This window comes from Periplaneta americana, chromosome 1, assembly GCF_040183065.1.
Source record: "Periplaneta americana isolate PAMFEO1 chromosome 1, P.americana_PAMFEO1_priV1, whole genome shotgun sequence".
NCBI classification, from domain to species: Eukaryota; Metazoa; Arthropoda; class Insecta; order Blattodea; family Blattidae; genus Periplaneta; species Periplaneta americana.
In genome coordinates this window covers 4,544,173-4,832,530 of record NC_091117.1, presented here as the reverse complement: position 1 = coordinate 4,832,530, position 288,358 = coordinate 4,544,173, and the positions used below count along the sequence as shown (strand labels likewise).

The following is a 288,358-nucleotide window of genomic DNA, read 5'->3' as shown; positions in this document are numbered from 1 at the left end:
AAGGTGAGGAAGGGAGAAGTGGAAACCCGGTGACGGCACGTAGCCTACTCCTGTCGAATATCACCAAGGGGGCCGCCAGGCAGTTGACTGATATATAGTGATTAGAAGTTGTGCAACGCGACCTCTCCTAGTCCCGAGATAGAAATTTTATACGAAAATCTTTGACCCTACAGGGAATCGAACTTCGAGCGGTTAGTCTGGAAACAGACAGATCTAACTCGGCGGACTACGTGCAGAATTAAAACTGCTAAAATTTAACTTCTACAAAGTTTTTAAACTTGAAGAGGGAAAAGCGGGAAATTTCTATCTTTAATCGAAAAGGGGAAATCATAACATACGTTCTATAAATTTCGGGAAATCTAGCAAAATCGACAAATATTGCAACTCTATTGACGAATGACAAAATAATGTTTAACAATGGGGAACAAACATGAACTTTGTCTTCCGCCGATAGTACGCTTTTGGTGAGACAAATGATATCTCTAAATATGTACCGATATTCAAAAACCTAACAAACTTTCATCCTTCTCGATAAAAAACGCCATGTATTGGTTTCTCAACCCTATTATCAACAGTAATCTCACTAGACGTTTTGATTTATCTAGAGAAAATCAAAACTCGAGTGGAATTCAATTGACTATCACACGATTAGAATTAAGTGTATAAAGATTAGAAGTAACGAAGTACTCCAATACAATAAAATATTAACTGACTTACGAAAATACAACTGTCTTCAAATGTATTATTGTACCATCTCAACATTACAAATATTACGCTAGATGCATGCTAGATGGCAGAAGTGAGCAATGCCTTCTCGTCGAGAAGTTCTCGATCTATTATACACGATGGCAATGTTACTAGTCAAGAAGACTTTGTTGATTCAGTTTCATTTTTATTAAAATGCAACATTCCACTTCAATTATCCGAATCCCAGTAATCAGCGTCACTTGACAGATGATTTTCAATAAATCTTAATATTAAACAATCTCTGATACGTGACTATCCATAATATCATATAGCAGAAGCTATAACATAACCTAACTAATATACTGTACACAAGTGCTAGAAAAGTTTTAATTAACGACGATGACATAAAAAATAAACATGAATAATTTTAAAAGGAATAATTATTGAATGTACAATTTTCAAATTTGAATGTGGTTGGTGGTTCAATTGATGTTATATTGGACGTGTGCGTAATAGAAGTGGAACTCGTTGATTTAGGCCTACATGGCGTATTCAACTTATTCAGGATTTCCGAATGGTGCTCTTCATTTATTTGTAAATCGGATTTCAGAAGATGCATAGGTATGATCTGTGATTTTTATTAATTCTTGTTCTTGAATGCCAATGCGAGTCATATTTGAAACTGCTGTGCATCGACTGGAGTGGTTTGTAATTTTATATATATTTTTTTTTATGTCCAGACCAGCGCAGTTTCAAATGTTGGCAAACAAAGAAACAAATGCTAGGGATGCGATAAAATTAAACAAATGCTAGGGACGCGATTAAATTAAACAAATGCTAGGGACGCGATAAAATTAAACAAATGCTAGGGACGCGATAAAATTGTGCGATAAGCAGCCATGATTGGTTGAAATACGTCCTTTCGTACCGTTTTATTGGTTAAAAGTAGTGTGACGTAGTAAGAGTGTAATAGTCAACAGAAACGCTCAGTAGCGTTTATTCGGTAAGTTGCGCTTAACGTTGATTATATTGAACCCATTTCGCGTATTTTCTCTATTAACGACCATAGTGAGCGGTTATTTGTTATTGGTGGTTCGGGAAACAGGTTGCATATACTCTCCACTCTTATTAAATCCAAAAAGATCCGCTCATCCAATGGCAAAACCATGCTGAACACTCGCTCCTCTAGACAGCTGCAGTAACACTGAGAAAGCCGGGAGTCCAAGAGAAAAGGAAACGAAGGCTACTGGTTGACCTTGAGTGGATCCCCTCCCCTGCATTTCTTGCATCGCATCGATAACCAACTTCCTTTCCACACATCACTTAACTTCAAGCGCCAATGTTTAAATACGCTTTTACGCGCTTACATTTTGAAATACAGTTAGCGACAGGTGTAAAGCCACTTTCCAAACACACTGTATTTCTAGCAATCCAATCCAATAAATGTCTTTGATAATTACGCAGACGGTCCTTAGTTTGATCACAGTCGCGTCCGTAGATAAGCGCTAGCATGCTGGTTTTCCACCCAGGCTGTCCGGGTTCGATCCCCAACCAGGTCGTGATGGAATTTGTGATGGCCAAAGCAAACGTTGCAGAGGGTTTTCTCAGAGTATAGAGGGGTTCATGTAAGATTAGTTCCTAAAAAGCTAACTTGGCCGTCTTTTTTAATGTTGCAAGTCAAATCACAATAATACGTACTGAAATAATAATAATAATAATAATAATAATAATAATAATAATAATAATAATTTATGATTGATCTAATATTAAAGTGTATATTGTCTGGCAACATTAAATTAATTGCTTTGACATACATTGTACGATTCATGAGAGCTAGCGTTAAACTTTATTCTGTTTGACCACATGAAATGATCAGTACGACATCCTAAACCACTTTAAAATGTATACTTTTTATTTATTGTCACCATAGTATTATTATTATTATTATTATTATTATTATTATTATTATTATTATTATGCAGCACCAGGAGTAGTAGTAGTTGAAGGTATTCGAGAATAAGGTGCTTAGAAAAATATTTGGGGCTAAGAGAGATGAAGTTACAGGTGAATGGAAAAAGATACACAACGCAGAATTGCACGCATTATATTCTTGTACAATTAAGAACATTAAATCCAGACGTTTGAGATGGGCAGGGCATGTAGCACGTATGGGTGAATCCAGAAATGCATATAGAGTGTTAATTGGGAGACCTGAGGGAAAATACCTTTGGGGAGGCTAAGGCATAGATGGGAGAATAAATTAAAATGGATTTGAGGGAGGTGAGATATGAGGTAGGGACTGGATTGATCTTGCTCAGGATAGGGACCGATGGCGGGCTTATGTGAGGGCGGCAATAAACCTCCGGGTTCCTTAAAAGCCATAAGTAGCAGCAGCAACAGTAGTAGTAATAGTAGTATTTCGAACAGTATTAGCTATTAACTTTCGTTTCATGAATGTTGGCAGATTCTTTAAAGGGAAACAATGGTGTCAACGTAACAGAAAGTAAATGCCAGTTGTAGTATTTATCAGCATCGAAATTCGAAACAAGGTTGGCAAAAGAAAATTCAACCTGACAACTAGAAAATCACCATAATCTATTAATCCATTTAAAATTAGCCTAATTTCTGATTATATGAAATATAGGTCCCTAATTTATTTTTTATTTTAAAGTTGATTTATTTTACTTCCTACAGACATCTTTCTAACCTAGGACCCTACGGTATGAAATATATTAGGGTATAAAGTAAGGAGACCCGGACTATATTTTCGCTTCCCTCTATCATTTCACCAACACTGTCCACCTTTTCTTCATTTCATCTATCATCTGTAATAGTTACAAACAGGTTGCGGTGAATTTCCGGCCTCATTTCTCTAAATACCAACTCGCTATCACCAATGCCATCGATTCTAAATAACTGAGCAGTTGATACAGCGTCGTTAAAAAAAAAGAACTAAAAACATCGCCATAAGACACGTGCGTATAAAAACAATGAAGAAATAACTTATAAATTAGCAGGTTTTCACAAATTGTAAGACGGAAAACATCAGGCTTTGACTCATTGTCAGTAACCATAAATGATGTTCTCTTGTTTTAAATGATGTTCTCTCGTTTTACAAATTGTCAAAGCCTGCTAATTTCTAAACATGGCCCACTATGATAAGTTATCTCTTCATTGTTTTTATACATTAAGTTCCTTGTGGCGCTGTTAAATCCGTCTGTCCTATATCAGAAAATCACACGTAGACCTATGTCAATATGTCTTCTGAATATTATTTCACAACAATAAACAGTAACGTCACTAGCATCGTGATGCAAGAATTAAATTGTTGCGATACGCTAAAAACGTATAGTGAAACTGATGTGTCATCTTCCAGTCGGCGTTTTTTTTCTTCTTATCTGACGTAAATCCGGCCATTCGGAGAATAATGTGTAAACATAGCACGCGCAATGACTTCAACCACGTACAATATCACTGGAAGTTAATATTCCTTGGAAGGACGAATAATTGAAGGTGCGTGTTTTATTTCTAATACGTTTCATTCAATAATTCAGTTCTTTCATTAAGGTGCGAATTAAACTTCAGTTCACAGTTTTTTTTACTGAAATACGTCTATATCCGAGGACCAGTAGAGGATTTTTATTTTTTTATTTTAGTAGGTTATTTTACGACGCTTTATCAACATCTTAGGTTATTTAGCGTCTGAATGAGATGAAGGTGACAATGCCGGTGAAACGAGTCCGGGGTCCAGCACCGAAAGTTACCCAGCATTTGCTCATATTGGATTGAGGGGAAAACCCCGGGAAAAACCTCAACCAGGTAACTTGCCCCGACAGGGAATTGAACCCGGGTCACCTGGTTTCTCGGCCAGACGCGCTGACCGTTACTCCATAGGTATGGACTCCTGAGTTATTGTATATATAGAGTTTCTATTGGGGAAAAAAAACAGTTTACATTATAAACAGATTTAATTAGAAATAAGATATAAATCTAACAAACTTGTATGGTGACCCATCAAACGTTGCGGAATTTCGACGGGGATGTGTTATTCCACCCACCCTATTCTCCTAACATTGTCCCTTCCGACTTTTATCTATTCAGATTCCTGCAGAATTTGCTTGATGGCAAACACCTCACTTCCTTGGAGGACTGCAGATTCAACATAGAACTGTTGATCAACCAGAAAACCAACAGATTTTGGAAGAATGGAATTTATAAACTTCCAGAGAAATTGCAATACATTGTTGATAATGGTTCATATTGTACAAAATAAAGTTTCTTTACAAAGCCTTGTTTTTGTGTTTAATGTTTCCCAAATAAATTCCACGTCGTAGCCGAGACTGTTCGGCAACTTCTCTGTCGCAGCTGTGCTGGGGGTGTGCAGTGTTCTCAGGCGTTGTTAGTGGCGAAGAAGAGGATGAATAAATTTTATAAGTAGGATTCTTAGGTAAATAAATATTTTATTTGCACTGTAATAGAAACTCGTAATTGTATTTTTAGTTTCGGACAAGATCACCTCCAGCATATATTTTAAATTTTATTCCACATAAAAATATGTACAGTATTTTGAATTTTTATGTAAATACATATTTTCAAATATTCAAATAAAAATTAAGTTTTCATCAAATAATTTTCGACAAAAGCTCCATTTGAGATTAATCATCACTTGAATGTTCAGTGCAGTTGCTTAGACGTGACAGCTGGTAAATTTTTTTCGGAACAGCCTATCTGTGGACCTGGAACTGCAGTCTGTTCTCTCACCACAAGCGATAAGAGCTGTCACCACTAAAAATTGTACAATATACACACACAACCATTGATGTGTCATTTAGGAGTGCCATGTAAGTTATTCGCTGATTCAGAAAGCAATTACAATTTTATAAATATCAGCTACCTCTGTTTAAACATGTCTCTAAGGAGTGCATATCGTTTCTCAATGGCCAGAGCGCGCTGCAGTGTACAGCGATAATCGTCTATCATTTGTGATGGACAACTTGAGGACGAATCTCACTGTGTACTGTAATTCTTCAACAGTTCAACACTGCTGTGTTAAGGATGCACTGGAAGGAATGGTGAACGGGAGAAGAGTTCGGGGCTGAAGAAGATATCAGATGATAGACGACATTAAGATATATGGATCATATGAGGAGACTAAGAGGAAGACAGAACACTATGAATGAATGAATGGTAAATTATTCATCATTCCAACTCGTTGTACTAATTTTGTTAAGTCGATTTAATTATATAATAAATACAGAGTAAACTGTAAGTTGTTTTGTTTAGTCAACTGTCTGGTCTGAATCTCACATGTGACACCAAGAATACACCACTTATGAGGCAACTAGGCCAGGAGATAATGGAGTAAGGTGGCCAGTTCCTTTAATGTCAATTTCCGGGGATTACTCTTAGAGATATTTCAAACAAAAGTTTAATACAATTTCTGCTCGTTTTTGCTTCCTTTCCGATATAAAAATTGTTATATATGAAACATTTCACAGCATGTTTTAGGAAAGCCATTGATTTAATTCCTAATACGGTCAGTCAATTTAAGAGAGCAGTGTATTATGACAATAAATGATTGAAAGAATTTTTGTTTTGTCCTTTAAATATGCAGAAATTTGATTCGAACAAATGTAACATTTTAAAATTCCTTTTCACAACGAAAAGTTACATTTGTTCAGATAAAATTTCTGGACATTTCAAGGTTAAAACTAAAATTCTTTCAATCATTCATTATCATAATACACCGCTCTCTTAAACTGACTGAGCATATTGGGAATTAAATCAATGACTTTTCGAAAACATTCTATGAACTGTTTCATATCTCGAAAAGAAAACAAAAACGAACAAAATTGCATTAAACCTTTTGTTTGAAATATCTCAAAGAATAACCCCCGAAATTATTGACATTACTTACAGTACATTCTATATATTTAAAATTTATAAACTCACAAAAACATTTAAATAGTGATAGAAGACGTAACTTTGATTAATTTCCTTGAATTATTTGTGAGATATCATCACAGTCTAGTATATACAGTCGCGAAGCTCAATACGTAGTAAATATGCAAACATTAGATAGTTACTCACCACTAGGATCGCTAATATCGCCTCATTACAGGCAATGCAAAATAGTACCGTCACAGTCTGTTGTTTCTAGCACCCTCAAAACTCAAGCTTCGTGACTGTATATAGTAGACTGTGATATTATGTACTGTATCCCGCGCCGTGGCGTCGTGGTATAAGGCACCTGCCTAGGACTCGCGTTACTGAATGCGCGCTGGTTCGAGTCCTCATGGGGGAAGAAATTTTCTCATGAAATTTCGGCCAGTGTATAGGACCGGTGCCCACCCAGCATCGTGATGCACTTGGGGAGCTACGATAGGTAGCGAAATCCGGTTGCGAATGCCAGCTATAACGGCTGGGGGGATCATCGTGCTAACCAAACGATACCTCCATTCTGGTTGGATGATCGTCCACCTCTGCTTCGGCATGTGGGCGTGAGGCCAGCAGCCGGCTGGTCGGTCTAGGTCTTTCATGGGCTATAGCGCCACGGATTATTATTATTATTATTATTATTATTATTATTATTATTATTATTATTATTATTATGTACTGCACATATCTGAAGAAACATCATTTTCAATCACAAAAAGAGATTACTTCAACACAAGAAAATCCCCGACAAATCTCACCACTTAAAAGAGACTGTTTAAAGTTTAGGGGCGTGCTCCCAACTGGATATAAACGCAACATACCGTGTTGTGAAAAGTAACTATTCAAGAAGATGATAACAGGAAGAAATACAATTTCCGAGGAAGTACAATTTTTAATTTTTCCCCGTCAGATTTTGAAACTGCCCCACTGTAGGCTGGCTGCATCTCACAAAACCTTACGAATTCACAAGTCTACAAATTCTCTTTCTATAATTGACAGCCTGCCTTTGCAGCAAAATAAATATACAGCGGGGGTCTGGTATTCCAAACCAGTCAATCACAAATGTGCACTGTATATTTATATTCCTACAACAGCGTCCATCCACATCTCACTCATTATATAAAACTTCTGTTTTTGTGATACTCGTGTATCTGTTACAGTTCATGTTCACTTTATTTTCTGATACTTATGTTTCTTCGTTAAGAACGTGAAAAAAATTTCAATTTTAAAATCCTTTTCTTTAATTTCTAATTAGATTAAAAATTGTAATGTTGCAAAGATTCGACGAATAATGGAGGTGGAAGAAGATACAGTCAACTCTGGATGTAGTGAACATTCGGCTATAGTGAACCTAAATCGCTGGTCCGGACCCACAAACATTAAAAAGTACATTAATATTTCCGTTTATAGTAAACCCTCGCTTCGGTTATAGTGAACGTTGTATCCTGATAAATTCTTATTTGAAGTCAGATCTTCTTGTATAAAATTGAAAGAATGTGTTGATAACAACATTCTAAGTTTCTTACTGCTTTAGTACTGTAAATCCAGGCAACGCGTGACGACGACCTTGCCTCACTCCACCGTCGAAGGGTTGACATTCTGTTCTCAGGCACACTACTCTACTGCTATTTCTAATCCTCCGCCATCAGAAACATTTCCATTATGACGGATAATATCGAAACAACGAAAAATGAAATTGGTTTCTTTTATTAAAAGGGGACGGACATTATGTCCAGTGCATAAATGAAGGTAAGATTGCGATGGTTTTCAAACTCCATCAACACCTTCCCACTTTCCATTAAGTGATCCGGGAAATTCCAAGGCTGAGTACGCAGTCACAACATAACAGCGTTTGTCCGTTTCTAGTGTTCCAACAATGAATGCACTGTATAAAAATGTCGAAGCGTAAATTGTTTTCTTTGGAAGATAAGGCGAATATTATAAGTGACATTAAACGTGGTCTTTCGCAAGCGGACGTGGGTCGACAGCATAGTTTAAGTAAATCAACTGTAAGAGTATACAATGTAATCCATTCCAAAAAATGGAATATTTTATTTTCTTGTTCACAATTTCATTCATTTATGTCACTTAAGGTTAGGGGAGAGACACTTCGGATATAGTGAACGAAATAAGCAAGTCCGCAGAGGTTCACTATATCCGGAGTTGACTGTACATCTACAATAGTGGGATTCCTAAATTAATATACGACTGGCAAGTAGAAGGAAGAAGACCACGTGGAAGACCAATGACTATTTGGGAGACACGACGTTAAATATTCTTTACAACATTTTAATTCATCGGAAGAAGATGCACAAGATAAGAATGTTCGGGGAGACAATTTAAGATAGTAAATTGATTTGGTTGAAAAGAAATCTTTGTATTGAGGAAAATCTCTATTTTAAAAAAAAATTGCAAAAAAATGGATTCAGAGAATTTCGCAGAAAAACAAGTTTTCGGTATACTTGGTATTTGGGAAAACTATCAACAGATTGACATTGGTGTAATACAAATTGAGGCATTAATTCATCGCCACATAAAATCTCCGCCCATATAAGCTGAATCACCTTATGGCGAAGTGAACGCTACACAACACAATAGCTGTCATTCTAATGAAATGATTCATTGCAATATTAGGCAGATGCTTCACACCAATGTAAGAATCTACTCAGTTGTAACCAATCAAAGCTAACTACAATCTTGTGGAAACAATCGTGTTGCACCTGACGCTCATTTGTTCAATATCTTGTCACACCTGATATTCAGATGTTAAAATATTTTCATTGATTCCTTAACACATTAGGCCGTGATATTGCATTATGGTCATGCTAGCAAATACATCAAAATTATCTAAGGAACAACTAAAAAATTTGAAATATTAAGAAAATTGACCAAGTTACGAAACTGAACGGAAGTGAATATTAAATTAAAATATCATTTGTCATTCTACCAGGTTACCATAGTAACCAACGTTGTTGTTTTGTATTGTTACATTGGAAAGAATTAAATTAGTGTGTTTTAACAGGAGACATATGTAACTAAAATCCGTATAAAATCGTAACAAACAGTTAAGAATAGTTTTAATGATGGAAGAATGTCGTCATTTAAACAATGATGAAATGTTTAGCAAGGAAAAAAATTGGTAAAACCTACAAATCCGGTCCCTTATAATAAATCCTAAAACAACTGATAAAAAAAAGAATTACACTACGAACGCACCCACACAGGAAACAAGAGGCGCCAAGACCAACAGCGACCAGTTCCGAAGATGACCGAAAATAGGTCGAAACACGTTAACAAGGTACAGTAGCGTGCAAATTAAATCGAACAACATAATTACTTATGTAAAAACACTCAAACGGGATAAAAAAAAAAGGATCTAAGACATACCTCAGTAATCTATGTGGCCTCCCTTGTTCCTAATAACAGCTCTGAGACGATTTGGCATGGATTCCACTAATTTCCCACAAATATTCTTCACTTCTTCATCGCAAAACCATACACCAATGAGGGCAGAAATCATCTTCTCCTTTGTAGAACAATCCATTTTTTGCATTCTTCTTTTGCAAATTGACCACAAGTTCTCAATGGGGTTGATGTCGGGTGAGTTGCCTGGCCAGGGGAGTACCTGAATATTCTTCTTGTTGAAGAATTCTGTAGTTTTTCGAGACGTATGGCATGGTGCCAGGTCTTGTTGGAACACATCTCTACCATCCGGAAATGATTTTTGCAGCTGGGGTACGATTCTGGTTTCCAATAAGTGAATATATTTGTCAGAATTCATCATTCCCTTGATAGGTATTAATGCTCCAGGCCCTTCATGTGTAAAACTACCCAAAAACATTACTTTAGGGGGGTATTTGGGTGCTTGTTGGAGATGAGCTGCTGTTACTTTTTCGGATCCTTTCCGTACGTAAGAAACACGATGGCCGTGGATCGCGAAATGAGACTCATCGGAAAAAAGTACATTCTTCCAGTCATTCACTGTCCAGTGTTGATGTAATTTTGCCCACATTAAGCGTTTTTTGCACATAACAGGGGTTAGCAGTTGCTTCTTAATAGGCTTACGAGCCCTTTGTCCAGCTTCCAAAAGCCTACGCCGCACTGTTGTGACGTGAATATTTGCCCCAGTGGTAGCCATTAACTCGCGGGTTAAGTCGACAGCAGCTAGTCTAGGATTTAATTTACTTTTCCTGACAATTAAACGATCATCTGCAGGTGAAGTCTTCCTTTTCCGGCCACAGTTTCCTTTTTTCTGGGGTGTGATGGATCCAGTCTCCCTGTATCGTTTTATGATCGAATTAACAGTAGCCAAACCGATGTGACATTCTGCAGCGATTTGCCTCTGTGTCATAGAAGAATGCTCTGCTAATGTTATAATTTTAGACTGTTTTCGTGGAGTTGTATCCATTTGTGAAGACGACAGAATGTACACAGGATTGCATTCAACACAACTGAAATGCTTATAAGTACAAAACGACAGGCAAAATGTCACATATATTATAAAAAAAATGACAGACCTTCAACAATGGAATTACACGTACTACAGATGTCAATTAAAGCGGTATGAGCATCTGTGAGGCCAACAATGACAGAAAATGTAGAAATATGTCGTGTTCGGATTAATTTGCACGCTACTGTACGTTAATAATATTTAACACAAGAAAGTTCATATCATACATATTCCGAAGTGATACAGTGTTAAAAGTTGTGTAATCAAGATGTATAGAATTAAAAAGCTTCAGAAACAATATCCCAGTAAACTAGGGTTACTCCACACTTACCTTACACTTGACACTTCTGACCACCTTTCGTACTTTGGCTTCGCAGAACGCTCCTTTGTATTTGGCACTGACCTCAGTGCCAACAGCAAGATAAGGTGGGTCATCTCCCTGCAACACGGCAAATTCAAACAGGAGAATTTAGAATAATTCAAGATATTTTCTGTGGGGTGGGAGGAGAGGAATTTGTATTATCCTTTCCCATAAATTTTTATCCTTCATTACTTTATATTCTTACAACCAAATGAACAAAATAACAATACTATACACTCTGTACAATGCAAGAATAATTAGTCTATTCTTTTGTGGCGTTGACTTTATCTAGACCACTGGTCGACATTTCGCGACTCGCGAGTCATCATCCCCTTAATACACAAGCAGGACGGAGAGGTAAGGCATGATCTCCCTCCCCTTAGCCATCACTTGTTAACTTTTTCATGTTCTCTCTCTTTTATTTTATTGCTGAAACTCATGTTTACAACATTATGCTCTTTCAACTACATTCCTTAATATATATATTGTGTTAGAAGAAAATACTGACACTTGACCATTTTGTAAAATGAATTTATTTTTTACCAGACAATCTATCAAAGATAGAGAAGTGATCTTGCATCATATTGTAGATATGACATGCATTAATACACACAAGAAATTTTATTACAGAATGTTGGATAGTTTTGAGTTATGTGGGAAACGCTTCATCACTGCACAGCGAACTGAATTAAAAAAAAAATGTAAATAATTTTTTAAATCGTAAAAATATTTTTTTCATATAGCAGAAGGACAGTGTTTTACACACACTAATTTTCATTATTGTTTTAATTTATTTTAGTAGGTTACTTTACAACGCTTTGTCAACATCTAGGTTATTTAGCGTCTGAATGAGATGAAGGGTGATAATTCCGGTGAAATGAGTTCGGGGTCCAGCACCGAAAGTTACCCAGCATTTGCTCATATTGGGTCGAGGGAAAACTCCGGAAAAAAACCTCAACCAAATAACTTGCCCCGACCGGGAATTGAACCCGGGCCACCTGGTTTCACGGCCAGACGCGCAAACCGTTACTCCACAGGTATGGACTTCATTATTGTACGAGATACAGTAATGGAGGGAAAAAAATGTTGAATATTTCCAAAATTTTATTGCTGTAAGCTGTACCATTTATCCTTTAACCTGAATATTACTCAGAATTTCAGTGATGTTCAAGGAGAAGTCGCTAGTAGCTACACTTAAACAGTCCTGCAGGTGTGAATTAGTTAATCGTGACCGTGCTTTGTTCTTGAGGTATTTCATAAGTGAGGAAGTCTTTTTTTTTTTTTTTTTCCGCATAGGTAGGTTGTTCAGGACATAGGCAAACATTTAAGAAAAGCACCCCGCAGTATTTGGAGTCGTTTTGTATCTTCTGCCTCCCAAAGTCTATAAATTTCTCCTTTTAAAACAAATATTCCAACGCTAAGGACTGTAGATCTACCAACCGAAGTTCTGTACGTGCAGCCATATTATTCTCTTGAATAATCTTGATTTTTCTGAATAATTTCGAGGGAAAAATTTTTCCAGGGTCGGGTATCGAACCCGGGACATTTGGTTAAACGTACCAACGCTCTACCAACTGAGCTACCCGGGAACTCTACCGGACACCAATCCAATTTTTCCCCTCTATATCCACAGACCTCAAAGTGAGCTGACAACCATCAAGCAACCAACACAAAGTGCACACTAACACTGTGTGACTTGAATTGTGGTTTTCTGTTAACGAACAATGACATGTATTATGCAAATCATGCTTTCAGTTATAACTCCCTGTAATAGTAATATGCGTTACAAGAGCGGTATGTTGAAGTTTTCATGTTCGAGGAGAAGTTTGAGAAAGCGAAACGTAGTTGAGCTTTTTTAATTTCCGAGAATTGAAAGAAAACATACAGCTCGTGTATCGTACATTATTTTGTGCGAAGATCGTTTATTACATACCTGAAAGAGGAATTTCTAATTAGTTGCAATGAAATCTCCATCTTGGTTTCTGTTCTAAGACGGCAAATTTACAAAACAAAAATATCTATCTTCAACATTGTTGCTTTAAAATGTTTTCTATGTTTACTATACTCCAGCAGGCCGTGATATACGTCTGTCTTTTTTTTTTCCTCCAGTCTATAAATGCGATTGATTTTTTCACGGCTTCCTTAATGTTACTTGCATCACGAATGCAGTAACTTTAGTGAAGTTGTAGAGTTTACTTAGTTTTTGCAAATATTTAAAAACAATAATTAACAGAGCAATTTAGGTGAAGTTGCAGTGGTAAATTTCCAATTTATAATTATTACTATATTGAACGTCTCTAAAAATAATATGTTAGAAGCCTAAAGCAGTAAAATCAATATGTCACTTAAGCGGTAAGAAGAGGGAAATTGTTGTGTGTGTTAGGTTGGGAATACTGAATGTGGAATTTTAAACTTTCCGCGGATTGGTTTTGTGCGGAAACCAAGCAAATACGCACGATCTCGCACAAAGTTGATTTGAATAACTTCGAGGGAAAAATTATTCTGGTAGAATTCCCGGGTAGCTCAGTTGGTAGAGCGTTAGTACGTTTAACCAAAGGTCCCGGGTTCGATAACCGGTCCCGGAACAATTTTTCCCTCGAAATTATTCAAATGAACTTTATGGGGAGTTATACCTGAAAGCTTGATTTGCTTATTTTTCTTATTAGGTCCACAATGAACTCAAAGGAATTATACACCACGAAATACGAGAAGGCCTATCAGGTCTCTAACGTATTATAATGGATGGATAGGAACACTGTTCCGGTTCATAAAACAAAGTTTGAATCGATAGAAAGACCACAGCAGCGTTTGTGCTCGCGAGCACTTTTTTACTCGCATGACGACAGCACCAGGTTGAGAATGCCTGGTTTACTGGCATGATTTTAAACTGATCACAATCAGTGTTGCCAACTCAGAATTCCATTTACCGCTGCAAAAGCTTAAGAAACCCGATAAACTGTAGTTGAAAACTCCAGATTTTTATTAACACATCACTTCCAAATTTGAAATACAAACTATATAGTTTTAGGAACTGGATAATTTTATAAAAAATGTAGACTAAATTATGGAAAGTGTGTATGACATTGCAGGCTCGATGTTCTATGCAAAATTGTATGGACAAATAAATCTGAATATTTTGAATTCAATATATCACCTTACACCATTTGCACCGGGCTTTCCAAATATCACCGGCAACTACTTCCACCCAATCTTTCAACACATTATGTTTTTTTCACACATCTCTAAACTTTTGTACGTAGGCCTATGCAGTTTTTACGCAGCATGTTTCTTCAAAATTGAATGAAGTAGCTCCAGAATATACTGGACACTTCAGAAACATTCACAATCACACCAGTCGGTTCGTAATCTGATTCACACTGAGCTGGAGCCGTGCCTGCCAACAATGAGTTTGATTTTAAGTTTTAAGTATGTCTGTGTTACAAAACCAATAATGCGGAATGATAAATTAACTAACATATCATAATATAAGTTATTATAAATGAAAGTAATAATTCAGTTCATTATCTATACTAATAATAAATCTGTAGCCGAAATTTTTCTGGTAATTTTCGATTTTCCAAAAATAATTGGTCCTAACATATATAATTAACCACCCTGAAACCGAAAATCGCTTTTTTGAAATTTTTGTTTGTATGTCTGTCTGTATGTTTGTTACCTTTTCACGCGATAATGGCTGAACGGATTTCGATGAAAATTGGAATATAAATTAAGTTCCATGTAACTTAGATTTTAGGCTATATGGCATTCAAAATACATTATTTAAAAGGGGGGTTATAATGGGGCCTGAATTTATAAATCGAAATATCTCGCTTATTATTGATTTTTGTGAAAAATGTTACATAACAAAAGTTTCTTTAAAAAATAATTTGCGATAAGTTTTATTCCTTGAAAAATTTTGATAGGACTGATATTTAATGATATAAATGAGTTTTAAAATTAAAATAACTGCCATCTAAGGCCGTGTAATGGATTAAAAAAAATGACTTCGTCTATAGGGGCCTTGGACAGCAACAATCGAAAGCTATGAAAGTTAGCCTACAGAGAATGTTTCTGAGTTTATATGAAATAATATCGGAAGCTAAATTAACCGATTTGTATAATTAACTATTATTTCACCATTGGAAAGTGTAGTTTCTCTAGATGGACATAATGCTATAATGTTATTACAGTAACTTCTGATATAATAATAATATAATATAATTTACTGAATACGTAGAAAACAAGGGTTAAAATTAAGTTATTACCATAATTCAATGGAAACCTATAACAAATAAAATAAAATATACACATTAAATCTAAATGATGTCAATCTTCATTAAGCTATGGTTGCATGTAATAAAAATTAAGGAACATGTTAAAGGAATTGTCATTGCACCAAATGAGTGTCTCTGGATCAAAATGATCGCATTTTAATTATTTGGATACAATTTAAATTAAGTAACATATTACACGATTTATCCTTCTATCAAACACGAATGTTCTCTGGATCAAACGTCCTATTTTAATTATGTAATTACTTTATATTTATTTCTAACGGGTGCAGCGGAGCGCACGGGTACGGCTAGCCTACTACTTATGATTAGATTATATCAATTCATTTACAAAAGCAATGCCTACGTGATTAGACTGTAACAAATGTGGCATACCTTATTTGTACAACAACAATGGATGAGACAGGAAATGGACGTGGTTGTATCAAATCGAGTTAACATAAAACGTTGATATTTTATACTCGCACAATGAAAAATTGTGATAATGCCATATTAAAGTCTGGTTTATTGTTAACTAATATTGTTGTCCGCAAGTACATAAAAAACGATTATAATATCTTTACAGAAAAAAAAGTTAAAAATATCGTCTCCCTCTGCCGGAATCGTCAAAAAACGCCAAATAAATAGCTAGCCGCTGACGGTAAAATTCTGTAGCTGACCATAGTCCTGAAAACACCAGATTTAGCTACAAAACCGCTGACTTGGCAACACTGCACAATAGCATCAGTTGTGACTGAACCTAATTATACACAAAGTGCAGTTCATTATCAAGTATATTTATAACAAATCCTTTGTCGGAAGTTGCAGGTGGGCAGATGCGATAAGACCGTGCTAAAGGTTGCCTTCCAGGGATTGTGGCCGTCATAATATGCCGAACCCTATACTACAGATTCGTCCTCCGTAATCTCTGTGTCTCCCGTTTACAATAACATTCAACAGTTTTCAATAACACGACTGTTTGTAAGATAACGAAGACATTGTTTTCCTTTTCAAGGAGTGCAATAAGGGTATATAGCAGTTCTTTTAAAACGTATGTTGCTACTTTTACTGCTGATGTACGTTCTGTTATTTCTGGAGCCCGGATGTTAGGCAAAATGCCTTTTTTAAACTGACAAGGAGAGGACACGCTCTGTATATCACAGAATTAAATCAGATTTTGTGACATGAAAGTACAAGACGTACTGTTTAAAGTCATACCTGGTATGGGTGGTCAATGACCCCTCGTTTTGGAAATATTGGTTGTTGTTTGTGACATACTTCCGTTAGGTGTCTAATAGGGAAGCATTAGACTGTGTAACAGCGTAGCTCATGTGGCTAGATGCTGAGTTGTCATCCAGGCAAACCGAGTTCGAATCCTAATGCCTTCTCATTTTTTAAAGCTTGATATTATTATTATTTTTTTATTCACTTTCAGTTGTTAGTTCCTATATTCAAAGCCATGTTGAAATATGCGTGGTATGCATCAAAATTAATAAACGAACGAGAAGTGTTTGTGAATGTGAAAGATGTCTGTTTCGCAGCAGAAGTGCGGAAAAATGTGTGTGACAGTGGACAACCTTCTTTCATTTGCTGTGCATGGTGCAGGAAATATGTATGTTTTGTGTGTGTTTTATGACATCATAATGAATCGGGGACAAAATGAAATGGAATAGCTGCTACAGAATAGAACAGACACCAGTGACACATCTTACCTTCCTACGTGAGCAGTATTTCATTGTTTATCCTTTACAAAGGTAAAGGTATCCCCGTAACATGCCATGAAGGCACTTGGGGGGGCATGGTTGAATTGTTTATGCCTTAAATTTAATTAACTTGTTTTGTATTATACATATAGCTCAACTTATGAATGATCGTTTGCGTTTGTAAATTTAATAATCTGATTGGCTATGTATTGTATACTTTTAGTAGAGCCATCGATGTAGCTCAGTCGGCAGACTCGCTGGGCTGCTGATCCGGAGCTGCGTTCGGGCTTGGGTTGGATCCCCCTTTGGTCTTTGGTTTCTTCCGAGGTTTTCCCCAGCCGTGGGACTGAAGCCGGATGGTCTATGGCGAGTCCTTGGCATCAACCCCTTTGATTTGATTACCTGATTGGGTTTTTCCGAGGTTTCCCCCACCAAAAGGCAAATGCCGGGTAATATTTTGGCGAATCCTCGGACCTCATCTAATCTCACTACATCTCGCAAAAAAAAAAAAAAAAAAAAAAAAAAAAAAAAAAAAAAAAAAAAGGTAAAAAATTGCACACAATTGTAAAAATTGTAGAAAATTTCTAAATTGTAAAACTATAAAAATTTGTAAAAATTGTAATTGTAATATTGTAAAATGTTGACTTGTTCCACATCTTAAAGCTTCATTGCTCATGTAAGATCTATGGAATAAAATGAATGAATGAATGAATGAATGAATGGAGGTAGAGCCCCATGCTTTCCCTCGGCACTAGAATGAGGTGGTGTGGTCGGCACCACGCTCTGACCGCCTTTTACCCCTTAGAAAGACCCGGTACTCAATTTTATAGGAGGCTGAGAGAACCTCGGGGCCAATGTTAATTAGTAATTTGTTTAAAACATGATGAAGCATTCAATACATTGAGAAATGTGATATAGGTATGTAAATAGGTAACTGTGATCACAACATTAATCATTATTACAAGAAAATAAATTTAGGACCAGTTAAGATTCGAACTCAGGTTGCCTGGATAACAACTCAGCATCCATCCATATGGGCTACGCCGTTACACAGTCTATTGCTTCCCTATTGAGCATCTAACGGAAGTATGTCACAAACAATAGCCAATATTTTCAAAACGAGGGGTCATTGGCCACCCATACCAGGTATGACTTTAAACAGTGTGTCTTGTACTTTCATGTCACAAAATCTGATTTAATTCGGTGATATACAGAGCGTGTCCTCTCCTTGTGAGTGTATATATGAAAGACCTATTAGAGATAAACACTTTTCCACACATTTGGGGACGATGGGCCCAATTTTTATTTTGCCTTTTTTTTTAGCTCCCGTTGCCTATTATGAGATTAAATGCCTTTTTTTTTTTTAGCCTTTTTACGTCGTTATTGTACAAAAGAATGGGCCGACAATTTCTAAGTTCCAGAGACATAACATTGCGCATGCTCGTCTCGTCAAAGCCATAGTTCACCAGCTAACACTTAATTAAACCATTTAAATTTGCTGTATTTTGTTTAAGAGTCTAAAATATGTAATAAAATCGAATGGCGGGTTGATTCTAGATACATCAGGGCCTTGAAGAGTGAAATAATAATAAAATTGATAAATACAAAATCAACAGACGCGAATATGAACAGGAAAACCACGTATTATGCCGAACCGATATTAACAGTCACAGTAGCGTAAGTCGTTACGACATTGGTCTATTGAACTAGTTGGTAGTAGTAGCTCAAGGTTCGAATCTCCCCAGTCTTCTTTTTTTAATTACAAATTTGCCATCATATGTGTCTAGCAAAGTTACAATTATGTGGCGATATCTCTTAGAATATGCCCAAACTCTAATAAATAATAAACCTCCCTCTCTCTTTCAAGCAATACTGCTATCTGTTAATACAACGTTCTGTCTCGTCATTACGCTTGAAGATGACACAGAAACAATAACTCATTGCCCTGGTTCGCATAGGTTATTCTGCGTATGCTTCTCTCCGACAGGACTACGATTGGAGAAATGTCATTTTCTCCGACGAGGTAATTGTCTCCAATAGCAACGATAGTACTGCCCTAGTTTATTGTATAAATGGCCACCGATACGATGAACGCTTCGTGAGACGAATTATTAACAAGTCGGGTTGCGTGAGGGTCGCGTGTTGGGGGTGGATGTAATACGATGGGGCAGGACTTCTGGAACGCATCCACGGGCGGTTTACGGCAGAAGTCTACGAACACATTTTGGAAAATATAATGATCCCTTCCGCCCGAAAACGATCTCCAGAAGGAACACTTTTCTTCCAGCAGGATAATCATCCGATACACACCGCGAACCGGATTGAAAGATGGTTTACGAGGAGGCGTGATGTCGACCCAGTCGACTGGCCTCCAAATTCACCAGATACGAATCCGATTCAAAATTTGTAGGCTGCAGTCAAAAGGATCCTACGCTCTAATTGGGCAGAACAACCACCCGTTCAGACACCTGAGAAATTGTGGGACAGAGTTCTAGATGTGTGGGAGGAGATGGCCAAGAATTTAGACCTGTTCCATAATCTTGTGGACTCCATGCCGCGCAGAATGAGAACAGTTGTTGACGCAGGTGGTTTGTGGACGAGATACTAGTCCCTACCACAGGCCTTGTTTTGTTAATATATTTAAAAATTGTTTGTTTTTGTTAATTTATTTATTTGTGTTTGATATGCGTCCGGTATTTTAGGATGTGAAACAAGTATTTTTGTTTATACAGGCGAGGTCTCACCTATTAATAGCCCACAGGTGATGGGGAATAATATTTTTACAAGGCAGACATAACGAAGTTTGTTAACAAATGCCATTTCACATTTAAATTAATAAATTAAGTAAAATGTTAAAATAAAAAAATAATAGTTTTACCGTACCGGGAGGCGAACTCACAACCTCTGGAACGGATGTCATACTTCTTACCACTGGGCCACACACTGCTCGTAAGGTTTACTACATTATAGACGGACGACTTTCACTGAAGAGACACCACAGCAATGCCTTGCAGTGAGTTACGTTTACACGAGTGAACCGCGCGATAGAACTTAGCATTTCTATCGACCAAGAGTCGGCCCATTCTTTTTGCCGCTAAGTGTACGTACTGGTATTTCATTCATCTGTATTCCAATCTTACTCTATGGATAGTTATCAACGAAATTCGAGGAATTTGTACAAGAAAAAAATGGTTCTTGCATTAATTTTTTTCTCAGTCAGAAAATGGTATCAAATTACCGTTTTCGCCCGTTTCAGTCCCGCCAACAGACGTTTTAAAAGGCATGCACATTATATTTAAAGATATGGTATGCGACAACCTTGGTGTTTCTCAGTCCTTTATTATTTTATCATTTTGCTATTTATAAAATGTTCCTTGTGACGTAGTTGAAAGTTACTGCGAGTATTGTAATAAATACAATTAAAATTTGTTTTGGGTGTTTACATATATAGAGTTTTGGTGAGAATGTTACGATACAAAGATCAAAATTTGCTCTGTGTTTTTATATATCATGTGTTTTTCTGGGTATTAGGACATATGAATTTAACATTGTCATAAGAAATCCATGTATAAAAACAATGAAGAAATAACTTAATCAGAGGGCTTTGACAATTTCTAAAAAAAAAATTAATATAATTTTTAAGGTTGCTAAGTCAAATCCTGATGCTCTCTTGTTTTACAAATTATCCCACCAGTGATTTAAGTTATTTCTTCACTGTTTTTATACATGAGGTCCTCATGGCAACGTTAAATTCCTGTTATATACCCAGAAAAACACACGGTAGATAAAGTTTTAGTGAGACAATAAATAGAAGGATTAAAATTTGCTCTGAGTTATTTTAGCATGTTGCTTTATAATAATTTATTAAGAATTATAACAAAAATGGAAGTTTAAAATTTTTGTATGTACTGTAGGAAAATATAATTAGTCTATACTATTTACCTTCCATGCTGTGATGATCTCAGTCATAAATGTAATATTCAAGATTGGAATGTCATTGGACTTAAGTTTGGTGCGCGAGGAACAATTCTCAAATTTACATTGGAGATCCTCAGAAAATTAAAGGTTCCTGATAAGACTCTTCAGACAATTGCATCAACCATTTTAAAATCTTCATTGAACATCATCAATCACCATCTCTATTCATCTTTATAATATTCAATGTATATTATTTATTTTCAATAAATTTTTATCGTTTTGATAGCTACCAAATCTTGTCGCAGAATATTCTTTTTTAAAATTTCATTATATATTTTTTTAACATTAATTTACATTTTCTTTTTTGTTCATTTGAATTGCTTAGGATGCCGATATTTTAAATTCAAGATTTTAACGGCTATCATTTATATTATATTTACACCATATTAAAACCCAGAGCAATTTTTGTTTGTACACATGTGACATTTCTTTGTGCAAAGTGAAGTGTTACGTATGGGACTTTTTACATCAAGTAGACCCAGCGATTAAAGAATAACAAATGCTAATAACTAATAAATCCATATAGTCCAAATGTGGAGCTTGTTTCCAAAAGATACCAAATCCATAATTTTCGAAAAATGAGTTACAAGTGACAGTGCATATCTATTACGTTTCGGCATCTATATACGAAATAATTTTTGTCAAAAAGTATCTAATCACGTAAATAAAGATTGTCTAAGTTTACATTTTACAGCAGAACATACCATATCCGCATCAGCTTTCATAGCATAAAGTACAGACGTGGACAAATTATTAACAAAATTGACGATTTTTATGATAATTCTGTGTACAAAATTTGACTTTTCAATTTAGACTACAGTTGACAATTTTGCAGATTTCTATCATTACAATAGATAGAAATAAGCAAAAATGTCAACTGTAGTTTAAATTGAAGAGTCAAATTTTGTAAAAATATATAATAAACATCTTCATATTTTGCTAATAATTTGTAAATATGCAAAAATGTCAACTGCAGTTTAAATTGAAGAGTCAAATTTTGTAAAAGTATAAATTAAAAATCTTCAGTTTTGCTAATAATTTTGAAATATCCAAAATGTAAACTGTAGTCCAAATTGAAGAGTCAAATTTTGTAAAAATATATAATAAAAATCTTCAGTTTTGCTATTAATTTGTAAATATGCAAAAATATCAAATGTAGTTCAAATTGAAGAGTCAAATTTTGTAAAAAAAATTATGCAATACAAATCTTCAATTTTGCTAATAATTTAGAAATACGCAAAAATATCAACTGTAGTCTAAGCTGAAGAATCATATTTTGTAAAAATATGTAATAAAAATCTTCAATTTTGCTAATAATTTGTCCACGTCTGTACCTACTCCTCTTTCAACGATGTGGCTGTGTGCTATTACGTCAATTTTCTTAAAATTTCAGTAATGACTTCCTTGTGCGTTTTGTGTTATTTTGTATAACATTTTTATGCTCCTTGTTATATCGCTTTGTGGTGAACTTTTAAAAATGGGTTCTGATATTTGAGATGAATATGTCGATGTGCCAGAATGTAGGTGTACATTCTATGCAGTGACACCAATATGTACGCACAAAATGCTCAGAAATGGGATAAGACATGATTGTATTTTGGTTCAACTGAAAGAAATTCCAAACTGTAGTTATGTAAAACAAACTAAACAAAAAATGACTTGATATCTCTACTTTCTGTTAGGGGGTATGAATTATAGAAAATTTCACTTTACAAGCGAGTCGCGAAAATAAATAACATGGCATCAGATGCACCTTTATTAATGCTATTGACGTTCACTATTATGTTTGATAAGTTTTGCTTTTATTGCTGCTGAGACAAAATTTTATTTCTAAATGTTGTCTTATATGTGAAAGAATATTGTAATTAATACTAAATGTTAGAAATATATTATTATTGTAAGTTATACATACTAGGTTCAAAAAGTTCCCGGAATTTGCTAGCATCATAGAAACAACGTACCTTAAACACTATTCTACAGCATTCCCTTCAAAATAGTTGCCTTCTGCAACAACACACTTTTGCCAACGCGTGCAGAGTTCCTGGAAGCAGGCCTGGAAGCCATTTTGTGAAACCCGTCTTAGTGCTCTCGTCGCGTTTGCGATAACCTCTTCAGCATTGAATCTCCGTCTTTTCAGATGACTTTTCAGACGGGGAAACAGAAAGTAATCAGGTGGTGAGAGATCAGGAGAGTATGGTGGGTGATCCAAAGCAGTTATGTTGTGCCTGGCAAGAAAATTCTTTACAATAATTGCGCGATGAGCAGGTGCATTGTCATGCATAAGGAACCAGTTGTTTTCTACCCACTTTTCTGGACGTTTCCTTCTCACTGCGTCCCAAAGGCGACGGAGGGTTTTTACGTACAATTCTTTCGTTACAGTACGACCTTCTGGAATGAACTCATGGTGCATGAGACCCTGAGAGTCGAAGAAAACTTCCAACATAACTTTGCTTTAAGTGTGCTTAAATGCGACAGGCTCATGTCAGTAGATTTACTGGCATGTAAAAGAACTCCTGCGGGACAAAATTCCGGCACATCCTGCGATGCTGATATAACCTCTGCAGTTGCGAGCGTCGTTAAATAAAACATAACATTTAAAATAACTTTGCCTTTGGAAGTGTCCCTAGGAAATTTTTGCTTCCGAGGAGATGTTTTCGATTTCCACTCAGATGACTGTCGTTTAGGGACTGGGTCGTACAAGTAGCACCAGTTTCATTTTGTTTAAGAAATCACCATCTTCATCAGCCATACTGATCATGTCCCCAGCAAAACACAGAACTTGATGTTTGTACTTTGCTCTGTGGACATAATTACAAAATGCGACGAACAAACAAAACACTATGATAAACAATTGCCTACAACTCAAAACCAATAATTGCCATTATCAACAAACTTTAAGGAAATGACATCATGAATGTTACCAACAAAACAAATGTATAATATCCCTTGTTATATATTAATACGAAAAATGGTAGTAAAATTCCGGGAACTTTTTGAACCTAGTAGTATAGTCATTAAGTGCACTGTATAGAAACGTTTTCGAAATTTTATGCCAAAACGTACCAAATTCAAAATTAAATTCCCAATAACTTTGGAATAAAATGTGGAATAAATTAAAATTTGCTATAAATATGTTAAAAGAGGTGCAGATAAACCCTAAATCAATTATTGGTATATTACAATAATTATTGTAGCTTCAGTACGTTTTTTTTACTCTCCTGTAAAATTTGTCCAGTTGGATTTGGTACCTTTTGGAAACAAGCTCCACAAAGGTGGTAAAACTTGTACTAATATGTGTATACACGTGTGGTAAAAAATTTAACAATGATAACGTAAAAACTGTACAGTCACAACTCCACATAAATCATAAGTTTGTGCCTGCTAGGGAGAACGGCAATAACGTGGTATAAGGCATCTGCACGTGTCTGCCCTATTTTTGTTTATGTTCGCAACTAAACACAGATGTTATTATAATCAAGATGTATATTGTAAACGAGGGTTTTCTATTCCCAGCATTGACAATACTAATCCTTTTCTTTCAGGTTACTATGGAGGACTATATTATCGACAAGCGATAAGATTAATGGCTTAGGCTTAGACACTGGAAAATAAAACAAACACTTTTTTTCTTGAAGTGCACGAATTCATCACTATCAATGCATCTTGTGTTTATATTTTCAGCTGAATCAAGGTCACTGCCCTTGAATTGAGCAACAGCTTTTTTCTTGTAGCGATATTACAAAACAACAAAAACTTTTGTGCGAGATCGTGCGTATTTGCTTGCTTTCCGCACAGAACCAATACGCGGTAAATGTGAAATACAACATTCAGTATTCCCAACGTAACACACATAACAATTTCCCTCTTCTTACCGCTTAAGCGCGACATTCTTTTACTGCTTTAGGCTTTTAACATATTATTTTTAGAGACGTTTAACATAGTAATAATTATAAATTGGAAACTTACCACTGCAATTTCACCTAAATTGCAATGTTAATTATTGTTTTTAAATATTTGCAAAAATTAAGTAAAGTCTACTACTCCGCGAAACTTATTGCATTCCTGATACAAGTAACATTAAGGAAGCCGTGAAAAAAATCAACGACATTCCAGATGCCGATGTTATTACTGCAATATGTTATATAAATAATATTGTTGAAATATTAAAATGAAAAATAAATCATTAGATAACCTTACCGTTTGTTTTAAGTTCGCATTTATAGACTGGGGGGGGGGGGGAAGACAGGCGTAAATCACGGCCTGCTGGAGTATAGTAAACACAGAAAACATTTTACAGCAACAATGTTAAAGAAAGATATTTTGGTGTTCCGAAGTTGGCGTCATTAAACAGAAACCAACATGGAGATTTCATTGCAACTAATTAGAAATTCGTCTTTCAGGTATGTAATAAACGATCTTCGCTTTTTCAATCTTCTCCTCGACCATGAAAACGTCAACATACCGCTCTTGTAACGTATATTACTATTGTTTGTGTCAGATCTATTGATGTGTGATCATTCTACTGTTTTGGAAGTGGCTCTGATATGAAACTAAGCAACACTTTCCTATTGCGTGCCTATATTCAATAAAAAGAAACACAAATGTGCATAAAGTTCGTCTTGACATCCATGGAAAATATACTGCAGCTCCTTAAAATATCTGTCTTGCCAAAATTACAACATATATCTCTTCTTCTTCTTCTTCTGCCCTCTCCAGGTATAGGCAACATTTTGCCCCTTCTGCAACTAGTCCGGGTCAGCTTACTTAATATCCTAAGGGTGAAACCTAACCATTTTCCCCCCATTACTACATAAGCTAGTGGATTATGGTGATTTTCTAGTTTGCAGGTTGAATTTTCTTTTGTCAACTTCGTTTCGAATTTCGGTACTGAGAAATACTATAACTGGTAGTGATTTTATAACTGTTATGTTGGCAGCAGTGACAAGTTGTCGGTAGTTTAAATTCTGAAAATTCAGATTGTCCTAGATTTCTGAGCCCATTACTGGAAGCTAGTGAAATTTGAACATACTAATAATTAATTAATAGCAGTATTAATATTAATACATAATAGTTATTGTATGTGTTGGTTTGTGTTGTGGTTACAATTTCAAGATTAGAGTCAGGTAGGCTAAGTGTAAGTAAATATAACATATTTCGTGTGATACATGCCCTTGGGTAATCGATAGAAATACCATTTCACATTTTAATTAATTTCTTTCGTGTTTAGACTTTTATTACAATAATGGAGTAAAATATTCTAAATAATACATTTCATAGTGACATTCGTTTTCGGAATTCATACTACAGTAATCATTTCACGTGATCAAACAAAATACATTTTTAGGTTAGGTCTCGTGATTCGTAAACTGTTTAATCTAAGCAATGAATTTCATTTGTCAGACAAAATACATTTTAATATTAGATCATACACTAATCTACTAACGTAATGTGCGAGAGGTTCAGAAGAAAAATATACTCTTTCACAAATTATTGAACCTTTCAGGAAACACTTCCCCAACATTATGACGAGATGTGGTAAATAAGCAAGACATCGTTATTGTTAATATATTATTATCATTTTTATTATTATTACTACTATTATTACTGTTATTACTACTATTATTATTATTATTATTATTATTACTACTATTATTACTGTTATTACTACTATTATTATTATTATTATTATTATTATTATTATTATTATTATTATTATTATTATAAGCATGGGGCTCTACCTCCATGCCCCCCAAATGCCTTCATGGCATGTTACGGGGATACCTTTACCTTTATTATTATTATTATAGTACATGGCATTGTGTGATTTTATCCTCTTTTGGTGATATTAGTATTAGTTGGCAACACTTAAGAGACGGCCAAATTAGTCTTTTAGGAATTACTCTTACGTGATCCTCAGTATACATGAATGGATCAGTCCATCGACAGTAGGGGTCTAGGTCCACGGAAAAGCATGCAAGTCTAGAGGACTGAGGTCGCAACCCCATCACTAGAATTACCCACCTTATTGGCCGGTAACTGGTAATGAGGACATTTTAAGCTATCGAAAGACTCTATAGGAATGAATCATATCTCTCAGTGTATGTAATTACAGCATGTCTCTAAAAACTCTATCCATTTCCATGACAACGCAGACTTTTGCTGCAGCTCCAGTTAGCTAGTGAGTGTTTACCACGGAAGAACGGGTTGTCATTGTGAACGGGTACGTAGATTGTCATATGAAGATGCCAGAGCTGAATTTACCCATAAATTCCATAAATCAACCCCAACAAGGGCACACATTCGTCTTTAAGACAGGTGTCGTTCATAACATCTAGATGTTCTTGTTTATGCTGTGTGAGCTTTTCATTTAGACAAAATACAAGCAATGAGAAATATAAAGAGTTAGATTTGGTGACATATATAAAACTGAGAAGATTGGAATGGGCTGGACATCTTAGTAGAATGGAAGAATCGAGAATACCAGAGAGAATTATGGAGGGTAAGATCTATGGTGGAAGACCAGTAGGAAGGCCTTGCAACAGATGGCTGGATGCAGTGATGGCGGATGCCAGGGTTTTCCTGAAAACTGGAGCTAAGAGAAGGCTGGCACGTGATAGAGAAATATGGAGAAAGATGTTGGAGGAGGCTAGGGCCCGACTTTGGGCTGTTACGCCATTGTAGTAGTAGTAGTAGTAGTAGTAGTAAAATACAAGCACATCTTTTCTAATATCTGTTCAATTGGGCTTCTTTCTTTATTTTTTAGCAGTGACACTCCTGTAACTGATATGAGTCTCAGTTCTGGTGTCTCTTTTCTTTTATCCTTAACTGTTGTTCGTCCAACAGACCATTTTGTGAAGTGTTACATACACATTCTGAATGTTTTTGCTTGAACATGTTTAAATACACTCAAATACAGTATCCACTACAACAAATTATGATCATTACTTTTCTATTAAGAGTCCTTACTTTAAAAACCTGAAAGTTTTGTTAATTTTTAAAAATCAAAATCAGAACTACTGCAAATTTAACAAATTGAAAATGTGTGACACTTCTACATGATTCAAATCATCTCAGAAGACAAGATACTGGAAAAATTTACTCATAACTCAGATCATTACTGCCTTACAAAACATCAGAAATTCTAATGCAAATCTAGTCTTTCAGGTAAAGCTCCCTGTAAAGCAGATTTGAATAATTTCAAGGGAAAAATTGTTCCGGGGCCGGGTATTGATCCCGGGACCTCTGGTTGAACGTACCAACGCTCTTGCCAACTGAGCTACCTGGGAACTCCACTCGATATATGTCACTGTGTACGTTGACAGAAAACCACAGTTCCAAGTCACACAGAGTTTGTGTGCACTCGATGTGGGTCTCTGGCGTTTCGTCAGCCCACTCGAGTTGTGTGGATATAAAAGGGAAAAGTTGAGACGGTGTCGGGTGGAGTTCCCGGGCAGCTCAGTTGGTAAGAGCGCTGGTACGTTCAACCAGAGGTCCCGGGATCGATACCCGGCCCCGGAACAATTTTTCCCTTGAAATTATAGAAATTCTAATGTCTTGAAATAGTATAGCAACCAGCAAAGATATAGTAAAGATGTAAAATGGTAAATATGTTTAGTCATAGACCATACTCTTGCTGGGCCTACTAATAACTTAACTTATAAAGTATTGTTACAAATTACCTGCTTAATCCATATTTTGTCAAAATTTTAGAATATTAAATTAACCTTTAACAATTTATTCTATACCAGGCCTGCACAAACAGCGCTCAACGAGCACGCGTGCTCCTTAGGAGCGGGAGAGCTGTGTTTACCGCTCGCCAAAACAGAAAGGAAGATACGTCAGAATGACATAGACTTGCTATAGGTAGAGGAGAGGGAAACGACCACTCAGCTATCTAGTGGAGTGCAGTGTGTAGGCCTATTCTCAGTAACTGTATCACGTTGCTTACCTACTGCTACAGTACAGTATGGAGGAATCTAAAGGAAGGAACATAACATTTAACATTTAACGATTTACAGCTCGAACTTATTGATCTTCAATGTGAACTAAGGGCTAAAGATCGTTTGAATAATACTACTAGCCTGGCTGAGTTTTACAAGACTAAACATTAGCAAAAATATCCACGACTACACAGGCTGGCTGTGAAAATGATTGCTATGTTTGGCTCAACATTTATATTTGTGAGCAACTGTTTTCTATAATCAACTTTAATAAAGGCAGACATCGAACATCTGTAACTGATGTTTCATTACGATCAGTAGGCTACTGTTCCTTTCAGCTGCCAACAGCATAAAATCTCAGTTTCATGTACTGATAAATAAAAATATAACAATGATATTGTACATTTAAGTAGCTATAGAATTTCTATTATTTCTGTAAAATAAATATCTCTTTATTAATTAATAATAGTGCAAGGTAGTTTTGTAAACACTGAACGGGAATTCATTTCATGAACACCTTGTTTACATTTTGTACGAGATCACTCCTTCTTCCAGTCCACCCTTATACAGAGCCAATATCTGCATTCCGCTCATGACCTGTGAGCCGGCTTGGAGAGCGCAAATCTTGTGCAGGCCTGTTCTATACAGTAAAGCACCTACAAAATCTAGGAAAAAAAACTCTCTTTCACTGAATGAACAAAGTGACTTTCTTGATAGAAAAGGCACTAATATCTTGCAAACAACTATATCTGCAGTAAAATATGAAGCAGTTAAGAAAAATGAAAGAAAAATTAGAACATTTTGGAACAGAAAATGAAAATAAGCAGTGAAGTGAATTCTTGAAGAGTACAGATTTAACCCCAGATTTTCCCAGGACAGCAACAGTGCCTTATTCTGTCTCCATACAGGACAGGGCTGGCAGCTCACCTTCACAGAATGTCACTCTCTTCTTCACTCATTGCTCACATAGCTGATATTGGCAAATAATGAATTAAACCATCATTTCAAGTGTCAAGCCATCACCAAGATTGATGGTGATCAAGATTCTCAACTAGGAAAGTACTTCTGGGGTGCAAGATGGTAAATGAAAGAGATCCAAAACCAAAAGCATTTAGCAAACAAAGCAATTTTTTCTCTGACATGGCAATGTGCTATATATATAATGTGAATTTACACTGATTACATTAGCTTAATATGTAAATATAATAAAACAATGGGGATCATTAATAAAATCGTGAAACCTTCACTAGTACAAAGACACACAAGAACAGGCTTGTATAAAACCTCAGCACAGCCAGTATTAAGCTATGGTAGCGAAGCGTGGACTGCAAAGAATAAATCTATCTTCTTACTGTATCCAGCCATTTGCTGACAACATGTAGTCCACTGTAGTCTATTCAGTTGTTGTTTTTCACGAGAAATGAGGGGTATTTTGATCGGTGTTCATTATAGATGCCTGTTGCTAGTAGCCAGAGTTGGGGTGTAGTCAATACATACTGCAGGGCTGTGTCTTCTGCAACTGGTACTGATGATTTTAATTTACTTCTTTTGTGGTTTACGGATGGACAGTATAGAAGAATGTGTTCCAGATCTTCATCATGATTATTACACCACAGACAAGTAGGATTATCAGAATGTGAAATCGGTGCAGGTACAACTGAGTGACAATGTGACCTGTTCTGGCTCTTGTTAAAAATGTCTGAACATGTCTGGGCAATTTTTTGTACATTTCCAGGTCATTTGGTTTCTTTTATACCGACTGTAAAATTTTTCCTTTGTCAGAAGAGAGCCAATTGTTGATCCATTGGTTTGTAAAATGAGGCTTTACTCAAGCAAAAGCACTGGATAGAGATATCACTTGAAGAGATCTTGGTTGCAAATATGTTGCCTGTTTTGCAATATTAACTGTGAAGAATAAAGATGTCGTGGGTACTCACCTTGTCGTGGTGAGGGAGCTTAAACTTGTTTAAGCTAACAAATAACAAAGAGGTATCCACATAAGCTGCATTACCACCAATGTAGTCCCACTATATTTTTCACTGCTTATGATTCATGGAGTCCCTCAGTGTAAAATTCTCCAGAAGTAAAATAGTCCCTCAATCGGATCTCCGGGTAGGGACTGTACTGAGAGATGCCAAGAATCGTACTAAAGTACTTATTTGGAACACCAAAAGTCACACCGTCCAGTCAATCAGAGCCAAGTTTAATATTGAAAAGAACCATATAATGAGACAAAGAGGCAAATATAATACCAAAAGAATTGAAGTATGGTGCCAGTCCAATGCAGAAGCAAAATTCAGTCTCTGTAATATAAAAAATGAGGCTAAAAAGAATAAATTCCATGTCTCATTGGGTAGTACATTTAAAGACTGTGAAGAATAAAGATGTCAGTAGAATAACAGCAAGTGAGATGAGGTTCATGAGAGCAACAGCTGGATATACTCGCTGGGATCATAAAAAAATGAGGACATAATGCAAGAACTTCAAATAGAACCCATTATACAGTTCATCAGCAAATATCAACTTCAGTGGAAGGGTCATCTCGAACGAATGAATTGATGCAGAATTCCAAAAGCACTGTTTCATTACCATCTGCATGGCAAAAGATCTCTAGGTCGTCCAAAGAAGAGGTGGACTGAAAATTCTAGTTTGAGACCGTAACAGGCCACTCAGCCTAATACTTGTTAGGAAGATGACAATGACGGCATTAGCTTTCACATGGGCTGAAGTTCAGTTCTCTCTGAAAAGCGAATCAATGAATGCATTTCTGTTCATATTGGTCATTAAAAAAATGTATTCTATTTTGTCTCCAGTTTTACATACAATAACTGATAAACATTCAGAAGCCATTTCAAGTAACATTACCAGTGATGAATTCTGGAGATGGCTGAGGGGAAGGGGGAGGAAAGACGTATTGAAGAGTCAATGGAAAGTGCATCTGTTGCATTTAATAAAGAAAATTACCAATTGGCTTTAAGGGTCATATTCACAAACAAGACTTTGTACTGAAGTGCGATTTGAATCGTGTAAAGTCACCATATTGCATTTCACAGTCAGTACTTTGAGGAAAGTACACTTTCATGGTGACTTACTTACTGAACTTTGACTTTGTAAAGTTAACTTTGATATTCTTGGAGTAGTTGAATTTATAGAGGATTTTGAAGAAATCAAAGACATTATTCTAGCGTTCCTGTGTCTCGGCATATTATAAGGGATGCTCAAAATCCAAATGAGTTTTATAGGGATGCTGAATTTCAAATGAGATATACTTATATTTGACAAATGAACTGTGATGGATATCCTAATGATGTTTGACGATGTACTGAGAAAAGAAAATCGAAGAGGACTCCCTATTTCTCCTTTAATACAACTACCCACTACACTGGGGTAGTATGTGACAAGCAAGAATTAAACATGCTGTTGCTGCTATTTCACTAGTTTTTATATTTATTGCATGTTTCATAGAGGTTTTCTTAGGTTATACATATATTCGGTTGCGCAGCACAATGTCTAACTGTGGAATTGAATTGCTGAAGTAGTTATATTGTTTGTTTTTTTCCTTCATAATTTCAGGTAATTTTCAACTCGTTTCAGCTGATCTGAGAGGGTAAGCCAGCCAATTGTGTGCAAAATTTTATTTTTTTCCCCCAAGCTTTATTTTTTTTTGCTTCATTTTGACATTGCTTTTTATATTTTTAACTATATCTTTGTACTCCTTAACACATTCTATTAATACTTCCATCTCAAAAGTCAGTTACTGGTGACATCTTTTTTTTTCTCTTCCATATCTTGATATATATTGTCTGACAGTATGTATGTATGTATGTATGTATATAAATATATATATATATATATATGGTTTATTTAACGACGCTCGCAACTGCAGATGTTATATCAGCGTCACCAGTGTGCCAGAATTTTGTCCCACAGGAGTTATTTTTCATGCCAGTAAATCTGCTGACATGAACACATTTAAACACACTTAAATGCCATCAGTCTGGGCCGGGATCGAACTCGCAACCTCAAGCACAGAATGCCACCGATTACACTACCCAAGCTGACATTGACAGTAAATGTAAACTAGAAATTAGCTATGCAAACCACCATTAACAATGCTGTGAATGTGCTGATGTTCTATTGTTTCATACTTACTTACTAGCTTTTAAGGAACCCGGAGGTTCAGTGCCGCCCTCACATAAGCCCGCCATTGGTCCCTATTCTGAGCAACATTAATCCAGTCTCTACCATCATATCCCACCTCCCTCAAATCCATTTTAATATTATCTTCCCATCTACGTCTCGGCCTCCCCAAAGGTCTTTTTCCCGCTGGCCTCCCAACTAACACTCTATATGCATTTCTACATTCGCCCATACGTGCTACATGCCCTGCCCATCTCAAACATCTGGATTTAATGTTCCTAATTATGTCAGGTGAAGAATACAATGCGTGCAGTTCTGTGTTGTGCAACTTTCTCCATTCTCCTGTAACTTCATCCCTCTTAGCCCCAAATATTTTCCTAAGAACCTTATTCTCAAACACCCTTAAGCTCTGTTTCTCTCTCAAAGTGAGAGTCCAAGTTTCACAACCATACAGAACAACCGGTAATATAAGTGTTTTATAAATTCTAACTTTTAGATTTTTTGACAGCAGACTAGATGACAAAAGCTTCTCAACCAAATAATAACAGGCATTTCCCATATTTATTCTGCGTTTAATTTCCGCCCAAGTGTCATTTATATTTGTTACTGTTGCTCCAAGATATTTGAATTTTTCCACCTCTTCGAAGGATAACTTAAATCTCCAATTTTTATAGTTCCATTTCGTACAATATTCTGGTCACGAGACATAATCATATACTTTGTCTTTTCGGGATTTACTTCCAACCCTATCGCTTTACTTGCTTCAAGTAGGCCTAGAATTTCCGTGTTTTCCCTAATCGTTTGTGGATTTTCTGCTAACATATTCACGTCATCCGCATAGACAAGAAGCTGATGTAATCCGTTCAATTCCATATTTCTATTTTTTTCACAGCCAACCTAATATTCTCTTTCTCAAATCTTGACTTTTGGAAGTATACTTTTGTCAGCAAAGTTTACTTTAATAAGTTACTGAATATAAAACAGACTTTCAGTAAAGTTGAACTTTGAATCATCGGGGTTAGGACTGGTTAGAGTTGAATGAGAAGCTTACATCCAGTATTTTAATATAGCTAAAAAATTTAATGAAAGTACAACATGAACATTTCCACTTCTGTAGTAATTTTCAAGAAGACAAGAAAGAAGCGCTGTCTCATTTAAATATTAGGTGTGATGAAGAGACGTTATCCAAATGTGGTCGTTGGCTTCGTAAGAAAATGCAGTTAAATTCCTATGAGGAATGGTGTAGATTGTGCAAATCTAGTCTTTCAGGCAAAACTCCCTGTAAAGCAGATTTGAATAACAATTTTTCCCTTGAAATTATTCAAATCTGCTTTACAAGGAGCTTTACGTGAAAGACTAGATTTGCATAATATATACGTCACTGTGTACGTTAACAGAAAACCACAATTTCAAGTCACACAGAGATTGTGTGCACTCGATGTGGGTTTCTGGCATTTCGTCAGTCCACGCGAGTTGTGTGGATATAAACGAAAAAGTTGAGACGGTGTCGGGTGGAGTTCCCGGGTAGCTCAGTTGGTAGAGCGCTGGTATGTTCAACTAGAGGTCCCGGGATCGATACCTGGCCCCGGAACAATTTTTCCCTTGAAATTATTCAATGGTGTAGATTACCTCACAAGGGGAAATGGGTCGAAGTTTACGGCGACCATCCCAAAACAAATAAGTTGGTGAGTAACAGGAAAAATCTCTCGTGTTCCAAGTGGACAAATGCACTTAAAATATCCTGCAATATATGAGCAGTTCGTTCTGTTCGTGGGAGGAGTCAGTAAACAATTATTTTCCACCAGCCTGGCTGTAAAGACATCGAGATCCTTGGCCATAGGGTTTTGCCCAAAGGGAAAAAAATGTCATATAAGCATGCATCCTGTTCTCAATATTTTCTAGCCCCCAATTTTCGATTAATACACACACACCTAAACTGGGCTCTAACCTTGGAGAAATGCTTCTGCCTCTGTAAGGAAGCACGCCCATTGGTAATACTACCACAGTCTAGTATACACAGTCACGAAGCTCAATACGTAGTAAATATGCATCCATAGATAGTTGCTGACCACTAGGATCGCAAATATCGCCTCATTACAGACAATGCGAAATAGTACCGGCACAGTCTATTGTTCCTAGCACCCTCACAACTCAAGTTTCGTGACTGTATATACTAGACTGTGATACTACTATAGTTTCCATGTCAATTAAATTACATTCTTGTATGTTTGTAATCTGGATCTGAACAGTCACCTGGTCTGTCAGGCAGATGTCTCCCTTTCTTTGTGAGAAATTATTATTATTACCAAAGGAAACTTCGCAAATTATCCCTCAGTCTTGTTTATGAATACGACCCTAAGTGAAAGTGAAATCTGAGTACTGGTAATTCCACATGTTACCTTCATCTAGTGCTGTTAGTGATTGAAATTATAAGCATGTCGATTAAAATATAATTTAACAAGTCTTTCAAGCTATAAGGGACTATCAACAGTTGTTGAGATTACAATGATAGAGCAATGGTGTAATGTACTTGCAGGAATAAATAGACACGTGGAGAAAACTTCTTCCAATAGTTTCGTCCACTAACAAACTCAAATGAGCACCTAATCCTAGTCCTTTTTAGAAGTAGTCAGGTATATAAACATCATTAGATATGACATTGGTGCTTCCATGTGTTGATTTGGTATGGGATTATTTTCATGTAACTATGAACAGGAAATGGAAAATGTCTAAATGTTCACATGGAGAACAAACTATTTTTCGTCTTTAACTTTTACAGGTCGATTTATAGAAAACAACATACACAGAAAAATGTAAAAACGAAAATCATGCAAAAGAAAAATATGCTTAATTAAGACAAAAAAAAACAATGACTGGGTATTACAGTGAATATATTGGATGTTACGGTATATAAACAATGTAAAAGAAATATTTTACCTGTATTTTTATTAGTGACTCTATTTTATTATGTAGCCTATTTTCTGAGATATGACGTAAACAAAGATCATACGAGTACTTATCACTCCTTAAGCCCCACTCATCCTCATAAAGCCGCCACAAATAGTGGAACTTTTATTGGGCGGTACGCAGCTTACTACACTTCCTTTTAATGTAATCTTACATGTGATTCATTTTTATGCTGATATAGTTTAGAATAATATGCCTATAACAATAATAATGATACAAAAGTTTTCATATTTACTTCAAAGCAAAATCTTACAAACAGAGCCCGTTTTGTATACGTGTTACACTGTGTATGATAAAAGTTAAATTAAAACAAACAAAACTACCTTTTGCCAAATGTAATAGATGTTAATGGTTTCGAGAACTCTGCTGATATGATTATGGCATCTAGGCTACTTCGAAAGCTGTCGAGATAAAATCATTCTACACTAAGCTCAAACTAGCTATAATTAAATAATTTTGCTTCCTAAACTGTCATGACTTAGCAGCAAATTGTTAAACACATTATATATCATAAGCATATTTTCTTTATGTTCGTACACCAAAGCATCACACAGAAGCATAAGAACACAGAACCTTCAGATCTAAATACATTTTCACTTCTAGCTGTTATTAAAGTGCTTAAACTGTAAGTACTACAGCCGTAAATAACGTTACCAGCATTTCCGATTATCTTGTATCTTGATTCTCTGGTGGTGATATAATAAAGACACAACATCAATTATTTTCACTTTAAAACACACCAAACTGACAAATTCATAAACAAGCCGTCATGACCTCTTTCCCAGCCATCTGCAAGCTCAATCCAAAATCTGAAAAACAACTTGTCATGAGATACTTCTTCCTGATTGGATGTTGGTCATGTGGCATCCATGAGCAGCTGCCTCTAATTTAATAGCTGTTATGAATGCCATCGATAAGTTATAAGAAATAAATGTTAAATTTTAAAGCTCTGCTACATTGTAACATACACGTCTTCTACAAATATAACTGTAAATATTATTTTAATATAATCTATGTTGAATACTGCGCCGTCTGCTGCGGTCTGCTGGTAGTAAACATGGCGGCAAGTGTTGGTAGGACGATAGAAAATCACGAAACAGGAGTAAAAGATATAATATCACCGGTAAGCAAATATAGCAGACTTTGGAAATAGTAAATATTAATTGATATAAAATAAGAAATGTCTTAATTTATAAAATGTTAACGATGATTGTATTGTATACCATATTTAATATCTCTGCTGTCGAGTATAGACTCGCACTTTGGTTCAAAGTAGCCTATTGGTGCGCGGGCTGCTGTAGGGAGTGCAAATATCTGTGCTTTGTTTGACAGAAGAGGTAAAGTTTACGTATATTTTAGTTTATTTTATTAGGGTATGTAATTAGATGTAATATTTAGAATATTTGTGAAATGTATCTTCAATTGGATATGTAGATGTAACTATATTTTAAGAAGTATGAGAAATTTAATCGTATACACGTGTGTACCACGCGGTGGCTACGTATTTGTGTAGAAATAATGGCTCTCGGAATGCCGCTAGACAAAGAAATATAAAGTATTGAATTACAGTGTGTGCTGTGCAGTCTTAAGTTTTCTTTATGGGTTGTATTTACAGTGTTGGGAGAAGAGGAGTGTTGAATTTAATTAAAGTTGCTTCGTTGTGGTAGGAGTTTTTTTTTTTTCCATCTACGCTTGCGACGCTTCCGATCAATTACATTTTTATAATTCTGCGTTTTTATGAGTGCACGTTCGTTGGTGTTTTGTAGTTTGCGTGGATTTGAAAAGTAGCAGTATAATTATTCCAGTGTACAACGTAAGTTTTAAAAACTTATTTGGTTTAAGTTGGGTTACTGGATGAGAAGAAGGGAATGGAGACTCAATAAAAGGGGGGGAGGGAAGAGTGCATTGTAATAAAATTATCATGTCTTCATATGTTTCTTGAAGTGCTAACATGTAAATTCAATAATCCCACAGTATGTGATTGTTCTTCGGGTATTCGTTAGGAACTTTGGTGCATGTACTGAGCAGATAAAGGAACATAATATCTGGTTGATATGCACGTATAAATAGAATACATAACCTAAATAATATGACGCTAAAATAGTGTTGTATTTTCAAGGCGTGCATCAGCTTGATGGTTTCGGTTTAACCGGAGAAAAATTCAGATCAGGCATTTGTGTTACATTAATGTTTTATTCCGTATTGTTTTGGCGTCAACCATACTACAATATAGCTGAGGCCCGTACCTAGCCTAGGCTTCTTTTTTATGTTCTATTTTTGAAAGCATCTTGTCACGCTATTGTATATTGTAGAACAATCATTTTCCCCATTTTTTATGCATTATTTAATACTTCTATTGAACTGTGTATACCTGACTGTAGTTTCGGAAGAGCGCAGATCGATAGTAAAATTTACTATACTAAACTGAAACAAATTAAATTTCTTAGGAACTATAAATATAATTTGAAATGTTGGAAATATATTACTGGAAATGTTTATTCCATCATTTTCATTCCTGCAAGTATTTTTCCCCCTGGCATTCTTCTGCGGGTTTAGAATCGGGCACACTGACATGAGACTCGTCCATTGATGGCGTAAGCTGCATTGAGAAGACACCTTGATTTCGATCTTGGTGACAGTTGATCCGTTGAGCTAAACAGTAGCATCCAGTGAAAGATTAGAATTTTGCTAATGCTTCTTTTTTTAGAGAAGCTATGGAATTAGGATGTGGTATCTTGACTGTTTCCTACCATTGTTTTCTTTTAGTTTGTGTCTGCTTCTTAATTGTTTTATTTATGGTGTCGTGTGCCACAGGTTGAAACAGATGTACTACATCCCGCGTTGGTATCATAAGCATTTTAAGTAATTTTAGTTTGGCAAGGGCGTCTGCAATTATTTCGCTGCCATGTAAATTATGGGTGCAGGCTTATGGCAAGATTTTTTATTTAAGACTGGTTCGTAGTTTGGTAGGTCTATTTGAGAATTTTCTCGATTTTTTAGCTTCTGGTTTCTTTACCCATGCCTGCAATTGCTTATACAGGGTGATTCAGAAATACTAGTACAAATTTTGGGGTGAATTCTCCACGACTAAACAAGAAAAACAGTTATATGGGCTACATATATGTCCGGAAATGCCTGGTTTATGAATTGAGGCCATCAAGCATCAAGTACAAAACTCTCCTTATCCAAAATTTAAAAAAAATGAGTTACATATGGGATGTTGTACTCCTTGCAGCTCTCTATCTACTGATATAGTCGGTTTGTGCAAATCTTGTCTAATTCCTCTTCCATAGAGCTCAGAAAACTACTATCAAATGCAAAACTGTCCATATCCATAACGGTTATTCCTGTTTTCTGACAAATCACTTCACCTGGATAAGGCGAGTTTTGCATTTGATAGCCTCAATTATAATCGAAAAATTTCATTCAACACTTTAATTTCGAGGTACTGTCTCTTGCAGCAAAGGTTTGTACTGAAGATGGCAGACTTGTATATAATAGACTCAATTTTCTCAAGAACATAATCTGCTTGAGTTGCTGTAATTCAAAAACATTCAGAAAACTGAGACAAAATATGTAGATTATGGAAATTTGTCTTGTTTTTCCTTTGTTACTTGAATCACGTAATAGTAATTATATTTCTTCTGAATTATTTTCATTTCAGAGCAAAGATATACAGAATAGGCTATAAAGAATTTAGTCTTAATGGCAAAGAAACTATGTTCTTCGCAAACAATTCCACTTACTTTTCAGCATATCGATGGTGTTGAACAGTACTCATATGTCAAAAAAAATTAACAAAATACAGTGTCCCAAAATGATTACCGGTACCTTTATTTGACACTGTTATTGCTTTCGACTGATTTCTGATGGTGCACTCTTATAGTTTTGGTGGCTATGTGCTTCAGTTCCCAATTCTGCCACTGAGAGCACTGTAGCTACTGATTATGTGAAATGGCTTCACTACAGGAAAATATACAATGTACAATTTTTACGAAAGGATCCCTGCGAGGGGAGTATGTCCCTTGCAGAGTAAGAGGAGATGGTAAGCTAGTAACTCAGCGATTCTGAAGGAGCAGATGGATGGGGATGGTGTCATTGAGCTACTGAAACAAACAAGGTTCAGTCTTGGCCGGCTGATCCCATGTTGGAGGTTGGTTGTAAGAGAGGGAGAAAAACTCGCAATCCTTGCTTGGACCTTATCCTGAAATGCAATGTTATTGCTACTAACGTAATCATTCTCTGTACTTACATAGCCTATTTCATATCTGCATTTTTATCTGTTAAACATAAGAATTGGACATATTCTTTATTCTAGCTGTAAAGCAACTTTGAGTATTATAATCATAATCATTTATTACATCCACTGATCATATACATGATATGGGACATGTCATATTTACAAACTCATAATTAATTACATAATATACATAAAAGTAATAACTATAATTAAATGCAACACAAATACAAATATACAAAGCTTGGAACTTGATTGAAGAAAACTACAGGTCGATCGATTTTGGATATAAGTCCCGTTTGCAGTATGTCTTGAAGTCAGGAGTCAATTTCAACCATCGCGTCTTTCATGAGAAGACATCCTTCTCGAAGTCAGGATCTGGAAAAGGGGAAGTAAAATTTTTTTAAGTAAGGCGTTCTTTTTCTATTCAGTTATGACAATTTTCAATAAATTCGTTCATACTGTAAAAGCAGTTTTGATTAAAATTTTATAAAGAGCTTTCTTAAATTTCTGATGTGCAGATATTTCTTTAAGATAATTTGGTAGGCTGCTGTACATAAGAAGACCAGCATGAATGAGACTTTTTATATAAAGTTGTGTTAAAACTTTCAATAAAAATATTATCTTTATTTCTTGTATTGTAGGAAAGCTATGTAAATTATATTTGATAAAAAATTTAAGGTTTCATAAATATAAATACAGGGTAATGGCAAGATATGTAATTTTTTGAAGAATGGTCTGCAGCTGGTAGTTTGAGACACTTGAACTATGGCTCTAATAGCTCTCTTTTGTAGTTTAAATATTCGTATTGCATTGGGTGAATTACCCCAAAAGATTATACCATATGTTAGGATAGAGTGAAAGTATGCAAAGTACAATGTGCGAGCAGATTCAATAGATGATGCTCTTATTAGTAATCGCAAGGCAAAGCAAATTTTACTTAATTTCTTCCCTAGTTCCTGAAGGTGTGCGGACCATTTTAAATGTTCATCTAGCAACAAATCTGTCTACTAAAGTTTATTCGTTGGAGCTTAATACTAAAGTGCTGCGTCTATGGTACATGGTTTTATCTCCAGGCTTGATTTATGGCTGTATGGGATAAGTTAATCTTTGGTCTGTGTGTCATAGTGGGTTGCTTAGGGAACCACGTGATGTAATCTGTGAAATTTTCTCACAGTTGTAGGAAACATGACTTCAGTAGTGTTACAGGTCTGATTTGTTTACTTTGTCCATAAGTGTTAGGGTTACAAATTGGCATCAGAAAACCCCACGACAGTCCCCTCTTCCTTAAGATTATATTACATTTAAACAGTAATTGTTTCAAAAAGTAAACCTTTGTAATTTAAATTTTTCACACAGGGGACAGGGTCTATCTACAATTAGAGAGAAATCCCACGAATACAAGACAGACTTCTTCAATCTCTGTTGACATCTTCCAGCAATTGGGTTATAAGGATGAAATTGAATAGTGTATGAATAAAAAGAAAAGGGATTAGCAACATAATTGTTGGTTCTTATGATTTCTACAAACTGTTGACAACCCTTATATTAATCACACTAGGAACCTTCAAGCCGAAATTACTAACAGCCTTCGCCACTTACCAATTAATGTCAACGATATTGGAACCATTAATCCACGTAACATCCGTAAACAACTTCGTGTCACTTCTTATAATCAGTGGAGCGCATTACCTGGGAAAGGTAAAGGAATTACATTCTACTCTCACTGGAAAAAAAGGTAACACCTGGATTAGCAATAAGAAAGGTCTATCTTGTGGCCAATGGACCGAGGCCATTAAAATGAGCACCAATGTCATCGCAGTTAGATCTCTCCCCGGTATAAGCCTTAGCAATACCCATTGCAGGAGATGCAATGAGCATGAAACGTTACCCCACGTGCTAGGTTTCTGCTCTCAGGGCGAATTACTGCGAATTGACAGACATAACACAGTCCGCTCAATAATTGCTAACAGATTAAGGGAACATGGTGGATACGAAGTATATGAGGAAGTTCAATGTCTTTCTACGGAAGAATCTACACTGTGTGCTGACATCATAATGATTGACCGAGATAAAAAAAACTGGTCTCATTCTTGACCCAACTGTAAGGTTCAAAATTAATGAAGATCATCCAAAGCAGGTACATGAAGAGAAACGCGCTATTTACCTTCCAGGCTGTGATGATCTCAGTCATAAATATAATATTCAAGATTGGAATGTCATTGGACTTATGTTTGGTGCGCGAGGAACAATTCCCAAATTTACATTGGAGATCCTCAGAAAATTAAAGGTTCCTGAAAAGACTCTTCAGACAATTGCATCAACCATTTTAAAATCTTCACTGAACATCATCAATCACCATCTCTGTTCATCTTTATAATATTCAATGTAAAAAGGTAATGGTAAAGGTATCCCCGTAACATGCCATGAAGGCACTTGGGGGGGCATGGAGGTAGAGCCCCATGTTTTCCATGACCTCGGCACTAGAATGAGGTGGTGTGGTTGGCACCAGCTCTGACCACCTTTTACCCCCGGGAAAAACCCGGTACTCAATTATATAGGAGACTGAGTGAACCTCGGGGCCGTTCTGAAAGTTTGGCAACGAGAAAAAATCCTGTCACCACCTGGGATCGAACCCCGGACCTCTCAGTCTGTAGCCAGCTGCTCTAGCAACTGAGCTACCCTGCCGCCTGTAATATTCAATGTATATTATTTATTTTCAATAAATTTTTATCGTTTTGATAGCTACCACATCTTGTCGCAGATTTTTTTTTTTTTTTAATTTCATTATGTATTTTTTTAACATTAATTTACATTTTCTTTTTTGTTCATTTGAATTGATTAGGATGCTGATATTTAAAATCCAAGATTTGGACGGCTATCATTTCGATATAGAACTAGGTATAGGCCTATTCATTGTCTGTTTGCTATGACCTATGAAGTAGCTGCAGATAGTTTCGGGAATATAGTTATTCAAGCAAAATTTAATAACAAATTTTATAGAACTTTTCCTTGAAAGCAATGTCCTGCATCTACACAGTTTTGCCAAAGTCTGTAAAATTGTTGGAGACATTCCTGGAATTCATTCTTTGCAACCTCTTTCAGCTACTTCATCACATTAATTATGACGTGATCAAAACCTGTGAACAGCATTTCTTTTATTGTCATTTTTCATGAGTGAAACCCAGTAAATATTAGCAATTGCCAAGTGTAGTGAAATGAGAGCTGTTCCAGAGCTATCACATTGTGTCAATCAACCAGTAAGGATCGATGCACAGGCACATTATCGTGCAAGGGAACTCAATTGTTTGTTGCCTATTTTTCCAGATGGATTCCTTCTGATTGCATCTCGTGTGACGAAGAACGAACATACGGTTTTTATTCATTGTTCCAGCATGACTTTTTCTTTGTTCTTATTAAAAAGAAATTTCTGCTTCTGGAGATACTACTAAGATTTATTTTAAATCATCCGACCTCAAGTGAGGTTGACCACTGGGATCCAGAATTAACAAACATAAAAGATAAAGGAAAATGAAACGAGCAAAATAATGATTCGATTTGTACATTAAAACATTCATTCTGAAGATTGGCATTTCGTCTATGGGTCGTACAAAAAACGGAAGTTTCATCTCCTGTGGCAATGCTGTTCATGAAATTATCGTTTTCATCAGCATAGTAATAAAATTTGCTAGCATTATCAATACTCAAATACTAGTTGACTTGCACATTTGCCAGAAACATTTTTTTGTTCAGTTTGTTTATAAATGAAATGTTTGGTATTTAATGCGAAACTGATCTTTTTGCATAGTTCTGTATCAACATTCCTATGCTGACTCATATCCCTATTATCTTACTCACTGGCTTTTAAGGAACTCGGAGGTTCATTGCCTCCCTCACATAAGCCCACCAGTGGTCCCTATCCTGAGCAAGATTAATCCATTCTCTATCATCATATCCCACCTTCCTCAAATCCATTTTAATATTATCTTCCCATCTACGTCTCGGCCTCCCTAAAGGTCTTTTTCCCTCCGGCCTCCCAACTAACACTCTATATGCATTTCTGGATTCGCCCATACGTGCTACATGCCCTGCCCATCTCAAACGTCTGGATTTAATGTTCCTAATTATGTCAGGTGAAGAATACAATGCGTGCAGTTCTGTGTTGTGTAACTTTCTCCATTCTCCTGTAACTTCATCCCTCTTAGCCCCAAATATTTTCCTAAGCACCTTATTCTCAAACACCCTTAACCTATGTTCCTCTCTCAAAGTGAGAGTCCAAGTTTCACAACCATACAGAACAACCGGTAATATAACTGTTTTATAAATTCTAACTTTCAGATTTTTCGACAGCAGACTGGATGATAAAAGCTTCTCAACCGAATAATAACAGGCATTTCCCATATTTATTCTGTGTTTAATTTCCTCCCGAGTATCATTTATATTTGTTACTGTTGCTCCAAGATATTTGAACTTCTCCACCTCTTCAAAAGATAAATTTCCAATTTTTATATTTCCATTTCGTACAATATTCTGGTCACGAGATATAATCATATACTTTGTCTTTTCGGGATTTACTTCCAAACCTATCTCTTTACTTGCTTCCAGTAAAATTCCCGTGTTTTCCCTAATCGTTTGTAGATTTTCTCCTAATATATTCACATCATCCGCATAGACAAGCAGCTGATGTAACCCGTTCAATTCCAAACCCTCTCTGTTATCCTGGACTTTCCTAATGGCATACTCTAGAGCAAAGTTAAAAAGTAAAGGTGATAGTGCATCTTCTTGCTTTAGCCCACAGTGAATTGGAAATGCATCTGACAGAAACTGACCTATACAAACTCTGCTGTACGTTTCACTGAGACACATTTTAATTAATCAAACTAATTTCTTGGGAATACCAAATTCAATAAGAATATCATATAAAACTTCTCTCTTAACCGAGTCATACACCTTTTTGAAATCTATGAATAACTGATGTACTGTACCCTTATACTCCCATTTTTCTCCATTATCTATTATCTTACATAGATTATATAGACTATTTCAATCATGCACAAATTCGCCAATGGCATATAAAAATTCGTTGAATTTCAACCCGACTCATCTGTCATTGCAATATTGATTATATCACAGTCTACTAGTATATACAGTCACGAAGCTTGAGTTGTTAAGAGTACTAGGAACACTAGACTGTGCCGGTACTATTTCACATTGTCTGTGATGATGTGATAGTAGCGATCCTAGAGGTTAGAAACTATCTGTGGATGCATATTCCCTACGTATTGAGCTTCGTGACTGTATATACTAGACTGTGATTATATCATAATTATTATCACTTTTGTCTTTGATGATTCACAATTGTTTCTTTCCAGTGAGACAATTTAGAAGGCCATGGAGGCCATATTGCCATTTATAAATTAATGCCTACAAACACAAAAGGAAATAATGGTTTGGAATCAATATTCAGAATTATTTTTATTTATGTTTTTATTTTAGTAGGTTATTTTACGACGCTTTATAAACATCTTAGGTTGTTTAGCGTCTGAAGGAGATGGTGATAATGTCGGTGAAACGAGTCCAGGGTTCAACACCGAAAGTTACCCAGCATTTGCTCATATTGGGTTGAGGGAAACCCTCAGAAAAAACCTCAACCAGGTAACTTGTCCCGACTGGGAATCGAACACGGGCAACCTGATTTCGCGGCCAGACGCGCTAACCGTTACTCCACAGGTGTGGACTTATTCAGAATTCTGTCATGAAAAGAATTACACGATTGAAGAAATATCAAGCTGATGTATTATTATGAAATTAAACTAGTGTACATAGTTCAGAATAGGATATTATAATATCAAATATTTTCTAATTTTGATGTTTCATTACTCATAATACCATGATCGTGCCCCGGGTTCAAATCCAGGTTGGAACAAGTTACTAGGTTTTGGGAAGGGGGGAGTTCTCTTTTCAACCCATTAAGAGCAAATGCTGGATGACTGGTTGCTGGACCCTGGACTCATTTCGCTGGCATTATGACTTTCATTTTACTTAGACATTAAGTTGATAAAGCGTCGTGAAATAAACCAATTAAATCAATACTGTAGTTGTAGATTGTAACTTTATGGCTATTGTCAAAAGTTTACTCTTGAATTTCATATTGACTCGTGACTTTATCGACAAAATGAAAATCTCTTGATAACATGATCCATATGCATTCACATTAAATAGCCTATTTAATGTTTTCTTGGTGCATAATTTAGGCTGTGTTAGTAATAACAAGATGTATTCTTCTAATGATGGAGAATTATCAACATCGTTGTAGAACATTTCAAGAAATAGTGACTTAAAAAAATATAGCTCAACCTCCCTTGAGCATGGATGATTTTAAATGAATCTTAGTAGTATTACTAGGTGCAATATATTTTGTAGTGATCTAGTTTACATTCTATCACAGTCTAGCACATACAGTCACGAAGCTTGAGGTGATTTTTTGCATTTCTCGCGATACAATGCTCCAAGCAGTTAGCAACTAGAGTTCAACTGTCATTGGATGCATATTCCCTACATATTGAGTTTCGTGACTATATACTAGACTGTGATTCTATTGTTTCTTTTTTTCTTTCAAATTGTCATATAATTTTTTTTAATCATTGTGAATTGATTAGTAGGCCGATCTATCGAACCCTTATTCAGGGCGGCTTTTATTGGTACAAATATCTCTCTGACTGCCTCCGTGGTCTGTTGGTCAGCATGCTGGCTTGCGGATCAGGAGGTCCCGGGTTCGATTCCCGGGCTCGGCTCTCGGTGAATTTTTCTTGAAGATGAAGAATTCCCTGGGTGTCTAGAGTCTGGAAATTTGTGTGATTGTGAGTGTGCCAGGTTAATATTAACCAATCATCACAATTATAAAAAATACATCAGGACTGTCGCTGGGCAGTAACCTGAACACACGTTTCAGCGTCACATTGTTGACAAGTAACTCCATCTGTTAGCACAACCATAAAGCATCTAGTAGGTGCTATAGTGTTACCAACAATGAAAAAAAAAATATCTCTCTGGTTAGTGTGTTATTAACTTCAACAATAAATAATCAATTTTTTTTTCATAAGTGTCTATTATTTTTGGGAGTGTTTTTTTGTAAGTAATTTTATGAGGTTATTGATATGCTGATAAATTATTTGTACGAATTACGAATTTTCTAGTGTCCTGAAGGAATTTTATTGTGCTTATAAGTCCATATTTATGCTCTTTTAATAGAGAATGTATTTTTTCTCTCAAAAAGTTTTTAGATGTGTAGTAGCTATATATTTGTTTTAGAAGAAAAATTTAACATTAATTGAAAAGATGAACCTTAATTTTATAAGAATAAATGTAATAAAAATTGTAATGGTTATATAAAACTTACCAATAAATAAATTACTTCCAACAATGACTTTTAGAAAATGCATGACCTACCTCATGTAACCCAAAGCCTATTATATAAATCACTCATGGCCTACATTTTATAAATCACTCTTATAATACAGGAATATTCTCGAATGTATTCTGAAACATGTTTTGCTGTGATTTGTAGCTGCAGGACCTGCTTCCTAGAAATTTGTACTTTCGTGAAATAGACTCCAGATGATGTTTTTGTTACACATTATTGAATATCATTCTCCTTTTCAGGGAACTAAAATGGAAAATATGGAAGTGACATCAGATACAGTGCCTACAATAAAGGAGATAGTGAATGATAAAGGAGGAAAGGAAGTTAGTGTCGATGAAATGACCTCAAGAGACTATTATTTCGACTCTTACGCTCATTTTGGAATACATGAAGAAATGTTAAAAGATGAAGTTCGGACACTCACATACCGGAATTCAATGTATCATAATAAACATTTGTTCAAGGTTTGTATTCCATTGCTAAATAACAGTTTTTAATTATGAATGCTAACCACTGAATGGCACCCTTACCGTCCATACCTGTACTCCTAGAGAATCTCTTGGGCACATCGTAAATCTAAAATAAAGTGCGTAGATTTATTAAAAAACTTACTACAAAAAATATTATCACATGATCATCACAAAAGAAATTCTTGCTTTTAGTGACTAGCAGATTCAGTAAGAAACATACCTTCCCTCCATAGGATCTGAAGAAGCTGTTTTTCCTTGTTGTTTAAACTATGTTGTCTTATGCCAGGCTTTGATGTTGGCCAGTGTATACAACTTGAGGCACAAAAGAGAAACTCATAGCTCAGCTGTAGCAGTAAGTGCCACTTAGTGGTATTAAAATAAAATAAAATGGTGGTACTATACTTTGTCCTCTGTAGCAATACCTGTTTGTGATTTGTTGTTTCTCGAAGGCAAGGGGATGGCTTGTTCCCTCCCTTTTAACTTTCTCTGCCTAACATGAATTTAAAAATTCTGTAAGAAAAGTTAGGTTGATTATAATGTTTTACAATGGGGGGGGGGGGGATGCATAGCTTTACTATGCTGCATCTTTCTATACTAAAAGCCAGGTTATGAACTGACTAAACAGGAAGTAGTTGGCTGGGCGAGAGGAAAGTGCGGGTTAGAGGGGTAGCCTGTGCAGCGATGACACGTTGAGTATGGCGGGGCAGAGGGGGGAAGGAGAATGGAGCTTTTCATTGGACCTCACGTGAAAATGTCGTCTTCTAACGAAAATCTGGCAACGGAATCACAGAGACAGTGTAGCCAAACTTCCCAGTTCCTTTGGAGTACCACGTGCATTAAGAGTCGTATTTCGTACCAGCGTCATTAGCTCGTGCTTTCTTAAAACAGTAATTTTAATTACTAATATTGTTGATAGTGTTATTGACAACTATATACAGTAGTTATTTTAAACATATCGGTGACAAACGCTGAACATGCTTTGAATCTCGCGCCACTATGTGGCAACAGAGTTCAGAAAGAGGGCAACAGAACGTTGCTTCCGCTTTAGTCGGTTCATAACCTGGCTTTTAGTATAGGTAGAAGAAGTTGTCGAACAACAAGCAAAAAGTAGATAAAAGAACATAAAGTGCCGAATTCACTCATTTTGCTCACAGTTTCACAAACCACACCACATGCTGATGATGTAACACTACAGATTAACCTGCTTCCTGGTTTAACACCAGCAGTGTCGATTTCACCTGCATAGCTACCAAATGTACATAGAACTAGGAGCATGCAGTGTTGACATATCTTCTCTCATTTTCTGTCTGCAGAATGAATTAAAATGTTATATTTTTCCATGATCATATTGTTTTTCTGTAATAATTTTCCCTTTCACCGTAATTGCATAATAATGGATGAAATTCGTAAATTACAGGCAGTCCATAATAGTTGGCACCTCTGAAAATTGTGAGATTTGCTTTTTCTAATCTCTGTTTCAGACTCCCACTCACAGTGAAGTATATTTGTATTTTGGATTTCTTGTTAGGGCAAGGTGGTACTGGACATCGGCTGTGGCACGGGTATCTTATCCATGTTTGCTGCAAAAGCCGGAGCAGCCCGTGTCATCGGCATAGAGTGTTCAAACATCGTAGAATATGCCAAGCAGATAGTGGAGGCCAACCAGCTGAGCGATGTGGTGACGATTGTGAAAGGGAAGGTGGAGGAGGTAGAACTACCTCACGGCCTGGATAGTGTCGACATAATCATCTCGGAGTGGATGGGGTACTGCCTTTTCTACGAGTCCATGTTGGACACAGTGCTGTTCGCCAGAGATAAGTGGCTACGTCCGGACGGTCTGTTGTTTCCAGACAGAGCCACGCTGTTCGTTACTGGCATTGAAGACCGGCAGTACAAGGACGAGAAGATCAACTGGTGGGACGACGTGTACGGCTTCGACATGAGTTCCATCAGACGGGTGGCGATCAGTGAACCTCTGGTGGACGTGGTAGATCCAAAGCAGGTGCGTATGACTTCAGAAAGTAAGTGACAACCTACATGACTGACGTGAGCAGAATCACTGACCTTATTGAACCTACCATATTCTACCTTTCTATAATCTTTTCGCTGTAAGAAAAATCCTAATGTAAACAATAGCATGTGACTGAAGTGAGGCTTCATTGGCCGCTGTTTGGCGCCATAGATTCTCAGTACGTGTTCCCGCCTACTGTTGTACATTCTGTTTCATGTTAAACATTTCCCGTTACTCGTCAAGTAGGCCTAACCTCACTACTATGCATTCATTTGCTTAGGAAACATTTACTTTATAATTACTCTAATTAAAACTCATATAACTTATTATATACATTAAAGACTATTTGTTTTTCTCCACTTTTGAGAGGGTTACCACGTGCTTACGTGAACAACTACGAGCTCAAGTGACGCCAGCTTGTTACAAAAACAGACTACTTCAGTATTAATGTTTGTATTCATATGCGTTCATAGTACATAACAAAATATAAAAGTAGCTTTTGTGCGAGATCGTGCATATTTGTTTGGTTTCTGCACAAAACCAATCCGTGAAAAGTCTAAAATTCCACATTCAGTATTCCCAACCTAACACACACAACAATTTCCCTCTTCTTACCGCTTAAGTGACATATTGATTTTACTGCTTTAGGCTTTTAACACATTATTTTTAGAGACGTTCAATATAGTAATAATTATAAATTGGAAACTTACCACTGCAATTTCACCTAAATTGCACTGTTAATTATTGTTGTTAAATATTTGCAAAAATTAAGTAAACTCTACAACTCCACTAAAGTTACTGCATTCGTGATGCAAGTAACATTAAGGAAGCCGTGAAAAAAAACAAGATTCCAGACTCATCATAGACTGGGGGGGAAAAAAAGACAGACATATATCACGGCCTGCTGGAGTATAGTAAACACAGAAAACATTTTAAAGCAACAATGTTGAAGATAGATATTTTTGTTTTGCAAATTTGCCGTCATTGAACAGAAACCAAGATGGAGATTTCATTGCAACTAATTAGAAATTCCTCTTTCAGGTATGTAATAAACGATCTTCTCACAAAATAATGTACGATACACAACCGGTATGTTTTCTTTCAATTCTCGGAAATTAAAAAAGCTCAACTACGTTTCGCTTTTTCAAACTTTTCCTCGAACATGAAAACTTCAACATACCGCTCTTGTAACGCATATTACTATTCTTTTACATATCGTTTTACATATGAGTGAAGTTATATGTTTCATCGTATTTAACTAGAATTCAATTTTTTATTTTCAAATAATACAACATTATAGGTTCCAAATACGGACTATATTTTCCTGCATCGTGTGAGTGTTTTGACTGGGAGCCAATCACGGGTATGACAGCTACGTGCTTATGTTTACATTAGGATTTTTCTTACAGGAAAACAGTATACATTACTTCTCTAAGGTTGCCCTACCAGGGAAATAGCGACAGGTGCAGAGCTTTACTATACCCAGTGTGTCCACATTCTGTAAAGTCGGTAGTAGTCGAGGGGAGGTTGACAGAGAAATTAAATTTGGTCATGGAAAGTCGTGGGTCCCGCGCTGTGGCGTCGCGGTCTAAGGCATCCCGCCTAGGACCCGCGATACGGAATGCGCGCTGGTTCGAGTCCTCATGGGGGAAGAAATTTTCTCATGAAATTTCGGCCAGTGTATGGGACCGGTGCCCACCCAGCATCGTGATGCACTTGGGGAGCTACGATAGGTAGCAAAATCCGGTTGCGAATACCAGCTATAACGGCTGGGGGGGGATCATCGTGCTAACCACACGATACCTCCATTCTGGTTGGATGATCGTCCACCTCTGTTTCGGCATGTGGGCATGAGGCCAGCAGCCGGCTGGTCGGTCTAGGCCCTTCAAGGGCTGTAGCGCCACGGATTATTATTATTACTATTATTATTATTATGGAAAGTCGTGGATATTGTTCTAATTCTTGAAAAGTTAGGGATTAAACTTGAGGGGAAAATTTTATGCTCTAACCTGTTTTAAATTTATTTCAGGTTTTCATTGTTAAAGTTCGAGAAACGATATATATATATTGTTTTCTTTTTTCAAACAAATTATTTTAAAAATCTGGATTAGACATAATAAAAAATTTTTCAAAATCTGTTCAATCATACAAGCAGCTACATTTTTTTAATACTCTAGTGATATTTACCTTATTCTGTTTTCATCATATTTCCCAATTAACATTTCAGTGGATACCTAGTCACTGTGGTATACCTGGAAACGGGAAAGTCGATATGCAAAACAGGCAAAATATTTGCAACCAGGACCTCTTCAAGTGATATCTCTATCCAGTGCTTTTGCTTCAGTAAAGTCTCATTTTACAAACCTATGGATCAACAATTGGCTCTCTTCTGACAAAGGAAAAATTTTACAGTCTGTACAGTAGAAACCAAATGACCTGGAAATGTACAAAAACTTGCCCAGACATGTTCAAACATTTTTAACAAGAGCCAGAACAGGTCACATTGTCACTCAATTGTACCTACACCGATTTCACATTTTTGATAATCCTACTTGTCTGTGGTGTAATAATCATGATGAAGATCTGGAACACATTCTTCTATACTGTCCATCCATAAACCACAAAAGAAGTAAATTAAAATCATTAGTACCAGTTGCAGAAGACACAGCCCTGCAGTATATATTGACTACACCCCAACTCTGGCTACTAGCAACAGGCATCTACGAGTATAATGAACACTGATCAAAATACCCCTCATTTCTCGTGAAAAGCAACAACTGAATGGACTATAGTGGACTTAATGTTGTCAGCAAACAGCTGGATATATTAAGAAGATTGATTGATTTAAGAAATTCACTACCTAATTAAACCGATATAATAAATCAAGCTAATTCCAACCACTGCAAGCCTGTCAACATTACAGCATACAGGAAACATGAGTTTCACCAAAGTTTATTATATTAATTCACGCATATATTTATGTGATTTCCGTTAAATGTATCTTTTGGGCACTTTAATTTAAAATACCGTAAAAAAGAGCAAAATTTCTGTGGAAGAAAACTAATTTGAAATAAATTTATTCTAAAAACAAAAATTAGCGATTTTTTGACCTGGTAGGGCTTGGAACATCAGCTAAAATGCGTGGTTTTAAAAAACTAGGTATCTCTGCTAATAACTAACTTCAGAAGTAATAAACCTACATAATCCAAATTTGGTACAGCATATTTTGAAGGATCTAATTGATTATTTTAGTTACTGTTTTATAATTATTAATAATTATTGTTTAGTAGTGAAATATTATTCGGCTTCAATGGTTTCTGGTTTTTCAAGAAATGAATTAAATTCATATAATATTATTATATTTCTATATTTTTAGTTTTTATTTTATTAATATTAATGTTATGGGGGATAATCTCTCTAACATATTTTTATAATTTTTATTATTTTTTGTTAATGTTGGTTTTATAATAACTATCATTTTAAGTTTGTTAAAATTTTATTTTTTTTTAGATTTTGATTTATTAATTTTTTATTGAATTATTATTTATTTGTAATTATGATGGAATTAGTAATTTTGTAATTGTATTATTAAGTTTTTGTTAAGGTTTTAAAAGGAACTAGGCATGGACGTATGGTAAAAATTTCATAGGTACCTATTTAAAAACTGTAGAAGTTAAGAAAGTCAGCCATGACTGCCCTTAAGTAAGATGTATTTTGTATTCTGTCTTCAGGTAGTCACAAATGCATGTTTGCTGAAGGAAGTGGATCTCTACACCGTGACTAAAGAAGATCTCAATTTCACAGCGCCATTCCACCTGCAGGTGCGTCGGAATGACTACATCCAGGCGCTGGTCACATTCTTCAACATCGAGTTCACTAAATGCCACAAACGAATCGGCTTCAGCACGGCCCCGGAGGCCCCTTACACCCACTGGAAGCAGACTGTGTTTTACTTCGACGATTACCTGACAGTGAAGAAGAACGAGGAAATCTACGGCGTCTTTTCAATGAAACCTAATGCTCGAAACAACAGAGACCTGGACTTCACTATCGAATTAGATTTCAAGGGTGAACTGGGTGAAGTCCATGAGACGAACGTTTACCGCATGCGCTAGATATAAGCAAGTGTGAAGTAGGGAGTTAATTTTTAAAACCCTTTTTAAGCACATGTGAAGCAAGGGGGAAAAAATGAAAAATGTAGGATTTTGTATTGATTAAAAAAAAACTACTTACATGTTTTCGTGTTGAGCATGGTGCATTTCCTGCATTGAAAGATTCTCTCTGTGAGCCAGGAGGAACACTTATGATGTTTTGCAGATGTACAGTTGTGTTTAGCAAACATGGAACATGTTTTTTAACTTTGTAAAGTAATATTATTTAATCTCCCTGTTTCTCCATTAGTTATTTAAAAAGCTTGCAGATCTGCCGTGTACTTCTTACAGACATAGACTCTAGGTATCTATATGAGTGGACTTAAAAATCTTCCGATCTTTAACGGAAGGTAGAAGAAATTTAACTCTTGAAAGGATTTACAAGTTTTTGCATCCTCCCCTCGCTCGCCTGCCCCTTTCCCCTCCTTCGTTCGTATAAGTTAGACGATGATCATGCGTGTATTATAATGTACTTGGAATTCTCCCATGAGCCCTCTGTGCTGTATTGTGGTAGGTGTGTCTGTTGTGAAGGCAGGTACTTTCAGGACTTGTCATTTTTTATGTGTCTTATATTAGTAAATGATACAACAGGAGAATAATTCATGTAATCTTTGCATAATTAACTTTTACAAGTTCACAAGAAATCGTTTCTTTTGACAAAATTTTATCTACATTGACATAGCTAAGGAAATACTTCGCGGTGTAATGAAGTAGAAAAGCGAAAGCAAAGTTTGTGTTTCTTATAAACTGTATTTTGAGACTCCAGAGGATGTATGAATTGGTTATAATAATACTAAGAGGCTAAGAAATGTGTTTTGTATGTAGTCGTCACTTTTCGTTACACAAATCTATATGATCTACATCTGTTATTATTAATTTCTACATTTTCCTATAAAAAGTAAATACGGAATTGTTTATTCCTTTGTTTTCTTTTGGTGTACCTGAAAGTATGACTTGGTCCAATATATAGAGCGGTTTATGACTTTGAGAATGTGTGTATCTTGTTTTGCTGAAGTTTTGGAGACACTTTTGAATTTCCCCTGCACTTCGTGCTACAGACATGTAGCATTGTATTTACGATATAGGAGGTCCTTGTATTCATCTCTCAAGTAATGAAAATTACGTAAGTTAATAGTGTAATATCTGATCTGGCATATTCTTCAGATATTTGAAATGTGTACGCAAAATAAAAGAGTGCATAGGTAATGGGAGGGATACGTCCAAACATGAAAGTTAACTCAAATATGAATAAAAATTGCTATTTCAACTGTAATACATAGCCATGAAACTTTGAAAAAACTTTTACTAATGCGTATTTTCTTAAAGGTAGAGATGCACAAATTCGCAAAGGAAAGGGTATGTTATACCAAATGCAGTGGAAAAGGGGGAAAACTTATAAAGGTAAAGCTCTAAACAAATGTAGTAATTGGATTCAATTACAAGGATTTAATAACAGTGAAAGTATTAGATAAATTGATAGGGTACATGGTCCATGTATTTGTGTCACTTTTTGCTTTAAGTAATGCAGAAAATTCTGTTGATTTTTTTTCCAGAGCACAAATTAATGAATAACAGACCTATCTTAATTGTATTCATTAAATTGGCCTGGACCAAAGAACAAAACCAGACACAGTTTTCTGTATTACTTAAAGCAAAATCGATATAAGTACATGGACACTTGTTCTATCAACTTACCAAATGTTTAAAAAGAGGATAAACGTGTTTAACATTTATAGAATGAAATTTCTAAGTAATATTTGTGAAATAAAGTAGGAAAACTATGTGATGGCTGTTTCAGAAGACCTTCATACAATACCTGACACATTGAAAGGACCTTGTAAGCATAAAACTGTTCATGATTAAATGTATAAAAAATGAAATAATAAATGAATTGAGAATTTGTTAAACATTTAACAAATTAAATTTAAAAGGATTTTGAAATACAACACAGAAATGTTTTGAAGACTCCGAAGAATTTACGTGTATTTTTTCTGAGTATAGGACTTTGAGACTGCCATAAGAAACCTACATATAAAACAATGAAATGTAACCTACTCAGTAAGCCATGTTCAGAAACTAACAGGCTTTGACTTAGTAGCCATAAATAATGATGTTCTCTTGTTTTACAAATTGTCAAAGCGTGCTAATTTCTAAACATGGCCCACTAATTATCAAGTTATTTCTTTGTTTTTATATATAGGTTTCTTATGACAATGATAAATCCATATGTTCTATACGAGAAAAAAACACGATATTTTTAACCCATACATTGATTTAAGAGAATATCTTCCCTAGTGGAAACGAAATGCATAAACAAAAGTGTTTATTTCATCAGACATTTCTTTCAAGAACGGGAAGATAAACAGAACTTAACCTATCTTCTATAGTACTAAATAATTTAAACTTTTGCCATAAAACAATCATTTTTTTCCAACTGGACATTTACCCTTCCCACCTTTTATACTCCTCAGCCTGAATTTTATCTTAAAAACACAGTGTGTAATGGAGTATTTGTTTCATATTGATAAGAAATGATAAATGAAATGATTTGACGTGCTTTGTAAACCCCATAAAATGGCAACACATTCTCAGGTAAAGATATTGTATTGATTATTGTAATACACTTAGTATGTTTATAATGTAGGCAGAATACAGACATTATAATGTGAAATTGCTACGGTACTTTCTTTCTGATAATACAGTTTATCATAATTATACTCTTTCAGAAGCCTGCACTAGAAAATTTCGCAAATTGTTGAGGTTAGCATTCTACCGGCCTCCATGCTGGAATATTATTAGAATTATTGTCTACTTCTATATTTTCATTGAAGTTTAAGACAAGTTCATTTCTAAAACTTGCAAAAAATTATCTTCATTTCATTGATTTACTTATTTAGACATTATTTCTTAAGCTATCCAAAAGATCAGCATTGCCAGCATTATTATAAATACTTTTTATCCATGACCATAACGAAAAACATGCCTTTACTAAATACTTTTGCATTTGTAAAGTAGGCTTTTATTCAACATTACTTTATTCCACTAGTGAGATAAAGACTTTACCTCACAGTTTGAACTTTATCTCACAGTTCATTAGTATTTTCCTAGTACCCGGGTACACACGTATACTTTTCCATTGAACTATTACTCAAGAAGTTAATATATTAGTTACTAGATGTCACTACCTCTACTTCTTTATTACCATTTCTTAAATATACATACACTCAATCTCCTTATCTTTTCTCTATCTGTTACGTCGTAATTTGTACATTACATCCATATCTAATATGCATCTTTTTAAAATTTTGTAATAATAAAATAATAGAAAGAGTAAATACCTTCACTTATCTTGGCTATACACTATCACCTTATGATGAAGTAGATATTGCTGAAAAAATATGTAAATATAATAAAACAATGGGGATCATTAATAAAATCATGAAACCTTCACTAGTACAAAGGCACACAAGAATAGGCATGTATAAAACCTTAGCACAGCCAGTATTAAGCTATGGTAGCGAAGCGTGGACTGTGAAGAATAAAGATGTCAGTAGAATAACAGCAAATGAGATAAGCTGGATATACTCGCTGGGATCATAAAAAAAATGAGGACCTAATGCAGGAACTTCAAATAGAACCCATTATGCAGTTCATCAGCAAATATCAATTTCAGTGGAAGGGTCATCTCGAACGAATGAATCGATGCAGAATTCCAAAAGCACTGCTTCATTACCATCCATATGGCAAAAGATCTCTAGGCCGTCCAAAGAAGAGATGGACTGAAAATTCTAGTTTGAGACCGGAACAGGCCACTTGGCCTAATACTTGTTAGGAAGATGATGATGTAATAATTTACCTTTTGGGATGTGAGGAGACTTGAACCTGCGAAGTTGGGTTTATAGGATTTTAAAACAACACGCGTTAGCCAACTGAGCTAAACAGACACGATGATTAATTAAGTTTTAATATTCCTCTTAAGTTTACAGAAGTAAAATGTGAAATTATTTTAATCACATTAGTCCCATTAACACTTCTAAATAATCCCTGAAACTTCAAAAAGCCGAAAATACACGTTTAAAATGAAAAAAAATATATATTAAAATTATATAATTAATTATAATTTGTTATTTATCCAACGCCTTAGATACCATTCTTCACTAATCATGGCCTCCTACATCACGACCTACCTAGTAACGTATTGATACTAAAATCCATGCCATAGTATGTGATTACATGAGGACTTATTTTCAACATATTTTCTTTTATAAAACATAATTTTTCGTTATGGTCATGGATAAAATTATGTATGGTACTTGTGAGCGTGATCTTTATTGTGCTCGGCTGACGCCTCGTGCTTAAATCTTTCCACTCATGCAATAAAGATGCACTTACCTCACAAGTACCATAAATAACTATTATTCCATATCCATGTGGGTTATTTTGTACACCAGTATTGTTTGTGTTCCCATAGTGATTCCTAGTCTTGTGTCTTGTTACAATGATTTGAACTATACCCAAATGGCATATTATTGTAACAGAATGAGCTTCATTATTTACTTGAGCATAAATCGTGCATGAATGTGCGTAAAAAAATGTAATTGAAAATACCAGTGCACAAGGGAACCTGTTATTTGCTGTCTATATGGCATTATGCAGGTCTCTTTATTATTCCGAGGAACATTTAGCGTTGTTACAAAATAAACTCTCGAATTAACAGCTTCCATGTTTCTGCAGGCACCTTTTCTTTCTCCACATATATGTGATTCAGTCTCAATATAAAGTTAGTGTCAAAGAGGTGTTGAACCAATCCCAGTTACCTTCAGTTTCTCATGTGAAATTAACCTATCACCCATGCAGGGACGTCGCTAGGGGGGTGCGAAAGGGTACGCAAGCACCCCAAAAAAAATCGGAGCACCCATTTCTGCACCCCAAAGGGCATTTAAAGTCCTGATTTGAGCAATTTATTTTTAAAAATACTAGGCATAAGTTATTTTGAAGAAAAAAACAAACATATTCCTGTAAGAGTGTAAAACAAATTTTATTAAACGCGAGAAATAAAAACTAGCCATTATTCAAACTGTACATAACATTTGACACATACAACATTGTTGTCCACACCTGTGGAGTAACGGCTAGCGCGTCTGGCCGCGAAACCAGGTGGCCCGGGTTCGATTCCCGGTCGGGGCAAGTTACCTGGTTGAGGTTTTTTTCCAGGGTTTTCCCTCAACCCAATATGAGAAAATGCTGGGTAACTTTCGGTGCTGGACCCCGGACTCATTTCACCAGCATTATCACCATCTCATTCAGACGCTAAATAACCTAGGCCTACTACAACATTGTCATAAAGAGAAACTTGAGTCAGAAGATGATTACTATGCGGATGACTTTCAGCCAATTCTTGATAAAATTTTTAATGAATTGGAATGCAGATTTTCTGAAAATAGCTCAATAATTAAAGGCATGAAGTGTTTGCAACCCGGATCTAAGAATTTTCTTGGATGTGAAAAAACTATGTCCCTTAGTGCATCATTATGGATATAATGAACAGAGTGGAAGCCGAAGTGAAACTAATCCCTAAAACAATTGAATGTTATGAGAATGAACATGATGTCACTACTGACAACATTTTAAAATTTGTTAATTTTCTTTAGGAGTATAAATTGGCATTTCACTAAATTCACAAACTTTCCATAATTTCTATCGTAACACCAGCATCTAGTGCAGGATGTGAACGTGCATTTTTGTGTTTACGTTGCATTAAAACTTACTTGCGGAACAGAACGGGCCATGAATGTCTCAGCGATCTCGCAGTCCTTGCTGTAGTGCACGATATCCTAAAGGCGCTGGATATTGAGAATCGAATCGACAAATTTGATGGTGCCCATGGTAATCAGCATATAGCTTTATATTAGGAAACTCAACACACATTCCCAGAGAAGTAATAATAATAATACATAAAAGTAAAGTAAAGGTATCCCCGTAACATGCCATGAAGGCACTTGGGGGGGGGGGGGGATGGAGATAGAGCCCCATGCTTTCCATGACCTCGGCACTAGAATGAGGTGGTGTGGTCGGCAACATGCTCTGACCGCCTTTCACTCCCGGGAAAGACCCGGTACTCAATTTTATAGGAGGCTGAGTGAACCTCGGGGCCGTTCTAGAAGTTTGGCAACGAGAAAAAATCCTGTCACCACCTGGGATCGAACCCCGGACCTTCCAGTCCGTAGCCAGCTGCTCTACCAACTGAGCTACCCGGCCGCCCATAATAATAATACATAGTAATGTTAATAAACACATGTATAGTATGCGCTCAACTGCATGAGAGAACATTTTGGATTTTTTTATGTACCACTTTTTACAACTCGCTCCCTATCCGCACCTCCTTTGCTCTGATCCTGGCGACGTCACTGCACCCATGGTGCATAACTATTTCTGTAGAGATAAAAATTTATATTCAAACTGAAATGTAATAAGACTTCTAGGCTATCACATTTGTTACCTTTATGAAAGATAATTATCTACCTGAATAACATTCTTAGAGGCAAGGACCCCCTGTACCAAGTTAAAATAATATACAGTATTTATAAATTTTTGTGGTCTAAATATTTATTCCTAAAATCTAGGTGCATCTGTTTTATAAATATGGTGCTAAATGATTTCGTCAAGAATGTTATTTAATATCTCTGAATTCTGTAAGTGTAAAAGATTAAGTAAAATGTTGACAATACTAAAAGGTCAAATTATGAACTGTTGCTTTGCTCGCAGTATATTGAATTTGCACATTTATTATTTTCAACAGTTCCTCCAGTCTTTGTGTATTCCAGGGTTATCAGCTTATCCAGAAGTTTAGCAGAAGTATTTTTTTAGTGTGCGTGTGTATGTGTGTGAACATATATTATACAGTATGGCCCTTCACATTCAATTCGAATATCATGAAACTTCCAAGATGTCAGGTGAGTACTGAGGATTGTTGTAATTGCTCATTGTTGCAAGTACATGTAAGTTCTGTGATTTGACAAGGACATTTCTGGCTTGTAAATCCATAGATAAATAAAGAAAGAAAGAGAATTGTTAATGCGTTAATCTTTTAATTTCAGTTTTGAAATCCGATATTTATTTGCTATATCGTCGCTTTGGTGGTGAAGGGTCCCAACCCACAAAATTTTGATTTTTGACTTAAAACCATTTATGGAGTCTACGAAGTCTAAATTTTACATTAGTTAAAGATAATATGCGATTAATTTAAAAAAATAAAGAGATATTTGAATTTTGTGAAAAGCCCTATACCACAATTCCTGAGTTGTGAATAGACTTAAGTGTCTTTCATCCATTCACAGTTGCATTGGAAGGAAAAATGCTGGAACGTTTGTACGATTGTGAAGGGTCTTAATCCGCCTGTAAGTGTCTTACATCCATTCACAATTCCATTTGAACAGAAATGCTCGAAAGGTTGTGAATTGTAAAGAGACTTAAACCACATAAGATATTTAAATTATTTTATTTTTAATTTCTGGTAGCTTAGGAATTTGGACTTGAGGCAGCACTATTTGATTAATTTTTGTGTATTGAGCTATCAAAATCAACTTCTAGTAAAACTGACATAAATCCAGACTTTGAAAACAGTAGTGATGAATTATTTGGGGATATTAGTGACGATGATCGGAGGATAAAGAGGCAACTTCTGAAGATAATTTAGAATCACCAGGACACTCTGATGGACAGAAGATAACAGAACCTAACTTAGAACGGTTTTTTTTGTCTTGTGCTGCAAATAAAAATTGAGGCCAGAAAGGATTAATACACTGATTTTTCCGTAATTGATAATTTTTAAATAAAATACATTGTTTAGCACCATCTACAATACTTTTGTTTCATATTATCAGACTTGGGTTATGTCCTTTCATCATTTTAAGTTAGTTAATTCCTCATTCCTAAATATGGTGAAAGGTTCTAAGCCACATCATAAAATATAAGTTTGAAATTAATACATTTTAATTACATGAAACACAGTATAGTATTTCTCTTAAATGTATGAGAATATAAACTTCATTTCAATTTCCAATTTACTCTCACAATGTTAAATAATGCAGTTTTTCTGATTGCACAAAAATTTCAAATCACTTTATCTCGAAACTTGCTCACTGTGGAATAGAACCATTCACTACCAAAGCGATGATATGTGCTTTTTTTATGTTCATTGTTTCTTGTGAATTGCACATGTGTGGAGAAATCTATATAAATTCACATAGGCTATTATTCAAAGTAGGTTTGAAGAGGTCAAAACAAATGAGATATTAAAATTTGTATTCATCTTGTTGAGCATTACAGCCATAAGACAAATCAAAACAAAATTAGACTATACAATAGTTATCAGTACTGTAAGGACATAAATTCACTAAAATCTTATTAACGCTATTTTTGAAGTAATAATAGGTTTCTTTTTATTATTTTTTTTTTTTTGTCCGGCAATAGTATAACCTTAAACCAGTGACAATGGAATTCTTAAAGTGCATCTACATGGTTCCAATTTTCTTTCAACTTTACACATTCAAGCTATGCAAGCAAGATAAGCAAGATTCATATTTAATATTAATATATTTATGTAGTGAAGATGATGTTCAAAATGGCAAACCATGTAGACACAAAATCTGAATGCATCTTAATTGAATGTGCTTAACTTGAATCTTTCATTGTTCTTCCCAGTTTGCATGTGTACATGCATGAAAAATTGAACTGTATAGATGCAGCTTTATAAATATTTAAATTATGGATTGAAATTTAAGATATGTTTATTTCTAGTGTCATGAAAATAAAAGTGCAGTAATTTCTTAAAAACCCAACCTTACTCATATAATTCTGCAGTGCTTGGGAAAAGTCAGTTTCCACAAACCTTTTTTGATAATTTATTGACAACTTACAGAACATCTGCTCGCTTAGAAAAAAAATACGTAAGTATTCCTCCCATTACAATAATTCATACAGAAAAAAATCAAATCGACATAAACCAGTGTAAGTTGTCAAATTATCAAAAAAGTTTTGTGAAAACTGACTTATGTCACTTTTCCCGAGCACTGCAGAATTATCTCCAGAAGTTTTAGGAATCTGCAGTCCATACACAGTTATAAATAAAGAAAAAAAATATGTATATTCTTTACATGAAATAAGACATCCTATACCAGCCATAAAACGAGCAATGTATTTTTGTACAGTCGTAGAAATAATTGATGGTGCACAGATATTTTATAAGTCCCAGAAAAGAGGCACTGCATATGATCAGAGGACAAGTGAATCACTAGCAGTGGTAATAACATTCGTTGTATGTCGTCCCGAAGTAGCTAGAACAAGTGCCAGGGGAAATAAGTAGTGTCCTAAAGACTCGATGAAACAAAACAAAAGAAAGAGAGAGAGAAAAAAAAAGATGGTTTATTTCCACTAGTGCAAAACACAACTCATTAATTGAATTTAATGTCCAATTTCGTGATTGCAGTAAGTCCTGAAGTATTGCATCACTTCATATAGACCATTTATATTACGGACAGATTTAGTTCAGTGGAGAGAGCATCTGCTTCTCATGCAGTTGGTTGACTATGCCAGGCGGTGATAAATGCTGGTGACATGTGGACAAGATATTAGATCCACATGTCTTTTTATATCGGGAAGAAATTTTATCTTCTAAGCAGTATAGGCTACTATATATTGGTTTTTATTCAAGTCAAGCCAAGCCAAGTATTAACCCACAGGTGTTGGGTATAAGTAGTTCCACTTTAAAAAAAAATAATGCAGGCAGGTAACATGTATAAAAATTCGCGACGTTATTAAAAAAAATTAAAATCTCCACCTGACTGGGAATTGAACCCGGGTGCCCGATGTCACAAGCCAGCTTGTTACTGACTGCTCCACCAAGACAAACAGTACAGAGACATGAAGAGAGGCTTACAGCCACCAGACTTGAACTCAAAGGAGACGCATACATACATACAAATTTACTGATGTTAACAGCATACATACAAATTTACTGATGTTAACAGCATACATACAAATTTACTGATGTTAACAGCTCTTCAATACACTTTTCACCATGAATTGTTTTTAAGACTGTATATCTTCAGCATGGAATCAGACCTCGAAAACAAACACCATAAGATAACAGACTCATCTTGGGCATGGTAATAAGTTAGAAGTACATTAACATATCACTTTAACACACAAACTTTATTATTTTTGCAGTAAGATTAGTACAGTGTGGATGCCAAGTAAAACATTAATTAAAAGATCACAGCTAAAAATTTTATGGGCTGCTATTTTTTGACTGATTATTGTTGCTGATATTTAAATCCTTAATATTTCTATTTTGGAAATAGTGAAAATAAATATAACCAGTTTTATAAACATTTAAATGCAATTTGTTATGATACAACCAAGACGTCAAAGTTGTAATTCGCTACATCTGTTCTCTAAAAATATGAAAATTTTCAGCACTAGAAACAATTGTATTAGCAGCAATAATAATAAATTAACAACCAAATAAAATGACCGTTGGTCAGGTTAGAAATTTTTTAATTTAAGGTTGGATTTCCCTTCCACGAGTTTTCTGCAGATAAAAAAAATTGTAATAATTGTTTTATAAAATGTTATTCTGTTCTGTTCTTGTTTTATTATTAAATGCTCTATGAATGGTGTCGTGTATCATTTGAAATTTGGTCATACTTTGTTTACATCATCTGTTTTATTTCTTATGTCTATGTCTGTATTTCCAAGTCATTTTTAATTAAGAAGGATAAGATCATTAGAAACCCAGTGAAGAAGATTCTCAGGCTGACATGTCTGATACAATGCTGTATTTTTCAAAAAAAGGTTAAAAAAACCTACGGATTAATGCTTTGCACATTCTAGAGAAGTTTGAAAAATGCACGTATTTTCAGCATTTGAAACCTAAAAAATATAGTTTTGAAAACTCAGGCACACTGATCGATAAAGAATGCTTGAATATCATAAATGGTATCAACTACAAACACGTGGTAAAGGAGTAATTCTCCATCAGCAATACGAACCTGCTAATTCATGGATGGATTTCAGAATGGGACTCTGCAGTGCAGAATGCCTTGACGCTATCAACTACAAGGAAATCTTGCTCCTGTAAGAGGTCTTTATGAATGGAGCCAGGGCAACTCCCGTTGAAATTGTAACGAGCATGAAATCCTACCTCGTGTCCTTGGCTTTTGTCACTGGAGAGCTCCTCCGAAACAGGCATCATTTGATAAGCAAAATAGCATCTGCCATCAACATAGGCTACTAGTGTGCAGATGGGTCCTGGCTGTTTCAGAAGCTGATGCAGGATGGCCCACCTGTCAGTGTCTGCTATTCGTCTGCGAAATTGGACCTGTCAGGGGCTGAGGCAGGGTGTCCCACCTGTCAGCGTCGAATTCACGAATGGCGCCTTTCGGACTTTGACAATCAACCCATATATAGTGAGCACAATGGATCAAAGCTTACCTAAAAGTACAGACCCACACCCAGGTTTAGTCCTCGTGAATTTAAGCCAAGTTATCTTCATATCCATACTCAAATAAGGTGGAATATTGGGCTTAAGAACGCTACTAAAAATAGGCATATTTCACCTTATAGAGGAACTGAGTCTAAATGGATTAGTTCAAATCTCGGTACATTCATGTACAGTACAATAGAAAAAGAATAGGATAGTACCTACGAGTCACATACAGGGAGGCGCAAACTTCGTAATAGCCCTGATCACATATAAGTTAAGTAATAGTAATATTTAATAGGTGACAGGATGAGCTATTAAAAATTATTGCGTAGCGGCTCACGATAGGTGCTTGGAACCATAGGCAAATAACATAGAAAAGGCTATAGTTAATGCTATTTGCCTATAATAAAGACCTCTCGGGAGAATGGAATTGTACCTCCATGCCCCTCATGTGCCTTCATGGTGTGTAAAAGGGATATCTTTATCCTGTCTTTATATTTTTATAACATAAGTGAATCAGATTCGTTACACTGTTATGTACGTAAGTGTATATAAATATTATCCATTACCCCGGTCTGATACTTCACACTTCAAAATTGCCTTTGTAATGTTGGCTACTTTGGTAGTATAAATTGCGGGTAATTGGTTATCCGCCGATGTGTCGACTTCGACATGCTACTCCTGCAATCGCATGCTATGCAACCCTCACATCTATGTGGAAATGTCAGCCGTTAAGCATCGGTTGTGAACAACATTTTGAATGAAGTGTAGAGTTGATTTCACAAAGATGGGAAGTTTTTATATTCACATGACATTCACGAACATTTCGAAGAAAATGTTATAGTGCACAATTGCGGTTGTTGGATGTTTTTTTTTTATTTTCCGTTACAATTTTTTTTCTGATACAGGTGTGATATGCATCAGGACAATACTCACAAAATTTACTTTATAAAATACAATAAAGTGATAACTTTATACAGAAGAGTAAATTAAACAAGAAGCAAAATGATGATGCAATATATGAAGGAGCTGGAGCAGGTAAAATTATATAAACTTAACCTACTATTTTATGTCATTGCTACTACTATCTTGTCATTTTATTGTAGCTTTGTTATATTGCTTAAATCAACTGTCTTTGTTCACTTAAAATATAACGTAAAGAACAATGGTATGAATACAACCCAATATAATTTTCTGGTATTACGGTCCTAAATGATAAAGTGGATATTGTTCACTTGTTGACGTTCGTAACATAACCTACGCAGCATTAGTCATTTTATGGAAACATTTGAGGGGATATTCAACCGAAATTTCGCATTAAATGAAATGTTCGATGCTGGCATGAATAATTATATCTAACAGCAAAATTATGGCCATTTTCATAGAAATTAACATTTAATTCATAATGGGCGTGAAAGTTGGCTAGGGTAATTCTCCAGAAGAACTGCACCTAGGGAGGTATATCTGCCTTTTCCTCCTACTTGTTACTAATGTAACGCACGAGAAGTTCAGGAGAAATTCTAAGAAAACTGACCATTTTTCTAGTAATTCGTCCTGGATCTCTCACATGTTATGTTGGTTATTTATTAGTGGGAGGGAGATTGCCTGCTTTGGTGTGGTTCTTCGGGGGAATTACCTTTAGTATTAATAAAATAAAAAATGTTAAGAATTTAGTCTACTGTGAAAATATATCCAAACTTCCAGCAAACCTGTGTTGTTACATATTCTTTTCTGTAATGGCCTACATTGTTTTTTTTTAATCTCTCTTTGTTATAAAAGGTTTTATTAGGCCTATTCTATGAAAGTGATTTAATACAATGGATACAGTTTCTTGCTTTATTAAATGTAAACATTGAAATTAATTAAATTATGATGTTGACAGTATGTTCGTTGTAGGCTCTCAATTTTGATAGGCCTAGCTAGTTTTTTTATAACATGCTTTTTATTATGTTATTTGTCCAGGAGCCTTTTGATCCCGAAGAGTTTGTAGAACGCCTTGCGTGGAGGACTGTTGCTGACACGAGAAATGAAGGAACAGGAAACTTTGATCCTGTGTTACTTCATGAAACATTTCTGCAAGCTATAAAGTGAGTAATTTAGCATGAAATGCCTATGTCGGAAGTACAAGAGAAACAAATTGTAATGTTTTGACGTGAAAGGTTTTAGTCTGATGTCTCTCTTAGTACTGCTACCATGGAAACAGAAGTGTGAAATTAACTTCATGTCTTATGCCGAGGATTGTGGCAAGATTAGAGTGGGTTAAATGAGGGAATAGATAAATGAATGAGACCAATGATTGTGACAAGGTTATGATTATTTGGGTTATTATTACTTTTCACTTACCGTGGAACCGTCTAGAGTCGACCACTGTGTACACTTTCTAATTTCACATGTTTATTCCAATAGAATTGCCTACTAGCCGCTACTGCTTGCTTCCAGCTGACTGATAACACTTCCCCTTTCAATCTCGCAAGGTAGTGCCGAACATATTTTGCGTCCTTGATTATGTAAAATTCATTTTTGCCAATAGCAAAAATAGTAACAAAAAAGTACTCTGTCTAACTTTTAACAATTTAGCCTTGTTTGACTGTAATGCAATACAAAATAACTGTATTTCTGTAATCAGAATTTTAAGCTTAACAACATATTACAACAAGAAATATTTTTCCATATTATTGAGAGATGTCAGAAGTTGAAGTTGTATTCCAGTACAGAGTCGACCATGCAGGCCTGTGGAATTAATCCATTCCAGCCACAAAGAGTCCTTAATAAACTACAATAATCTGGTATGACAGAGTCTCCAGAATCTCAGTCCACACTGGCACTGGTGGGAGAAGCGGTCATCAAAGTGCTCCAGGGCACGGGATATGAAAAATAATTAGCTGCCAAGAAAAGGAAAAGGAAAATTGAAATTGAACCAGGAAAAAATATTGTATCAGTAGGCCTACTGAAGGCGGAACATCTCAGTCAAATGAAGAAATCTCTCATCCTGTCTCAACTGAGGAGACCAGAAAAAAAGAAGCCAAGAAAACCACCAAGAAAAGAAAACAGAGAGGATACCAGGAGTCCAGTGATAGTGATGAAGACGGACGACATTCCACTAAACATTCGTCAGATGAGCGGGTTAAAGAGGAAGATAACAATGATAATGACAATTTCGATGACCCTAAATCAGGGGATCAGCTTTTAGTGAAGTTCCCAACTAAAAGAACAATTAAATTTTATGTCGGTTGCATTGAGGAACTGGTTCCAGGAAAAGGACTTGAACTTCGTTTTGTTAGAAACTGTGATGGATTCCAGTTCAAATATCCTGAGGTGGAGGATGTGAGTCTTATTGACTATGTTCAGGTAGAAAGAAAACTAAGTGCTTCTGTTCCTATGGAGGAAAAGGAATTCATAAAATTTAGTGTTGATTTTCAGGGTTATGATATTAATTAGGAGATGGAAACTGTATTTTCTGTATTTTTCAGGGCTATTTTATTAATTAGTACATTAATAATGTGATAATGTTGTGTGAAGTTTAACGTAATTTTATGTCTGCTAATTAATTAGATATTTCCTATTAAATTTATGAGCCTTAACCTATTTAATGTATGCACATTAAAATAACTGTATTAAAGTTCGCATTTTTCTTCCCAAATAAATAAAAAATAGAAAAGTAAATAATAATAAAAGCATCCAAAAGGAGGTCGATATCGACCGGAATGAGAGCACATGTTCATTTACATGTATTTTTAATATCGTGGTTGACTTAACACCATGTACAGGGTTGAGTCGACCAGCATTTAAAATTTGTTTTCCTCAGTGACCTTGGAAGTTCATAAAATGAAAATAATAGAAAACAATCCCTGAGCTGTGAGCTATGACATAACATTTTCAGTGAAATAGTAGATCGCATTGTCTGTGAAGTAGCGTTAAAAATACGAAAAAAAAAGCAGTCGACTCTAGATGGTTTGACGGTAGTAGTTTGTACGTTTTCCACACGTCATATCAAGGAGTTCTGAATAAATTTTGTCAAGAAAACCTACTTAAATTATAAAATTTACTTTTTTTTGTATATTTTTCTTGTGAGAAATATTTTTTTTTTAAATTAAATACAGAAAATTAAAAAATTAATTATTTAGTTTATAATGTTTTCTTTCAAAATATTGGTATAATAGGGAACTCCTGTGTTAAAATTGAGAAAACGAAGTATAATTTAGCAATACTGGAAAAGGGCGTTCTGAACTAATATTTGTAAGAGATATGTAAGAATCAAGTGTAAGAAGCAAAGGGGAAGTTAGCAAGAGAAGAGTAAAAAAAAAAAAATAAGAACATTATTTTATATTTTTTGAGAGATTCGATGACAACACTCCCTACCTCCTAAACCCCAGCTTTCGAAACAATTGCCGTGAGCAATGTAAACTAGATAATAATTATAGCCTATTTTTATTTAGTATCAAATGTATATCAAGGCAACAGATTTAATTTATAAGAAGTATACAAAATTCTACACTGATTACATTCCGAACAGCATGTACCTAGGTGTACTGATACAAGCCTGTCGTGTCCCCAGAGACTTACAGCTTCTGCAAGAACGCCAGCAGAAGAAATGTGAACGTCTAGAAATGATGTGTCGAGAAGAAGAAAACGGTCATTGGCAACAGATTTCACAGTTGCAGGAGAAGAACAAGGTATTACAGATAACTGAGCTCAAAGTGTTAGGTGCTGTTATGTCCTCCTTTTTTATGCTTATTTTTTGCCTCCTTTTCTTTTTAATTATCCCTTTTTAACGTCGGTTTTGTCAATATATAAATTAATAAATAATAAAAAAAAGTTTGTATCGTGAAGCTACATTTATTCTTCGGTTTATAGTTTCATTTGGAGATATGTTTCTTAAGGTCTTTGCTATTTTAAAATTTGGATTGTGGATAAACATCTCAAGGACCATGACCTTTAATTTTGTACTATATCTCTTGTAAAAATTTCTTTGAGTCGTTGCTATTGTTTATACGAGGGCAATTCCAAAAATGAGGTCTCCTATTTTTTAACACAGATAAAGACATGTTTATTCTCAATCCTGTTTACATCATTTCAAGCTTGAACATTTTTTGATCGATGCATTTTTGTAGGCGTATTAGTAGTTCATGTCATACCAGTTCACCGTCATGCTGTTGTAGAAGCGTATTCCGGTTGAATGTTCTTTCAACTTCGGAAACAGGTGGTAGTCACTGGGTGCCAAGTCCAAGTGTGTTGTACATGGGGTGTAGAATGTCTTTTGTCTTTATGACTTCGATGAGAGTGCATGGGGTGTAGAAAAAGTGAGGTAGAATTTATTAGAATGAGGGAAGAAGAGTTGCGTGAGTTCTTAATCATGGTGTGTTATCTGATAGTTGTGCATGTAGCAGTTGTGGGGATATTTTGAAAGCAGTGTGTTTTTTTGTTATGTTCTGGTTGTTTCGTGATGAATCCCTACTCATCACTTCATGTTTAATTGATAAGTTGTAGAGCTTATTATATTCTTTCAATTGTCGGAAATCATCTATAAAATATAATCTAACGAAACATTCCTGCCACCGGCGTGGCTCAGTCGGTTAAGGCGCTTGCCTGCTGGTCTGAAGTTGCGTTGGAGTGCGGGTTCGATCCCCGCTTGGGCTGATTACCTGGTTGGGTTTTTTCCGAGGTTTTCCCCAACTGTAATGTGAATGCAAGGTAATCTATGGCGAATCCTCAGCCTCATCTCGCCAAATACCATCTCGCTATCACCAATCTCATCGACTCTAAATAACCTAGTAGTTGATACAGCGTCGTTAAATAACCAACTAAAAAAAAGAAAAAAGAAACATTCCTAGGTTAGGTTAGTTTAGGTTATGGTTGATTCCCGACAAATGAAAATATTTTTATCGCTTTTATGACAGTAAAATAAGGCGAAAATGGAAGTTTTAAAAACATTGCCCAAAAGTAGTCAAACTCTATAATTGCCTTCATTATTCCGAGGGTAGAGGAATAAGGAAGGAAATGGAAAGCGTTGATTCATCAGTCATTGGTTCTTATTTGTTAGTGCTGCATTTATTATATTTCGTAAGTTGGCATTTGTGAGTTTGGAAGTTGCATGTTGAATAAATACTTTGAAATGTGTCTGCAGGCGTCTGTGAACATGTTCCAAGAGCTGGACGAGAGAATTAATTATGTGGCGACCAAAGTTATTCACTTAGGAGATCAGCTGGAAAGCGTCAACACTCCCCGGGCGAGAGCCGTGGAAGCTCAGAAACTCATGAATCACTTTGCAGAGTTCCTCAGTCCTGGGCCTCTGCTTGCGGAAGTTTTCACGGACAAAACTCAGGTAGGCTCTCCACAATTCATTTTTGTTTATTTCAGTGAGTCTAAAGATACGGTCACACGTCGCTACTTTTGCAGCACTGCAGTACAAAAAACTGCGCAACTCACGTACTGCGACATGTGAACAACAGTGCAACCCGAAAAGTAGCGGCTGCCAAACCTGCTGCCCTCTACTTTTCCATGCTGCGCGCAGCTTAAAAGTAGCGACGTGTGAACAGGGTTCTCAGGGTTGCAGCCGCAGCATTTTTGATATCGGTTTTGTTGAAACTTTTGCTGCGGTTGCGACCAGTGTTGCCACCCAAATGTGCCAATGATACTTTTATTGTTTGGATGTATTTTAATGTTAGATGTAATGGAAATAAATTATTTGTAAGAGTTATTAAATGCACAACACAGTCTGAGCATATTTGCTGACGATATAATTCATTTTTTTAATTTTCCGTAGCGTAGTTCCAAACAGGAGGGTTGCCAACATTGATTACGTGAATATGCTGTTGGTTATCATTTAAGTATATAGGCTTTTTTAAAAGCTTTATAGTAAAAATAATGTCAATTTCTGAATAATAGTTACGACAGAAAAGCAAATAATAGATAAGGAAGCTTTCGCATGAATTTCTTAATAATGCGAACATAACCACAAAATGTATATTGAGAAGTCAACACGGAGATGGGAACCTGCAGCATGACTGCGGCTGCAAAAGTAGTGCCTTATGTGTGAACAGACTCGCAACCTCCAGTTGCAACTATTGCAGCACTCGGGTTGCGCTGCACGAAAAGTAGCGTGCAGCGTGCTACTTTTGGCTTATGTGTGAACACGACACGCAACTTTTGCAGCTGCAGTACAAAAGTTGCGCAGCAAAAGTAGCGACGTGTGACTGTACCTTTAGATTCGCAGCCCATGATTTATGTTGCTTACATTTTAACATGCATAGGTACTCAGTTTCAGTGGTTTCTGCACTGTGGACTTCATTTATGACATAACTATAACATTGTCCGTTATTATGCTTGTATTTAATGAAGAATATTTATGAAAGCTGTTAAATCGCACGCATGTTGCTGCAATTCATTGATATGCCAGACCATTAACTTCACCTTTCTTTCCTCTCCTTCTTCAATTGTCAGCAATAAACTGAATGTTTTTTTTACCGAAAGGTGTCATTAATAACAAACTAACATTATTATTTCCGTATTTAATATTTGTTTTCAACAATATCATTGGTTCTCTGGAAACTTACATATTGAATGGATTAGATATGCAGTAAAAGGTGTGATTTCATCCTCAGCATCTTAAATATTAACTATGTTCTTCTCATTGCAGATAGATGAAGCAGCAGATATAATCCAGAAGTTACATTTAATAGCACAGGAATTGCCTTCAGGGAAGTAAGTATTTATTAATGTGCCTGCAAAGCTACAAAGAGAATTTATATTTACAAATGCTTCATGGGGCATATGGGTCAGTTTACTTCTAGCAACTTAAGAAGGAGATCGAATGTAGAGTCTGTACTAAGTGCTATGGTTAAAAATAAAAATAAAAACAAAAATTGATCACATCATGCCCCCTGGTAAATGGTAGATAGATAGATAGATTTATTCGCTCCATAATATTCTTACATTTGCTTTATAGCATAGAATAAAGAACATGTCCAATTCTTACGTTTAAATATAAATGCAATACATATAAAATGCAAATATGAAATATGTACAGAATTAATACCTTAATAACAATAATATTTTATACAATGTAATATGTTTACCATTTAATAGTATTAAAATATTTACACAGTACTGTGAAATGTCAAGAATTCGTCTACAGAATAGAAAGTGTGAGATATTAAGTAATTTTTTAGTTTTACCTTAAATAATGCAGGGTTTTGGCTATGATTCTTAATGTCTTCAGGAAGACTATTGAACATTTTTATCGCCATGTAACATACTCCCCTTTGAAAGCATGATAAATTTGATGATGGCGTATGGAAATCATTCTTTCTGCGGGTATTTATACTATGTATGGCTGAGTTAGTTGGAAAATTTTCTTTATTACATAAGAGGAAATTTATTGTAGAGTATATGTATTGATTTGTTAAGGTTAGAATCCCTAATTTTTTTAAAATAATCTACATGATTCTCTAGCCTTTGCTCCAACTATTATTCTAATGGCTCTTTTTTGTAATATCTTTTACTATCTGCAGAATTTCCCCAAAATATTATTCCGTAGGACATAATGGAATGAAAATAGGCAAAATATATTGTCTTTAAGATACTGCTGTTTAGAAATTGTTGTAACGACCTAATTGCAAAGCATGCTGAGCTAAGTTTGGGGGTTATTTCTTTGATATGATTTTTCCAATTTATTGTATTATTAATATGCAAACCAAGAAATTTGGTTGTTGATGTTTCTAGTAGAGGTATATTGTTGATAGTTGTGTCCAATGTTTCAGAGATTAAATTTGAAGTGGCTTTAAATTGAATTATGTTAGTTTTATTAATGTTTATTGCTAGTTTATTAATAATGTACCTAGAATTAATATCTTGTGCAGACAAAGGAAGTAGTGGAAAATGTATATGCTTTTATAACAAAGGATACTATAGCTAGAAATGTGGCAAATCTATCAAAAGTCGAAAGAACAGCTATTCTTCAGTCTTTATTAGCATGTATTCCATGTTGTGTATAGCCTATAGAAGAAAATCATAAGTAACAGATGACTTCATTTTCTTTATCTGATGATCGTGGAGGCTAGATGGAAGAAGATGGAAGATCCTGGCTTATGATGTGATATTCACTGCATGTTCCATATTCGGAATTTCCACCAACTACTTGTGGGCTAATTGAGGGGTTTCCCGGAAAAAGGGCGTATACGTCAATATGGTGAATTGAGATACAGGCAATCTAAGATTTTAAAACGCACCTGAATAAAATGTTATACAGATAGTGAACAAAATTATACATTAAATTAAAAATCTTAGCGAGTATAAATGTTTTGTAGCATTTAGGCAATTTATATTATTAAATTTCCTTATATTTGTACCATATAAAACTTTGGTCTATACGCTCTTTATCCATATAATGATTTGCTTAGGGGATTTAATGTAGATTTCAGATTTAAATTTCACACGGAATTGAAACAAAGATACATTTTATGACATTTATTATCTACTTCTAAAGTAATTTACATTATATCATATACTGAGTAGACATTAAGTACACAAAGCAAAATCTCTGAATATAACAGAAAAAGAAAATCTCCATTTTGTGTGAACATAAATAAAATTTATTCTTTGTATAATCCTGATAACAATAAGCCCAAAAATCTGAATATTATAACAAATCTCTTTATAGAACATAAAATATTTCCGTCTGAATCTATGAGTTTCTACTCTTAAAGCCAGGACAATAATGAACATAAAAAGCCGTCAAAGGAAACAACTGGACTGACTAAATTGAACTATATATATCTGCTTAGTCTCTACCAAGAGAAAACACACACAGTACAGTATGCGGTAACGCGCAGCACTAGCTCTGCTTGTAGACTGACTGACTAAATCACGCACGCACGCAGCCCTGTCCTGCAGGTATGTTCAGTACAATCAAAACAAAATTTCGCTACTATAATTATTCACTACATTTTAAACCGTTTTCCCGAAGAAGGGCGTATAGGTCTATCCGCCTTTCTTCTGGTAAACCCCTCAATTGTAAACCATCACACAATTTATTTCATGGTTGTGGACATTTTTTATCTAAAACAGAACCATTCTCTTCAAATTTTCTAATAAACTTCGAGAATTAAAACAAATTACAGACTCCACACCTCAAACGATTTCGATTTGTATATTTCTCATGCCTCTGACCAAACATTTGGTGAGACTTAACTTTTCAGAAAAAGACAAGTTCGTCCTTGTCCAACAAGACCACACTTGTTCCCTGACCAAGCCTCTGGTCTTCTTCAAGCTTTCGGAAATGCATTTAGGCACTCCTCATATCTCTCGCACACTAATACAAGACATTTGCAAATTCACTATTGTACTTATAATAACACTGCATAAGCGTAATTGATGTGTGGAGAGTCAAAACTATTATTTTCAGGTATTAGTTTACAAGTAAAAAAGTTCTTTTATATTAGACTATATTTGATAGCTTTCACTTGTTACATTTTTATAAACGTTGCCAAAGCAACAAAAATGAAACAATTGGAAATCAGTGACACGATGCTAAGTGCCATGCTTTTGTGATTGAAATGGTGCTTTTATGTTTATGTCACAGTCTAGTATATACAGTCACGAAGCTCAATACGTATTAAATATGCATCCATAGATAGTTGCTAACCACTAGGATCGCTAATATCACCTCATTACAGACAATGCGAAATAGTACCGACACAGTCTATTGTTCCTAACACCCTCAGAACTCAAGCTTCGTGACTGTATATACTAGACTGTGGTTTATGTGAACTTTGTAAACCTTATTTCTAACATTTCAGTAATTGAAAAGATCCCTGGCTTTTGAGAGACTGCACACTCCTAAAAATTTCTCATAGTTTAACATCTGTAATTATGATGATAATTTTTTTCCTTAGATTTGAAAAAGCGAAAAAGAAAATAGCAACGAAGTACGATGAAATAGAAAGGTCGCTTATCGAAGAATTTGTGAAAGCACATCGCTCAGATGATAAAGGGAGAATGAAAGAAATCGCATCTATACTTTCTCATTTCAAGGGATATCCACAATGCATAGACGCCTTCATTGAACAGAGTCAGATGGTAAGTATTCATATTTAAAAGTTTTTTTTTTTTTTTCATTTCATTTATTATATTCCATGGATCTTACATGAGCAATGAAGCTTCAAGATGTGGAACAAGTCAAAATTTTACAATATTATAATTGAAGGGTCCACTGCAAGAATGATGGATGTCACTTTCTTGTCGAAAATGAACCAAGACTGTCAATGCATAGCTTAAGACATACAGAATGTATATACAGAGTTACATGGCATTAACACTGATAGTCATTGTCCAGTAATGATTAGAAAATCACAGTTAAGCTTTGAGCGCTAAGCATTTCAAACTTTCAATCGCTTCTCCTGCAAAATGTATTCCAAATGACATCCATCATTCTTGCAGTGGACTCTTCATTTACAATTACAATTTTTAGAAATTTTTACAATATTTTACCATTTTTACAGTTTTACAATTTTGTAATTTTCTACAATATTTTGGCGAGATGTAGTGAAATGAGGTGAGGCCCGAGGATTCGCCAAAAGATCACCTGATGTCCATTTCAGCTTCTCAGAAACAATTTCATATTAACTTATATTAATTATCTATCCATGAAACATTTGTTAGTATTTTCGATTGCATATGTCATAATATGTTTCAATAAACATTCAATTTCGGTCAATTTTGTTCGTGTATCTTCACCTCAGTCTTGAAGAGGTTCTTTTCAATATTAAACTTGGCTCTGATTGACTGGACGGTGTGACTTTTGGTGTTCCAAATAAGTACTTTAGTACGATTCTTGGCATCTCTCAGTACAGTCCCTACCCGGAGATCCGATTGAGGGACTATTTTACCTCCGGAGAATTTTACACTGAGGGACTGCATGAATCATAAGCAGTGAAAAATATAGTGGGACTGCGTTGGTGTTAAGGGGAGAGGATGGTATTTTTTGGTGAAAAAAGAGTAAATTAAAAAAAAAAAAATTCTTTAAAATACTCTGTGATATGTGTGGAATGCATAGCATAATATTTTGTGGGTATTTGTGCCCTTATCGGATGTTGAGTCGCCATTTTTAAACTTCCTGCATTATGGATTTTTAAATCACTCACCCACTTTTATTGTTGTTTCCGGTAAATTACATTTTCAAAAAAAAAAAATGTTTTTCTTTAAAATACTCTTTGATATATATGGAATGCATTGCATAACATTTTGTGGGTATTTGTGCCCCTATCGTATGTTGAGACGTCATTTTTAAACTTCCTGCGCTATGGATTTTTAAATCACACACCCACTTTTATCGGTTTCCAGTAACTTCATTTTTTCTGCTACATTGCCAGACAAAAATGGATATAAATTCTGAACTATTAAAGATACATGCATGAAATTTAGAACACACATTCTTTAGACTATTAGGAAATGTTTCTCTGTAACAGAATTTTGTTACTTGATTTCATTTTAAAAATACGTCCGTTCGTTTGCAAGAAAGGAAATCAGAAAATTGTTATTAAATTTTAATTATTTATTTTACAAACGTAGGGACTAATATCAAAATTCTGTTACAAACAGTTTGTAGAACATGCTTTTGCAAATGCATTGCAAAAAATAAGTTTGAATCTATCTTTAAAACGGTTTAGATATATCGGTTTTAGTACAATCCTGCATTGGGTATATTTTTTTCAAATTTGGGCCCCCAAATTTTTTTTTTTTTGTTTTCAAAATATTTATATTTGGTTGAGTTTCTACAGCTATGAGCTCTCTACATACAAAAAATTAATATTTTACACCAAATAGGAAAAAAGTTTAAAAAAATACCATCCTCTCCCCTTAATGCAGCTTCTGTTGGTACCTCTTTGTTACTTGTTAGCTTAAACAACATGTTTAAGTCCCCTCACCACGACAAGGTGAGTACCCACAAGGGAGTGGGGGTGATTGATTGATTGATTGATTGATTGATTGGTCGTAGTCTGCTTTCAACACATCAACACAAGTGCTTGCTTAGACAAGAAACCCTTATTATATGCCAAAGGGTATTTTACAATATTTTTTGCAAGAGAAAAGGTAGTTCTCTGAGAAAATCTGCCGCAAATAATAAGTTTTTTTTTTTTTCAGTATGAAAAGAAACTGTGTCCGTAGTTGTCTTTGGGTAAATTTCAAATTAAACTTTATTTAAATTGGAGTATATTATTTTGACAGTGAACATTTACCAGTAGTTCAGAAGATGGATGCTAGAGGGAACCACCAAACTAATCCCTGTTAAAAAAAATTGCTGTAGCTGTTTTTCTAAAATATACTTTAATTGTTTTTGTAAGAACAGTATAATATTTATTCGTAGTGATATATTTAGTTACGTCTTCATTTGTTTTTATTTGCAGGGTGCATTCACAGGAAAAGATGTCTTCAGAGATGTCATTCCTTTGTGTGAAAAAAATTTTGCTGTGATGACTGATGTGTTCAGTAACCCAGAGCAAGTAATGGCGAAGTTTGTGCTGAATATTTATCACTTAAAGCTTCAGGTTTGTATCTCGAGGTGAATTAATCTAGTAGACGTGTACAGTAAGAAATACTCTTCTATGAATATTGGGCCTGGATTTCGAGTTGTCACAAGTTGACCTTTAAAAATTACATTGGAAATTAAATAAACTCAAAATTACAAAAATGAATTCTCCAGAAAATTTCAACAAGTGTATGTGTATTCATTATAAACAATGATCATGATCATTATATGCCTTGATCTTGATGAAGTCTTCAACAAAAAAGGTATAAATCCAGAAGTAGCAAAAGCCATTGCCCTACAAACAATTAATAGAAAATATCCACAAAAGGACTGGTTGTACATTTACACTGATGGATCAAAATGAAGGAGCTGGAGCAGGAGCTACTTGTCAGTACTTTTCTCTTTATAAAAATGTTGGCAAGTACACAACAAATTTTGATGGCGAAGTTGAAGCCATTTATACATCACTTCAAAATGTATTTGTTTGGCTAAAGGAATGCAAAAACATAGTCATCCTGTCTGACTCCAAAGCTGCAATCCAGTCCATCAGCTCAACTGCATCCCCTAAAATGGAAAAAGTAAAAGAAATTCATTGCATGGTAAAACAAATTCAAATGCTAAATAAAAAAGTGGTCTTCCAATGGATCCCGGCCCACTGTGGACTGAACAGTAACGAGAAAGCGGATGTGTTAGCAAAGAAAGGAACTAAAATCAACTTAAAAACAAATTTCAAGTTCCCATATGAATCAATAAAACGAGTCATAAAAAGAATAAGTAACAACGAACAGGCAAAACATAAAAATTCAAAATGGAAAGAATCATTCAAAGATCCAAAACTAATTCCTGATCTACCTCGAAAATCTGCCGTGGCCATGTTTAGATTGTTTACTGGTCATGATTGCCTCCATCGTATTGGAGTACTGAATTCACCTAAATGCTTACTGTGCACCAGAGAAGAGGACATGGAGATGGAGCACCTGGCTAATTGTGAAACTCTTAGGACATTTGTGGACCTTCCATCAAAATATTGGGAAGCAAGAAGGATGATGACTTCATTGTTAAATCCAGAGCATTAGATACACACACATTATAAACAATACACACAGTACAGCTTCAGTTACCATTGTTAATTCAACCACTAAATTGTGAAGTTATATTAGCGATTTATGAAAATAAAACCTAGCTACATAGTTACAGTAGCGTGCAAATTAAACCGAACAACATAATTACTTATGCAAAAACACTCAAACAGGATAAAAAAAGGATCTAAGACATACCTCAGTAATCTATGTGGCCTCCCTTGTTCCTAATAACAGCTCAGAGATGATTTGGCATGGATTCCACTAATTTCCCATAAATATTCTTCATTTATTCATCGTGAAACCATACACCAATGAGGGTAGAAATCATCTTCTCCTTTGTAGAACAATCCATTTTTTGCATTCTTCTTTTGCAAATTGACCACAAGTTCTCAATGGGGTTGATGTCGGGTGAGTTGCCTGGCCAGGGGAGTACCTGAATATTCTTCTTGTTGAAGAATTCTGTAGTTTTTCGAGACGTATGGCATGGTGCCAGGTCTTGTTGGAACACACCTCTGCCATCCGGAAATGATTTTTGCAGCTGGGGTACGATTCTGGTTTCCAATAAGTGAATATATTTGCCAGAATTCATCATTCCCTTGATAGGTATTAATGCTCCAGGCCCTTCATGTGTAAAACAACCCCAAAACATTACTTTAGGGGGGTATTTGGGTGCTTGTTGGAGATGAGCTGCTGTTACTTTTTCGGATCCTTTCCGTATGTAAGAAACACGGTAGCCGTGGACCTCGAAATGAGACTCATCGGAAAAAAGTACATTCTTCCAGTCATTCACTGTCCAGTGTTGATGTAATTTTGCCCACATTAAGCGTTTTTTGCACATAACAGGGGTTAGCAGTTGCTTCTTAATAGGCTTCGTCCAGCTTCCAAAAGCCTACGCCGCACTGTTGTGACGTGAATATTCGCCCCGGTGGTAGCCATTAACTCGCGGGTTAAGTCGACAGCAGTTAGTCTAGGATTTAATTTACTTTTCCTTACAATTAAACGATCATCTGCAGGTGAAGTCTTCCTTTTCCAGCCACAGTTTCCTTTTCTCTGGGGTGTGATGGATCCAGTCTCCCTGTATCGTTTTATGATCGAATTAACAGTAGCCAAACCGATATGACATTCTGCAGCAATTTGCCTCTGTGTCATAGAAGAATGCTCTGCTAATGTTATAATTTTAGACCATTTTCGTGGAGTTGTATCCATTTGTGAAGACGACAGAATGTACACAGGATTGCAGTATTAAGTCTTCAACACAACTGAAATGCTTATAAGTACAAAACGACAGGCAAAATGTCACAATTTATAAAAAAAATAATGACAGACCTTCAACAATGGAATTACACGTACTACAGATGTCAATTAAAGCGGTATGAGCAGCTGTGAGGCCAACAATGACAAAATGTAAAAATACGTCGTGTTTGGATTAATTTTCACGCTACTGTATCTGTGGTTTAGGTTATAACTTTGAACAAAATTATGTATTGCAACAAAAATATCATCCCATAACACTGTTACATTGATTTAATTTAATACTGTGAGTTATTAAATTTTAATACGAGTATATGGGAAAGAATCTTGGACAATAGACAGAACACACGAGAACAAATTATTTGCTTCTGAAATGGAGAAAATCAAGAAGTTTAAAATTTAGAAATCAAAGAATAAGAATTAGAGAAATTATAGATGTAAGAAAAAACATTATGGAAGTAAAAGAAGAAAGAAGATTAAAATGGTTTGGGTACGTGAAGAGGATGAAAAATGGAAGAATACTGTAGATGATACTGGAGTGGACTGTGCATATCATAATTATTATTAAATTAAATAAACCTCAAGTGTTTTTTTAGTGCATATACTTCAATTTTTAGCGCATATTTCAATAGTTTTTACTGCATAATTGCATGCATATATTCTGGTTTTTTAGTGCATAAAGTTCCATGGTCTAGTGATAAACATGAATGAAAACTGCCACTTATATAGAGAGATGTATTCACGGAACATGAGATATGGTTAATGGAAGTATGAAAAGGATTCCTCATAGTCTCCAGAAATGGGAGTCCGTAAAATAAATGATGTCTTTCAAGTGGATAATTAGTGTTCTGAAACGTCCAGATCGTTTGTTTTGTAACCTTCCTTCTTTCATCAGACGTGGCTGAATGCTTGAAATAGTGTGAATGTTAGTAATTCAGGAGAAATGTACTATTACATGACACAACAAAAACTATGATTATTATTACTTCAATCATAATGGAAGCTCTATTGTACTATCAAAATCTGGGCTCTATACTGTTTTCGCTGTAAGAAAAATCCTAATGTAAACATAATCACGTGGCTGTCATACCCGTGATTGGCTCCCAGTCGAAACACTCACATGACGCAGGAAAATATAGTCCGTATTTGGAAACCATAATCTTGTATTATTTGAAAATAAAAAACTTAATTCTAGTTAAATACGATGAAACATATAACTTCACTCATATGTAAAAGAAAAGTTACTTTTATATTTTGTTATGTACTATGAACGCGGATGAATATCAACAGAAATACCGAGGTAGTCTGTTCTTGTAACAAGCTGGCATCACTTGAGTTCCTAGTTCACGTAAGCACGTGGTACTGAAGTATGGCTTCTGCATCCTCGGTGTGTGTGGTTATTAAGCATAAGAGTGGAAACCCTCTCAAAAGCAGAGAAAAACAAATAGTCTTAAATGCATATAATAACTTATGTGAGTTTTAATTACAGTAATTATAAAGTAAATGTTTCCTAAGCAAATGAATGCATAGTAGTGAGGTTAGGCCTACTTGACGAGTAACGGGAAATGTTTAACATGAAACAGAATGTACAACAGCAGGCGGGAACACGTACTGAGAATCTATGGCACCAAACAGCGGCCAATGAAGCCTCACTTCAGTCACGTGCTATTGTTTACATTAGGATTTTCCTTACAGTGAAAAGATTATAGTTATGTTTAGCAAGTGTTGTTCAGGTATAATTTAATTCATTATAAACTGCCAAAAAGTGAAAAACTTGATACTAAAGTCTAAAGCTTTGAATTTTTAATTTCAGAAATGCATTGTATCCAATTTATCAGACAGAAGTGACACGGACAAATATCTGAAGAATCTGTACGATTTATATTCGAGGTTAGTGCTTGTTCTTATTTCTTTTTCTTTTTCTTCTTTCACAACATGGGTTAAGCCTTAAACTTACTGTGATTACAATTTTGGTTTTGTGTAAAGTGTAATAATTAATTCTGTATAATAATTTTTCATGGGTAAGCTGGGTGACTCGAACATTTGCAATACAGGCAATTGGCATTTAAGGTGTACCTATTGGGTATCACATTAAATCTTCACCTCTTGGTGGTAATTATTTATTCTGTATTGTCTCTGTTGATATTTCAGACATCTCTTTCAGTTATTTTTTAGTGTGGATCTTAAATGTATATCCATACTGTGGAACAACATTTTTGTATATGACACATTTGTTAAATGTGAATCATGGAGAAGATATTAAAGAAAATTTCATGGCAGATGATGTTGATCACGAGTTTTAATGGTACTGTATAAAAACATAATCAAAATACAGCAAAGCAAACAAAAATTATACTTGTTGCTTCAAAGCAATCATAGCATAGAATTGGAATATATCAGTCCCCTAACTGCCTATTGTGCAACTCAAACCAAAAAATGGATTCGGAACATCTCAAAATCTGTGCTTCAGTGGCTGACCATGATAATATCTTTGAAAAATATTGGAGTGCAAGAGGTCAAATGACTTCATTGTCAAACACCTGGCATTAGAAAACAACAACTATCTTTTTTTTTTTTTTTCCTCTCTAAAATGACATATTACTGGATATTTCCAAAAAAAAACAAAAAAAAAATTACCAAACAAAACCTATATAAAGAATCTAATGGTGGTATTTTGATTTTCCAAGACAAACTAGAAGTAGGTGTAACTGGGGTTATGAATTTTCAAAGTAGAACCTGGGTCAGTAAGGTATTTTTGGATAGAACTTTTAAAAAGAAAACTTTTACTAAAACTTTTTTCTTCTAACTTTCATTTTTTATTCACAGTCCCCTTTGTTGGCTGTGCAGTCTCCCGTCTTGTGGAACCTTCCTACATTGAAGATCCTATACATACCTACATCCTAGTTTTATCAGGCTAGTAGCCATAATAGCTCAAGGCATGACGTTTAATAGAGAGATCGCAGGTTAGAGGCGCATGTAGTTTACCTATTTTTAACCATGTTATTATATATTATCAATAAATTGCAAAAATACGAGTACACATTTTTATTGCATCAAAGTTGTAGAAGGTTTGCAGTTTTGTAACTTATTTTCTATTACACAGTGTGTGGACATTAAAATTGAAATAGAAATATTTAAATAACAAAATTATTATTAGGATCCTTATATTGACAGGGTTTTACTTACTTATGGCTTTTAGAGAACCTGGAGGTTCATTGCTGTCCTCACATAAACCCGCCATCGGTCCCTATCCTGAGCAAGATTAATTCATATATATTATTTTAATGTACCGAAGTACATATGATATTTCCATGCAGAAATTCTGCGTCATCATACGATGAAAGAGTAATGGAACGGAGAAAAATTCTCTCCGGCACCGGGATTTGAACCCGGGTTTTCAGCTCTACGTGCTGATGCTTTATCTACTAAGCCACACCGGATACCCACTCTGGCGCCAGACAGAATCGTCTCAGTTTAAGTTCCCTCTAGTGGCCACCAACTAGTCACTAATAACGAGTGCACCTCAGCACATGTGTGGACTTCAGTCCTACGTTCATAGACATCTATGACGTAGTGCAGAGGGCGGCCACTAGAGGGAACCCAAGAGTTGGAACTTAAACTGAGATGATTCTGTCCGGCGCCGGGGTGGGTATCCGGTGTGGCTTAGTGGATAAAGCATCAGCACGTAAAGCTGAAAACCCGGGTTCAAATCCCGGCGCCGAAGAGAATTTTTCTCTGTTCCATTACTCTTTCATCTTAAGATTAATTCAGTCTCTATCATCATATCCTACCTCCCTCAAATACATTTTAATGCCTCCCAACTAATCCAGTAACCCCCCCCCCCCTTGCTTATGCCCCTGCATATTGGGCACACTCGAGAATAATTATGGAAGGAACTGTCAGAATTATGTTCTTTGAACAAAGATCTACAGGAGTCGCAAGGTTTAATTTTGATGTAATATCTGTCTGACATTTCAATATATTTCATTCACTATTTAGCGCTCGATGTTGTTAATCCTAACAGTATGTTCAGAAATAAGGTGGTGTTTGTGTTTCACGTTGCAGGACAGTGAAGCTTTCAAACGATCTGTCACATTTCCAAATGGGGAATGATAGCACTTACCTCAGTAAACTGACCATGAACATCTTTCAGAAATATTTGGACTCATATATCAGGTAAGAATGTATCCCAAATACTGGCTGAGCTTATTATTTGTAGGAATTTAATGATAGCACGCTGTCGAAATGAATCATCGTTGTCGACCATTTTGCAAACATTGCCTGTGGTCACTTGATAGAAGTTAATGACGTCACATTATGTTAATACATAGTGTGAAGTCTGTAGATTATGATCATATAATCGTTTTTGTTACATTGTTCAAATTGAAATTATAGCAATGTGTTGCTGATGACTTTTAGTACAAACCTCTGTACTTTAAATTATTTTATGCTCGACCAAGCCGAAATGTAGTAATTATACACCTGGTAGCAGCCCTTTAATGGACCTCATTAAAGTTCAGGTGTTCCACCAATCAGAAAATACCATTGTAGCAATATGAAAGCGCAAGTATCGATTATTCTGGGATATGCAATCGAAAGACAACTAGTTTTGTTACTATAATAATTAGCGTTAATTGTAAATAATATTCAAATAAATTCAATTTGTCACCTCGTTTTTCAATGTCTAATTCAATTTCAAAGTTATATCAAGATTAATGTTTATTTTACTCTCTAGATTATATCAAGGTCAATGTCGACATTTGTTTCTCGGAAAAAATCAATACTTTCGCGTCTGCGCATATCTCACAATTTACGAGGTATTGCACAAGGTCAGTTCCGCTCCTCAGTCAGATAAGAATAACATGAATACTTGTGAACAATTTCAAGTTAGAAATATGGTCGATCATAAAAAGTCGTATGAAACTTGCCTATAATGGTAATTAAGACGCTCGTATGAAAGTTATTAAACTCGCGCTCGTTTCATAAACATACTCGCGTCTTAATTACTACCATTATAGGCTCGTTGCATAATGTGCTATTAATTTACATCGAATTATTAAAATTCTAAAATGTATTTTTTACTGCATAGTTGCATGTATATTTTCAGGTTTTTAGTGCATAAGTTCCGTGGTCTTGTTATTTACTTAGCCTGGTATGTATGCTGAATCAGTTGTTTGTTAGTCTTTTGTGTATTGGTATGTGTTAGGTGCAAGACAGTGGCAATGGCATTCACGTCCAGTCGAAATAGAAAGAAATAATTAGACTACTATCAATCTTACCAATCTATACTAATAATAAATATGTAGCCGAAATTTTTCTGGTAATTTTCGATTTTACAAAAATAATTGGTCCTAACATATATAATTAACCACTCTGAAACCGAAAATCGCTTTTTTGAAATTTTTGTTTGTATGTCTGTCTGTCTGTTTGTTACCTTTTCACGCGATAATGGCTGAACGGATTTAGATAAAAATTGGAATAGAAATTAAGTTCTTGTAACTTAGATTTTAGGCTATGTGGCATTCAAAATACATTATTTAAAACGGGGGTTATAAGGGGGCCTGAATTAAATAAATCGAAATATCTCGCTTATTATTGATTTTTATGAAAAATGTAACATAACAAAAGTTTCTTTAAAAATAATTTGCGATAAGTTGTATTCCTTGAAAAATTTTGATAGGACTGATATTTAATGAGATAAATGAGTTTTAAAATTAAAATAACTGCCATCTAAGGCCGTGTAATGAATTAAAAAACAATTGACTTCGTCTATAAGGGGCCTTGGACAGCAACAATCGAAAGCTATGAAAGATAGCATACAGATAATGTTTCTGTGTTTGTATGAAGTAATATCGGAAGCTAAATTAACCGATTTGTATAATTAATTATTATTTCACCATTGGAAAGTGTAGTTTCTCTAGATGGACATAATGCTATAATGTTATTACAGTAACTTCTGAGTGAATCGAGGACAGGTAAGATTAAAATAGCTTCTTATGCACAGAAAACTTGATAGGCTATTCTGTACATTCGTTTCCAGTATTTCCTAAAATAATTTTTATGACCAAATGAGTGGTCTCTGAATCAAAATGATCGCATTTTAATTATGCAAATACAATTTAAATTAAGTAACATAATAAACGATTTATCCTTCTGTCAAACACGAATGTTCCCTGGATCAAATGTCCTATTTTAATTATGTAATTACTTTATATTTATTTCTAACGGGTGCAGCGGAGCGCACGGGTACGGCTAGTTAAAAATAAAATTATAAGAAATTAATCAATTTCACTAGATATTTTGTTCAGCAGACTGGTATGTACTGGCTATATAATTGTTGCTGTTATCGTTTAGACCCTGTATATGAGACCCATGTGAAGCAAACAGTGTTATGACAATTTAAAGTAGATCAGTAAAGTTCTCAAAAAGTAATATTCGTCAGCACGTCTTAAATCAGTATTAATGTTATGACCAGGCTTCGAGACTTCGGACCCGATAGTGCAGTTCAGTGGGAAATCTGCATAACGGCGTACTGAGTATAGTGGTAAAGCGTACAGTGGGTGGGGGTACTGTAGAATGAATGCCAACAGATATGCAAAGGAAAACGCTCTGGATTTGAAGGTTCTGACGAATAATTTGGTTTTCATACAAACCTATTTTCAAACTGTGTCTGAAACTATTACACGGTTAGAAAAGTCAGAGCAAGAGATGCCGGAAGCCCTCAAATTAATTTAGAAAATGACGCAGAGAATTAATGAGACACCGAGTACACCGGTTACTGAATGTGTAAAATAGAAGTGGAAATCAATTTTATGTAGAAATAACGGATATGGAACATTGTGTAATATAAACAGCAAATTAGTGGACATAGAGTCACCCGAGAATAAAGGACTGTCTCCTAGAGACTGCAATGATGTTAGGTTTCTTCGTTTTGCTCCTATCACATCATGCGACGTAGAGCGCAGCTTTTCACAATACAAACTGTGTTTGGCAGTTAACCGAAAAAGATTTACGTTTGAGACACTGAAAATGTATCTTGTAGTACATTGCAATTCGGTACTGTAACTGCACTTCCTAAAGACGACCAATAGGATAAATGAAGAATTTAAAATTGCTACATGCTTATTTCCACCATTAACACTGTCTATAATTAAACATAAATGCTTATAAAAGACAGGAGAATAAATGCTTTTCACATTCTTTTGACATTGTCATTGTGTAATGTATATTTACCTTCGGAATGTACATATGTGTGTGTTTCCCCATACTACCGTACTCTACTTTAAACAGCAACGTTGTTACCTCAACACATCTCTGCCTTTCACTACCTGCAGCGAGTCAACAACCTATAGTACATGCACAGTAAACTTATTGTATCGGGTCCAAAGTCTCGAAGCCTGGTTATGACAAAGCAAATGTGACATAGTTCTTTTCTGGAGTCAGTATTTGCTGGTCTTTGTCATGGTTGTGGTGCCTTTCTCTTGTTTCAGTGTGGAAACAAAATGCTTGAAAGAAAAGAGTGCGGCAACGTTACACAGGTACTACGAGTCAAAGAACCATCAGAAGAAGCAGATACAGAGTGGAGGGTAAGCTGCTGCTTGTTGTTTGACACAGTTTTGTTACTTTTTACTTTCTCATTGTACGGAATGTAAATAGCCAAAAAGTATTACGTGGATTCAACACCTGCAATTAAGTATTTCAGTGATAATTATGTCTTTCCTCAGAGGACATACTTTTTACCTCGTTATACAGAGTGTTAAGAAAAAAAGTATCCAATATTTTAGGAGGTGATAGTATGCATCAAAACAAGAAAATAATGTCTAATAAACATGGATCCTACAACACGTACTTTCTGAGATCTGAACACTTGTTCATAGGAGGTGTTCAATGTGATGTCCATTCATAGCAATGCATTTCTCCACCCTACAATACAGCAGACTACCAGATAATCATATCGTAGTTGACACCCCTCGCATGGAATAATGATACATCGCAAGGAATACTGAAAACGAAAGTCTGGTTGTGGAGGATATGAGCGGAGATCAGCAGAGATGATGATGTGAATTTTGGTAATCAGCATGTGTGGGCTGATGAAAATCCCCATGCAGTTGAAGAAACAAGGCATCAGCACCGATTCTCAATGAACTTATGGGCAGGCGTTCTTGGTGATAGATTAAGGGCCATACGTGCTACCACAGAGATTAACTGGGGCTCGTTATCAGGACTTTCTTATTAACGTATTAAAACAAATTTCAAAGAGTGCGTGATTCCTTATGTCGAAGGGTAGAGGAATGCATTGCCATGAATGGACGTCACATTGAGCACCTCCTAAGAACAAGTGTTCAGAAATCAGAAAATATGTGTTGTAGTACCCATGTTTATTAGACATTATTTTCTTGTTTTGATGGATACTATCACCTCCTAAAATATTGAATACTTTTTTTTAACACCTTATATTATATCCGAATCTGCAGTATATCTGAGTACGCTATCATGGATGAATATATAATAGGATGCGAAACTTTCCCGTAACACATACTAGAGGCGCTGTTGTAGAAATTGACCTTGCTGCCACCTATTTGTGGGAGGGGCGTTATTACATCTAGCAGCGCAACAAGTAGCGAAAAGAGTAATTACTCCATGCATTTAGCAGTGCACCTGGTGACGAAAATGTTAAACTGTAAAGAAAGTATTCTCTCCCACCCTCATCGATATTCAAAACTAACCCAATTTAAAACAAAACATTTACAGTTTTATTCCTCACAGCATCTTCTACTGAAAATTCTTACCAGAGCCAACAGGATGATAAAAGAGACGATCTATTTTACACTACCCAATTAAAATATAACCAGACAGAGACAAAAAATAAAGCAAAAGGTTAGATAATTGGGATTGTATTCTTTGGGTATTTATTGTACAGCGCAATGGAAAAGTCTGCAAGAACTACTTAGATACTTCAATTTACTATATTACTATTACTTTACAATACATTCAACAACACTATTTTTACAACGTCCATAAACATCACCGTTTAACATCACTGCTTATACACACGTAGTATCACTTTATGTTCACTTATTAGCAAGTTTCAGTCCACCATGTCACTCCTCGACTCTCCCGTACAGCAATATCTCGAACAGATAAATAGAGAACTCTGGGTAATGTACCCAACACGTAGTTCTAATGTTCACCACCTACGACGTTGGGCACTGATCACCTTATTTCAGACCCCCAATGCCAGATGGTGCTGATCGCAGTTTCGCATCCTATTATATATTTATCCATGACGCTAAATTGGGCTTCTATTTTATATTGATGTTGAATGTACAATATTTTCATATGATGAAAGAGTGATGGAACGGAGAAAAATTCTCTCCGGCGCCGGGATTTGAACCTGGGTTTTCAGCTCTACGTGCTGATGCTTTATCCACTAAGCCACGCTGGATACAACCCCGACGCCGGTTAGAATCGTCTCAGATTAAGCTCCATCTCTTGTTAATGATTTCATCAGAATGTAACCCTCTCATAAGTGGAAGAACGTCTGTACTGCTACTCTTTTATTGAATTTGACGTCTGTTTGGACACATGTTTCCCCACAGAAGCCATAAGATTGTTGTGATGTGTTTCATGTCCTACCTGAAGCACTGATTCAACATCAAGTATACAGACACACTTTGTCTTCAGTGTGTGCTTATTGAATACTAAGTGAAGTATTTTCTTACAGTTTCCATGACTTGAGAAGAGATATACAGGCTGTGATTGGAACACGTGCGAACTTCAATATAGCTCAGATTGAAAACTATGGAGGGGAGACATTTCTGTCAGAAGAAGTGGCCATCGCGTTGCTCCAGGAAAGCAAGCTGGCTTTCAAGAGATGCGAACTAGTAGGTATAACTTTAAATTATGCTCATGCATGCATACATTGCACTAGTGTGTTCTTATGGTCGTGAATAATTCGTTTGTTTCAAAATTTCACATTTAAAATAGATGCAAAATCATAAAAATTCTATCAACATGGGTTTTGAAGAAAACTGAAGTTCTGAAACTTCACCAGAAGTATTTAGATAGATAAGATGACATATTTCTAGCACGCCATTCCACGCGTAGTGGCTAAAGCAAGCTGCAGTGAATGTTGAGGAATAGATCAGGAATGTTAAGGTGAATATCTTTGACTCAAAATTATGAAAGTTTACTCTAGAATATGCTATGTCCACGACAAAGTGAAGAGAAGCGACTAGAAGCATTTGAAAAGTTGTTGTTGTTTTCTAATGCCAGGCGTTTGACAATAAAGTCATTTGACCTCTTGCACTCCAATATTTTTCAAAGATATTATCATGGTCAGCCACTGAAGCACAGATTTTGAGGTGTTCCGAATCCATTTCTTGGTTTGAGTTGCACAATGGGCTGTTAGGGGACTGATATATTCCAATTCTATGCAGGTGTTTGGCCAAACAGTCATGGCCTGTTGCCAATCTAAATGCAGCTACAGACGATTTTCGTGGTAAATCGGGAATTAACTGTGGATTATGATGCAGAGAGTTCCATTTTTTCCCTTGGGATTGTGTTATCAAATTTTGTTTACTGAAGTCTAAGTATGTAGATTTAATAAATCTTTTCACAGAGTAATACGTAGATTTAGTAACAGGTCTGTAAGTAGCAGTGCTGCCCTTCTTTGCTAAAGCATCCGCATTGTCGTTTCCCAGGATTCCACAATGGGATGGTATCCATTGGAATACAATTCTTTTATTGAGTGATATTAATTGAGAGAGCATTTTAGTTATTTCTGCTGTTGAGATGAAGGTGTGTGTTTAGAGACTATTGATAGAATAGCTGCTTTGGAGTCTGACAATATAACTGCATTCTTAAATTTATTGATGTGGCATAGAAGATTCCTGAGACTTTCACTTATTGCAACGATTTCTCCGTCAAAACTTTTTGTTCCATATCCAAGAGATCTATAAAGTGAGAAGAGACAGCACGTAACATTTGAAAAGTGGATATGGAAAAAAATGGAGCATGTGAATTGGACAGACAGAATAAGAAATGAAGCTGTGTTGGAAAGAGTGGAGAAAGAATGATACTGAAACTGATCAGGAAGAGAAAAAGGAATTGGTTGGTTGAGAAGAAACTGCCTACTGAAGGATGCACTGGAAGGAATGGTGAACAGGTGAAGAGTTCGGGGCAGAAGAAGATATCAGATGATAGACAGCATTAAGATATATGGATCATATGAGGAAACAAAGAGGAAGGCAGAAAATAGGAAAGACTGGAGAAAGCTGGGTTTGCGGTGAAAGACCTACCCTTGGGCAGAACACTATGAATGAATGAATCTCATCTCATTAGAGGTGTAGCTTAGATCAGCTTCCCATGGCACACTTTGGGCAATGAATCTGTCGATAAATTTGTCTATACAACTGGCTTTATATGGGTGAATAATGAAAAGATATTAAAGTAAATAAAAAGTTTGAAGTTTTTGATATCAATAGTTGAGGATGTATTCATGATGAATATTTCTTTCAGAAAATTTTATTTCGGAAGGCATAAAAAATGACATCTTGTATTGGTTATGACGTACTAAACAAAGTTTAAAACAGCATTGATCTTAAAAAAATAGACTTTCCATGCTTTATTTGTATAGAGCAGTATACCAAGGTCTAAAATATTGCAAAATGAGAAAAGGGAATAGGTTAAGAAAGAGACTTGTCAACAATTTGTATGAGTGCTGTTTTTTTTTCAAACTCTGATTGTGCTGGTAAACAGCCAATCGAGTGGTAGGAGGTGGGGATGCTCAGAAGTCGACTGCGCATCTCCCCCACTATAACCTCTGCCACTTTCAGTGTCATTACGCCATTTTGAGCTGAGTTGCAGGCACATAAACATGGCTGCTGTGATTGATTCTCCTGCCAAGTGCGAGATGTGGAGTATAATTCGGTTTCTTCAAGCAGAAGGGAATAGTGCAGTGAAAATTCATTGAAGAATGAGCCGAGTATACGGTCTAAACTTTATGAGAGATGGTGTTGTGTGTGAATGTTGTAGGAAATTTAAAGAAGATCAAACCGACGTTCATGATAAAGAGGGACAAGGACGCAAGTCTGTCGCAACAGAAGACATTGTTCAACGAGTTGACCAAGTGGTTCGAGAAAAACGGAGGTTTGCCATAAGTGAGTTGTGTGTGGAATTTCCTGACGTTTCAAGATCATCTGTTTATACGATCGTAACACAACATGTACGCTACAAAAAACTGTGTTGTCTGATGACCACAAATGTCGCCGAATGGCATCAGTGCCGACATTCCTCACCCGTTATGAGACTGAAGTGAAGATTTCTTTAAATCAGTTGTGACTGACGATGAGACCTGGATTCAATATGACACCCCTGAAACAAAACAACAATCACAACAATGGATGCACTCAAACTCGCCAAGCATACCTTCAACAGCAGAAAGGTTATAGCTAGCCACCAGCGTGGCTCAGTCAGTTAAGGCGCTTGCCTGCCAGTCTGAAGTTGCGCTTGGGCGCGAGTTCGATCCCCGCTTGGGCTGATTACCTGGTTGGGTTTTTTCCGAGGTTTTCCCCAACCATAAGGTAAATGCCAGGTAATCTATGGCGAATCCTCGGCCTCATCTCGCCAAATGTCATCTTGCTATCACCAATCTCATCGACGCTAAATAACCTTGTAGTTGATATAGCGTCGTTAAATAACCAACTTAAAAAAAAAGTTATGGCTACCATGTTTTGGGATCAAAAAGGTGTGCTGCTTGTTGAGTTTATGGAACCGAGGACTACTGTCAATGCAGCTGTTTGTTGTCAGACTTCGTGACGACTGCGGAGAGCCATTGAAAACAAAGGAAGAGGCATCCTGACTTCTGGAGTTCTTCTGATTCATGACAATGCCTGCCCTCACAGTGCTGCTGTAAACCAACAGCTTCTTCAGGAATTTCGATGGGAAGTGTTTGAACTTCCGACGTATAGCCCTGACTTAGCGCCAAGAGACTGCCACCTCTTCTCTGAACTGAAAAAGTGGCTAGGAGGGCAGAGGTTCCAGACTAATGAGGAACTTCAAAACAACTTCTAAACTTACTGGCAGCAACATTCTATGAAGAGGGGATTGGAAAGCTTGTCCACAGATATGACAAATGCCTCAATCTTCATGGTGAATACATCGAAAAGTAACCATGTTTGTACATAACTTTTGGTAATACAGTAGAACCCCGATTATCCGACACCCTATTAACTGATTGACAGTTTATCCGACTATCTCTCTCTCACTTTTTTTTTTTTTTTGCGACAAACATATGAACTACTATTATCGCCGAGTTCTCATGGTTAACATTCAGCAGGTCTTTGAGCGACCTCGTGCATAACATTCGGCAGGTCTTTGAAATTTAATTGCATTATTGTTTTCAATTTCTTATGTCGCCGCTCCAATCACTCGCCTCAATTTCAATATTGCAACCAATAAGCTGCTTCCATTATTAAATGACACTTACTTATCTAATCCACGTGGACTAAAAACCGAGGTTGCAATGTCTTGTGCTGAGGACGAACATTAAGGTATGTGATTAAAAATTATTATTAAAGAGTTATTATTAAGAGTTAAGAATGTAACGTACTCGTATATGAAATAATAATAATAATAATAATAATAATAATAATAATAATAATAATAATAGCCATTTAACAATATAACAAACTAGTGCTTATTCTTATCGAGGAAGTAGACGTGACAACGTGACGCTTAGAGTGAAACCTACAGAGCAACAATCGGTCGGCAAAATTATGTTTTAAAAGCACACCGCACGTTATTGTATGATGCCGACATGTTAATCATGAGAGCGCGGCGATAATACTGTATGTTATATTAGTACATATTTTTTCTAGAGAGTGTTATTACAACACTTACTATCCAGTTTGGTCTACTGTTCGAGTTGCCGTACTGTACAACTTCTATATCAAATTTATTCCATGAGTGTCAAAAGGAAACGTTTTGTGATAAGTATCGAATAAATGCAAATAATTGAGTGATTTGGGGAAAGAGAAACTGTGGCTTATCTCGCATCAGAATACGAGACTGATATTACAACTGTGCGCGATTTAATAAAGATTAAGGATAAAGTGTATAGAGTATGTAAATCTACAACATGAGACCTCTAGGCCTACTATTCCTATCTTTCCGCTGACAGCCATTACAAGGAGTTTCCTTGCCCCTTAAAAGCACGTCGTTGACAACCAAACTTAAATAGTGAACTTGTGATCCACTACCTAGCGTGTTAAACATAGGACCATGGAGGAAATTACGAAACTTCAGCCCTTATTCACTTAATTTACAAAAATATTTTATGGTACGGATTATCCGATTTTTTCGATTAACCGTTCAGACCATCCCCTTCATTACCACGGATAATAGAGGTTCTACTGTAAATTCATTTTGTTATTTACACTTGTCTCTTTTTTATGGACCATCGGAGGTTGAAAAAAAAAACAGTCTTCGTATGAAACAAGTTGAAACAAAATTACTCATAAATAGAGAAGTTGTTATGTCTATCATATGGTGGAGATTATTCTAATACAAGAACTGTGTCCACATTACTCACAGAGGATTCCTGTGCTTGTTGTCTTGTAACTTGCCTTTCAAAGAAGGATTATTCTGCTCATACATATCAGTCACATTCACAATGAAACATTCTGTTCACAGCATTGAAAGATCTGTTGACATTGTCACTAGTAATTAAATGTAATTTGGTACAAGAACATTTTTTTAATAATGTATCTTTTTGCTTCTAGCTATCTCGCCAGTCCGACATGCCTGGAAATGCACTTCAGGTCTTTGAGATCTTGCTGCACTACCTGATGGCAGAGCACCTGGACTATGCTCTGGAACTTGGCTTGCAGAGCGTCCCTATACCAGAAAACAAGACACAGCCTCAGATATATTTCTTTGATGTTGTGCGGCAATGTAATGCAGTCATCCACCTGTTGGAAAAGCAGTTCATCGACAGTCTTGTCCCTCTGGTGATGTAAGTATGCAGCATTTTTCGTTACTTCCCTGTAATCATGTGTATTGATTTAGGCAGGAACTGACTAGAAGATCTGAGCGTAAGATTGAGTTGTAGGAGTAGGTCGGAGTCTCTAAGTTCAGTTCACAACTCTACAAATCTCCACTGTTAATTTAAACACTGGTTAATCTGCACCTGGATATTCGAGAGTTGATTGTGATAATGTTCTATAAAAATACAATACTATTAGAATTTTTCCTGTAGTGAATTATAAATAAATATAATTAAATATAAATGCTACTCGGGAGGAAATTAAACACAGAATAAATATGGGAAATGCCTGTTATTATTCGGTTGAGAAGCTTTTATCATCCAGTCTGCTGTCAAAAAATCTGAAAGTTAGAATTTATAAAACAGTTATATTACCGGTTGTTCTGTATGGTTGTGAAACTTGGACTCTCGCTTTGAGAGAGGAACATAGGTTAAGGGTGTTTGAGAATAAGGTGCTTAGGAAAATATTTGGGGTTAAGAGGGATGAAGTTACAGGAGAATGGAGAAAGTTACACAACACAGAACTGCACGCATTGTATTTTCACCTGACATCATTAGGAACATTAAATCCAGACGTTTGAGATGGGCAGGGCATGTAGCACGTATGGGCGAATCCAGAAATGCATATAGAGTGTTAGTTGGGAGGCCGGAGGGAAAAAGACCTTTAGGGAGGCCGAGACGTAGATGAGAAGATAATATTAAAATGGATTTGAGGGAGGTGGGATATGATGATAGAGAATGGATTAATCTTGCTCAGGATAGGGACCAATGGCGGGCTTATGTTAGGGCGGCAATGAACCTCCAGGTTCCTTAAAAGCCAGTAAGTAAGTAAGTAAGTAAGTGAATTAAGAATCCTTCACTTGACGTGCTTCAATTCATGTTGACAGAATTACAGTTTTTATTATTAATCAAAAAGTACTTTGGTTGATTGGGAAAAATTGCAATTTCCAGAAATTGAAATTCTACACGAGTATAATTAAATAAAATTGCAATTTATATTTTGTAGTGGAGTTGCACCTCCAATTTGTTTGAAATAGAGTGTAAAATTGCCCCAGCAAATCAGAAACATCTTAGAAGTTGAACGTGTATTGAGGTATCACAAAATGAGACAACGATGGAGAAACCCTGACACCTTCATGGAATTTTCAACTGAACTCTGATTGTATAACTCTTTGTAGTAGGCCATGCAGATAGTGTTTGTTCATATCTGATTTACAGTGACACTGGCTTAGAAATTAGCAGCAAGATCAAATATGTATTTATCAAGTCTACTGAAAGCCTTACTTTGAAGATAGATCTTTGATTTAAAGAGACATTGAAAAGATTACAACACATAACTTGTGTATAGTTTAATATGAACAGTAAAATGCACTTTCTTACTCCTCCTCACTTCAAGCTTGGTGTAATCACAGCGTGATTATATTGATAGTGTCGACTTTATTGCATAAACTGGCTAATTGTTCAATATTTTGAGTGATTGACAAATACATTATATTAAATGTTATGTTTTATTTAACGACGCTCGCAACTGCAGAGGTTATATCAGCGTCGCCGGATGTGCCGGAATTTTGTCCCGCAGGAGTTCTTTTACATGCCAGTAAATCTACTGACATGAGCCTGTCGCATTTAAGCATACTTAAATGCTGTCGACCTGGCCCGGGATCGAACCCGCAACCTTGGGCATAGAAGGCCAGCGCTATACCAACTTGCCAACCAGGTCGACCATTATATTAAAAATACAGGGTGTAAACAATATAAACTGCCAAAATTATACATACTGTACATCTCGGTCTACTAAACATTATGTGTAGTGAAATTTTGTTTTTTCTTCTATTTTGGTTTTAATTCCTAAAATAAAATGTTTTTAGGATCGATAGTAGTCTAATATTTACTGTTTGAGTAAATGTGAATGTCGAACACATGCTAACACCATCACAATAGAGAGACAACAGAGTACATTGATTTGTAAACAAGGATATCACCACAGTTGCAATGTATTTCAAAAATAAGATTTATTAACGCAGAAGTTTTAATAAATAAAATTGAAAATAATACATTTCATAATTATATTAGCTGAATAATAACTGTCTGGATTTTTTTTTTTTTTTTTTTTTTTTTTTTTTTTTTGCAATTAGCTTTACTGATTAGTAAATGATCAAAAGATTAAGACGTTATAAATTAGTTAATACTATACTTCAAATTAGACAGGATTGTATTAAGTTATAAATTTATTAGAAACATAATAGCAATGAATGTAAATGAGTGCATGCGATTGAATTGATTAAAGTGGAATTGATGTCATCATGTAATTAGATTGACAAATAATGTGTTTAAACAAGTAAGCTGACAGCTGTATTGAGATTACGTCGACGATTTTGCTGACAAGCGAATGCACGAGGTTAGACACTGCCCTACATATAGACATAGAATGTACCGATTCAGCTATTCAATTGTTCACTTACTGTCGACATCTGCTAACCTCTATGCGATATTTATTACATGGAATAGTTAAGTATTATGTAAACGAGGAACTGAAATTTAAATATAAATATGTCTGTTGTAAAAGATAAATAATTAGATGAATATAGCGGCAGGGACGATTTATATACACTTGTTTATTATAGAGTTAAAAAAGAGAATTTCAAACTTAGCAAGTAAAGAAGTTTGAATGTTTAAAATAAATGCGATAGGGTGAAAACTTGCACTAAAACCAGAAGTAAGTGTAAGTTAAACCAACATAAGTTGAATAGTTATATGATAGAAAATTTGTTATTAAATTGTGTAAATATTGTGTATTATCACTATTTGTGCATGTATCAGTTTTAAGATTAAGTTATGTACTTTTGAACTATTAATAAATAATACTAATACCACAGTTGCATTGTACCTGGGGGACCGAAGTAAATATTGACGGTGTACTATCATTCCAAAAACATTAGACTCACAGATAACATTTTTTTCTAGGGAAACCACAAAAGTTACAGAAAAATTTTATTAGATTTTTTGTTCAGTTAATTTATGCTCTATCACAAGTATTTTTTTGGCAGTTTATATCGTTTACACCCTGTATAAGTAAGAAAATGTGACTGTTATTGCAGATCGACTCCAAAACATGGTGACTGTCTGCAGAAGAAGAAGTATCTGTTGGAACAGATAGAGCTGAAGTTGGACACAGGACTAGACAGGCAAGCTCCTAAAGATTTTCAGATACTGTACACTAAATATAAATAAATGGAATTTCTTCTATTGAAGACAGTATTGAAGTTTGATCTATTAAAAAACACAGTAAACCATTTTTGTTGCCATATATTGTATTTTATCTCTTGAGATTAGATGTCTGAGCATTTTTTGACTACATGAAATTTCAGATTAATGAGGTTCGGACTAATTGAGGTTCTTTTGTGTAACAACTGCGAAATAATATATATGAAAATTCTTTTTTCAGATCCATTAATGCCATTGTGGGATGGGTGAAAATATATTTACAAACAGAGCAGAAGAAAACTGATTTTAAGCCAGAAACAGACGTAGACACATTGGCATCTCCTGTAAGTTAAATTTTCAGATTGGGAATGAACGTTTTATGTAGTGTTCGGATTTTTTGCACTGTATCATAAATATAGAAACATTGAACATTTCCGAACAATGTCTCAGCTCTGTTATCAGAAGGGCATAAGGGGTGGAACCCATTTATAGGTGCAGATAGAGAGAGAGAGTGAGTGAGTGAGTGAGTGAGTGAGTGAGTGAGTGAGTGAGTGAGTGACCACTTGCCAAGTCTTACACATAACTTCATCCAATTCAGAACATTGCAGCAAGTTACAGTATATGAAAAAGTTTCTGCTGATCTTGCTTACACTTTGAGTTAACTAAGTTCATCATTACATCTGTGTTTTAAATGTTGTATTGAAAGTTTTTTCTTTCTTTCCAAGGCATGTTTGGCAGTTGTTCAATATGTCGGAAGTATGGTAGATAGAATTCGTGACAGTCTTGATGGAAAGAATGTAGAATCTCTTATGATGGAATTTGGTGCACGTTTCCATCGTGTCATATATGAACACTTACAGCAGTTCCAGTACAACTCTGCAGGTAAGTACATAGACATGACGATACGTTGTGTTTACTTCTGTACTTCTGCCATTATCAGTACCTCTAAACTACCATCACCACTGCTACCAGTATGATTACCAGGTTTGCCAACCCTCCCGTATTTCCTGGGATCTCCCGTATTTTCCCCTAATTTTTAACAGTCTCCCGGCTCCCATATTTTTCTTCTCTTCAAGCATTTTTCTGCTTATTTTTGCATAATGTAAAAATTGTTATTGTAAACATTTGATTTTGCCGTGAATGATGATTGTTTATATGATGAACTTTGTTTTTCAAGACGCATTAAAATGTACAGTCTTTATAGAAAGTATTGCTTGCTAGAAATGGGTTTTAGTGCTGACCTGTCTAAAATCAAACGGTGTTAATGTTATAAATTTGAAAAAAAAAAAAAAAAGGCTAGTTTTGTTCTAAGCATACCTAGTAGCCTAGATCATATATACCTAGATTGCTTCGCATTATAGGTTTTGAAGTTAACTTTGTCAGATTTACTATGCTGCCATCTAGTTGATACACAAGGAGTCACGTCATAACTTCCATTTGAATTGCATTAGCGACTGTACTGCCATCTCGTGTTCGTTTACAGTGGATGGGTGGCGATCCTGGCGGTTGTTCTTTTCAAAGTGCAAACGATTTTAACAAAGGAACGAGCAATCTATATGTGATCTGGGCTAGCAGTAATGTTGATACAAAGAAGGTGTTTCATTACATAACAATAATTGAATGGATGTTCGAAACATGGGCGTGACATATTTGATCAAATCAGAGCTAAAAACTGCAATTGAGACAAAATCCGTATCAAAATATTCTTAATTTAAGCCTAGCTTTTGAAGTGAAGAATAAAGTTGTTTTTTTAGTAACTGAATGGAATAATTTGTGTATTTCTTATGTGAAATTTTGTCGATTCCTTAGTCTCGCTTATTTTCTTCAAAAAAGTTGGCAACTCTAATGATTACTACAACTACTTTTACTACAATAATAAGACTCTAACAATAGTGCTACTACTGCTGCTGCTACTACTATAATAATAATAATAATAATAATGATGATGATTATGTATTAAAGCTAAATATACTATTAGAAAGACATGTAAAGAACTGTTTGAGCCACAGACAATTAACTGATATATCCTGTGTTCACTTTCGAATGGGATCTTACAGTATTTGTTAGTACGTTCACAATGCCAAACCTAATCATAGGCAGATGATTTTACTGATTTAATAATTTGTGGTACTTTCGAATGTCTGAGTTTGCACTTAGTATTTTATTTTTTTTAATTACGTCCCTTTTTAAAAACATCTAATATATATTTTATATATTTTTTTTTTAATCCAATGCCACCAGGTTGTCTTTTCGACATTTCTGGTCTTCTCTCCTGGCCGTGGCTTAGTTGTAACCCACTTCTGAGGTTGGGGGGCCTGGAAGGCAGAGTTACATTACCCCGATGATGTGATAGGATGATTATGATAATGTGGTGCCAGGAGAGGTCTTATATCTAAACTTAACCTAAATTCCAGACCATGGACGAACACAGGAATAATCCCTTTTAAGGAAAAATTCCTGTGCTCTAACCGGGACCTCATGAACTATAGCCAGAAGCTCTGACCACTAGACCATGAGGCTGGTCTAATATTTTGCCATGTGAACGAGAAAATATTGAATTTACCTTTTAACTATTCGTTTAAGTTCCTGGAATTGTGGCCAATTGGCCAGAAATTCATTCACGATCAACATCATAACAATATTGTTCTTGAAGTAAATTTCAAGAATAAATTTGTAATGCTCTGTTGTAACATTCATTTCACCTTTAAATATTTAAAAAAATTAAATGAAGTTTTATTGTAATAACAACATGGATGACTTTTTTTTTTTTCGTTGTTGGTAACTCTAAAGCATCTATTTTATTTCTTGTTTTTAATACATGGTTGCATTCATTTGTTGACAAAACAAAGGAACAATACCCAGACATGGCTTACATAGTTTATATATGCCTTTAGAATTAAACTCGCTTCGTGATGATGATTTTATGGCACTGCCTATTGGATCGCATCATAGGCCTGTCACACACTTGAAGAGATCTCGCTAGCGAGGAATGTGTTGCGAGAAAGAGACAAAGAACCCTCTTCCACACACTTGGCAAGTTCTCGCAATGATCATCTGTGCACTGCCTTCATGCAGAGAGTATTTTTCTGATTGTAGTAAGCACGCCGGGGGGGGGGGGGGGGAATAGTACAGGTCAGTATATTGTCGTACTTTTTCAAATTATGTACGAATGCCACTATGTTGAATCTGAATCTTCAGATGTTGAAGAAATGAAGTTATATGAACATATTTTGTTAATGAAAAGAAAAATGTAGGCCTAAAATTAAAGCGAGAAAAATCTGGATAAGAAATCACATATCTCACGAGATAAAGGCGAGTTTCGGTCACTGATTTCGGTCTTTCGGATTTGGGTGATGATACGTTTAGGCCAGCAATGTCAGACAGGGACTAAACGGAGCGGAGCGCTCCACTAGACTGGTTGCGTGCTCCAGTGTTTCCACAGACATAAGCAAGTTCAAGTCCGATCTAGCTCCACAACCTGTATTGGAGCTTACAACTCCGACACTACTGGTTTAGGCTTAAATTCAGGTTGAATAGACCTCAGTTTTTTGCAGTTCATGACATGATAGAGGATTCTTTGCTATATTCTGATTAAAATTATGTAAACTGTTAAGACATATAGATACAATTTCAAATGTTATAATTAATATTATTAAAGCTCATCAAAATAAAATATAGCCCTACTTATTTCCAGGTCATCTGATATTTGTCTCCACATTTCTTGAGTTTCTTTTTTCATATGTAGTTTTTCATCCCGTGTACATATAAATAGGCCTTGAATGACACTGTACAAGTTCGTTAAGTTTCTGATTGCAATTATCAGCCATCTTTCTTCATTATCATTCAAAACAATACAATTCACTGCCACCTGTGATATTACTTCTTCATCTTTTTCTAAATTCAATCGTCATAAAGAGTATAAATGTCAAACATCTTTGATAAATGTTTCAAGAAAATCCTCTGAGCTACCGATTCCAGCGAGAAACTCGCTCGAGGTTTTCGCTTCGAACGAGAATCTCTTCCAGTGTGTGGACGTCAGTTTGAATCCATGTTGTCAATCTTTGACTTTTCTCACTAGCGAGATCTCTTCAAGTGTGTGTTGGGCCCAATGGTTTGCAACAGGCAGTATTTTATGGATATATAGGAACAAATTCCAGAAGCTCCCTTTCAAAATTGAAGATGAGGCAGTATGTAGTTAGTGGGGTTTAAAAAGGGCGCGTCAGCTATTATGGCTATTTGCGCCCTTATCTAAAATCCTTCACAGGTAGCATATCAAAATATCCCGTAAATATTATTGTTATTTATCCATCTGTAAATGAGTAATGCCAAGCATGTATTAACTTTCTATAGTTACCAGAGTGCTGCATTGGAGTTAAACCGCTCGCTTGAACTCGGTCGAATGTCGCACCCTCGAGTGAGATAAGATCAGTTGTGATACGCTTGTAATAAATAGAAGCACAGTACAAGGTCACCTCACCAACATGTCTTATCTTGTATGGAAGGCGACAGATAAGATACACATATGTTTTGCTCACACGGTAAAAATAAGGCTTTATTTTCTGCGTTTATGACAAACGTTTAATGGAACTACCAAAACAGTAACATGAAGTTATAAATAAAATAGTATGAAAAACTTCGATATACAGTTATTATTGCTAATTAATAATTATTCAATATTTGATTTACCACATATATAATATGATAGGTCCATACATAGTGTTCCGCCTATATACTGCGACAGTGTAGAAACGTTTGACAAAATATTATTGATATAGCAGTAGATTAATAACAATATTAGTACAGAGATAACGTCACAGAAAATATAATAAAACGAATAAGCATGCTGCACAACTGTTACAGACGCAAAGATTGATACACTAATTATTAGAGATTATTATTATTATTATTATTATTATTATTATTATTATTATTATTACTAGAAAACTTGATACAGTTCGTTATCGTGATTGTGTTCTCCGTTTATAATAATTACATTTACATCCAATAACATCTACAAGGTGTGGCAAAAACAAAATCACTCCTGTGTGGAAAAAAAAAAAAAAAGCATTTACCTACAACATTTACATTACATTTTAAAGCAAGTTTTGTAGTTGTACTATGGAGAGGTTAGTTAAACACTGCAAAGTTTTGAAATGATAAACATCTATGATGTTACTACACAGTTCATCACTGTAACAAGAACGAATGTCTAACGATCGGCTTATACCATTCGAGGATTTATCGCTCGTGACAATTTTACCCATCATGCATGTGCGCTACCTATCGGATTATGCTATGAACTACTTGGCGCTACAGCGAAAACGTCCGATGCAGACCTCTATTCATGTGCCCACTATTCATGTGCTGTGCATTTTATCCGATATGATGTAATCATTTCTGTGTTAACTGAAGTGTAATTTCTAATTCCACAAAATCCTTCCATTTTTTGTAGTTCGAATATAGATATTACATGCCAGAAAATAATAATACCACCATTTGATTTCTTTTCAGGAGCAATGTGTGCAATTTGTGATGTCAACGAATATAGAAAGTGCGTGAAAGAGTTCAAGGTGCCGTTGGTGAACACGTTGTTTGACACGCTCCATGCTCTGTGCAACCTGCTTCTAGTGAAACCTGAGAACTTGAAACAAGTCTGTACAGGAGACCAATTGGTAAGGACATACATTACTTGGCCATCTGTGACAATTAAATGTCTATTAAATACCATGTTTTAATATGGATTAACCCCCCTCAGTGGCAGCTCGTGATAATAGTAATATACGTTACAAGAGCGGTATGTTGACGTTTTCATGGTCGAGAAAAAGATTGAAAAAGCGAAACGTAGTTGAGCTTTTTTAATTTCTGAGAACATGAAAACAAACATACCGCTCGTGTATCGTACATTATTTTGTGCGAAGATCGTTTATTACATACCTGAAACACGAATTTCTAATTAGTTGCAATGAAATCTCCATGTTAGTTTCTGTTTAATGGCGGCAACTTCGGAAAACCAAAATATCTTTCTTCAACTTTGTTGCTATAAAATGTTTTCTGTGTTTACTATACTCCAGCAGGCCATGATATATGTTTGTCTTTTTTTTCCCCCAGTCTATAAATGCGAACTTAAAACAAACGGTAAGGTTATGTAATGATTTATTTTTCATTTTAATATTTTAACAATATTATTTATATAACATATTGCAGTAATAACATCGGCATCTGGAATGTTGTTGATTTTTTCATGGCTTCCTTAATATTACTTGTATCAGGAATGCAATAAGTTTCATGGAGTAGTAGACTTTACTTAATTTTTGCAAATATTTAAAAACAATAATTAACATTGCAATTTAGGTGAAATTGCAGTGGTAAGTTTCCTATTTATAATTATTACTATATTGAACGTCTCTAAAAATAATATGTTAAAAACCTAAAGCAGTAAAATGAATCTCGCGCTTGCGGTAAGAAGAGGGAAATTGTTATGTGTGTTACGTTGGGAATACTGAATGTGGTATTTCACACTTACCGCGTATTGGTTCTGTGCGGAAAACAAGCAAATATGCACGATCTCGCACAAAATATTATATATATTCACAATTTTGTGTTCCAAAATCGAAGAGAATTTGAAATTGTACGTTTAGCCTAATATAAAATGTCATGTTTGCAATGTTTCACTATCGAAAAAACCGTATATAAATTCAAAAGAACTTATAATATAATAATAATAATAATAATAATAATAATAATAATAATAATAATAATGAAACCCAGTCTTATTATTTCCAATTTTTCCTGATAAGCCAGTTTACCCAGTTCTTTACTGTTCCAAATTACTTGAACAGAGTTCATTGTTTATGTTTGTTAAAAATGAATACATACCACAATGCCGTTATTTACAAAAGTGTGTGTTCAGTAATATATTTTGGTTCACAACACACTGATACACTATAGCCTATACCAGTACTGTAATCCCATTCGCATAGATTGATTATTATAAATACATGCCAGTAAATATTATTCTTAAATATTATACACCACCATACAGATACTGCAATTCATACCACCACTACATTCAGCTAACACGTGTTTGAAAGCCAAACTATGCTATTATGCTGACACTGAAGTATAGTAATTCACAAACTACACTCTCGTAGCAGCACTGTACACACATCCACATAAAGTAAACGTTCTGACACTGACATGCTGACACCTACAGGCTAGAATACAGACTATTAAATTTCCTCCTCGAGATATAGCACGTGAACGATAGGCATTGATGCACCTTACATCTGAAGGATAGATTCACTGTTCACTTAATGCTTTGTGCTCTTGACGAGTCATAAGCGGCCAGCGAAAGACAATTTTCTACTGCGCATGCGTGAAATTCCTGTAACCTTCTTGGAAAGAGCACGGCTTGTATGTGAATGGATGTTGCCAAGTTTACATAAGAAGTTTATGTAAGATGCGGGAAGTTCAAATACTCGATTCTGATATTATACATCCCCACTACGCCAATACGGCATTAAATAATAAAACTAGTCGTGCATTAATGGAAACAAGGTGTTCACATGCTCTTGTGCTCTTATTGACGCACCGCCACTGACCCCCCTCCCTCCATCTCATTTTACTTTACAGCTTAGGAATTGTTTGTTCAGTAATATTTTTATTTCAGTTACGTCACAATTATGCATTATTCAGGAACATCTTCTCCACTCCATCTGGCCTCCATTTCTGTAGTGTAATTTTGTAATTAATTAGTGAAGCTTATGTTACGTGTATCAGCACTGATACGTCATCTTCTGGTTGGTATGTAAGCTGGTGAAAAAAAAAACTTCATGTAGTGCAGCAGCTCCGATTATGCTTGCTTCTAGTGAAATAAAAGAGAAGTGATATGGTGCTGGTGAAATTCGTGACGATATTCTTTAAGAATAAGATTGGCTGCAGTAGCCAAGTGCAAAATTTAGCAAGTATAGTGCTGGTTTTTTTAATAAGCTAAAAGCAAATATACAGATTTTGAAAGTTATAATATTTAATCAGAGCAAAATGAAGGAGAAATATGATGTGGTCCAGGGGATACCATTGAAATTGATGAAGACAAATTTGGAGGCAATCTTTACCAAAACAATAAATAATTACTGCTACTTTGGCATTTTATTTTTGGTCCAGGAGAAATAATTCGTCTTTTATGAAAATACTCACGGTGGGCATAAACCATATTGGACCACATATAATATTTCGTCAGTGCCCTTGACTGTTTGCAATTAGAGTCGTGATTTTATTTTATGCAAAATGGCTCCAATAAAGTGCTAGAACTGTGAAAACAGTAAAGAGATAGATCTTGTTTAGTTCTATAGCTTGCAGGCACCATAATATATATCTTTTGTTTGGTTACAAGTTATTTATTTCTGTACACGATCACTGCATTTTGCAGGCCCAATATCTCTGTGACTTAGATGTCGAAGAAAGTGTTTGCTATTAATTTCAATGTCAATTTGGTAAGCAAAGATGACATTGCATCAAAACACGCGATTTGGTGTTCACTGAATTTGATAGCATTTATTAAGCTTTCTGCTGAATGCCTATAAGAAATGCAATGAATTAAGTAATTGTTTTTAATGATTATTCTTTATGAAGTGATTAGTGGGCCGCTCTATCAAACCTTTATTTAGGGCGGCTTTTGTTAATACAAATTTATTATTATTTGTTAAATACAGCATTGTGATAGTGTTAATGATATTTCTTGTAATACATAACAGCAGTTTTGTTCAAATTGTAACCAAAAAGGAAAATATTTATATTATGTAGCTGTGTTTTGTTTTCGGATGGAATTATTGCTATATAATATGAGTTTAAACTATTCGATTATTGCCTTTAGTTAAACATCGCACTTTTATGTAACAAATTAACGACGATAATAGGTGGCCCACTCTGACAGGCATATGTGGCTTTGGTTGGCAACCATTCTCCTGGTGAAGTAACTATGAATAAGATGACGTTTCTTTCACAGGCTGGCTTGGACCGATCAATTCTGTTGAACTTCATTCAGCTGAGAAGTGACTATAAAACACAAAAGTTGGCAGTCTCACTGAAAGGCTTGGCTACATGAGAGATGTCAGCTGATGTCCGGCAGCCATCTTTGTTATAGGAAATAAATGCAGGTTAATTATAGGACAGGACTTATCATAGCCTAAGATATGATAGGAGCTTTATACTAAATTGTAAATTTAAAACAATATAAAGGTTTAATTTAGTACATAGAGTTGAAATTATATGTTAAAACATATCAGAGAAAATCGGTACCAACTTATGAATAATTTTCTTTATTTTTATTTATAATATATTTAAAAACATTTATTTTAAAAGCCATTAATATTGTTAGAGAATATAATCAGACTGATCTCTTTTGAAAAATGGTATATATTTATTGGTCTTTAACTGACGTTGATCGTTCTATTAAAAAAAGTAAATCATTTTGTATGATTTATTAGAAATCTGGTAATTTTTTATAGATATGAATTGCTAAACAATCGTATCATGTCAATATTAATGCAAATCTCTCTTCAGATGGAAGAAAGTTTTGTATTGCTTACACTGTTCAGAGGACATACAAATACAACATTGTCATATAAGCAAATGTGTATGTTTTTTGTTCATTGTTGAACCCTTCATCTCCGTTTTCCTCTTCATATTCCCTTTTTGTGATCAAGGTGGCTTTCACCAAGCTGATTATACTGGTGACAGACTACAGTACTAATCACGATTAGCACTTATCGCGATCAGGCCCGATCGCGATTACCGAAAATGTGGTGACACACTAGGTCCCGTCTGGTCAACAGCTGAATTACCATAGAGGAAACAATTTTCTCTATGTACATATGTATATGTTTGTTTCCCTCCTGGACAACACCTGAAGTTCATACTTTCTTTTGATGTTTGTTCATTGGTTCCCCCCCCCTTTTTTTTTGTTGTTTCTTGCAGCTTGATATGGGAATTCATTTGTTAAAATTGTTATATGCTTTACAATGTAAACTGATACAATTTATATCATTACTATTTATATTATTTTGAAAAGAGATTTTATAACCTATAAAATTTATATCATACCAAAAATTTATATTATTTTGTAATAAAACATATTTTTAAAATCAACCTTAACCTCAACGATAGCGTCGTAATGGAGACTGAAATTGAAAATCTGAAAAAGAAGCCAGTTCCAGTTTATAATCCATTATTTATTGAAATGAAATATCTTTCAGCAGCCTTCTATTGCTCTCTATATGTATTTGAAATATGAATAATTCGTCTGTCATTTGTTAATATGTTTCTTTTTACTTTTCTCACATCTGCATTAAATTTCTCCACTACGTCTAATAGTAGCCAAATTCATTTTCTAGCCATTCATTTTCGTTTCTATTTCATATAATACAATGGAAGGGGTAACAAAATTTCACAGCAGAAGCTATCACGACTTCCTAAAAAATATAAATCAAGGTGATTCGAAACCAAAAATCACTAAAATGTTACTTTCGTCCACTGGGCCGTGCCTCAGCGCGATTATCTTGTTCTGGAAACAGGATTTAGCTCCTGATCGTGATCAGGACGGTGACACACTACAAACCCAATCGCGATTAGTGACTGTAGTCTGTCACCAGTATTACCAACAGATGCCAGAAGCTATTTTCTTTTGTCTATGTTTGTTTCGTAATATTTGAGGAGCTCTAAAACAAAACCCATTAAGTCCACCTACAATTGTGACTTAGTTTGACACAAATTCATACTCTTGGAGAACCTAACATTGGGCTACAAACATCACTGGAAGGGAAATAATGAATATAAAAGGAAATGCATTGTGTAGCCTGATACAGGGCCTCACAGTGGGTCAGAACGCAAATCTAGCAGCAAATCCCATATAACAGATTTTTATCAAACGTTGTACAGAAGTTACATGTAGTATATATTTTTGATGTACAACTGATTACGTTTGTGTGCTACCTGTAACTTCTGTGCGAAGTTTCATAAAAAAAAAAGGTTAGATAGGAGAGAAGTTATTCATTTTGTCTAAATTCATTTTGCCTCTATAAAGGGATAGTTCCTCTTACATAAATGTAATTAGCGTTTCTATACAAAAGTTTATGCTACCTGTAACATCTATACGAAGTTTCATAAAATCCATTGGATATGAGAGAAGTTACTAATTTTATCCAGTCCACACCTGTGGAGTAACGGTCAGCGCGTCTGGCTGCGAAACCAGGTGGCCCAGGTTCGAATCCCGGTCGGCACAAGTTACCTGGTTGAGGTTTTTTTTGGGATTTTCCCTCAACCCAATACGAGCAATTGCTGGGTAACTTTCGGTGCTGGACCCCGGACTCATTTCACCGGCATTATCACCTTCATATCATTCAGACACTAAATAACCTAGATGTTGATACAGCGTCGTAAAATAACCCAATAAAATAAAAATTTTATCCAGCTAGATTTGCGTTCTGACCCACTGTGGTCATTGTAAAAACTTTTTTTATTGAAATCAGCTGAGGCAAAATCAACATAAGCATTTGGTCAGGTATGCAATGCAGAAAGCCTAGGAATGTTTTCTGCATACCAGCTTTGGGGACTTCCCAGAGTGTTATTAGTCGTTTATTTAAATGGTATAGCACAACAGAAACTCCAGGAAAACAGCATCCAGGTCCTGGACGTTTAACGAATGCTGTACAAGACCACTATTTGGTCCAGCAACTCAGACAGGAACCAACAGTTGCTGCACCTTTGTTTGCATCTTGCCTCTTGCACACAATTGGTGTTTCGTACACGTTCAAACCATCAGGAATCATCTGCATGAGGCAAACTTAAGTTCTCGCCGTTCTAGAAAGTGAATTGTTGACCTTAATGCATAATAAAGCCCTTTCACATGTTGCGAGGTGTGTTGAGAACTGACTTATTGCCAAAGGAATTCAAGTATTGCCTTGGCCAGCACAGTCTCCTGACGTGGATCCTGTTGAGCGCATATGGGCTTTATCTTTGTCATTTATTGGCCCACAATTCGAAATAAAGTATTATTGAGTTAAATAAAAAATAATTAGTGAGCTACAGTACCGGTAGCTCATAAGGAGAGGCTGCACCTGCATTAGAGATTATTTGTGGCAATTTGAAAATAATAATAATTTCTTTTCAACATTTAAGATGTTTTCCTTCTTTCTTGGGTACACTCAACATTTTCAACTGTTACGTTATTGAACAAGTAATAGCTACTGGACTGTGTTAATATTATAAATTTTGGTAGTATGTTACCTGATTGACTAGTTTCGACGTGGTTTGCGTCGTCCTCTGAATCCTAGTGAGGTCCTTAAAAAAAGTCTGAAATGTGATTGTGTTTTATATATATGAAAAATATCTAAAGTTCTTAAATTACGTATAGTTTATATATTATTAAATATCCTTAGCCATTTGATTGTGTGTAATTTGTAGTCAAGTAAATTTGATTTCTTCCAGAAATAGTAGGCCTACTACGGTAACATGTCTTTTAAAAGGCAGGGCAGAGTAGGGTTCGTGGACCACAGTTACATACCACTGAATCGTGGGATGTAGAATGAGTGTAAACATTGTTGTGTTGCAACAATGCTAATGATTTCAGGTTAACAAACTTGCACTCCTAGCGCAGTATAGACTTCATTGTTCATGGACTTCTAATAGCGCCACTCCATTATAGAGAAATCATTACCAATTTTTTTGTAAGAGTGTATTATCGATATAAAAACATGAGAACTGGAAAGGAATTGTTATAACTAAAGTCTTATCAATTGGCATAATATCGTAAATGCTCATTATGTCGTATCTGAGAAAGTATAATTTTTTCATCGGTCCTTTTCTCCATAGAGAATATTTAGTAATTGTGTTGGCCACAGTGATCGTATTTTACAATTTCTTTGTGTATAAAAAGTTGATGGACTCGAGGCACAATTCAATATGGCGCGACGTTGTCTCGTTTGCATGTAAACTGTTGTAGGTATAACAAACAAGAATGTTATTTCTCATAAAAGGTGTTCTTAAAGCAATAGATTTTTAGTAAAGGAATGGGCTGTGTCTTATAACTTAATTAGAAGATGTGCGATGTATGCGCAGAATTCTTGGATCTACTACAATCATGTAAGTAAAATTCGAAAAATAGGACTATGCGAAAGAGGTGTGAAGAGTTGATATTACGTTCACACGTATTTAATGTGTAGAAGTTGCAAGAAAACAAAATATAATCAGTCCTTAATAGTTTGTGAGTAAAAACTTAGAATAATAGACTTCGCCGTCACATTTTACGTTTGCAATTTCTTTAACCTTGCATTTCGGAAATTTCGTTTTAATATTTTTGAGTAAATTTTTTAAAATTATTCTAAGATTCTGTTTTCTTGCCGGGATTGCTATCCTGCACATAAGTGAAAAGTTTCGGGAATTCATTTCATGTTTATTATTTGTGTTACAATGTCTTATGGATGTAAAAATGTTGAAACTGTGTCATAGTACGATGTTGTTGTTTACTTTTTAACACATGGATGGATGGTTGTTTGGTTTAAGTTAATTAATATAGATCGCATTAAGGTATACCTATATTAACCAAAAGTAAACAGCTTAAATTATCTAAGAAATATGCACATTCAATAAATTATGATATTCCGTATAGGCCTAGGCTAGGTGGATAAATCTATCCTCGTGTTTTATATTCCTTATAAAATACTGTTTTCTCTGTATGTAGTTGATACCATTACTGAATAGAAACTTCGAAAGAGCGTTTATGAATTTTCATTCTCATAGAGAAGAATTTATGGGCGGAAACTCCCAGTGTATAGGTTATCGCAAGTGGGTACATAGGTCTATTACAGATTTGAAGGTTAGAACTATTTTAATTGTGATTTATGTCGGTTTTGTATGTTATGATTGCTTCACATTTTCATAGTATCCTAGGCTTACGTGCTTTATGTAATGACCTATTTGTTTTAAATCATCTCTCATGCAATACATTTACCCTCCACAATATTAATATCAATTCAATAACATTTTTTGAAATTCTGGTATTCGTAATCTTCGCACTGGGCTAGGTTGACCAGAGTTCCAAAATAAAATGAGGCACTCGTTGTAAGCTGCATGATTGTTCATTTTATATATTGGTCATTTTATGTATGTGTGTTCTTTAGACGGCCTTTTTTCATTCCAGCCAGCAATTTATTGTAGTCAGCCTTACATACCTTGTAATAGGCTATATCAGTACCTGCATCACGAGTGTCATAACTTTTGGGATGATTGGATTTCCTCTAAAAGTTGTGGCCTTTCTTTCAGAAAACTGCAGAACTCCATGCAATAAATATCCTAAATTGACATTTTTCAATCAATATTGCTTCTACAGTTTTAACAGAAAGCTATTTTTTATCATCAGTCCAAAGAGAATTAGGCCTAATTTACGAAAACACGCTCTCTGAAGATGCGTTGGTACCAGGGATTGCTAATACAAAACTCAAAATCTGGATAATGTTCTTAAAACTAATGTCTTCATTTTTCACTATTTTGAATGTTTCACTCCACCTCTCAGTTAGTTTTTACACTTCTCGAAGTTATCTTAAAACAAATCGCGGGATTTACGAAAACATAAAAGAAATATTTTTTTTAAAAGAAAATTAGAAAAAGGGGCAACATTAAAAAAAAAACATGACATTTAGCTTCTTGTTCACATTTTTCTTGAGACACAGGTCAAGGAGTGAGAGAAGGGACAGTCCTGTTAAAAAGGGGATGTCTGTTCACCCACTTTACACACAAGAGTAGGCTATAATTTAAGTAACAGATTCACATTTTCGTATAGAATTGTAATCAGCAGAATCAGGCAGAATTATCAGAAGATTTCAGAAGATTTTAATAGTGGGTAATAATATATAAAAAAAGGATTTATACATTTTGAACAGAATTGAAAAAATAACGTTTACACCCACAATGAGGTGCGAAAATGGTATGTTTAACTTCTTTAGTTCCTCAGCTTTTATGATCTATAAATAAGCCAAAGGGTTTTTTGTATCCTGTGAAATCGCACCATTTTCGTCGGTAAGTATTTCTTACATGTCTACTATTTATTCATACTTACGATGCACAGATTGAAAATATTATTTGTAGTATTGTATTGTATTTATTAACATTCCATGATATTCATACATGCTTTACAGCTAGAATATGGAACAAGTCAAAAAACTTAATACTATTATAAAGTCTTAATTTATAGTCAGAGTCTAGATGAAATATATACAGACGAGATTTACAATATATTCTACTAGTACAACACAAAGTTTTAGTATCAATTTCATGAAGTGTTGTTGAATGTCATGAATTCACCTACAGAGTAGAAGGCATGAGAAATTAGGTACTTCTTTAATTTGGTCCTAAATAATCTTATGTTTTGAGTTTTATTTTTTATATCAATAGGGAGGCTATTAAAAATTTTTACTGCCATATAACGCACTCCTTTTTGATAGCACGATAGACTTGCCGATGGAGTATGAAAGTCATTTTTTTGACGTGTATTTATGCTATGAACTATTGAATTAGTTACAAAGTTTTCACTATTACATACTAGGAAGATTATTAATGAAAAGATATACTGACATGCCATGGGCATTATTTGTAGTTTTTTGAAAATAGTCCTACACGATTCCCTAGATTTGGCACCTACTATTATTCTAATTACTCTTTTTTTGTAATAGAAATATACTGTGGAATTTCTCCAGAATATTATTCCAAAACTCATTACTGAGTGGAAGTATGCAAAGTATATTGTTTTTAAGGTATTGATATTTACTATCTTTTGCATTGTGGAAAAGATATTGTTTTCCTTCTTAATCAGTAAATAGCTAAGCTTTGGCCTTCATTGTAATTAGATTTGATCTTACCTAACCTAACCTAACCTAACCTAGACCAGCCTAAGAAAATTATAGCAAAACCCTGATATAAGTAAGTAAGTACAAGTACTTACAAAATAGAGTACGGTGTGTATATTTTACAGACCTATAAAATGATGAAAATTGTAGCCTAATAATGTTTTGTATGCAGTGAAAGGGGGGCTTGTTTCTAGAGTTCATGAAGCAGAAGAAGCGACATGGGACTGCTGAACTAATAGAAAGACAAGCCATTTTTCAGAACATTAACTACAGAATTGCTGTTCACATAGATAGGAAATAACATGTCTGACACAGAACTCGTTAACTTTACATTTTAGAGGGGGTTAATTCTGAGAAACGTCATACACCATCATCCTAAAGCTGGCGACTGATTAGTCAGTACAGGAAAACGAGCGCTGAGCCAAGCTGCTCAATGTGAGCGTGGGCGCTCCACTCAGTTGTCGGTTTTTTCGCGAATCTCTTTGAGTGTTACATTACAAGTCAGTGAGCATGGCTTGCCATACAGTCACACTGTGGGTCAGAACGCAAATGTAGCTGGACAAAATTAATAACTTCTCTCCTAGATTTATATAACAGATTTGTATTAAACGTTCTACAAGAATTACAGGTAGCGTTTATTTTTTGTGTACAAACTCTGACTTAGTTTCTATAAGAGGAACTAACTCTTTATAGGGGTGCATTTACATTCAGACAAAATGTATATATATATATATATATATATATATATATATATATATATATATATATATTTTTTTTTTTCGAAATGAAACTAACTTCATTAGCATTCTTTAACTTTTCGTAATAATTACTCTCTTTCTAAAACTAGGTACATTTCTACTAATCTAAATAGTAATATGCGTTACAAGAGCAGTATGTTGAAGTTTTCATGTTCGAGGAAAAGTTTGAAAAAGCGAAATGTAGTTGAGCTTTTTTAATTTCCGAGAAATGAAAGAAAACATACCGCTTGTGTATCGTACATTATTTTGTGCGAAGATCGTTTATTACACACCTGAAAGAGGAACTTCTAATTAGTTGCAGTGAAATCTCCATCTTGGTTTCTGTTCAATGATGGCAAATTTGCAAAACAAAAATATCTATCTTCAACATTGTTGCTTTAAAATGTTTTCTGTGTTTACTATACTCCAGCAGGCCGTGATATACGTCTGTCTTTTTTTTTCCTCCAGTCTATGAGTCTATGATGAGTCTGGAATCTTGTTGATTTTTTCACGGCTTCCTTAATGTTACTTGCATCACGAATGCAGTAACTTTAGTGGAGTTGTAGAGTTTACTTAATTTTTGCAAATATTTAAAAACAATAATTAACAGTGCAATTTAGGTGAAATTGCAGTGGTAAGTTTCCAATTTATAATTATTACTATGTTAAACGTCTCTAAAAATAATATGTTAAAAGCCTAAAGCAGTAAAATCAATATGTCACTTAAGTGGTAAGAAGAGGGAAATTGTTGTGTGTGTTAGGTTGGGAATACTAAATGTGGAATTTTAGACTTTCCGCGGATTGGTTTTGTGTGGAAACCAAGTAAATATACACGATCTCGCACAAAATGTATTTGCAACTCTGTATTTGTAGGAGTTTCATTTGTGAAAACAAAATCAATGGTTCAATGAACTTGTAAACATTTATATGCTTAAAAGTGCTCTTTGTCCCTTGTGGCAGCTCACGCATGGTGAGATTTCCAAATTTCAACTTCTCTCCTATACAACAGATTTGTGTTAAACTTTGTACAGGACTGGGTTGACAGATTCTCTCATCAGGAATTCAGGACAGGTGATGATATTGCATAGATCTTAATATAACTACACATTTGAATTAATTCAATTTGCAATACAACTGATTTTATTCGTTTTATGTACTCAACTAATTATATTGAGCTAACTTGTATTTTTGTTACATTTTTGCTAGATTATGAAATTTCCTCTGAATTTTTATAACTAATATGTCACAGCCTGATCTATACAGAAAAAATGCATAATACAGTGCTTAAATCCTATCTATAATAAATCAACTCCCAAAGAGAGTAAAGGATGAAGATAATGTTTAATACCAAATATATACCGGTATTTTTATTTCAGTACAATCCAATAGGAGGTGCCAAGCAGCATTGGCAATGATGTTGAACATAGGTTGGAAAGGGTCTTGGAAAAATGAATAAGGAATTAAAAAAAATATTTTATAGAAATGAGCAGAAAATTGTATTTTTTCTATTTCCGGGACAAATATAACTCAATCCAGAACAAGGACACACTGTTAAAATCCAGAACAATCCTGGGAAATCCAGAATGTCTGGCAACCCTGGTACAAGTGTATAAAGGATTACATTTCTATAAGAGAAGCTACCCTTTTATGGGGGGTGCATTTAGACAAAATTGATAAGTCCTTTACTATCCAATGTATTTTTATAAAATTTCCACAGGAGTTACAGATAGGATATATTTTTCTGTGCAAACTCTCATTACGTTTATATAAGAGGAACTACTCTTTTATATGGAGTGGTTTTAGAGAAAATAAATTTTAATGAGACTGAACATAGTGTCTTCTTTTGCAACTCTTGGCTCAAGAGTCAACTTTCAGCATATGCGGCATAGGTCAACCAACATTCATTAAACACAGTGTAGGTATGTAGTCGGCAGTGAAGAGAATTACTGTTGCGGAACAGGGTTTACCAAGTGAGTAAAGTTAGAATATTGTTACCAACCTTGAATTTGAATTTGAATTTAAGAGAGGAGGCCACTGCGACCTTATTAGATCTATTGTGCTCACCCTCAAGCTAGGCACATTCCCAACCCACTCCGGCTGACCACACTAAGGATCGCTGCGTACCCAAATTTGTAGCAGGCAACCCCACTCTCCCTAGGCCAGCCTCTTGCGTGTGTCACTGCCAGCCAGCATTCGGGAATGCTATGGAATGAATAATTTCAAGGTAAAATTGTTCCGTTGCCGGGTATCGATCCCGGGACCCTTCGCTTAGCGCGCGAACGCTCTACCGACTGAGCTACCCCAGGAACTATACACGACACCGTCACAATTTTTCTTTTATATCCACACAACTCACATGAGCTGAAAAGACGCCAGAACTCAACTGTGAATGCACACAATTACTGTGTGACTTTAAAAAATTGTGACGGTGTCGTGTATAGTTCCTGGAGTAGCTCAGTCGGTAGAGCGTTCGCGCTAAGCGAAGGGTCCCAGGATCGATACCCGGCCCCGGAACAATTTTTCCTTGAAATTATTCAAACCTGCTTTACAGGGAGCTACTACCTGAAAGCCAGATTTGAATGCTATGGAATGATGAAAATGTCTAATATGAGCAGATGGGAGAACCTTGAGATAAATCCCAATTGCGACCTTGTCCTCCAGAAGTGTCACTATGGATTAACTGTAAAAAATATCGCGTCTGTTTTATGAATAAAATCCCCCCCACCAGTTAGGACCCACTTGTTTATATTATATGACTGTGCCACAGAATTTTAAATTACAAGTTTAGTGTGGTACATGTCGGAAAAGGTTGAAAACTGCTGATCTACACGAATTCCAACTGCCGGGAAATGTATAGCCTACACCAGGCGTTCTCAGTCTTTTGAAGATTATGTGCAAGCACCATGAAATTGAATAGGTTCAGTAGGCCTGTATGAATACTTACTTACTGGTTTTTAAGGAACCCAGAGGTTCATTGTCACCCTCACATAAGCCCGCCATTGGTCCCTATCCTGAGCAAGAGTAATCCATTCTCTATCATCATATCCCACCTCCCTCAAATCCATTTTAATATTATCTTCCCATCTACGTCTCGGCCTCCCTAAAGGTCTTTTTTCCCTCCGGCCTCCCAACTAACACTCTATATGCATTTCTGGATTCGCCCATACGTGCTACATGCCCTGCCCATCTCAAACGTCTGGATTTAATGTTCCTAATTATGTCAGGTGAAGAACACAATGCGTGCAGTTCTGTGTTGTGTAACTTTCTCCATTCTCCTGTAACTTCATCCCTCTTAGCCGCAAATATTTTTCTAAGCACCTTATTCTCAAACACCCTTAACCTATGTTCCTCTCTCAAAGTGAGAGTCCAAGTTTCACAACCATAAAGAACAACCAGTAATATAACTGTTTTATAAATTCTAACTTTCAGATTTTTTGACAGCAGACTGGATGATAAAAGCTTCTCAACCGAATAATAACAGGCATTTCCGTTATTTATTCTGTGTTTAATTTCCTCCCGAGTATCATTTTTGTTACTGTTGCTCCAAGATATTTGAACTTCTCCACCTCTTCAAAAGATAAATTTCCAATTTTTATATTTCCATTTCGTATAATATTCTGGTCACGAGACATAATCATATACTTTGTCTTTTCGGAATTTACTTTCAAACCTATCTCTTTACTTTCTTGCAGTAAAATTCCCGTGTTTTCCCTAATCGTTTCTGGATTTTCTCCTAACATATTCACGTCATCTGCATAGACAAGCAGCTGATGTAACCCGTTCAATTCCAAAACCTCTCTGTTATCCTGGACTTTCCTAATGGCATACTCTAGAGCAAAGTTAAAAACTAAAGGTGATAGTGCATCTCCCTGCTTTAGCCCGCAGTGAATTGGAAACGCATCTGACAGAAACTGACCTATACGAACTCTGCTATACGTTTCACTGAGACACATTTTAATTAATCGAACTAGTTTCTTGGGAATACCAAATTCAATAAGAATATCATATAAAACTTCTCTCTTAACTAAGTCACAAGTCCTATATGAATACGTAAACTAAAGTAAACTAAATAAATAAACAAATACAATTTTAAAACATCCATATAGGGTAATAATGTTCTTGAACTCGATTTTAGTGATGTCCGACATAGGCGGAGAGAGAACAGTTTCCTTGGGGGGACAAAGCAAAACCATAGCATCCCGATATAACAAGGTTATGGGGGACGTTATTTACCTCCTCCCCCATTATAGCTTGACCATGGTACAGTATATCAGAAAATGATCATTTAATAAAGATATTTTCGGGGGGCATAATTTCTTACAGTGTTACATCCATAACCGCGATGTTTCGGACCAAGTTGTATAGGGCTACTACAAATTATAATAGGACATAACTTAAAACAATCTCCCTATTTTTCTCCCTCATACACAAACACATGTATACATCAATAACATAACAGTGCTAACAGAAACTTTTCATATGAAGCTTACCTTCCTGAAGATATCATATGAAATGTAAATTCTAATTTATTTTACTTAATCTCTCGTCTTTAAGTTTACACATTGTACCAGGATCACTTTTCTTTTTTCTGCATTGCTGTGCAGTATGTCATTCATATTTCTCCAAGTGGCGGCCTGAACACCTGCAGATTTCTAACACATGAGTACAGGATGTTACAAAAGAAACATTACAGTGCTTCCATTCCTCAAATGAGGTATGTTGTTGTTTGTTGTTGTTTTCTAATGCCAGGCGTTTGACAATAAAGTCATTTGACCTCTTGCACTCCAATATTTTTCAAAGACATTATCATGATCGGCCACTGAAGCACAGATTTTGAGGTGTTCCGAATCCATTTCTTGGTTTGAGTTGCACAATGGGCAGTTAGGGGACTGATATATTTCAATTCTATGCAGGTGTTTGGCCAAACAATCATAGCCTGTTGCCAATCTAAATGCAGCTAGAGACGATTTTCGTGGTAAATCGGGAATTAACTGTCAATTGAGGTATAGAAATTCTTATAAAAAAAGGTAAAGGTATCCTCGTAACATGTCATGAAGGCACTTGGGGGGCATGGAGGTAGAGCCCCATGCTTTCCATGACCTCGGTACTAGAATGAGGTGGTGTGGTCGGCACCACGCCCTGACCGCCTTTTATCCCCGGGAAAGACACTGTACTCAATTTTATAGGAGGCTGAGTGAACCTCGGGGCCATTCTGAAAGTTTGGCAACGAGAAAAAATCCTGTCACCACCTGGGATCGAACCCCGGACCCTTCAGTCCGTAGCCAGCTGCTCTACCAACTGAGCTACCCAGCCGCCCTAGAAATTCTTATTTGAAATAAATATTATAGTCCGGACACATGATCTGAAGAAACTAATTCGTAAATTTGAGCACAGAAATTTAATTATAAATATAAGCAAGAAAAATCTTTTGAATTCAATATTTTATAATTTTAATTTAAAAAAAAAGAGTTCAAACAAGTTTGGGGGGCATTGCCTCCCATGCACCCCCATAACTTCGCCTATGAATAGTCCGAGGAGAGGTCCCTTGTAGCTAGCCATAAACAGTCCTGCAGATGTGGATTAGTTAATTATGGTTGTGAATTTTTTTTCTTTCTTGCATAGATAGGTTGTCCCGAACATAGCCAGACATTTGAGAGAAACATTCTGCAGTATTTGGAGCATGTTCGTATCTTCTGCTGCTCAAAGGCTATACATTTTTCCTTTTAAGGGTAGTAGGTAGTGATGTCTGTGCAATTAAAAAATTTCAGTACAAAAGTTTAGTTCAGTATTTCTAGGCTTTTAGTGCTCAGAACGGAATTAAAATTTCCGTGCTTATACAATCAATCATTTTGAATTCAGTGGTATAAAAGACGACTAATTAGTTTTGTATCCAAGTGTAAAATAAAGGCCTTAACTGATAACCTGTTTTCTCAGTGTACCTCATTCTTCAAGTGCACATTACTTGCTGCAATCTTCACTCATATACCTTGAGTTTATTAAGTTATCTAGTAATGCATAATGTAAATTCTAAAGCAAAATTTAGTTAAATATTTCACCCCTAGTGAAACAGAAAAAATATTGAACATTGTTGTATATTTTTTTCTTGTGTTATGTATATGATATTCTTAAAACCGTAGGTCTACTATGTAGAACACAGGCTGCAGAAAACAATGTAAACATTTCATGTAAATTGATTCAGTAGTTTCAGAGGAAAATGCACTCAAGTTTGGAAAATGTCAACTTATGGAAAACTGCATTTAAAAAAAAGAAGAACATATGAATTACATGCACCTCCAAATTTAAAGAGGCCGCTTAACGGGCTTATCTGCAGAAATACCCCCGCAATATTTTTATATTGTTTTAAAGAGCAAGCTTTGCACTTGTTTTTAAAACACAAAATAAAAAATCGAATTTTGACTCTTAATCACTACCTGGTTCCCTTAAAACAAATATTTCAGCGCTAAAGAAAAGAGGACTGGATATCTATCAGATGTAGTTCTACACGAGCAACTGTATTATTCTCTTGAATAATTTTGATTTTTCTGATCAAGTCCACATTGAATTGAAAGGGGTTATACAACATGTGAAAGACGAGAAGGCATATTAGGTCTCTAAAGTATTATAATGGATGGATAGGAACACTACTTGTTCCACCTCGTACAACAAAGTTTGAATTTAAAAAAGGACTCCAAGCATTCATGCTCGCGAGCACTTTTTTACTCGCATGACGAGAGCACCAAATGTCATTAAAAGAGCACCATGGTGCTCACGAGCAACAGGTTGAGAACGCCTGGCTTACACTATCACTCACACATTACAAAAAAGCATTGCCACAGTAAATTCACAATCTTAAAAGCATACGGATTTCTGGTCACTGGAGAGCCATGTTCTGCCACGAAATAAAAAAAAAAAAAAAAAAAAAAAAAAAAAAAAAAACACAAAATAGACTTTTTATTGCTTGACTGTCACTTCTCAACCCGAAATGAATGTGCTCAAACTGACATTAACTTCGAAAATATGATTTTTATATTTTATCAGTGTTGTCATGAGCTAAAACATAAAGCTAACGATCTTTTGGTATGCACATGTTTTTTCGTGTGCCTGTGAACAAACAGACTGAGCCAAGTTCATTGTCTGACAAAGTCGAAATTCAGTTTAGTTTCAACATGCGAGAATGTTATTTAAAATAATAGTAAAGTTGTTGTAGAAATACATTTTGCCCTGAATTCTTGTATTATAAAGATACTATGAATCCAATTTTATAGTGAGCCAGATTTATAACCTGTCAACTAACACTGCCTGTAGCTATGCTGCTGGCATCTGCTGTGCAGTCTCCAAGATAGTCGCAAATGAATCTCGTGGACAGTCACTCATTGCCATTAATTATTGTCTAGTCAGCAGTTCGAAGACAGGTTGAAACCTTGTAAGTGACGCCAATAACACCTCATTCATGAGGCAACTAAGCCAGGAGATTGGGGTAGGGTAGCTAGTTCCTTTGCTCCTTTTTTTGAGTGTAGCTGTAATAAGCTTTTGTCATCCAGTCTACTGTCAAAAATTCTGAAAGTTAGAATTTATAAAAACAGTTATATTACTGGTTGTTCTGTATGGTTGTGAAACTTGGACTTTCACTTTGAGAGAGGAACAGAGGCTAAGAGTGTATGAGAATATGGTACTTAGGAAAATATTTGGGGCTAAAAGGGATGAAGTTACAGGAGAGTGGAGAAAGTTACACAACACAGAACTGCACGCATTGTATTCTTCACCTGACATAATTAGGAACATTAAATCCAGATGTTTGAGATGGGCAGGGCATGTAGCACGTATGGGAGAATCCAAAAATGCATATAGAGTGTTAGTTGGGAGACCGGAGGGTAAAAGACCTTTGGGGAGGCCGAGACGTAGATGGGGGGATAATATTAAAATGGATTTGAGGGAGGTGGGATATGATGTTAGGGACTGGATTAATCTTGCTGAGGATAGGGACCGATGGCGGGCTTATGTGAGGGCGGCAATGAACCTCTGGGTTCCTTAAAAGCCAGCAAGTAAGTAAGGAAGCAAGCTGTAAGAAAATAGACAGCCCAGTGTTACATAGAACAGTCTCAACAATGCCGTACTTACAAATGGCTTTTAAGGAACCTGGAGGTTCATTGTCATCCTCACATAAACCCTCCATCGGTCCCTAACATGATCAAGATTAATCCAGTCTCTACCATCATATCCCACATTCCTCAAATCCATTTTAATATTATCTTTCCATCTACGTCTCGGCCTCTCCAAAGGTCTTTTTCCCTCTGGCCTTCCAACTAACACTCTGTATGCATTTATGGTTTCACCCATACATGCTACTCAACAATGTCATAAATGACTGCCATATTACCTTCATTTTTTCTTGTTATATTATTACTTGTGTATATGCTCTTTCTAGATGAAGAAAAGGTTTCAAAAGAATCAGATGAACGCCCTGTACTACGAAAAGATGAAGTGGAGACAGTTTTCATGTACATCCAATCCTGGTCACAAAGGTAAGTTTCGATTACTTTTTTTCACTTTCTTATTTCTTGCTGCTTAGATTAATAGAATAACTGCCCGAGTTCTGAGACATTTTTTGTTTTATTTGTAACGTTCAATATAATTCTACACTTCAAAAAAACAAAGTCACAGACATGAGGGAAAATGCTGAAAAAATTCTACAGGTTACAGTTAGGGCACAAATGCACGTATATTATACTATACTTTGGGTCTCTTCACATTCATCTTATATCATAATAATGTATGAAGTATAGTATAGTATACTATGCTGTAAGGACTCAGGAGGATAAAGCAATAGAAGGGATAAGGCCATAGGTGCCGACTTAGGACATGCTCTGTCACTTGAGCATGCCTTAAATTTTGTCAGGGAATATTGAGCATGCTGTTAAAAATAATGAGACGAAAAATAATAAATTACTTTGAGTCTTGTACAGGTATGATGCTATACTGTAGTCATGATGACCGTTCTAGCCAGACAGCTATTAGTATATTACAGGCAGAACCATAAGTGATGTCATTAATTTCAGGTTGTTATTGTTTGAGATATTTCAGACAAAAAGTTAAATATTATTTTCCTGATTTTTGCTTCCTTTTCGAGATAAAAATTGTTCTTGAAACATTTCATGGTGTGTTTTGGGAAAGCCATTGTTTTAATTCTCAATATACTCAGTCAATTTAATAGAGCAGTGTATTATGATAATAAATGATTGAAAGAATTGCTTTAAATATGCAGAAATTTGATCCTAACAAATATAACTTTTCGTTCTGCAAAGGAATTTTAAAATGTTACATTTGTTCTGATCAATCAATCTTCTTAATGTATCCAGCTGTTTGCTGACAACATATAGTCCACTGTAGTCTATTCAGTTGTTGTATTTCACGAGAAATGAGGGGTATTTTGATCGGTGTTCATTATAGATGCCTGTTGCTAGTAGCCATAGTTGGGGTGTAGTCAATATATACTGCAGGGCTGTGTCTTCTGCAACTGGTACTGATGATTTTAATTTACTTCTTTTGTGGTTTATGGATGGACAGTATGGAAGAATGTGTTCCAGATCTTCATCATGATTATTACACCACACACAAGTAGGATTATCAGAAATGTGAAATCGGTGTAGGTACAATTGCGTGACAATGTGACCTGTTCTGGCTCTTGTTAAAATTGTTTGAACATGTCTGGGCAAGTTTTTGTACATTTCCAGGTCATTTGGTTTCTTTTGTACAGACTGTAAAATTTTTCCTTTGTCAGAAGAGAGCCAATTGTTGATCCATAGGTTTGTAAAATGAGACTTTACTGAAGCAAAAGCACTGGGTAGAGATATCACTTGAAAAGGTCTTGGTTGCAAATATGTTGCCTGTTTTGCAATGTTATCGACTTTCTCGTTTCCAGGTATACCACAGTGACTAGTATCCATTGAAATGTTATTTCCTTTTGGAGTTCTTTTAGTTTACTTAGTTGTTTCTGAATTGGAATAATTCTATGTGCGTATAGGTGTGGTACATATTTAATTATATTAAATATAGCCCCCTTGGAGTCGGTAAGTATGCAAATAGATTTTTCAGAAATTTGGTTAACACACTGAAGAGCAGTATCAGTAGGTAGCAACATTTGTTCTGATCAAATTATGTACATTTAATGGACAAAACTAAAATTCTTCCAATCGTTTATTATCATAATACACTGCTCTCTTAAATTGACTGAGCATATTGGGAATTAATCAATGGCTGTCCCAAAACATGCTATGAAATACTTCTTATAAAACAGTTTTTATCGCGAAAAGAAAGCAATAACGAGCAAAATTGTATTACACTTTTTTGTTTGAAGTATCTGACATTAATGACATTGCTTACAGTCCACTCTGTTTACTCTTTGTGCAACACATGGCACTTGAACACTTCTTGTTGCAATGTTACGCAATTGGGTAATTCACATTTTAGACTTTTTGAGTGGTAATAGTAGAAATAGTTGTGGTAGTAGTAGTTGTTGTTTCAGAGCTCATCAACTACTAGAATCACTTGTGCAATGGTGGTTTAGAAAACCATTTTTTTGGGGAGCATGCCTAAAGATTTCCGAAAGTCGGTGCCTATGGATAAGGCAGTTGAAAGTTGTAGTACTCAATATGAGAATGCTTTTCGTGTTGGTTTCAGGCAATGTATGTGCTGCTTCCGTGATCCAAAGAACTTTGAAAGGTTTAACCTGATAACTCAGAGCATTGTGTGTCTGGCCGTCTGTCAGTTGAAGGAGCTGCGAGAGGACCTAGTGAAGGCTAAATCATTAAGAACCGAGAAAGACGCGAGTGGCGAAGTTAGTGCAGATAATAAAAGCAATGATACAAAGGACACTGCAGTGAGAGGTGAAAAAGGAGAGCATTTGAAAAGTATTGTTACCACAGTCTGTTCCAACCCTGCAGCAGAAAATGAAGTGAAAAACGCAAATGATTCAAAGGAGAAGCAGAAGGAATTGAGTGGTGGTGGTGTTAGCAATGCTGTCTCTAAAAGTAATGCGGAAAACACGAATGCGAATCAGCCTGTGAAGGCAGCCGAAGATGATTCAAAAGAGAAATGCGAAGATGAGGAAGAAGAAGAAGACGACGAGGAAGAGGAAGTGTGGACCATACAAGAAAAAGAGAAATTACTGCACTTCTTGTCCAAGGTGTTTCTTCTGAACTTTCCTCTGTACGTAGCTTATAAACATAGTGTTCAGTCGAAGCTGGAAGAAATATCACCTCAAGAGGCCGGCAACTTGAACGTCTTCTGTGATCTGCACGATCCTGAGATTCCAGTGTATCTGCTGCGCAACGTCTGCCTGTTCTGCAAGAGTGGCGGCGTCCATGCCATGACTTTCTGTTTCGATCGTCAGAGTCCGGAAACATTGCCTGTGTCGATAGCTCATGCCATAATTGCGATTGTCTGCAACCTCAAACTCTGGCTGAACTTCCGTTCAATCATGCAGCTGTTTGTGCCATTGCGTTCGAAGGTGCTGAGGTACATGTGTAGCTTAGGAGATAAGGACCTCCGCATGCCAGGGATCAAAACAATGGCAGGTAAGTTCTCCCTCTTACTTACTGGCTTTTAAGGAACCCGTAGGTTCATTGCCACCCTCACATAAGCCCGTCATTGGTCCCTATCCTGAGCAAGATTAATCCATTCTCTATCATCATATCCCACCTTCCTCAAATCCATTTTAATATTATCTTCCCATCTACGTCTCGGCCTCCCTAAAGGATTTTTTGATGTGGCAAAGTTGACTAACCTAACTCCATTGTCATTACTAGATATGTGTAGGCTCTCTTTTCCAATAGTCGGTTTAAATAGTAATATACGTTACAAGGGCAGTATGTTGACGTTTTCATGTTCCAGGAAAGGATTGAAAAAGCAAAATGTAGTTGAGCTTTTTTAATTTCCGAGAACATGAAAACAAACATACCGCTCGTGTATCGTACATTATTTTGTGCGAAGATCGTTTATTACATACCTGAAAGACAAATTGCTAATTAGTTGCAATGAAATCTCCATCTTGGTTTCTCTTTAATGACGGCAACTTTAGAAAACAAAAATATCTATACTCCAGCAGGCCGTGATATACGTCTGTCTTTTTTTCCCCCCCAGTCTATAAATGCGAACTTAAAACAAACGGTAAGGTTATGTAATGATTTATTTTTCATTTTAATATTTTAACAGTATTATTTATATAACATATTGCAGCAATAACATCGGCATCTGGAATCTTGTTGATTTTTTCACGGCTTCCTTAATGTTACTTGTATCAGGAATACAATAGCTTTCGTGGAGTAGTAGACTTTACTTAATTTTTGCAAATATTTAAAAACAATAATTAACAGTGCAATTTAGGTGAAATTGCAGTGGTAAGTTTCCATTTTATAATTATTACTATGTTAAACGTCTCTAAAAATAATATGTTAAAAGCCTAAAGCAGTAAAATGAATGTCGCGCTTAAGCGGTAAGAAGAGGGAAATTGTTATGTGTGTTACATTGGGAATACTGAATGTGGTATTTCACACTTACCGCGTATTGGTTTTGTGCGGAAAACAAGCAAATACGCACGATCTCGCACAAAATATCCTCCCGTCCTTCTTTAGCATTGAAATCCCCCAATATAATTTTCATGTGATATCTAGGTAACTGATCAAAAGTGTGTTCCAATTCCTCATAGAAGCTATCCTTATATGGTCGTCTTTCTCTTCTGTAGGTGCATGAGCATTTATAACTACGATATCGCACCATCTACCCTTAAGTACTAAATACGATAACCTATCACTGATAAATTCGATCTTTTTTACTGCTGATTTTATTCTTTTATGAATAAAGAATCCTGTTCCTAATTGGTGATTATCGTTTCCTTCCCCATAATACAACAAAAAATCTCCCATCTAACCTAACCTCCTGTACTCCCACGAAGTCTATTCTATATCTAGCTAGTTCTTTTGCTACTAATGTTACCCCTCCTGTTCTATATAGACTTGTAACATTCCAAGTACCAAATCTCAAAACCTTATTCCTTTGCTGTGGTCGTGCCAGAGAATCAGTTCCATTCCGAGGCTTATTTGAAGGATTCGTAACAAGCTGTTTTTTTACGGTGATGGGTTGTTAGCCCTTCGCCCAACCCCCAAGCTGGAGGACCGCCCCTCATCGGCTATCCACGACTGCTTATTCAATATATTCACAGCTACCCTCCATATCTGGAGGCCGTTTCCTTGATCCACAACCTGAGGATGCGCCATGCTGTGGTGATAGGGACCCACAATACTAGTATGAAAATGAAGTTAAGATACAGTATTTCATAAACACCATAATTCACTAATTAGTACCACAATTGATTTTTTATTAGGGATATTTTCATTCACAAAAGTTGATATGTCAGTCTTGTTTTGGAAAACTGTCATAGCCGGTTTCTCCAAGTATTATTAGAACTTTCAAAACACTACGAGGACCGGGACTTTCAAACTACGTAGTACGACCAGCACTGGTCCTTTTAGCCCACAAATTTTATCGTCAATTTTTCTCTTATTAGAAACTTTTAGCCTATTGTAAATAACATCTTGCTACAGACTTTTCTTCTTGCATGGCTCTACAGCCCATTGCAGACCTTCACTTCCTGTGGTGTCCTCATCCACTGTGTGTGTGTGTGTGTTGTGTTTTTTTTTTTACAGAATGTATTTCAACATGCCCCATTACATAGGTTGTAATATTACATGTTTTGATATTTCTAAATAATTACATTTTAAAAATTGCGAATTTACCAATTGCATAATCAATAAATATCTGTGTGATAAGATATACGAGAATAAAATCATAGTTACATACCATTCCAAATTATGAATCCCTACACCTTCCTACTTACAAATTTACGAATTACATAAGCAATATTAATTCAAGATTGTTTCCCTAGTTACAATTTTTCAATTACATTTGCAATAAAGACATATAAGCGATAGTATACCGATAGAAAAAAAAATACAAATATTTAAATTACATCAGCAACAATATTTAAAATATATATCACTCCTATGTTTTCCTAGTTACAGATTTCAATTCCATAAGCACTAAACATACAAAATGATAACGATAATATACCAGTAAGTTACACAGATAGATCAAAAGACAGTCAGGAATGGACGTATTTCCATGGTAACAATTTTTACAAATTACATAAGCACCGACTATAATTATGAAGACCTACCTTTCCATAATTCCAGATTCACCAATTTGAAAATATATACATATACACATATATATACAAAAAGAAAACATAATTACTTATTATCAAGCCATACAATTAGAATATAATCACCTTAACATATAATTGCAAATTACCAAGCCCTACCTAAGAACAGAAACACACTAAATTACAATTAAGATTATCAAATCAAGACTTCAATTTTCCAGGTGTGCGTGCGTGCGTGCGTGCGTGCGCGTGCGGGGGGTGTGTTGGATGTGTGTATGGGTGGGGGTGGGTGGGGGTTGGGGTTGTGTGTGTGTGGCGGTGGGTGGGTGAGTTGAGTTGTGTGTGAAGTGGAGTGAGTGGATGGGTGGGTTGGGGTGTGTGTGAAGTGGAGTGGATGGGTGGGTTGGAGTGTGTGTGAAGTGGAGTGAGTGGATGGGTGGGTTGGTGTGTGTGAAGTGGAGTGAGTGGATGGGTGAGTTGGGTTGTGTGTGAAGTGGAGTGGATGGGTGGGTTGGGGTGTGTGAAGTGGAGTGAGTGGATGGGTGGGTTGGGGTGTGTGCGAAGTGGAGTGAGTGGATGGGTGGGTTGGGGTGTGTGAAGTGGAGTGAGTGGATGGGTGGGTTGGGGTGTGTGAAGTGGAGTGAGTGGATGGGTGGGTTGGGGTGTGTGAAGTGGAGTGAGTGGATGGGTGGGTTGGGGTGTGTGTGAAGTGGATTGAGTGTATGGGTGGGTTGGGGTGTGTATGAAGTGGAGTGAGTGGATGGGTGGGTTGGGGTGTGTGTGAAGTGGAGTGAGTGGATGGGTGGGTTGGGGTGTGTGTGAAGTGGAGTGAGTGGATGGGTGGGTTGGGGTGTGTGTGAAGTGGAGTGAGTGGATGGGTGGGTTGGGGTGTGTGTGTTTTCCCCCCACATACAATGCTGGAATTTTTTTTAACAAAAAGTCATATTTTAGCATTAGCACTGTAACCTTACATTCATTATCAAATTTTACAATGTCCTAGGACATCTTTCTGCATCCATTTTCAGGATTCTTTAGCCTTTTTTCATTCTTTCTTCTCCCATGCCCCAGCGAATAGAGATTATAAAGAATGGACACTTCGCGTCGGTACCTTTGATGTAGCCGGACTGATTTCAATGACCTTCAAGCCAGCTAGAGCGTCAGATTCTGCTTTCTCCCTAGAGTTGGCGCTGATATCACACCAGCTAGCAGTCGACACAGCGGAAATATAACATATACAATTAATACATCTAGGTACATTATGTACTCAAATAAAATAAATTGGATCCATAAAATAATAAATCCGTCATTAACTGCAATGTCTAGACTCTAGAGTTCCTTTATAATGAGAGTTGAGACGTTGACCCCAACAACAATTAAAATATGTAATGATTTGATAGCACTGAATATGGAAAAACAAAACTCTTACGAGAAGTAAAACCATATACCTATATTATATTATATACAAATATTAAACGAATTCGATACTTAATTTTATAATGTATTATATTATTTTATAATATAATGTATTATATCTGAAATATAAAATATTATTATTACAACTAGTTCGTCACTGAGAAATAAAGAAAAGCTGTTAACTTGAATTTATTTGAAGCAAAGCAATAAGGTAGGCGATGTTTGGATCCTGTGTCTCAACTCCATTCTCAATTATTATCTTAGCGTATGCTCGATTACACTACCTCTAGCACTTGAAAGTGGAACTAACTGCTGGCGCACAGAGAAACAAAACACAGGAAAATTCGCTCAGTGTCCATTCTTTATAATCTCTATTCGCTGCATCCCCTTTCTTCCAATGTCTTTTCTTTCATTATTCTAATTTCTTTTGTCCATGTCAGTTTTAGTCTTCCATTCTTCTTTTTCCTGTTGGAATCCATTCAGACACTTTCTTCAACAATCTATCAATGGTACCAAAAGCTCATTTTCGGAAATTTTGACAGCTATGAGTATTTGCACCTTAAGTGATGTTATATTTTAGATCTGCTCAATGTGGTTTACCTATAATAACTTTTCAGCCAATATATCCTTAAAATTTTTGAGTTAGGATTGTATTTTATTTCTTTTCCCATCAAGTAAATTTGGGGATGAAATTTTTATTTTGAGGGAAATGTCTCCACGGTATGTTTGCATGTATGTGTGCTTGTCTCTCCTCAGACTTCATGTGGAGTGCAGTCAAAGACCCGCTGGATTCTCCCTTGACTTTTGATCGTGATGGCTTGGACTTGGCCTTCAAGTATTTCACCAGCTCCACGCTGACCATGCGCCTGGCTGGCATTGCACAGATCAACAGCCATATCAACATGTTCAACGAACTGTGCAACAATGAGAGTATTATAGAAGTGGAGAATGTGGGCCAAAACCTGGCCAATTGGTTGATAGAGAATCAGATAATATCGCATATATTTGGTCCAAATCTTCATGTTGAGGTAGGTAGCAGCACTGACCGTATTTAACTTAATTTGTTGTTCTTAAGGTACCGGTATGTTTCTTCCTGCAATCTGTCAGATTGACCTGGGTTAGATCTTTTAATCCATTGTTGTTGGACTAGGACAATTTTGTGGCTGTTTCAAAAACTTAATGAAAGTGGAAATCCAAATAGGGGGGGAAAAAAGAATATTCCTGCTGGAAAAGTATTCCAAATATCAAGCAAGCAGGAAAATTTATTACAGTATATTGGCAGCATATCCAAAAACAATTTCTGGCTCTGATCAGATTTCATCTAAGTAACATCCCTGTCCTGCCCACTGGACAATGCCCAGTCAAATATAATCTCAAGAAAATGGTTATAATTGACATTACATTGTTTCTGCTTTTTTGCAGCAGGAACATCTGAACGCATGCATCATTGCAAAGCAGTTGTCTAAGGACACAGGGTTTTGGAAAGACATTTGTGTTTGATATAGTGCAGACATTATTTGGGAAAAAATTAGAGTTTTGCTATGAACAATTACTGCCTATCTCGACAATGTTAATACCTAATGTTAATCTTTAATAATACCTACCGTATTTGCTCGCGTAACTTGCGCCCCCGCGTATTTTGCGCACTCTAATTTTTAAGGGATTATTTTGAACTTTACTTTTGCTCCGTGTATTTTGCGCACACATTTTACATACATATTTTTTTCAGTGTAGTAGGGATTTTCCTTCCCTACAGTCCATCGTAGGTCATTCACCAGCAACTGAAGTACCTGCTTCAGAAAGAAACCCCAAAGTCCCGCTACTTTAACAATGCTTGTCCTTGGTAGAGACAAGTTACCAGTATAGAAAATTAGCCCTACCGTAAATACTTACCTATACATATACCAGTTGAGATAAACTCAGAACAGGACCTCTTATTTGAAAAATCCGCATATTTTACGCACCCCAATTTTTCAGTGGCCAAAGTTAATTAAAAGTGCGCAAATTACGTGAGCAAATACGTACTACAAATTGAAGAATGTTAACAAGAATTGAGATATAATTTTTTTTAATTCCACAATTTTTTCTTTTAATTTAATGTTTTTTAAAAATTCTTCCAAGAATGTCACAGCAAAATCCGTACATATTTTTAGTCTTTTGAGTCTGGTTAATGTACAGACATTTTTTTATTTATTTTGGATGATCAGTTTTTGGAAAAAATGCACCGGAATCATTTTTTCTCGATTTTAGCAAAACATGCTGAATTTAGTTTGGGGATAATTCTTTAATATGATTTTTCAATTTAACACATTATCGATTTTTAAGCCAAGAAATTTGGTTGTTGTTGTTTCTAATAGGGATCTATTGTTAATTATTGCGCTTGAAATTTGTGAGGTTGAATTTGCACAGGATTTAAATTGAATTATGTTAGCTTTGTTACAATTTAATACTAATTTATTGACTGAGAACCAGTCACATATTTTGAAGAGAATTTCTTCTGTTGAAGATTGGAATGTGTTGGAGTTATTGGCTGTAATTACTATACTTGTGTTTTCTGCAAATAATATGGGATGACCTACATCTTTTATTAGGGGGGCAAGATCATTTATAAACACTAGAAAAAGTAGGGGACCTAATATTGATCCTTGAGGAATTCCATTAATCAACAATCTAACTACTTCTCATATGTGTCTTTTTTTGTGTGCTTATTGTGATTAAAAATTGTAATGCTAATTGAAGAGGTGGAGTCCAAAATGTTCTAAATCCTTTTTTTTTTTTTTTTAACTTTGTTCACATTTCAATTCATCCTTTTGAAGCCTATATTATAACTGTGTAAATTTATTTAAAAAACTTCAAAATGTTTTTTCAAACGGATCTAAATTTATTTTATCAGTTTTTGTCATTTTTCTCATAACTTGTCATTTGGTCTTCGGCCAGTTTGGAATCCACCTCTTAATTGCAATCTGATGAACTTAGAATTATACATGCCCTGTTACTTATGTTCACCAGGTGATCAAGCAAAGCCATATAATATTAAGTTTTTTAGCAATGGAATGTAAAATAACGAATGAACACATTGATATTATTTGGCAAGCCGCCCAGCTCAAACACTGCAGCAAACAGGTTCATGACTTGTTGCCTCCACTTATTAAAAATTTGGAAGCTGGCCCTGTCCTACATCTGTATAACCTGCTCTGCAAGCTGGAACCAAAGGACCACACAGAACAGGTAAGACCACTGAGGAATTGTAAATTGTTTGTTTTATATGTCCCATGAAAAGTTCCCATTTCAAGGATATTATAGAGCACAGGGTTCCCTGTTGCTATGGAAATCTCTCGAAGAATTTCCACGATTCTCGATTACTTGCTTTCTTTCTAGTATTTTCTTTGCTATGCGAACATATGCAAAGGTTGGATCTTCATTAGGTCCGTAACACACTTGCAGAGTTTTCGCTGGTGAGAAATTGTTGTGAGAAAGAGGCGAAGAGCCTTCCTCCACACACTTGGCGAGTTCTCGCTATCACAGATCACACCTCGCTATGATCATCTATGCACTGCCTTCATGCAGAAAGCATTTTCTGATTATAGTAATCACTCGTTGGGGGAAATATTATAGGTTATGTATTTACGTATATTGTCGTACTTAAATATATAACCTGTAAGTATATTGTCATACTTTACAAATTACGTACAAACACTATGTTGAATCTGAGTATTCAGATGATGAGGAAATGGAGTTACATGAACATATTTCGTTAATGAAAAAAAAAGTAGGCCTAAAATTAAAGCCAGGAATACCTGAAAATTATATTGTATCTTACGAAAATAAGGGCGAGTTTTGGACACTGGTTTCGATTTGAATGATGATACGTTTAGGTGTTATTTCAGGTTGAATGGACCTCAGTGTTTTGCCATTCATGATATTATAGAGGATTCTTTGCTATGTTCTGATTAAAATTATGTAAACTGTTAAGACATAGATACATTATTTCAAATGTTTAATCAATACTATTAAATCTCATCAAAATAAAATATAGCCCTATTTATTTTCAGATAATCTAATATTTGTCTCCAGATTTCTTCTTTAAGTTTCGTGTTTTTATAGTTTTCATCCCGTGTATCATATAAATAGGCCTACGGGTGACATCGTACAAGTTCGATAAGTTTCTGACTGCAATTATCAGCCATCTTTCCTCATTTTCAAATAAGGACCACCTGTGATATCTTTTTCTACATTCAATCGTTATAAAGAGTATAAATGTCAAACATCTTTGATAAATGTGTCAAGAAAATTCGCTGAGCTACCGATTCCAGCGAGAAACTCGCCTCGAGCGAGAATCTCTTCCAGTGTGTGAATCCATGTTATCAATTTTTTAATTTTCTCGCAACACATTTCTCGCTGGCGAAAACTCTGCAAGTGTGTTACGGGCCTTATATGAATCCCATGGAGTTGAGCTGGAGAATAGGAGATTAGTGTACATGATTTTGCGAATCCCTCACTTTTTTGTGTTAAACTTTTTTTTTTTTTTTTGAGAATATCACTGAATCCTACTCTGATTACAAAATCCCATTATTTTATTTTCGACAATAAAACATTCAAATAACTACGAAAATGGGTTTGTCTTACATGTTTTATCATGTGCAAAGCATAGCTGCTCAGCTGTGTAAAATGAAAACCTGTGTGTTGCGCATGTGCAATGCTTAGGTTTGTTACACATTAAGAGAATAAGAAGAAACTTGTAAACGATATTAACCACATTTTTAGCAAGAGTATGCAACAAACATTTTCTTCACGATTCATTCATTCATAGTGTTCTGCCCAAAAGCAGGTTTTTCACTGCAAACCCAACTGTCTTCCTCTTAGTCTCCTCATATGATCCATATATTTTAATGTCGTTTATCATCTGATATCTTCTTCAGCCCCGAACTCTTTTTCCGTTCATCATTCCTTCCAGTGCATCCTTCAGTAGGCACTTTCTTCTCAGCCAGTGACCCAACTAATTCATTTTTCTCTTCCTGATCAGTTTATTTATTCTTTCTTCACCCACTCTATCCAACACAACTTCATTTCTTACTCTATCTGTCCATTTCACACGTTTTGTTCTTTTCCATATCCACATTTCAAATGCTTCTAGTCACTTCTGTTCATTTCGTCATATGTCCATGTTTCTGTCCCATATGTCACACTCCACACAAAACATTCAACTAGTCTCTTCCTTGGTTCTTTCTTCGGAGATCCACAGAAGATGCTCCTTTTTCTTCTTCACAATTTACATGTTTAAATACCAACTTTTTTCACAATTTACATATTTAAATACAGTCATTTCATTTACCGACTTTAATGTATCAAATATGAATGAGGTCTCGCCCACCTCATTATATTTTGCTCGACTAGTATGACTAGTCAGTTTGTTTTTATACCATTAAGTACGAGAAAAATTCGTACCGGCACCGAGAATCGAACCCAGGACCTCTCAGCTGTGCGCGCTGAGTGCTCTCTAACCAACTGAGCTATGCCGGGACCCGATTCACGACGCCGGCCGAACTCCTCTCGTAGTGTCGTGTTACGGCATTACTGCCTGCACTTGAGACGATACACGTCATATATGTACAGGAGCGCATATTACATGACTTAATGTATTTTATTCACTTTTTTACGACATCCCTATTCATTGTGCTTACCACTCCTTTTGTATGGATGATTGTTGAAATCCATAGGACTGCATTCCTGTAAGTATTGTGATTCACTGTTTGGTACCATGTATGGGATCAGCTACACAACATTCAGTTCCAACATAGTTCACCCGATGAATGCTCCTCTGTCCCTCCTGAGAGTTCCACAGCTTTATCAGAATGATGTCAAATGTATGCAAGTCAATGGTACTACATCCTGCTGCAACATGTATCGACCTGTAACTATTGTATGATGATAGATGAAGTTGAAATTAATGACGACGAAATCAACCCGAAGTTGCAACAGTGAAAATTGCCCGGCATTTGCTTCTAATTGGTTGAGAAAAACCCCAACTGGCAATTTGTTCCATCTAGGATTCGAAGCATGGCCTGCTAGTTTTGTAATCAGCCATGCTAACCACTACTCCACATGGTGGACCCTCTCTCTTTGTAAGCGTTATTGTGACATGACTAAGAATTGTCTACCTTCATTATATTCTTCCTACTTAAGTGACATGACAAATTAATAGTGCTGATGCCTTCAGTGGTCATTCGTAACATGATAAACTGAATTGTTGTAAAATATGTAAATTGTATGGTGATGAAACTTGTCGACAATTATATATATATACTAGTGGCTTGTGCAGCAAATGCTGTAAACTAAGTTCATTAGAAGTTCAAATAAAAATTTTTCAGATTTATTTTCAATGAAGAATAGGCCTACCAGTCATTTTAAAAGTTATTTAATTTCATAATAATGAAACATACTCCCTCTGAATGGTTCTTTTTATGTCAAATACTTTTTCTTGAACCTATCCATCTTCAGTTTTTTAGTTTAAAAGCGAAAACGCAAGTAACAATATCAGGACGATCAGTGGATTTTTCATGTGGAAGTATGTATATCACTGACAAATACTCATATCATGGTATTAACTATAATAATATAATACATAATATAATAATATGGTGATAATGTCATCAAACCATCTCAAGTTTCGTAGTTTTTAATACACGCTGTACTCAGAAAATTACACACCACAGAATCAGACCTGTAAAGTCTTGAAAGTTTTTAGTAAGTCTTCAAAGTTTTTAATAACAAATTATAGAGATGTTATAAAAATTATGCAACTGGAGATCGACATATTGTTGTCATTATGATGTCACAGAATTTGTTCTAAATATGTCAGCAATCCTGCAGGTCATGGCCTTCGTGTAATATTGCTTATTTAGTATGTGTGTTTTGTTTTATTCTAGGTCTCAAAACTGACGACAGATGGATTTTGGAAAATAGGAAAATTGACATTTCACTGAAAACTACTATTTTTCTGAAAATCTTTGGGTTCCAAGCTTCAAAATGAGAAGTCATTCATTAAAATCCATTCAGCTGTTTTCCCGTAATTTCCATTACCAGTTCAAATTATATATATAGATTTTTTTTTTTTTTTCCAGAGCTTGTATCTTGCATCTGCGTTGATCAAATTTATATGGACCAGTGGCGGCACCTACAGTCAGATAACTAGTGAAGCCCCTTTCCTAGGACTTGGGAAAACTTCGATGGTTAATCTGAAAGGAAGACATCGTGAAATGAGCAGCAGTGAAAATAGCGTCAGTATGGAAGGCAGTAATTCAGAGGACGAACAGGTATTTATACACCTCAAATTGTACACTTGTACTACACTGTCACTAGTCTCTCTTCCTCTTCTTTTTTCTCTTCTTGTTTCTCCTTTAATTTCTTCTGTTTCTTTTTATTTTGTCTCTCCTCTTCCTTATTTTGTTATTGTACTCTTTTCTTCTTCCCATATTTATTCTCTACTACTCTCTTACTATAATAAACTTTCATTTGTTAATAATTCGTATATACCCAAGAAAACATGAAAAGTAAAGAACTCTTCCTTTCCTCCTGCTTTGAGTAGGGGAGACTGTTGTACCTTCAGCATAGTGTACCTTTGAACATTTTTTGTTTTTTAATTTTTGCTATTACCTAGAGGACTGAAACTGAAGTAGACTGTAGAGAAAGCCGTTAAGTAGCTCTGGTCGTAGTTTTGGTTTGGTGTATTGCAGAGTGTGAGTTCTGAGAACGAAAGAATCTTTTTCAGTACCAAAAGTAAACATTTCGTTCATTGATGTATATTATCTAACATAAAACCCGATTGTATTTGTTACCATCCATTAAGTACGGTGTGTTCCCTATCATCTGGTGAGTAATAACATATTTTAATTTCCATGATTTATTCGAATCTCTAGTTTTCGGAGCCATATTTGTTTAAAAATGCACTCTCTTGTACCTTTGAACACAGAACATCTTGTACCATGGAACATGTTCCAAGGTACATAATACTACTGGTTTTTGTCTTTCTTTTATTTTAAGATCATGTCACGAAGTAGGTCTGGAATTAAGAGGTCCCCCAGTTGATCCGGATGCCTTGAAGAAAGCTGTTGAAGTAATTCTTGTTCCTCCAGGAAATAAAATCTAAATCAGAGAAGCCTGCTATGGTTTATGATTGCAAATACATTTTAAATATGATTGTCAGTTCTTACAACTACATTCTCACCTAAATTACATGCGTTCCAACTTAAAAGAGAGTATGTTATAAGGTACATGAACCTGTTGTACCTTTGAACATATTACATTTTATTTTTTCCATCCTTAATAGATGTGTAGAACAGAAAAATATATACACGAAGTTGCAAAGGAATCTTCAATAATTATTTAAAGTATTTTTTAATTTAAAATATATCATTTCCCAAAATTAAAAAAAATAAAATGTGAAAAGTGTTTAAAGGTACAACAGGCTCCCCTACTTCAGTGAGTGTTTACATCAAGGGCTGTTCTTATCCTGGATAGACTATAGAAAGTCTACTGTTGTGCTACATTGATCATTTTTGTAAGCTTAAAATTACAATAACAAAAACTAAAGAAGAGCTTGGACATACCTGTTCAACTTTTAGAGGAACTAAGATTTTTAAAATCCACAGCTGACCTGGGATATAAAAGAAATGCAGTTACTGGTCTCGAGTAAACACTCAGTTAAGTAAACTCACTTGTCTCTCACCTCTGATATGAGCCAGCTTGATCATGAAATGTTAGAAGGGGAGTTATCAGATATGTTGTTGGTTGTTCTACTTGCAGGCAGATAGTTCACAGCAGAGTGACGCACACAAGACCCCTAGTGAGACTAGTGAAGGACCCACTCCTTGCAAGCAAGCCAGAAAGCACAAGAAGCGAATTCATCATGATGTAGCTGACGGAGATAGTTCTGATGGTATGCTCTGTGATACAGATTTAATTAACATAATATAATTTTAAGTACAAGGAAACCTGAACTTTATCATATGCTGTGTGAGGGTTTTTCTAGTGGATATCTGTTTTAACTCTTCCCTTCTTCCTTATTAGTCACTGATGCAATGGCCAATTTTAATCATAGTTGTCTTGCTAGTAATTGCATTGGACTGGCAATATACACTGTAAATATCTTCGTCTGCATTTGTACATTATTTCAGAATCATGTGTTGATAGGAATTTTCTTTCAGGATAATCTCTGATTAAAAAATTTAATACCAGGCTTTCGTTTAAAAAAATCCCAGTCTGAATAACTTTTATTACAACTAAATTTAATTTAAACAAGAAACGCATCAATTTAGATATTAAGGGGGTAGTTTAAAATCATTGTCAATTACATTTTAGATTTCAACCACTCATTGAAATTTCATATGACACTCCTATGTTATGATACTTAAATTTGAAAGTATTCAGTTATTGTTGTTCTTAACCGACACCTTATTCTTGGCATAAAGCCATTAACTGTCTTGCTCTCCAATATAGAAGAGTGATGTAGCAAAAAATATAACCTTTTTAATGTATGCACCATATTTTTATGTTAAGGCAATTATATCAATACATACAACCCCAAACTGTTTGGTTAGCAGGTTCATATTACCTAGCTGGGAGGATTGTCAGACAGCTCCACCAACCATATCCCCTCTTCACCACTTATGGGACATCTCATTAACATCTTTTGTTTTCCATCATCACCTGGAAACCTGGATTGTTATTATCAATTGGTTTTAGGATGAAAACACAGTTTATTTTAGACAATTTCCTAAATTTAATTGATTAAAATTTACAAAATCAAATGTTCAAAAAATGCTCCATTGTTGGCTAGACAGAAATATAGTCTTCTCTACATGATATTGCCATAGTGTCAAAACCATACATAAATAACGTAAATCAAAACTTCGAGTTTTATTATCCTCTATCCTGTTTTACATTTTTAAAGAATAGGTTTATAATACACAACATAATATTCCTTAATATTAGGTTGTGTCACTACCTGAAATAACCTCTAATCAATAGTAGTCTTTGTAGTTTTATTCTCTTTAGCTCTAATGAACAGTAACCACAATCCAGGTTACCAGGCGACGGTAGAAAACAAAAGTTGCGGAACAAATGAATGAGATGTAAAAACAATTGAATATGCTTTCAAATTTAAGTATCATAATAGTTACTTAAAAAATGTTACGTGTGTCACTATGGCATGACCCTGTATTCAGTTGAAAAAATTAATTTCATTAAGAAAATATGTTATTATCAAATAATTATATCTGTTCTTCATAATAACATTAAAGACATCATAAAAAGATTGTTCTCATATAAGGGAAATAAAGTATCATAGTATGGAAGCATCTTTTGAAATTTCAAAGTGGGATTTAAGAAGATAGAACCTAAAATGTGATTAACAATTGAAACAAATAGTTGCTTAGACTGGGAAGTTTTGAAATGAAATCATGAAATATCCCCAAACATAGTTGCTTGAATGTCAGTTCTGGAGTACAGATTGAGTATAATGTTAAAATTACAGGCAGTGTTAAAATTGAGGACTTGGATATTGAAGAAGAGGAGGAGGATGAAGAGGAAGAAGACGAAGAGGAGGATGAAGAAAAAGATGAGCACAGCGAGGGTGATACAAAGGAGTCATCACAACACAAGCAGCAGTAAGACAGATTGAACTTTATGAATTTAAGCATTAACTTTTAGGGGATTGAAGTCAGACATAAGTTAAGGACTCCTTAGTGAACTCTGTAAGTCTGTATTGACACAGAACTGTTATGGGTTAAGAATCAATAAATATGTTCTTGCCACTCACTAACACTTATATAAAAAAAGTCAAATTGTTTGGGCTAACCAAGAATAACAGACAAAACAGAGTAAATGACCATTCAGGTATCGGAAAATATGACCCTGATCATGATACCAACACAGTAGCTCATACATAGACTGAGGTATTTTGTTAAAGTAATCTCGAAGTGTAATGAATGTGGAACATAGATCAGGGTCCATATAGGCCGGTTTCTGTCTGATACTTCTCCAATTCACTGCGGGCTAAAGTAAGGAGATGTACTATCACCTTTACATTTTAACTTCGTTCTAGAATATGCCATTAGGAAAGTTCAGGATAACAGAGAGGGTTTGGAATTGAACGGGTTACATCAGCTGCTTGTCTATGTGGATGACGTGAATATGTTAGGAGAAAATCCGCAAAGTATTAGGGAAAACAAGGGAATTTTACTGGAAGCAAGTAAAGAGATAGATTTGGAAGTAAATCCCGAAAAGAGAAAGTATATGATTATGTCTCGTGACCAGAATATTGTACGAAATGGAACTATAAAAGTTGGAGATTTATCCTTCAAAGAGGTGGAAAAATTCAAATATCTTGGAGCAACAGTAACAAATATAAATGGTACTCGGGGGGAAATTAAACACAGAATAAATATGGGAAATGCCTGTTATTATTCAGTTGAGAAACTTTTGTTATCTAGTCTAGTTTCAAAAAATCTGAAAGTTAGATTTTATAAAACAGTTATATTACCGGTTGTTCTGTATGGTTGTGAAAGGTGGACTCTCACTTTGAGAGAGGGACAGAGGTTAAGGATGTTCGAGAATAAGGTTCTTAGAAAAATATTTGGAGATAAGTGGGAAGAAGTTACAGGAGAATAACGCAGAACTGCACGTATTGTATTCTTCACCTACATAATTAGGAACATTAAATTCAAACATTTGAGATGGGCAGGGCATGTAGCACATATGGGCGAATCCAGAAATGCATATAGAGTATTGGTTGGGAGACCGGAGGGAAATAGACCTTTGGGGAGGCCGAGACGTAGATGAGATGATAATATTAAAATGGATTTCAGGAAGGTGGATTAATCTTGTTCAGGATAGGGACCCATGGCGAGCTTATGTGAGGGCGGCAATGGATCTAAAAGCCATAAGTAAGTAAGTAATGAATTATGATTTTTCTGTGCAGGTTGGCATCTGCTTTGAAGGCAAATGAAGGCTCAAAGTCTACGTGTAGGAAGCTTGACGTTGTGTCCAACTCAAAGTGTCCGGCTGGCAAGCTACAGACCTGTAGCGACAATGAAGCTGATGCAGATGCTGAGAAGTCAGGCAACGAGGAAACTCCAGGGAAGCTCAAGAAGAAAAGGAGAAAAATGTTGCGGAAACGGAAGAAAGCCAAGAAATGTGTTCAGGGTAAACTATTATTTCGAGGAATGTAGTAATCACAGAGTGACTTTGGTCTGATATATTTCGAAATAAATATCGTCATAGCAACCGAAATGAAACAATTGAAAACAAAAATTTGGATGTTATGTTCTATATTTGTGAAATGGAGTTCTTGTTTTATGCACTCTGATCTATATTTTTAAAAGTTCTCAGAGTACTTTAATACCACCTCTATTATCCGTGATAATGAAGGGGGTGGATTGAACATTGATCGAAAAATCTGATAATCCCTACAATGAAAGATTTCGTTATTTCCTCCATGGTCTTGTATTTAACTCGCTAGGTAGTGAATCAGAAGTTCACTAATTTAAGTCTGGTTGTCAACGACGAGTTTTTAAGGAGCAAGGAAGCCCTTTGTAATGACTGTCTCAGGAAAGATAGGAATAAAGGAGGTCTCATGTTGTAGATTTACATACTTTCTTACACTTTATTCTTGTTTTTTATTAAATCTCGAAGTTGTAACTCCAATCTCGTAACCTAATGCGAGAATGTGAGCCACAGTTTCTCTTTCTCAAACCATTCAATTATTTCCATTTTTTTCGATACTTAGCACAACACGTTTTCTGTTATCATCCGTGGAAGACATTTTATATACAAGTTATATTATAGAACGGCAATTCGAACAGTAGACAATGTTGTGTAACGATAAAGGCTTGTAATGACACTCTCTAGCAAAAACATGTAGAACCTACTTTCACAAAACAGTACTTCATATAAATTATTTATTTCTGAAGAAAAAGAAGAGCGAGAAATAGACAGTCGGATAATCCGCCACTCGTTTAATAGAGTGACGTATAATCGGGGTTATACTGTAACTCTGAATTACTGATATACCCAGTCTTGCCATAAATACTGTTACAAACTAATTAATTGAAAACTCGAAAACGGCTTGAAATATTTTAATGATCTTTTAGTATGTTGTACTTACATGTTTTTGACGCACATAGCACTAATCAGTTTTCAAAATGACCACCTTTTGCGCTCACACAGGCTCTAAGTCCTTCTGGCCATTCATCTATTGCAGCACGCATAGTCTCCATTGGGAAATCCGCCACTGCTGCCAACAACGAACGCTTCAAACTTTCAATTGTGGGGTGCCTCTTCTTACAGACGATCCCCTCAAGGACTGACCACAGTTTGTAGTCCAAGGGATTGAGGTCCGGGCTGCTAGACGGCCAGTCTGCGGTAGAAATGAAGTCAGGCACATGACACTCAAGCCACTCTTGCGTTGACCTCGCCTTATGGGCTGGAGCAGAATCCTGCTGGAAACTCCAATTTTGATTCCGGAACAATGTCTGGTTTAAGTCTTTTACAATAGGCTCCAATACCGTGTTTTCATACACTTTTGCGCTGGTTTTAACCCCCTTTTCACAAAAATGCAACTGGGTGGCTCCAGAATAACTCACCCCCCACCAAACCATAACTGAGGAGGGATGATGGCCCCTCTGAACTTTCGGAGCTTTTTCACGGGCTTCCCGAGAGCAAGATGCATACACCCTATCATTTTGGCGGTTGAAACTCTCTTCAATGGTGAAAATCTTCTCATCGGTGAAGAGTATTCTTCGGTGTCCATTGTTGACGTAACGCTGCAGCAGGCGTCTGCATTTCAGCACCCTCTGCTTCTTCAACCGTGCATCGAGGTAATGTCCGGTACTTCGGCGATAAGCTCTAAGTCCAAGGTCCTCACTAAGCAACCTGGACATTGATCTTTGCGACATGTTGAGCTCCCGCGCCAAGACTGACTGCTTCCGGACAGGATTTCGGCGTATCCGAGCCGCCACTGCCTTCTGCGCCGCTGCGGTCCATACAGTTCGAGGCCGACCCTCCCTTGGGCGATCCTTAACAGACCCGGTTTCAGTGAATCTCTAGATGGTCCGGTGAACAAACATTCGACTAATCTTTAGTCTTTTTAAGGTCTGGAAAATTTCACTAGCAGATTTTCCAATCTTATGCAACGCTATTACAGCGACACGATTTTCGTAGTCTCCCCATTCCATGCTAAAAACTGCTGGTATGTGCTTCTTCTGTCACTGACGAACTTACAATGAACCAGGGTGGCAGTTAACGCAAGGGTGGTTTATTACCCCCAAAACTGGTTGTACAGTATGAGTCAAACGTTTGTAACAGTATTTATGGCAAGACTGGGTAAATGACCCCAAAAGTAGCTGGGAGAGAGACAAAACATAGTTACAGTAAATGATTTAAGGTTAACCAAGCTCGTTACTGTGTAACTTATCCTGTGGATTGAAAATTTCTAAATTGTTGGTGTGTTGTGGTGCAGGTAAACTAGGTCTTTCAGAGAATGAGAAGCACAGCGGAGTGAGACTGGAGGAGTGCTCAGACGAGGAGGAAGGCGAAAGTGGTTCGGAAGAGGGAGGAAACAAGGAGGAGGCAGCGATGCAAATCTCCAAGACTGCAGCTGGCACAGAAAAAGAAGCAACCAAAGATGGCAAGTCCATTACCCTTGAGCCGGATCAAGAAGTTCCTAATGTTCTCGTAAGGTTAGTTCAGTATATAATCTGGCAGAGATTTATTTCATTTATGGAAGGGCAACTAGCCCATACCTTTTTATGAGACTTCACCAACTTTTGCAGGAACAGAGAGTTTGCAACCAAACTCTTCATTTCAATTTTAGCTGGCTTGTGACTACCAAACATAAAGGTACGGTCACACGTCGCTACTTTTGCTGCCCAACTTTTGTACTGCAGCTGCAAAAGTTGCGTGTCGTGTTCACACGTAAGCCAAAAGTAGCACGCTGTGCGCTACTTTTCGTGCTGCGCAACCCGAGTGCAGCAAAAGTTGCAACTGGAGGTTGCGAGTCTGTTCACACACAAGGCGCTACTTTTGCAGCCGCAGTCATGCTGCAGGTTTCCATCTCCGTGTTGACTTCTCAATATACATTTTGTGGTTATGTTCGCATTATTAAGAAACTCATGCGAAAGCTTACTTATCTATTATTTGCTTTTCTGTCCTAACTAGTATTCAGAAATTGACATTATTTTTACTATAAAGCTTTTAAAAATGCCTATAAACTTAAATGATAACCAACAGCATATTCACGTAATCAATGTTGGCAACCCTCCTGTTTGAAACTACGCTACAGAAAATTAAAAAGGTGAATTATATCGTCAGCAAATATGCTCAGACTGTGTTGTGCATTTAATAACTGTTACAAATAATTTATTTTCATCACATCTAACATTAAAATATATCCAAACAATAAAAGTACCATTGGCACATTTGGGTGGCAACACTGGTCGCAACCGCAGCAAAAGTTTCAACAAAACCGATATCAAAAATGCTGCGGCTGCAACCCTGAGAACCCTGTTCACACGTCACTACTTTTAAGCTGCGCGCAGCATGGAAAAGTAGCGAGCAGCAGGTTCGGCAGCCGCTAATTTTCGGGTTGCACTGTTGTTCACACGTCGCAGTACAAGAGTTGCGCAGTTTTTTGTACTGCAGCGCTGCAAAAGTAGCGACTTGTGACCGTACCTTAACGTTTGCAAACATGGGTTTCTGTATGGGAGTTGTTCATAATGATTTCCTCTATCATCCCTAAAATTTGTAACAAAAGTCATAGAATCACCCTGTATTATTCAATAATAAAATTATAGTTCCAGGACTAAGTTATTTACATTTGATATGGTTTTTTTCAGGGAAAGTGGCACAGAACTTATCCAGCTGATGGATGAGCATACGCAGGACAGTTCTCATGATTCGACTCAAGGAGGTGTGATGACTGAGCTGGCGAGTTTGGTTCAAGGCTCAGAGTTTCGGCATAACTCACCACATGAGATCCACGACTGTCGTCCATATATTAGAAACTTTCAAGCCCACAGGTATGGCAAACACCTCAACTTGATAAAGCTGTACTGCATTTACCCTGAATGAAGACTAATCAATCTTCTGTTGCATCCATATGCAGTAAAATCTCTCGTATTCGGCACCCAATACCAAAACAACGGCACTGTTGGGTAGGCCAAAAAAAAAAGTCATTCATGCAAAAGGGAATAGTTGGACAAAGATGTGAGTAGTTTTCGCGGATCGCATATGCCGCATACTGTTTACTCTTTACATTTTCATGCATGAAAACATTGACAGAAAATTCTGTTATGTCCCTGGAGTAGATCAGGTAGCATCGGTAATCTGTCACTTGTACCTTGCAAATAGTGTGCAGAGTTCAATCAATCTTCTTATTGTATCCAGCTGTTTGCTGACAACATAAAGTCCACTATAGTCCACTGTAGTCTATTCAGTTGTTGTTTTTCACGAGAAATGAGGGGTATTTTGATCGGAGTGCGCAGAGATGATATTTTTAAATTTACTACTTGAACTCACCCATTTCGTAGAGGTGTTGGATGAGTCTAAATATGAAAATGTGAAATTCCCTGTCCCTACAGCACATAAAAGTTTCATTCGAGTGATAGTATCATGGCTATTATCCCCAAGTGCTGCTGTTGCACAATGGATTCTACAAAACGCAAGCGAAATGTTCTTATGCTCAAATCATCAAGCACTACTTTGTCTTAATAGTTGCGATGTTGGCTAACTGTGCTTCACGTCACATGGCCGCCATTTAAAATTATAAGGTTAAGAAAACTTTGAGTATTTTTTACGCTAGAGAGAGAATCAAAATGATAGCCGTCGAAATCTTGGACGTAAAATATCGGCATCCTAATCAATTCAAATGAACAAAAAAGAAAATGTAAATTAATGTTAAAAAAATACATAATGAAATTTAAAAAAAAGAATATTGTGCGACAAGATGTGGTAGGTATCAAAATGATAAAAATTTATTGAAAATAAATAATATACATTGAATATTATAAAGATGAATAGAGATGGTGATTGATGATGTTCAATGAAGATTTTAAAATGGTTGATGCAATTGTCTGAAGAGTCTTTTCAGGAACCTTTCATTTTCTGAGGATCTCCAATGTAAATTTGGGAATTGTTCCTTGCGCACCAAACATAAGTCCAATGACATTCCAGTCTTGAATATTACTGTATTACAATAATTGTGAACTGATGAATGTACAAATGACTTTATTGTCAAATTCCTGGCATTAGAAAACAACAACAACATTACCGTGTTCAGAACTAAAAATAAACATTGTACATATTTCAAAACTTTATTTTTAAATATCTACATATATGAAAATTACTCAATTTCAACATGAAAAAAAAATATTTCTGCAGTACAGTATATCATTACATAACCTATAAACGTTCGTTATATAACCTATAAACGTATTTTCCAATTATCCGGCAAAATCAGTTACCTGGCACTGGCTTTATCCCACATTTGCCAGATACTACTTCAACCTCAATACCGAAGTTACAGTATTTTTATGTTAACATTATTTTTAACAAAGTTTGAGCATATTAAAGGTTTTATTAATTTGTCCTACAGAATAATATCTGTAATGTTGACAATTAATATTTGAGGAGAAAAATTCGCTCCAGCGCCGGGGATCGAACCTGGGTCCCTTGGTTCTACGTACCTAGCGCTCTGACCACTGAGCTACGCCGAATTCAATCCACAGCACCAGACCAAACCTTTCTCCTTCAATGTTTCCCTTTTGGCCTGACTCCAAGTTAGGCATATGCGTTAACGTTTTTTTTATGTCCAAGTTAACTGCCATTATACACAGGGCGCACTCAACTGAGTGACTGGCTGGGATTCCGCAGTAATGTGCACAGTAATCTGTACAATCTAGCAGTGCATATTTCTGTACAGATTACTGTGCACATAACTGCGGAATCCCGGCCAAACAGTCACTCAGTTGAATGCGCCCCGTGTATAATGGCAGTTGACTTGGACGTAAAAAAAGAAACTGTGAATGTTTATGCCTAACTTGGGGTCCAGCCACAAAGGGAAACACTGAAGGAGGAAGGTTCGGTCCGGTGCTGTGGATTGACTTCGTCATAGCTCAGTGGTCAGAGCGCTTGGTACGTAGAACCAAGAGACCCGGGTTCGATCCCCGGTGCAGAAGCGAATTTTTCTCCTCAAATATTAAAAGTTTGAGCAATTTCGAAAGTGTTTTGATTCTTATTAAGTAATGCTGAACGTGCCATTTTCCCTTCCTTCTCTTGCAGGTTTCCAGTCTGTGTCTGTGTTTGATTGAGGGTAGTTTTGACTGGATGTTACAGGGAACTCATGGAAGAGATGATGAGTGGTGATGAGGGGAGCTACTCATCTCGTATGAGCAACAAGTCTGAGAAGAATATGGCTGATTTTGATGGCGAGGAGTCAGGTTGTGATGATGAGTTGGTGCAGCTGGCTGCCCAGGTACAGTCCTGGATTATTTCCTTCTCTGCAGCTTGATGACGACGTAACGTTGTAGTGTCTAAAGAGGCTTACATATGATTTATAGCTTTTATTCTTCAGCATAATACAATATTTTTAGATTTTGGCACCAGATTTCCCTTGCATTCCCTATTCTGATGATAAAATTGATGTGTAATTCTGAAATATTGAATGTTTCTGTTTGTATGAGGATGCAAAACATAAAAAATATCGTACATAATACATAGTATGGGCAGTTAAATTTGTACCTGTGGTTGATGTTAACAAAAGTTGCTTCTGTCCTTACGTTAGCATACTTTTTCTTGGTCCTGAAGAAGGCTAAAGGTACAGTCACACGTCGCTACTTTTGCTGTGCAACTTTTGTACTGGAGTTGCAAAAGTTGCGTGTCGTGTTCACACGTAAGCCAAAAGTAGTGCACTGCACGCTACTTTTCGTGCTGCGCAATCCGAGTGCAGCAAAAGTTGCAACTGGAGGTTGTGAGTCTGTTGACTTGTCAATATACATTTTGTGGTTATGTTTGCATTATTAATAAACTCATGCGAAAGCTTCCTTATCTATTATTTGCTTTTCTGCCCTAACTAGTATTCAGAAATTGGCATTATTTTTACTATAAAGTTTTTAAAAACGCCTATATACTTACATGATAACCAACAGCATATTCACGTAATCAATGTTGGCAACCCTCCTGTTTGAAACTACGCTACAGAAAATTAAAAAAGTGAATTATATCGTCAGCAAATATGCTCAGACTATGTTGTGCATTTAATAACTGTTACAAATAATTTATTTTCACCACATCTAACATTAAAATACATCCAAACAATAAAAGTATCGTTGACACATTTAGGTGGCAACACTGGTCGCAACCACAGCGAAAGTTTCAACAAAACCGATATCAAAAATGCTGCGGCTGCAACCCTGAGAACCCTGTTCACATGTCGCTACTTTTAAGTTGCGCGCAGCATGGAAAAGTAGCGGGCAGCAGGTTCGGCAGCCGCTACTTTTCGGGTTGCACCGTTGTTCACACGTCGCAGTACGAGAGTTGCTCAGTTTTTTGTACTGCAGCGCTGCAAAAGTAGTGATGTGTGACTGTACCTTAACAGTAAACAGTAGATTCAGATATGGTTTCTTATTGACATCCAAAACATCTCCTTTTTACACTTATTTCTTTTCTTCTGTTCTTTTGTACATAATTTCATGGCCCTTAAAAAAGCCTACCACCTCCTTGGTGTAGTGTTACCTTGTCTGGTTATGTATCATGAGGTCCTGGGTTTCATTCAGGGCTATACCTAAAAAAATGTTCAACTATAATAAGCTCTGGAACAGGGTCCACTAAGCTTTGTGATCAAAAAAATTGAGGAACCACAATAGATGGCGAACTCAGGTTAAGGAAAATAGGGGTCTCACAATACTGATCATACAGCACTCCTACCTCTCTGGTAGTTATGTAGTTGACTTGTAGATGCCAGGCATTTGACTCACCCTTGGTTCCTTTGTGGCTGTAGCATCATGAAGTTTAGTTTAAAAGAAGCTTCAGATATGCTAACAGATAACCAAAGGTGACTAATTTTCAGTCATTTTTTGTCCAGATAAGTATTGTTGAAACAAAACTAGGTACTTATTAAAATACCTCGGTCTCACTTATTAGTAGGTGAATGCTTTTTTATTACACCTTTATGTATTTTGACGTTTAGTATTTTATAATGTTGTGTTTTATTTTATAATTTTATATTAATGTATTTTGTCATTAGTTTTGGACAAACATTTTCACTACATTTAGCGTCATCAGGTCCATATTATATTTATAAGTTGAACACGTTAGTGGTAAATAAATAAAATTAAAATATATATCATAATAGTACATTATGCAACGAGCCTATAATGGTAGTAATTAAGACGGGAGTATGTTTATGAAACGAGCGCAAGCGAGTTTCATAATTTCCATACGAGCATCTTAATTACCATTATAGTCAAGTTTCATACGACTTTTTATGCTCGATCATATTTCTAACTTGAAATTATTCAGAACTATTCATTTTATTCGTATCTGACTGGGGAGCGGAACTGACCTTGTGCAATAGTTCGTAAATTGTGAGATGTGCGCAGACGCGAAAGTATTGATTTTTTCCGAGAAACAAATGTCGACATTGACCTTGATATAATCTAGAGAGTAAAATAAACATTAATTTTGATGTAACATTGAAATTAAATTGGACATTGAAAAACGAGATGACAAATTGAATTTATTTGAATATTATTTACAATTAACGCTAATTATTATAGTAACAGAACTGACTTTATTTCAAATGTAGGTGATTTATTGTGCAATTGGTGAACTGAATTTGCGGGAATGTGCTTTGTGAAAGGCTGGAAGATGACGGTGAATTGATGTTAATTTGTGTGTTGTTTTTTTCGACTGAGTTTAATATTGTATTTGAGATTTCAATTTTAATTTGGATCGATTCTTCAACATAACCTTCTGCGAAAGTATTGGATTTCCAGCCTCCGTGACGTTTCGCTAGTTGTCTTTCCTTTGCATATCCGAGAATAATCAATACTTGCGCTTTCATATTGCTACAATGTTATTTTCTGATTGGTGGAACACCTGAACTTTAATGAATAGGTGTACTTTAATGAGGTCCATTAAAGGGCTGCTACCAGGTGTATAATTACTACATTTCGGCATGGTCGAGCATAAAAGATATTAAACGTTAAAGGATAAAATAAATTGACTTATGCATTAGTCAGACCTTTGCACATTATTGGTTTGAATTTGTAAGTTGTGAAAAGTACGATGTGATGATTGATTGTTATCATTAAATCATGATAAGTAGTTTTCTTACATTACTTCTACATTAATAATAAAATTACATTACATGTTAAATTAAATTCTAATTTTTAATCTCTTTTATGATATATATTTTAGCAGTCATGGACAGCCGATAAGTGGTGGTCCTCCAGCTTGGGGGTTGGGCGAAAGGCTAACAACCCATCACCGCAAAAAACAGCTTGTTACGAAATCAAACAATGAAATTAAGGGTGTTTGAGAATAAGGTTCTTAGGAAAGTATTTGGGGCTAAGAGGGATGAAGTTACAGGAGAATGGAGAAAGTTACACAACGCAGAACTGCACGCATTGTATTCTTCACCTGACATAATTAGGAACATTAAATCCAGACGTTTGAGATGGGCAGGGCATGTAGCACGTATGGGCGAATCCAGAAATGCATATAGAGTGTTAGTTGGGAGTCCGAGACGTAGATGGGAAGATAATATTAAAATGGATTTGAGGGAGGTGGGATATGATGATAGAGATTGGATTGGTCTTGCTCAGGATAGGGATCGATGGCGGGCTTATGTGAGGGCGGCAATGAACCTGCGGATTCCTTAAAAGCCATAAGTAAGTAAGTATGATATATATATATTTTAATTTTATTTATTTACCAATAATGTGTTCAATTTATAAATGCAATATCGACATGATGATGCTAATATAGCAAAAACATTTGTCCAAAAAAAAATATGTAATACATTAAGATGCAATAAAAAGCATTTACCTACTGATAAGTGAGACTGAGATATTTAACAAGTAGTTTTATTTCAAAGGTTACTAGTTGATTCATATAGAATTTCATTCTTATGAAATGTAAACATTTGGAATGCCCCCCTTCACTATCTTACATTCCAAGTTGCGGTAAAGCAGACTGGTTCTTAGTATGACAGCATAGTAGATGATCTTTATCCATTATATAGAATGATTAATTCACTTGCCCTTTTATACAACTCTGCTTTTCATAGCATGCCCCGAAAGTTCGGTACCTGTTTATAGCAGAATTTAGTGCAAGGTTAGATGTGAAATTTCTGTAACTCAGTGGTGAGTAATTCCGTAATGAAAATTTAGCATGAGTTAATATGAGACACTTTCTTTATTGAATTAGGTAAGCATCTCCACAAACGATTAGGGAAAAAAACAGGAATTTCACTTGAAGGAAGTAAAGAGATAAGTTTGGTAGTAAATCCCAAAAAGACAAATTATATGATTATGTCTCGTGACCAGAATATTGTACGAAATGAAAATATAAAAACGGAAATTTATCCTTTAAAGAAGTAGAAAAATTCAAATATCTTGGAGCGACAGTAACAAATATAAATGACACTTTGGAGGAAATTAAACTCAGAATAAATATGGAAAATGCTTGTTACTATTCGGTTGAGAAGCTTTTCTCATCCAGTCTGTCAAAAAATTTGAAAGTTAGAATTTATGAAACAGTTATATCACCAGTTGTTCTGTATGGTTGTGGAACTTGGACTCTCACTTTGAGAGAGGAACAGAGGTTAAGGGTGTTTTGAGAATAAGGTATTTAGGAAAATATTTGGGGCCAAGAGGGATGAAGTTACAGGAGAATGTAGAAAGTTACACAACGCAGAACTGCACGCATTGTATCTTCACCTGACGTAATTAGGAACATTAAATTCAGACGTTTGAGATTGGCAGGGCATTTAGCACATATGGGCGAATCTAGAAATATATATAGTATGTTAGTTTGGAGGCCAGAAGGAAAAAGACCTTTGGGGAGGCCGAGACATAGATGGTAGGATAATATTAAAATGGATTTGATGGATGTGGGATATGATGCTAAGGATTGGATTAATCTTGCTTAGGATAGGGACCGATGGCAGGCTAATGTGAGGGCAGCAATGAATCTCTGGGTTTCTTAAAAGCTGTAAGTAAGTAGGCCTAAGTAAGTCAGTAAACACCTTTTAGAGCTTAGGTTAGACTGAAAATTTTTTATAACATATTATGTTTATTTATTTTTAGGTATAAGGATACTTGATATAGATTGCCAGCTGTTTTGTTTGGTTTATCTTATCTCAAAAGAAATTGATAAATTTTCTCCAGAATTATAGCAGATAGACCAATCATAATACAGACCCTGTTGAGTTGATTGAAACTCACAATAAATGACTACACTTATTTTCTTTCAGTTAAAACTGGAGTGAAATTTTTTTTTTTTTTCGTAATACAGGGACTAACAAAATGTATATATGTACAATATGTATCTAATGTCTACCCATTTCACATCAACAGCAAAATTGTTGCCAATGTTGCCATAGTAACCACAACCATAGCGCTTCTGTATAAAACAAATGAAGTATTACATAAAAAATATGCTCTTTCGGATGATATTAAAAAATGCTAAGATGTCTTAAAAATGTTCTCGATGATGTCATAACTTGCACAACAATTTAGTTGCAAAAATATTTTTTGTTTCCATAAATATATTTTTTTCTAAATGCAATGTTTGAAGTGTGTGAGCTTTTTATCCAAAATTCTCTCATTGAATTTTAATTGCAATTATGCGTTACTTTTGTGTATGCAACTGCTGCTACAGTGAACAATTGAATAGTTTTGATTGCGACACTTGTTAGTTCACAGTTTTAGCACTACCGCATAAATCAGCCAATCACAATTAAACAAATGCCCAAGTCACTACTGCCATATTTAGCTATGTAGAGCTGGAAGAACTCGGGCGTATGTAGCATTTCTGTAACTGTTTTAGCATGGGCATCAGGGTGTTACATTGTGGCAGTTACATCACCCCCACATAGCCCCCAACGTGTCTGCAGGACCACATCTGCCATTGGTCAGTGGGTCCATTGGACCTAGCCAGGAGGGCTCACATGAGTCTACCGACCACTCCCCACACCCACCACCCGGGGGATGCCCCTCCACTCCGTGGCAGGTCAGCACAAGGCCATGTATTCAGTGCTTCAGTGTCAGATTACTCTAATATATCCCCCAAAAGCCATAAAATCCTCCCCCCAGTAGCCTGAACTTGACTTACCAAAGTGTTTCTTTCGAGGAGAAATGCACTGTTATGGTAATCTGGTGTTATCTTTGGTGCACCATAGGCAGTGGTCTACATTGCATTCTCTGATGATTTGACCATGGATAAATATATAATAGGATGCGAAACTTACTGAGTTTCCCGTAACACGTACTAGAGACGCTGTTGTAGAGATTGATCTTGCTGCCAAATACAAAAACTTCTAGCACTGGAAACGATCAATACTAGATACCCTACAGAAGAATGGCTACACATATATACTGATGGATCAACCACAGAAAATCTTACTGGAGCTGGAGTTACATGTACACATTTTTCCTTTTATCATTCTGTTTGCAGAGACACAACAAATTATAATGGTGAAATAGAGGCTATACACATTGCTCTCCGACAATTATTAAATCTTCCCTTAAATAAATATAACAAGACAATAATTCTTTCAGATTCTAAAGCTGCAATTCAGGGAATATGTTCAAATGCTACAAAGAAGTCAACAAAGATAAGGGAATGCTACAAAATGTTGACACAACTCCAAAAAGTTAATAAGACTGTCCGTCTCCAATGGATTCCGGCACACTGTGGAGTCTTGGGGAATGAAACTGCAGACACACTTGCCAAGAAAGGCACAACAATAAAACAAAAGTCTAAATTTAATTTCTCATATTCCTCAATAAAACGCTTGATCACTACAAAATTTTCTCATTCATACCTACAAGAAATAGAATCAAATGCTAAAGACAAAAAATGGATTACACTACTTTCCAACCCAGATATAATCCCGCAGAGACCAAGGAAAACAGCAGTTGCAGCCTTCAGACTATTGACAAATCATGACTGTCTAGCAAGTCATCTCTACAGAATAGGTATCTCAGCTTCACCCATATGTGTCCTGTGTAACGATCCAGCAGAAATGAATGAAGACCACTTGAAGGCCTGTGAAGCATTAAGATCAGAAGAAACTGCAGTTCAAAAGTATTGGAAAGCACGACTGCTAATGGCTTCATTGCCAGATGCAAGGCACTAGACAACAACAACAACAACATCTTGCTGCCATCTGTTTGAGGGAGGGGCGTTATTACATCTAGCAGTGCACCAAGTAGCGAAAAGAGTAACTAATTACTCCATGCATTCAGCAGTGCACTGGTGACGAAAATGTTAAACTGTGCAGAAATTATTCCCTCCCACCCTCATCGATATTCAAAACTACCCCCATTTTAAATAAAACATTTACAGTTTTATTCTTCACAGCATCTTCTACTGAAAATTCTTACCGGAGCCAACAGGAAGATAAAAGAGACGATGTGTTTTACAATACCCAATTAAAATATAACCAGACAGAGACAGAAAATAAAGCAAAAGGTTAGATAATTGGGATTGTATTCTTTGGGTATTTATTGTACAGCGCAATGGAAAAGTCTGCAAGAACTACTTAGATAGTTCAATTTATTATATTGCTATTACTTTACAATACATTCATCAACACTATTTTTACAACGTCCATAAACATCACTGTTTAACATACACTACTTATAAACACGTATCACTTTATGTTCACTTATTAGCAAGTTTCTGGCTACCATCTCGGCTCCTCGACTCTCGAGCAATATCTCGAACGGATAAATAGAGAACTCTGGGTAATGTACCCAACATGTAGTTCTAACGTTTACCACCTACGACTTTGGGCGCTGATCATCTTATTTCAGCCCCCGCCGTCAGATGGTGCTGACCGCAGTTTGGCATCCTATTATATATTTAACCATAATTTGACTGTGGAGTGTTGGAAATTGATTTCACATCTCATGAAATTAAATAAAAGAATAGTCTTTCGGTGGGGTACCTCATTGTAATAGAGTATGCACAAAATCTTGCTAAAATGTAAGCAAAATACTTCAAGAAAATACAACAAATCTACCTTTTCGTACTAATAAATCAGTTATTTTTTAATATAAAAAGTTACCTACAGTATGCTGTTGAGGAATTTATAGGCAAATAGTGGGAAATCCTTTGTAACAGTCAAATCCTTTACCCAAATACCCAAGAAAATCTGCAGCAGCAACCTAGTAACTTTCCACAGGGCATATCTGCCTTGCCAAGCATCTACATAGGATTGGACTTTATCCATATCTCTTAGTATGCCATGCAACCTCAAAAAAGAAATGGATCAAGATCATCTCCTATGATGTCCGGTACTTATTAATCAAATGTCTTTTAAAAATACTCGAGCTAATGGCTCAACTTTAGTAAACAATAACGTAGTTAGCAATACATTCATCGAGCACAGGAATTGCATTTTTAGTTTGCTGTTGAGGGAGCCAAGTAGTTTAATTGGTAGTGGAACAGACAAAGGACTCTAAGGTCGTGGGTTGGTATCCGTACGAGTTATTCCATCTCAAATCGACCGAAATATAGAGAAAATTGACCTTATAATTTCTAAATACAATGAAACTTTTTTTGTATGTAGAGAACTGTGATACAATGCTTTGTGCAAAGTTTGAGGCATCAGAACTTCATAGTGTTTAAATTAAAAATATTTAAATTTATCGTATTTTCATAAAATTAGCAACTTTAAACTGTTGTGGCTCCGAAACCTTTTCACCCAATGATCAAAATCATGGTTTATTTTGATGCTGAGAAGTTAAAGTTTATATTGACATATAAACAGATTTTCTTACTTTTTATGGAAATGGAGAAATTTAGATTTTTCCTCATTAAGATGCCTTTGCTTAGGAAAAAATATTTTAAAAATATATGGTTAGATTCCGCATTGAAAGTAAAAATAAACACATATTTTTTACTGATGGTATGTTGATAAGAAAGTATTGAAAATATCAAATAAAGAAAATAAATAGTACGCGCGTGAAGTAACCAGCTGACTGTGAGGCGGGAGCTAGCCGAGACAAGCAAGGCCAGGAGACAAACACGTGATGTGTTGTCTAGCAGCGCATAGCTGTGCTAGCTTTATCATAGGTTTTCATAAACACAGGAGTAAAATGACGCCCAACGCTCGCTTATCTTCAGCTCTCGGCCAGTGCGTGCGGTGCTGTGCCGTTCAAGTCTAGGTGTGTGAAAATAATCTATTTAATACCCTCGAAAGTTATTGCCATACCACTAACCAAACAATGCCGAATCCCTCTTAATAATGCAAGGTTTTTTTTCAATATTTTTTACATTTTTACAAATGGGCAAAAATCCTAAAAGTAAGTAAAATCAGATTATCTGTCTCTCTCTGTATACAATAAAAATAAGGATTACTTCTTAACATAACCTACCAAATGGCAGCTTCAAAATGAGCTCCCGTTCAATGTTCTGCAGTAAACGGTTCCAGAGTTCTGAGCGCTGAAAGAGGCTTGTTTTTATAAATTACGCTAAATTTGTCGCTCAATAATAAGAAACTCGTTTGACTATCGATAGTATATTTTTGAAAATGCACTCTCCTCAGCACCTTGTATAAATAGGGAAAAAATTAGAGTATAAAAAAAATGCGAGCTTTTTTACTGATCGATTTCATATGGAATAGCCCATATGGTTGCACGGTTTTTCTTCTGGTCATAATTTTCAGGACTGCTCCCAGGTGCATTCAGCCTCTTGTTAAAAGTCTATAGATAAAAAGCAGCTGAGGTTAAGAAAGCATGTTGAGCCCTAGCTTCATGTTGCTATGGCAACAAGGGATACATACCAGATACTCAGTACATTAAGAAATTAACTAGCATAAAATAGCGTAATTTCTAGCTTCTTATTATGTTACATAGAGTCCCATGAAAATGGTTTTATTTTTAACGAAAATTCGTTTTAAAATTATATAGGCATCTATGGACGATTTTTAATGCTGGCCTAACATATAAAACATGATACAAGTGGTATATGCAGTAGTTTCGGCATAAATTTTCAGTTTTAACACTGTATATAGATTTTAATACACAGTTGCATTCATTTGTTGACGAAATGGCAGAAAGAAATATGTCGTCGAAATAAAAAAGACGGAAATTATGACGATTTTACTTAAAAAGTATAATTGTTAAGATTTCGCAAACGAAGCAACAAGTATTCGTGTTTTACAAATTTGCGTTGTTTTGAAATTAAAGAAATGCCGTATTTTGAGCTTATAGGAAGAAGTGTAAGTGGTGCAAAAACTGGTAAAATTACAACAATTTGTGTTAATGCGTCTTTCTTTCCTTCATGTAACAGGATGGATTTATGTTATATTTTTTTACTTGATTATTTAACGACGTTGTATCAACTACTAGGTTGTTTGGAGTCAATGGAATTGGTGATAGTGGGATGGTATTTGACTAGATGAGGCGAAGGATTCGTTATAGATCACCTGACATTTGCATTATGCTTTGGAAAAACCTCGGAAAAAACCCAACCGCATAATCTGCCCAAGCGGGAATCGAACCCACACCCAAGTGCAACTCCGGATCAGCAAGCAAGAGTCTCAGCCGACTGAGCTATGCCGGTGGCTTTGTATTATGTTAAACTGAAATTTTGGTTGTAGTGGTATTTGTTAAACTGAAATTTTAACATAAAATACTGATATAGGTAAATTAATGGCATCCAGGAAATAATTTCAGTACCTCAACATTCTTTAGTGCCACATTTCACTGCAGTTTTTTTTCTTTCTTGTCATGAACTTTCTATCTACTATAGTCTGGGTCAGCTTGCTTACTTCATACCCTAAGGGTGGAACCTAACCATTTTCCCCCCAGTACTACATATGCTAGTGGATTGTGGTGATTTTCTAGTTTGCAGGTTGAATTTTCTTTTGCCAACTTCGTTTCGAATTTCGATACTGACAAATACTACAAATGGTAGTGATTTTGCAACTGGTATGTTGGCAGCTGAGACAAATATCGACAATATTTGTCGGTTCTGGAGTTCTATGAAATTAAAATTGTACTAGATTTCTGAACCAGTTACTGGAAGCTAGTGAAATTTGAACATATCAGTACTAATAATTAATTAATATCACTATTAATATTAACACATAATAATTATTTTATGTGTTGCATTGTGGTTATAATTCAAGACTATAGTCAGGTACGTTTTTGGAGTTAGTAGGTACTAATAATTTCATGTGGTCAAACAAAATACATTTTTAGGTTAGGTCTCGTGGGTCAATGAATTTCGTATTGCCAGACAAAATACTTGACATGTTGATCCTTTTCTAGTATAGTTTGCCTACGAAAATATGTTACAAATTATTGAATTGTTTAGAATAACCTTCCAACATAAAGTATGGTAAATAAATAAGTCATTTAGTACGTAGTTGGCAACACTGACAAGACGGCAATATTTACTATTTAGGAACTGTTTTTATGTGACCCTTACTATAAATATGGATGCAGTGTCATAAACGTACACTTATAAAAAATGTTAATACAGTGAAACCTGTTCAAATCGGAACCTGAATAATCCGGAATCCTGTCTATTTCAGAACAATTTATTGGTCCCGGCGAAATTTGTATGTATTATGTGTAATTTTTCCTGAATAAAACGGAAACTGTCCAACGCGAAAACGGAAACTGTCTGCTACTGTTCAAAATGGAAACATTATTTTGAACACACTATATTTTGTAACTATATTTTGAAACAGCGTGTAATTTCAAGGAATATACGAAATATGTAGGTCACTAAGATAAAAACAAGTTTTCTTTGCAAAATTCTAGAGGGTACGAGGGTGTGTTGGCCTGTTGGTCATAAATTTTATTACCCTGTTGACTAGGCAGACGAGTCCCTTCAAAGATGTTCAATGCTTCACACCCGTATACTGTCGTAGCTAAACAGAGCGCAAGTGTAGTCATTTCCAGGTAGAAAAAAAAGTTGCATAAAATGTAGCATTAACATTAAGTGATGAAGTAAAAGTTATCGAGATAAAGGAAAATTAGAAACAAAGTCTATGTGAAATAATATTGAAGTACAGTTGTGGAAAACTCAGGTGTGACACTTTAAAAAATAAAGATCATAATGAGTGAGTGGCGTGCGGCCAATATTGGCGACACAAAAGAAACCAGAAAGCAGCTGTTTATGTGGAAATAAATGAACTGTTGTGGGAGTGAGTTCTTCATGACCTTTCAAAGAACAAGCCAATTTCTGGATCTGTTCTGCAAAGCAAGCTATTGAACTGGGAAAGAAATTAAATAAACCAGAATTCAAGACTTCTAATAGATGGCTCCTAGTCCAATTAATTAATAATGTGCAGTGATATGCAGTACAGTATTAGAGTATAGTGTTAGATATTAAATAGAATGAGATTAGTAAACTTTAGTAATGTTTAATGATTAATGAGTGAGTTACGATAACATTTATACAGAAAATGAGATTTTAATCAAGATGATTCACCAACGTAATGAGCGACAGAAGGCTGATTTAATGTGATGAGTGTTAAATGGAATATTTTGTACATCTTGCAGTTTGGGACATGCCATTTTGTTTTTCATGTATATAAATGACAAAATATTCCATTTTAATGTCACACCTGAATAATACGGAAATCTGTCCACAACGGAAAAAAATTTAGGACCATGTCACTTCCGTCTTGAACAGGTTTCACTGTATGTGTATATACACCAAGCAAAGCTTGCTCCTAGATTTCCAGATGCTTCCTATTTTCCTTTTCTGTAATTAGTACTGTGGAAAATTCTGTTTCATTCCTGAAAACATGTCGTGAGAAGAGTGAGCAGAATAACAGGCCTTGTTTATTTCTTAATGTTCGTAGGCTCATCTGACACACAATTCCCTTCCACAGCACTTGAGCAATATGGCATTCCATTCGAGATTCCATCCTCCCAAGCTGCCTGGCAGGCCAGGAATTCACGAGGTGACTCGAATATGCTCACAGTTCAAGATGGAGAATGTCTGCAAGCCTGGAAGTACCTTGTTATGGGATTTGCTTCAAGATGACAAAATAGTGAGTAATCCATCACGAGATTGTCTTTGGTTTTTGTTTGATGTTTGGGTTTTTCATTATAATTACATATTTCCTTTATTTTATTTTATTTATTTATTTACTTATTTATTTACTTATTTATTTATTTATTTACTTATTTATTTATTTACTTATTTATTTATTTATTTATGTATTTAGTTATGTATTTATTTATGTATTTATTTATTTATGTATTTAGTTATGTATTTATTTATGTATGTATTTATTTATTTATTTACTTACTTACTTAGTTATTTATTTATTTACTTACTTATTTATTTATTTATTTATTTATTTATTTATTTACTTATTTATTTACTTACTTATTTACTTACTTATTTACTTATTTATTTATTTACGTTACAATGTTGGATGACAGCATTGACCTCCGGTCATATAGCTATCACTCACCAACATACAATTTTTATATATACATAGGTAGATCTTCTTACATTATATGCACGCACACACACACATTTTTAAATTTATTTTACGTATGAAGAGTCCACTGCAAGAATGATGGACGTCACTTTCTTGTCGAAAATGAACCAAGACTGTCAATGCATAGCTTAAGACATGTAGAATGAACATACAGAGTTACATGGCATTAACAATGACAGTCATTGTCCAGTAATGATCGGAAAATCACAGTTAAGCTTTGAGCGCTAAGCATTTCAAACTTTCAATTGCTTCTCCTGCAAAATGTATTCCAAATGACATCCATCATTCTTGCAGTGGACTCTTCATATCTTTTAACTTATTTATTTTCCTCATTCGTTCTTCTATTTTCCAAAGGTATGTTCCTAAGGATTTTATTGTCTGTTCATTTGTAATTCTTGATATTTTGGCTGAAACAATTTCATTACTAAAATCTAGCCATTCCATTTTCATAAAAGTGCGTTCACTCCAATCTGTCTTGACACATGTTAACAATATGCTTTATAGTTTCTATTTCGCCACATAATATACATCTGTCATTTCCTACATTACACCTAAAACCTGTCAATTTCCACACTCCCAACCTAATCCATGCAAAACCAATTCTAAGCATTTCTATCACATACTATTATTATATATGGCTCTTGACTCCATACAGTTTTAACTTCCCTGTAATTTATTTCCTTTATTACCGTACTCACAATTATGGCCCGTCTAACATGGATATAATCTAATGTTTTTGAAGGGATTGATAAGAGAAAATTATACCTATGTGACAAAAGTCATGGGGAAGCAAATTGTATGAAAAACTAAAAAAAATACAAAAATATTACATTGGTACAGAAGTTTTACATCCTAATTTTTACTCTGAAAGTTTAATTGCTAGTCGTATGACATTTAAGTGTAGTATTCCTACATTTTAAATAAATATCATGTTATTTTTCTACGAAGTCACCAATCACTTTATATGCATCTGCACCCTCTGTGAACAAGATGCTATATTCCACAGATCAGCATGAACCCTTTGTTTCAGCTCATAATGGTGGACCCAGGTTTCGTCTGCTGTAATGATGAGTGACAAAAAATATCCCCCTCATTTGCATAACAAATGTCTTTCCAGGCATCTGTTAGTGTTTTCGGTACCCACCAGGAACAAACCTTTCTGTAACAAAGCTCCTTAATGATGCGATGAAAGAGTAATGGAACAGAGAAAAATTCTCTCCGGGTTTTCAGCTCTACGTGCTGATGCTTTATCCACTAAGCCACACCGGATACCCATCCCGGTGTCAGACAGAATCGTCTCAGTTTAAGTTCCAACTCCGGTGTGGCTTAGTGGATAAAGCATCAGCACGTAGAGCTGAAAACCTGGTGCCAGAGAGAATTTTTCTCTGTTCCATTACTCTTTCATCGTATGATGACACAGAATATCTGCATGGAAATATCATATGTACTTCAGTACATTAAAATAATATATCCTTAATGATGGATAACTAAATATAGTATTTTAGGTATCTAGAAGGGTAAATGTGACAAAAAAACAATCATGGAAAATTTCGCGTGTATTGCTGTTAATAAAAAAAAGTGAGAGTAAAAAAATTGCCAGTCAACTTTTTTTTTTTCTCCTCAAGAAAATTATTGTTCCAGGAAGATTCACTTGGGGGTGGGAGATTAGAAGAGTAGAAATTTTTGGAAAAGCTTTTCTTTACAAAAACTGTGGCTGCTGTTGCTTTCAGAATCTTTTTCGTGTGACTGAAGGAAACATTTAAAATTTAAACAGGATCTCTCATTTGTTTGGGTTATGATCCAATTCAGTATCACCGCTGATAGGTTAGCCGCTTGTGCCTTGTTGTTAGGTCAGTATGTTGTTCTGGTGATGTGAAGTGTTGTTTATGTTTTCCAGGCTCAGCTAGGAGAAGGCTTGGCACTAGAGGCCGAAAAGGCATTATGTAACTTGTTATGCTTCAATACAGAGCGGTTAATCAGAATGAAATTTATAGAAGGCTGCCTTGAAAATTTAGCAAACAATTGGTATGTATATTATTTGTTTTGCGATTTTCATAATGTTCCATTTGCTCCTATTCTTTCTTGCCAGTAGAAATGTAGATTTGTTCATTCTGACATTTTTCATACCTTTTTTTTACCGATTGGTTTATTACCTTTTACTTTCTCAAAAAAAGCTTTTTGTTGCTGCAAAAAAATCAGATTCTAAATGTTCATACAAATACACATTTTTAACGTCACTGACATCAAATTTTGTTTCAATCCTTTTAGTGTTATTAAATATTGAAGAATTAAGTCGTCATACTTCTGCCTTATTGTTGTGAGATCAGTAATTGAAAAATATATGTGAAATTAACGTGTTTTTTCATGTGTTTCAGGTCTGTTGTAGTTTCTTTAAGGTTGTTACCAAAGTTATTTGCGTCTTTCCAACAATTTCGTGGGATGGACACCCATCAGATTACTACGTGGGCTGAAAGAGAGCATAATATGATGCAGTGTTTTTTCAATAATTTGAAAGTTTACACAAAAGAGGGTCCAAAGAGCAATCTTTACTCCCACCAGACTGAAATCCAAGTGCGATTGCAATTTTTATCTTCTGTTTTCTCTCCAGTTGGTTCACCTGACAGCTTTCGGTAAGAGAAATGTTACTTGCGTATTCTTTTGATTTTAGACACTGTGGATAGTATGGATGCTATGAAATAAAACTACAATTAAGCTGAACTAGAATATAATGTAGCGTTTGATTCTGCAAGTAACATCATCTGTTAACATTATCACATTGATTTAACCCTTAGGAGCTGTGCGTTCATCGTAGTGGCCAGCTAGTACTATGGTCATGATTTGATATAATATGTTATAAATTGTATATTATATATAAAATACGTTGATATTCTTTAATTTTATATAATATTAAGGACACTGCACTTGATTAAAAAACAAATTTTTTTGTAATTTTTTTTTAAGAAGCAAAAGTCATTTCAACTACAGTCAACTGAAACCCTGTCAGCTTCCATGTGTACCATTACACCGATTGTTTTACATGGGCCCTCCCCATCCTTTACCATACGCTCAATAAATTGACTGCAATGGCCGAGACGCGAATCTGCGATCTTAAGGTACGGTCACACGTCGCTACTTTTGCAGCGCTACAGTACAAAAAACTGCGCAACTCTCGTACTGCGACATGTGAACAACGGTGCAACCCAAAAAGTAGCGGCTGCCGAACCTGCTGCTCGCTACTTTTCCATGCTGCGCGCAACTTAAAAGTGGCGACGTGTGAACAGGGTTCTTAGGGTTGCAGCCGCAGCATTTTTGATATCGGTTTTGTTGAAACTTTTGCTGCGGTTGCGACCAGCGTTGCCACCCAAATGTGCCAATGATACTTTTATTGTTTGGATGTATTTTAATGTTAGATCTGATGAAAATAAATTATTTGTAACAGTTATTAAATGCACAACACAGTCTGAGCATAATTGCTGACGATATAATTCACTTTTTTAATTTTCTGTAGCGTAGTTTCAAACAGGAGGGTTGCCAACATTGATCACGTGAATATGCTGTTGGTTATCATTTAAGTATATAGGCGTTTTTAAAATATTTATAGTAAAAATAATGCCATTTTCTGAATATTAGCTAGGAGAGAAAAGCAAATAATAGATAAGTAAGCTTTCGCATGAGTTTCTTAATAATGCGAACATAACCACAAAATTTATATTGAGAAGTCAACACAGAGATGGAAACCTGCAGCATGACTGCGGCTGCAAAAGTAGTGCCTTGTGTGTGAACAGACTCGCAACCTCCAGTTGCAACTTTTGCTGCACTCGGGTTGCGCAGCATGAAAAGTAGCATGCAGCACGCTACTTTTGGCTTACGTGTGAACACGACAAGCAACTTTTACAGCTGCAGTACAAAAGTTGCGCAACAAAAGTAGCCACGTGTGACCGTAACTTTAGGTACAATTTGCTGGCCGGATATATCTTGTGCACGTTAAACCGCTCGAATAATGAATCCAACACGAATTTACCTGATTATGCAGGTATACGAACTCCTGGTTAAGTGTTAGAAATTTGCGTGTATTAAGTCTTCCGACTTCTAAAGGTTAAAGAAAGAAGAGTCGAGAATAAAGTTTCATTAATTTTCTTTTAATAAGTGTGTGCAGTGTTTTACACATCCTTCTTTCCTTTGGAGGTTACAGTGTAGCATGGATGTGTGTGTTTCAGCCTTAGTATAGATCAGGTGGACACGTTGTGGTCCTGCCTCGCAACAGACAGCCAGTGCAGCGACGAGCTGTTCAGCTGGCTGCTCAATCAAGCCAAGAGCAAAGAGCAGCATGCCCTGGGCATGGACGCCCTCAAGCACCTGTACATGAAGAAGCTGCCGTCTCTGGAGCCAGAGACCATCAGCATGACCGGACTGGGGCTATTCCAGCAGCTGTGCAACCTGGCCCGACTCGCCACTGCCCACCTCGAGAACCCCATCAAGGACGTGGACATCGTTGGCATGGATCACCTGTGGCGGATAGCACTCAGGGTTAATAATACAGGTTCGATGCTTGCTTTCAATTACTGGCTTTATTCTTTTCCTCAAACTTGTCGTTTTGTTGCTACTTCTCACCATCTATATAGTTTTTTGATTTGCCGTGAATGATGATTGTTTATACGATGAATTTTGTTGTTCAAGAGATGCTTTAAAATATGCAGTCTTAGTAGAAGAAATGCCAGAAAGGAGTTTTAATGCTCATCTATTTAAAATCAAACAATATCAGTATTGAATAATTTTGAGGGAAAAATTGTTCTGGGGCCGGGTATCGAACCCGGGACCTTTGATTAAACGTACCAACGCTCTACCAACTGAGCTACCTGGGAACTCTACCCGACAGCGATCAAACTTTTCCCCTCTATATCCACAGACCTCAAAGTGGCCTGACAATCGTCAAGCAACCAACATTGAGTGCACACTAACTCTGTGTGATTTAAATTGTGCTTTTTCTGTTAACGAACAGTGACGTGTATTATGCAAATCAAGCTTTCAGGTATAACTCCCTGTAAAGTTGAGTTGAATAATTTTGAGGGAAAAATTGTTCCGGGGCCGGGTATCGAACCCGGGACCTTTGGTTAAACATACCAACGCTCTACCAACTGAGCTACCCGGGAACTGTACCCGACACTGATCAAACTTTTCTCTCTATATCCACAGACCTCAAAGTGGCCTGACAATCATCAAGCAACCAACATTGAGTGCACACTAACTCTGTATGACTTAAATTGTGGTTTTTTCTGTTAACGAACAGTGACGTGTATTATGCAAATCAAGCTTTCAGGTATAACTCCCTGTAAAGTTGAGTTGAATAATTTTGAGGGAAAAATTGTTCCGGAGCCGGGTATCGAACCGGGATATAGAGGGAAAAGTTGGATTGGTGTTGGGTAGAGTTCCCAGGGAGCTCAGTTGGTAGAGCATTGGTACGTTTAACCAAAGGTCCCGGGTTCGATACCCGGCCCCAGAACAATTTTTCCCTCAAAATTATTCAAATCAACTTTACAGGGAGTTATACCTGAAAGCTTGATTTGCAATATCAGTATTATAAATTTGGAATATCTGGTTAGTTTGTTCTAAGTATACGAAATAGTAATGCTTACACAAAGAGGATGTTTTATCTCATGAACAATAATTGGACAGATGTTCGAAACAGGAGCACGACAAATCTATTGAAACCAGAACTGCAGACTGCAGTCGACTTCAACTATTACATGAAACAAACTGTCTCAAAATACTCTTAATTTAAGCCTAGCTGCCGTAGTGTAAAATAAGTCGTTTTGTAGTAACTGAACAGAATAATTTGCCAATTTTCTATGTGAAATTTTGTCGATTTCTAAGGGTGGAATTCATAGTCGTCACTTGTAAAATGAGTGAACCCTTAAGTAATAAGTGTTTGCTTATAATAAGGGTACCCTTAAGTCAATTCCGAATTCATAGACAACACTTATTTTCACGTAATGAGTGCTCACTTACAGCTGCCGGACATGACGTCATAACAAAAGCTGGCTCTCATTGAACTAATCGAAAGCAGCTCTACATGTGGAGTTGCTATAACAACGGGTTATCAATATTATTGTACCGAATAAGTTGTATACAGCAATAGTTTCATGATATGTTGGATTCTAGTTGCATGTTAATTATAGTTATAATCAGATATCCTACTAAATGGAACACATGTTCTGTAGTAGTGAATTTCTTAAATAAATAAAGCCTATTAGACCTACTAGGCCTATATAATACTGTATATTGAATTTATTAACATAGTGTTATATTTACTCTGTAATTTGCCAATTATAGCTACATTTTACATTTTTGGGTATGATATCTATACTTAACTATTTTTAAAATATTTTTATTTGGTATTTTTCATTTATATCTAGATCTGTGTTTTTTATTTAGGTAGTATCTATTTGTTGTTTTTTTTTTTTAATTTGTAATTTGTAATTACACTTGTATCTTTTTATCTCTTTTTTCATTTATGTTTCTTTAACAAATATCTGCACTGTCTATTGTAATTGGGGCTTTGCCCTGTTATAGAAATAAATGAATGAATCAATCAATCAATCAATCAATCAATGAATAAATAAATAAATAAGTACCGGTAAGTAAGTAAATAAATAACGATCAATTTGGCTAGAGCAACAACTTCGAATTGATCTGAAAACGATATCGCTTCTTAAATTCCAGTTCACCATACATTTCCAGAGGATTCTCCATGTCTCTAATATACCTTTTTGGGACATGTATATTTTCCTCATTTCATTCAACAAAATCCTCAAAATCATTCTCAGTATCCATTTTGAAAATGAGTGGTCATTTAAGGGTACAGATCAGCTCACTTAAGTAATCACTCATTATGTGAATGAGGGACAACTATGAATTAGAAATGAGTATAAGTAAACACTTAAGGGTTCACTCATTTATAAGTGACGACTATGAATTCCGCCCTAAGTCTCCCGTATTTCCTCCAATAAAAGTTGGGAATCTTATCTAGAAACTCAGTAAGATCAATAATATGAACAAATCAACCAAAAATGGAAAAAAGTAAAAGAAATCCATTCAGTGATTAAACAAATCCAAAGTTTAAATAAAATCATAACTCTTCAGAGGATTCCGGCACATTGTGGTTAAGCAGTAATGAGAGAGCCGACATTCTAGCAAAGAAAGACACTAAAATTGAACAAAAACAAAACTATAATTTTTCAATCATTCATTAAAACTAGTTATTAAAAATAAAGTTAAAAATAATTATAATGTCCAAATATTAAATACTACAGAAAATTCCCATTGAAAAAATTTACTAGAAAGATCTTATTTAATTCCTATTTCCTGCAGAGGACAGATATTCCAGTTTCTTGTGCCAAACGGTTTAGAGATTTTTGAGGGGTATGTTCTAATCTTTCACCAATCTCTTCTAATTTTTCTTCTGTAAGAACACTACGTTTTCTGTTTGAATTTCGATTGTTCACTGAGCCTGTTTCTTTAAATCTTTTAACAAGTCTTCTAATTGTTTCGACGGAAGGTACAGGTCTGTTTGGAAACTTTATTCGAAATTTACGTCTTGTTTTTGCACCGACCTTCTGCCTTTTATGTACTTATTGTACATATACACACGTTCACGCAATGAGAATTTGTTGGTAGGCATTACCTAAATACTGCACCGTGGCATTGTGGTCTAAGGCATCCTGCCTAAGACTCGCGTTACGGAATGCGCGCTGGTTCGAGTCTTCATGGGGGAAGAAATTTTCTCATGAAATTTCGGCCAGTGTATGGGACCGGTGCCCACCCAGCATCGTGATGCACTTGGGGAGTTATGATAGGTAGCAAAATCCGGTTACGCAAACTAGCTATAATGGCTGGGGAGCTCATCGTGCTAACCACACGATACCTCCATTCTTGTTGGATGATCGTCCACCTCTGCTTTGACATGTGGCTGTGAGGCCAGCAGCCGGCTGGTCGCTCTTGGCCCTTCATGGGCTGTAGCACCACGGATTATTATTACCTAAATACACAACAATCACAAAATTTTATACACTAACTTTGTTGTTGTTTTCTAATGCGAGGCGTTTGACAATAAAGTCATTTGACCTCTTGCACTCCAATATTTTTCAAAGATATTATCATGGTCAGCCACTGAAGCACAGATTTTGAGGTGTTCCGAATCCATTTCTTGGTTTGAGTTGCACAATGGGCAGTTAGGGGACTGATATATTCCAATTCTATGCAGGTGTTTGGCCAAACAATCATGGCCTGTTGCCAATCTAAATGCAGCTACAGACGATTTTCGTGGTAAATCGGGAATTAACTGTGGATTTTGATGCAGAGAGTTCCATTTTTTCCCTTGGGACTGTGTTATCAAATTTTGTTTGTTGAAGTCTAAGTATGTAGATTTAATAAATCTCTTCACAGAGTAATACGTAGATTTAGTAACAGGTCTGTAAGTAGCAGTGCTGCCCTTCTTTGCTAAAGCACACTAACTTTGTACACTTGAAGAATCAAGACTTCTGTAACATGACTTGTGACTACAGCGACTGCCATATGGTGACTGAGAATCTATTATGCCACAGCTCTAACAGTCCGTGCATCACAGAGAGCGGGCTGCCAATAACCCGCCGTTTTCTCGCCTCACGTCATAATAATGTGTCTGTATAAGTGACGTGTAATGGCGATGTTGACAGATGTGAGCATGGCTGCGATCCAGTACCTGAACAGCTACTATGTGGGCAGGCAGCTGGATCATGAGTCCGAGTTCGTGTCCCAGTGCATGGCGCATCTTGCCGCTGCCACGGCGGACCTCACACAGTTCGAGGAGTCCAGTCTTCTCTGCATTCAGCGGGCACTCTTATTGCTCAAAACTCATTTGGAAACTTTTAGAAAAAGGTAAGACAATTGTTCTTTAGTATCGCTATTACGGATTTAATTCCAGATGAGAGTGGGTGCTTTTGTAAGAGGCAGAAATATATCTCACAGGTGGACTGGCCGTTCTTAGTGAGTGGAAGAAATTACGCAGTAGCTCAAATCTCCTAACACCACACTGTTCATCAAGGGAAGTCGTCAAGCCCTATTTGGCTAATGTTAAAACTGCAATATTAATGACATGTTAACTCAGAACATACTAGGTATAGAAATATGATATTTTTACAGGATGTTTATGCATTCCTTGTGAGTGCAGACGGATTCGTTTTGATGGTAAAATATGTAATAGAAAAAAAGATATGGTTTTCATAAAGCTCTAAAATTTTCACAAAAATATCACTTTTTTTTTTTTTTTAATAAACTGTTACAGCAAACTCAATCAAAGGAATTTCACATCATCACAGGATTATCTGAAATATATGGTAAACATTTCATGGAGATGAACTAGTAGTTTCTGAGAAAATGGTTAATTTATGTTGAAAAAATGTTGTTCTTGTTTTCTAATGCCAGGGATTTGACAATAAAGTCATTTGACCTCTTGCACTCCAATATTTTTCAAAGATATTGTCATGGTTAGCCACTGACACACAGATTTTGAGATCTTCTGAATCCATTTTTTGATGAAAATGGCAAGTTGTAACCGATTTAAGTGAACACCGTGTTGAAAAAATATAGTTTTAAGTAAATCATGTTTAAAGTAAAGATTTCCGTAAAAAAATCACTTATTACAGAAAAAATGTTTTAAAACTCTCCTGGTTGGTAGTCCTCCTCTTCTTTTCATCCTGCTGCTCTCCTTCTCTTGGATCTTGCCTCTTTGATTGTGTTTGTTACTGCTATCTCATTTTGTAATGTGTCCAAGTTCGCCATGTTTTTCGAGGTATTATCCTACTTGAATACCTAGATCCTTAACGCCTGTATTCTTGCAGTATATCCATCATTTAATGTGAGTACAGCATCTAGTACACCAAGTTCCAACATTGACATATCAACAAAGACATTTTTTGGAACTCGGTACCAAACAATGTTATTGCTCAGTATCCGGATTTTAATCCCATGGGGTCAACTTCAGAGGGCTGTAACACCATATATGGAGGAAATAGAGAATGCTGGAAACTTTCAGACTGCTCTAATTCATGCTTGGTATAATCTTCTGCAAGAAGACATTGAACATCTGATTTCAAGCATGCCAAGTCGATGCCAAGCAGTGTTGCACGAACAGGTCATACTCGTTACTAATAACTGGATTCATTTCAACCTGTATGGAATTATTCAATTTTTTCCTGTCAAAATGTTTCTAACATTTTACTCAACTTTGATGAACATTTAAACTGGAATAACCAAGTAACCCATATTACCAAAAAAGTGCTTTCCATACTACATTCCTTAAACAGCATTAGAAAATTCCTCCCGCTATCACTCAAGAAAATACTAGTGGAAACACTAGTAATGCCCCACTTCCATTATTGTGATTTTCTACTGACTGACCTCAATGTCAACCAGTCGCAAAAATTACAACGTGTTCATAATTCTTGTGTTCGCTTCGTCTGCGATGTCCGTCGCGCTGACCACATTACCCCATCATTCCAAACTCTAAATTGGCTACGGCTTAACGAACGTAGAAATTTTCATTCTCTTGTTCTCCTTTTCCAAGTCCTTCACACCTCTACACCTACCTACCTTGCCTCCCGTTTCAGTTACCTGTCATCATATCATAATCTCTTCACACGCACGCAAAATAGCCGCATACTAGCCATACCAACACATAAGACATCATCGTATTCATCATCGTACACAATCTCGCTCTCGCGCTTGTGGAATACCCTACCCAGTGACATCAGAGACTGTCGGAATGTAGTAGCGTTCAAAAGCAAACTTATTAAGCATTTTCTTACTGCGTAGAGTAGGTTTAATTTTTACTTAATCAATAAAAGAAATGCTTCTCTCTTCTTAACTTTTACAATAAACTGTCTAGCTTTTATTAATCAGTTAATCTTTTAGTACTTTGATTTTTATTGTATTGGTAAATTTAATATTAATTGTAATTATAATTGTAATTGTATTCTTAATATTGTAGTTGTAATCCCCTGGTAGAGGGGAAGAGAAGGTCTGATGGCCTTATCTCTACCAGGTTAAATAAATAAATAAACATACAGCATTTCAGTTATTGTTTAGTTTTCAACATAAAAAATAAAAATAATCATTTAAATTTACTTGATTTGTTTGGTAGTCAAGGTAATTTATTTCTTAGATAAGGTAATATCCATTTCACTGCTATGAATAAGAAACTGAAGCAAATAATGTACTTTTCCTTTTTTTTTTTTGAGCGGTGTAGTTTTCACGTGTACTGATTGTGTGAATTTTTTCACAGATATGCATATCATTTACGAAGATGGACATTAGAAGGACACGGTGTAGGTAGCCATGTGCAATTAATGATCGGAGAAAGAGGTTGTTTGCCGTTGCGAGTGGTGATCCAGCCAGCGGGCATGGCAGAGAAAGGAACCCTGGAGCTGCTAAGCAGTGACTACGTAGCGGACCTGCGGGCAGAAGTGGCCAAATGGTGGGAGACATTGCAGGCAAAATGTGCCGGCGATAAGAACAGCTCTGTGCCTGCAGGCAGCACTCCTGTGCTGGGTTCTCTCCTCACAGAGGGGCCCATCAGGATGATCACTCAGGGACAGGAACTCACTACTGAATTTGATGAGAAAACGCTGCAAGAAATGGGATTTAAGGACCTTCAGGTTTGTAATGTTTGCAAGTTGTATAGAACAGATTTCAGTCAGACATCAACCTTTTACTGTTGTAGATCGAACACAACTGCCGAGGAAATAGTGTGTACATTCCTCTTAATCAAGCATGTGAAGTTTTTGTGTTGCGTAATATGGACAGATAACACAGGCTGAAAAGACGTCAAGGTTACGATATTAGTATACAGTTGACTTCCAGTCAGTGCAGTTCAGTTTAGTTCATTGCAGTGTAGTACACATTATAACAGAGAATCTTCATTTATAAAATATGTTGTTGTTGTTTTCTAATGCCAGGCGTTTGACAATAAAGTCATTTGACCTTTTGCACTCCAATATTTTTCATATTGGAGTGAAAATGGCAAGTTGTAGCCGATTTAAGTGAACACCATATTTTAACGTTTTGGTGGCTACTTCATTCACACACAACCCCCAGAATGTCTGGAGGACCACACCTGCTGTTGGTCGACGGGTCCATTGGACCTAGCTGGGAGATCTTGTTGATCACCAGCTTTCCCTCCTTAAGCCACTGGAGGACGATTTTAGTGCCATAGCAGGTCAGCACTAGGAACAGAAAAGTAGAAAGAGGAGGAAGGAAAGGGAAATGAACCCCTAGGCTCATTTATGATATATACAGGCTGTTTCAAAAGTTCTGGTAAAAAATTTAGAGCTGAGAAGTAAAAATGAAGAGAAGTGAAAAAGTTCCAGTAAACGTGGGTCTGCAAATCAACTGTTACGAGATGTCATTATGCCGTTTACTAGTGTTAGTGTATGTGTTAGTGTTCGTGTAAGTGTAGTGCAGGGAGTGGATGAGTATGATGATGAAGGTGAGGAAGAGAGAATAGGCCAGCATGTAGCCTACTTCTGTCGAATAGCACCAAGGGGGTCGCCAGGCTTAACGCCTCCATCCGACAAACGAATCAGTATCAACAGTGACATATGCCTTGTCTTTCTATGCACTGCAGGGAGGTTTGGGATTTAACCCAGGCATATTGGTGCACAATTAGTGATTAGAAGTTGTGCACCGCCATCTCTCTTAGTCCCGAGGTAGAAATTTTATATGAAAAATTTCTGACCCTGCTGGGAATCGAACCTGGGCCGGTTAGTTTGGAGGCAGATGCACTACCACAGGGCTAACTCAGCGGACTGTGATGTATGTATTAAAAGGTGTTTTTTTGTCAGGTTGTGTCAGTTTTAAGCCGAAAATGTTTTTAGGATTTTAGATGCATGCTCTTAAAGTGTTTACCTGACTGAAACAAGGTAGCTGCATTACGTAAAGAAGTTTCCATGGAAAGGTTTAAATCATCAATGTCACACATAGTGGAAAACAGGAACATATTATCAGCAAACAAAATTGAATCACAGTTTATATATATTATTTTATTTAGTATCTAATATATTTTGTTGGGGTGATGGGAAGAATTAATGAACTCTTTTGGTATCTATTTGTTGTTTTATACTTTATTGGCATCTTTACATTTATTGGATGGTATATTTTATATTTATAATTTTTACCAGCCTCATGGTCTAGTGGTCAGAGCTTCTGGCTATAGTTCATGAGGTCCTGGGTTCGATTCCCGGTTAGAGCACAGGAATTTTTCCTTAAAGGGGATTATTCCTGTGTTCGTCCATTGTCTGGAATTTAAGTTAAGTTTAGATTTAAGACCTCTCCTGGCACCACATTATCATAATCATCCTATCACATCATCGGGGTAATGTAACTCCGCCTTCCAGGCACCCCAACCTCAGAAGTGGGTTACAGCTAAGCCATGGTCAGGAGAGAAGACCAGAAATGTCAAAAAGACAACCTGGTGGCATGGATAAAAAAAAATATTTATAATTTTCTTGATTTGTTATATATTCCTTTAAGATTAAAAGCTATATCATGAATCATAATCAGGAAAAGCGGTGGGCCAATAACCGAGCCTTGAGGAACACCTTTATCAATATTATTATTCCAGTAGAGTGGCATAAATTGTTATAAAAGACATTTTTCGTTTCTTACTATGTATTATAAAATTTGATTCATATAACAGCAACTTACTAATATTTTCTGTTACATCACTGAATCCATATTTCTAATTACCGCATATTATGGTAACACAAAATGAAAGGTATAAAGCCATTGGCTTTAGTGCTGGAATTTTTCATGTAATTTTCGTATTAACAGATGGTTTTCATCTCGATGGGAGCTTCAAGGCAGCAGAAGAAGCGTGATTCTCTGGATACACCGTCAGTCCTGCCTCCTCCACCACGTGAAAGCTTGCCCACATTGCTGCTTCTGCAGCCACAGTATTTCGAGCAGCTGTTCCGTCTCATGCAGACTCTGAGTTCAATGAAGACTATTGTGAAGGGCGGGGTGAGTTTATTTTGGTCTGGTGATATTTTAGAGTTTCTTCCTATCAAGTACAGAGGCAGAGAGGGAGAGGAGTAGCACTGGGTCAGTCTGGAAATAACGAAATTTTTATAAATACTGTAGATGCGAAATAAAACGTATGTTTAGTTGCTACACTGGTCATATTCATAGATGTTGTTCAAAATATTTATCATGGTGCTGAATGTAAAGCTCAAAGCATTTGACTTTAATCTTGAAGACTTTAATCAAAGTCACTGTTCAAGCTTTATTTGTAAGATTTGATATATTGTTCTCCGGATCAGTTGTTTTCTGGTTGTTTTGGCAAATACAGTAAACCCTCGTTAAGACGAATCTCAAAGGACCGAAAAATCGCATGTTCGTTTTAACGAAGTTCGTCTTATCCAAATTCTGATCGATTTTTGTTACAATGAATCCACTATCACTCTTTCCGTTCAAAGCACTTTCTCATGATTTGTAGTTAGTAATAATGCATTTCGAATTACGTACCTGTGAACCTTTCTGAATACTGTATTAGAAGAATGTATCATCAATACTTACAGTTTAGAGAAGTCTCCATATCTGGCCTCTTGCCATCTTTTCCTTGGTTGGTCCAAGTTCCTCTTCCAGATATAGAGGTTATCCAGTTTATAAAAATTATCACTTTTATTACCACAATTAATTTAAATAATTTGAATAATTTCGAGGGAAAAATTGTTCCAGGGCCGGGCATCAAACCCGGGACCTTCGGTTAAACGTACCAATGCTCTCCCAACTGAGCTACCCGGGAACTCTACCAGACACCGATCCAATTTTTCCCTCTATATCCACAGACCTCAAAGTGGGCTGACAACCGTCAAGCAACCAACATTGAGTGCACACTAACTCTGTGTGACTTAAATTGTGGTTTTCTGTTAACGAACAGTGACGTGTATTATGCAAATCAAGCTTTCAGTGTAACTCCCTGTAAGGTCCCGGGTTCGATACCCGGCCCCGGAACAATTTTTCCCTCGAAATTATTCAAATCAACTTTAAAGGGAGTTATACCTGAAAGCTTGATTTGCACAATGAATTTAATTTAAATCACTTCTAATCCACTTATATTGCCCTCATATTGTTAAAACATTCCAGACCCTCAGATTCCACTTGTTCATATTTTGCTGCACAAATTCGCTTAATTTTTCTTGGTGAAGAACCAAAAGCTGCAGGAGCGTCAATTTTATCTTTGTTTTTATTATGGTTGAAGGAGAAGATTTTGGACTAGAGTTTTTGTCATAGTACCGTGAGACACTTCATTCAAAATTTTAACTTTAGTTTTGATCTCTATAGATTTTTTCCTTTATTTACTCATATTGTTGCTCATATTGAAGTGTTTATATGGACACTGGCTGTGAGAAACTAACAGTTAAATCACTTTGTTTGCTGATGCTCTGGATTTTGCTTATTGCTTGACCTGTGGTAGATGACTGCTTATTTATTGTAGTATCTGGTTGTTTGCAGGTTGTGCATTGAGATGAGATGTGGATGTTCAGTCTGTGAAGTTGTACATGTTCAGTACGAAATCAGAAGCCAAATTTTTATTTTCTAAAATGCTTCCTCATTTTTTTTTTTTTCAAACATATTTGTGATTGATTTGTGTACAAAGCTGCCTTATCTTTGCCAATATTTACCCTAACTCTATGAACGTAGCTTGTGCTGGAAAACAAAGACCCCTTAGTTCAACAGAAACTTTCTGGTGTGCATCATGGGCACTTGTAATGAATGAATGATGAAGTCAACCGAGAGACGAACTCGGGCCCTCTGGCCTACAAGCCACCAGGTATAAGTGCTTGTTGGTGTTTTGCAGAACCAGATCCCGCATACCAAGGCACAAGTTCTGTCACGCCGGGTGTGGGACATCCTCACTCTGCTGCCCACTAGTCCAATCTTGCTGCGGGGATTCCAGCAACTCGAGAGTTCAGAGAACATATCACTACAGCAGCTGCTAGACCCTGCAAGCCCTCAGAAGCTCATGTACTCCCTGTACATCGTGGAGTCGCTGAGCAGACCGAGTGCTTCAACAAAGAAGAGCAAGTCTTCCTCTGTAAGTTGCTAATAAAGGTACAGAGCTGCTGTCAGAACATTCCAACCCATTACTGTCTCTTTGGTTTAGTTATCTACAGGGTGATCTAGAAAATGTATCTGTACAAATGATAGGGATTTCAGTCTGTCACACTCCGATTCCTTGCAACAGCCCTCTTACCTAACCACATCTACTAACCAGCTGTCTACAGGATGTGGTTTACAGTTATCTACAGGGTGATCTAGAAAATGTCATCTGTAGAAATGGTAGGGATTTGAGTTTGTCACACTCCGATTCCTTGCAACAGCCCTCTTACCTAACCACATCTACTAACCAGCTGTCTACAGGATGTGGTTTACAGTTATCTACAGGGTGATCTAGAAAATGTCATCTGTACAAATGATAGGGTTTGAATTTGTTACACTCCGATTCCTTGCAACAGCCCTCTTACCTAACCACATCTACTAACCAGCTGTCTACAGGATGTGGTTTGAAGGTATCTGCAGGGTGATCTAGAAAATGTCATCTGTAAAAAATGGTAGGGATTTGAGTTTGTTACACTCATATCCCTTGCAACAGCCCTCTTACCTAACCACATCTACTAACCAGCTGTCTACAGGATGTGGTTTACAGTTATCTACAGAGTGATCTAGAAAATTTCATTTGTACAAATGATAGGGATTTGAGTTTGTTACACTCCGATTCCTTGCAACAGCCCTCTTACCTAACCACATCTACTGACCAGCTGTCTGCAGGATGTGGTTTACAGTTATCTACAGGGTGATCTAGAAAATGTCATCTGTACAAATGTTAGGGATTTGAGTTTGTTACACTCCGATTCCTTGCAACAGCCCTCTTACCTAACCACATCTACTAACCAGCTGTCTACAGGATGTGGTTTACAGTTATCTACAGGGTGATATAGAAAATGTCATCTGTACAAATGATAGGGATTTGAGTTTGTTACACTCGGATTCCTTGCAACAGCCCTCTTACCTAACCAGCACGCAAGTGCTGCAAGAAAACCAGCTTTCACAGTTTTTAGGCTTTCATGGCAGATGTGATCAGGTTTAAGCTTTGGGTGTTCCACTGTGTCCTGGAACTTGATATTTCCGACATACAAGTTCCATATCAGGTATTTCTACATGCAAAAGATAACAAATATGCTCAATTAGGAAAGAAATTTCAAACTAAACCATCCTCTCCTCTTAAGAATTATTACTCTGCACCAGAAAGTTTTCAGATATCGTACTTTGCTATTCCTTTTGATGCTATTTTTAGTAAGGAAAAGAAGAAGATAAAAGGAGGGGAATGTAAGTTTGTGTGAAGCACCCTTTATTTAGTTATTTATTTATTTATTCATTCATTCCATTCATTTATTTATATATTTATTTATTCATTTGTTCATTTATTCTTCCATTCATTTATTTAAGCCACTTGCGTGGCTCAGTCAGTTAAGGCGCTTGCCTGCCAGTCTGAAGTTGCGTTCAGGTGTGGGTTCGATCTCCGCTTGGGCTGATTACCTGGTTGGGTTTTTTCCGAGGTTTTCCCCAACTGTAACGTGAATGCAAGGTAATCTATGGCGAATCCTCGGCCTCATCTCGCCAAATATCATCTCGCTATCACCAATCTCATCGACGCTAAATAAGCTAGTAGTTGATACAGCGTCATTAAATAACCAACTAGAATAAATTCATTTATTTATTTAATTATTTACTTATTCACTTATTCATTCATTTATTAATCTCTTCTTTTATTCGTTTATATATTTATGCATTTATTCATTTATTTGTTTATGCACTTAGTGACTTATTTATGCATTTATTTATTAGTTACATATTTATTTACTTATTTATATATTTTAATTTATTTTATTTTATTTATTTTATGTAATTAATTTATTTTATTAATTTTATGTAATTTATTTAATTTAATTTATTTATTTTTTATTTATTGTTTGTTTGTTTGTTTACTTGCTTACTTACTTATTTACACGATTTTTGTATGAAAACTTAAATAACATCTTGTTGAAGCAAAACTTATTTCATATGCATACTTCTAGAAATCGATTTTTGCACAAACAAGGTAATAATCCATGCAGTGAGAGCATATTAATTACATTTTAAAAGGAATTCTTCAACAGAGGAAATCAATCTGATTTATTGACCTGAGCGTGCATAACAGAAGTGAAGTTAGACATTTTCTAGGTTGAGGAATTCCCTGTATGTGCTGTAGTTAATACCAGACATTGATGAATTATTGCTTGGTCGATTGAGGAGTGGTTTTAATTTAAACGACATGCTAATAATTTTGACTGCTTGTCTGTGCAGGTAAATAACCATGGACCAACAGACAGCTCCGTTGCTGAGGGAACTAAGGATAATTCTTCATCTTCATCATCATCAACAACATCGTCTTCTTCTGGGAGTTGGAGTCAGACGTTTATACAACACGGAGGGCTTCGCCATCTGTTTGACATCTTCATGTCAGGTACGGTCCTATCTGTATCATAGTCCTCAGTAGTCTAGTGCTTACGGGCTATTCCAGCTGAAATCGACCGAAAAATAGAGAAAATTGACCTTGCAATTTTTAAATACAATGAAACTTTTTCTGTCCGTAGACAACTGTGATACAATGCTTTGTGCAAAGTTTGAGGCATCAGAACTTCATAGTGTTTAAATTTAAAATATTTAAATTTATCGTATTTTCATAAAATTAGCAACTTTAAACTGTTGTGGCTCCGAAACCCTTTCACCCAATGATCAAAATCATGGTTTATTTTGATGCTGGGAAACTAAAGTTTATATTGACATGTAAACAGATTTTCTTACTTTTTATGGAAATGGAGAAATTTAGATTTTTCTTCATTAAGACGCCTTTGCCCACGAAAAAATATTTTTAAAATATATGGTTAGATTTTGCATTGAAAGTACAAATAAACACATATTTTTTTACTGGTGCAACGTTAATAAGAAAGTATTGAAAAATCAAATAAATAAAATAAATAGTACGCGCGTGAACTAACCAGCTGACTGTGAGGCAGGAGCTAGCCTAGGCAAGCAAGGCCAGGAGACAAACACGTGATGTGTTGTCTAGTAGCGCATAGCTGGGCTAGCTTTATCACAGGTTTTCATAAACACAGGAGTAAAATGACACCCAATGCTCGCTTATCTTCAGCTCTCGGCCAGTTCGTGCTGTACTGCGCCGTTCAAGTCCAGGCGTGTGAAAATAATTTATTTAATACCCTCGAAACTTATTGCCGTGACACTAAGCAAACAATGCCGAATCCCTCTTAATAATGCAAGGTTTTTTCTCAATATTTTTTTACATTTTTACAAATGGCCAAAAAGCCTAAAAGCAAGTAAAATCAGATTATCTGTCTCTCTGTGTACAATAAAAATAAGGATTACTTCTTATCATAACCTACCAAATGTCAGCTTCAAAATAAGCTCCCGTTCAATGTTCTGCAGTAAATGGTTCCAGAGTTCTGAGCGCTGAAAGAGGCTTGTTTTTATAAAATACGCTAAATTTGTCGCTCAATAATACGAAAACCGTTTGACTTTCGATAGTATATTTTTGAAAATGCACTCCCCTCAGCACCTTGTATAAATAGGGAAAAAATTAGAGTATAAAAAAAATGCGAGGTTTTTTTACTGATCGATTTCATATGGAATAGCCCTTACGGTTTGTCTTGAGGTTTGTGGGTTCATATCTAGTCAAAGTCTTTGGATTTTGAAGATACGAATTCTAAGTACAAGTTCCATTAGAGTTCCTGTGTCGTGGATTTACATAGGATTGGCGAAAAACAGTTTTATACTGGTTTTAAACAGTGCCATGAAATAGTGCGGTTTTTTTTAATTTGTTGTTGTTGTTGTTGTTAACTAATGCTGAGGTCTTGGCAGTAAAGCCATTAACTGTCTTGCTCTCCAATATTTATTACACACAGTGGGTTTAGAGGAAAGGGCTGGACATCGCTGAAGATGATTCTGATCCATTTTTTCATGAAGACTTGCACAGTGGACAAAGTGGTGAAGAAATAATTCCTATTTTGTATTGACGAACAGTCATGCCCTGTGAGTAATAGAGAGGATACAACTGCATTTTTTCTTGGAAACTCAGGAATTATGTTTTGTTAATCATTGAGACACTTCCATATTTTATTACTTGAAATTTCGTGGAAATGGTAAGATATTGTGACAGCGACGTGAGAATCGAACTCACCACCAGCATCCCGCATGAAAGCAGATCGCACAGGCTGCACGGAACATTGAGTGACGTCGCGCGGTGGAGAGAAGAGAGAGGGTGTATTACGTCACGCGACGAGTTTGCGCGCGCATCTGGTGCTGGTAGAGAGGAGAGGGCCCTGGATTTCTCTGGAATGCCATCTCTAGAGACGGGTGGAACCTTCGAGGTTACGTCGCTGTGGTTATAAATTACGGTCGCGAAGGAACGACGGCAGTTTTAGAGTTTTCAGTTATTCAGTCAGTGAGAAAGCCAGAGCAAGCAAGCCAGCCGGAGTTCGACTCGAGTGTGCGTCCGCATCTGCGTCAGCATCCGAAGACCTGAGTTCGAGTGCAGTGGACCGCAGTTGGAGGGACCTGAGTTCGAGTGCAGTGGACCGCAGTTGGAGGGACCCGAGTTCGAGTACAGTGAACTGTCTCTGAAGGTCTGTGGTTCGAGATACCGTGAACTCGAGTGACTGAGATAGAAGAACTGTGAACTGAGAACTGATAGTTCTGATTTGTAAATAGTGCTTTGTAAATATTAGTTAAGATTAACAGTTCATTGTTGTGCGTAATAGTCCAAGTAAATTGTCATTGTCGTCGGTGGAGTGCTATAACGAATACTGTGTTGAGTGAAGATCCAATTGTTGACGAGAGCGTTTAAGGTGAATTGTAGAAAGGAATTATTGTTGTGACGAATAAATTACATTGTTGTTACTAATAAAATTCACAATATTATATCTTGATATTGAGTTGATTAATCTTTGAACTGTTGGGAATGGTAAAGTTGACATGTGGTTTTGTAAAATGATATTTCCCTTTTAGCAAGGTTATCAGCAAGAGATGCGAAACTAGGCGAACATTCACCATAATATTTATGAGACTACGTTCAAAATACGTTACGAATAGTGGAATGGTTAGGAAATGGATCAAACAGTTGATTAAAGGTCGTGGGAGTGTGCATAACTAGTCATGAAAGGTCTGACCTTCTGCGATCAGTGGTGATTTAGTGAACACAGTCGATGCTGATGTTTGTGAGGACAGACAGTTTGCAAATTCAGCACTTTATTTGATTTTCCTGCAAATTTGAAGGACACTTTCTCTACGAAATTGTACTAGGTGCTGAAGACAGTCTGAGGAAGGACAAGAACAACTGGGTTGCCAGTGCATTGACCTTTCTCATGCCATAGAATGAGCTAGGTGATGATTCTTGAACCATATCACCATACGTGAAGAGACATTAGTATCCCACGTGACTGGAATCGAAGCCGCAGTCTATGAAGTGGAGACAAACTCTGCTGAAAAAGCAGAAATTCAGGCAGATCATGTGCACAGTTTTTATGACAGGTAAGGATTCGTGACTTATGGAAGAACAAATTCAGTAGCTGGTTTTTACATTAACCTTTCCCTCATAAAATTATGGAAAAGTAATTGTTGTAGTGTTCAAGGTAGTTATATTGTAAACAGTACTTTGGCCTGCTATATTTACTCACTTAATTTCTCTCCCCCTCCCCTCCCAAATTGCGAAGGTGAAAAATCGAGAAAGGAAGAAATTATGCAGTGACTAAAATATTGGATATAAACTTGTCATAAATAACATCAAACAGACCGTGTACTAATCAAATCAGTGTTTAATATTAAATAGCTATACATATACAATGTGTATAATTTTGAGGAATTATGAACAATTTTGTGGCTTTCTTTTGTACTTCTATAAGTCATTTCTGATGCTGGTAGCCTGATCTTGACTAACATTGGGTCATTGTGTTAAATTTTGCGTGTAAAATATTCGTATGAAAATTTATTTATTAATTACGTAAAGAAGATAAATATATATTATGTATTTTACACATCACTGCTTTCATCAGACAACAAATCCAGATCATCTTCCCTATTGTCAGAGGAATAATAGACGTTTTTCATTATAGAAAAGATGAATAAAGATTTTGGGTTTCCCATGCTATTTCTTCCATACTGGGTAACTTTACAAAATACACTCTTGAAGGGGAAAGGAGTGTCCAAATTTGTTTAATGTAAGAGAGAGAAATTACACGAGGAAATACAATTTTGGAAACTTCCTAAAAATCTTAGGGGAGAGAAATTCAGGAGCGTTTTTTCGAAAGCCAATAATTACAGTTTTGTGAAAATTGACATTGCTATGTTTTCGTATGGTTTCGACAACTAAAATCATTCAATCTTCTTAATGTATCCAGCTGTTAGCTGACAACATAAAGTCCACTATAGTCCACTGTAGTCTATTCAATTGTTGTTTTTCACGAGAAATGAGGGGTATTTTGATAGTGTTCATTATAGATGCCTGTTGCTAGTAGCCAGAGTTGGGGTGTATCAATAAATACTGCAGGGCTGTGTCTTCTGCAACTGGTACTGATGATTTTAATTTACTTCTTTTGTGATTTATGGATGGACAGTATAGAAGAATGTGTTCCAGATCTTCATCATGATTATTACACCACAGACAAGTAGGATTATCAGAAATGTGAAATCGGTGTAGGTACAATTGAGTGACAATGTGACCTGTCCTGGCTCTTGTTAAAAATGTTTGAACATGTCTGGGCAAGTTTTTGTACATTTCCAGGTCATTTGGTTTCTTTTGTACAGACTGTAAAATTTTTCCTTTGTCAGAAGAGAGCCAATTGTTGATCCATAGGTTTGTAAAATGAGACTTTACTGAAGCAAAAGCACTGGATAGAGATATCACTTGAAGAGGTCTTGGTTGCAAATATGTTGCCTGTTTTGCAATATTATCGACTTTCTTGTTTCCAGGTATACCACAATGACTAGGTATCCATTGAAATGTTATTTCCTTTTGGAGTCTTTTAGTTTACGTAGTTGTTTCTGAATTGGAATAATTCTATGTGCGTATAGGTTTGGTATATATTTAATTATATTAAATATAGCCCCCTTGGAGTCGGTAAGTGTGCAAATAGATTTTTCAGAAATTTGAGTAAAACACTGAAGAGCAGCATCAATAGCTTGCAATTCGACAACTAAAATGTATTCTTCCTTTACAACTGAAAGTACAGATGTCTTAAAGATGGTTGATTCAACATTTATGTAGTGAAAAAATCGTTAAAAATAATTGCAACTTTCAAGTGTGGGCAAAAGAAATTAAGTATGCCAGAACTTGAGGTAGATATCTAGATATCGGTTTAAAAAAAAAACGCTCCTCAATTGCACGAGTAAATACGGTGCATTGTGCTTGTTTCATCGGCGAGTGGTGCTGACTGTTTTGAATCCCCTGTGTGCAGGTGCACTGCAGCGCTCAGGTGGTGATGGCAGCGAGTGGCAGCAAGATTGCCTGGCTTGTCTCCTCAAGCTCTTGTGTCAGCTGGGTGTGTCGTCTGAAGATGGCGACTCCTTGCATGACATTCCTGATAATCTTCGCAATAAACGTGCCAGGAGGTTTCGGAAAGGAAGCTCGGACAAGCTGGTCATACCTAAACTGAACGAGGTTTGTACAGCTCAGACTCAGTTGTGTTATCTGTAGTAATGTCACGAGAGGTCTGAGATTTGCCGATAAATCCACAAGCAAACGAAGTGAATTTATCTGGGAAATCTCAGACCTCAAGTGACATTTATTAGGACTATTTCGTGAATAAAATAAAAATGTACATAATATATTCCTAAAATTCGATGACAAAATGTTAATAATTGTATATTTACGAATACTTAACCTATTCAGACATTGTGAAGTTGAAATAGATGAATATCGATTATTGCAATAAAGAAATTCGATGTTATTATTCAGTAATGCCAGTTGTTTTATTTCATTCACAAAATTCAAATTTTGTAGGCTACAATTATAGGTTAAGTTACTTGTGGGGGCAGGACCAATGTCAGCTGTGCATTATTTCGACCGTTACTGAGTGCTACAGGAAAGCATTTTTTATAGCTCGACAAACGCATTTCGCTGTAGTGTGTAACGGAACTAAAGCTGCATCTACACAGTTCAATATTCCAATCGCGTATGCGTGCAATCTGGGAAGAATATTGAAAGAATCAAGTTTAAAAGGTACGTTCAATTAAGATCATGAAGATTTTACACATCACTACTTTTATCAGACAATAAATCCAGATCATCTTCCCGTTTTGAATGTCGTCTTCACTGCGTAAATATATTAATTAATATTACAGTAAATATCAATCTTGCATTCATTGCTTTAAAGTTGAAAGAACAGTTTAACCGTGTAGTTGCATCTTAATGTATTCATGATCATCAATTTACGGGGAAACAGTTGGCGACAACGACTAAACAAAAGAACGACCATGCGATAAATTGATAGTGATAAATCCAACTGCAAAAATTATCGCAAAGTGTGACTGTGATTGGTTGGAATTCAAAATTTCATTACACTTCATTGGTCGAAAATGGAATGACGTCATATAAACGAAATAGTCATACTAAACAATTTAATAGGGATTTATGAAGGTTTAATTAACGTTGCCTTGTGAACCCATATAAGACAAAAGGAGAAGTATTACTAACCCTCAGAAAGGGTACTTGCCAACAGTCAGTTAGCAAGATTTGTTTCACTTTTTACAGAACTTAATCCTTATTTCAGTCTGCTTTGTTTTTAATCCTACGTCATTTCTTTCTGTGTCTTTCAATATTAATTTGTTTCTCACTGTCTCTATTCCTCTTTGTCCTTTTATTTCTCTCATTCTCCATGTTTATCTGTCTCCGTCCCTTTATCACTATCTGGCTCTCTGTCCCATCACCATTTTTTTCTCTCTCTCCTCAAGTGACTTGTGTAAAAAAAGATTTGTCTGAATTGTCGTAAATTCCGAATTAGTGAAGTCGAAATTAGCGGGATTTGACTCTAATTACAATTTGTAATATAAATTCTATGTTGTGACTTATTACAAATTGATGTTTTTATTTTCTGCAGGCAATGTTGCAAATGATGGTTGTTGACACAGTGATGCCACGTCTCACCAGTATTCTTCATGAAGCTTCTCTTCCGCGGGACCCAAATCATTATAAAACAGGATTTTGGGGCCGAGCTCAGGTAAACACCAATATTCATCAGACATATAGAATATTTTATCCTAATTATTGTTGTTAGGTCTGCAAGAAATTTTACAAGTTTCAGAACGAGATGATGTTAGATATTGATTTAAAAACAATAACTTTGAAAGTTGCGTATTTATTACTTATTGTAGACATCCATATTTTAACGTGCTTAGTGTACACAGGGTGACACGAGTTTAGGACAGAAGTACAGGAGAATTGAGTTGAATTTAATTTTAAAAGTTCATATAAATATAGACTCAAAATGTTTAATACTGCTGTCTTGTTAGTAGATTCAAAATCAGCAAGGCTCTACCCCCATGCCCCCCAAGTGCCTTCATGACATGTTACGGGGATACCTTTTACCTTTTTACCGTCACACGTTGGCATGCTGATGAACTAGCAAAAAAGAACACAAAATTACATAGACAAAATAAAACTATGAGTGTGCACACATTAGGTATAAAAATTAAAAGTAAATTAGAAGCAGAAATACTTTATAAATATAATCACGAATCACAAGGGAAAAAAATGGACAGAAATAAATAAACTTTGGAAGACATACAGCCTAAAACCCAGAAAGGAAGCCGTATACAGACTGAATACAGGACATGATTGCCGTGCATCATATCTTTGCAAGACTGGAATTTACAACACAGAAATTATGCACTGTGCAACACATCAGTATCATCAATGAACAAAGAACATCTGCTTCAATGCATAAACTGAAGAAAGAAGTGCAGCACTGCAGAAATTTTGAGTGGAAGTTTTACTGGAAGACAAGAAGCAGAATGGGTTAAATGATCCCAAAAGTGGCCATTGGGATAAAACAACAACAGTTCATATAAACATATGTCCTATTCTCACTGGCTACAAAATTAACCACCACAATGCAAGCAAATCACCACACATGTGCATATGTTTGTGTGTGCACAGGCACATTTACAATCTTCTCTGAATCCTAGACTTTTCACAGTGCTGTTGAGAAATCCTGCCGTAATGTACACAATCATCAGACCGAACAGCCTGTGCTTATAAACGAGTGCAATTGTTTGTTGCAGGTGGTGCACTACGCCATGGCGCTGCTGGTGTCGTGGGTGCACTCGGGCGAGCAGGTGCGCCAGGCCCTGTTCGCAGCACCACAATTCCCCTCCTGGCTGCAGCGCCTGGTGCTGGAGGACCCGGAGCCAGCGGTGCGGCGCGAGGTCTGCACTGCCCTGTATCGCCTTTGCCTCGGCTATTCTTCCACTCCTGTGCCCTCGTCTAGCCCGGGACTCAACGTCACTGCACACATGCTGGGGCATCTGATGGAGTATCTGGAAGTAGCGGAGAGCATGAGGCCACAGAAGCTAGAAGTAAGTGCAGACAAAGGGCAGTCGACTTGCGTGCAGTTAATTTGCATTGCAGATAATTCGCGATCCTTTGTTTCTTGGAGGAGGGGGGGTGGAACGAAGTAAAACTTGTCAATTCTTTTTTTTGCTTGATTTACTCTCTCTCCCTCCTCTTACTGTAAAGAAAACTTTTCGTACAAAAAATTAGCAGCCAGTACAAAATGTAAGATGCAAAAGCAGTTTTCAAAATACAATGAAAGAGTAATGCAACGGAGAAAAACTCTCTCCGGCGCCGGGATTTGAACCCGGGTTTTCAGCTCTACGTGCTGATGCTTTATCCACTAAGCCACATCGGATATCCATCCCGGTGTCAGACAGAATCGTCTCAGTTTAAGTTCCAACTCTTGGGTTCCCTCTAGTGGCCGCCCTCTGCACTGTCATAGATAGTCTAGTCTCCGTTCCATTACTCTTTCATCGTATGATGACACAGAATATGTGCATGGAAATATCATATGTACTTCGGTACATTAAAATAATATAATAATAAATAATAACAACAACAACATTAAAATAATATATATGATATGCGTAAATAACTTCATGATTTAAGACGGTGCTTATTCCGTCGGATCCCAGCCAACTAGTCACTCATAACGAGTGCACCTCAGCACATGTGTGGACTTCGGTCCTACATTCATAGACATCTATGACGTAGTGCTGAGGGCAGCCACTAGAGGGAACCCAAGAGTTGGAACTTAAACTGAGACGATTCTGTCCGACACCGGGATGGGTATCCGGTGTGGCTTAGTGGATAAAGCATCAGCACGTAGAGCTGAAAACCCGGGTTCAAATCCCTGTGCCGGAGAGAGTTTTTCTCCGTTCCATTACTCTTTCATCGTATGATGATGCAGAATATCTTCATGGAAATATCATATGTACTTCGGTACATTAAAATAATATATGTTTTCAAAATGATTTAAAGACTTAATTTGATAGTCTCTGAGGTTTTTGAAATACATGTGCGTGATACAGGTATTCAGAATCTCCATTTCTCATCCACCAAGTCTGTCTACCATTTATAAACATTTTGTCTTCGTCTTTCACCATCATTTGGATTCGTAAAGGCCAAATACGTGCTAGTAGAACAGAGTATTTTATGCTGTATTTCAGATCTATTTTTACAGTAGCAACTATATTTTTAAGGACACTTATTATTTACATTTTTCAGACACTTTATTGGTTATTTTGCCGGTTTAGAATTTAAATTTCTTTTTATAATTTTTCAATAGTTAGTTGCTAACTTGAATTTTTTTTAGTTATCTGCATAAGAACTTTAGAGAGAGTTTCGAATTGTTTTGTTTCTCGTACAAGATAACTTAGAAAATATATTTGCTATAGTTCAGTGTTCACCTCTAGTTGAGGTTCCGGCTGATATGCACATCTATTATAAGGCAGTACATCTCACTTGGCGATATATGTCAGAGGAAGAACAATTGTTTGTATACATCTACAGTCTGATTAGTCACGCAACTTGTCCCTGCTTGCTCACACACTCTCCTGTTACATGGAGACTGATTACGAAGTTGATGCTATCATTCATTACCATTTTAACTACTACTAAGATTTATTTCAAATCATCCGTCCTCAAGTGAGGTTGACCACTGGGATCCAGAATTAACAAACATAAAAGATAAAGGGAAATGAAACGAGGAAAATAATGATTCGATTTGTACATCAAAACAAAAATTTACGTGTTAACATATAGATGATAGTGTAGAATTTGAAGAGAGGCCTTCAGAATTTCCATTACAATCTTCTGAACCTCATAAAAGGGAATTTGAAAGGATTTAAGGATATTACATGTAAATTTTGGTAAACAACCCCTCGCTCCAAATAGTAAGCCTGCAACATCCCAGTTGTAAAGCAAAATGCCATATTTTTCACTGAGGTATGGAAGACAAGGTAAATATTTAGCTCGCTTGTCATCATTTATCTGCAGTGCTTGATTCGTGTCTCGTTCAAAGCAAATCGTAGGGTCTAAGACCATCGCTTTCTGGGTTCTTCTATTGATGGCAATTATATCGACTCTTCTATGAGAATCGACTTCAGACACACAATGAATCTCCTCATGTACTTCCCATCCTCTGTTTCTTAGCAGGTTGGCAATTGCTGTACGGGCACGATGGTGTCTGTTGTTACGCAGTAGCTCTCCCTTCTTACAGAATCCCAGTATGTGGCCAAGTGTTTCAGTCTCGCTCTTCACATAATGGTCGCACCATATATTTGAACTCGAGAAAAAGGCATTAAAAGTGACGATTGTGAGATGAAATATGGTACATTGCGTGACAAGTACTGGCATTTGTTAGTGGTATCAGATTTTTGTTTATAGTTTGTCAAGAGATATGTTCAGCAGTTTTGTCACCCGTACACAAGAGATAGATTTATCTGTTTATGTTTACATTTGTATGAATTACGAGTTCTATTAGGAATTGTGGCTCCACATGAAGATATTCTCAGTTTCTCAATATTTTCAAAAGAAGTATTAACAAAAGGAAAAACGGATAAGAATAATTCTGTACTGTTACTACATTTTCAGGTACTTCACCATCCGTCGGAAGATGGAAAGGAGCCTTACGGCCCTGCCTGCAGAGACTACTTCTGGCTGCTGTGTCGTCTGGTGGACAGTCTCAGCGATGATCTCATTAAAGGTAACCATGAGACTGTGTTATTGATCTCTGGAATACAGGGAACTTATTCCAGTATCTACGAGTGCAGTTTATGGAATAGGATATTGAAATGCATTGTGTTAGCAGCTGTTTTTGAATTCTTTTATCACGTTGTTAATAATGCTGTATGAAAATGAAGTTGATAATTGAAAAATACTAAGTAACTTAAGGAATCATTGTTCATGATCTTATAGAAAGTATCGAGGATCCTCACAGCTGTGTAATTGATATTGACGGCTTGGCCAAGAAACTGGCAGCATCCATCTTGGCACGAGAGTACTTGGAAACCAGACACAACACTGTGGAGGATGACGGGCTGATTGGACTCTTGAATCTTATGTCCAATGTCATGAAGCATAATCCACCTTTTAAAACGAATAAAGGTGGTCAAGAATTCCTTGCTGAGGTATGTTGGATATGTTGTGTGTGTATATATACATATTATTTAATCAATGTGGTGGACTCTTTTTAATTAAGACTCTAGGAAAAATTGAAATTATTTGAATTATCCAAAATTCAAATTAAAAACTGATATTGTGGAAAATCTCTATTACAAGCTGCTTGCCAATTTCGTGTGTTGCCTAATCATAGTAGGAGCCTATGTACCTAACCTAATGGACTCGTGTTTTTAAAGTATTTAAATTCCCTGCACTCTAATTTATTATCCAGTTTGCGTATGAATTTGAAATGTACTGTAAACAACTTCATTAAAAAGAAAACTATGCAAGATCTTTTATACAGAACTTATCAGATGCTGTCCAAACCTGTGGAGTAACAGTCAGCGCGTCTAGCCGCGAAACCAGGTGGCCGGGTTCGATTCCCAGTCGGGGCAAGTTACCTAGTTGAGGTTTTTTCCGGGGTTTTCCCTCAACCCAATATGAGCAAAATGCTGGGTAACTTTGGTGCTGGACCCCGGACTCGTTTCACTGGCATTATGACCTTCATTTCATTCAGACACTAAATAACCTAGATGTTGATACAGCGTCGTAAAATAACCCAACAAAATTTAAAAAAAATTATCAGCTGCTATGCTGAAAATATGTACTTGCTGATTGAAATGTTTTGGTAAGATATTTTGGTGTGGTAATTCTCGTGCGACCACAGCTCATCAAACAAGGCAATTGAGTTAAGATCAGTACTTCGAAAGGTTTTGCAGACTTTGCCTTCAGATAGCTGGCTGGACTCTTAAGAGTTATGACGTATGGTTTTCATAGATTTTAATGAAAGGTCCACACCTGTGGAGTAACAGTCAGCGTGTCTGGCCGTGAATATATGGTTAGATTCCGCATTGAAAGTACAAATAAACACGTATTTTTTACTGGTGCAACGTTAATAAGAAAGTATTGAAAAATCAAATAAAGAAAATAATTAGTACGCGTGTGACTGTGAGGCAGGAGCTAGCCTATGCAAGCAAGGCCAGGAAACATAAACACGTGATGTATCGTCTAGTAGCGCATAGCTGGGCTAGCTTTATCACAAGTTTTCATAAACACAGGAGTAAAATGATGCCCAGCGCTCGCTTATCTTCATCTCTCGGCCAGTCCATGCTGTGTTGCACCGTTCAAGTCTAGGCGTGTGAAAATAATCTATTTAATACTCCCGAAACTTATTGCCGTGACACTGAGCAAACAATGCCGAATCCCTCTTAATAATGCAAGGTTTTTTCTCAATATTTTTTACATTTTTACAAATGGGCAAAAAGCCTAAAAGTAAGTAAAATCAGATTATCTGTCTCTCGGTATACAATAAAAATAAGGATTACTTCTTAACATAACCTACCAAATGGCAGCTTCAAAATGAGCTCTCGTTCAATGTTCTGCAGTAAATGGTTCCAGAGTTCTGAGCGCTGAAAGAGGCTTGTTTTTATAAAATGTGCTGAATTTGTCGCTCAGTAGTACGAAAACCGTTTGACTTTCGATAGTATATTTTTGAAAATGCACTCTCCTCAGCACCAGGTGGCCTGGGTTCGAATCCCGGTCGGGGCAAGTTACCTGGTTGAGGTTTTTTCCGGGGTTTTCCCTCAACCCAATACGAGCAAATGCTGGGTAACTTTCGGTGTTGGACCCCGGATTCATTTCACCGGCATTATCACCTTCATTTCACTCAGACGCTAAATAACCTAGATGTTCGTCATAAAATAACCCAATAAAATAAAAAAATAAATCTAATGAAGGAGCGAGAGCAAGTGGAGTGTTAAGAGAAAAACACAACAAGTTTTGATGGAGAGATAGAAGCTCTAGCTATATGTTCCTTCAAAACTTACTCATTTGGCTACAGAACTGTAGGAATATTGTTTAAGATTCCAAAGCAGCAATTTAGGCAGTAGCTTCAACTGCTTCTTCCAAAATGGAAAAGAAAAGAAAGAAACAAACTAGTGAAGTACAACGCTTTATGCAACAAATTTAGACTGTAAGTAAAATTACAGTTTTACAGTGAACTCCAGTTCATTATGCAATAAGTGGCAATTAAAGGACTAATATGTTCACTAAAAAAGGATGCAAAAAGAACAGAAAGCATGATATAAATCCATCAGTCGAATAATAAAAAGAAAACTAACCACAACTTTAATTTCCAGCTGCTAGAAGAAGAAAAAACTCTGAGTAGATCAGATTTTTCAAGGAACATAATTTAATTCTGGAACTACCCCGAAAATCTGCTGTTGCCATAGTTAGACTTTTCATTTATTATATCTTCACACAAAAATTCGGAATGAAGTGTTTAAAAAACATATAATAATAGAAGATATTGTAGTCTTATTTACATTTAACCTGAAATCTTTTCATTTATGATACATTCTGTATGTTTGCTAATCACACCACATTTTGCGATGATATTGAGAAAAATCACTACTACAGTATCATTTCAATTCCTAATAGACAAAAATGAACTTGTGGCAATTGCATACTGTGCGTTTTTTTTTTTTAAAGCAAGACGTAAAGTGCTGCAGCAAGACCGTTCTTTTATTACATTTGCTTCACCGTCGCTGTAGCAAGCGTGCAGCAAATCAAAACATCGCTTTACGAGTTTGCTGCATGATCCATCATGGCGGAATGCGTGTTTTGGTCTTTTGCAATGTTTATTATTGTTAAAATCGTCTAGTAATAATAATTCCATGTCATTATCATGGAAGTCGAAACTGTTTACATGTTCGGTACTTTTAGGGTTAAATTTATTACGGCAGAAATAGAAGCCAGTATTAATTGTCCACCATTTTGTAGTCAGTTGACGTACTTACGTTTTTTTTCGACCCTCATTTTGCTGCAGCAAAGGCATAAAGCACTTTAAAAAAAAACGCATGGATATAAATTGGGTAGACCTTTGAGAATGTTGTTTCTGCCTAGAGCAGAATATGAAATCGTAACTAAATGTTTCATGACTTGTCCTTTTTATTGTTCGTAGGTGTTCGATTTCTTGTTTGCCTTGCCAAATCCTCGCAAGCGTTACGTTCCAAAGTGCAAGTCACAGTTGTCACGCTCCTCTGCATATGATCTTCTTGTTGAAATGATAAAGGGTGCTCCAGATAACTACCGACAGCTGCATGAGAAGTTGCTCGCTCAGCACAAGCCAGGTAATGCACAGGAATTATATTGCATGTTTGTCAGTTGTAAGTAATTTTTACATACCATCATCATCATCATCATCATCATTGGCCTGACAACCCATTGAGGTTCCTAGCCTTCCTCAGAAGTTTACTCCAGTCTTCTCTGCTCATTACTTCCTTGGATTTCGTAACAATTAGTTTTCCGGGATAGGGTTGTCAGCCCTAAGCCCAGCCACCCAGCAATCCTGTGCGACCAACGATTTTCTGTCAGGGTTTTCTCCCTTAAGTGATAGGTTCCGATTATAGCATCGGAAACTCGCTTACTTGCCCTTGAATGCTTAGCTGTAATAAACATTGCCTGGGGGTCAAGACAAGGACGTACATACATCAGGCTAGGTAGGACTAAATGGCATTCTCGAGTTTTTATGATACATAACCATCAGCAAGTTACATATCCTCGAGATCACATACTACCCATTTGGCCCCCAATTTTTACACAGAACACTTTTGAAAAACGAAAACCAACAACATGATGTATTTAGTATTTATTGCTACACAAAATACAAAATAAATACATATTATTGACGTAATACACATCCTTTTTAGCTAGTTCGTGTTTGTGGGCAGTTCCTATAAATAACTCTTTTGTACTAAACAACATAACAAAGAGTCAATAAAATTACAAAATCAATACAATTATTACAAAACGGGGATAATTACGAAGTTAAAAGTAGAGAATTAAGTTAAGGACAGAACAAATTGAAATTAACAAATAGTATATTGAATTTAAGAAAAAGAAAAAAGGGACATGAATACTTAAATAATTTGCTTAATTTTTTTCTTAAATTTATTAAACTCAAAATAACGTAGGTCAGGATTTATTATCAAACTAGAGTTGCATAACCTTGGCCCATAACTCTGGCTATGATTTGGTCCTGTGGTTGTGTAACATTTAGGTTCAGCTAAAGGACATGTCAGATTTCTTCTGGTAGGATAAACATGTTTTCTTTATATTTCAGGCGACTTGAAAGCATTGTGTCTATTTATACAGGGTGGAAGAAAACCTATTACATTAATTCACAGGGGTAATAGATCAAGTCAATGTGAACAAGTTTTGTCAAATAAGTTTTTGATGTGTCCAATAGCTTTTGAGAATACAAAGTGTAACGTATTGCAACACTGCAACACTCCTTGGGGTTATTGCTTCACAGTGGGGGTGAGAGTAATTGAGGACCTTTTTGCAAAACTTGCTAACTGCAAAATTTGCAAAATTGAGATTTTGGTGGATTCGTTAACATAAAGCAGGCCTCTACACAATGTTAAAGTTATCTCAGTAAAATTGAATTATTTCTCTTCATTATAGTGTGTCAAAGTGTGATGGTTGCACCTATAACCTACTTGTTTTCATTCAGTTTTTTTGTCTCTCCTGTAAAATTTAGTTTTTTCAGTTAGCAAGTTTTGCAAAAATGGTCCTCAATTGCAGTCATCCACTCTGCAAGACTTGTGAAAGAAGAATGTAAACAAAGAGTGTCATCATTGTCATTGACATACAACAGTTTATAGTCTATATCAAAGATAGTTTCCATTTCACCCATGAGTTTCCAGAAACTTGCTGCCTCCTAAAACCTGCTGCATTGGGCAAGTGTCCAGTTTGCCACCTCCTAATTGTGGCCCTGGTGGTGTCTGTTGAGAATACCTATATTAATACTGAAACACATGCTGTGTGTTGTAACTGTTGCTTCTGTTGCTTCAGGATCGATACCTGGCCCTGGAACAATGTTTCCCTTGAAATTATTCAGGATTTGCTTCTGTTTCAGGTCCAAACTCGCCATATCCTTGGGACTACTGGCCTCACGAGGATGGCCGCTCAGACTGTGGCTACGTCGGTCTCACAAACTTGGGTGCCACGTGCTACATGGCGTCGTGCATGCAGCACCTCTACATGATGCCCCAGGCTCGCACCTCCATCCTACAGGCGAAGTGTGACAACAACAGCAAGCATGAGCACACGCTACGAGAGCTGCAGAGGATGTTTGCTTACTTGCTTGTGAGTTTGTCTTGTAACAGTGCAAGGAAGTTGCAGAGGTTTGTTGGGAATGGGCCCGTGTCCTTCTTCTTCTGCCTTTTAAGTACAGTGCATTAGGAAACTCCCACCGCAGCGAGTAGAATGCTCAGAAATCTGTCAAGTAGCACTGGCATCTGGCAGCTATCCAGGCACTCGCAGACTGAGGCCATCCGATCTTCACTGAGGATTACAACATTCCAAGCACCAGCAGTAAACGAACTTTGTTTTGTACACTTCAGAGGAAGTTTTTTCTAACGCATTGTATAAGTCCTGAACTGAGACCATTAGAACCACAGTGGTCAAGGTAACACATTTACAAAAAATGAGTTAAGTGCTCTGATGTATAACGAAATGTTGTTTCTACTGAGGCATAGAGTGATATACACGGTATATCTGGTTAATAATGAGAAATGTACAAAATTTCATCCGTCTGTGATAAGTGGTTTGCATTTTATAATATTTTATTTGAATATTGAATTGCTTCATATAAAAAGTCCCTTGCACCACAGTTTACATTATTCTTAACTGATATTCTCTTATAGGGATCCTTATATACATGCGATCAAAACTTACTTAGGGTTTTGCTGTAAAATTAATCAGTAAATTACTAGAATTTTTTGTTATAAAAGAATAAAAAATAAAAATATCAATAATCATAAAAATGGACTGGTTGTACATTTACACTGATGGATCTCTCATGGATCAAAATGAAGGAGCTGGAGCAGGAGCTACTTGCCAATACTTTTCTCTTTATAAAAATGTTGGCAAGTACACAACAAATTTTCATGGCTAAGTTAGAGCCATTTATACATCACTTCAAAATGTATTTGTTTGGCTAAACCAGTGCAAAAACATAGTCATCCTGTCTGACTCCAAAGCTGCAATCCAGTCCATCAGCTCAACTACATCCCCTAAAATGGAAAAAGTAAAAGAAATGCATTGCATGGTAAAACAGATTCAAATGCTAAATAAAAAAGTGGTCTTCCAATGGATCCCGGCCCACTGCGGACTGAACGGTAACGAGAAAGCAGATATGTTAGCAAAGAAAGGAACTTATATCAACTTAAAAACAAATTTCAAGTTCCCATATAAATCAATAAAGCGAGTCATAAAAAAAATAAGTAACAGCGAACAGGCAAAACATCAAAATTCAAAATGGAAAGAATCATTCAAAGATCCAAAACTAATTCCTGATCTGCCGTGGCCATGTTTAGATTGTTTACTGGTCATGATTGCCTCCATCGTATTGGAGTCCTGAATTCACCTAAATGCGTACTGTGCACCAGAGAAGAGGACATGGAGATGAGCACCTGGCTAATTGTGAAACTCTTGGGACATTTGTGGACCTTCCAACAAAATATTGGGAAGCCTGAAGGATGATGACTTCATTGTTAAATCCAGAGCCTTAGGTACACACACACACACATATAATCATAAAAAATTCCTTGTAATTTACCGATTCACTGTGCAGAAAAACCCAATAGTAATGTTTGTTTCTATGCATGTAAATAATCATATAAGTGAATATAAGTTAAAAATAATGTAAATTGTGCTGCAAGACACTTCTCATATAAAGCAATACAATATTTCATTAAAATATTAATAAAATGCAAACCTCTTATAGAGGAATGAAATTTTGTACATGTGTTATTATTAACCAGCTACACCAGTGATAAACATTTTATGAATTTAGCTTTAAAAACATGGAAGTTAGTAATTTCAGTATACAGTACTGTCCTATTAATGTATTTCTGATCACTGATGGAAATCTATGACATTAACTGCGAAATTAGAATTTTGATTGTGTTACTTCGTTATCAGTTTTAAGTTTTTCTTGTGCACACAGGAGAGTGAAAGAAAAGCCTACAACCCACGCAGCTTCTGCAAGGTGTACACAATGGACCACCAGCCCCTCAACACAGGGGAGCAGAAGGACATGGCGGAGTTCTTCATAGATCTGGTTTCAAAATTAGAAGAAATGACACCAGAATTAAAAAAGCTTGTGAAGACACTCTTTGGTGGTGTCATCAGCAACAACGTTGTCTCATTGGTAAGCCCCAGCATTTCCTTTCGGAAGTAGTCACTTGTCAGCACAGTATTGATAAACATCTTTGAGTGTGCAAATCTGGCTTTCAGGTGTAGCTCCCTGTTTACTACCTAGTTGACATAGACTTCAAGGTGAGAGAATAATCAGATATGGGAAAAGTTTGGTAAAGTAAAAAAAAAAAAGGCATTTAACATAGTCTCCAGTAATGTAGAGAATTTACTGATTAATGATTTGTATGTCACTGTGCTCTTCTCTAATGTTACAGTGCCAGTCCTTGTGACACATCCCACCCAGTGCTGTAAATAAAACTGCCACACTCTTAGTAAATTTCGTAATTTTTTTAACTAGAATTTTCCTCCCCCCCCCCCCCCCCCACTGATGAATGTCACACTCTATAGTATAATTGATATTAAAATTAATTTTCTATTTCCTCGAGATAAGTAATTTTTTTTGGTGTGTTTTGATTTGTGTCCAAGGAGCTTACCATTATTGTTCATATTCTTGATAATCCTGACGTGGGCAGTTTGTCAGAATTTCCACACCATCAAATGGGAACATTTACATCTTATGACTTAATGGTACTCATTTCATATTGGAGTGAAAATGGCAAGTTGTAGCCGATTTAAGTGAACACCATATTTTAACGTTTTGGTGGCTACTTCACACACAACCCCCAGAATGTCTGGAGGACCACACCTGCTGTTGGTCGACGGGTCCATTGGACCTAGCTGGGAGATCTTGTTGATCACCAGCTTTCCCTCCTTAAGCCACTGGAGGACGATTTTAGTGCCATAGCAGGTCAGCACTAGGAACAGAAAAGTAGGAAGAGGAGGAAGGAAAGGGAAATGAACCCCTAGGCCTTGAATGCTCTAATGCCGTCAGGGTTGAAGAAAGTAAGAGTTCAGTCAGAGGACTGGATAGGAAAGGGTAAAGAGGGAATTAGGTATTGGTTAGAGGAAAATTATACCAAATTCAGTCATTAACTCATCAAGCTGACCAGTGCTAATTGATGAGTAGCCCCACCCTTTAGTTCAGCCTGTAAAATTATGCTTACTAACAGCTGCACCACGGGAAGATAGGGATGGGACATTGGGTATTTGTCCAGGTTGGTTCCTTAAAGCCTTCAATGGGAAGGATCAATGGCTCTCCCCCCTGTATCCGACAGATACCCTTTTGCATACATCTTATGACTTCCTCAAAATCTGTGCTTCAGTGGCTGGTCATGATAATATCTTTGAAAAATATTGGAGTGCAAGAGGTCAAATGACTTTATTGTCAAACGCCTGGCATTAGAAAACAACAACAACAAACATCTTATGACTTAACTTAAGGACATTTTTGAAGATTCGTAATTCCAATATAATTCCACAGTAAATAAAATACGATGTCATAATAGTCATTTTAGGCTTAAAATGCAAAAAGTAGCCAGCCACTAAGCACCTTTTCTGACCACAGATTCTGCTAACAGACTTATGGCCAGTTTGTCCAAGTAATGTTTAATTTTGTTTAACGAATGTTAAATTAACAGTCTGTTTATTTTTAATGCTTTGTTTATGTATTTTCCATTTTGTTCAACATAATTTTGTTTAAGATAACCAACACTTAACTATAACGTCTGTTAGCACTATTTTAACTACTCAACAGCAGTTGGTAATGATTCTACACGTGTAAGACAATTTTTGATTGGCTAAAATTAATCTTTAAATTCTATATTATATAGAGTGAGTCATGAAACTTGCATAAAATGACAACCTGTTATAGTAGGCCACGCTCCATAAACAAACAGTTGACAAATGAAAGTTGTAGGTGACGTGCTATTATGGATACGAAATACGAAAGAAATAAAATAACACTGATGTATTTAAACAGTCCAAAGTATTTTTTAAATGTTACATTACCAGTCATATGCTAAACATTCCCTACAAAGAGACACAAACTATTAATTTCGCAACTTCTGTTTGAACAGCTGTGGAGACATCGGCCATATTTAACTAACTGTTAAACGAGTTAACTGCCCGAAATCCTACATTTAAAATTAACAAACTGTTAACAATCTGTTAAACCAAACTGGAGTTGAAAACATACAATTTTATTAATTAACAAACTGTTTAGAGTTTAACAGCCATTAAATTTTCTAACAATACTTGGAAAAACCGGCCATTAGTTTTGTATGAACTGTAAACACACATTATTCTTCACTGGAACAAAATAGGCATTTGCCCTAAATCCCTAACAAGGGGCCTTTAACAAGGGGCTTACTTCGTTGTATCACACAGAATTCATGTAGCCATTATCTAAAAACAAAATGGTTAATTTTTCCACAAAGAGACCTTAAGTTTTAGTCCCTGAAAGCCCATACTTATGCTTTACTGCAGTGTTTTGTCTTTGTTATAGGACTGTGAACACGTGAGTCGAACATTAGAAGAATTCTACACAGTTCGGTGTCAAGTGGCTGATATGCGGAACTTGTATGAATCCTTGGATGAAGTTACAGTGAAGGATACCCTGGAGGGGGACAACATGTACACGTGTTCACAATGTGGGAAGAAAGTGCGTGCTGAGAAGAGGTGAATGCTTCTAATAATCATTGTTGTCATCAGCTTAGTGGCCTATTATATCTTTCTTTTGTTTTGTAGGGTCGACATAAAGACCTTTCTCGAAATACGTAGCAAAATGCATTGGTAACCTGAAATATTACGTCATATTTGAATGATCTTTAAATTTTGTTTAGTTAATGACCTGAATATAAATATATAGTACTTCATGGTTATATAATTTGAATCAGGATGTAGAGTGCAAAAATTTATGGAATGAAATATAGAGTGTCTCATTTACAAAATATAACTTTGTATTAGTGCGAATTTCTGTAACACACTGTATAATCGCCAGACTCCAAACAGTAGACTTTGGTCAGCCCTGTACTGTGAATACAGAACTATTTTTATAGGGTGTCTCATTTAAAAAACATAACTTCGTATTAGTGCGAATTTCTGTAATCGCCAGAGACTCCAAACAGTAGACTTTGGTCAGCCCTGTAATGTGAAACAGAAGTATTTTTATAGTATGTCTCATTTAAAAAACATAACTTTGTATTAGTGCGAATTTCTGTAACACACTGTATAATCGCCAGAGACTCCAAACAGTAGACTTTGGTCAGCCCTGTAATGTGAATACAGAACTATTTTTAGATACACTAAAATATGCCGGTTATGGAATTATTTCAAAGTATATGGGCTACAGCAGGACCTCCTATATTACCGGACCTGACACTGTAAGCAGAAGTAAACAAACATGGTGGACAACTGAGTGGTTAACGCAACTGTGAAAGTATACGTACTTCATGTGATGTTTATTGTGTTTCTTGTATCATTTGCCTCTAGTATAATTGTTGAAGGGTTTATAAGTTAGTATATAATAATAGAATTGTGACATTATAATTAATATAAATTGTTTTCGTAGAGAACATAGCTTGGAAGTGTTATGTCGTTAACAGACTTAACCTTAAAATGCCTTGCACGTGTAGTGTCCCAGGTTGCAAATCGAATTACGATAAAGAAAGTCCGTTTGTATATGTATTTTTGTTTCCAAAAGATAAAGATTTAAGGGATAAGTGGACAAGAAGCATTCATTGTGAACATTTTACCCCAACAAACAACTCAGTGGTTTGCATAAAACATTTTGATTCTGATTTTGTTATCAGAGAAGATAAATTTCCATGTGCGGACGGTTCGTTTATAACTGTGTCTTGAATAAGTTTGATGGTGCATTAGAACATCTACATACAGTTGAAATTGACAGAAGTACACAGGAAATTCTAATCTGCATTGGTGGCTATGTTTCTCATAGTGTACTTAACTCGTTGGGATTGAATACAGAAAAGTGTGTATCATGTGTGTCAACTTTGTCTACAGCCAGGGACTTGATAATTGAAAACAATACAACATTTTCTTATTTTAATGCCTTAAACTGTGGTCTGAAATGCCCTTCCGATTTTGTTGTTAGTTTGTGTACACTTGTGTATAAACTATTTAACATTTTACGAAACGCAAAATTTTAAAATGACTTCTTACAGTTGAACTGTCAGAGGAAGGTTGTCATCAATTTAGCAATGGCTTTCTTTGAATTAAATGCCACAGATTTTGATGTAATGTGTAAATGTGAAATGACTTTAAGTGAAGTGCAGCAAGTATTGGCAAACATATTTATTAATAATTACTGCAAGGTTCAAAATGAAAAGCATACATTGAAAGACAAAAATAAAACCCATCGAAAGTGTTCCAAGTTCAAAAAATAGGCTGCTGTGCTCTCCAAGCAGTGAATTCCTCATCCTTTTTAGTTGTACAGCCTATCTAATCCCTTGTGTATGTATAAGTGGGTATTACAGTGATAAGCTATAGTGAAAAGTGTCATTTCATTCTGAATCAACATCAGTGGATATAGTGAGAAACTACAGTGAATAGTGTCATTTCATTCTGAATCAACATCAGTGGATATAGTGAGAAACTACAGTGAATAGTGTCATTTCATTTACAGTGAATAGTGTCATTTCATTCTGAATCAGCATCAGTGGATACAGTGAGAAATTACAGGGAATAGTGTCATTTCATTCTGAATCAGCATCAGTGGATACAGTGAGAAATTACAGGGAATAGTGTCATTTCATTCTGAATCAGCATCAGTGGATACAGTGAGAAATTACAGTGAATAGTGTCATTTCATTCTGAATCAGCATCAGTGGATACAGTGAGAAATTACAGGGAATAGTGTCATTTCATTCTGAATCAGCATCAGTGGATACAGTGAGAAATTACAGTGAATAGTGTCATTTCATTCTGAATCAGCATCAGTGGATACAGTGAGAAATTACAGTGAATAGTGTCATTTCATTCTGAATCAGCATCAGTGGATACAGTGAGAAATTACAGGGAATAGTGTCATTTCATTCTGAATCAGCATCAGTGGATACAGTGAGAAATTACAGGGAATAGTGTCATTTCATTCTGAATCAGCATCAGTGGATACAGTGAGAAATTACAGGGAATAGTGTCATTTCATTCTGAATCAGCATCAGTGGATATAGTGAGAAACTACAGTGAATAGTGTCATTTCATTCTGAATCAACATCAGTGGATATACTGAGAAACTACAGTGAATAGTGTCATTTCATTATGAATCAGCATCAGTGGATACAGTGAGAAATTACAGTGAATAGTGTCATTTCATTCTGAATCAGCATCAGTGGATACAGTGAGAAATTACAGGGAATAGTGTCATTTCATTCTGAATCAGCATCAGTGGATACAGTGAGAAATTACAGGGAATAGTGTCATTTCATTCTGAATCAGCATCAGTGGATATAGTGAGAAACTACAGTGAATAGTGTCATTTCATTCTGAATCAACATCAGTGGATATACTGAGAAACTACAGTGAATAGTGTCATTTCATTATGAATCAGCATCAGTGGATACAGTGAGAAATTACAGTGAATAGTGTCATTTCATTCTGAATCAGCATCAGTGGATATAGTGAGAAACTACAGTGAATAGTGTCATTTCATTCTGAATCAACATCAGTGGATATAGTGAGAAACTACAGTGAATAGTGTCATTTCATTCTGAATCAGCATCAGTGGATACAGTGAGAAATTACAGTGAATAGTGTCATTTCATTCTGAATCAGCAACAGTGGGTACACTGAGAAATTACAGTGAATAGTGTCATTTCATTCTGAATCAGCATCAGTGGATATAGTGAGAAATTACAGTCAATAGTGCCATTTCATTCCGAATCAGCATCAGTGGATATAGTGAGAAACTACAGTGAATAGTGTCATTTCATTCTGAATCAACATCAGTGGATACAGTGGGAAATTACAGTGAATAGTGTCATTTCATTCTGAATCAGCATCAGTGGATACAGTGAGAAATTACAGGGAATAGTGTCATTTCATTCTGAATCAACATCAGTGGATATAGTGAGAAACTACAGTGAATAGTGTCATTTCATTCTGAATCAACATCAGTGGATATAGTGAAAAACTACAGTGAATAGTGTCATTTCATTCTGAATCAACATCAGTGGATATAGTGAAAAACTACAGTGAATAGTGTCATTTCATTTACAGTGAATAGTGTCATTTCATTCTGAATCAGCATCAGTGGATACAGTGAGAAATTACAGTGAATAGTGTCATTTCATTCTGAATCAACATCAGTGGATATAGTGAGAAACTACAGTGAATAGTGTCATTTCATTCTGAATCAGCATCAGTGGATACAGTGAGAAATTACAGTGAATAGTGTCATTTCATTCTGAATTAGCATCAGTGGATACAGTGAGAAATTACAGTGAATAGTGTCATTTCATTCTGAATCAGCATCAGTGGATACAGTGAGAAATTACAGTGAATAGTGCCATTTCATTCTGAATCAGCATCAGTGGATACAGTGAGAAATTACAGTGACTAGTGTCATTTCATTCTGAATCAGCATGAATGAATAGTGAGAAACTACAGTGAATAGTGCCATTTCATTCTGAATCAACATCAGTGGGCACAGTGTTAAACTGTACGTAGTGAATAGCTAGTTTTATTTTCAACCAATCTCAGTGAATACAGTGACAAAGTTTAGTGACTAGGAAGACAGGACTCCATATTATATAATTTCCAGTTGCTGATGAAATCGATTTTTATAATCCAGGTAAGATTTCCTAAATCCTGAAGTAGCAACTATTCACTATTGTATTACTGCCTTCTATTTCCTCGCAAATCTGAATTTTACAAGAGTTAATTGGTCAATTACCAATATTCATATATAAAACATATAGGCCTAAGCCTAATATAATAATAACATATTGTGAATTTTATTTTTTTTTTTTACAACAGGATTTTATTCTTCCAACAATAATTCCTTTCTACAATTCGCCTTAAACGCTCTCGTCAACAATTGGATTTTCACTGAACACAGTATTCGTTATAGCACTCCACTGACGACAATGACAATTTACTTGGACTAGTACGAACAACAATGAACTGTTAATCTTAACTAATATTTACAAAGCACTATTTACAAATCAGAACTATCAGTTCTCAGTTCACAGTTCTTCTATCTTAGTCACTCGAGTTCACAGTATCTCGAACCACAGACCTTCAGAGACAGTTCACTGCACTCGAACTCAGGTCCTCGGATGCTGACAACAGTTGCGGACGCACACTCGAGTCGAACTCCGGTACACAAGACTGGCTTGCTTGCTCTGGCTTAGTCACTGACTGGCTGATTAATCAACTGAAAAACTCGGACTCTCTCTGTCGTTCCTTCGCGTCCGTAATTTATAACCACAGCGACGTAGCCTCGAAAGTTCGACGCGTCTCTAGAGATGGCACTCCAGAAAAATCCAGAGCCCTCTCCTCTCTACCAGCACCAGATGCGCGCGCACTCTCTCTCCACTCTCTCGCCGCGTAGGCCCTTCCCCCCTTACTTCTCTCCGTCGCGCGCCGTCCCCGCGCGATCTGCTTTCTTGCGGGACGCTGGTCGTGAGTTCGAATCTCACGTCGCTGTCACAATATTGAAGCTTTTAATTAGTTTTATTTTGTTATTGGTGTATATGTAGGTTGGGCGAATCCAGAAATGCATATAGAGTGTTAGTTGGGAGACCGGAGGGAAAAAGACCTTTCGGGAGGCCGAGACGTAGATGGGAGGATAATATTAAAATGGATTTGAGGGAGGTGGGATATGATGATAGAGACTGGATTAATCTTGCACAGGATAGGGACCGATGGCGGTCTTATGTGAGGGCGGCAAAGAACCTTCGGGTTCCTTAAAAGCCATTTGTAAGTAAGTAAGTATATGTAGGTATATTTTTTTGTTACTGAATGTCCTATGTTCATTTATGTAGTGTAAGGAACTTTATTATTTATTGTTTTATTGAGAATTTTGTTAAAATAATCTCATCGATGCCGTATTTATTTTAACTCATTGCAATCTACGAAAGCCCTCTTCTGGCCGCCATCTTGGATGCCAGTGTCAGGTCCGGTAATATAGGAGGTCCTGGCTACAGTGTATTAATTACATTCTCATTAAAAATGACCAATGCCTCCTGATATAAAAAAAAATGAATAAATAAATTTGTGGCGCAGCAGACCATAGAAGAAGGAAGCTAGCTGCTGGCCTCAGCAAAGGTTATTGATCATCTTAATCAGAACATCTATCAATTTTAAGAATTGATTTTCATAAAAAGCAGAGTTACAAAATGCATATAGCTGTTTTATGTGAAGCTGTGCAAATTGAATTCCATAATCTGCTTAAACCATATAATTTATAATTTAAGTTCTTTTTTTAGACAACTATTTCTAAAAGTATATAGCCTATTATTTTAGCCCTTCACCTGACATAATTAGGAACATTAAATCCAGACATTTGAGATGGGCAGGGCATGTAGCACGTATGGGCGAATCCAGAAATGCGTATAGAGTGCTAGTTGGGAGGCCAGAAGGGGAAAGACCTTTGGGGAGGCCGAGACGTAGATGGGAAGATAATATTAAAATGGATTTGAGGGAGGTGGGATATGATGATAGAGACTGGATTAATCTTGCTCAGGATAGGGACCAATGGCGGGCTTATGTGAGGGCGGCAATGAACCTCCGGGTTCCTTAAAAGCCAGTAAGTAAGTAAGTATATATTATTTTAACACTAGGCAAGAGCGTTAAAAATTGACTATTAGACATTAGCATGCAAAAAATACTTTTAACATTACTGTGAAAAGTACTTTAAACACTGACTTTCAGCTGTTTGTGCTGCTTGTCAGTTATTTCTCACCAGATGTCACACAGCAGCATTAATATTCCAACCAGTCCTACTTTTAAAAATGACTTTTGTGATTTAAAAAAATTAGTTGATGCCCAGGTTTGAACCAGAGACCCCTTGGTCTACAGCCAAATGCTCTACCACTGAGCAATACTGGCACTAGATTTTAATGTGATAAAGTTTGACTATTAGAATAAGAGAGAATATTACAGTAGTGAAATCGGGGAAATTGTCTCTATACCATTTGTCTAAAAAAATAGTGTACGACACAATGTTAAAACTGATTTTATTTTGCTTTTAGGGTATGCTCCACTGAGCCTGTGTTCTCTTTCACAAACATCTCTACTTACAAAATAAAATATCATTTTTAACACTTGTCTTGTAAATAACTATTATCTATCTGTATAACGAATTTATACTTTGTCCATGACAGTGAATGAGTTGATATAACTTAAGAGATCTAGAAACTGCCTATTAAATTAGAACACATTGTTCCTTGTACATCCAGTGAGCTTTCTATTGGCTAAAAAATGGTGAAAAAGTCTAAAATTATAAAACTAATAACACTGAAGGTTTTATTTTGTAAATGTTTCCAAAATGTTAAGTCTGTACATTATATTTATTGCTTTGACTTCAGAATTAAATAAGAAATTGGCTTGTGAATGTGTATGTTCATTATAATATAGTTAATTATGTCAAACTACAAAAATTTTCCAATTTCGGAATGTCTGCTTTTTAATTTGGTGGTTGAATGAATGAATGAATGAATGAATGAATGAAGCCACTGTGTCCCATGAAGGGCTAGGGCCTCCTACAGGAGGGGAAGCTCGGTTGGTGTGGTTCACATGATGAGCTATTTCACGTGAACAATATTCACATTCACTACGTGAGATACACTAGAGTTTGTCAAATTTTAGTTCTATATGAGTTTGTTCACTATCTGTCTCCACTCGTTCCTGTTGCGGGCGATGGTTGACCAGTTCCCTCCCAGCTGCTGCCCATCTTCTTCTTGGCCTGCCTTGTGTTCTCCTTCCTATGTGCGGGTCCCACATGGTGGTTTCTCGCGCCCATCTGCCTTGTTCCTGCCTTGCTACATGACCACCGCACTTCCACTTCGTTATGAGGGCTTTTTGTGTGATGTTCTCAGAAGCTTTAATTTTCTGCAGTGCTGTGTTGGAGACCTTGTCTTTCAGTGAAACGCCAACTATCTTCCTCTCCATTTTCCTTTGGCATATTTCGATGTTCGTCTTTTGCCTCTCTGTGAGGGCCCAGGTTTGGCAACCGTATGTTAGCACCGGGAATACACAGGAGTTAAGAGCCTCTAGTCTGAGTCTGCAGTCTGCGGTTTATGGACCTGTCGAGGAGTATAAAGGCTTGGTGGCTGCCTGTGTTAATGGCTGTTTTCTGCAAGAATATCAATGAATTTAAAATAAATCATAATTCATAAGATAGTGAGGCAAGATTAATCTTATGTATTGAGTTCAAGTGTTTTATTTTCCAATTCCAGGTCTCCGCTTTTTAATTATGTATAAAACAAGTTTTATTGTTCTACAGGGCGTGCTTCAAGAAGTTGCCACACATTCTGTGTTTCAACACGATGAGGTACACCTTTAACATGGTCACAATGCTCAAGGAGAAGGTGAACACACATTTTTCATTTCCACTGAGATTAGACATGTCAGGATACGTTGAGAAACATCTGATGCCCCAGCATTACCAAGGTATTTATAACTGACAATAATAGTATGGGGAAAGTTGTTTATATACTGTTTTACCATATTTACGCGATTATAATTTTTTTTTTTTCATATTCTCATGCAAACACTTGTGGCCAGTTTGTCCAAGTAATGTTTAATTTTGCGTAACGAATGTTAAATTAACAGTCTGTTTATTTTTAACGCTTTGTTAATGTATTTTCCATTTGTTCAACATAATTTTGTTTAAGATAACCAACACTTAACTATGACGTCTGTTAGCACTATTTTAACTATTCAACAGCAGTTGGTAATGATTCTACACATGTAAGACAATTTTTGATTGGCTAAAATTAATATTTAAATTCTATATTATAGAGTGAGTCATGAAACTTGCATAAAATGACAACCTGTTATAGTAGGCCATGCCCCATAAACAAACAGTTGACAAATGAAAGTTGTAGGTGACGTGCTGAATAATAATTACAAAGTGAGGTTATATTTCCTCATTGCTATTATGGATATGAAATACGAAAGAAATAAAATAACACTGATGTATTTAAACAGTCCAAAGTATTTTTTAAATGTTATATTACCAGTCATATGCTAAACATTCCCTACAGAGAGACGCAAAATATTAATTTCGCAACTTCTGTTCGAACAGCTGTGGAGACATCGACCATATTTAACTAACTGTTAAATACGTTAACTGCCCAAAATCCTACATTTAAAATTAACAAACTGTTAACAATCTGTTAAACCAAACTGGTGTTGAAAACATGCAATTTTATTAATTAACAAACTGTTTAGAGTTTAACAGTCATTAAATTTTCTAACAATACTTGGAAAAACCGGCCATTGGACTTGTACAAATTTTAATTAACTCTCCATTTACACTATGAGATATGATGAGAAACCACTGACAGAAATGACCATTGCGAGTTGTGTTTTTTCATCTTTTGCACACTTTCCATTTGTAATTTCATATCTATTTTTGACAATAATCGTTATTTAATACGAACATTATTTTTAACTACAATAATGATTTAATTACATTTTTTCTTTTGTTCTGAGATTTTATGTATACAACTTTTCACAATTGTGTGTCTCTAAATAAAACAAAAGAATTTACCAGTAATTACTAATGAAAGAGTGACATGACTTTAGTAATTGTCAATCAGTGTTCTGACACCAACCCAGACCTTTTGACTGGAAGCTCCAGTTCTGATATTACGATTTGAGAATGAATGTGATGTATAGCTAGAGGTATGGGTACTTTTGTAACCTGTTTTGATAATATAATTTTAATCTTGAGTGGTTTTTAGCACAGGTGCATATTATATTCACCAGACTTTTTTTTTCTGTATTTTAAGATAAAAAAATGGGGTGCTTATTATATTCGAGTAAATACGGTACAGTAGAACTTGGTTATAGCGACCTCGTTTTGTGCGACACCTCGCCTATAACGTCAAATATTCTGTGGTCCCAACTAATTTCCCATAAGACATATGCTTTTCTACCTTGCTTAATACAACAAACGTATATGCGTCTACCTCACATATAACGTCATTTTCAACCTCAGTTTGGAATACAATTTTCTAAGAACCATTGAAATCTGGCAAATTCTTTACTGCCACCTTCTGTCATAAACCTCTGGAATGCAGGCAGATTCCTCATCCCATTGTAACTTGCCCAAATTCATGCGATATTAACGGTGCCTGCGTGCAGTCAGTTTCGACAGGAAGTTTTTACCAAGTGGACGCATTTTAATGCAGTATGAAGTGAGTGACACTTTAGAAGCCATTAGAATTGTGAACATGTTCTATGAAGCTAGGGGAGGGACAAGTGAAATTGCGACTGAAATAATGAACATAGAATGTGATTTAGAAAATGTGTATTGGGCAAGTAAGAGACAACAGAGTAAAATGACCGATTACTTCACTCCTCAGTAAATAAGTTTGGTGAGTAATGAACAAACTGTTTTAATACAGAATACTGTATTTATAATTGTACGTGTATTTTATTGTGTTCGTGGTATGCTTAAAAGTGAATACATAAATCTAAAATAAGCCTAAAATAAGCCTAATCTAAACTGATAATATGAATCTCGGTTACTACGACACTCGTTTATAACAACATAATTTTTAAGGTCCCTTGGATGTCGTTATAACCAAGTCCTACTGTATATCTATTTAAATTATACAAATCAGCTCATATTTCCATGTGAAGCTTCATTGGTTTGACTAAACAGTTTATGGTCCATGATACCTGAATTATTTCTTTGTCCACATAAAGTGATAGTACAAACTCCGAAAACTGAATACCACTTTAAAATATATACTGTTTATTTATTCATTGTTACTGTATTATTTATTGATATTAATTGTTGATTAAGTTCAAATTTCAAGTAACACTTGCTAGTAACTTTCGTTTCATGAATGTTGGAGCTTCTTCAAAGATAAATGATGCTGTCAATTTAAAAGTTAAAAAGTAACTGCCAGTTGTAATATTTGTCAGTATCGAAATTCGAAACAAAGTTGACAAAAAAATTCAACCTGACAACTAGAAAATCACTATAATCCACTAGAATATGTAGTAATGGGGGATAATGGTTAGGTTTCACTCTTCAGGTGTCAAGTAAGAAGTCCTGATCTGTAGAAAGTGCACAGACACAGGGTGCCATCCACCCACCACTTCTGGCTAGTTTTAGTATTGTGTAATGTCCATATAAGAGGAAATGTGTGTACAGAGTTGCTTATTTTTGTGCAGAGGAGAAAAGAAAATCTCAGTTACGTAAATCAGAGCATTCCAAAGAAGCTAAAGAGGCCTCAAATAATAGTGACTGTAGGAAATCCAACGTTTCGAAACATTCGTCAGAGGAGAAGGAAGAGTGTGAGGATTCAGATTCTGAGGACTTCAACGAGTGCTACGAGTACGATCTGATAGGCGTGACAGTGCACACTGGGACAGCAGATGGCGGCCACTACTACAGCTTCATTCGGGACCGCACGACTTCAAACCGGGACAAGTGGTTTCTCTTCAACGACGCCGAAGTGAAGCCATTTGATCCAAACCAGATCGCAGCTGAATGCTTCGGTGGAGAGATGACAGTAAGTGTTATTTCTATACAGATGGTTTGATTTTTTTTGCTGCTTAAGGGGAGAGGATGGTATTTTTTAAAACTTTTTTCCTGTTTGGTGTAAAATATTAATTTTTTGTATGTAGAGAGCTCATAGCTGTAGCAACTCAACCAGAAATAAATATTTTGAAAAAAAAATTATTTGGGGGCCCAGATTTGAAAAAAAAAATATACTCAATGCAGGATTTTACTCAACCATTTTTAAAGGTAGATTCATCCAGTTTTTTGCAATGTACTTGCAAAAGCATGCTCTACAAACTGTCTGTAACAGAATTTTGATATTAGTCCCTACGTTTGTAAAATAAGCAATTAAAATTTAATAACACTTTTCTGAATTCCTTTCTTGCAAACAAACGGACGTAGTTTTAAAATGAAATCAATTAACAAACTTCTGTTAAGAGAAAAGTTTCCTAATAGTCTAAAGAATGTGTGTTCTAAATTTCATGCATGTATCTTTAATAGTTCAGAAATTATATCCATTTTTGTCTGACAATGTAGCAAAAAAATTAAGTTACTGTAAACTGATGAAAGGGGGCGAGTGATTTAAAAATCCATAGCGCAGGAAGTTTAAAAATGACGTCTCAACATCCGATAAGGGCACAAATACCCACGAAATGTTATGCAATGCATTCCACACATATCAAAGAGTATTTTAAAGATATTTTTTTTCTTTTTTGAAAATTGAATTTACCGGAAACAACAATAAAATGGGGCGAATGATTTAAAAATCCATAACGCAGGAAGTTTAACAATGGCGTCTCAACATCTGATAAGGGCACAAATGCCCACAAAATATTTTGCTATGCATTCCACACATATCACACAGTATTTCAAAGAAAAATTTTTTTTTTTTAATTTACTCATTTTTCACCAAAAAATACCAACCTCTCCCCTTAACTCCAGAGTTTTCCTTGCGTGCTCCATGCTGTGTATGCTGGTATGCATAACTTGCTGCAAGTGCATCCAACAAAGCTTTTTGAGTTTCTGTTTCTAAACGTTTCTCAGATACGATTTCTTGTTTTTCACTAGATTTTTCTTGAACACACTGTGCTTTAATGAGTATTTTTTATTCTTTCCTTTCTTATATCCTTATTCTCGTCTCTTTTCTGGTTTTTCCTCTGCTTTTTCATCCATTTATTCTCGCAAACTGTCCCATCTTCCCCAATTTTCCATTTTATCTGCCCAGATTTTCTCCTCATTTCCCATCTCGTCCTCCTGCTGTTTCTTTGTTTTTTTTTTCTTCTTCTTCACTTTGTACTTTATTGTACTACTAGCCGTACCCGTGCGCACCACTGCACCTGTTAGAAATAAATATAAAGTAATTACATATCCAGGGTACATTCGTGTTTGATAGAAGAATAAATCGTTTATTATGTTACTTAATTTAAATTGTATTTAAATAATTAAAATGCGGTCGTTTTGGTCCAGAGAGCACTCAGAATTTACTGTAATATCATAATAGCATTATGTCCATCTAGAGAAACTACACTTTCCAATGGTGAAATAATAATTAATTATACATATCGGTTAATTTGGCTTTTGATATTACTTCATACAAACACAGAAACATTCTCTGCAGTCTATGTTTCATAGCTTTCGATTGTTGTTGTCCAAGGCCCCTTATAGACGTAGTCATTTGTTTTCATTTCATTACACCACCTTAGATGGCATTGTATTTTAATTTTAAAACTCATTTATCTCATTAAATATCAGTCCTATCAAAATTTTTCAAGGAATAAAATTTATCGGAAATCATTTTTAAAGAAACATTTGTTATGTAACATATTTCACAAAAATCAATAATAAGCGAAATACTTCGATTTATTTAATTCAAGCCCCCTTATAATCCCCCCTTTTAAATAACGTATTTTGAATGTCATATAGCCTAAAATCTAAGTTACAGTGAACTTAATTTATATTCCAATTTTCATATAAATCCGTTCAGCCATTATCGCGTGAAAAGGTAACAAACATCCAGACTAAAATTTCAAAAAAGCGATTTTCGGTTTCAGGGTGGTTAATTATATATGTAAGGACCAATTATTTTTGGAAAATCGAAAATTACCAGGAAAATTTCGGCTACAGATTTATTATTAGTATAGATGTTAATATTCAGTTGTGAGTGACAGCGATGTCCCCGCATCCAGTGACACCCTGATTCTTTGTGACCTCAGCACTGAATCTCCTCAAACACTGGTATATAAAATATTGGTCTGCAAGAGAATGATTTTGTTTACTGAAGCCATGGAAACAAAATTGTTCTAGTGCCCACAGTTCTCATACTTTAACATACATGTGTTTGTAGATGTAGATTCATTTTCCGGGCTGAGAGGCCGTGGTCTATTAGTTGGTTTTATACCAGACGTTTCGTCTGCAACTGCGGCAGACATCTTCAGTGGAGTGGTATCCGAGTTCGCAAGACTCTTCTCGGCGTACCTGAGGCAACTGATCCTGTGTCTGGTTGTGCGGGCGTATTTATAGTGCGGCTCGCGGGCCGAGGCCTGTTGTCGCTGCGGTCTGTTGGTACCCGGTCCTAAACAGAACAGATAAGAAGCCACTACAACAAAAGGACGGAACCCAGAACGGGAGCAGCAAACAAAGCGGCGCGGACCGCAGCGACAACAGGCCTCGGCCCGCGAGCCGCACTATAAATACGCCCGCACAACCAGACACAGGATCAGTTGCCTCAGGTACGCCGAGAAGAGTCTTGCGACCTCGGATACCACTCCACTGAAGATGTCTGCCGCAGTTGCAGACGAAACGTCTGGTATAAAACCAACTAATAGACCACGGCCTCTCAGCCCGGAAAATGAATCTACATCTATAGACTCCGGCCGTGAAAGCCTACACTGCAAGATACATGTGTTTCCTTATGAAGGTTTTATTTCCCATAATTCTTTTCCTTCTTCTCTCATTTTTAGAGTAAAACTTATGACTCGGTGACAGATAAGTTCATGGACTTCAGCTTCGAGAAGACGAACAGTGCCTACATGCTGTTCTATGAGTGGTGCAGCCGCGACGGAGAGCAGAGAGGCGCCAAAGAGGAGGCCAACGATATCGAATCTAGTTCCCCTGCCCCACTAACCTCCCTAGAACCGAAGTCTAGCTCGGATTCAAGTCAGGCCTTGGGTCCTGTGCAACAGCCTCAGCAGCAGCATTATCCAACCTTCGAGTTGAGCAAAGAGCTGGAAGACTGGATCTGGCAGGACAACATGCACTTCCTGAAAGACAAAAACATCTTCGAGCATACTTACTTCAAGTGAGTGTTCTCTGATTTTGATCTCTAAAGTAGTCAGTCACATTTGTTTACAGAAGTTTAGTACAGTGTGTGTCCAAAGTTTAAGGACACCAGTCTGACTCATACTTTTGACTCCTATCCTTAAACTTTTGTGTAATAACACGATTTTCAATGTTTTTTTGTGCTTTCCTTAGACATTGAGCTATGAATTAAAAAAAATACAGCATAATTGATTGCCTGTATTGTATTGTATTTATTAACATTCCATGGTATTCATACATTGCTTACAGCTAGAATATGGAACAAGTCAAAAAACTTAATACTATTATAAAGTCTTAATTTATAGTCACAGTCTAGATGAAATATATACAGACGAGATTTACAATATAGTCTACTAGTACAACACAAAGTTTTAGTATCAATTTCATGAAGTGTTATTGAATGTCATGAATTCACCTACAGAATAGAAGCCGTGAGAAATGAGGTACTTCTTTAATTTGGCCCTAAATAATTTTATATTTTGAGTTTCATTTTTTATATCGATAGGGAGGCTATTAAAAATTTTTACTGCCATATACGCACTCCTTTTTGATAGACTTGCCGATGGAGTATGAAAGTAATTTTTTTTACGTGTATTTATGCTATGAACTGTTGAATTAGTTACAAAGTTTTCACGATTACATACGAGGAAGATTATTAATGAAAAGATATACTGACAAGCCATGGCCATTATTTGTAGTTTTTTTAAAATAGTCCTACACGATTCCCTAGATTTGGCACCTACTATTACCCTAATTACCGGTACTGTTTTTTGTAATAGGAATGTACTGTTACTATCTGTGGAATTTCCCCAGAATATTATTCCAAAACTCATTACTGAGTGGAAGTATGCAAAGTATATTGTTTTTAAGGTATTGATATTTACTATCTTTTGCATAACAAGCTGAATTTAGTTTGAGGGTAATTTCTTTAATATGATTTTTCCAGTTTAACACATTATCGATTTTTAAGCCAAGAAATTTTGTTGTTGTTTCTAATAGGGATCTATTGTTTATTATTGAGCTAGAAATTTGCGAGGTTGAATTTGGACAGGATTTAAATTGAATTATGTTAGTTTTGTTACAATTTAATACCAATTTATTGCCTGAGAACCAGTCACATATTTTGAAGAGAATTTCCTCTGTTGAAGATTGGAGTTATTGGCTGTAATTACTATACTTGTGTCATCTGCAAATAATATGGGATGACCTACATCTTTTATTAGGGGGGCAAGATCATTTATAAACACTAGAAAAAGTAGGGGACCTAATATTGATCCTTGAGGAATTCCATTATTAATAGTTCCCCATGTCGATGCAGATGTCATAGGCATTATGACGTGATAAATGTTAAACAGAGCAGGAAATATCGTATAATATAGCCTTACATTAAAGGAATATGTGCACGATTCTTTCTGAAGTTTTACGAACATGAACAAACCTCACTACTGACATCAACATAGCATTTGACATTTAGAGAGCGATGAGTGTGCGAAAACTCTCTATTGTTACTGAAAATGTATTTTACTTACATTGCAGCTTCATGTGGCAAGTGTGTGGGTACATTCCACAAACGTTGCTCAGCCAGGGTCAAGACTTCACAGAGATTTCTGCGCAGCTGTCCACGTCTTTCTTCATAGAGACCTTTATCCACGCCAAAGAAAAGGTAAGACATATTTGTATTCATTCTGGTGATTAGTCTTTTGTACCATCATCATCCAAAACTGTTGTAATTGTTGTGCTCCTCTTCAAAAGTGATCTATTCTGTGTACCAAATGCAGTTGAACTTGGTTATAGTGACCACAGTTAGTGCAGTACCTTATCTGCACGAGTCATTATTAGAACCCTAAGATTTTCATGATTTAGCATGTTTTTTATAAGGTCAGTAAGTTGCTAAAGTATACAGAAATCCGTTTTATAAAAAAAACTTAATTAAATGAAGGTATTTTGTTTCAGCATATTTGTACATATCTGTGGCCGGAAGGAAAAAGGTCTTAAGTAAAAATTTTATACTTTTCAGGAAAACAGTAGAAAGATTGAAATTGGTGTCAATTATAGAGTTTTTTTAATCATGAGATTTTTCCTGGATATTATTTGTTTATATTTCTTCTAAAATAGGATATGTTGTTCATTTAACAATTTTCTTGATTATTTCCAAAAATAGCCGCACTTAAGCCCTTTTAAGACTGGAACCCAAACTGAGTAGAAGGAACTATTAAACATAAGACCTTTTTCATGTCAAAATAAATGAGAAATGCAAATTATTAGGAATGCAAAATGGGTCTTAAGCAATTATAGGACTGTTTACCCTGGTGCTTAAAGTTTTGAAAGGGAAGGGCATCAGTATGTGATAAAATGGCTAAAATACAAGTTAGACCTTCTTAATAGGAAAGCATGGAAAGAAAACATGTGATGGTTTGTAAGGAATAAAGTATTAAATATTCTTAAGTCCTTTATTCTGTGTGTGCTTGATTCAAAAAGTACTTAGGACATTTGGTAACGCTGTATAAATCCAGTCAGGAGTCTTATTTGACTTTAGCCGTTTGACCAGATTGTAGAGAATTGTTTCTGTTTTCAGAATATAAAAAAATCTCTTTTTCACAAAAAATTCCTCCCGGCCACAGATATTTGACCATTTTTATCCAGATACAGCATATTTTAATGATCTATTGGTAGAGGTTTTTGTTGACATGCAATAAAAACAAAAGTCTCTTTTCATACATTTCTTTGCAATATCCTTGTGTATTTCGGGCATTAGAACTGTTTGGATGTAAATTCAATTCGCAAAATAAAGACAATTTTTTTAAATAACGCAAAATATTGGAGTTTTTGCGAAATATTGACACATTTATAATTATACAACACTTAAATCGCGAATTTTAATACTCAATCATTTTTCACGCGAATTTTAGGTCCATCTCTTTCAGTAATATGGTGACGCATGCTTACATGGTGTGATGTGGTCAGATGTTGTCACGTGCTCATGCTTTGTCAAGCAACAGATCAAGCTGTGACTCCACACATGCAGATGCGTGCTAACCGAAAAACGGATAAAATCTAATGTAAAATGACGTCCATTGCATAGATAATACATATGGGCTATCCCATATGAAATCGATCAGTAAAAAACCTCGCATTTTTTTATACTCTAATTTTTTCCCTACTTATACAAGGTGCTGAGGAGAGTGCATTTTCAAAAATATACTATCGAAAGTCAAACGGTTTTTGTACTGTTGAGCGACAAATTTAGCATATTTTATAAAAACAAGCCTCTTTCAGCGCTCAGAACTCTGGAACCATTTACTGCAGAACATTGAACGAGAGCTCATTTTGAAGCTAACATTTGGTAGGTTATGATAAGAAGTAATCCTTATTTTATTGTACACAGAGAGACATTTTACTTGTTTTAAGCTTTTTGGTCATTTGTAAAAATGTAAAAAAATATTGAGAAAAAATCTTGCATTATTAAGAGGGATTCGGCATTGTTTGCTTAGTGGTACGGCAATAAGTTTCGAGGGTATTAAATAGATTATTTCCACATGCCTAGACTTGAATGGTGCAGTACCGCTCGCACTGGCCGAGAGCTGAAGATAAGCAAGCATTGGGCGTCATTTTTCTCCTGTGTTTATGAAAACCTGTGATAAAGCTAGCTCAGCCATGACTGCTAGACGACATATGACGTGTTTGTCTCCTGGCCTTGCTTGTCTCGGCTAGCTCCCGCCTCACAGTCAGCTGGTTACTTCACGGGTGTACTATTTATTTTCTTTATTTGATATTTTCAATACTTTCTTATCAACGGTACACCAGTAAAAAATATGTGTTTATTTGTACTTTCAATGTGGAATCTAACTATATATTTTTTAAATATTTTTTCCTAGCCAAAGGCGTCTTAATGAGGAAAAATCTAAATTTCTCCATTTCCATAAAAAGTAAGAAAAACTGTTTATATGTCAATATAAACTTTAATTTCTCAGCATCTAAATAAACCATGATTTTGATGATTGGGTGAAAGGGTTTCGGAGCTACAACAGTTTAAATTTGCTAATTTTTAATTTAAACACTATGAAGTTCTGATGCCTCAAACTTTGCACAAAGCATTGTATCACAGTTCTCTACGTACAAAAAAAGTTTCATTGTATTTAGAAATTGTAAGGTCAAGTTTCTCTATATTTCGGTCGATTTGAGATGGAATAGCTCATATAGTCATACTGTCCTTGATATCAGGCAACTGATAGTGAAGTAAGAGGTAGAAATAAGTTGGTGTGGTTTGTTTTGCAGCCTACAATGGTGCAATGGGTGGAGCTGTTGACAAAGCAGTTCAATGCTTCTCAGGCAGCTTGTGAATGGTTCCTAGATCATATGGCTCACAATGATTGGTGGCCAGTGCAAATTCTAATCAAGTGCCCAAACCAGATGGTTCGCCAGATGTTCCAAAGGCTGTGTATCCACGTTATTCAGAGGTTAAGGTACGCAACCATGCAACTGTGACTTACTGCTAAAATGTGTCCAGCAAAGGAATAAAGTGATGTAAAAACATGCACGTGGTCTTGAGATCTCTGATTAGCTCTCATAAGATTGTCCTAGTGAAATGTTTCCATTTTATTTTTATTATATGTTTTTAATCCAGAAAGGGTTGCTACATATAGTGTCATTCGGGTGATCACATATCCGACATTTTTCTAAGTCTAGCGTAGCATTGGATTTTTCCTGTTATGACTTTTGAAAGAGATGAAATAGCGAGATGAAGTAACAACGCGTGCTTTGTTAAGACTTAAGGCTGGTTCACAATAAACCGGAAACGAGAATCGGAACGAAAACGAAAACGGTAAAATTGTTAAAATGTGTACATTTAAATGTGAGCATTCACAATTAACGGAAAGCTTGCCAGAGCCCGGGATCGGGAACAGAGAGTTGGCCAAGTTTCTACTTTGGCGTTCACGTTTCCGATCACAGCCCACTAGATTCATTGTATTGCCATCTAAAAGCTATTTTGTCGTCGTATATTTTGTAGCAAGAAGGCCGTGACATAACCTATGCATTATTTTGTTCTGTGCTGTGCATCATGGAGCAAGTTTTATTTGATGAGATTCTAATATTGAGTGTTGAGGAAAATCCTCACGTTTACGATAAGCGGCGCGCCTCGTATAAAGATGAGAAAATGAAGGAGAGTACGTGGCTTTCAATAGCTGCATCTTTGAACACCGATAGGAAGCAAATCATATTTTATTACTGTATTGGTTGTATTACACACTACGTATTCATGCTTCAATTCAATAACTACTGTTGTGTTCATTTTTGTTCTATTACAAATGTTTCTTCTCTAATTATTTTACGTTATGGTAGACTTAAAATAGGTTGTGATAATAAAGATGCATGGGCATATTTATAGTACCGTACCTAATGAAATGTTTCAGTTGAAATTTCGAAGTTGGTTAACCTGTGTTTATGTTGGCTGCCTTGTACTCATGAGAGAACGCCATTGGTCAATTATACACAATTACATCAGAATGCGTAATATCGACTTTACATATCGATATGCATAGTCGTCTACGTTCTCGGTTTATTGTGAATCAAACATTTTCATATTCCCGTCCTCTGCTTCTCGTTTTCATTCTGGTTCTCGTTCCCGGGTTATTGTGAACAGCCTTTAGGGCTTTCTTTTGATATATCACAATATATAATTTATTTGAAAATAATGTCCATACCTGCTTTGTTTTTGTTTTCTTTTTATATACAAGGTGAACCATAAATAATATCATTCATCTCAGAGGTTATTCTTTGAGATAGCTCAAACCAAGAAGTTTAATACAGTTTTGCTCGTTTTTGCTTCCTTTTCGACATAATAATTATTTTATATCAAACGTTTCACAGTGTGTTTTCGGACAGCCATTGACTGAATATGCTCAGTCAGTTTAAGAGAGCAGTGTATTATGATAATAAATGCTTGAAAGAATTTTCGTTTTGTCCTTTAGATGTGTAGAAACATGACCCGAACAAATGTAACATTTTAAAATTCCTTCTCAGAACAAAAACTTACATTTGTTCGGATCAAATTTCTGCACATTTACAGGACAAAACTAAAATTCTTTCAATCATTTATTATCATAATATCCTGCTTTCTTAAATTTACTGAGCATATTGGGAATTAAATCAATGACTTTCACAAAACATGCTATGAAATGTTTGATATAAAACAATTTTTATCTCGAAAAGGAAGCAAAAATGGACATTACTTACGGTTCACCCTGTATATATGCAAAGAAATTAATTACGTGGTTGTAACGAAATGGTACCCCTTGTTTAGGGCAGCTATCCCTTTCTAGATTCTCTGTCTCTGGTGTCGTGAATATTTAACGAAGGCAGAGTGATGCATTCTGGTTTGTGGTTTACATCACTGTATTGTACTGCTGGACAGACATAGGTCCCTGAATATCTGTGATGAGTGGTGATATTTTGCACGTTCTGATTGCAGGCAGAACCATGCACCACTGTACTTGAAGACGGATTCTGATGATGAAGGCTCAGAGGAATCAGATCCTGGCAAGATAGGAACACATTCCTGTGTCACAATGTTCGTCAGAATGTTACTTTCATTGGTAAGGTGTGATGTGGCATTTCAGTCGTAGAATTAATGATTTTGTGATTTGTTTTCTTAGTTACTGGAGTTGCAATACAGAAACATCAGTTGATTTGCATTTACTGCCAATGGATTGTTACTTAAATATCCAGAGACATGTAATAGGAAGGTAGATTTATTGTTGGCATTTTGCCACCACGGTGGTATAATGACTAGAGCATTGGAGTTATAATTCTGTGAACCTGGGTTCGATCCCTGTTGTATCCCTAATTTATAACTTGGATTGGAACATTTCGAAGGTTAGCTGCAAAAGGTTGGATAAAAAGTAATGGCAGCAGTTCGATATTTCTGACATGGCTTTATTCACAGGGGTGTCTACACCTATGGAGTAATGGTTAGTGCATCTGGCCACAAAACCCGGGTTCGATTCCCGGTCGGGGAAAGTTACCTAGTTGAGTTTTTTTCCGATGTTTTCCCTCAACCCAATATGAGCAAATGCTGGGTAACTTTCTGTGTTGGACCCCGGATCATTTCACCGGCATTATCACCATCTCATTCAGATGCTAAATAACCTAAGATGTTGATAAAGAGTTGTAAAATAACCTACTAAAATTTAAAAAATTAAATTCACAAGGGTACGACATTTACGTTTGGTGGTGTGTGACAGGTTTATTGATTTGGTATGACAGTTACCAAATACACTGATTTTAGTATTGCAATGAAGTAGATTATAACGAAGATCTTTACAGTTGAAATTATTTCAAATGCAAGTGAAATTTCAACTGAATGATTACAGTTTTAAAGTCCAGCAGTGACAGTATGTGAATTGTCTTGCTGTTTGCAGATGGAGCATGGTGCTAAAGCACATTTGAAGCACCTCACAGAGTACTTTGCCTTTCTTAACGAGTTCAGTAAAATGGGAGAAGAAGAAAGCCAGTTCCTTATTTCTGTGCACGCGATTTCTTCTATGGTGAACTTCTATCTGGGTCAAAAAGCTCAGGATTATGTGAGTAACCTATTGCCATTATGACTCTGATGATGAGTATTTTGCACTGCTGTATCTATCATATGAACGAAATATAATTTCAGGTGGAGGTTGTGAGTGAAGAAGACGAAGAGGAAGATGTAATCCCACTGCCCACTGACAAGAGCAAGCCAGCATCTCTTGACAAAATGATAACGCTAGTTGCTTCCTTGGTGGAGAGGTCACGGGGACCTGACCACCTGCTGCAGTTATCAACTCAGGACTTCAATGCAATTGCAGGAGGAAAGGTAATAACCTCTCTGAAAGACCACTCCTCTTAGAGACCACATTTTCTTAGAAACAATGTAAAAAGAAACATAATACAAATGTATTTTTTAACTCCATTTAAGGACCACCCCTCTCCCCGACCGTCAACCCAGCCTTTGAATACCCGTTTTCTTAATTCTACACCTTTTAACCTTTTAAATCCTAAATGGACAAATTTGTACATGGTCTCAAATGACTCAAACAGAGAATGATAAATTATGTATTACTTATAAAGTATGTGGGTATTCTTAAATTTTATGTAACGTTAGACTTAATAATTAACGTATGAAACAAATACATAATCTTATACGTTATGATACGAGTCAATTTTTAGGGAACGAGTGAAGCGAATTTTCTAATTTTGACGAATGCAATAACCATATAACATTATAAACGTGTTATGCAAATCTAGTCTTTCAGGTAAAGCTCCCTGTAAAGTAGATTTGAATAATTTCAAGGGAAAAATTGTTCCGGGGCCGGGTATCAATCCCGAGACCTCTGGTTGAACGTACCAATGCTCTGTCAACTGAGCTACCTGGGAACTCCACCCGACACTGTCTCAACTTTTCCCTTTATATCCACACAACTCGCGTTGTGAGATGGTGCCGGGTGGAGTTCCCGGGTAGCTCAGTTGGCAGAACACTGGTACGTTCAACCAGAGGTCTCGGGATCGATACCCGGCCCCGGAACAATTTTTCCCTTGAAATTATTCATTATAAACGTGTTTCATACATTATTTTTTTGTATGATAGCTTTATAAAACAATTAATAAAGAAATAACATCAGATTTGTATTGATGGGTAGTTTGATATCATGGTCTATGAAGAAAAATCCGAGTCTACTGCCACATACAGGTTCTTACATTCTTTAAAATAGTTTGGTCACCCCTCCATATTATCTTCTACACTACTACATTGTCCCAGCAATACAGGAATGTGACCTATAGTACCTGATGCCCTCTTTGTTGTTAATCTGTACCGTTATCTCTAGAATATTGGCTTCCTATGCAATCTCTTTAAGTCCAATGTTCACTCACAGCCAAGTTGTATGTGTTAGCAGGTCATTGTGATTGAGTTAGAAGATGGAGCAGGATAAAACCACACCATATCTTTTGACGTGTTTCTTATGTTCACAATTTCACAGTAATTTTATATGTTCCTTTCCTTATATAGCATTTTAAAGCATTTTAACTGGAAAGATAGAAAATGAACCTTTTACCACATTGATGACATTGAATTTCTACCACCAAACTTTCCACAATAAAATGTTCCATTCCAAAATGCTACAGAATACTAAATTGTAACATAAAAATGATGTGAAATGCAAAATTTGTTTTGTAAAGTGCGAAATTTTAAGTTACTAAAATCTATCATCTCTACGTATATGTTACAGGGAAGAAAATGTTTCAAACAACATTATTGGAATAACATAATACATTCGAGTAATATTTGTATGTTCTCTTGTAGAGTTGCTATTTGGAAAGTATCTCAGCATAATGATCATGTATTTGCTATTTTTTTACAGGTTGGCTCCATTAATTATAATTAAAATATACTAATCATATTATTTGTGGTTGGTGAGTATAGACAATATGATTGTATTAGTCAGGTCACTGTGAGAGCTACACACAGCTTCTCTTCTTGTTACAGGGATTCCCATTTCTCTTCCAACAAATCAAGGACTGCATCAATTTGCATCAGACGAGGAATCTGATATATGCTTTATGCCGCTGGAATGAACGACTGGCTATTCACATTGTTGGCATGATATTTCAAGCTATCACAAAACACACAGAAGTAAGAAGGTCATTAAATATATTCAATAGGAATTTTTAAAATTTAATTTTTCACAAATTTTTGTGTCTACTGTATTTTAAATATATCATTGATTGTGAATATTTTTACGCTAATATCAACCTGTCTAATGTGAGGTTAAAACTTTTTATAGAAGATGGGTTGCTGTCTTGTATGGTGCATAATGATGAAAATCTTCCCTTATTAAGCTTTTTTTTTTAATTGTTCTAAGTTTTATAATTTTACTGATGTAGTTATAAATTTTCTTGAAAATGTTCCCTTTAGTAAGCATTTTTTTTTTCAGCTCATTGATTTTGCTAAGTTTTATAATTGTACAGATAGAATTATCACTTACTCTTATTTTAATTGCTAGATGAACTAATTGCTGTTCAAATAGCCTTCATTTACAGAATATATATATATATATATTTTGTATTATACTGTAAACTCAAAAATTAGAATTGTATGGATAGTACTTATCGAGGAAAACTATGTTAACATTAGGGAAAAATTATTTCTTTCTGAGAAAAGTATTCAGTTGGAACTTACATGGTATTAGAATTTTTGTTGTACTTTATGCAAGGAATAAACTGTTAAAATCTGCACAGTTACATTACTTTCACCCTGTATTATTGGGGTTTGAGGTCTTACTAGCCAGGCATAGAAACTGTCCCAGTGAACACCACATTCTCTCTATTACACTTGGCAGAATCCTTAACGTTTAAAGCTTAGAAATCTGATGTGATGTATGATCATGAACTTGTAACACGTGGATTGTTGTACATCCAAGTTTTGTGTGTCCTCAGATCTGTCAGCCGTTCTTCAAACTGCTCACCCTGATCACGGAGCCTGCCAGTGGGCCATCTGGTCTGCCTTGTTTCACGCAGCTGGTTCTGCAGAGGATATGGGAAGTGGCCGAGTTCTGTCCTCAGAGTGCGCTGGACTGGCTGGCCGTGCAGGTGCCCCGCAACAAACTAGCACACACCTGGGTGCTGCAGAGTATGGAGACGTGGGTGGAGCACTTCTTGCTGGGACACAACAACCAGCGCGTGCGGTCAGGTGAGGTCCTGCGTAAACTGCACTGGGCTTAGCATAATACGGAACATTTCATTCAAATATAAGGATGGCATTGCTAAAGAGTGTCATGTTACTCTGTCACATCTCTCCTTGTTATCTAGTACCTTCTAGAATTCTAGATTACGTCCATTTCCTGCTTTTCCATTCGAAATTTCTCTAGGTTCCTTCAGCAAAACTGACAGTGAGACAAGTGACCAACTGCCTTGGAGCTCACAGATTCTTTTTCACAGCCCAAAATTCCCTTGCAAGGTCGCGTGCTCACATCTTTAAATTGTTTTTTTCCTTCCTGTATCCTCATTTGAATCACTTTGATTCATTTCTTACTATAGCCCATTTGTTATCTCGTGGAATCCACTTGTAGCTAGCTAGCTCACTTAACCCCCACCAGAAGGTTGTTAGACCTACGGCACACGCATCCATTTGGTTTTACGAAATAATGAATGAACTGTACAGTAGAGTCCCTCATATCCAGCAACTATGGGACAAAGCCAGAGCCAGATAACCAATTTTGCTGGTTAATTGGAAAATAAATTTATAGGTTATTTAAATACATAGTGATGCACTCCTGCAGGGGTACTGCCATCATGCGATTGTTATTTCAAAATTCTTAACCTACCTATAGATCGATAACTAGTTATCTCAGAAGCTTTAGGGATTAAGGCCATGAATTATAATTGAATGGCTGCCTAGAATAATGTTGTGTCAGTTTTTACAGTTTGTCAGGAAATTGAAAATATGTTTATTCCATACTAACATTGTTAAATATTACAAAATATGACAGTGTAAGGTCTGTATTAATACTTCAGTAAGTATTCACACCATTTATGTATATGTACTGTCTTCATCTTCAAAATAACACAACTTTTTGACATTTACAGTAGAAAAACGTATGTCAATCCAGAAGAACAACGTTGTAAAGCAATGAAACTTAAATATTGTCCATATTTCCTGGTAGATTCTTTATGGTTGTTACATTGAGTACATTAATAATAATAATAATAATAATAATAATAATAATAGTAATATTAATATAGAAAAATTTATATCATAAGTACTTGAAACAAATTACACAACTTAGATCATATGTTTAGGCATACAATATCAACATTACACAGACAAAAACCATTTTTTTCTTTATTCTGTTATTAGGCCATGGTAGAATTCAGAGTAACCATGACCTTATTACCTTTAATTGTTCTCCTTTAGCACTCTATAGGCCTACATTGACTTACAACATTATTCTACTCAACAGTTCAGATCGTTTTACCGTTGGTTTAATGTCACATTTCTTCGAAGTATATTCTTTCCCCCGATCCTTTAGTGTCTTACGTACATTGTCCTTCCATTGCATGATATTAATCTTACGTTTTCTTTTTCTATTTACGTTTTTTATGAGACCATGTGACACGCTACAAGTATGATTGTCCGTCATTTTATTTGCGTTACAATGTTATTCAGCTCAGCAACACAATCAAAATACTACAGCTCTCGAAGTAGTGTGAATATCAGCAAGGTGATGACAGCACATGATGCAAGATGTGCGATACAACATTTTTCAGCCGAAAACTCAGTTTCGCCAAAAACGGACTTACAACGTTATTCTAGGCAGCCATTCAATTATTGTAATTTGTCATACAGGCAACATTTTACTCACGAAATAGCTATTTATGCACCCGAAGCAGGGAACTATATTTCCTTGATGACTCTTGGTTCGCAGCTGCTGCATATCTCCTGGTGTCACTCATCCCCAGCCCACACTTCCGGCAGGGCTACCGAACTGCCCGCACTCTAGCCAGTCCACACAAGGAGATGTTGATAGCCTCTGAAGCCCAGCTGGTCCTGCATCAAGTGTACACCGTGTTACTGCACCTGCTGAAGCCGGCACGGCATTACACCGACATCCAGACCCACGGCACTATGAAACTCACTGCCTACTTCGCTCTTCTAACGTACTGCATCATTTCGCGTACAGAGAAGCTCATGGTAAGTCTTCAGAAATCTCCTGCTAGGTGTATCTCGTGTGAACAAGGTGGGCAGTGACAGGCAAACAAGACATATTCATTATGGTATATGCTTTAGCTAAGTGGTATTGCTGTAACCAAATAAAGGGTGCGGCAAAACATCTTCCCTAATTTAAAGTTTCAATAAAGGACAGATGGATCAAAATAAGGAAACTGTATTAATATGAACTGTATCAAAACAGTGGGAAATTTAGGTTGACATGCGTTGCCGTAGCGATATCATATGACATGCGCAAAACAACAAGAATTAACTAGGACTTTGAATACACGGAATTGACATTCAATTAGTGCAAATTGTAATCTGTAACGAATTCCAACTATGCCGTGGACGGGTGAAGAACGTGCTTACGCTGCAGTATCATTTCTGGTAAGTGGTAATTCCGTTGTTGCTGCTCAGATGTTTCCCGGATGCTTAATTTCTTCACGTGGCGACGTTCCCTGGCCAGCACAATCACCATATCTTACACCATGCGATTTTTTTCTATGGGGGCAACTTAAGGCTGAGGTGTTCAAACATCGGCCGAGGACTTTGCCACACCTAAGAAATGCAATACAGGAAGAAATTGGTCTTATTCCTCAAGAAATGCTAGTTAGAGTGATGCAGAATTTCCGAAGTCGCATTCAACAATGCATTGATAGTGAAGGACAGCACTTCGGAGACACGTTATTCAAAAAATGAAAAATTTCCACTGTTAAGATACCATTTATATTAATAAAGTTTCCTTATTATGATCCATCTGTTTTTTTATTTAATCTTTAAATTAGGGAGGATGTTTTGCCGCACCCTGTATTTACAATTCTGGTAATGTCATTTTTTTTTACTGATCTTTTCTCTTACATACTTTCATAATCAAGCAAATTACGTTGAGTCACTTCAAAATGTATCTGAACTATTTCCTTTTTTCACTAGGACGCCCTGTGAAGAGAGGGAAGGAAAATTTGGTAGACCGAAACAGTTCTTTTTAGGGCTATTACCTGTTAGGAAGATGATGATAATTTCATTTTTATCATCACTTAGATGGTCGTATCTTTTTTGACCATTCAAGCACACATTAAAAAGACTTGGGACTTATTTAATTCCATAACTCTGCATTAAATCTGTATCACTATATTTAATATAGTGAAAATTATTTCCTAAAATTTAACAAATCCATTTTGCTTTTTGTCATGTTACTCAGTTGATATTGTTATTAGTAGTGGGTGGATGTTGATGATCTAAAACTCTACTTAAAATAGTCAATAAAATGCCCTTAAAATAATGGAAAAATGACATAAAATGAAAACAAAATGACATTTAAATATTATTCACCGTACTCGCACCACAACTTCTTAAAAATTATGCAAATCTCGGAGAGAGGAGGCAACTTCCTGGAATTTGACTAAGGTAAAGGAAAAGGGCGTGCAACAAAATGAAAGTTTTAAGGAAAAACTGTACATTTTAATGAGGGTTTACAATGTGTTTCAATCAGTGGTGGTCCATGTCAGTGCCTTCATTCTCCGTCCCCTCCTCCTTCCGCTCTTCACTTTTGTTACCATATCTTCCAGATTGGGATTGTAAATGACAAAACAAATTGTGGGTGCAGCGTGCATTCTTGCAATCTTTGTGTTAAAAATACTCTCTACTGTAGTACATCCCTTCCGAACCATATTGGGGACACAACATCCTATTGTCCAGGAAATGGTGAAAGTTTCGCTCCTTCCAAACTATAAAACTCAAACTTCACTGTTGTTCAGTAGGTAACTACTGGTAGTGCCAACTACTGATCTGTTTGCTTAGAAAAAGATTTAACAGGTCTGTATGTAAAGAAGGAAGTCAAATGCATTCAAAATTATCTAAAAGTTCTTCAGAAATATTAAAAATCACCAAAAAACGTCGAAAAAAAAATGTAAAAATGACCTATTAGTTCAAAAACGTCAAAAAATGCAATATAAGAAATCAATTTTTTTACATTAATATTGTCCACACCTGTGGAGTAATGGCTAGCACGTCTGGCTGCGAAACCAGGTGGCCTGGGTTCGATTCCCTGTCGGGGCAAGTTACCTGGTTGAGGTTTTTTCCGGGGTTTTCCCTCAACCCAATTTGAGCAAATGCTGGGTAACTTTCGGTGCTGGATCCCGGACTCATTTGACCGGCATTATCACCTTCGGCTCATTCAGACGCTAAATAACCTGAGATGTTGATACAGCGTCGTAAAATAACCTACTAAAAAAATTTACATTAATATTAACATAGACAGGATTTCTATATTAATAGCCATTGTCCTAATGTGAAAAATAAGATGATGACTTTTCATCAGCATGCGCCCCCTAGTTATGAGTATATTAGCTTTCTGTATTATTATTATTATTATTATTATTATTATTATTATTATTATTATTGCTGCTGCTACTGCTGCTACCACCTACTACTCACTACTACCACTATTAAATATTTATCATTACTGTGGATCATATTTATGCAGCATGGAAGTAGCACAACGTGTTAATGTATTGTGATGTCACAGAATACATTACTCCAACAGCATTTATCCAGTTTGGTCAGGGTGAAACATTTCTTGGAAAATAATCTTGCTGACATACACTGCCTGGTACGAGAGTGTGACAACGTTAAGTTCAAATATGTTATTATTTCTCATTGCAGTTCGGCCAGTATTTTTTAGACTTGTGGCAGCTTTTCCACCCAAAGTTGTCGGAACCTTCGATTCCCGTGCACCACAACAAGCAAGCATTGCTGCTGTTTTGGCACCACGTGTGCATCGACTGTCCCGAGAACGTGCAGCTCATACTGCAGAACGCCCACGTCACCAAAAATATAGCTTTCAACTACATTCTGTGAGTATACTATTGACTTAGGAGAAGCTCTGTAACAATATGTGAAAGAACCTGACATCTTGAAAAGAAAGTAAATTATTATTTTGATTTTTTAATTCATTCATTCATTCAAGTAAGCTGGCCTTCTATGCCCAAGGTTGCGGGTTCGATCCCGGGCTAGGTCGATGGCATGCAAGTGTGCTTAAATGCGACAGGCTCATGTCAGTAGATTTACTGGCATGTAAAAGAACTCCTGCAGGACAAAATTCCGGCACATCTGGTGACGCTGATATAACCTCTACAGTTGCGAGCATCGTTAAATAAAACATAACATTTTTCATTCATTTATTCAATCATGATGCATATTAGAGTTGGGTCGATTCGTGAAAGAATCGTTCATTCGAACGACTAATAATGAAGAATCGTAAGAATCGATTCGTGGTATCAACGAATCGTCGTTCAAACGAATCGTAACGAATCGTCATTCAAAAGAATATGAAGGAATCGGCATGGTATCGTAACCCACGATTCTATTCGTTGTTTGATGTAACCTGTCAACGGACATTTCCGAAGCGTGTGGAATGCTCCCGAGCGAGAGTGAAATCAAAATATGTACTGCATTTGTTAAGTATGGAAAATAATGAACACAAACCTGAAATTTGCATAGTTAAATAGAGATGTAATGCAAAAAATGTACTTCATAATAAGGTTCAGTTGATAAATTATAATTTAGAGACATTATCTTGGGTAATTTTGTAGACTAATGGAGTTCATACTGAATGGTTCCAGCCAATGAAAAAGAGACAATCCAATGTCTCGCCTCTTATGCCATCTATGCGAGAGATGTAGAACGTTTTTGTTCTACGCGTGGTTTGCAAAGGAAAGTGTCTTGCGACGATTCAAAAGAATAGTTGGAATCGCAGACTGGGAAGAATCGTGAACGAATCGTTAGAATCGATTCGTAATGTGTGATTGAATCGTTGGAATCGACTTCTGAAAAAGAATAGTGTTGCCCAACTCTAATGCATATGTATTTATTAGTTTATTCGTAACATTATTGGCATCAAATGAAAAATGAAATCAAATTGTTTATTTTGTTTTTATATTAGTCACTTAAATTTCTAATTAATTAATTCTTTTTTTTATTAATTTATTTAACCACTTATTTATCCATTTGTTTATATATTTTATCCATTTCTTCGTTTTACAGTAGGAATTGTGGATTTTGGCTAGTGAAAAAGGTTGCAGTAGCATAATTGATGGTGATCCTAAGCTTGCTGAGCGTAGGCTGCTCAGGTTTTCGAACAGTCTGGTGTTCTTTAATCAGTTATGCTTTGTAAAAAAAGTGTGAATTCAAGGAATTCTTCCCATATTATTGAACAGTTTGATAGTCTTGAATTATCAAATTTTTCTGTGATTTTACTGAATAGCATTTGTTACGTTTTGAACAGTGAAGGCAATTGTTGAAAAAAAATATCCCCACTGTAACTTCCATTCATATTATATTAAAAGTAGGTGCTCACTTACCAGAACAGATTCATTCGACACCTTCATATTTGTATTACAGTATTGCTCACTTGTCTGCATTTCCTAATTGATTAACAGTGTTGTTATTTACCGATATAGTGAGAACATTACTTCCTTGTAGTGGTCTGAACTAAACCTGGAAATACAGAGAGTAGCTCTGAGGAGAATGTATTTTTAATTGTGTTAGCTTTGAAAGAAGAAATAACAAAATAAGCTTCATATCATCATTTTCATTTATGCCTTCAATATTACCGCGATTGGAGGTCTTGCAATCGATATATTGTCATGACTAGCTGTATTTCATTCTTAGTCCGTACAGAAATGTAGATTTCTCTGAACAGAATCCTGTCATGCAGACAGAGGCGATAAGGCAAGTGGGCAATGCTAATTTAAAATAGTGCAAAGAATAAAAATCCGAACACGCTGAACAAATCTGTTCTGGTAAGTGAGCACCTACCTACACCATGTTTTTTTCTGGGTACAGGACATAGGGCTTTAAGTATAAAAACAATGAAGAAATAACTTAATGAGTGGGCCATGTTTAGAAATTAGCAGGCTTTGACAATTTATAAAACAAGAGAATACCATTTATGGTTACTAAGTCAAAATCTGATGTTATCTTGACATCTTGCGAGGTCGTAAATATGAATCATGGAAGACCCTTTCAGGACGGGGAAAAAGTGTTGAGATGTATAGCGAAGTAACAGCCTCCAGCAGTTGGATTGCAAACAAGATAGCACTTTCGACTAGTGAATGGATATCTAGCCTGAAAATGACAGCAAATTTAGCAGCTGTTCATTCTGTTCCCGGCAAATCTCTTGACGGTACCCGTTGCAGACATGGCTGCCCGGAGATTGAAACTTTAGCACACGTCTTGGGATTCTGTGAACAGGGATTTCTCTTGAGGAACTCTAGACATCATCTTGTAAGATCCAAAATTGCTGCCGCATTAAGAAATAAGGGCTGGATAGTAGAAGAAGAAATCTCCTGTCTAGCTGAAAATGGGTCAACGAGACGAGTAGATATTTTAGCGTACAATGCTGACACTAAACACGGCATCATTGTGGACCCCACGATACGTTTTGAAGTAGAATGTCATCACTCAGCCGAGGTCCACCTTGAGAAGAAGTCGATCTATGAGCCTACAGTCAACTATTTCAAGCTGAAATATGCCTCAATTCACGTTGAGGTATTCGGCTTGCTCATAGGTGCTTGAGGGACTATACCAGCTTTCTTCGAAGAATTTCGATGGCAGTTTGCTCTGCCAACATCTCTGAGGGATGACATTGTGATAATTGTGTTAAAAAAATCCTGCCAAATCCTAATTAATCACATGGCGCCACATTAATAGCAATTGTAATTTTTCACGCCCTTTTCTTTGTTTCGCCTCTTTAAAATTTAAATCTATGTTTACATATGTATAATTTTTTTTTTTTGGTCCACACTTGTGGAGTAATGGTCAGCGTGTCTGGCCCGGGTTCGAATCCCAGTCGGGACAAGTTACCTGGTTGAAGTTTTTTCCAGGGTTTTCCCTCAACCCAATACGAGCAAATGCTGGGTAATTTTCGGAGCTGGACCCCTGACTCATTTCACCAGCATTATCACCTTCATTTCATTCAGATGCTAAATAACCTAGATGTTGATACAGCGTCGTAAAATAACCCAATCAAAAAAAAAATAATATTTTTTTTTAGGATATACTGAGTCCGTAAGGACTACCCTCAATGGGGGGCAGTTTAATATTATTATTATTATTATTATTATTATTATTATTATTATTATTATTATTCTCTTGTTTTACAAATTGTCAAAGCCTGCTAATTCTTAAACATGATCCACTGATTAAGTTATTTCTTCATTGTTTTCTTATGGCAAAGTTAAATCTCTATGTCCTATACCTTGAAAAACACACGGTCCATTCAGTCACTAATGATTTCTAGAATGCTGAACTCTTGTGCTTGCTTACTGGGAACTGTTAATGTATTCAGAGCCGACCATGAGGACCAGGACGTGGTTCTGTTCAACCGAGGGATGCTGCCTGCCTACTACGGGTTGCTGCGGCTGTGCTGCCTACAGTCACGCACGTTTACGCGACAGCTAGCCAATCACCAGAACCTGCACTGGGCCTTCAAAAACATCACGCCTCATCCAACTCAGTACAGTGCTGTAAGTTGAACATAATCCATGTTGCTCATTAGATTTGAGGTTTGAATGCAATAATAATTCTTTATATAATTTAGTTTAAAGAATAAGAATGAATATGTTAGCACTATCACTAGTAGTAGAAAGTTGGCAAAGCTAACTTCAGAATAGCCCCTGGCATAGCTCGGTCAGCTGAGGTGCCTGCCGATCCAAAGTTGTGCTCGGATATGCGTTGAATTCCCGCTTGAGATAAAACATTAATGAATGTAGATATTTAAAAATGAGTCCAAGTTAAAAATTCTGGTTGATACTCCTTGAATTTATAACTTGTGTTGGGTAAGCCCGTGGTACGAGCAGTATAGGGGTTTTCTCTGGATACTCTAAACTTACCCAACCACCTATGGTGCTCTCTGAATAGTCTCTGACGAACTAAGTGGTCAATGTTTCTTGGCATGAGTGATATACGAGTCAGGTGAATAACAGCAAGTTATGGCCCTGCCTTTGCAAATAATAACAATAATAATGTAATCCTGACCATGTTTACAACGAAGATCGAAGGCTCTGGTTTGAAATGCAGTTTCACGTAAGTTTTTACCAGGGGCGAATGCTAGTCACGAAACTTAGGCTTGCTCTTTTATTCATAGGGGAAAGATGGGAGGAGCCTCATGGTCTAGTGGTCCGAGCTTCTGGCTATAGTTCATGAGGTCCCGGGTTCGATTCCCGGTTAGAGCACAGGAATTTTTCCTTAAAGGGGATTATTCCTGTGTTCGTCCATGGTCTGGAATTTAAGTTAAGTTTAGATTTAAGACCTCTCCTGGCACCACATTATCATAATCATCCTATCACATCATCGGGGTAATGTAACTCCACCTTCCAGGCGCCCCAACCTCAGAAGTGGGTTACAACTAAGCCACGGCCAGGAGAGAAGACCAGAAATGTCGAAAAGACAACCTGGTGGCATTGGATAAAAAAAAAGATATTTAAAAATGGTAACATATTAAATTAAATTAGTCTAAAATGAATTTCAACGATTCATAATTATGCAGTAACTATTTGTAAATGCAGTCTCATGATGTTATTATGTAAAAGGTCATAAGAAAATAATTGTTTCATATCTGAAAGGACTGTATATGCTGCAAAACCTTCATTTTATATTTTAATACAATATGGTTAATGTAACCCATTGCACATCAGTACAACAGTGTAATAGAGGTAACAGTGATTGAAGATGGTTTACAAAGCCGAAAACGTTCATCAAGTAGAATGAAATAAAAATATAACATTATTATATAAGATAAGTTTATGACGGACTTTAAGAAAATATTGTTAGATTAACAAAACTTATCGGAACAAAAATGGGTATAAAAATTAGCTAATTTGTGCTCTTAATTCTGTTTTCAGGCGGTGGATGAGCTGTTTAAGCTGATCCAGCTTTTCGTAGTGAAGTTTCCTGATAGCACGGAGCAAGAGACACATGATATAAATACTTTTAAAAAACAAACTTTGCAGCTTTATCTTCAGGTAAGAAGTCCACACGTGAACACCTTAAAGTTGTACATGTTCCCCATTGTTGCAGAAACTGTAAAACATGAGAAAATCTGTCATGTTCATGGCAGTGTTATTTAGGGTGACCAATTTCTGATCATAAAAATACGGGAGAGCTGGTCCTAGTTTTTGTTGAACAAGTTTTGTTGTTATTTTGTAACTTCTCTCTATATTTATGTTGTTTATTTTCACAGATCCTGGATGGGAGGTCGTGTTGGGCAACATTAATCCTAGCTTTCCGTTCCCTTATTGAGAATGACGATGATAGAATTTACGTAATATATAACGGTGGATTACAAATGGCATTTGAGGTAAGTGATCTACAAATGTTGTAGATTTGAAAACTGACATTTTACATTTTCTTATCCAGGATTTGAACTTAAAAAAATATTGCACTCCATAAAGTTTGCATGTAAGTATAGACTGATGATCTTACTGGAACAGTACTATGATAGGTAGAGATACATGAAATTTACAAGACACGATAAAGTGAATTGTTTTTATTTTATCTATCTTTTGCAATATTTGCTTATACTTCTTGTCATATTCCTACACAAATGGGTATGATTAAAAAATGCGGGGAGTATTAAGACAGAAATAGTTTAATTTAAAATAGTCTAATTCTAAAATACTTAACTGTGGTATTAATTTTCAAATGAATCCCATTCTCTGTAATCACATGACCCCAAGTTATCTACCATCTCGTCTTGTGTATTTATGTTCTGTCTGTAACCTAAATCTCGAACTCAGATCACCACCATATACAATATACTTCGTCATAACATTCACTGTTTCACTTGCTCATTATTGGAACTCCCTATCCCTTACCTTAAGAGGCTGTCAGACATTGACTACTTTCAAAAGCCAATTGGCAAAAAGATTGCTTTTCGTCTCTAGAATATAACTTCTGTGGAATATTTTTTTGTTTTTTTGTTTTTTTTTTGTTTTTGATATATCAATTTTCCTTCATTATTTTAATAATTCCTTTCATTTGAATTGTCGTACTTAACATTAAATTTAATTGCCTAATTCTTAAGTTACATGTAATTAAACTTATCTACGTTTTGCTCTTACTGTTACTGTATTTCATTGTTTCTTGTATTGCTGTTATTTATAATTTGCTATGTATTTTTATACTGGTTGAGTAGAAGAGAAGGCCTCATGGCCTTACTGTCGGTGACTCAGGAGAAGACGAGAGCGGACTGAGGAGGAAGGGATGTGAACAGATAACGTACGACAACACGTGCAATATTTGTACTGCAGTAAGCGGAAACATTAGGTCTTCTTCTGTTCAACTCAGCTTTAATTTCCATACGCATTGTTACTCATGTTTCCTGCACAGTAATAACCTGGCTACTGGGATGCTTATCTGAGCGATGTTTATAATAATCAGCAGCGATAGTCAAGAAGGTCACATTCTTTCCTCTCGTCTTCTCCTAAGTAACGGACAGTAACTCTGCCAGTAAGAATGAATCAATTAAATAATAATTATTCATTAGATTTTCAAACAATTCATTGGCGTTATATTGAAGTGTAATCCTACTTGTCTGTGGTGTAATAATCATGATGAAGATCTGGAACACATTCTTCTATACTGTCCATCCATAAACCACAAAAGAAGTAAATTAAAATCATCAGTACCAGTTGCAGAAGACACAGCCCTGCAGTATGTATTGACTACACCCCAACTCTGGCTACTAGCAACAGGCATCTATAATGAACACCGATCAAAATACCCCTCATTTCTCGTGAAAAACAACAACTGAATAGACTACAGTGGAATATAGTGGACTTTATGTTGTCAGCAAACAGCTGGATACATTAAGAAAACTGATTGATATTGATGTGTGAATCGTTTCGACTATCAATTGCATTGTTGTCTGTAGACTAGGCCTCCTGGAATGAGGAAGCGATTATGAAGTAGTTAACGAGAAGGCTCCGCCTTGTTAAATTTAAATGCGGGGAGTATGAAGACGAAATGAAAAGAAATATCAAACTTTTATTTCAAATCCCAAACATCCTTACAATCCAACCATGCTCACAATAACAATCACGAACAGCATAAACGTTTCATGTCACTTTTTATTAAACTTCTTTACTCACCCTGTTTAATCTTGTGTGTGTTTTGCAGGCATTCCACACGCTACACGTCATGTACCACGAAGCCACTGCGTGCCATGTGTCGGGCGACTTACTTGAGCTGCTGTCCATACTGCTGGACCTGATGAAGTGTCTGCGTGTGTACCGTGAGAACAAGGACGTGCGAGGTGTGCTGCTGGGCACCAAGGAGTGGGTGGAAGTCCTTCGTAAACTGGCTACATTGCTCAACACATACAACTCTTCTGAAATGCGAGCATCCTGTATTGGTAAGTCAAGTTTACATTCAGTCTCAGTTGTTATATTCCTTCAGATTTAATTGATTTTATGTGAAATTTTACCAGATAATGTGTAGTTGTGATGACTAAACTCGGAATTCTTATGTTCGAAACTATTCTGTTTCTGTATTCTTAATCTACAGTCTGATCCATTTAGATATGGATAATATTAATTTATTATTATAAAGCCAGAGCATGGTGCCGACCACACCACCTCATTCTAGTGCCGAGGTCATGGAAAGCATGGAGCTCTACCTGCATGCCCCCCAAGTAACTTCATAGCATGTGACGGGGATACCTTATTATTATAAAGCTATTATGATATTTCTTGCTGGTTATATTATGAGTAAAAGATGGGAGTTTCCATATATGACAATCAACAACGCATAATCTGAAAGGACAAATGAAAATCGTAGATGATTAAAATGGTTACTACAAATTAACAGCGGGCACAATGTGTTCTTTGGAATGCAAAATTTGAGAGTGTTAAAAGAGTTCAAAGGGAATTTCGACTTGAGTATGGTGTGCGTAATGTACCTAAATACGATTCCATAATGTTGTGGTGTCGAGCATTTGTAGAAACAGGTTCTGTGTTAAAAAAAAAAAAAAAACATGCAGGAGGTTGCAGGCGAAACCCAGTATGAGAAGCAGCTACCTCTTGGCTTGGTCCCCAAACTCCCCAGATCTAACCCCTCCTGACTTCTTCGTGTGGGGTTTTGTTAAAAACATAGTCTATTCACAGAAACCCGGGAGCATTGATGATCTGAGAGTAAAAATTGCTCAAGCTTTTCAATAAATCACCCCTCTTATGTTACAACGGACATGGGCTGAATTGCATCACCGTTATGAGTTGTGCAGGGTGCGCAATGGGGGTCATGTTGAGCTCTGAGGAATCTTCCATCTTTCAGTGTTGTATGCACAAAGTTTCAATAAAGTTCAATAGTAAATGTTTTACAGTGTTTTTATTTTATCCATACACAAACGGATCTCCCTGTAGAATTTTCAATTTTCATTTTGTGTTCATCTTTCTGGTAAATATGATGCGAGAATTTGGTAAGTCTAATAAGCTTTGGTCCTAAAAGTAAATGTTGTATGAAACAAGGACTTTGAAATTGGTATTGTAAGAACATCTCAAGACAACGACAACAAGGATGATGATGATTATGCTGCTGCTACATTTTTAGAACTACGAGAACAGCCACACATCTCCTTTAATCCCCAAAATATCACTGTCTCCCTTGAATTTAATCCTTGATTGTGTAGTGAATGAATCACCATGTCATTCATGATAATACTTTTCTAAATGAAGAAAGGAGCAATAGCGGTTTGTTGAAGAGTTGTGAGCTTATTATATAGGGTGTAAACGATATTAACTGCCAAAAGAAATATTGGTGGTAGAGCATAAATAACTGAAGGGAAAAGTCAAGTAATGTTCTTTATAACTGTCAAGGTTTTCCCAGAAAAAAATGTGTTCTGTGAGTAACTTTATTTACCTTGTCTGGTATGTACTTTGAAGCAGTCATTTGTTATTGTGTATTGGCTTGTGATGGACTCAAGGTCATCGGCAATGGCATTCACCTTCAGTCGAAAGTAAACAAATAATTACACTACTGTCAGTCTTAAAAACATGGTATGTTACCAATTAAAATTATAAGAAATAATTAATTTTACTGGAAGCAAGTAAAGAGATAGGTTTGGAAGTAAATCCCGAAAAGACAAAGTATATGATTATGTCTCGTGACGAGAATATTGTACGAAATGGAAATATAAAAATTGGAAATTTATCTTTTGAAGAGGTGGAGAAGTTCAAATATCTGGGAGCAACAGTAACAAATATAAATGATACTCGGGAGGAAATTAAACACAGAATAAATATGGGAAATGCCTGTTATTATTCGGTTCAGAAACTTTTATCATCCAGTCTGCTGTCAAAAAATCTGAAAGTTATAATTTATAAAACAGTTATATTACCAGTTGTTCTTTATGGTTGTGAAACTAGGACTCTCACTTTGAGAGAGGAACATAGGTTAAGGGTGTTTGAGAATAAGGTGCTTAGAAAAATATTTGGGGCTAAGAGGGATAAAGTTACAGGAGAATGGAGAAAGTTACACAACGCAGAACTGCATGCATTGTATTCTTCACCTGACATAATTAGGAACATTAAATCCAGACGTTTGAGATGGGCAGGGCATGTAGCACGTATGGGCGAATCCAGAAATGCATATAGATTGGTAGTTGGGAGGCCGGAGGGAAAAAGACCTTTAGGGAGGCCGAGACGTAGATTGGGAGATAATATTAAAATGAATTTGAGGGAGGTGGGATATAATGATAGAGAATGGATTCATTTTGCTCAGGATAGGGACCAATGGCGGGCTTATGTGAGGGCGGCAATGAACCTGTGGGTGCCTTAAAAGCCATAAGTAAGTAATTAAATTTCACCAGGTATTTTGTTCAGTAGACCGATTTGTAGTATCTGTATGATTTTGGCAGTTTATACCGTGTACACCCTATATAGGAATAACGTCCATGTACGGAGTAGTGATCAGCTTGTCTGACTGCGAAACCAACTGGCCCGGGATCGAATCCTGGTTGGGACAAGTTACGTGGTTAAGGTTTTTTCCAGGGTTATCCCTCAACCCACTAAGAGCAAATGCTGGATTTCAGGCTCATTTCACCGTCATTATCATCTTCATCTTCATTCTGCCTACTTCCATTCTCATGTCATTTTATCATACAGGGTTAACAGGATCCGATCTAAATGAGTGCTCCAACTGAGAACAGTATTCTTCATTGGTATAACAATTGCCAAAAAGTAGGCAGAAGCACAAATGGGTACACGCCAATATGCACGGCATGTTGAAGCTGCTGAGTAACTCCCTACCTCTGTGACATGATGCACATATCCTAAAATGTCGTACCAGTTTGAACACTGTCTCAAATCATACAGTATTTTATTTTGTGTAACTGCACGGTTGATGTTGGTCCACAGAGGTGTTGAAAGAGATCCTTCTGCTGCTTCCGTCAGAAGTGATTCAAGTGCTGGTACCTCTCCTATCTCACTGCCACGCCGCATTCCAAGAGAGTCACAATGCTTTACCGATGGGGCCTTATTTTCCACGTCGAGGTCACAAATTACCTCCACTGGGGCTGAAGGCGGGAACACGACCTTCCAGACCCATGGTCCAAATGGCAGTTCCACACGGACAACTGGAAGCTGCCAAGGTAATGTTTGTAAAGTAGATTGCACCCGCAAAAATCAGATATAAGCTCTTGTAATGTAGAAATGAGGAAATCCTCCACCATTTACAAATATTATTTTACATTCACTGTACTGCTTCATCAGTAGTTTAAAATAAGTAACCTTTACATAATAGTCTTTCATGGATCTCTTGTAGGCTTTCAGCTGACCATTATCTTTGATTCTGTTTGTTAACGAAACCTGACTGAAGAGAATTGGCAGCTACCAGCATAGATCAGTTGGCTAAAGCGCTTGCCTACCGATCCAGAGTTGCACTCAGACATGGGTTCGATTCCCTTTTGGGCTGATTACCTGGTTGGGTTTTTTTCCGAAATTTTCCCTAACTGTAAATCGAATGTCAGGTAATGTATGACGTATTCTCGGCCTCATCTCGCCAAATACCGTCTCTCTTTCATCAATCCCTTCGACGCTAAATAACCTCGTAGTTAATACAGCGTCGTTAAATAACCAAGTTAAAGAAAAAAATAGAATTGGCTTCATTTCTCATTGATAGATTATTAATAAAATCTGGATCATTGTGTGTTGCAATGTTCCACTTCAAGATCAATATAGCAACTAGAACATTGGCACATATTACATGTGTGCTGCATCAAAATCGTGTTATGAGACACGAAAGTATTTATTTATAATGTCGAATCTTTTCTATAAAATTGTATGTGAATTTCATATACATGAGATTGTATTAATGATTTTAAACATTGTTTTAATCTTGCACGTAGTTTTATACGTTGTTTTAATCTTGCACCTTGTTCTAAATGTTGTTTTAATCTTGCACGTAGTTTTATACGTTGTTTTAATCTTGCACCTGGTTCTAAACGTTGCTTTAATCTTGCATGTAGTTTTATACGTTGTTTTAATCTTGCACCTGGTTCTAAATGTTGTTTTAATCGTGCACATAGTTTTATACGTTATTTTAATCTTGCACCTGGTTCTAAACGTTGTTTTAATCTTGCACCTGGTTCTATACGTTATTTTAATCTTGCACCTGGTTCTATACGTTGTTTTAATCTTGCACGTAGTTTTATACGTTGTTTTAATCTTGCACCTGGTTCTAAATGTTGTTTTAATCTTGCACATAGTTTTATACGTTATTTTAATCTTGCACCTGGTTCTAAACGTTGTTTTAATCTTGCACCTGGTTCTATACGTTGTTTTAATCTTGCACGTAGTTTTATACATTGTTTTAATCTTGCACCTGGTTCTAAATGTTGTTTTAATCTTGCACATAGTTTTATACGTTATTTTAATCTTGCACCTGGTTCTAAACGTTGTTTTAATCTTGCACCTGGTTCTATATGTTGTTTTAATCTTGCACGTAGTTTTATACGTTGTTTTAATCTTGCACCTAGTTTTATACGTTGTTTTAGTCTTGCACCTGGTTCTAAACATTGTTTTAATCTTGCAAATTTTATACCTCTTCCTCAGGGTGTTGATTCTGAGTATGATAAGGCACTGCTAGAGTTCTACTCACCATACCATGACTTCATTGACGTCATGTGTCGTCTGGCAATCAACAATGACTGTATGTCAGAGGCTCTTGTGAATCTAAGTGCCATGGTGGGCTTCGAAGGAGTTCCTCTACATCTTACCTACTTTCCCAAACTGTGGCTGGACATCTACCATGCACAGGTAACTAACTAACTAGATATAACGGTTTTGTCATATAGATAAGTAGGGCTATAAAAAGGGAGCCGTTAAAGCTGGTAATGGTACCGAGTATAGCTGTGGTGGGTGGAATGGGGTGAATTTCCCCTACAACTTGACGTAAGCAGCGTTCAATCTGTACCCCATTCCACCTGCTGCAGCTATACTCGGTACCATCACTAGCTTTAACTATTCCCTTTTCATAGCCCTATAGATAAGAATCTGTCTACCTAAAAACTTTATTAATAAAGTATACGTGCTAGCTATTAGTTGCTTAGCTTTAAAACTCAAAATTGTCTTTCTTAGCAAAACATGGTGTACCCATTATGCATACATGTACATGGAAGAATATAAAGTACCGTAGTACTTACTTACTTACTGGCTTTTAAGGAACCCGAAGGTTCATTGCCACCCTCACATAAGCCCGCCATTGGTCCCTATCCCGTGTAAGATCAATCCAGTCTCTATCATCATATCCCACCTCCCTCAAATCCATTTTAATATTATCTTCCCATCTACGTCTCGGCCTCCCCAAAGGTCTTTTTCCCTCCGGCCTCCCAACTAACACTCTACATGCATTTTTGGATTCGCCCATACGTGCTACATGTCCTGCCCATCTCAAACGTCTGGATCTAATGTTCCTAATTATGTCAGGTGAAGAATACAATGCGTGCAGTTCTGTGTTGTGTAACTTTCTCCATTTTCCCTTTTAGCCCCAAATATTTTCCTAAGCACCTTATTCTCAAACGCCCTTAACCTGTGTTCCCCTCTCAAAGTGAGAGTCCAAGTTTCACAACCATAAAGAACAACCGGTAATATAACTGTTTTATAAATACCGAATAATAACAGGCATTTCTCATATTTATTCTGTGTTTAATTTCCTCCCGAGTATCATTTATATTTGTTAGTGTTGCTCTCAGGTATTTGAATTTTTCCATCTCTTCAAAGGATAAATTTCCAATTTTTATATTTCCATTTCGTACAATATTGTCGTCACGAGACATAATCATATACTTTGTATATAAAGTAGTAGTAGTAGTAGTAGTAGTAATAATAATAATAATAATAATAATAATAATAATAATAATAATAATAATAATGCCTAAATAGAGATGAGTCATTCATTGCCTATGATTTATTAACTTCACCCATATGTAAAGTCTTTCCGAACCCCCTCAATTTTGTTGGCTTTTGAGTATGATGCCAGCCAGTAAGTAACTGATGCTGTTGTGGATGGAATGAGAAACCCCAAATTATTATTTTTAGCTTTGTTTTCAAACTGTCAAACAATTTGTTAGGGCTTGTTGCAGTATAGTCTCCCTTCATTGTGCTAACAGTAAAGGCCACTTGCCGTAAACAATCCTTACGTATAAGATTGATATCCTTCCTTCTACAAATAGCACTCTGTACTGTATCCATCAAAAGAATAAAGCGATGTAAACCATACAACACCAGTAGATCTGTTCTCATGGCAACAAACAAAAGAGTGACTGCCAATTCAGAGATCTCAAGACCACATGCGTGTGTGCACATCACTAATCTTTCATTGGAGTTTATATATCTGTGGCCGGGAGGAAAAATGTCTTAAGTCAATTTTTTGTGAAAATGAGATTTTTATATATTCTGAAAGCAGAAACTATTCTCTACAATCTGGTAAAACGGCTGAAGTCAAATAAGACTCCTGACTGGATTTATAGAGCGTTACCAAATGTCCTAAGGACTTCTTGAATCGAGCACACACAGAATAAAGGACTTAAGAATATTTAATACTTTATTCCTTACAAACCATCACATGTTTACTTTCCATGCTTCCTTATTGAAAAGGTCTAACTTGTATTTTAGCTATATCACATATTTTAGCCCTTTCCTTTTCAAACTCTAAGCAGTCTTATAATTGCTTAAGACCCATTTTGCATTCCTAATAATTTACATTTCTCATTTATTTTGACATGAAAAAGGTCTTATGTTTACATAGTCCCTTTTACTCAGTTTGAGTTCTAGTCTTAAAAGGGCTTAAGTGCGGCTATTTTTGGAAATAATCAAGAAAATTGTTAAATGAGCAACATTACCTATTTTAGGAGAAATATAAACAAATAATATCCAGGAAAACCTCTTAATTAATGAAACTCTATAATTGGCACCAATTTCAATCTTTCTACTGCTCTCCTGAAAAGTATAAAATTTTTACTGAAGACCTTTTTCCTCCCGGCCACAAATATAAGGACGAAATCATGGGCAAGGTCCAACTGAATGCAAGGCCTTTCTCACCAGTAAAGGCATCCTGGATAAATACTGGCCTGTGAGAAGGCAAATAAAGTCCTTGCCAAACAGCTTACACAGAACAATGGAAATCTATTTCATCAGCAGTGAAAAGTCAAATCTTAATTTTGTAATTACTCAAAAAATGTAAGATGACTTCTTAAGTTTTAATTTCCATTGTCTTTAAGTGAAAGAAGAAATCATACTTTTTGAAATTGTTAGAAATGGCTGAAGCCATCTTGCTTAGCCACGTACAATTATTTATATTTTTTTGTCCTGAATGTTGCAGCATGTGGACAGGAAGTACATAACAATGCTGACCAATAGCAACTACTTCGTTGATTATGTGGAGGCTGTTCTATTGGACGAGAGGAGCTGTCTAAATAATGGCATAATCTACAACTTCCTTTCGTTGTACTTCCCCAAGGTAATTACCACGCATTTTAACTATTCTGTTAGTGTGTTTTGAGTTACTATATATTTAATGCAACACTGGAACTTGAAAATTTTCCATACACACTCTCAACAATATTCATGACGTTTGGAATAAAACATATTATGGTCTTGTCTTCACTTATGCTTGCCGTTTTCTTCAGCAGAATACGGAGAGACAAGATGGATGATTGGGTAGTTTCCTAACACGTCGGAAATTCAGAGTTGAGCAATTCAGGCATGTGCATTGTGATATGTTACAAATGACTGTTTTGCAAGATTACAAGAATATGTAAATTGTTGTAAAGATCACTTAAAAGCTGTAGTTTTTAGAAAATTAAATAAATATAGATTTCCACACTTCATTAAAACCTATTTGTCTACCTAAGGTATTTTATTTTCATAATACAGTACATAATTTTGTTGAAAGATACAGTAAAACCTCATTTTAACACTTCCGGAATGATTTCAAAAGTCCCAGCAAAACTAGAATAAAATCATTGTAGGCCTTAGCTGATTTCTATTTTTAAGGGGTACATACACCTTTCACCTTAAAGGGAAAGGATGGTATTTTTTTTAACTTTTTTCCTATTTGGTGTAAAATATTAATTTTTTGTATGTAGAGAGCTCATAGCTGTGGCAACTCAACCAAATTAAAATATTTTGAAAAAAAATTATTTGGGGGCCAAAATTTGAAAAAAAAAAAAAAAAAATACCCAATGCAGGATTGTACTAAAACCTATATATCTAAACCGTTTTTAAAGATAGATTCACACAGTTTTTTGCAATGTATTTGCAAAAGCATGTTCTACAAACTGTCTGTAACAGAATTTTGATATTAGACCCTACGTTTGTAAAATAAATAATTAAAATTTAATACCAATTTTCTGATTGCTTTTCTTGCAAACAAACGGACGTATTTTTAAATGAAATCAATTAAAAAAATTCTGTTACAGAGAAAAGTTTCCTAATAGTCTAAAGAATGTGTGTTCTAAATTTCATGCATGTATCTTTAATAGTTCAAAAATTATATCCATTTTTTTGTCTGGCAATGTAGCAAAAAAAATGAAGTTAACCGATAAAATCGGGCGTGTGATTTAAAAATCCATAGCGCAGGAAGTTTAAAAATGACGTCTCAACATCCGATAAGGGCACAAATACCCACAAAATGTTATGCAATGCATTCCACACATATCAAAGGGTGTTTTAAAGAAAAAAAAAAATTTTGAAAATTTAATTTACTGGAAACAACAATAAAAGTGGCCGAGTGATTTCAAAATCCATAAAGCAGGAAGTTTAAAAATGGCGACTCAACATCCGATAAGGGCACAAATACCCACAAAATGTTATGTTATGCATTCCACACATATCAAAGGGTATTTTAAAGAATTTTTCTTTTTGAAAATTTACTCATTTTTCACCAAAAAATACCATTCTCTCCCCTCAAAAAATTTGGATGTTTTATAAATTTTATTTCTCCATCTCCATAAGCCCTATTTTCATGAAATTGTATATGCTTAATATCTGAAAATTGTTCTTCGATCTAAAAGCAGATAAATATTTGCGTACCTAAAAAGTTTTTGGAATTGTGAATTTTCAAAATTTTCATTTTGCGATCTGTACCAAACTGCTATTTAAAAAATTGCTCCCAAGATTAATTTTTTTTCTCTCTATCCTTAAAGGTAACACATGTTTTAACAAGCCCTAGCTCAATGTTTACAATATCTGTTTTGCAAGAGGAAGAAAAAAATGTTTCTTCAAATTTTTATTTATTTATTTATTTTTTTAAGAGGTTAAAGATTGAGCAACAGGTTATTGATCTTGCTAATAAACAGGGCCATGCGAAATTTCATGCAGTTATCCAAAAAAATTATGGAAGTTATGATTTAAACAGTTTTGAGAAACTGAGCGATAAAATTATATATTGCTAACTGGTTTTGTGTTTGCATGACAGGCATTTTAAAGCATAGCTTGGTCTGTTTTATAGATATCTTAAATTTTCTTTCACAGATACAAAGCTAAGAATTCTTATTAAATTAATATAAGAAAAATGAAAAAGTATTTTTTTTTATCCTTGAAGATATTTGTACCCCCTTAAGAAATCCTACTTTGAAGAATCCTTCTTTTAAGGAATACATTAATTTGAAAATACACAATCTAGTTTACCAGAATTCCGAATCCATTTCAAACTTTGTGATCGATTTCTGTATAAAGTATGACCTTACCAGTGTGGTACTAGAAGCAGTAGGCCTACATTGTTATATAAGTTAGTATACATTGATATCTCAAATCAAGGAAAGCTTTTAGAAATTGTATGATGATTTTGTTAAAAATATATTGATTGTTTGCGAAAGTTTATTGTTAATGAATGTTTGCTGAGACGGTAGTAAATTTAATGGGTATTAAGAATATGTAAATATAGTGCATTTAAGTGGCCTAAGAGTATATTTCTACTCTCAGTCCTCCCTTGCTTATAGAGAGTGATTTATATAGAACTGACACATTTCTTTCATTAATTGTTTCAAAACGAATTGTGCTACGACAACTTATTATACCTAAAATGTAGAGGAATTCTGGGAGATTATTTACCTCTATAGCAAATGTTCAAAATGTCCTCCATCCTGCATAAGGCACAACTCAACACGTCATTCCATGTTACTGGCCACTCGTTGGAGGACTCTGTTGTCAATAGCTTGAATCTCCTGTGTGATGTTGTGCTTCAGATCGTCCAGTGTCTGGGGACGTGTGGCGTAAACCCTGTCTTTTAACTAACCCCATATAAAGAAGTCCGGCATTGTCAAATCCGGAGATCTCGGTGGCCACAGATTCCTGGAAATTATTCGGTCGTCACATAACCGGATAAATGGAACCATGCTTCATCTGTGAACCATGTGATGGACAATATGACAGGATTTTGCACAAAGAACGTCTGAAACCAACGACAGAATATATGGTTCTTTTAGTGATAATACTGTTAATATAATTAGGATCAAAAATCCTACAATTCAATCTTTTATCCTTATCTGGTTCCTGTAGGTGATGAACAACCGTAACCCTATATGGCTTTAGGCTCTCTGACACATTGAGTAGGTGTACCCTGTCTCCTGCGACAAACGTCTTAATGATTTTTTGGGTGACTGCTCCAGTCGTGCTCTTACGTCAACAACAACCGTGGGAAGCCTAGATGAACGATGCTTGCCCTTTTCACTCACCAGAGATCCAGTTGTTTCCAATTTGTTTACCAGTCCCAGTATTGTGTTTCTTTTGGGAGGATTGCGAACACCAAATTCTCTCTGGTATGCCCTTTGAGTAGCTGTAATTGAATTCGTAATCCAGTATTGCTTCACAAGGAAGAGTCGTTGATTTAATGTGTACTGCATTTTCATGTTGACACAAAATGTCGAAAACAGCTGCCAACAATAGGAATAAAACAAACATCTGCGCATCTAGTGCTGCCAACAATAGGAATAAAACATAAACATCTGCGCAGCTAGTGACAAGGAATCGAAACTCCAGAACATTCTGCTTAATTTGGTGCTAAAATTGGGTCAGTGCTGCCAACAATAGGAATAAAACATAAACATCTGCGCATCTAGTGACAAGGATTAGAAACTCCAGAACATTCTGCTTAATTTGGTGCTAAAATTGGGTCGTTGAATGAATTTCCAACGGAATAATTAAAGAAAGAAATGTGTCAGTTCTATATAAATCACTCCGTACATTTAGTGAAAACTCTCTTTTAAGAAAATTCCACATTTAAGAAAAAATAATACCTCCAATAGATTCATTAAAAAGAGTTTTATTGTGTAACCTACAAGAAATATGTTTATACTGGTTTTATTCTCAGAAGGAATTGTCACTATAACATCAGTTTAAATGACTTAACATCATTTTGTTAACTGTCACAGTTTTGTCGAATGAATTAATGACGGTAATTGAACTTCCAGTTTATTGTAATCATATCTAGTACTATTTTGCAGTTTACCAAAATTGATATTTAAAATTTAAAGCCATGTACATTAAAAGGCATTAGACTAGACGGCATTTCGGAAGGTGGTTAGCTTCTATATGCGCCGTAGCATTTCTGGTATGTGACGTCACAAGCTTGTACAGTAGAACCAATCAGAATCAGTCTATAACAAGCACTTCCTGAGTTCGTTTGTTCACGTGCGAGTGTTTCAATACATTGAATAAGTAAAACTAACATTTACTGTGTGTGTGTAAGGTAAATAAATGGAAGAAGATACTGTAAAAACACAAGCTGCAGAAGCGACTGCAGAAGCATGTGGTGTGGGATTGAGAACCGTGCAAAGAATATTGTTAGTGAAGGAAAGAGAGTTTGTTTGGTGTCATGCTTACAGTAATCAACGGCTAAGGTCATTATTGTCTTTTGATAATTTTAAATTCTCTCCTGCGCTATTTGTATTGCACGTGTGCGTGAAGTACGATGTGGCAGTGTTGTACGCTGCCTTGCTCTCTCTATCTGTCTCTCTCGACGCAAACGCTAGCAGACTACCGCCTTCCGAATTGCTGTCGACTCTAGTTGAGCATAAAGAGACAATAACTATATTAGTTATTTATTAAGCAATGAGCAGTGCTATGAAAAAATAACCGTGCAAGGGGAACATTATTTTATTACAAACAACTCGTCAGGCATATGACAAAGAGCTAATCGTCTATGCAGAAGACAGGAACAGTGTTTCGTGTTACTCAGGAATGGATAGTGTAATGGTAATACAACCTACATGTAACATAATCGGAAAATAAAGACCTTTAATAATCTGTATTGTATTTCATTGTGGTTACAGTAGTTTTCCATTTATTTGTATATTAACTCTCGACACTTACCTGGGGTCTCTTCTGACTCCACACCATATTTTATTGTGAATATCTACATCAGGGACGGACGCAGGATTTTTTATCAGGGAGGGATTTGAGGACATAGTAAAAATGGAGTAATGAGAAATAAGTTTATATACTCACAATTTGTTTCCGAGTCACAAACATTTACAAGTTGGTCTGAGTAGCGTAGTCGGTACAGCCTTCTGTGCTCCAAGTTGCAGGTTCTACCCCAACCCAGCTCGATGGCATTTAAGTGTGTTTAAATGCGACAGGCCTCATATCAGTCGATTTACTGGCATGTAATAGAAGTCCTGAGGGAAAAAATTCTGGCACACCGGCGACGCTGATATAACCTCGGCAATTGCGAGCGTTGTTAAATAAACCATAATTTTTTAATTTTAACATTTAAAATGACTGCAATACAAAAACAATGACAATGACATTTACAGAAGAAGGCGACGAGGCTTCTCAGACAGTTCATCCAGTACTTCTACATTTTTATATATATATACAGTCCACACCTGTGGAGTAACTGTCAGTGTGTCTGGCTGTGAAACCAGGTGGCCTGGGTTCGAATCCCTGTTGGGGCAAGTTACCTGGTTGAGGTTTTTTCCGGGGTTTTTCCTCAACCCAATAACGAGCAAATGCTGGGTAACTTTCGGTGCTGGACCCCGGACTCATTTCACCGGCATTATCACCTTCATTTCATTCAGTCGCTAAATAACCTAGATGTTGATACAGCGTCGTAAAATAACCCAATAAATATATATAAATATATATATATATATATATATATATATATATATATATATATATATATATATATATATAAGGCCAGTCCATTTAATCTGTCTGCTCTCATTGTGCTCCTCAAGTAAGTCTTCAAGTACCGCAATGTTGAGAACGACCGTTCTGGTGTTGCTGTAGTTACAGACAACGTGCAGAAAAGTTTCAGCACCTTGTGAGTGCAGGGAAAAAAATTTCATTGCACCTGTTCAAAGATGATATAAAATCAGTAGGTATTAGGTGAAGATTTTTCTGATCAAGGAAATTTCTTCTCCACATCTTCAATAAAATTCATTGAAGAAAGACTGGTGATGCATCAACATCATTGGGCCACTGATTTACTATAGCCTCAACAGCAGTTTCTAAATCTTCATCTGATGCTCGCACTATGTTTTTAGGCAGCAAAGTTTGTATGGACTTTATGATTTAAAAACCTATCCTTGAGCTGACCAATGAAATAGTCTAAGAAGAGAAGGAAAATTAAAAGCCTAAAATACTCTTCATGACTCTCTGTCTTGAAGTAAGAACGCTGTGTTTGTCTTCCTGCAGTTCTTGGAATTTAACATTTTAGCAAAGAGAATTTACGTGGAAAACTCTCTAATTCCTATGTACATTCACGAATTAAAATTAATATTATTTTTGTTTCTTGTTTCGTATTTTTCTCAAAATTTCGGGAGGGGATATATCCCCTTAATCCCCCCTCCCTTGCATCCGCCCCTGATCTACATCCATATACTCCGAAACGTTCCAGTAACCTAGATATGCTATCATTGATTATTTCAGTTTCCTTTACAATTAAAATTATTATTTCATGATTATACATTAATCATTTTTTTCGTATTTATTGCTTGTATGTCTTTATTTTCTAGTTAAAATTATTTTGCAGTGATAATGTTCTGTTGCAAGCAAAGTGAACATGTACTTTGAAAAGTTGTTGTTGTTGTTTTCTAATGCCAGACGTTTGACAATAAAGTCATTTGGCCTCTTGCACTCCAATATTTTTCAAAGATATTGTCATGGTCAGGCACTGAAGCACAGATTTTGAGGTGTTCCGAATCCATTTCTTGATTTTAGTTGCACAATGGGCAGTTAGGGGACTGATATATTCCAATTCTATGCAGGTGTTTGGCCAAACAGTCATGGCCTGTTGCCAATCTAAATGCTTGTACTTTGAAAAGTGAAAAATGAAAGAAATACAGTATAGCATAAACTGCCATACAGACTATGTGTAAAATGTTGTAGGTTCAAGAGTAATTACTTATATTTTTAAAATTAGCTTCTTGTTTTATTTTTACTGCAGCAGGTGATGAGACTAAATTAATTAATTAATTGTATAAACATAATAATTAATACTTGATGCAATAACAATTTGGTTTTTGTGTTTTATTTCAAGGAAAGTGAATATTGTGTTCTCTGATAATTGAAAAAAATATAAACACAGATACAGAATAGTTTGCTGTTAAATTAATTCATTGTTTAAACAGAACGAGAACCAGAATGAAAACGAGAAGCAGAGGACGTGAATATGAAAATTTTTGATTCACAATAAACCGAGAACGTAGACGACTATGCATATCGATATGTATGTCAATAACGATATATAAAGTCGATATTACGCATTCTGATGTAATTGTGTATAATTGACCAATGGCGTTGTCTCATGAGTACAAGGCAGCCAACATAAACACAGGTTAACCAACTTCGAAATTTCAACTGAAACATTTCATTAGGTACGGGACTATAAATATGCCCATGCATCTTTATTATCACAACCTATTTTAAGTCTACCATAACGTAAAATAATTAGAGAAGAAACATTTGTAATAGAACAAAAATGAACACAACAATAGTTATTGAATTGAAGCATGAATATGTAGTGTGTAATACAACCAATATAGTAATAAAATATGATTCACTTACGATCGGTGTTCAAAGATGCAGCTATTGAAAGCCACGTATTCTCCTTCATTTTCTCTTCTTTATATGAGGTGCACCGCTTATCGTAAAACTGAGGATTTTCCTCAACACTCAATATTAGAATCTCATCAAATAAAACTTGCTCCATGATGCACAGCACAGAACAAAATAATGCATAGGTTATGTCACGGTCTTCTTGCTACAAAATATACGACGACAAAATAGCTTTTAGATGGCAATAGAATGAATCTAGTGGGCTGTGGTCGGAAACGTGAACGCCAAAGTTGAAACTTGGCCAACTCTCCGTTCCCGATCCCGGGCTCCGGCAAGCTTTTCGTTAATTGTGAATGCTCACATTTAAATGTACACATTTTAACAATTTTACCGTTTTCATTCCGATTCTTGTTTCCGGTTTATTGTGAACCAGCCTTAATTCTAGATGGAATAAAAACTTTCAATTTGCTTATACTGTATATAAAAATGCAGTAAGCTATAAACTATCCTAATATTATTAACAACAAATATCCTTGGTGTCAGAAAAGACCCCAGATAAGTAACATGAAATTCTAGAACAACAGCTAAGTTGCGAGGGTTAATAAACAGATATCTGTAATTTTCTGCATAAGTTGTATGTGTAATATTCCAGACGTCTCATGGTTTTTCTAAGGCACTAAGACAAATGTTGGATCAGCCCTAAAGTAAATGGGCATCGGACCTACATTTTCTCCTCACATAATTTTTTATATTTTCCAAATTAATTCCATGTGGTCAGCCCCAATTTTCCTTGCAAGGACATGTGTTTGTTACCTTTTAAATGTATCTCATCCCATTTCCCCTTTTATTTCATTCATTCAATTCTCTGGCAAGTTATTTGATAGGATGTATTTCAGATCAAAATCTGATAGTTAAATTTCAAAAATCATAATTGGGAATTTTTTTTACGTAAATACATGTGTATACTAACAGGACTATGTATTTATTTATATTTTAGAGATTGTTTGTTATATAAATAAAAATATTGAACATTTCACACCAAATAATAGTGTACATGAACATTTCACTAGAAACTGTAAAACAGTTAATTTAAATAATATCAACGTCCATGAAAACAAACTTAGTTTTACATAAGGTTGTAGTACTGCAGACATATAAATCATTTGTAAAAAGATTTTATGTTCTAAAGTATACTGTAATAGATTTCTACTGAAACATTATTTTCGTAATGTAAATGACTATATGGAATACTTCGATTCAAATTAGATGCCTGAATTATCTAGACAGAACCAATATTTCTGTATGGAAATCTTTGGTGAATAAATGAAGAGCAAAGGATCACTGTGCGTAAGAAGACGTATTCCCGCAAATAGCACAAACTTTCTTCAGGTCCGCAAAATTCAAGTGTATTTACAAGCACAGCACTCCAAATAACAAATGACAAACTATAAACAACACTCCAAATAACAAATGACAAACTATAAACAACACTCCAAATAACAAATGACAAACTATAAACAACACTCCAAATAACAAATGATAAACTATAAACAACACTCCAAATAACAAATGACAAACTATAAACAACACTCCAAATAACAAATGATAAACTATAAACAACACTCCAAATAACAAATGATAAACTATAAACAACACTCCAAATAACAAATGATAAACTATAAACAACACTCTAAATAACAAATGATAAACTATAAACAACACTCTAAATAACAAATGACAAACTATAAACAACACTCCAAATAACAAATGATAAACTATAAACAACACTCCAAATAACAAATGACAAACTATAAACAACACTCCAAATAACAAATGATAAACTATAAACAACACTCCAAATAACAAATGACAAACTATAAACAACACTCCAAATAACAAATGACAAACTATAAACAACACTCCAAATAACAAATGACAAACTATAAACAACACTCCAAATAACAAATGATAAACTATAAACAACACTCCAAATAACAAATGACAAACTATAAACAACACTCCAAATAACAAATGACAAACTATAAACAACACTCCAAATAACAAATGATAAACTATAAACAACACTCCAAATAACAAATGATAAACTATAAACAACACTCCAAATAACAAATGACAAACTATAAACAACACTCCAAATAACAAATGATAAACTATAAACAACACTCCAAATAACAAATGATAAACTATAAACAACACTCTAAATAACAAATGATAAACTATAAACAACACTCTAAATAACAAATGACAAACTATAAACAACACTCTAAATAACAAATGATAAACTATAAACAACACTCTAAATAACAAATGACAAACTATAAACAACACTCTAAATAACAAATGATAAACTATAAACAACACTCTAAATAACAAATGACAAACTATAAACAACACTCTAAATAACAAATGACAAACTATAAACAACACTCCAAATAACAAATGACAAACTATAAACAACACTCTAAATAACAAATGATAAACTATAAACAATACTCCAAATAACAAATGACAAACTATAAACAACACTCTAAATAACAAATGACAAACTATAAACAACACTCTAAATAACAAATGACAAACTATAAACAACACTCTAAATAACAAATGACAAACTATAAACAACACTCTAAATAACAAATGATAAACTATAAACAACACTCCAAATAACAAATGATAAACTATAAACAACACTCTAAATAACAAATGATAAACTATAAACAACACTCTAAATAACAAATGACAAACTATAAACAACACTCTAAATAACAAATGACAAACTATAAACAACACTCCAAATAACAAATGACAAACTATAAACAACACTCTAAATAACAAATGATAAACTATAAACAACACTCTAAATAACAAATGACAAACTATAAACAACACTCTAAATAACAAATGACAAACTATAAACAACACTGCAAATAACAAATGACAAACTATTAACAACACTGCAAATAACAAATGACAAACTATTAACAACACTCCAAATGACAAATGAGAAACTATAAACAACACTCCAAATAACAAATGATAAACTATAAACAACACTCTAAATAACAAATGACAAACTATAAACAACACTCTAAATAACAAATGACAAACTATAAACAATACTCCAAATAACAAATGACAAACTATAAACAACACTCTAAATAACAAATGACAAACTATAAACAACACTCTAAATAACAAATGACAAACTATAAACAACACTCTAAATAACAAATGACAAACTATAAACAACACTCCAAATAACAAATGACAAACTATAAACAACACTCTAAATAACAAATGATAAACTATAAACAACACTCTAAATAACAAATGACAAACTATAAACAACACTCTAAATAACAAATGACAAACTATAAACAACACTGCAAATAACAAATGACAAACTATTAACAACACTCCAAATGACAAATGAGAAACTATAAACAACACTCCAAATAACAAATGATAAACTATAAACAACACTCTAAATAACAAATGACAAACTATAAACAACACTCTAAATAACAAATGACAAACTATAAACAATACTCCAAATAACAAATGACAAACTATAAACAACACTCTAAATAACAAATGACAAACTATAAACAACACTCCAAATAACAAATGACAAACTATAAACAACACTCTAAATAACAAATGATAAACTATAAACAACACTCTAAATAACAAATGACAAACTATAAACAACACTCTAAATAACAAATGACAAACTATAAACAACACTGCAAATAACAAATGACAAACTATTAACAACACTCCAAATGACAAATGAGAAACTATAAACAACACTCCAAATAACAAATGATAAACTATAAACAACACTCTAAATAACAAATGACAAACTATAAACAACACTCTAAATAACAAATGACAAACTATAAACAATACTCCAAATAACAAATGACAAACTATAAACAACACTCTAAATAACAAATGACAAACTATAAACAACACTCTAAATAACAAATGACAAACTATAAACAACACTGCAAATAACAAATGACAAACTATTAACAACACTCCAAATGACAAACTATTAACAACACTCCAAATGACAAATGAGAAACTATAAACAACACTCGAAATAACAAATGACAAACTATAAACAACACTCTAAATAACAAATGAGAAACTATAAACAATCTCCTAACAACGCAGTGTTATGATGAACAAAAACGCTACGAACATAATATGCTTCAACCTAATAAATAAGTCAAGCATGACTGAAGAATGAAGCATGTGTGTTCTTGACGTAACATTGCTCTGTTTTATTTCAGGTGGCAGCACACGTACTAACAGAGCAGACTTGCAATCTGATTGAGAACTTGATATCATCGCTGTCAGACATCATGAGTCAGGTCAATGTGCAGACGACAGCTTACAAGCTGAACGGCGACTTGCGAGCTCTGACTCTGGTCTATAACTCGGACGTCCCACTGTCTCCGTCAGAAGAGCTGGTGTCCACTATTGACGCTCTGCTGGCAAAGACCGTGCTGGCTCGGAAGCAGGCAGGGGAGACAGATGTAGCAGGTGAGATGCTTATTTGTGCCCTTAATTATAATTCTTTGAAACAAAACAGCAGCATAAGTAAAATAGGGACGTGCACTAAAGAAAACTCGCACTAAAATGAGGCACACAAATTCATTAATAACATGATAATTCGTTATACAGGGCTTTCATTTAAAAACTTTCCAGTCTGGACAAGGTAGAGTATTGACTGGCCACTGAAGGAATATTGCACACTTTTATTACTTTGTTGTTTTCTAATGCCAGGCATTTGACAATAAAGTCATTTGACCTCTTGCACTCCAATATTTTTCAAAGATATTATCATGGTCAGCCACTGAAGCACAGATTTTGAGGTGTTCCGAATCCATTTCTTGGTTTGAGTTGCACAATGGGCAGTTAGGGGACTGATATATTCCAATTCTATGCAGGTGTTTGGCCAAACAATCATGACCTGTTGCCAATCTAAATGCAGCTACAGACGATTTTCGTGGTAAATCGGGAATTAACTGTGGATTTTGATGCAGAGAGTTCCATTTTTTCCCTTGCGATTGTGTTACCAAATTTTGTTTGTTGAAGTCTAAGTATTTCGTTTTAATAAATCTCTTCACAGAGTAATACGTAGATTTAGTAACAGGTCTGTAAGTAGCAGTGCTGCCCTTCTTTGCTAAAGCATCCGCATTCTCGTTTCCCAGGATCCCACAATGGGATGGTATCCAGTTGTTATTGTACTATATATATATATATATATATAGAATTATCAGACATTACGATGAAATACGATCCACTTCCACTAGATGGATGGCCCACGACACGAGTAGCAGGATTGGTAATACATGCAAGCAAAATTATAATAAATGTGAGGAATTTTACTACAGGTGTGTGATATTACATGACAGGTTAGGTTAGATTAGGTGTGTATTATGTGACAAGTTAGGTTAGAATAGGTGTGCATTATGTGACAGGTTAGGTTAGGTTAGATTAGATGTGAATTATGTGACAGGTTAGGTTAGGTTTGTTCAGGTGTGTAGTATTATGTGAGAGGTTAGGTTTGATTAGTGTGTATTATTATTATTATTATTATTATTATTTATTTTAGTAGGTTATTTTACGACACTTTATCAACATCTTAGGTTATTTAGCGTCTGAATGAAATGAAGATGATAATGCCGGTGAAATGAGTCCGGGGTCCAGCACCAAAAGTTACCCAGCATTTGCTCATATTGGGTTGAGGGAAAACCCCGGAAAAAACCTCAACCAGATAACTTGTCCCGACCAAGAATCGAACCCAGGCCACCTGGTTTCGCGGCTAGACGCGCTAACCGTCACTCCACAGGTGTGGACTATTATTATTATCTTGGCGACACTGAAACCCACTGTAACATTAAGGAAATATGGCCGTATTCTTAATTCACGCACGACGATTCTCGTATATAAGTAAGGTACATATTTAGGGCAGGCTGGTGGGCATACAGTCTCCCAGTAATCACATCAATTTCTAATAATCAATACTATAAATCCAAGGCATTTCAACAAGTTCCTATAGTGGCTGGGACATAAGTAACCTTCACCCCCAATCTAAAATTAAATTTAAGAAAAAACTAGCACTGAGGTAGTTCCGCTGATTTTGACAGTGGAAATGGTTGAATTTGTAAGGGATTTTTTGTGGAGATGAGTTTGTAAAGTTAAGGATGATATAGGAAAATATTTGAATAAAAGGAAATATGTAGTTCGGAAATGTAAATTATGTGTGAAATGAGAGGTGCAGGATAACGGAAGTGGAAACGTGATTTCTAGTGAAGTGAAGGAACATAAAACACACGATACAATGTAATGTGAAGAACGAAAAACTTGTGTTAATTCAATAACCACTGAAAAATAGTGAAGCACAATCAAATATAATAATGAAATAAACACACAGCTTCCATAATATGATTTCATTTTTACGTCTGCCATTACGCTAGCCAATAATGATAATATTACTGAACAAAAATCACCAATCTTTGAAAATCCTGCACAGATTCGTATATGCAAGGCATAACAAAAGCCTAAACTAACCTAACCTGTCACAGATATTACCTATATGCGAGGCATAACAAAAGTCGAAACTAACCTTACCTAACCTGTCACAGATTCGTATATGCAATCATAACAAAAGCCTAAAGTATACATAACTGAGTGTTCACAAGCGTGAAACTTTTGTAATGTCACCAAAGTTATGTTGCTATGACTGGTAAGACAGTTGAAGTTGCGTGAGGAGAGTAGGAAGAATATGTCGGAAGTGTTCTTTTTTCTCCACTTGATACTCCATCTTCTTTAGCCCGCAAATAGTACAAACTTTCTTCAGATCCGCAACATTCAAGGCGTAATTTACAAGCACAACAAATGACAGATGATAAACATCTCCTAACAACACAGGGTTGTGATGACGAAAAAAATCTCTACGAACATAATATGCTTCAACCTAATAAATAAGTCAAGCATGAATGAAGAATGAAGCATGTGTGTTCAGCACTAGTTTAACCAAATTTAATATAAACAAAAGAACACGTCTATTTAGATATTGAGGGAGAAGTTTGAAACAAATGTTAATTACATTTTAAGTTCCATCTTCGCAGCTTTTGAATAGTACATTATGCAACGAGCCTATAATGATAGTAATTAAGAAGCGAGTATGGATATTTATGAAACGATCGCTTGCGCTCGTTTCATAATTTTCATACGAGCTTCTTAATTACCATTATAGGCGAGTTTCATACGACTTTTTATGCTCGACCATATTTCTAACTTGATATTATTAATTTTCTTTGTATCTGACCTTGACCAATGTCCCGTATGTTGTGAGATGTGCGCAGACGCGAAAGTATTGATTTTTTCCGAGGAACAGATGTTCACATTGACCTTGCTAGGCCATAAGAACCTACAGAGATAACATTGAAATTAAATTAGACATTGAAAAACGAGATGACAAATTGAATTTATTTGAATATTATTTACAATTAACGCTAATTATTATAGTAACAGAACATAACCTTCTGCGACAGTATTGGATTTCCAGCCTCCGTGACTTTTCGCTAATTCTCTTACGATTGCATTCCCGAGAATAATCGATACTTGCGGTTTTATAACGGTAGAAAGCTGACCTGTCATTGGCTGAACAGTTGTAACCTGAGTCGTCATTGGCTGAAAGACCTGACCTTTAATGAGTAGGTGTACTTTAATGACATGCATTAAAGGTCTGCTACCAGGTGTATAATTACTACATTTCGGCATGGTCGAGCATAAAGAGTATTAAATTGTTTATAATCTCAGTCATTTGTTTAACATCTTTTGTTTTTTATCGTTACCTGGAAACCTGGATTGTTATTGGTGATAAAACTGAAGGGAATAAGACTATAAAGACTATTGTTGATTACAGGTTATTTCAGGTAGTAACAAACTAATATTAAGATATATTATGGTTCTGTATTATAAACCTAGTGTTTAAAAATTAAAAATGGATAATAAAAACCGAAGTTTGGATTTAAGTTATTTATGTATGGTTTTGAAACTGTGGCAATGCTATGTAGAGAAGTTCAGAAATAGGCTGTATCACTGTCTAGCTAACAATCAATTAATTAAATTCAAAATGTGCTCTGTGTACTAAATATTCCTAACTGTTAATCACATATCAATATAACCCAGAAATCAAATTATTTACAAACAGCTGGTAATTAAATTATTGTTACGACATCAAACTTAGATTCGTCTCATTTATTAGAAGATAACTGATGTGTCCTTAGATAGAACAGGTTGTGCTGCTGAGGGAAGTTTTGTATCGGTACAAAGAAAAAGTTCTGGCATTGTCATATTTCTGACATGACCTTGATGTTGACTTTACAGATGAGACTCCGTCAAAAAAGCGAAAATTAGGCCTTGAGAAGGAGGAAACAGAGGGCTCGAAAGTGCCAACTACTACAATAGCAACTTTAGGCTCAGCTTCAACTTCAGCATCTTCATCTTCATCTTCGTCGTCATCTTCGTCATCATCTTCAGCTTGTTGTTCGAAAGAAACGGAAGGAGACGAACTCTCGTCCCCGGTGGAGGAGCAGGAAGATGCGGACTGGCTTGAAGTTCTCGAAAAGACTGTTACGGATTTAAAGGAATTGGTAGAGAAAAAAGGTTGAATAGAGTTGTTATATATCTGACCTTGTGAGTATACTAACTAGTCTGTTGATGCCCCGTGCGGCCATAGAGTCCGCAGGGGATGTTTACATTAAATATGTCTGACAGGCCCAGATATATATAATTTCTCATTTATATACTACGTTTTTTATGGTGTGCAAAAAGTATAAATGGTATTACTTATGAAGCATTTGTTAGTTGTTTGGTTCTTCTATGGATTCTTGGACAAAATGCCAAAAAAAAAAAACAGCAGATATATAGATCATTATTCCATATGTAAACCGGAAGTTGAACTATTTCCCCCCTAACGTGACGAGGATTGGTTTATTTTGACTGAAAATTCAACAGCATGACCTGTTACGAAGCGAGGTGAGTTAGCCATTTCTTATGTTGTGACCATGAAAATAGTGTTTACGGAGTTTTAATGTTTCATTTACTGGCCTGCATCAAGGGCCAGATTGTGTCCATTCCATTCTCACCCCAATTGAAAACGATATTTCTAAATGTTTTAAAAGCTTTTTTGAGATTCAGCCACATTAAATGTAACTGCTACATAAAATAATGTGATATTGAGAGATGAAATGCAGTGTACATAGCAGTATTGTGCCCCCAGTTAAACTAGTCCTTGTAGTAATGTTACTTCTTTCTCTCCGTCAAACTTGTAGACCCTTGGTGAGACAGGGTGCACATCGGAGATATATATACATAGATACAAATATACATATAACTATAATAATCTTGTGAGTGTGAGACTGACCAGTTTATATTACAGGCTTATTTATTTACGGATATCAGCACACTCGAGGGTGATTTGAATATGTGTAGCTTAACGCGTTTGTGCTCTCCATTTATAAATACATGGATGACTGTTGTACAGACTCAAACAAGTGATTGCAGCCAGAAAGGATTGTGTGTGAGTGTGTGAAGAACGACTTCCATTGTCCTCAGTTTTTGTATCCGGGTAACTTTATATGAAGATGCAGTTCCCTATTTTCGCTTTCTGTCGAGAACCTCCCAGGTGTCAGTTTGCTTGTAGTTGCATACGTCACTCATTTGTGTCCTGCAAGGTTCCTGCATTTAGTGGAATACGTCTGAGCGTTCTTGATGACTGAGATATTTTGTGCGTGTGTGCGAAAGAGTGCGTGATTGTGTGTGCATTTGTGAGTGTATGTGTGCGTGTGTGTGTAAACTACTGAGTTACTGGACCAAAGCTTTCATAATTGTTTCACTTTGGTTAGAAATAAGGATTGTAATCCATGGCTGTGGAATAAATGAGTAACATTGAAGACCTGTAGCTGTTGTTTAAGGGGCCACTCCACGAGTAATGCACGAGTATTTTCTGTAGCGTTATTTTGCCAGCATCTTTATGGTGTACACTCAATTTAAATTGTTGTTGTTGTTTTCTAATGCCAGGCGTTTGACAATAAAGTCATTTGACCTCTTGCACTCCAATATTTTTCAAAGATATTATCATGGCCAGCCAGTGAAGCACAGATTTTGAGGTGTTCCGAATCCATTTCTTGGTTTGAGTTGCACAATGGGCAGTTAGGGGACTGATATATTCCAATTCTATGCAGGTGTTTGGCCAAACAATCATGGCCTGTTGCCAATCTAAATGCAGCTACAGACGATTTTCGTGGTAAATCGGGAATCAACTGTGGATTTTGATGCAGAGAGTTCCATTTTTTCCCTTGAGATTGTGTTATCAATTTTGTTTGTTGAAGTCTAAGTACAATTTAAATTGTATTAGGTTCTGTTTTTTTCTTATGTATTAATCTCTTTTGTTTGAAACCTGTTTATATAATTTTTAATTTTTAATTTTATTGTGAGCTATTCTGTGTCGCAAGGCAAACCCAAAATATTGGGCCAGACTAATAAATTAAATTAAATTAAAATGGCGTCATAGTGATGACATACTTTGCCATTATATATTTTGCAAAATTCACTTTCTTTCTCATGTTACAAATGATATTGTTTCAGCACAAAATAACAGGTTTTCTCACTGGCTTATTCTACAGGGTGATCCATATAAACCTGTACCATTTTAGCGAGTTATAATTTCTCTTTGGGAGTTAGTATAAACTTGAAATTTAATATTATAATCTCTGTGATTCTGGTAGAATTTATATTGGTACCTCTGGCATGATTGTCGTCCATTGTTGATATTGATATTGGCAATTATTGTAGGACATGAATAGCGATTCGACAGCATACTTTTCTCCTGAAAACATACTGGATGACAAATTCCCTGGTTAAACAGCAACAGGCATTTCGAACAATTCGGTATATGCAATGTTCCAACCAAGCAAACAAGTTTGTCGATAGTGAGAAAGCTGCAGACAACTGACTCACTTCTTAGCGAGAATGAAAAACACAGACCTGCAATGTCTCAAGCTTGTGTGGACAATGTTCGAGAACGTTTACTGAACTCTCCAAAGAAACTGTTGCATCGATTCAAGAGACAGGCTACTGAAATGGCACATGTCAGAAATCACGTTTACAGAATGTGTGTAGTGCAGGAATTGAAGGAACCAGACTTGCAAACGCGAGCACATTATTGCCAAAAAATGGTATCGAAGTGAGTACTGCATATTTGGGATATTAGGACAAACTAATCACTACATACGTTCTGCAATAATAGCCAATATCAATATCAACAATGGACGACAATTGTGCCAGGGGTACCAATATAAATTTTCCCTGCAGGAAAGAGATCATAATCTTCAATTTCAAGTTTATACTAACTCCCAAATATAAATTACAACTTATTAAAATGGTAAAGGTTTATATGGCTCACCCTGTATATTGTTTCCACACGATGGCTGTGTTGCTGAACCGTGGTCTACTTTAATCATAAGCTAAAACAAATGAATGACTGCAATGGTCCTTGTGCGTTTACATATCCAGCATTGCATATAGTTCATTCTTTCCTCATTATTGTGGAATAAAGGAAAATATGAGAGGGTTGGTAGCACTGCATAGCAGATGCCTCATATCCTCACTTATCATAACAAGATGATATAAAACTTGAATGTCAGTTAAACAAATAAGACTACCATCTGGAATGAGAATCAAAAGATCTTAACTTCAAGAGAAGTTTCAACATGGAAAAGTAGAAGAAAGTGAACGCAAGTAATGGCCAGAGCTGATTGGTAGTCTGGAATTTATGGCGATAAGAAGGTAATAAGAGGAAAGAAGGTCGAGATGATAGAAATTCTGGTACAAAGTATTCAGAGAGATAAGGGTTACATAAAAAACAACACGTTTTCCCTGCAAGACTATACAACATGCTATACAAATAATGACGTTCTAAAAAGGAAGGCTGTTAAATAAAATATGCATTACTTTTGGAGTCTCCCCACAGATGGCAGAGTTTGTTTTGCTCCCTCAGTCCTCGTGCATCTGACAACATTCTTCCATTTCCTTATTCCTGTGTCATCAAGTTGCCTGCAGCAAAAAAATAAATGTCCTTGGTCCAAGATGTCTTTTTTTCGTACATAACACATCTATTTCTCTAGCAGCTCCATCTTGTGTATATTTTCATCTCATTCTCAGTTTATAGTATAACTGCCATTTCTCAGCACAGATGTTCAATATCTTAGTGCATTTGTATATAAATTCTGCCCTTTTCCAGAAGCTTGGTTCAGTCATATCTGATACTAACTACAGTGATCCAATACAGATTCCTAAAACCTTGAAATCATCGCTGTCTATGTTACCATCCTCTCAGATCCCATTCCTTTTTCTGGTCTTTGTATGAAGATGTGTAGCTTTTTTAATTGTTTGTAAAGCATGCAAGCAACTCATAACATGTTGGAAGGTTGCATTTACCTTTCATCTTAGGAAGTGAAATAGCATCCGACTTGTTGGGGTCGTTAGAAGTCGATCAGTCTAAGTGACTGACCAGCACTAACATTAAATAAGTGCTGTGTATCAGGATACACCATCACGTAGAATACATTACTCAGTATGTTTCACTCAGAGTGCATGTATGTGTCTATTATTACTTTAATACTGTAGAACTCCTGATTACAAATCAAACAAGTGGTCGCACAGGTCTGTAGCAGCTCTCGATGCCGAGATATTACTGAGAGAGTTAAGTAATTTCATAGACTCTTCACATCTTGATTTGATTGAAGACCATGTTTTTAGTCTTGTCTTTATTATTATATTTTTCAGTGTTTTCTTATTTAAAAATTTCTTTCTTTTTCCCTATAATTTGTCATGTACATCTTTTCACTATTTCATTATACCATACTAGTTATAAATAGAAAATATTGTGATTCAGCAAGAAGTACAAGTTTTCAGTGACCCTGATTGCTCGAAACTGGCTTTGGACAGGTAAGTCTGTCTTTCTGTGTGCAACGATTTCACCTGAAATTATTGAACGGATTTATATATATATATATGCAATATTTTCGAGTCAGTTTATGTATGTAATATGGTAATTTTAATAGACATGAACAAGCATTTGAGACTAAAAAAAGCAATCACGATTTACTCCAAGTAAATTCTTAACGAATTTCTTTGTTATTTTTTAATTTCTATGTAATAGACAAATGAAAAGGTGCAATTGATATCAAAAGAAAAAATATTCATAAGTGAGATTATATAGTAGGCTACCTACAAAATTATATATACGTTTTGTTGCAATTTTAAAGTTTTTTTTTTTTCTTTTTTTCCTTTTACTGTCTCTCGTCACAATACTACACATGTATAGAAGAGTCTTCCTTTCTTAAAGGATTAATGATCACTACATAGTCATTTAACATTTTTCTCAGTGAATTGAGCCAAGGACATGGATTTTTTTATACATCTTGATCTTTTTACGTGAAAAACTAATTTTCAAAGCCTTTATGTCCAGTCTTCAGTTGTTTGTATACATATGAAGTCTGATTAGTCAGTGACGTACACAATGGAGAAAGAAAGGAACTGGCCATTCTACTCGATCATCTTTTGACTTAGTTGCCTCATGAGTGATGCCTTATTGGTGCCATTTATGAGGTTCAGACTGTTCACTAAACAACAACATAGTCATTAAATTCTTGTCAATACACTGGGCGAAGAAAATGAAGTACCACATTAATAATAAAGAAGATCAGTACCACATTAATACAATCACCATTGGAAAATAATAAAGGAACTGAACCGTTGAGCATAAAGTTAGTCATGGGAGAGCATGTTTTATCAACAGTATTTATTTTAAGGCTTTCAGATAATACAGATTGACGACTGAGCCAGAGAGATTGGTAGTTTCCGAATTGTATTACTTCAAAACTGTTACAGATAGCGCTTTCAGCAGTTAAATCATTTACTTTTATATATACAACACACGCCATTGTAGCTCAAAATTTATGTGCATTTTCAAATTCTATGAATATAATGACCCATTATTGGTGTCGTACTTTGTTTCGTGAAATTGTTACTATATAATTAAAGGTCAGCTCTACATTTTCGTCAATGAAAAGTTGCGATTATGCGGAAGAGCATTGTCGGTAGTTGATTGAAGATAAATAATCGATCAATGATACCATTCAACCCTCGATTACAGTTCTGGCGTATGGACAACGTGAACGCGCAACCTCTTTGAGTCTGAATACGTTCAAAATGGCGTTAAGTACAACAGTGAAGGTACATCCTGTAGTTTTATTTCAAATTGTTGATGCGTATGAAAGAAGAAATGCAGATGCCCATCGAGTAATTGGAACTTTGCTAGGTAAGGTTTATGAAAATCGTATATTTACCACTACTGAACTCCAGTCCATATGGACACGAACTCGTGCAATGTTTGTCACATGTACAGTCAAAAATAATTTCTTTTATCGCAGGCACTGTTGAAAAAGGAGTTGTCGAGGTCACGAATTGTTTCTGTGTTCCACATAAGGAGTATGAAGATCAGGTTAGTATAGGCTACAGACGCGTGGTCACTTTTGCAATTGGCATTTTTACACATATTAACCTACATTATGACAGGGTATCGCTATGACCGTTGCTTCGGCTATGACAGTTGGTCTTTGTTGTTCATTTCTTCCGTTCTTGGACGTATCATTTATGCCTTTGTGACATAGTATTAGCATTGATAGTGCTGGTTCCGAATTACTCTTTAAATTATGTGTGTTAAGGTTAGACAAATATCAATTCTGCTTCAGCCATTCCACGGTCTCATAAGTCGTTCTTTCCCAGGAGAAACATGTAATGTAGGCTAATAAACTGTTTCAAAAAGTCTGTAAGTGGTAATCACAGGAACGCCATTTCGTAGCACTTTGTGAACTCTGTTTAATCTATGAAATTAAAGGAAACGGCTCCAGTGAGCTCCAAGGTTAAAACGGATAAATTTCAGAACACAGATTCCTTCCTTTCCCTCTTACTTCAAAATTCCAATCTTGTACACACAAAATTAAATTATTGGCTTATTGCCTTTTCGAAAGCATGATGATGCGGATTCCACTGATATGCCTTGCATGTATTAAGCGGAATGAAATGTGCATTTCACGTTCGTTTTGAAGTGTTCTACCTCTTTATTTCTCGTATTAAATCACTTTTATGTTACCTACACCGATAAATTCTTTCCAATCCTTAGCTATTTTATAATATGTTTTCAGTTCAACTGACGTAATATATGAATTCTTCATATTCCAAACTCCCTTCACCCTAAAATTATACCATTTTCCCCACTTTTTTTTCGTAAAAAAACCTTCAGTGTCGCGTGCTATAGAAAACTCACAATTTTTACTCCATTGTAGTCCAACTCCACGCTTCTGGCAAAAATAGGCCTAATTTTTTTTTTTGCGCGATTATTTCTTGCACGTAAGGGGAAGCTACTAGTAAAATATTATAAAATTGACTCAGCAATAACAGAAGTAGGCCTATATTATGCTGAGAAAATGATTATACCACTTAAAATAGTATTTAACTCCAAACTTTTAGATAGGTCTACTCTGTCCTATGAGATTTTGGCTTTGTGGCTTAGGTTTATGTCATTCATCATAATTATTATTATTTAGTTAATGTTGCACCATTATGTTTGGATTGAACTTTCTATCGCTAGTGAAGAGAGATCAGTAAAGTGGACTTAGCCACTTCTAACAGCATGAAAGAGTATAAGTATACTCATCTTGTCCCTTTTCTTCACCTGAAGACATAGGTGGATTAAACCTTCGACTGCATCTGTGAACTTCACTACCAATGGAAGATGTGCAGTTGTCTCCTGCCTCATTGAAAGTGTGCTTTGCTTAGGTTGAAGCCGAGTTGAATTATGCAATGGACTTGTACGACCTCAACCGGAGAGTGAACACCCAGGAGGCGATTGTTGGCTGGTGGGCAACGGGCAACGAGGTGACCAGCCACTCGTCCGTCATCCACGAGTACTACGCCCGCGAGTGCAACAACCCCATCCACCTGACGCTGGACACCACGCTGCACGGGACACGCATGGGCATCAAGTCTTACGTCAAGTGAGTAGCTTCGTCACATCAGTCTTCGATTCCTTCTTCCACTCCCCTTTCCTCCTTTCTTTCGTAATTTCTTTCTTCCTCTTGTATTTCGTTCTTATTTGTCCCACGTCATAGTTCCGTGGTCTGAAGCTTCATGTCTTAGACTAGTGTTACAGAGTGAGAACTGATTCTATTCTTCAAGAAGGAAGAAATTTTGGTCAAGTTTTAGTTCCCTACGGCCACTTCCAGGGGACTCCTAACGAATATTCACACGTTTATCACTGGGAGTGTGGCGCTGGAAATGAATTTAGAACACTTTTATCTCAGCCACGACACATTTCAATTTTTATTGTACAATATAAATGCAATTATCACTACAATGACGCAATAATTCTTGCAGATAACACAATCAACTTCGGAAACGTAATTAACAGAGTCGCAGTTTCACTTCACTTCCACTAGATGACTCAGAATTCCAGCACACCATATTTTATAGGTGTAGCAGGGATGCCAATATTGGCAAACGAAATGAAGCTGTGAGGAATGTTACAACAGGTGTGCTAAACGTTAGGAATGTTACAATAGCTGTGTAGTACGTTAGGTTAGGTTAGGTTAGGTGTGTAAGATAATATGGTTACCACAGTTGGCGACACTGCAATCATTCTCCCACTCCACCTCAAATAACGTCACAACAACGAAATATGGCCGCCTTCTTCAAGTACGACGATTTTCCTATGTAAGTAAGGAACCTATTTAGGGCGGGTAGGGTGGGACCACAGCTCTCCCAGTGATCACATCGAGTTTCTACTACTCCACACTACAAACTAAGGTATTTTCAGTGTTTGTTTTTAATTCCCTATGCTGGCAGTACATTAATAAAAATTCACCGAAATTTTATCAGTTGAAATTTTGGCTATTGCATGGGATGGTCATTCCAGGATAATTGAGCTTGCAGAGCAAAAATTAATTTAATTACCGTATTTTTTATTTTTATGTTTTACTTGTTTTTGTTAGCAAGTGTTCCCCTTAAATATAAATTGTCAAGTTACGAATGTGAAAATTTAGAAATTTGGTTTAAAAAAGCAGATGTGTAACTCAGATTCAGAGAATTTTAATAATCTGTACATAAATAATAAATTTATAATAAGTGTATGTTTGGGTTTTCTATAGCATGCGACACTGAAGGTTTTTTTGACTAAAGAAAAAATGGAAAAATGATCTAATTTTCATTGGGGAGGTAGTTTGGTATGTAAAGGAACTTACTAGAAAATAGCTAAAATATGGAAATAATTGATGGGTGCAGGTAACCTAAAAGTGATTACTGAACACTTGAAATAGAGAGGTAGAACACAGAATGAATGCAAATACCGGGAAAAAAAAAAAAAATACTACATAACTGTTATGAGCAAAATTAACCTAACCTAACCCAACCCAAGTTGGAAGTGTCAGCGTCAAAAAAAAAAATATATTTCTTTTACGACACAACAAATATGAGCAAAGCTAACCTAACCTAATTCAATCTAAATTGGAAGTTTCAGTGTAGCGTGTTATAAAAAAGCTATAGAGTATGTTTTTCTGTATCCCAAATGGAACTGTTCATTTTCTGTTTAAAATTCAATTCCTTGTGAGGAAAGTGTCATGGTATTAAGTCAGCAATCTTCTTGCAATATTTATTTTTAATAAGAAGAAATGTGAGTGCACTCATCCAATAAACATATCTAAAGTGATTGATTGTTCCATATGGAATTTGGAATGGTTGGGGGGCAGTGCACACCCAGCATCATGATGAGTTTCGGAAGCTACAGTGAGTAGCAAAATTAGGACTGCAAACTTTTTTTGAAAAAAAAAAAAAATATGGGAGACTAAATAGTCAACAAACTTTCACATAGAAAATATACAAATTATTCAGTTCATTTACTAAAAAATAACTTTGTTCTACACTTTGGAAGTTGACTAAAATTGAGAGTATTTAAAGACAGATTTTGCCTCACGTAATAGTTTTTCATAATTTTTTATAAATAGAAAAATTCCCTGCTTGAGTGCTTGGCGTTGACTGCAATGGATTAGATGTTTTGTGCGCCTGTTTCGAACATCTACTTACTCATTGTTCATGACAGAAAACACACTCTGTGTATGAGCATTACTACCTGGCATGCTTTGATTTTAAACTGATGAGCACTGGAACCAATTTCTGGCAAGCATAACCTTCCTCAGAAAATACATCTCTGGAACAACAAAGATATAAATCATCTTAATTCACGATAAAATCAAATGTTTGAAATAAAGATGCAAAATTAAGAACTGTATCAGAGATATACATGCATGTAGAATACATCACTCAATTTCAGGAATGAAACTACAGTTATGTTGGTTTGAATGTTTTATTTTTATTTTGGTTTACAATTGGGGAGCATGAGTCTATGATAAGATAAGTAATTAATGAAGGGCATGCAATATATTTTCTCTTCATATGAAGTGACATTCCGAAATTAGTCCCAGTTTACAACACATTTTTCACTATGGTTCACTCAAAGTGTACACAATACGTGTCTATCATCACTTTGATAATGTAGAACTAGCAACTACAAATCAAACGTGTTCATACAGGCCTGTAGCTTCATTGGAGTTGGTCACAGAAATTACATTGGTTTATTGCCTTATTACTAATAATGTTAGCTTTCGGTTGTGGCTCATAGTCTTGTTATAGTAAGCATTTGAAATTCTGCCTTTTTTTTAGATTTTCCAGAAGTCTGTTAAAAATTAGGATCAAATACAGAAGGATTGGCAACCTCAAGTGAAATCAGGTTTCGAAAGCCAGCTATAATGGGTGAGGAGGATTATCATGCTAACCACATAAAACCCCTACATTGGATATTATTTGTTTTGTATTTTATTCCTTTCTTCATTTTATATTTTATCTGTATTTCGATGATATGGTAGTTTCTTTTGTGCTCTTTTAGCATTTCATTTTATTTCTTTTGTTCTGGCTTTCTTTTGTATGTTCATTCCTTTCTGCTTTTTTCTTTCTGTTTTTCCTCTTTTTTTTTTTTTTTTTGACCTGATTTTAATGAAGCACTTCGGCATATCTGTTGAAACAATAACATAGTGAGAAAAATTTGTTTGTAAATATTGTGTGTTTTTCATGAAAATCAGATTTAAATTTCAAACTTTGTTAAATTCTGCTTATCCTATTATCAGCTATTCTGTTAAAATATTATCATCGTCATTTTTACAGTGTTCCATTTGGCGTCCCTGGTGGTAAATCTGGCTGCATGTTCACCCCTGTGAATGTGGAAATCACCTGCTACGAACCAGAAGTCGTGGGAGGTACGTAGGATACATTCCTTTGTTCTCCTCCACCCAGTAGCACAGTGGCTTGTTGTTTTCCATTGGTGTAGATAGTAACATAAATGATACTCGGGAGGAAATTAAACACAGAATAAATATGGGAAATGCCTGTTATTATTCGGTTGAGAAGCTTTTGTCATCCAGTCTGCTGTCAAAAAATCTGAAAGTTAGAATTTATAAAACAGTTACATTACCGGTTGTTCTGTATGGTTGTGAAACTTGGACTCTCACTTTGAGAGAGGAACATAGGTTAAGGGTGTTTGAGAATAAGGTGCTTAGGAAAATATTTGGGGCTAAGAGGGATGAAGTTACAGGAGAATGGAGAAAGTTACACAACGCAGAACTGCATGCATTGTATTCTTCACCTGACGTAATTAGGAACACTAAATCCCGACGTTTGATATGGGCAGGGCATGTAGCACATATGGGCGAATCCAGAAATGCATATAGAGTGTTAGTTGGAAGGCCAGAGGGAGAAAGACCTTTAGGGAGGCCGAGAGGTAGATGGGAAGATAATATTAAAATGGATTTGAGGGAGGTGGGATATGATGATAGAACTGGATTAATCTTGCTCAGGATAGGTACCGATGATGGGCTTATGTGAGGGCGGCAATGAACCTCCGGGTTCCTTAAAAGCCTGTAAGTAAGTAGGTAGTAGCATAGTCAGTCATTGCTGTGTGATTGTGCTGCAGTCCAGCTGTGCCAGAAGACGATGACGATGGGCAAGAAGACCGTGGAGCCCATGCTGGACCTCGCCCAGGTGGCAGAGGCCTCCCAGAAGCTGACAGCCCTGCTGGACAACGTGCTGGCATACGTGGAAGACGTGCTGGCCGGCCGCACACAGCCAGATAACGCCGTGGGACGGGCCCTCCTGGACATGGTGAACAGTGTGCCCAAGATGACCCCAGAGGAGTTTGAGAACATGTTCAACTCCAACATCAAGGTCAGGAGCAGATACTTGGTGCACCCGTTAAAAAGCTCTTTGCTAAAACCCTGTAGCAGCATCACATGCGTCCCAGCATTACTTTTAATTCAGGGGCAATCCTTCTTCCTTGTGCCCTATGCCAGTGAAATTGTTATGACAAGAAATTATTACTGGTCAAGACATTAATGTTTAAACAGTAAAACATCTTTATTAATTTATTGGTCTGACCCAATATTTTGGATTTGCTCTGCGACACAGAATAGCTCACAATAAAATTTAAAATGAAAAATTATATAAACAGGTTCCAAACAAAAGAGATTAAGGCATAAGAAAAAAAAATAGAACCTAGTACAATTGAAATTGAGTGTACACCATGAAGATGGTGGCAAAATATCGCTGCAGAAAATTTTATTATGGTGGTGACGATGGCATCTTGAAGATCTCTCGTCAGCTTGTATTTTTCCCTCCACTTTACAAAGGTTTTCGGGATGGTGCCTCTCGCTCCGAAGAAGAGACCGGTAACTGTGATTTTTTCTATGTTGTATTTCGCCGATAGCTACTGAATCGTAGGCTCGCAGATTTTCTTTTTCTCTTTCAGATGGCTGAGTGGCTGAGATTTCAAATCTGATCGTAGAATCAATTATTTCGGCTGTCTGTTTATTCCTATCTATAGCTCCCACCATCAGCAATACAATGAACTTCCTCATGAATGCCTAGATTTTTGGATCGAAGTGCATCTGCGATCATAGAACGTATGGTGTTGTGACATTTTATTCTGAGTACTTCTCCCTGTGGGGAACTCCCAAGCACATGTTTCGTACTTCTGCATTTTTCACACATTCGTTTTTCTGAGATCTTGGCAAAATTCCTATACTTCTCATGTTATTTTAGTTCTGTTATACATTTTTACACTTATATGAACCTATTTAAAAACTCCAGGAGATACAAAATGTCATTTATACATTCTAAGCCAATGTTGCTAGAAATTAGGTTTGCTGTGAAAATGTAAGAACGCGAAAATACAGCATGTGTTCATTGTTAAGATGCAACTCACTTTGAAATTCGTGGAAATTGGAAGCTGTCCATGCTTACTTTAGAAACGGTGAAACTTTCCGTAACACACCATGATGTAATTGAAGAAATTATGGAACAGTATTACAATTTGAGGGCATGGTTTAGTCTTCCTTATGAGCAAGCAGTCCAAAATAATCAACTGTTTTGTTTGAAATATCTCAAAGAATAACCCCCTGAAATTAATGATACTGCTTATGGTTCACTTTGTATATAGCTCCAGGAGCTGCCCCCTTTTCGCAGGCCAGGGCACTGTAATATTTTCAACTTCCATTGGTCAGTTATTTCAAAGAATTGTCAAGTCTTTGATTATGGCATGTTCTGATTTACTTTCAAGACAATCAAAGACTTCTCAAGTATTGTAAGTGATTTGACAGTAAGACGTGTAAAGTGTTGACAGTCTTGAAAAGTAACGTCTAGTGAATTTAATGAAAAGTGATCGTATAGAGAGGGCAGTATTGAAAGTCATGAGCAACACACTGCTATAATTTCAATTTCAACAATGTAACAAAAACTATTATATGATCATAATCTACAGACTTCACACTATGTATTAACATACTGTGACGTCATTAACTTCTATCATGTGACCACAGGCAATATTTGCAAAATGGTCAACAGCGACGGTTCGTTTCATCAGCGTGCTGTCATTAAATTCCTTGTTAAAGAAGAAAAATCTGCTGCTGAAATTCACCTCAGATTTCAGCGTGCATACAGAGATGTGTGCAGGGGCACCAGCAGTGTTAGGAGATGGTGAAACATTTCGAAGATGGGAACACGAGCATCCAAGATAAGCCTCGTAGCGGTCGCCCTCGAACTGCCTCCACGGAACGCAACAAGGAAAGAGTTGATGAGTTCTGGAATGCATTTTGTTTGAATTTCTTGATCCTGGACAGACCATAAATGTTATCCACTATATTCAGACAGTTTTGAAGCTCCGTCGTGCATTGCGTGAGAAATGCCCTGGAAAGAAGATCATCCTGCAACACGATAATGCGTGGCCTCACACTGATCGTGTCACCATGGAGAAAATCAGAACATTTTGTGGGAAACTCTTCCGCATTCTCCCTACAGTACCGACTTGGCACCCTTAGACTACCATCTTTTCGGTTCTGTAAAGGCACAGGTGCGAGACCAACGCTACGAAATGTTGGAGAACATCCGGAAAGCAGTGCATCAGTGTCTTCAGGAAGATGAAATAGATTTCTACAAGAAAGGAATTTTAAAGCTTACAGAACGGCGGGAAATGTGTGCAAAGAAATATATGTATGTATTAACACTACAATTGGGTATACACCCGGTGGCAGTGATATATACAATAATTACAATTACATGGAATAAAATAAAATAAACGTAAATCTATAAATAGTAGATGCAATAAACCTAGGACTATAAATAAAAACTATTCTATAATAACGCCTACGATAAGCAAAGTAAATCTAACTTATAAGTACTTCTATTTCACCCAACTATTACCAATTTAAGTAATTATATATCATCTTAATTACATACCAACTTAATTACATATCATCTTAATTAATTAAATATTACCTTAGTTTATTTACATATCAACTTAATTACATATCATCTTAATTAAGTTACATATCAACTTAATTAATTACATGACACAAGTTAGATAATTACACTGTACCTACAATTACATTTTCAGTCTAATCTTCTCAACCTTTCCTTAAATGTATTGATTTTGAGAGCACCACCCTGAAAGATTGCCGCAGGTAAGCTGTTCCAGTCTACTATTGTGCGGTTAACAAAGGAAAATTTTGCCACATCTGTTCTTTGTTTTCTACATTTAAACTTCCTAATATGATCAGCCCTTCCTAAGTATGATGGAGACTATGTTAAAAAGTGACAGAAAAGTCTGTAGATTAAGATGATGTACCCGGTTTGTCCAAAAAATTAAGATTCATAACAATGGGTTACTCATGACCTTCAGTATGACCATCGTACAAGCAGCGCTAGAGATGAAGGACGCATCTTTCATTTGTTCGCAGGACCTGCTGATGGTGATCACCCTGTCCCAGCTGGTGAAGACTCAGCTGCAGCTCAACGAGAAACTGACCCTTCTCACAACCCTGTGATCCATTCGGATTGTAACACAAATTTGTATTAAGTCGTGTAAATAAACAAAGAAAATCCTATTTGCACGTCCTTGTGATAACCTGTTAGTGAGGACATACCTGCCCTCATGTCACCTTTGTTTCATTGATGTTAATTTTTTCTGTCTCTGCTTCGAATGCACCTCAGCTTGAAGACTTGAGGATTCGCTGTGGGATTATTCACCTTACAGCTGGGGAAAACCAACCAGGATTCATTCCAACAGGATTAAAATCTGTGCCTGATCACAGCCCCCGATCTCCAGATTCACTTGGTACCATCTGGCATTATCACTACTCGATAAAACTCTGTTCAGAAATTGAAGCAGAGCAGTGGTTCCCAGCCCGTGGTCTGTGGACCCCTGGCGATCCGTGAGTAATGCAAAAGAATGTTTTCAAACTCTATTTTAACTAAGCTGAACTTCATCACATTCTGTTGTTTCTATCAGTTTGTTGGAATATTTTCTGTTAGATTTTTTATGCTCGACCATGCCGAAATGTAGTAATTGTACATCTGGTAGTAGCCCTTTAATGCACCTCATTAAAGTACACCCATTCATTATAGTTCAGTTGTTCAGCCAATGAGAAATCACCATTGTACCATTATAAAACTGCAAGTATCGATTATTCTCGGATATGCAATCGAAAGACAATTAGCAAAAAGTCACTGAGGCTGGAAATCCAATACTGTCCCAGAAGTTATGTTCTGTTACTATAATAATTAGCGTTAATTGTAAATAATATTCAAATAAATTCATCTCGTTTTTCAATTCTAAATCAATTTCCAGGTTATATCAATATTAATGTTCATGTTATTCTCTAGATTATATCAAGGTCAATGACATTCGTCCCTCGGAAAAAAATCAATACTTTCGCGTCTGCGCACATCTCACAATTTAGAAGGTCAGTTCCGCTCTTCACTTAGATAAGAATAACATGAATACTTATGAATAATTTCAAGTTAGAAATATGGTCGAGCATAAAAAGTCGTATGAAACTTGCCTATAATGGTAATTAAGACGCTCGTATGAAAATTATGAAACTCGCTTGGGCTTGTTTCATAAACAAACATACTCGTGTCTTAATTACTACCATTATAGACTCGTTGCATAAGGTACTATTACACACTTGAGTTTGCCTCAGGGACTTTTCTTTGCGTGCAAGTCTTGCGTACCTATCGGATATTTTTAGTTTTTTAAATTCTAATCTTCAGGGTTCAGCTTTAACTATGTTGACTGTTCAGGATAAGATTGAAGCAGGATTTGAGGATTATAAATCCAGAGCTCTAGACATTGGACTGTCGTGTGTGTGTGTGTGTGTGTGTGTGTGTGCGTGCGCGCGCGCGAGAGAGGGAGGGGGGGAGATATATATATATATATCATAAGTCATGGCAACTATGTTATCAGTCTTCCAAATAACCGAAAATGTTAATGGCAGTAACAGACAAATTGACATAATTGCCATTAGCGAATCCCTGTCTCAGGGTATGATAATCGACCCCACCATCAGGTTTCAAACGTATAAAGGACAGCCCGAAGACGTACATGAGGAGAAACGAGCAATCTACGTTCCAACCATCCCGTATTATAAAGATAAATACAAACTTCACGATATCAGTGTTACGGGATTGATGTTTGGAGCAAGAGGAACGATACCCAACTTCTCTTCTCAATTCTGTAAGACCCTAGGACTGCACAAATCGTTTCTGAATGAACTGCCCCTCCTCATAGAGAGTCAGTCAAACCTTTATGGAACCACCTATACGGACTCTAATTCAGTGTACTGAAAAAACTGACGCGCCATTATCATTTTTCTTTCTCTTATTAGCTTTCATTGCTTCTTTACTTGTAACTTTTTCTTTATTCTGTAAATTGCCATTGTTTGTTTGTGTACTTGTTTACTTTTTTTTCTTACTCTGTTATCTTTCATCATCTATTTGTTCTTGTATTGTTTTGTCTAATGGCAGCCTCTAATTTGAGGAAGCTCAATAAATAAATAAATGTTTGAAAGCCTGTTGTACACTGTACGGGATGCCACCACCAGATTGTGTATGAGTGCATTGGTAGCTAGTTGACAGCACACAATGCTAGAGGCTGTGCTCCAAGATGGATGAAGTAAAGTTGAACAGCGGAAAGGTCATGATCATTTTGGCATATGACAGCCAAGGTGTTCTGGAGTGTCATCCTGGTCTTTAGGGCCAACTGCCAATGCCCAATACTACAGATCGTTCCTGATGTACCATCTGCGTCGTACAATTCAGAGGACACGTCAAGCACTCCTGGTCAACACCATAATCCTCCATGATAACGCAACAACCCACACTGCAGCTCCTGTCAGGAACCTTTCGCAGCGGTGGAGGTGGGAGATCTTGGAACATCCTCCCTACTTGCCTGATCTCAGTCCATGCAACTTTGATCTCATTCTGCAATTGAAGATGCCGTTGCATGGGAAGCTGTTTGCAGACAGGGAGGACATCTCAACAGCATTTCGACGAGTGCACACAGCCGATGGTATTCAACGCTTGCATCATAGTTGGCAAAGATGTGTGGAAGTCTTGGGGGATTATTTTGAAGGGTGTTAGCTGTGAGTAATATACTTTGTTTCCTTTTGTGGATAATAAAACAATGATTTCTATTTACGCATCTTTCAGTTTCCCTTACTATTCCTTTAGTTGTGAGATTATATTCATATGTATTTTTTTTTTTTTTAAGTTAATACTGTATACAAGAATGTATTTTCCTGTTTGTGATTATGTATTCAGTCTCTTTTTTTATTATTATTATTTTAAAGTTAATACTGATTGTTTATATGTATTCAATCCCTTTTTTTTTTAACTTAATTATGTTTATTATTATTTTTAAGTTAATATTTGTATACTGGTATGTATTTTTCTGTATGTGATTTGATCCTGGTTGAGTGGAAGAGAAGGCCTGATGGCCTTAACTCTGCCAGGGAAAATAAAACTATTATTATTACCACCTATTGCCTCCTGTACCTGGACCCAATTTGGTACTAGCATATAGTGAATTTCTATTCCTGCAGCTTTATTGGCTGATATAATATAGTTGCCATGAAATGCCTCCTTGTATAAACTCAGTATATTGTCGATATAAATTGGAGCACTGAGATGCAAATGACAAAATCTGAGAGAACCGAGGGTGATCTCCAAATCATAAGGAACTGTAACAGGCAAGGTGAGTTTCTTCATGTTGATGTCTTAAATAATGTGGGGCCCCAGTAGAAACAGCATGATGCGTATTAGCCTTCAGCTATCCTGATGGGTAGTAGCTTTTATGAATTGTTCTGAATAATTCAGTGCCTCACTGTCATTTCTCACAAAATAGTTCATAAAAGAAATAGTATTGTATCCCCAAGGGGGTAGGGGGAGCCCTATTTTACAAAATGTATGCTAGGGCTATAGTTTTACACAAAAGGGAAGACAAATTGAAAAGAAAAATAACGTAGCCTTCACAATGTAAAAAAAATTCAAGCAATCCGTAATTTAGACATCATATAAGAAGTAACTAACAGTTTTTCATTTTTTTTTTTTTTTTTTTTTTTTACCGGTTCTGTATGGTTGTGAAACTTGGACTCTCACTCTGAGAGAGGAACATAGGTTAAGGGTGTTTGAGAATAAGGTGCTTAGGAAAATATTTGGGGCTAAGAGGGATGAAGTTACAGGAGAATGGAGAAAGTTACACAACACAGAACTGCACGCATTGTATTCTTCACCTTACATAATTAGGAACATTAAATCCAGATGTTTGAGATGGGCAGGGCATGTAGCACGTATGGGCGAATCAAGAAATGTGTATAGAATGTTAGTTCGGAGGCCGGAGGGAAAAAGACCTTTGGGGAGGCCGAGACGTAGATGGGAGGATAATATTAAAATGGATTTGAGGGAGGTGGGATATGATGATAGAGACTGGATTAATCTTGCTCAGGATAGGGACAGATGGCGGGCTTATGTGAGGGCGGCAATGAACCTGTGGGTTCCTTAAAAGTCATTTGTAAGTAAGTAAAAAAAACAACGGAAAGCAACATTTTAGATGAACTGACATGAGCTTTTTTTTTTTTTTTTTTTTTTTTTTTTGAGATCGGCCAGAGGCCGTTTACCTAAGTTATCTCTGTTTTCGTTTTCATTTGTTTTACTTACACTAATACAAACACAACACCCATGCCCGAGGCGGGACTCGAACCCACAACCCTTCGGACCAAGCGATGGAGACATGCTGTGCCCCTACCGCTTGGGCCAGTAGCCGCTCAGAGCAGAAGTGGTGTAAGTCAAGAATGGGTAATGAGGGTTTAAAGTAAATATTCTGTAAATTACAGCGCAAAGTAGCAATTAATATTCAATTTATTTAAACTATTAGTAGTCAGTGGATAGCAAGAAGGACATATTAATTGCTACTTTGCGCTGTATTTTACAGAATTTTTACTTTAAACCTCACTACCTAATTTTGACTTACACCACTCTTGCTCTGAACGGCTCATATGTTGAATAGGAAGAAAATATTTCCAGTATTAAGGAAAGAACAAAAGACATAAGGTAGGCTAGACCTCATTAAAAAAATTATTTCTATAGTGCATTTCAGCGTAAATCTAAAAATATGGAATTTTCTTTGCATCACAGCCACGAAAAATTTCTGCATATTTTGAATTTCGTAATTAAAAACGGAATAATTCGGTGTATTGCATTGTTAAATTCATTAATAGCTTATTTATTTTCCAAACTATTTAGATACGTATGACTTAACAATTTACAGAGCAAATAACCTTGTCAGTTGAATGAATGAGTTCTAAGGTGCGTCTGGTTGCATAACTATGGATGTACAGGCGCTCAACTAGCGAAGCCGTAAGGAACGCCATATTGCTTGAAAAATCGCTCCTGGTATCCGGGTAATAGAATACTGAAGAGGTATTAAGAAATCTTTCTTCACACAATCATTTTGGAAGTGATAATTTTCATAATGAACGACTAATGGTCAACATACGCCTCAATACCTCTTCCAACTCTTATTTTTCAGGCCGTTGCTCCTTCTGTTACGCATACGTACTGTATTGTGTAATCTACTTGCAAGTGAATAAACGACCAGGAAAACGAAGAATGAAAAATATAACAATCAAATATGCAAGTCCATTATGTCGGCTATCCTTCAGTGAGCCACGGAGATATTATAAATTAGTGACTAAAGGGAAGTATTTTCGTGATCGAATGGAGAAAATATTACTATTTTATCGTATATAAAATTTGTGCTCAAACGGTCTAAGTATTCATTAGTGTCTCACTGAAGGCAGCCTCAATACCTCTTCCAACTCTTATTTTTCAGGCCGTTGCTCCTTCGTTTGCGCATACGTGCTGCCATCTGTCTTGTATTGTGTAATCTATTTGCAAGTGAATAAATGACCAGGAAAACGAAGGATGAAAAGAATAACAATCAAATATGCAAAACATTAGAACAAATACTAATTTATTGAAGTCATATTTAGTTGCTTAATGTAAAATTTTTTACAATAACAGTAGAACTTTTTAATTTTCTGTCTTCCAAAATGACTGTCTGAAGAAAGTAATGTTGGAAGAAAGATATCCGTCATTTGTCTATTATGAAAATTATAACTTCCAAAAGGAGTGCGAAGAAAGATTTCCTCTTTGAACATTCTGTTATCCGGATACCAATAAAAATTTTTTTCAAGCAAAATGGCGGCTTCGTTAGAGGAGCACCTCTACATTGATAGTTATGCAACCAGATGTACATTAAAATCTCGTTTTAACTAATGACAAGGATACATACGAGTATATATATTGAATGTATCTAATTAGTTTGGAAGATAAATAAGAAATAAATCAATTTAACAATGCAATACACCTAATTATTCAGAGACACACATTGTTTTGTTTCATGTTTGGTTTGAAAATTAAAAAAAAAAAAAAAAATTGCACGAAGCATTTCCTGTGGGTGTGACTGCAAGGAAAATTCCATTCAAGATTTATGTCGAAATGCATGTTACAAATTGATTTGATCATTTTGCTTTCAAAATCATACCCTTCTCCTCTACAAACTTTCCCTTGCTCTAGTTACTATAGGCCTAATGTGCCCTTATATTGGATGCCGTATTTCGAGTAAGTTTTCTAGTAAAATACTGCTATAAAATATTTTATTAAATAGGTACCGAATAATAATAATAATAATAATAATCCATGGCGCTACAGCCCGTGAAGGGCCTAGACCGACCAGCCGGCTCGAAACCTTTTATAATTTATTATTTCATTATTACAATTTCATACCTCCATCTATATGATATATAATTATATAATATGATGTAGGGAATAACGTTTTGCTGGCCACTTAATCACTTGCAAGTTAATTACACAATACTTGACAGATGGCAGCACACGTTTGTATCATGTGCTGCACCCAGCGCAGACTCTCTGAACTTCGTGTAAAGCTATAATCTAACATTACCTCAATACCTCCTCCAACTCTTATTTTCCGGCTGTTATTCCTTGTGTCTTGGGACCATCTTTCGTTCAGCAAGCGGATGCGCTACGTATTTATGAGAATTATCGCTACCAAAACGATTTATATTTCTTCAAACAAAACGGTGCTTATCATAAATGGAGAGCATGAAGATTAAATATTACGCAGCTCCAGATCTGTGGTGATATTCGGCCGGTTCGGATGAACCGGCCATAGACAAATAAATAGAACCGGTTGTTAAATTATTTCTAGGTAATATTTGCAATCACCATTATACATATACCGTATATATTTAACATGGGAGAACTGATTGTTAGTTAAACTTCTTGAATGTCACCACTGCAAATGATGAAATCTTAACATGCATTTCAGCATAAATCTCGAAATGGAATTTTCATTGCTTCACAGCCACAGGAAATCCTTCATGCAAAATTTGTGCATATTTTTAATTTCGGAATTAAAAACGAAACAAAGCAATTTCAGGCTCAATAATTCGGCGTATTACATTAACTGCTTATTTCTTTTTCAAACTAATTAGATACTTATTACTTTACATATTGTACGAAATGGAAATATAAAAATTGGAAATTTATCTTTTGAAGAGGTGGAGAAGTTCAAATATCTAGGAGCAACAGTAACAAATATAAATGACACTCGGGAGGAAATTAAACACAGAATAAATATGGGAAATGCATGTTATTATTCGGTTGAGAAGCTTTTGTCATCCAATCTGCTGTCAAAAAAATCTGAAAGTTAGAATTTATAAAACAGTTACATTACCGGTTGTTCTTTATGGTTGTGAAACTTGGACTCTTACTTTGAGAGAGGAACATAGGTTAAGGGTGTTTGAGAATAAGGTGCTTAGGAAAATATTTGGGGCTAAGAGGGATGAAGTTACAGGAGAATGGAGAAAATTACACAACACAGAACTGCACGCATTGTATTCTTCACCTGACATAATTAGGAACATTAAATCCAGACGTTTGAGATGGGCAGGGCATGTAGCACGTATGGGCGAATCCAGAAATGCATATAGAGTGTTAGTTGGGAGGCCAGAGGGAAAAAGGCCTTTAGGGAGGCCGAGACGTAGGTGGGAAGTTAATATTAAAATGGATTTGAGGGAGGTGGGATATGATGGTGGAGACTGGATTAATCTTGCTCAGGATAGGGACCAATGGCGGGCTTATGTGAGGGCGGCAATGAACCTCCTGGTTCCTTAAAAGCCAGTAAGTAAGTAATCAATGGTGCTTAATTATGACATTTTATTTTTATAACAATATTCATATTTAATTGATTATATTTGTTTGCTATTAATTTCCGGATCCTCGTGGTCATCCTTAATTAAGGCCGGACGAGTTATTTCTCTTTCTCTCTCTTTCTTGTGATAGAAATCGCGATTATTTTGGCTATACTTAATGGCAAAGTGGTATTGTTCTTTCCTAAGGTGTCCTCCATGAAGTCTCGGAAATCATAATTAATATAACGTATTATATTCCTCAAATAGAACATCTGTTTGGCATGCTAGGAGATTCTGAAGGTCCAGAAACTTTACACGAGAAATTAATTACAAATTAAAACAAATAGACATTGCAATACAGATAAAAATAAATATAAAATTAATTATATTAGTACCAACTATACATATCTCCAACAAGCAGT

The 288,358-nt window shown here is 35.9% G+C and overlaps 5 protein-coding genes across 14 annotated transcripts in view; 4 read left to right on the top strand and 1 right to left on the bottom strand.

The window, feature by feature from the left end:
• The window catches only part of htk (AT-rich interaction domain hat-trick), a 138,622-nt gene extending 101,370 nt beyond the window's left edge, over window positions 1-37,252 (bottom strand). For all 4 annotated transcript variants that reach the window (XM_069827320.1, XM_069827483.1, XM_069827403.1 and 1 more), the window contains exons 1-2: window positions 37,089-37,252; window positions 11,406-11,513 (exon numbers count right to left, since the gene is read on the bottom strand). In XM_069827320.1, the coding sequence (XP_069683421.1) occupies window positions 11,406-11,513; window positions 37,089-37,094 (114 nt within the window). In that variant the 5' untranslated portion in view covers window positions 37,095-37,252. The remainder of the gene's footprint in view (window positions 1-11,405; window positions 11,514-37,088) is intronic.
• Window positions 37,253-37,430: 178 nt separating this feature from the next.
• Window positions 37,431-56,659, top strand: Art1 (arginine methyltransferase 1). 4 transcript variants are annotated; one of them, XM_069827684.1, is made up of 4 exons: window positions 37,431-37,557; window positions 48,334-48,558; window positions 50,093-50,566; window positions 54,307-56,659. In XM_069827684.1, exons 1-4 carry the CDS (start codon window positions 37,492-37,494, stop codon window positions 54,688-54,690), a joined length of 1,149 nt encoding a protein of 382 aa, XP_069683785.1. In that variant the 5' UTR covers window positions 37,431-37,491; the 3' UTR covers window positions 54,691-56,659. The 4 variants fall into 4 exon arrangements, with proteins under 4 accessions (XP_069683785.1, XP_069683943.1, XP_069684029.1 ...); XM_069827842.1 differs by lacking the exon at window positions 37,431-37,557 and adding an exon at window positions 37,639-37,771; XM_069827928.1 differs by lacking the exon at window positions 37,431-37,557 and adding an exon at window positions 37,878-38,247.
• A 10,143-nt stretch (window positions 56,660-66,802) lies between these two features.
• Window positions 66,803-109,950, top strand: Sec10 (Exocyst complex component Sec10). Its single transcript, XM_069827186.1, has 17 exons — window positions 66,803-67,249; window positions 68,174-68,298; window positions 70,767-70,884; window positions 72,336-72,533; window positions 73,848-73,912; window positions 77,104-77,287; window positions 79,615-79,755; window positions 83,883-83,959; window positions 86,135-86,245; window positions 89,560-89,655; window positions 91,794-91,953; window positions 96,853-97,085; window positions 100,214-100,300; window positions 100,561-100,663; window positions 101,045-101,201; window positions 105,831-105,991; window positions 109,324-109,950. The coding sequence occupies exons 1-17, from the start codon at window positions 67,217-67,219 to the stop codon at window positions 109,420-109,422; spliced, it is 2,148 nt and encodes a 715-aa protein (XP_069683287.1). The 5' UTR covers window positions 66,803-67,216; the 3' UTR covers window positions 109,423-109,950.
• Window positions 109,951-113,257: 3,307 nt separating this feature from the next.
• On the top strand, window positions 113,258-266,775 carry puf (ubiquitinyl hydrolase 1 puf). 4 transcript variants are annotated; one of them, XM_069827112.1, is made up of 52 exons: window positions 113,258-113,456; window positions 125,377-125,473; window positions 127,629-128,524; window positions 133,336-133,607; window positions 135,589-135,807; window positions 139,701-139,892; window positions 141,382-141,514; window positions 143,111-143,243; window positions 144,557-144,780; window positions 147,095-147,314; window positions 148,470-148,652; window positions 150,967-151,105; window positions 156,685-156,867; window positions 163,718-163,879; window positions 166,236-166,363; window positions 166,714-166,968; window positions 168,556-168,878; window positions 173,050-173,251; window positions 175,656-176,028; window positions 178,202-178,390; window positions 180,231-180,467; window positions 182,777-182,936; window positions 187,939-188,141; window positions 189,580-189,699; window positions 190,763-191,056; window positions 193,629-193,740; window positions 193,953-194,164; window positions 197,158-197,326; window positions 199,117-199,346; window positions 201,211-201,414; window positions 203,806-203,978; window positions 211,768-211,934; window positions 214,677-215,017; window positions 217,968-218,305; window positions 219,862-219,988; window positions 222,601-222,788; window positions 224,795-224,918; window positions 225,744-225,905; window positions 225,989-226,171; window positions 227,840-227,986; window positions 228,790-229,042; window positions 230,778-231,043; window positions 233,723-233,913; window positions 237,408-237,585; window positions 238,963-239,082; window positions 239,301-239,417; window positions 241,238-241,472; window positions 244,471-244,703; window positions 246,166-246,369; window positions 248,933-249,070; window positions 260,937-261,189; window positions 265,048-266,775. In XM_069827112.1, exons 1-52 carry the CDS (start codon window positions 113,414-113,416, stop codon window positions 265,329-265,331), a joined length of 10,929 nt encoding a protein of 3,642 aa, XP_069683213.1. In that variant the 5' UTR covers window positions 113,258-113,413; the 3' UTR covers window positions 265,332-266,775. The 4 variants fall into 4 exon arrangements, with proteins under 4 accessions (XP_069683213.1, XP_069683157.1, XP_069683271.1 ...); XM_069827056.1 differs by having other exon boundaries at window positions 163,688-163,879; XM_069827170.1 differs by lacking the exon at window positions 156,685-156,867.
• A 3,983-nt stretch (window positions 266,776-270,758) lies between these two features.
• On the top strand, window positions 270,759-280,265 carry eIF3f1 (eukaryotic translation initiation factor 3 subunit f1). The gene is made up of 6 exons (XM_069826941.1): window positions 270,759-271,045; window positions 271,158-271,228; window positions 272,566-272,783; window positions 275,998-276,089; window positions 276,803-277,053; window positions 280,119-280,265. Exons 1-6 carry the CDS (start codon window positions 270,937-270,939, stop codon window positions 280,203-280,205), a joined length of 828 nt encoding a protein of 275 aa, XP_069683042.1. The 5' UTR covers window positions 270,759-270,936; the 3' UTR covers window positions 280,206-280,265.
• Window positions 280,266-288,358: the final 8,093 nt, after the last annotated feature.

Excerpts from the sequence above, each read along its gene's own strand:
- Art1 (XM_069827684.1), top strand. The coding sequence starts at position 37,492 with ATGGCGGCAAGTGTTGGTAGGACGATAGAAAATCACGAAACAGGAGTA. Across the intron at positions 48,559-50,092 it reads ATAATAAACATTTGTTCAAG|GGCAAGGTGGTACTGGACAT; the intron begins GTTTGTATTCCA and ends ATTTCTTGTTAG. Across the intron at positions 50,567-54,306 it reads ACGTGGTAGATCCAAAGCAG|GTAGTCACAAATGCATGTTT; the intron begins GTGCGTATGACT and ends TTCTGTCTTCAG.
- Sec10 (XM_069827186.1), top strand. The coding sequence starts at position 67,217 with ATGATGATGCAATATATGAAGGAGCTGGAGCAG. Across the intron at positions 77,288-79,614 it reads TCATTGAACAGAGTCAGATG|GGTGCATTCACAGGAAAAGA; the intron begins GTAAGTATTCAT and ends TTTTATTTGCAG. Across the intron at positions 105,992-109,323 it reads TCTGTACAGGAGACCAATTG|GCTGGCTTGGACCGATCAAT; the intron begins GTAAGGACATAC and ends TTTCTTTCACAG.
- puf (XM_069827056.1), top strand. The coding sequence starts at position 113,414 with ATGTGCGATGTATGCGCAGAATTCTTGGATCTACTACAATCAT. Across the intron at positions 141,515-143,110 it reads TGACGGAGATAGTTCTGATG|GCAGTGTTAAAATTGAGGAC; the intron begins GTATGCTCTGTG and ends TTAAAATTACAG. Across the intron at positions 168,879-173,049 it reads ACTCAGGGTTAATAATACAG|ATGTGAGCATGGCTGCGATC; the intron begins GTTCGATGCTTG and ends CGATGTTGACAG.
- eIF3f1 (XM_069826941.1), top strand. The coding sequence starts at position 270,937 with ATGGCGTTAAGTACAACAGTGAAGGTACATCCTGTAGTTTTATTTCAA. Across the intron at positions 271,229-272,565 it reads ATAAGGAGTATGAAGATCAG|GTTGAAGCCGAGTTGAATTA; the intron begins GTTAGTATAGGC and ends TGCTTTGCTTAG. Across the intron at positions 276,090-276,802 it reads CGAACCAGAAGTCGTGGGAG|TCCAGCTGTGCCAGAAGACG; the intron begins GTACGTAGGATA and ends ATTGTGCTGCAG.